Here is a 288358-nt window from a genome sequence, read left to right on the forward strand (position 1 = left end):
CTCTATACCAACCTGCTCCAAATCCAGCCCTCTATGCCAGATGTAATGCCAGTGGCCAACACCAGGCAGGTTCACATTGGATGCAGGCAGATTGTAGAGAAACTGCAGAGCCAAAAAGTGTCAGGTCATTCCATTTAATAGATTCTCACAGGGCAGATGAGTACACAGGCAGGGGAAGCTGACTCTCAGGCAAACAAACAGCAAAATGGCCCCTCACAGTTGCAGGAGAGCAATCTGGGAGAATCACCACCAAGGGAAAGCACCCACAGCCTTACACAAGCCATACAAACATGGAGCAGCCACACACTCACGTACCAATTAGGCAAAGTGCTTGCAGCTGGTAAACCAGCAAACAAGCCTAATACGACTGCCCCACAGCCCGGAACCCTTACCTCTGGTGAGGGGGCACTTCTAGCTTCATGCTTGTGTCTCCAAAGATGTTGGATTAGGTTGATCCTGCCAGTGTCAAAGAAACTGCAAAGTGGATTTGACTGTTTCTACTGGACTTAATTGCTGTTACCAGGGTAAAATAAGAGAAGGGCGACCCTGACAAAATTTGGAAAACTACATGAACCTGGCAGAAAGGATCCAAGTTCCTTCTCCCTCCACCAGCTGTGCAGGTTTCCTGGTGCTGAACATTGACACAGCCCACCATGGAGACTGTTGACCGAGCAGAAATGTGGTTTACAGAGTTCCAGTCTCAGCACCCCAGAGTAGGGTATAGTACAATAAGAGAGTTGAAGCTAAGATAATAGCTTAAAAACTGACACATAATGGTTTATTCCAACTGGGAAGAAGAGGAACATTTTGATAGGTTAAGTGTAATTGAATCATAGATGCTATCATTTATTGAATAAATTACAATGTGTCAAGTATGTTATTAAGCACTTTAATTCCATTAGTTCATTTAACTTAATCCTCACAACAACCATTTGAAATAGATATTATTGTTCCCAGTTTAAGGATAAGTAAACTGAGGTTCAAGAATGTTATGTGAGTTTACCAAAGCTATATCATCTTTAATTTCACTAGTCTTAACATTTATTTTTCTTTATCACTTGACATAGTAATTTTCATACTATGGCCTGTGGGCCCTCAAACTCTAAGAGGTTAGTTGAGGGGCAAGAGTGGGAATGATAGTTATATGAGGCTTGTCTCCCATCCTTCAAACTGTAGCTGCTCTTCAATTACTTATTTCCTAAGTGAAGAGATGCAGAGGGAGTGTGTGAGGTCATGTAAGATTTCACTTGGAAAAGGTGTTTAGTGCTAAAAAACTTGAAACCTCTCCCTTAAAAGCAGATTAGTATATTTTTTTACCCTAGAGAGTTGACCTGAACACTTCCTGACTGCTTCACTTACCATCTCTTTTCTCCTATGCTAGTCTGACATACAGATTAGAGGCAAGAATTGCTTTCTTAATAACCTACTACTGCCATCTAATTGCTTCTTTCCTAAGTGAATGGCTTCCACTAAGAAAAAAAGCTTTTAATTTATTCCAGAGTTTGATGGACTCAGTTCTCTCTTGTCCCTTCTGTATTCTATCTCCCTAGTCAGACTGAGGCACCTGTTGGTACCTCTCCCAGCTGACATTTGACTTTTCCATTTTATAACATCAACTCTTTTTAAGTCTCTGTGGCTTCTTAAAGAAGAGAAACTATGTTGTTTCTCTAGACCAGTGGTAGTCAACCTGGCCCCTACTGCCCACTAGTGGGCATTCCAGCTTTCATGGTGGGCAGAAGTGGAGCAACCAATGTATAAATAAAAATATAGATTTAATTATAGTAAATTGTTTTATAAAGATTTATTCTGCCAAGCTTAGCAAAAATCTGACATAAAGTACTTGGCAAGTAATTATTATTATATGCTTTAACTTGCTGTAACTCTACTTTATAAATTTTATAAAGTAAAGTTACTTCCCTACTTTATCAATCACCATTACTGTGGAACCGGTGGGCGGTTAAAAACTTTTACTACTAAAAGAGATACAAAAGTGGGCTGTAGGTATAAAAACATTGATTACCCCTGCTCTAGACAGACTAAAATGATAATACGTATGTAACAAATTTAATATAAAATCCAACAAAGAAGTCTGCTAAGGTCCTGGCCAGTTGGTTTAGTGGATAGAGCATCAGCCTGGTGTATGGATTAAAAATAAAGTAATTTGCTTGTAAATGAGGGTTGAATGGAGATATGGTAAAAGAGAAAAGAAGAAAACAAGAAAAAGAAAAAATACTATTGTATTAAGTAGAACAAAAACTATATAGAATGGAGATTCAGGGTTGGGGGGAATGCTAATGAGTTAAAAAGTGAAGTAAAAAGCACACAAAATGCCACAAAGAAAAAATTTAAATCCAAAATAAAATCGTTTGTGAGTGAGGATTGAATGAGAGGAAATTTGAAAGAGAAAAGAAGAAACCAAAAGAGAGGGATAAAAAAGAAAAAGAGAGAGAAAAGGAAATAAAGAAAAAAAGAGAGAGTTAAGGATTTTGGAATGTAATCCTCATAGAGAGAAAGAAAAAAAAGGGAAATGTAACACCTATGGGTAATGAATTTCAAGATGAAAAGAAAAGAATAAGATGAAAAGAGGATAAAAGGACCAAAGTGGAAGAAAAAATATAAAGATAAAAAATTAAAAAAAAAAAGTGGAAAAGGTTATAAAGACTGGATTATTCTTGATTTTGAAAGGTTATCTTGTTCCATTTTCCTTCTCTCTCTTTTTGGTCGGTAGCACTGTACCCCAGGCTCTGCCCCTGTGGCATGCTTAGGTAGAGATTTGCAGTTGATGTGTCGCTATGGCGATGACATATACTAGGTCTCAGTCTCATCGGTAGTCGGGGCTTGTTAGCATTTGCAGGCTCCAACAATGGAAGCGTCCATTTTCCAAATCTCTCCTTCCTGAACCAGCAGCCTAGTGACCTAGCTGTGAAGTTGCCCCTGCCATTGCCTGGAGAGTAAGAGGCCTTAAGAGCTGCTTCATCCCCACTCTATCCCCACTCAATGCAGGGCTCTGGGTAAGGCTTTGCCAGCCAGAGCCACCAGTGTAATAAGGCAGGGCTGGGAGCCAATTGCTCTCAAAGTGTCTTTCTATGAACCTCCAGGTGTGTCTAGTATGCCTCAGCACTCTGCGGGACCACTCTCCCCAGGCTTTTTGCACTTTGTAATCTGTATTGGCCTGCAGGAAGATGCCCCTACACACTGCCTGCAGAACAGGAGGTCTTACAAGCTGTCAAGTTTCTCCTCCAGGTCCTTTTAGAGCACAACCCTGAGTATGAGAGCTCTGCTGACCAGAGCCACCAGCTTAAGCAGGTAGGGGGACAAGTTGAGTTCTGTTCAGGTTCCTTTCTAAGGTTCCCCGGGTATGTCTAATTAATTTTGCCTTAGCATTCCATGGGACTGCTCTCTTCAGGCTTCTCCCTTGTTAAGAAGCCTACAGCCTAGCCTGCCCAACTTCTGCAGTGTTCTCTAAGGTATGTTCCATAGGAATGTGTTTTTTACCCTGTATCGGCCGGCAGGAAGTTGCCTCAGCCACTGTGTGCAGAGCAAGATGCCCTAAAAAATATCACGTCTCTCCATCAGGTTCTCTTAGATCACAGACTTGAGAAAGAAACCTTGTCAGTCAGAGCCACTGCCAGTGTAAGCCAGCTGGGCAGTGAGCAGACTGTGGGTTAAGCTAATTTCAGTGATTGGATTTGCGGATCTGATCCAGAGACTGTCTGCAAGCTGCCTGCATGCCCCGACCCCTAGCACTTCCGTATTTTTCTTCCTGGGTAATGTGCTTTGTTAGCCTGTATGGCTGGTGGAAGTGCCCCACCCAGAGAGGTCTGGGCATAGGGAAGCTGACTTTTGTGCTCTCCCTGTGCGCTATTGTTCAGGGAGCAGGGATTACACCGAGACTCTGGTCGCAGCCCACACAGAAGGCTACTGATGACAGTCTCTGACCTTGCCCCTCTGGGAACGCCAGCACCCATACCAGGGTTGCTAGGAGGAACCACTTATATACTGTCCATGCTCACTGATGAGAATATTGGGAGTAAACAAGGCACCTGCTTGCCCACCTCTGCCAGGGTCTGTCACTGGCATTAGCTCTGAACTCCATGTGGGTTGAGCTGCAGGCACACTCTCTCCTGGGCTTGAACATCTCTGCCTTAGCCCAGCTTTTTCCAGGTCCCAGCCCTCGCTTTCTCTCAGTTCCAAGTGAAAGCAGCCCTTGCTCAGGTCAGTGAGTAAGGTGGAGTGCTCCGTTCTCCATTTATTTCTTTCAGAGTGGATTATATATTTAGCTACCGTTTCGCCCAATTCTACCTTTGTTTGGTATATGTGTATTTCAGATGCTCCTGTGATTGTTTTTCTGTCTCTAGTTGTTGAATTTGTTGAAATTTCGGGGAGCGATATCAGGAGCTCTCCTCATGACACCATTTCTCTGACGTCACTCCCAACTATATTTGTATATATCCCATTTTTCCAGGTACAATTGTATACATCTCTCTTTGAGAGAGGGGGAAATACCTTATATTAAGTGAATTTTTTTGTCCTCAGAGAATTTAATAAAATGCTTTACACATAGTATGTACTAAAAACTGGGAAATTATAATTGAAACATAACTACACAATAAATGTTTTAAGAATAAAACAAATTTAACTTGCTCTTTAAAGTAGTCTACAGAGGCAAAGCCTTAGTGTGAGATAACCAAGACAAGTTAGTTTGAGATCTAAACTCTAAAATCTAGACAACATAATAAATTTTTGAGATTTAGCAGTCTTTCCATAGACTTATATTTTACTTGTTACCTCTGTTTTAGTTAGCATTTGTTATGATTGAATTTATAGTCAGAATTCTAAATGGATGCACAACCAGCTTACTTGACACATATTGACTGAGTCACTGCTAATTCTTTTTCTTAATTAATTAGTTTATTTATTTAGACAATTAAATTTAACGGGGTGACATTGGTCAGCCAGAGTACACAGATTTAGAGAAAACATCTCCACATCATTTGGACATCACTTATGCTCTATATCCATCACCCAAAGTCACATCATTCTCTGTCACCTTATATTTTGTTTCTCTTTAAGCTCCTCCCCTTCTCCCCACTCCCTTCTCTCTTCTCCTTTCCTCTCCCCTTGGTAACCACTGCACTTTTATCTATGTCTGTGAATATCATTTTTGTGTCCCACCTATGTATGGAATTATATACAGTTCTTAGCTTTTTCTGATTTACTTATTTTACTCAATATAAGGTCCATCCATGTTTTTGTAAATGATACTGTCATCATTTCTTATAGCTGAGTAGTATTCCATTGTATACATGTACCACATCTTCTTTATCTAATTCTCTACTGAAAGGAATTTTTGCTGTTTCCATGTTTTGGTCACTGTGAACAATGCTGCAATAAACATGGGGGTACGTGTGTCTTTATGTACACATGTTTTCAAATTTGGGGGGTACATACCCAGCAAAGGGATTGCTGGGTCATATGGTAGTTCTATTCTTAATTTTTTGAGGAACCACCATGCTTTCTTCCATAATGGTTGTACTAATTTACCACTGCTAATTCTTAATAAAATGCAATGTGTGAATGACTGAAGGATGCCATCGGTGAGTGGGCCAGTGACGCCAGATAGATGCAGAGGTGTGAGGCTCAGGCTTCACCTTCGATTTCCACATGCAGCCAGGTTATCAGTTGTTCCTCCAGCCCCCTGGAGTATTCCCAGTGATCTGAAGTGGTCAAGCCCCATGACACACCACTGACATCCATATCACATATATACAAATACCGTTGAGGTTATCATAGTAAACTGATATCTTTTTTATTTTTTATTGATATTAATTTTTTTCTGTTTAAATATTTACAAGTGAATTTCCATATTGTTTTCCACCATGGCTGCACCAGTCTGCTTTCCAGCCAGCAGTGCAGGAGGGTTCCCTTTTCTCCACACCCTCACCTGCACTTGTTATGTGTTTCTTTGTTCATGAGCACCATTCTGACAGTGAGGTGGTATCTCATTGTGGTTTGAATTTGCATTTCTCTAATGATTAGTGAGTTGAACATTTTTTCATATGCCCATTTGCCATCTGTATGTTCTCTTTAGAGAAGTGTCTATTCAGTTCTTTTGCCCAATGTTTGATTGGATTGTTTACTTTCCTGGTGTTGAGTTTTACAAGTTCTTTGTAGATTTTGGTTATTAACCCCTTATCAGATGTGTTGGTGAATATGTCTTCCCATTGTGTATTGAGATCTTAATTTTATAGTAAAGTCCCAGCTCTGGACCCATCAGCTTTACTCACCTGACAGCCATTGTAGGAAACACTCCCTTACTTCAGAAATCTCATTGTAACTCTTGTTTTTTCATTGTCCTGCTATGATTTCATAAGCATCTGGAACATCGTTGGTCAGGCCAAAAAATGAATGAATAAATAAGCATTCTACCCAGTGTCAGACATGAGCATGTACAGACTTGTCTTCAATGCTGTGTATATTTGTGCCACACTTAATGAAAATTAATTTATTAACAAAGATGTAATTTTACACTGCCCTCACAAAGACTTTTCTCCCAAAGGAAACTTTGACATACAAAAAAGGAAAGTGTGACTATTAGTTAATATGACAGAAGGCAGAATGACATTCTAAGCAATCATAGGTAATTAATATATGTGAAAACATCCACTCAAAAAAAATCCATTCAATAGAAAAATCTCTAAGCACCAACCAGAAATTCTGAACAAATATGGGTTTTTATAACAAGTCTTTATTATTTTTATAGCCCTAGAAACTGTTATCCAGTTGGAATCTATTGGTTCAACCACACCTACTGGTGGTAAAAGAAAAAGAAATGTACCCCTAAACAAAATGTTTATGCTATAATTTCAGATCTTCTTTGAAAATGGCTTCTCTGAACACTGACAGCTCTTGTTTCTATTTCACAATTGTGTAGATCATGATTGGTTGGATGAAGAATAGATGTTCAACCTCATTAGCATAATCAAATTTCTTCAACTAAGAAATTTAAAATTGGAATCAAGTAGCCAATCAGCAACCTGTAGTCTGGGCCTTCTTGAGAAGCTCAGAAAATGAGTCAGTGGTGGGGCTTGGGGGTGAGGGAAGAAACAGGGGAAAAGGTGCTGGCTTTCCAGTCTTTCTAGCTCCTTTCCAGTCCCTGCTGCCTTCTTGTTCTTGTGATATGTCTCTGTCCCTTTTTAATAAATTCTCCTGTATTGCTTCAGTCTCCTTGAGTTGACTTGTAATCTAAAACCCAGAACTTTAAGTAATTGTAAACCTATACATTAAAGTACCCTTTTAGTTTTATTTATACTTCCATGGGTTTACAGTTTACCTCCTCACCCAAAGTACAAGCTCCCTGAGAGCACAAACTATTTTTGTATTCCTTGCACACAAATAATATAGTAATATATTAGATATATAATTTTACATTTAATATATTACATGAATATTATATTACTTAAATATAGTAATATGTTGAATATAAGTCAACTTTAAATACTAGCTTATTATTATTTTATTTTGATATATTTCCTTTATTCAAAAATGTTACTGTTTACAATTATGACTCATTGCATGACCTACATACAACCACATGTGTTATTTTTGCAGTGTTTCCTCAGTATTTGTAAACAACAGAAATTAACCTCCTGGCTCTGTATTTTCAACATTTTGGATGACAGATTGTAATATGTGCAGTTGCTTATATTACTACTGCAATTAGTACATGTTAAAATGCAGATTTATAAAACCAAAGAGTAGCTCTTGGGGGAATAGATACACTTCCCAGAGGGGAAGTGAGATATCCTCCCCTTGGGAAAATATTAGTGCAACCATATTAGAAAGAATTCAACTAAGTGAATCCCTTGTTGGTGGTGGGAAAGAAAAGGACTAACTTTAGTAATATTCTATCTTTTTTGCTTAAAGTGTCTTTCCAGTCTATAACCATTCCTTCTTCCCTTTAAATTGCCTTTCAGGGCTACTTGGGATGGATCCCTGAGAGGTCGATTTGTATTATTTAACCCCAGCATGACCAGGATCAAGCCTTTGCTTCCTTCCTTGAGGGTTCTCATATTCCTACTTTTCTAGTCCCAATAACAAGAGTCATGTTCTCATTACTTCATTACTTCACCCTTAGGTCAAGCAACAACCTACTGGAAGTACTCTAGTTTATCTCATTTATTTTCAGTTTGTCTTCCCTAATGTTACCAGTTCTAAAGTCATGTGTTTCTGCACAACTCCTTCTCAAAAATCAATATGGCTCTCAGAGGTTAAAACAGATCTCATTTACCCATTTAACCTAATTTCTTACTATGGTTACTCATTCATTCAACAATGTGTAACAATTATCTGCAAGGTTGGGCATTTGCTAAGCACTAGGAACACAATGAAAAATACAGACAAGTAAACAGAATGCTGTATTGTGGTGATAGTGGTATAACAGAGATATGTATATAGTGCTAAGAAAGCATAGAAGGAATAGAAAATTCAGTCTGAATGGGCTTACCAGTAAAATTTTCCTGTAAGAAATAATACCAAAAAGTAAAATCTAAAGAGCAAGCAGTTATTCGGAGATAATAAGCAAGAAAGTAGTCTTGGAAGTGCAAGGTGTAGGATATGTGCACAGGCCAGCAAGCAGGTGGTGGCAGTAGATATGAAGAAAAGAGCATGGAAATAGGTAGAATCAATGGGACTTAGTAAGATTGAATGTAGGAGGTGATGGAGAAGGAGGTACCAAGAATGACTGTCAGATCCCTAGCATGAGTACTTGCATGACCAGGAGTGTCTTATAATGTGACAGATAAACATGTTTGATAAGATTATAAAATCTAAAAGCTTTTGTTCAATAAGACATTTTGGGTATAGGTAAGAATATTTTAAAAGGTGAGCTCTTGCAAAGGATTCATAAATATATTTATAGAAGGATATGCACCAAATAGTTAACATTTTCTAAATCAGTATAATGATCTTTTTACTTTTCTTTGCCTTCTAAATATTTTGGCATAAATACATATTACTTTATAACATGATAAACATATGGCTATTTTTAACAAACTATTATTAAAAATCTTAAAGTATACAAAGATTTCAAGATGGTAACGAAGAAGGCAGGCATTCCAATTGTCACCTTCTAGGACCAAACTGGAGTTATAACTAAATTTAAGAATAATTATCCTGAAAACCCAACTTAAGACTAAATGAAGAGGAGACCACAACCAAGGAGTCACAGAAACTACATCAAGAATGGTAGGAAGCCTGATTGGGTGGTGGTGCAGTGGATAGAGCATCGGACTGGGATGCGGAAGACCCAGGTTTGAGACCCCGAGATTGTCAGCTTGAGTGAGGGCTCATCTGGTTTGGGCAAAAGCTCACCAGCTTGAGCCCAAGGTCGCTGGCTCAAGCAAGGAGTTACTCGGTCTGCTGAAGGCCGGTGGTCAAAGCACGTATGAGAAAAAATCAATGAACAACTAAGGTGTTGCAATGTGCAATGAAAAACTAATGATTGATGCTTCTCATCTCTCTGTTCCTGTCTGTCTGTCCCTGTCTATCCCTCTCTCTGACTCTCTCTCTGTCTTTGTAAAAAAAAAAAAAAAAAAAAAGAATGGTAGGAAGAACAGAGACGTGAAAAGGACTGCCCATTCCCAGGAGTGAGTAGTGGCAGAGGGTCTGGAAGGACTCTCACTGCAGGGAACTTTGCCCTGAGAGGGGAGGGTCCTCAGCTCCAGGTAGAGCACCCCAGCCTAGAGCTCCAGAGCCTAGAAGAGGTTCCCACACAGCATACAGCAGTGAGAAGAGCTGAGGTTTTTGTCTGTGAGAAAGAAACAAAGCTCTCAGAGATGCAGACACCACCTTAAAGGTGTCACAGAATCTCATTCACAACCACTTACTCTGGGATCTGGAAGAGAAAAGGCTGAGAGGGCTAGAGTCATGTGAAGAGAGTATAAAGTTTGGAGGCCTCAGGGAGAGAAACAGTGAGGGATGGCCATCAGAACCTCTGTGCTGAGTCACTCTACAGTGCTGCAGTCACCATCTTTCTTGGGTTGAGCAGTCTTCTCCATGTGGCATCAGCTTGGGGGAAGCAATTGCTCCGCCCTCAGAATATTTCCCGCCCCACACTATGGAGATTGGACCTGCTCAGCTGTAAGCCTCGTTGGCCAGGAGCAGTGAGTGTGACTCTGACTTTATTGTCTGGTGTTGAGGCTGAAGCTTCCCTCTGATATGACCAATAGTCACCACTGTTATGACCATGCACATGCAGGTTCTCACTGAATTTTGAAAGATGGTAAAGAAACAGTGGAGCCAAAAAATGATGGGCCATTTCTTTATTAAAGTCTCTCATCAGCTGATGAGCAAACACACAGAGAAAACACTTCCCTTTCACTCATTCAGAGTTCCCAAAGCCCTGATATGTTCCCCAATTCCACAACCAGAAAATCTCCAGTTTCTCCTAGAATCAAAGGCCTCACTAGTCTCAGTGGAACTTGCACAGCCCCTCACCTCTTGTTCCCCATCCACACACCTTCTCCTTCCCTGCCAAAATGGTTTTTTTGGCCTCTTCTCCTTTTTTTCTTTTCAAAGCTTCCTGGCACAAAAACCTCTCCTCCAGCAAACATTAGCAAAACAATGGCCCTTCCCAAGCAGGAAGGTAATTTGTGATTTCACAGACCACATTTACCTGGTGCTGCCCAGCCCCCAATGCAAACTATAAGTGAGCAAACATAAAAATCATATTTTACAAACTTATTTGACCAACACCTCCCCTTCCCTTGCATTCTCTGTAGAATATGACTACTGCTTCCCCCTCACTGGAGACTCAGTAGAAACTGTCCAGACTGTGGGCACACCAAATCTCTGGGTTTCAGAAGCCATACCCACTGGACTCCTAGTGGTCACACCCTACTGAGGTCTGTGAGAAAAATTTAGGACAGACTGACACGTGGGGTCCTCGGTGGGAACCACACCCACCACTTTTCTTAATCCTGAATTACCTCAGGTTCTAGACTCTACTGAGTTTTTTTTTTTTTTCAGTGGCTGGCCCAAGAAGCAGCCAGCAGACAGAAACAGCAGGAGGCAATTCTGCTTACTTGACCCCAGGACCATTGCTGGTAAAACCCACCTAGGTGAGTAGCTTGGTCCTTCCATGTGCATCTAAGCCCTGCAGAGGCAATGCTGCCTCTACAAATGCTGGTTTGCTTAAGAACAAAATAAGTTGCTGAGGGTGGGCAGTGTTTTACACTGGTCTCACCAGGTTCCCACATAAGAGGACTAGAACCAACACATCCAGTAGACAGCTACAGACTACATCAGAGCAGAACCAAGTAGCCTTTCAATAGTATATCTGAGCCTGACCCATGGTGGCTCAGTGGATAAAGCGTCGACCTGGAATGCTGAGGTCACCGATTCAAAACACTGGGCTTGCCTGGTCAAGGCACTTATAGGAATTGATGCTTCCTGCTCCTCCCCCCTTCTCTCTCTCTCTCTCTCTCTCTCTCTGTTCTCTAAAATGAATAAATAAATAAAAATAATTTTTTTAAAAATAGTATATCTGAAGGGAGACTTCATCAGGCAACAAACTCAACTGAGGCAAATTCTGCTTTCTGTGGTCAATACCTGCACAGCAGCTCACAAACACTGGATGAAGTAGAGCTTCACAGTCAGCAGACCCAAGTCCTATATATCCTGCCCCACCAAGAAAAAAATTCCCCAGGGAAAGAAAGAGGCTTACAGCACAGACATTCAAAGTGTGAGTTCCTTGTACCCTATTATTGGGACCGATTAAAGGGCTAAGCCACTGTCTAAAGGGGCACAATCAGCCACAGTAGAAAACTCTCAATCTTTCTCCCTGACACCAGGGGCTCCCACACTAGAAGAAATCTGTAGAGGAAACTGTCGACTCCACCCAATCTGAACCTGCGAAATAGATTTGGAGTATCGAGCAGTGTCTGAGTGATTAAGCTCTGGAGTAGGGGGTCACTTTACCCATACTGAGCCCTTGACTAAGAGACCTCTGAAGTAGGAGGTCGCACTGATGTTGTCATCCTGACCTCAGCTGCTCTAACCCACCAAGCTTGCAACCTGTAGAACGGTTGGTGGAGTGAGGCCAGTCTGACTCACACTATAATTGTTTTACAAAAGACTCTGTGGGAATACCGGGCAGCTGCAAGAGGATGTGGAGCAGCTAAAAAGTGGAGGAAACTGTTAATAAACATGGGCCCTTTTACAGAGCTCTGTAAGCTCTAAGCAGGAGAAAGCTGATCCTTATAAACAGGTATGGTCCCCCCACACACGAAGGCCCAGAAAATGCAGAAACTGATAGTGAACAGAGTGCTAGTTCAGACAGGTATCCCATAATAGGTTACAAACAACATGTGATATCAACCCCATACTGGAACCCCACCCAAGAGGACCCAGAATCAACACAACCAGTGGTGGCTGGCACACCGCACCAATACTAGACTCAGCTAACTACAAAAGTGGCATGCCCAAAGAAGAAGTCCAGCAGGCACCAGACCCTGCTGAGAATAACAATACCTCATAGGAGAGACACTGAATAGCATCTGATACATATTATCAAGATTGATTCTTACAGCCAGCAGCCTAGGAGATTAACTCCACCCACAAAAGGCCCAACAGCATTCAAGACTCACATAAAACAGGAGGGTAAATATAATCCTCAAGAAACATTCCTAGAGCAAGGAGTTCAGATGGCCTGGAGGTTATAGAACCACTAAGCCCACTTTCTTCATAAAGGTGTCACAACAAATTTGTGACTCAGAGCAGAGCTACCTAAAATACAGACAAAATGGGAAAAAAAGAAATATGCCCCAAATGATTCAACAAGAGAAATCCCCCTCCAAAAAAGAATTTGATGAAATGGAAGTAGCCAAACTAACAGAAGCAGAGTTTAAAATAATGGTTATTATGATGTGCAAGGATCTTAGAGTAAAAATGGATGATCAAAGTGAGAACTTAATAAGCATTAATAAAAACATCAAAACTATAAAAAAGAACCAATGAGAAATGACAAAGATATATCTGAAATAAAGACAGCAAAGAAGGAATCAACAGCAGGCTGGATGAAGTGAAGGTTCAAATAAGCAATTTAGAAGACTAGATAAATGTAAGCACAGAAGCAGAGCAGCAAAACAGAAAAAGGCTCAAAAGGACAGAGGAAACTCCAAGAGACCTCTGTGACAACAAGACAGAGCTATTACCACCAGAAGAGTACTGCAAGAAAGGTTAAAGCACTTTCTATAAAAAGAGAGAAGAAAATAAGAAATCAGGAGAAAGAGGATTATAGTTTCAAAGAATGACAATAAATAGGTACATATCAATTACCTTAAATGTAAATAGATTAAACTCTCTAATCAAAAGACATAAGGTAGCAACATGGATAATAAAACAAGACCTGTATATATTCTGTCTACAAGAGACCCACCTCAGAATAAAATATGCACATAGACTTAAACTGAAGAAATGAAAAAATGTACTTTATGCAAATAGAAATAAAAAAAGGCTGGAGTAGCAATACTTATATCTGACAAAATAGCCTTTAAAAAAGACTACAATAAAGGACAAAGAATGTCACTCACAATGATAAAGGGGGTGATCCAACTAGAGCAGTGGTAATCAACCTGGTCCCTACCGCCCACTAGTGGGCATTCCAGCTTTCATGGTGGGTGGTAGCGGAGCAACCAAAGTATAAATAAAAAAATAGATTTAACTATAGTAAGTTGTTTTATAAAGATTTATTCTGCCAAACAGCAAAAATCTGACATAAAGTACTTGGTAAGTAATTATTACTATATGCTTTAACTTGCTGTAACTCTGCTTTATAAATTTTATAAAGTAAAGTTATTTCCTTACTTTATAAATCACCATTAATGTGGAACTGGTGGGCAGTTAGAAAATTTTAGTACTAACAGAAATACAAAACTGGGCAGCAGGTATAAAAAGGTTGACTACCCCTGAACTAGAGGATATAACCATTATAACTATTGAGGCACCCAATACAGGAGCACCTACATATATAAAGCAGGTTTTGAAGGACAAAAGGAGAGATTGACAACAATAAAATAACAGTAGGGGGTTTTAACAACCTACTAATATCAACAAAATGACACACTTGATCAACTGGACTTTCTTGATATTCTCAGAACATTTTACTGCAAAGCAACAGAATGTACATTCTTTTCAAGTGCTCATGATACATTCTCTAGGATAGTACACAAAACAAGTCTCACTAAATTTAAAAAGACTGAAATCATATCAAGCATCTTCTCTGATCACAATGGCATGAGTCTAGAAAGCAACTACAATAGAAAAACTGAAAAGCATTCAAACATGTGGAGGCAAGTAGTATATTATAAAATAATGAATGGGGCCCTGGCCAGTTCTCTCAGTGGTAGAGCATGAGCCTGGCATTGAAGTCCCAGGTTCAACTAGTGGCCAGGGCACACAGGAGAAGCATCCATCTGCTTCTCCACCTTTCCTTCTATCCCTTCTCTCTATCTCTCTCTTTCCCTCCCACAGGCAAAACTATCATTGGAGCAAAGTTGGCCTGGGTGCTGAGGATGGCTCCATGGCCTCCGACTCAGGTGCTAGAATGGCTGAGCTGATGCAATGCCCCAGATGGACAGAACATCACCCCCTAGTGGGCATGCTGGGTGAATCCTTGTCAGGCACATGTGTGAGTCTGTCTCTCTGCCTCCCCTCTTCTCACTTCAGAAAAAAAAAGAAAGAAAAAATTCTAATGAATGGAATTAAAGAGGAATAAACAATAAAATAAAAAAGGAAATAAAATATTTCCTTGAAACAAATAAAAATAAACATAAAACAACTCAAACTCTATGGGACACAGGGAAAGCAATCCTGAGAGGGAAGTTCATAGCATCATGGGCATATCGTAAGAAACAAGAAAAACCTCAAATAAATAATCTAGCACCTAAAAGAATTAGAAGAAGAACAACAAACAAAGCCAAGAGGAAGTATAAGGAAGGAAATAATAAAAATCAGAGCAGCCTGACCAGGTGGTAGTGCAGTGGATAGAGCATCAGACTGGGACACAGAGGACCCAGGTTTGAAACCCCAAGGTCACCAGTTTGAGCGCGGGCTCACCAGCTTGAGCGCGAGGTCACTGGCTTGAGTGTGTATAATCATGACCCCATGGTCACTAGCTTGAAGCCCAAGGTTGCTGGCTTGAGCCCAAGGCTGTTGACTTGAGCAAGGGGTCACTCCTTCTGCTGTAGCCCTCCAGACAAGGCACATATGAGAAAGCAATCAATGAACAACTAAGGTGCCACAACAAAAAATTGATGCTTTTCATCTCTTTTCTTTCCTGTTTATCTGTCCCTATCTGTCCCTCTCTCTATCTCTTTTTACTGTCTCTGTCACACACACACAAAAAAAAATAAATAAAATAAAGATCAGAGCAGAAATAAATGACATAGGGGTTAAAAAAAATACAAAGGAGCAATGAAACCAAGAGCTGGTTCTTTAAAAAGGTAAACAAGACTGATGAACCTTTAACCAGATTCATCAAGAAAAAGAAAAGACCCAAATAAAATTAGAAATGAAAAAGAAGTAACAACTGACACCAAAGAAATAAAAAGGATCTTAGAAAATGTTTTGAAGAACTATATAACAAAAAATTTGGGCAACCTGGGTAAAAGGGATAAATTCCTAGAAATATACAATCTTCCAAAACTCAATCTGGAAGAACCAGAAAACCCGAGCAAACTGATTAAAACAAATTGTCTAAATTAAATAGTTATCTAAAAACTCCAGGCAAACAAAACACCTGGACCAGATGGTTTCACAGGCCAATTTTACCATTCAAAGAAGAACTAACACATATTTTTCTCAAGCTATTCCAAAAAATTCAAGAGGAAGGAAAACTTCCAAACTCATTTTATGAGATAGGCATTCTCTTAATTCCAAAACCAGGTAAAGACACTACAAACAAGAAAACTATATCTGATAAACACAGATGCTAAGATTCTCAACAAATATTAGCAAACCAGATCCAGCAATACACTAAAGATATCATACACCATGATCAAGTGGGATTCATTCTGGGGAGCAAGGCTGGTACAATATTTGCAAATCAATAAACATGATTCATCACATAAACAAAAATAGAATTAAAATAACATGGTCATATCAATAGTTGCAGAAAAAATTTTTGAAACAATCCAGCACCTATTTCTGATCAAACTCTCAGCAAAGTGGAAATACAGAGAACATACCTCAATTTAATTAAACCCATATATGACAAACCAACAGCCAACACCATACTCAATGGGCATAAATTAAAGGCAATCTCCTTAAGATCAGGAACAAGAGAGGGTTGTCTTCTTTTATGCCTTTTATTCAACATAGTACTAGAAGTTCTAGACACAACAATCAGACAAGAATAAAAAATAAAAAGCAACAAATTACAAAAGTAAAACTGACATTTTCAGACTACATGATACGGTACTTAGAAAACCTGAAAGTCTTCACCAAATAACTACTATATCTGATAAATGAATTCAGCAAAGTGGCAGGATATACAATTAATACCCAGAAATCAGTGGCATTTTATACACCAATAATGAACTGTCGGAAAGAGAAATACAACCTCATTCACTATTGCAACAACAACAACAAAATAAAGTATCTGGGAATAAATTTAACCAAGGAGGTAAAAGACTTGCACTCAGAAAATTATAAGACATTGAAAAAAGAAATCGAGACAGATACAAACAAGGGGAGCATATACCGTGTTCATGGATAAGAAGAAATATGATCATTAAAAATTGTTTATACTACCCAAAGCAATCTATAGATTCAATGCAATTCTTATTGAAATACCAATAGAATACCTCACAGATCTAGAACAAATATTACAAAAATTTATATAAAACAAAAAAAGAACCTGAATAGCCTCAGCAATCTTGAAAATGAAGAACAAAGTGGAGGCATCACACCTCCTGATATCAAGCTGTCCTCCAAGGCCACTGTAACCAAAACAACCAGGTACTGGCATAAGAATAGGCATACAGATCATGGAACAGAACAGAGAACCCAGAAATAACCCCATGTCTCTATGGTCAATTAATTTTTGACAAAGTGAGCAAGAATATACAATGGAGTAAAGTTGGTTTCATTAATAAATGGTGTTAGGAAAACTGGACAGGTACATGCAAAAAATGAAACTAGATCACTGACTTACACAATTCACAAAAATAAACTCAAAATGAATATAAAACTTATATGTAAGTTGCAGAACCATAAAAATCCTAGAAGAAAACATAGGCAGTAGACTCTCAGACATCACCTGAAGCAATATCTTTGCTGATATAAAAGAAAAAATAAACTGATTGGACCATATTAAAATAAAAAGCTTTTGCACGACAAAAGACACCGTTAACAAAATTAACTGTGAAACTGATAGGGGACCTCCAGAGTTAGAAATTTAGCTTTTGTCATAGTAGCTTTTAATTATAATCAGTTAGCTTAATGATTAATGCAAGTAAAAACCTTTGTTCCAGGTACAGGATACATGAATGGGCCTCCATGATTTCACGAGGCTGCAAGCAATCCACCTTTGTGCCCCTGACCCAAGAGATCCCACAAACAAAATCTAAGTCCAAGGATGGAACACCTGCTGACAAGAACACAGATAAAGAAGTACTGGTCGGCAGATGAAGAAACTCTAAATGAAACCCTGGAATGCAGCTTTTATCTATTTAACTTCTCCCTTAATTCCAAACCCCTTATTATCCTTTTCTCCCCCTTACAAAAAAAAAAAAAAAAAAAGATTGGCTGAGACAAGGTGTTAAGATAGGTTTTGGGTACAGAACCCCATCTTCTCAGATAACCAACCATCTGAATAAAGTGCCCATAAAGATTCAAGCCTTGTCTTTACTTATTTGGCTGAGTGGTGACAAGCATCACAAATACAGATATTTTTCCAGTTTCATTTATGGCAACTTTGTGCCAGGTCAGCTTCAGGACTGTCTGGTAAGCCTGGGTGTTTGGCAAAGATTCCCATTGGCTGCTTCAGCTGGGGGACCTCTGGATGCAGATTTGAAGACTCCTTCGCCGCTATGGAATTAATTCACTAGTGGAATCTATTCCTCTGATTCTGATTAAGTCAGTGTATAGCTGGGATCATTCTGATAAATACATGCAGTGGTCTGGGAGCAATGCCATGAAGATGTCAGGTTTCAGTGTTGAACCTCCCACGAGGCTAAACATAGATAATTGCACACATTTTGAGGCAATGTCTGCTTCTTCCCAAAAGCCCAAAAAATAAAAGTAAAATAATAACACAATAAATCCAAAATAATAAGCAGCTTGGTAAAGGAAATGACAGCAAATAATATTAAACTTTTTTATGGAAGCTAATAACAGATGAATAAGAAATTTTGAAGAATTAAAAACAGGCTACTTCGTAGATGGAATGTGGCGCAAGGCTAATAATAGAAGGTTTATTGAAATTCTGCATCAAGAGTAGTTAGAGCCTGACCAGTGGTGGCACAGTGGATAGAGCATTGACCTGGAACACTAGGGTCCCAGGTTAAAAACCCTGAGGTTGTTGGCTTGAGTACAGGCTCATCCAACTTGAGCACAGGTTTACCAGCTTGAGAGTAGGGTTACTGATTTCAGTGTGAGATCATCAACATAATCCCATGGTTACTGGCTTGAGCCCAAGGTTGCTGGCTTGAGCAAAGGCCATTGGATTGGCTGGAGCCTCCAGTGAAGGAAATGAGAAGCAATCAATGAACAATTAAACTGCCTTACTATGAGTTAATGCTTTTTATCTCTCTCTCTTTTCCCTGTATCTTTCTAACTAAAAAAAAAAAAGTAGAGTCCCAGGTCCCTGCCTTCTAGCGGACCTCCCTTAGAAGACAGGTTTACTTCTGGAGAGGCTGAACTAGACAAGCTCTGCGTTTCAGGCAAAAGATAGCACTTACTGTAAATACAACAGTAATAAAGTGGAACTCTGCATACTGACCACTGTGACCTCCAGCCTTTTTATCTCATTTAGCTCTCAATATACAGACTTTTAACTCTCCAGGAGATCAATAAGCTCTTCTTTGGAGAAAATAATGAGCCTCTTAAGAATAATTCTTATAGTAGCTATTTCAAAAGATATTTTTGGCTGTTCTATATGCACACACATTAATGTGCATGTGTATAGATAGAAAATATAGATTAGATTAGATATAAATATAGATGATAAAGATATAGATGATATAGATAGATATAGATAATATATATTGATAGATGCAATTGAGATTCAATATGAAATTTGAAAACTTTATAAAAATATATACACCCAAATGTATATCTAACTAAATGCTAAGCTTCTCTAGATTTGTATTCTGTCCATATTCAGAGCTTTGTCTTTATTATTTAATTTAAATGGAAAAATTTTAAGATTATAATATCCAGATGTGGAGTTTGAGTCTTTTTATTTTTTACAGTTTATTTATTCATTTTTAAAGGGAGAGAAAGAGAGAGAGAAGGAAGGAGGAGCAGGAAACATCAACTTCCATATGTGCCTTGATCAGGCAAGCCAAGGATTTTGAACCAGCAACCTCAGCATTCCAGGTCAATGCTTTATTCACTGTGCCACCACAGGTCAGGCAAGTTTGATTCTTAACAGCCAAAAGCTGTTTCACCGAAATTTCATACCATGAGTATTTATTGTGCTCACATTGAACACATACAATTCCTCCTCTCAGCCCCTTCTAGGGTGGCGATCTGAAGCCCTCTGTGCATGTTCTCCTGAGTGTGTAGTGTAGATTTTCAGTCAAAGATGAAGGTTTCGTGGTTGGTGCCTATACAATCCAAATGCATCCTTCATAGTCTCTGCAACCCACTTAGCAACAAGATGGCTATGTTATAAAAACATTTATAAGTGAGGTTTTAAGTTTTAATATTTTTAAAGTTTTTGAAATGTTTCTAATATATTTTCATGAGTTCAACCAATTGCACTATCTGTTTTTATTATTGTTAAACAGGTAGACATGGTAATTTAGCACTAAAAAATATAAAAAATGTTTTTCAAGATTAAACTTGGAAAATAGACTGCTTTACTTCCATAATTTTAAAATATTCCCTAACTAGAAAGTGATTTTATGCTGTCAGTTTCTGGGGTGACATTTGTGGTTTTAGTCATTATCCATTATTATTAGCTGTTGATAAGCATCACTAAGTGATTTTAAGATTTTATAAAGCAACTGGGGCCATGAGAGTTCACCACAGTGTTGTGGATGTACCAAGGGTTGGCAACAGTTCAGTAATGGGGTGACCAAATTGCTGACCCCTTTCCTTTAAGCTGTCAGAGGTAGGAAAAATGAAGAATGGCAATAAAGAGAAAAAGCAGAAACCAAGAATTTTTTTTCTCCCAAAAGGTAATATCAGTTTCACATAGGGGATAAACATTTATATTATTATGCAGGGTTGGAAAACAACAACTTTCAATGAGTGGTATGTTCAAGGAGGACAACTATAGTAGAGCCCACAACAACCTTGCTGGTTATTCATTTTCACCTGCACTGATGCCCAGAGAGTATAATTAAGAGCCCAGACTATTATTTACTACCTTAAGGACCTTCCTCATTCATTCCAACATCCAGTGTGCTGAACCCAGCTGAGGTTTGCTTCCCTTTGAGCAGTTACATAGGAACAGCTTCTCTGGACCTTGTCTTCCTCTCCTGTCTCCCTCCGAAGGACTCCACTTCTCTGCAACCCTCCAGGTAAAGGCTGCTCATGGTTCCATATACCTCAGAGTTGAGAATGGTGTGGGAGACTCCCCACTCCATACACCTCCTCTAGACTAAACTCCCCCACCCTTACAGAAAAGTCACTACCCCTATGAGGTACATGTCACCTAGTACAATCTCCTTGGCTTTTTTTTCCCCCAGCTTTTATTTTATTAGGAATAACCTGGCAGTATCTGATCAAAAACAGAGGAAAAGAAAATACTTAAGCTGACAGAAAAGAACATTTCCACAGGATCTTGACACATATGATTATTCTCCCACTACTGGATTTCAAATAAAAACACATCCCCAGGTATGCAGCAGCCCAGGGAAGAAAATGATGTCCTAGAATAATGGTCTCGGGATCACCTAGAGCACCTGTTAAAACATGAAGTGCTGACCCACACCTTCTGATCCCTGGCTTTCCATGACTGCCATCTACCTACCTCCAAGTCAAGCACATCAAAGAACACTTTGGAATGAGGATTACTGAGTAACTGCTGGAAGAGTGACACAGAAAAAGTGGATGGGAACCAAAGCTATCTTCTTTGCCATTATCATTTTCTCTGTTGCTCTAGTTTAGTTACCACAGAGAACCACCTGAGACATGGAGTGCTATGAGCTTTGACACATATACCAATTTGTTAATTACTGAGTGGCACTATATAGTAAAGTATCTGGAATTAATTATATTTCACTAATATAAGCACAAAGCTCTATGCTGTCAAAACAAAAGATGCACATAGACTTAAGGAAAAAAGATGGAGTAAAAACATTTCATGCAAATGGAAATGAAAAAAGAAGCTGGGGTAACAATACGTATATCAGACAAAATGAACTTTAAAACAGGCTATAGTAAGAGATAAAGAAATTCACTACATAATGATAGAGGGAGCAATCCAACAGGAAGATTTAACCATTATAAATATCAATGCACCTAATATAGAAGCACCTAAATGTATAAAGCATGGCAAGATCAACAGCAATATTATAAAAGTAGGGGATTTCAATACCCCAATAACATCACTAGATAGATTCTCAAGACAGAAAATTAACAAAGAAATAGCAGACTTAAAGGACACACTAGATCAACTGGATTTAATAGATATCTTCAGAACCTTTCACCTTAAAGAAGCAGAATATACATTCTTTTCAAGGGCTCATGATACATTCTCTAGGATAGACCACATGTTAGGGCACAAAAGCAGTCTCAACAAATTTAAGAAGATTGAAATCATATCAAGCATTTTCTCTGATCACAATGGCATAAAACTAGAAATCAACCAAAACAGAAAAACTGAAAAATACTCAAACACATGGAAATAAATAGCATGTTATTAAATAATGAATGGGTTAACAATGAGATCAAAGAAGAAATTAAAAAATTCCTAGAAATGAATGATAATGAGCATACAAGAACTCAAAATTTATGGGACACAGCAAAAGCAATCCTGAGAGGGAAGTTCATAGTATTACAGGCATACCTCAAGAAGCTAGAAAAAGCTCAAATTAACAATTTAACCCTGCATCTAAAAGAACTAGAAAAAGAACAGCAAGTAAAGCCCAGAGGTAGTAGAAGGAAGGAAATAATAAAGATCAGAGTGGAAATAAATGACATAGAGGCTAAAGAAACAATACAGAGGATCAATGAAACCAGGAGCTGGTTCTTTGAAAAGGTAAAGAAGATCAGTGAACCTTTAACCAGACTAACCAAGAAAAAAAGGAAGAGGACTCAAATAAATAAAATTAGAAATGAGAGTGGAGAAATAACAACTGACACAACAGAAATATAAAAGATTGTAAGAATATACTATGAAGAACTGTACGCCAAAAAATTAGACAACCTAGATGAAATGGAAAAATTCCTTGAAACATATAATCTTTTAAAAATCAATCTGGAAGAATCAGAAAACCTAAACAGACCAATTACAACAAATGAGATCAAAACGGTTATCAAAAAACACCCAACAAAGAAAAGTCCTGGGCCTGATGGCTTCACAAGTGAATTCTACCAAATATTCAAAGAAGAACTAACTCCTATCCTTCTCAGGCTATTTCAAAATATTCAAGAGGCAGGAAAACTTCCAAGCTACCTTTATGAGGGGAGCATAATTCTAATTCCAAAACCAGGCAAAGACAACACAAAGAAAGAAAATTATAGGCCAATATATCTGATGAATTTAAATGCTAGAATCCTTAACAAAATATTAGTAAACTGGATCCAGCAATATGTGAACAAAATCATACACCATGATCAAGTGGGATTTATTCTGGGGAGGCAAGGCTGGTACAATATTTACAAATCAATCAATGTGATTCATCACATAAAAAAAGGAAGGAGAAAAACCACATGATAATTTCAATAGATGCAGAAAAAGCATTTGATAAAATCCAACACCCATTTATGATCAAAACTCTCAGCAAACTGTGAATACAGGGAACATACCTCAACATGATAAAGGCCATCTATGACAAACCCACAGCCAACATCATACTCAATGGGCAGAAATGAAAAGCAATCCCCTTAAGATCAGGAACAAGGCAGCGATGCCCCCTTTCACCACTCTTATTCAACATAGAGACACCAGCCGATTCAAGTGTTTCTACCTGGTGACACGGAACAACGGCTTTCTGGACGAGGCCCCAAATGTTGTAAAGTAGCGTTCCACGAGTTTACGTGGAAACATCAAGGCAGGATACAGAAGTTTTAGGAAGAGATTTGGACAGGACGTGCAGTAATAGCACCGTGCAAGGGGAAGAAAAAGAAGACAAAGAAGAGACTTCCTCGGGGGTGTCAGCAAAGGAGGAAAGATCAGAAATAGAGGGTTTAGCTGAGATATCTCTGGCTAAAAGAACCTGCAATGTAGAGCAAGCAGCCCAGAGATTAGGGCGGGAGCGCAAATACCAGAAGCCCTGAATGTAAGGGATCTTTGACCATTTCACAGTTCTCTAGCAATAGTTCTGTAAATCGGTGAGGATGTTAAAATCAAAAGTCCCTTTAGAGGCCACCTGGTTTGATTGTCTAATGGGTACTGTGGCCCGGCCACAGTGGAGAAGAAAATCAGTTTCTTCTTCTTTAGGGAGGAATCAATGTTCGAGAGATTCTGGATAAGGCACCCCAGAGGTGTTTTTGAGCCAGGTTTAGATTCTTGTGCCCCCATGGCCACCCTCAACCTTGAGGTGATTAGAGATGAGAATTGGCATCCCGCAACTCAATCTCTGGCCACCGGAGGGTCAGATAGAGTGGGAGTCTCTGGGATGTCTCCACGAGCACACATGAACTATGAACAAGAAGGAGGTCCCTGTCACAGCTGCAATTACAGACAGGGAGTCTCAGAGTCAGAAAGAACTAAGGAGAGGCCAAAAGCAGGAAACTTGCCGCAGCATGTGCTGAAGTGGGTGGGAGGTTGAAGGTCCGGGTCGTCCTCAGAATAAAAAGGAAAAGGAGTGGCCCTTGTGGGCTTCAAACTTATCCCAGGTTTTGGCACCATATATAAGGTATTTTCCACTGAGGAAGAAAGAAGGACATAGCCTCCAAGTTTGGACTAGCGAAAGCTTTATTTAGAGGGCACCCGGGTGAAGATCACTGATCTGCAAGACAGGGGACAGGGAAGTTGTGCAGCTTCCCTAGCCCTGGGGTAATATATAACATTGGTAGGGTGGTGGTGAGTTGATATGTCATGGCAAAATTTCATTGGCTGATAGACAGTCATTCATTTTCAAAATGCTCCTGGGCCATTTGTTTTTGCAGGCATGGGTGTAGGTGGTTCCTCATGTGACCTTCCCCCAATGCCAACTGACCTCACACTGCCTTCTTGCATAAAGCACTTATTCTGTGCTGAAAGTGCCCTTGAGACTTAACATGATACTGAGATGGAGAATGGAAGGAGGGACAGGGGACAGGAGAGGGCACAAGAAAACTTTCCATTAAAGCAGGGGTCGGGAACCTATGGCTCATGAGCCATATGTGGCTCTTTTGATGGCTGCATCTGGCTTGCAGACAAATCTTTAATAAAAAATAATAATGTTAAAAATATAAAATATTCTCATGTATTAAAATCCATTCATTTCCTACTGCTCATGTTCATGGTTGCAGGTGGCTGGAGCCAATCACAGCTGTCTTTCGGGACAATATCAAATTTTTATTGGATAATGCATAATGTACATGGGTCGTTGTGAGGTCAGGAAGTATACTTCCCTTCTTTTAATCAAGTAGTCAGCTAGCTAATTGCAGAAACCCTTTTGATGAAGAAGATGGCTAAAAGAAAAAAAGATGAGGAGTATCGTACTTTTCAGCAGGAATGGACAGTGGAATTCGCATTTGTGGAGAGAGCAGGTTCTGCAGTGTGTCTAATATGCAATGATACAATTGCATCAATGAAGCGGTCAAATATAAAGCTGCACTTCAACACACACCATACTACATTTGCATCGAAATATCCAGTGGGGCACAGCAGAAAGAAAGCATGTCAAGAGCTACTGTGCAGAGTGCAAGCTAGTCTGCAGCAACTGTGTTTGGACCCAACAAGGTGACTGGAATTCGGCTAGCTGTGCTGGTGCTTTAGCAATTGTGAGAAAAGGAAAGCCATTCACAGATGGGGAGTATGCCAAAACATTCATGCTTGATGTTGCCAATGAAGTTTTTGATGACTTTTCGGATAAAGACAAGATAATCAAATGAATAAAAGACATGCCTCTGTCGGCAAGAACTGTTCACAATCGTACCATCATTATGGCGAATCAAATTGAGGCAACACAAATGAAGGACATAAATGCAGCACCATTCTTTTCTCTCGCTTTGGATGAGTCAACAGACATAAGCTATTTATCCAAGTTCAGCGTGATTGCAAGGTATGCTGTCGGTGACACTCTACGTGAGGAAAGTATTGCTGTTTTGACTATGAAAGAGACATCAAGAGGGGAGGATTTATTCAAATCTTTCACTGAGTTCACTAAAGAAAAAAATGTGGCCCTAGCTGGTTGGCTCAGCGGTAGAGCGTCGGCTTGGCATGCAGGAGTCCTGGGTTCGATTCCCGGCCAGGGCACACAGGAGAAGCGCCCATCTGCTTCTCCACCCCTCCCCCTCTCCTTCCTCTCTGTCTCTCTCTTCCCCTCCTGCAGCCGAGGCTCCATTGGAGCAAAGATGGCCCGGGCGCTGGGGATGGCTCTATGGCCTCTGCCTCAGGCGCTAGAATGGCTCTGGATGCAACAGAGCGATGCCCCAGAGGGGCAGAACATCGCCCCCTGGTGGGCATGCCAGGTGGATCCTGGTCGGGTGCATGCAGGAGTCTGTCTGACTGCCTCCCCATTTCCAGCTTCTGAAAAATGAAAAAAAAAAAATGTACTGATGGATAAACTTATTTTGGTGTGTACTGATGGTGCTCCATGCATGGTGGGGGAAAAACAGAGGATTCATAGCGCTTCTTCGTGAACATGAAGAGACCTATCCTAAGTTTTCACTGCAGCCTACATCAGGAGGCGCTTTGTGCTCAAATGTGTGGCGAGCAGCTTGGTGAGGTCATGTCACTGGTCATTCAGGTGGTCAACTTTATCGTTGCCCGAGCTTTAAATGATCACCAGTTTAAAACACTGCTGGATGAAGTTGAGAATAATTATCCTGGTCTGCTTCTGCACAGCAATGTGCATTGGTTGTCAAGAGGGAAGGTGCTCAGGTATTTCATGGCTTGTCTGAGCAAAATCCGGACTGTTCTTGAAATGAAAAATGTCGAGCATCCTGAGTTAGCTAACACTGAGTGGCTCCTGAAGTTCTACTATCTCATAGACATGTCTGAACATCTGAACCAGCTCAATGTGAAAATGCAAGCCATTGGTAATACAATCTTATCCCTTCAACAAGCAGTGTTTGCATTTGAAAACAAGCAGAAACTCTTCATTGCTGACATTGAAACTGGTCATTTACTACACTTTAAAAAACTGGGAGAGTTTAAAGGTGCATGCCCGGCAAGTGACCCTGCTCAACATCTTGATCTCCAGCAGCTAGCGGGCTTCACATCTAATCTCCTGCAGTCATTCAAAGCATGCTTTGGAGAATTTCATGAGCACACTCATGTTTTTAAGTTCATCACCCATCCACATGAGTGTGCAGTCAACAGTGCCGACCTGAGTTACATCCCCGGTGTCTCTGTCAGAGATTTTAAGCTACAAGCTGCTGACCTGAAAGCCCTCAGACATGTAGGTGAATAAATTCAAGTCACTGAATGAAGATTTGGAAAGACTTGCATGACAGCAAGCAGAGTTGGCGAGCAAACACAAGTGGGGAGAAATGAAAAAACTTCAACCCGTGGACCAGCTGATTGTCAAAACTTGGAACATGCTTCCTGTCACATACCACACACTTTAGCATATGAGTATTGCTGTACTGACAATGTTTGGCTCTACATATGCATGTAAGCAGTCTTTCTCGCATCTAAAGAATGTTAAGACCAGCCTATAATCACGTTTAATGGATGAAATTCTCAATGCCTGCATGAAGTTTAACCTCACCACATATCAACCAGACTACAAAGCCATCAACAAAACCATGCAGCACTAAAAGTTGCATTAATAGTAAGAAGTACTTTATTCATCATTGGTTAGCCACAGCATAACAACATTATTAAAAAGAATTCAGAGACTTATTGTACTTTATAAGTGTTGGTCTTACATAAAATGCACACATTTACTTGTATTTAGTGTTAAACATATTGTATCACTCTCACAGAATTACATTTTAAAATATGTAGCATTCATGGCTCTCTCAGCCAAAAAGGTTCCAGACCCCTGTGTTAAAGGTTTTGAGATCTTCATTTCTGCAGCTCCTGTAAATCAAGACCACATTGAATGAAGGAAAGGTGGAGAGACAGGCAACCTCAGAGAAGGGAGCAAAACCAACCCTCCCTCCATCGAGTGTCCAGATTACAGAACCACGCAGTTATACGGACGGTAAGAGCCAGTTTCCGAACATCCTTTGCCAGAGCACCAGTAGTGCCTGAATTATCGAGGTGAAAGACCCACCATGCTTAGAGGATCTTTCTCCTCTTCCTCCATCTATCAGAGAATTTTTCTTCTTTTATTGCTTTGACACACATATCTTCTTCCCATCCCGTTACAGCCATCAGAGTCTGTCTGGGCGGGACGCAGACCTCACACTATCCTGCCGGTGGCTTTATGATTTTCGGGCTGCATGCCCCACGTGGGAACCGTACTCCCCGCTGCTAAGCCTAATTTGGAGGGACCCGAAACATGGAAGACAGGAACAAGGTCCATTGTTTACACATCAAAGCTTTATTGTCTAGCTTGGCCAAGCGGTGGCAGCTCCGACAGTGGTCTGAGGGAGAGCATGCGCTGGCCCTTTGTTCTACTTAGTTTTTATAGTTTTGTAAGTGGGAAGTACAGAAGCAAAAATTGCAATTAGGAGCCCCTTACCACTATTGGTTATAGTCATATGTCCTTTAACATGATAGGACCACGGTCAATTTGCAAGCCATACATCCTTTTGGGGAAAACAAAATTTACAAGCCAACACAATGGTAGAAAGATGTCTCTTTACATATTAAAAGGCATTCCTATATTATCTAGTGTTCATCTGCTATCTCTCTGTCCAGAGTCACACGTGTTAACCACACACATTTATATAGGAGAGGTAGTTTCGTTGGAATCAAATGCCCGCAAATGGCTCATTGCTATGAGAAAAGGTTTATTTTGGCTTTTCTCTCCCTGTACCTGGCTAGCCATTCACCCTTTTCCCCACAGGTGTGGTGGAATGTCTGGGAATCCATGTTTTCCTTCCCTTTGCATTTACAATACAATGCCAAGGGCCATCCTGACTATGCCAATCACACAGTACAGAGACTATTCTCACAATTTCTCTGCACACCTTAACCCAAATCAACAAAATGTTTCTCAGGCCTCCCAAAATATTAATATTAATTCTGTAGCTTTTGGTACTTTACAACACCTGCCGGTGAAGTGGCTCAGTGGCTCCTCACCCGCCTACAGTATAACTGTGTGTGTCTGTTTCAAACTTCTTGATGAGGACCATGAAAAATTATAGGACTACAAAAAAGTATAGGGATCAGTGGATTTGAATGTCCACACCAATGAGTCACCCCCACGCAGTTCTGGAGCGGATAGGTGGAGTCTGGAGGGTGCCACAACCTCATGCGTGCTAACTGCTGGTCCGTTAGAATTCCGCCTATTGTGTCACAGCCCAGGCCTCCAGTGGAAAGGCAGGTGACAACTGAAGCCTCAGCACCTGGGTTTTCAGAACCTTGGAGGCTACAACAACACCTGGATAGACGTCCCACTGCCCCCTGCCTTATGCTCAAGAAAATCTCAAGGGCTAGACATCTCATGGGACCCAAGAGACCTGTGGGAGACAAGGTCATGCCTTTATCAGCAGGATGTCCAGGTTGAAGACAGAAACTTGGGGTTGAGAAGAGAACAAGTTTCTCAGCCTCGGTTCTCGGATCTCAGTTGACGGATTTTCTCCATTCCGACCCATGCCCTAGAAAATCCTGGGTGCTACTTACAGAGATGTAGGATGCACTGGTGCCCCTTTGTCCCCTCAGGCATTCCAGCACACCTCCATGATACCACCGGTGCCTCAATAGCTGTGGAGGAGACTTCTACACTGCAACGAAAAGGGTCATCACGCATGATGCGACGGGGTTTCAGAACCCTTCGGCAGTGCAAGGGCATTTTGCCACCCACCAGTGTGTTAGCACGGAAATTCTCAAACACCCAGAATCTAAAGGATTTTCAGCAAACACTCTGGTGACTGTAGAAACGTGTTTCTCAGACTTCCCACTACGCGAGTGTCGGTGACTTCTGACTGACTGCCCATGGAATCCACCTCTCCTCTTTGGCTGAGAAAACACCTTCCACAGCCTTTCCCCGACAATGTCTGACGGTGGTGAGGACACTAAAGCGGCAGGGGACTGGGGCTATAGCCCGTCAACAATATTATACATGTGCATGTATGTAAAAAAGGAATCCACCTCACAGGGGATTCAAGTGAACTTTAAAATGTCTCAAAGAGATTTGTGACTTACAAGAAAGAAGTGAAAGTCATTTGATGAGTTTTTGACAACAGGCAGTACCTAATGTCACTCGTCAAGATGTCTTTTTCTAATGCACCCATCACTGTTTCTAATGAGCAACTCAAGCACAGAGACTCTTGCATGTTATTCCTGGGATGTGTGACTTAGCAGGTGGCCTTATCTGGATTACTAGAGTCCATGCAGGACCGACCATGACTTTTTCTTCTCTAAGAGACTAATGTTTCTGCGAAGCTGACCCTGGGAAGCCTGAGGGTCTCAGTGGCCTTTGGCAGTTAAGTTGGCTTATGTAATACCAAGTCTAGCCACAAGGGGGCACGGACTCAATACAAATACAGGCCAATGTCATCCCACCCACAGGGGATCCGGAAGGCAGACTGGATTAAAAGGAGAGACCAGAGGCCTTGATTCCATTCCAAGACCCACAAAACAAGTAGCTGCTTACATGCAAGGGCTCCAACCACTTCTCTCTTCCATTAACTGGAGACCCAAGACCTGGCTGCACAGCATAGTACTCTCCACTCTCAGCTTCCCACAGACGTCATTCTTGAGAGTCAGAATTCTCTAGCCTGCCAAGTGGTGGTGCAGCCGATAGCGTCAACCTGGGTGCTGAGGTCCCTGGTTCAAAACCCCAAGATATCTGGCTTGAGTCCCCCATTTCCCGCCCACGTCAAGGCGCATATGAGAAACAATCAATGTACAACTAGAGTGAAGCAACTATGAGTTGATGCTTTTTAATCTCTATCTTTTCCTCATTTGCCCCCTTAAACAGAAGAATTCTCCTATCTTCAGGAGTGGGAAGAGATACCCATGGTGGCTGACGTTCAGAAAAAAACTTGGTGAAATTACCTGGGTGTTCCTGATATACAGCGCACTTGTCAAAGGAACCACTGGACAGGTACTCATTGTCAGGGCTGCAATCTATGCTGTATATGGGCTCCTGTTGCTTGGTGAGCATGTGGGTGCACACGCTACGCTCCACATCTCAGAGCGATCTATAAAACTGAACAAACTGGAAAGGATGTGAGGAGACATCACCATAAAAGTATGATGCTTCCTTCTAGTACCCCGATATGGTTAGCATGCAGGGCTGGGCAAAAGGAAGTCTAAAATGATGATCATTTGAGACAGAGGTTACTCTCTTTTTTTCTTCGTGCTGTTATTGGGGAAAATTACTTAGGCCAAGTTAATCCATTCCTGCATTTTCTATACCTATGGATGGTAAATACTCCTGTAGGACATTTACAACATTCCCTAGAATGGTCCCACAATTCAAAACATAACACTGATCATTACCAACTGCAAAATTGGAAAGAATGAAAATAAAGAGAATAAAAGTTTTAATGCAATGGCAAGAAAAATACAAATATACTTAAATATGCACTCATACTCCTGAGACCTTCAAGTTTCAGTTGTTCTGAATTTAGAAAAAAAGAACAGTACACACTACAAAGCTGGCATTCTTTCTCTCTACAGGGACTCCTGAGGCACTGCTATACCACTTTATGACTAAAAGGACAATTAATATTCATACTGGGTAACAGGTGAGACAAAAAAACCTCAAAAGTCATCAATACATGATTTTCATATATTCATTATCTTCGTCATTTGCGTGGGTCTTTTGTGGTCTCAGGGTTCAGCCTCTCAGCTGATGCAGGAGTTCCTTCCTTCCAGTGTTTGCTAAGGAATGGCCCCAGATAAGGCACTTTCAGCAGCAAGGGTCCTTGCTGCTGGGGTGACTGCCCGGCCACTGTTGTATCAGAGAGACGAGGGCTGGGTCCCCCTCACTGACAGAACTGTGCCACCTGTCACCTCTTCCACTACTTCTTCTCTGCAGTGACAGGGAATAAACCTACTGCTGCTTCCTAATGGTAAGACATTCCTCCTATCTCCAATTCTGCCTTATCTACTAACCACACTACCACACTTCTTTCATCATGGATTTCAGTCCCCTAAGTAGCCCAACACAGACTATGAATTACATCACCTTATTTTTGTAAACATTCTTATTGATACACAAGAGAGAGGAATGTTGTATCCTGAATGCGGTCCTCTGAGCGTAGGGCCGAAAGAGTTCTGTTGACTGCAGCCTAAAGTGATATGGTTTTGAGGAGACCCCTGTAACCACTTATAACACCCTTCCTCAGACGGGTGCCTCTGAGAGTCACTATGTAAATGGTTCAGACAGAAGTAGCTAAGGCTGGGGAACTTGCTCTTGCCCCTCAGTATTCTCACCACCTGCACCTCCCATTTGAATAAAGTAAACCAAGCCCAAAGCCTATGCTGAAATCTGTTTCCTTTATGTGTCATACACTTCACAGAGAAAGGTGCCAGGCTCCTGGGCACACAACCTAACCCTAGACTGGCCTGGGGGTTAAGAGGATTCTAACCTTGCATGAGTGTTAATTGATAGGTCTATCTCATAGTGCCCTTTCAAAGTGAGCTCCTGTTTGTATAATTGGAAGGCTGCCGACAATCATGACGCACCTTAGCAAAATTTTCTATTCCTTTTGATACAAATAATGCTTACTGGCAACATTTCTGTTCTCTTTGATATAACTAAAGTTCACTGTTCATAACATTTTTAAGAGGGGACAGAAAAAATTACTGTCAGATAACTTTTACAGCCACCATCATCAAGGCTGCTTTGAGGAGCCCAGGGAGACAGGACCATGGGTCATCTCCCGTTTACCTTGCTAGCATGATGTTGGAGTTTGGGTTGCTGCTGGTCGGGCCAGTTGGCCTCCACTTTATAGTGTATATCTCTTTGCTCTGATCCTGAAGGTTGTAAACACATGGTCCTGCTTCATACTCCAGATCTAGATATCACATGGGGACAATGTAAACCAATGTTGGCTCTGCAGCTGGGAACAGTTCAACATCAGTTATTCTGTGAGTGGCCATTAGGTCTGCAGCTTCAGGAAAGTTCAATGACCAATGGGTCACTGCCCAGGTAGAAGGGTGGGAAGAATCCTGGGAGCACCAGTGGGAAGGCCACAGGGGAGGGGAGGATCTCAGCATTATCCTCTATTGATCAACAGAAGTTAATAGGTCACAGCGAGCCACAGAGTAGCAATGGGGAAATTTTATAGTGTCAGGAAGAGTGTCAATGACAAAATTTTCAGTCAGAGCTGCCATGAATGCAAGACTAAAGGGGTTGTCCAGCATCAAGCAGCCCATGCTTCCAGACCACACTACCTTTAATGTCATGTCATCCGAGAAGAATGCTAGCAACATCCCAGAAGAATCCCACTTGATAGCATTGACCTCGTTCTGAAAAAAAGAGCAAAAATTTTGGAAAAAAAAATAAAGACCCGAGAGTAGGTACCTCAGTGGTCCAGCAGGGGGCAACAGCACACAGTCATCTCTGAAGAGTGAACCTGCAGTTACAGGAGTAGAGATGCACACCACCCCAAACCCATTCCTCTTTCTTTTTTTGTTACTCTGCCTTTTCCACTTATACAAGGGCATGACTATTAATATAAAAGACCTAGGATATTAACCTCTTATCAGACGTATTGTCGAACATGTTCTCCCATTATGTAGTTTGTCTTTTTATTCTGTTCTTATTGTCTTTAGCTGTGCAAAAGCTTTTTAGTTTGATATAGTCCCATTTGTTTATCCTGTCTTTTATTTCACTTGTAAGTGGAGATAAATCGGCAAATATATTGCTGCGAGAGATGTTAGAGAGCTTACTGCCTATGGAATACTACTCAGCCATAAGAGATGAAGACATCAGATCATTTATAATGACATGGATGGACCTTGATAACATTATACTGAGTGAAATAAGTAAATCAGAAAAACTAAGAACTATATGATTCCATACATTGATGGGACATAAAAATGAGACTCAGAGACATAAACAAGAGTGTGATGGTTATGGGGGGAGGGGGGGAGGAGGAGGAGGAAGAACAAGGGGGTGGGGCGAGGGGAGGGGCACAAAGAAAACCAGATAGAAGGTGATGGAAGACACTTTGACTTTGGGTGAGGGGTATGAAACATAATCAAATGTCAAAATAATCTGAAGATGTTTTCTCTGAACATATGTACCCTGATTTATCAATGTCACCCCATTAAAATTAATTTAAAAAAATTAAGAATATAACTACCAAAAAAAAAAAAAGTTCTAGGAGCTCTTGCACACTGCAGGAATCTGCTCCAGGAAGGCTACGAAGAGCTTCAGGTGCTACATCAAGAAATGTGATGAGAAATCAGCTGACGCCAGAACCTTCTGGACTGAATGGTTCATGTTTTCCACCAAAGTAAAGAAAACTGGGTATTTCTATTCTCCCCTTTTGCAATCTGCTTTTAAACCCATCCATTAATATTTTTATTTATTTTTTTATTAAGATCATTATTTCAGACATTATAACTCTCAGTTCTCAAATTTCCATTTGACTGTATTTTTAAAGAATATCGTTTTCCATGAAGAGAAGATTAGTGAAGTTATATATGACACATTACAAGACAGCACATTTTAGAGAGAAATGGGGGATGGAATCAGGGGCAGTGGGGCAGTGGGGGTAAATGGGGCATGTTGTTGGGAGATGTTAGGGTGTTATATTGAGTGAAACACTTGAATTCCCTTCAAAACAATAAACTGAAAAAATTGATAAAATAAGAATTTTTTTCTACAGACATCTCCCATCTGCTCACTCATTATGAGTATCCTGTTCTTTATGTACTCATATGTTTGTCTAATAGCTTCATTAAGTCTTTCCTCTGAAATTCAATATCTGGCTCATCTCAGTCTGTGTTTTCTTTCAAGCAGCAGTAAAGGGTGGTATAGCATTTAATGTGGGTCCTTGGAAGCTTTTGATGAAGTGGTCGCAGCTGGATCTATGGACCTGAATGCACATGTCTGTGGTACAGGAGGCAAAGGTAGTGTTGTTCTGCCAGTCCACATCTAGAGAGGGGACTGTGAGGCAGAAACAGAGGGAGGACATTTGCATGTACTAGCTGTTCACAGAGCTCAGCTGCTTTAGAACCAATTAAAGTCAAGAAGCCTTATCTAGTAACATGATGAGAACAATTGTTTCCAAAGGAAAATAACCTCTTGTCCTGAAAGACGTAAAAAAATGAATAAAACTTGAACCTTCCTGACCAAGAGAGAGGACAGAGGCCATGTCCTAGACAGATAAACTACAGGAGATATGCTTTCTCCACAGAGAAGAAACACATGATCTGTGGTCTTCCTGGACCAGTGGATTGTAAGCCCTTCCCCTGAAGCCCTGCAGGGAAGGGAAATAGTGTATTATGCTGAGAGATGTTATAAATGAACGCTTAAGGAGAAAAGTGTTGGCAGAACCTTACTGATATACATCTTGGACAGGCAATTCTCTTAAAAAAAAATAAAGCCCCTAGATCCAGAGCTCACCTCATGACACACATTCCCACGTCACAGGAGTCAGCAAGCTCAGAATGTGTCACTCAATCTTCATGACCAGAAAGGCAGGAATGGTTTCAACCCTCACGTCAAATATGAGAGAAACCCTCAGACTGTCTTGCTACCAGCAGTGACGGGCACAGACGTCTGGCACAGAGATGACAGACTGAGGTCAAACCTGTAGGCTGGTTCAGCAGGGACTGCGGAAAGTGTCTATGGACTGTGACTTTTTAACGGATGGGGCACTCTCCTTACAGCATCACAGAAAATGTTCTGTTCCTCGAATTGGGACCTTGCCTCATAATTTGTCCCTGGAGAACTCATGGCCCCTGCTTGGAGCCCTAACGTGACACCAATTTGGGGCTATGCTATGTTGGGACATCCTTGGGATCAGCCGTCCCTCAGGCACCCCAAACTCCTCTTCAGCAGGGACTCTATTCTGGTGCAAACATCACATCAGAAACATGTGATCAAACAGTGCATGCTCACCCCACACATTTTGTGTTTCCCTCTGCATGGACGACACGGCTTATAGCATCTATGTTTCTCTGACAGTCCTTACTTTGGGGGTGGCTGGCCATCTCTAAGTGAAGAGGCTGCCCTAACATCAGGCATGGGTCACTCAGAGTATGAGGTATTCAGTGGGAGTTTTCAAAACCAGAGTCCCAAGAGCCCTGGAAACCCACAGGGGCAGCTGTGACCTCAGTATACAAAGGAACATAGTTAACTGTTACGCAGCTGTGCACTGATTCTGCTCTCCTGGCCTGCGTCTAGGAATTCGAATAGCCAGAATGTTCCCACAATTCCTTAACTGGTAAAAACTACTTCCGAACTGAAGCTGTGTATACAATGTAGTTTAATCTACTTTCTGGCTAGGAGTCTGGAATTGTGGAACAAACCATGCAGCAAGGGCCAAAGGGACTACCCCTTATCACAGTCCCAGATGCCGGGTCTCTAATGAGCTTTCCTGTCGGTGGAAACTCCACGTTGGCCTGTCCCAGGCGGTGCCACAGTAGAGACCCCTGGACATGCTGGTATTTGTTTTGTGTACCTGTCCTTACTTTGGCTGGCTTTTGTGAACAGCTGAACCTGGGCAGGGTTTCAGGGACCCCCGATATAGCTGACATGGGTCAGAAGAAAGGAAAAGAAGGCTACACCGGCCCTGTGACTCCTTTCCTGCTGTGTTTTCAACCTTTAAGTGTTGGGGTCTCTGTATCTTGAAAACCTTAAAGCACCACTCACAGAGAAACGGGTTTCCTCCACCTGCTGAGCTTGAGTCCACAAATACGGTCCTCCAAGCATTCACAATGACTAGACAAGACATTTCATAACAGATTCTGAATTTCTTTTTCTAAATTACAAACTAGAAACAGACTCACCGGAACATGACAGAAACTGATGCTTGGCCTCCCCTGTGTGGCCATCCCAAATTATGGTTGTCTGCGCTCTGCAAATCAAAAAGCAAATGTCAGTAACTAGTTTCCTCACCAAGCTTTGTGTCAAACGTTTATTGTGCAAGAAGAGGTAGTAAGGGCCTGGCCGAGTAGCTCAGTTAATTAAAGTGTTGCCCCAATACAGCAAGGTCATGGGTTCAATCCCCAGTCAGGGCACATACAGAAATCAACTAAGAAATTAATAAATAAGTGAAACAAGAAATCAATGCTTCTCTGTCAGATCAATCAATCAGTTAAATTTAAATTTAAAAAAAGCAGCAAACCCCATTTTCTTCCAAACCAGCACTGTTCAAGAAAGATATTATGTGAGCTACACAGGAAATTTTGTGTCACAGTAAGCCTTCTAAAAACAGAAAAGAACAAAGAAACGGTTTCACTGCAGTATGGCCAAAATATTGATATTATTGTTTCAACATGTAAACAATGTGTGTCTGGCAATGAGATACCTGGTACTTTTTGTTTTCTGGTGTGTAGAACCCCCCACCACCACCACCACCCCATTACAAGCTGAAAAACTTATAATGGAGCTCATCCAAGTATCTTCCTGACACTTTGCAAATGAAGAGTTGAGGAAGAAATGGCCATTTCAGTCAACTCCCCTGACAATCGCTACCCCAACTGGGGACAGGAGACAGAGCGTAGCACACATGATATGCTTGGGTAAGGCGCCCCCAGACTGGTCCACAAATAAAAGAAAATGACCTTTCCCCCTTGGAAGACAAAGTAAATCTTGAGGTGTTCTGAGCCTATGGATGTTGGAGAGACAGGGAAGTGTCTGGAGACAGCTCAGGGAGCACTTCTGAGACTAAAATCTCAATGAACCAGAACTTTCCACATTCTGGGAATCTGTATACCCACTCATTGATGTCAATAATGCTCCCGATTAAAATAGAACTGGTTATGAGCTGTAATGCCCGTAAAAATTTTCCAAAGAAAGAGCCAGGGCCGTGAGTATCTCTACAACCTGGTTCTCTGCATTCTGGATCAGTTTGAGACTGACCAACATCTTTAATTTATTAGTTTGGTAGCTAAAACAGGTTTTTTGTATTTTTCTTAAGTGAGAAGCAAGGAGGCAGAGAGAGAGACTCTTGCATGTGCTTGACCGGGATCCATGTGGCATGCCTGCTAATGGGCGATGCTCTGTCCATCTAGGTTGTTACTCCATTGCAACCGGAGCTGTTTTAGTGCCTGAGGCAGAGGCCATAGTGCCCGAGTCAACATTGTTCTAATGGAGCCTTGGCTCTAAAAAGAAAAAAGAGAGTCACAGAGAAAGAATAGGAAAAAGGTTGCAGAAGCATATGGGTGATTCTCCTTTGTGTCCTGACCTAAAATTGAACCTGGAACATCTACATCCTGGGCCAGTGCACTTCCACTGAGCCAACTGGCTGGGGCCTGAATCTAACACTTTTAAATTTACTTATTGAAATGCGTTTGGCACTGGAAAGAACATACAAATTCACAATTCTGTGCAAGTTCATGTTCTGAATCAGTAATTGTATAATTTTATTGATGTTTACATTGAATTATATAGCCCAGACAATAAAAAACATTAAGTAGCAGAAAATTTGGTAAGAATCTGAAATATACCTTTACCCCTTGGGGTCAAGCACCCACTGAAGATGGTCAATGCCAACATCCCCATAAACTCTAATTTCTGTCTAGGTATTGTTTTCTAAAACATTATTATTATTATTTCTTTTGTGGTTGACCAGTAAAGGCAGACAGTGCACAATTTGAAACATGCACATTCCATCACCACACAGCTCAGTGTCTTCTAGTCAGAATGCAGTCAGGTAGAAAATGAGAAGAAAATATAAAAACAGCTCATGAGACAACAGAAGGCAAGGAGAGAAAGAATTCTTCTGAGAAAGTGGTGAAAATTTTGTACATGTCCATAGAGCAGTGTGACACACTCAAGAAATGACATGCTATCAATAAATTGTAAGGTTACATCACAGCAAGAAAAACCAATAAGCATGAAAGAAGTTGTCTTGGTTGCTTATCAGGAAAAAGGAAGCCTTAGATTTCAAAGAAACCTCCATTATCTAGAGATTCCAGATGCCGTTTAAGCCTACACTCCCTTTGTCTTATGCTGGCACTCACAATGTAGTCCCACTCTTTGCTCCACTTCAAGGCAAAGGTGGCGCCTTTGTGCTGGTTAGGTTACTTGGTGGGTAAGTCAAAAGACAATAATGAACATGTCAACTTTAACGCCAATATGGGTCCACTCCTCGTTCCCACACCAGAAACCCTCTTGTTGGACTCTAATACAAGGGAGACTGGGCTTAACATCTTTCATCCATATTCTTGCAAAACCATCATAGGACACCATCGCCAACAATGTCCCATCTCTCTGTGGGCTAAAAAGAGACAGCCAACAGACACAGCTTAGGAGGGGCAGCTTCTGACCCACCACAGATGACCTTCTACCCCAGGGCTAGAATATTCTTCCACCAATAATGGGTGCCCTATTAAGACTTATCTACCCCAGCCATGGCCAGTTGAATCAGTCATAGAGCATGAGCCTAGCATATGGTAGTTCTGGGTTTGATTCCTGGTCATTGCAAACAAGATAAAAACCCATCGGCCTATCCACCTCTCCCCCTCTTCTCTCTTTTCTCTTCCACTCCTACAGCCATAGCTCAGTTAGAGATAGTTGGCTCGGCCCTGGCCGGTTGGCTCAGCGGTAGAGCGTCGGCCTAGCGTGCGGAGGACCCGGGTTCGATTCCCGGCCAGGGCACACAGGAGAAGCGCCCATTTGCTTCTCCACCCCTCCGCCGCGCTTTCCTCTCTGTCTCTCTCTTCCCCTCCCGCAGCCAAGGCTCCATTGGAGCAAAGATGGCCCGGGCGCTGGGGATGGCTCTGTGGCCTCTGCCTCAGGCGCTAGAGTGGCTCTGGTCGCAACATGGCGACGCCCAGGATGGGCAGAGCATCGCCCCCTGGTGGGCAGAGCGTCGCCCCATGGTGGGCGTGCCGGGTGGATCCCGGTCGGGCGCATGCGGGAGTCTGTCTGACTGTCTCTCCCTGTTTCCAGCTTCAGAAAAATGAAAAAAATAAATAAATAAATAGAGATAGTTGGCTCTGGGCATGGAGGATGGCTTCATAGCCTCCACCTCAGGCACTAAGAAGAGATTGGTTGCTGAGCAATGAACAAAAGTGCCTGATGTGCAAAAAATTGACCCCAAGGGGGATTTCTGGGTGGATCATGATTGGGGTGAATGTGGGAGTCTGTCTCTGCCTCCTCTCCTCTGACTGAATTAAAACAAACAAACAAACAAACAACAACAACAACATAAAACTTATCAAACTCCATTTGACTCCAGGTAGTCTGTGGTTTTCTAAAACATAGGAAATGTAGGTTTAAAAAGATGTAAGTATTCATAGGCACAGAAAAGTAAAAATAAGTACTATGTTAATACAACCATTTAAGTTGTATTTAATACATAAATGTACCTGTTCCAATGAACACACAAATTCAACTTTGGAACAAACCCACAGAAGCTCTCTTGTTGATATTCTGGGACCTCTCTGTACTTTTCTTGCATGCCTTTTAAATTATAATGTAGGTAGCTTCTTGCTGGTTGGTTCAGCAGATAGTGTTGGCCTTGTGTATAGACATCCCGGGTGTGATCTCAGGTCAAGGCACACTGGAGAAACAACCATCTTCTTCTCTTCTCCTCCCTCCCCTTTCTTTCTCTCTCTTCCCCTCTTGCAGCCAGTGGCTTGAGTGATTCGAGTGTGGCCCTGGGTGCTGAGGTTAGTTTGGTTGGTCTGAGTGTCAGCCTCAGGCACTATAAATAGCTCCGCTGATTTGAGCTTCAGCCCCTTACAGGGGTGGCCGCACGGGTTTTGGTTGGAGCATATGTGGGAGTCTGTCTAAGTCTCTCCTCTCCTCTTACTTAAGAAAAAGAAGTACCACAGGAAAAGTTACAATGAGCCTGGGGAGACTTTTCTGAGCTTCGTACATGTGTCTGCATGGAGAAAAAAAAGGGTTTGTAAGGAAGTGATGAAACAGGAAGAAACATAGAGCGAAAAAAATCTAAAGAAGTTAGAAAGAGGGGCATGTCCCACGTGTATGTGCACAAAACACTGCTGACACAACTCCTTGAGTGCTCAGAAACAGATCTTCCGTGACACGAGCCACCCCAGTGACCCTCATGTCAGTCCCGGGGTTCCACTGTTGGCTGCCAGGGAGGCGGACTGAGCTTGTTTCAGTAAAGCGAGGTCACACCTTTGTTACTGGGGACACCGTGTCTCCCTTCCCAGCTACAGTGCCGCAGCACGAGCTGGGTCAGGCCCCGTTGCTGTTCTCACTGAGGTTCCATATCCAAGCCGTCAAGTCTCCAGAATGCAGAATAAAGCACATCGTATTCAGCATTCCTTTCACTTGCTATCTTTATTTTCTCCTTTCCCTCTTTGTAACCCCCCGAGGGTGCAGCCGATGGGGCAGAGGCCAGATAGTGGCCCAGGGCACAGTATGCTCTGGCGTGGGGCCCTAGGGGACCTGGGGGGAGAGACCAGCCATAAACCCAAACCCACGCATGTTACATGGTTTTTCCTCAATGTGTTTTCTGCTCCCCATCTCTGCTGCACTGTGTAAACTTAAACATCGGCATTAGTCCCCACCCAGAGAGAAAATGGCTTGACACCAGGACTTCTGGACAATTTGACCACAATAGGAGGTACCCGTAGGAGGGCCATGCGGGGCGGGCGCCCCACACCGTGGTCCGCACACCTGGGAGTACGCCCCAGGCAGGTAATGGAGCACATGCTCTGTGAGGTGGCAGTCCGGACAAGAGAGAGCAGTGACGAGGCCAGCGCCCTGGAGTGCCCCCAGCCCGATGCCCTCACCCAAAAGCCAGGAGTTCACTTAACGGGGTTCCAGGCACAAATAAACAGCTTAGAATCGTGGTCACAGAGGACCATGGCCCTGCTGGATTGTAGATCCACATTGCCATCTACTCATCGGTTTCGAGTAGCCACTCTGTCGTAGGAAGCTGGGGAACGTCATTGCCCGGGTACCGCAGTCTTACAGACCTTTTTTCTTTTAAATAGAACATCACCTCTGATGTTTACAACCAAACTGTGGCTTGTGTAATTTAGTAAATACTTTATATTTATTTAAATACAGGGGAAGGACAAAGAGGTTACTGGTGTAAGAATTTATTCTGGTATTATTAATTAATTGTTGTATTATTTGTTGAATATGCACAACTCTAGACCTACTTTGCCAACCCTTTCCTTACTGTGTGTTACGTTTATTTCAAATTTGACAGAGGGATAGCAATAGCTACTCCTTATACGTAGGCACCAGGTGATGTCCCACAGCCACTGACACGAGAGAGAGTTAAGGTGACAAAAGCTAGTTGTCTCCTGCACACAGCTTCTAGGTCTCTGTTCCCCCGAGGGGATGAGGCATTTTATCTCAAACAGCCTTCTGAAGGGTCACCTCTTCATCTAGGGAGCTCCAGAGGGTAGATCTCGCCACGCTCTCAGAACGCCTGCCACCCTCTACCTCCACGTTCACACATCCTCGTTCCCTTGGGGCACATGCATGCACAATGTTCACGCACCCCTACACCTGCATGCATTCCCGTGTGCATGACACACACGCACACAAGCATGCACACATGCACACTTTGAACTCAGACCCCTCGGCAGTCTCTGCATGTATGACAGCAGGGGAGGAGCAGGCGGGTGCTTTGGGTAAAAGGTTGGTTCTCTGACTGATCTGCCCAACACTGTCCAGTGGTCACATAATGGGTACGTGTTTTCTCGGGACTCGCAGAGACCAGTTAAGATGGCATGTGCTGTCCTGGTGCCCGCTCAGAAATCAGGAGCTCCACACTTATACCAGGGTTTTACCAAAACTCTCCACCTGGAAAGCTGAGTGGGGGCCTGGGGACCTGCAATGGGAACACTGTATGCTGGACGGTGACCACGCAGTGGGGGTCCCTGCAACATGCAGGGAGCTCACAGGGAGGCATGACTCCCTAAAACTGAGTAAGTAATGAATGCAGTGTCTCAGGATTTCAAAGGATGGTTGGGGCGTGAAGTCTCTCAGGCTGGAGTTAACGCACATGTTGAAAAGCAACTAAGGACAGTCATGCTGCAGACAGACCCCAGCAGAACCTTTGGCACTGGGATGCCGTGAGAAACCACTAGAGGCCCTCCCAGGCCTGGGAGGGCACACACACTGATTGCGTGGGCTCCGTTCTTTTCCCGGTCTACGGTGGCCTCACACACACTGATTGCGTGGTCTCTCCGTTCTTTGGTTCATTGGGCTGGGAAACAGCTGCTGGTGCCACTGTTGCTGCTGCTGCCACTGATGCCACCGCACTGGCCTGCTACTTAGTGAGTTTCTCTCGGAAGACCTGAGCCCACATCTGCACCACGTTGGGCATCACAGCATCGATGAGGAACAGGGACTCTATGGGATGGCTGTCAAACACCATGCCATCCTGAAGAGAGATCCATGGGGCACCCTTCAACCTTGCTGCTGCTCAAAGTACGTTTGCACTCCAGGCAGACAAGCGGGAATTATGGCTTGGAGCTCACAGCAGTGCCAAAGTCATCTGTGGTGGGCTGGGCAGTGGGCACAGTGGGCAGGTTGTGTGGGTGCGAGAATTGGTGCAGTACAGGTGTGTACTGGCTGTGCTAAGCGCAGGACCGACACCACACTTGATGTGTCACAGACATCAGAAATGTGCACCTTATTCTATGGAAAAGGTGCTGTCTGATATCCAATTACTTCCATTAGCAGGTGAGGGGGACTTTGTTGTGCAGGAGATTTTGGCAATGCCTGGAGACTGTTCTGGTTGTCACCACTGGTAAAAGAGATGCTATTAACATGTATCTGGTGGGTGTTGACACAGGACACTGCTCATAATCTAGTGTGAAGAAGACCCCACCCCTAACACAGGAGACAGGATGAGAGACAAGTCTGGGAGTTCTGAGGTGACGGGCTCCTGGCAGGTGAGACCCGTGGAAAGAATCGCTCAAGGGCAGGACCCTCGGACTTACGGTGTTATGGGCACGTAGGGCAGGGCATCAGCCATATGGGAGGAGTCATGATCGTATAGGGGGAAGCCCGGGGTACAGTCTTGTGCCGGGTCATGCTGGGAGAAAATGTGGAATACATAAAAGAAACTCGGTCAAAGACGCCAAGAATGGCGTAAAGGTCACCAGAGGTCCTGGGCACCTTCCCCAGAGAATGGCAAAGAGCGAAGCCAAAGGCATGCGTGGATGAGTGAACAGGGTGTACTGAAAGAAGCTGTTAGAATCCAAAATTGAAAAAAGATTTCACTGGTGTAAAACTGGCCCAACAACACACTGAGCCCCAACCAAAAAGGAGTTCCCAGAATGCTCACCAGGAGGGGCTGTTCCCACCCACGAGGAGGGAGCTGGCTTCTTCCTGCCGCCCTAGCCTTCCCTTCCTCCTCCTCCCCAGTCCACACTTTTCCATTCCCAATCCTGGATTTACAGGAATATATAAAAATTGTAGTGTGTTTATTTTGCAGAGATCAAAGTAACCGGTCTTCATGTGACGCTCAACGGCACAGAGACTCCGATGAGGCTCCACCCCACTGCTCCTCTGCCCCTGCTCTCCGAGGACATAAGCAAAGGCCCTTTGAGAACAGCAGGCCATTCTTTCTCCAATTTTCTCTCTCTATATCTGGCCCATGACCTTTTATTTTCACCACACTTCTCTCATTCTCACAATACACTATGCACCCACAATTTTCCAAAGCAGCTGTAATCCCTATATTTACCACAATACTCTGTTTTTTGCACAATTTCTTTTTCTATACACTCTGTGCCCAGACTGTGATAGAACCCACAACCTGGTTGCCTCCAGATGACTCTAACTGCGCTAAATGACCAGAGCCAAACCTTCCCTTCTTTATGCTTATCAGCCTCCGTAGCCCAAGGTTATGGTTTCACAATGTGTCCACTAAATGAGAAGCCACACATGAGCTGTACTTACCCACTCAATACATGTTCTTGAGCATCTTCTGTGTGGTAGGTGTCCCATGAGTCACTACACACACTGAGACTCTCTATTCTTCTAAGAGTCAAAGAAAAAAAAACTAGTAATTATGTTCTATGCCACGTTCTGAAGAACCTATGAAGAACACAGTCAGGAATGTGCAGGGGAGTGATTTTAGGTACGATGTCCTGGGTGCCTTTACTAGGATGAGGTTACATTTGAATGGAGAACTGCCAGAAGTATAGCACAGAGCCATTAGACTAATCTGGATTAAGAGAGACAGACAACGGCCTGTGGCAGGTGAGCTTGAGTCGTAAGACAGAAAGAGATTGGAGTGGCCGGAAGATGTGAGAGGAAGCTTCAATTTTCAGCCAGTCCACTTGGTGGAGGAAAATGAGGTGCTGGCTATATCCACAGAGGGTAGTCGCTTGCTACTGCTACTGGCATGGTTGCTAAGGTCACTATGCCTTGTGGCTCTGTCACTCCATTCTTCACAGGTAACCTAGAACCTGGTATCCAGCAAGGTGTTTGTAAATGAAGGAACGATTCTGATACCTGGTTCAAAAGACTCACACAGATTCTGAAGAAAGTCGTGTTCTTAGGATGAATATTCCACCCTTCCAGGTGTGTCTTAGCAGGGAGAGGTTTTAGTTTTATTCTACTGATAATGCATTACCCACACCCTCTGAAAATCATGTGGCATCATCTGTGAAAGGACAACTTGGAAGTGTATTATTTAGACAGGGGTCTTGTCACTCTTGTTCGAGGAAATCCTAAAGTTTCATACAGGAGTGCAGGCAACCACAAAAATTCATGGTGATATTGTTTCTAAACGTGACCTTCCTAAAGCTTGTGAGACATACGTCAGTTCATTAACACCATCACAACTCTTTCTTGCTTTCTCTCCAGGTTCTGATGGCAGCACAACTTAAATCTATATTGCTAATGGAACCCACCACCTGAATGAGGTTGACGTTGTTCCAAAAATCCAGAAAAACCTGTGAAAGATTCATGTCATAGTCATGACCCATAGCTCTTGACTCTACATCTCTCATTCTTTAGGCTTTCCTTCTTGCCTTTCCACCTCTTCTCTTCCAGAATGGAGCATTTCACAACCTCACACTCGTTAGCATGTTACAGTGTCTTTCTAAGGGTCCTTTCTGTGAATTGAAAAAATGGCCCATAAGCATGCTCTTGGGAATTCAAGTATTTCTTCTAGACCACTTATTTTCAAACAGTGTGCCACAAACATTTTTTAAAACATGTAATATTTATTTAGTGAGGTACAATAACCTATTTTTTTTAGATAGTCAAAGTAATAAAATGAGAAGAGCAAACACAACCATAGTCATTTGGTGTGAATAAATCAACACTATACTTATTTTTCTTAACATCAGTGTTCTTCAGAATTTTAATAATTAGTTGTGTGTCATAAATGTTAAAAGATTGAAAATCGCTGTTGTACACAAATACTCAGCAACTTCTATAGACACTGAAATGTAATAACTAGTCATAGTCTTTTGTATAGTTAATAAAGTTGCTGTAACCAATCTTCCTCCCCGGCTTGAGTTTTTCCTGAATAGTATTTTCTGTAAATTTCTGTTCTCTGGTATGTTTACTGTTGTGTAAATGCGACCAAGAAAACAAACTTCAGGTGAGCAGGGTTCCTGAAGCTTCTGTTCTGCAATGTTGCTCAAGCACCACAAGATGGCGCAAGAAGCAGCTACCATTAAGAAGTATCGAGACTTTGGTCCTGATGGGACCCTGAATTGATTTCCACCATCACTTCAGTTGTCAAAGTAAAATGTGTGTGTGTGTGTGTGTGTGTGTGTGTTGACAGAAATGCAGCAATAAGCATTTGAGTTGCAGACGAGCCAAGTGTCTGAAGCAGAGAATAATATATATTTAAAATATCTTAAATATTGATTTTATAAAGACAGGAAGGGGTAGAGAGAAAGTGACCTGGAACATATAACTGTTCCTCTATGTGTCTTGACCAGTGATAGAACCAGCAACCTCTGTGTCATGAGATGAAACTCTAACCAACCCAGCCTTCCAGCCAGGGCTGCAGAATGCTATTTTCAGAAAACACTGCAGACAGCTGTGCCATGTGACAGATTTTAGAGGAAATGCTCCCCAGTAAAGTTACTGATGATACCAGAGGCAGCAAAGTTGGAGGAGCAGTAGGTGAGCAGAGCACATGGAGAGACAGTGATGTACTGTTCTTGGGGCACCACGAGAGGGCACCAAAGAGCAGCCCCATTAAGAATTCAGCCTTTGGTACCGACACAGTACTGCAATGTTCTTATTGCACCACAGGAGGGTGCAGAAGGGCAGTTTTAACTTAAATTCAGCCTTTGATCCTCGTGCTGTTTTGAGCTGTGATAGTCTCAGGAATTTCTGGAACCTGATTTCTGCTCAAATCACTGGCTTGATCTCCACCTTTCCATTAGTTGGTAAAAAAGATTTGTGTGTGTGTGTGTGTGTGCGCGCGCGGGCGCGCATGCACCTGCACTAGCAGACGAAAGAGAGTGCCCTCTTTGGTTTGTCCAGGTTACTCGGGAACTTTAAGATGAGAACTCAGCCCACGTGGGCTCTTCCAATGTGATTTCTTATTTAAAGACTCAGGCTGTGATCCTCACGTTCTGCCTTATCTCTAATGTGGTTTTCAGGATACATAAAATGTTTCAAATCTCTTTCCAAACTGCATTCAAAAATCTGAGAAAAAGAGTTCATGCCTGAGTGTTTGGTATCCAAATGCTAACACACTGGAGCCCACAACCCGTAAACTTGTCCACCAGGGTAGCTCGTGATGGGATTCAGAGTAATGTTCACCCACCCCCTTCGTGTAGTGGAGACTATTCCGGATGGCAGGATGAGCTACTATGACATTAGCTCCTTACCATTTAAAAACCAAAATTTTTGATATGATGCATTTAAGTCAGAAAGCAAAAAAATTATATGTTTAAGTTAATGGAGACTCTGTGAGACCTCCAACTTTTGCTTTTAGATTTTTGTATTGACTCAAGCAGCATAATGGTTACAACTGCATTTGTTTTCTGCTTTTTCTTTTTTTTCATACCGTCCACATTATAATTATATATTTCAAACTGTGCCAAAGGCGAACTGTATTTGGTTTGAGGGTTGTAAGCTTTAGTGTTCTCAAAAACATATTTCTCATGAAAAGAAAAGGTTTGAAAGTCACTCTGGCCACAGTCACTGTGATGTTTTCTCTGAGCTGACTATTTGGAATGTCACAGCAATGTGATCCTTTAGAGAAGGGGTAGTCAACCTGGTCCCTACCGCCCACTAGAGAGCATTCCAGCTTTCATGGTGGGCAGTAGCAGAGCAACCAAAGTATAAATAAAAAGATAGATTTAACTATAGTAAGTTGTTTTATAAAGATTTATTCTGCCAAACAGCAAAAATCCGACATCAAGTACTTGGTAAGCAATTATTATTATATGCTTTAACTTGCTGTAACTCTGCCTTATTATTTTTATAAAGTAAAGTTACTTCCCTACTTTATAAATCACCATTACTGTGGAACTGGGGGCGGTTAGAAAATTTTACTACTAACAGAGATACAAAAGTGGTGGTAGGTATGAAAAAGTTGACTACTCCTGCTTTAGAGAGTCTTTGTTGGCAGCTGCAGGATCATGGGAGGCTGCTGGTGGTCTATAATAGAGATTTGAAATGCTAAGAGCGGTAGAATGGTGAAGACAGGAGAGTGTGTGTCTCTGGTGTATGCAGTCTGCTTCTCTACCCTCACCTAGAACAAAGATTGGGTAGATTTTGACCTGATTCTGTTCAGCCCCTCTCTCACTCACTATATCTGTGGTCACAGCAGGTCTTCATTTTACCACTATAGGTATTTAGAAGTCGATGATTTTATAAAGGTTTTTATTAATTTCTTGTTCCACTTATTTATGCATGCGTTGGTTGCTTCTTGTACATGCCTTGACAAGGAAGGAACCAGTAGCATTGGCCCATTGGGAAGACACTCTGCCTAACTGGGTCACCATGGCTGGGCTGGTGGTTCCTTGTTTTGAAGTGTCTTGTGCCCTGCTGTATATTGAGCAACAACCTTGGTCACTACCCAACAGCTGCCATTAACTCTGCAACCTGATCTTGTCACAACTTGGCTATGATGACTAAATTGCTTCCAGGAGTAAACAACACCCCCTGAAAGCACCATGACCCAGTCTCAGGGCTGGTGTCTGAGAATAATTAGACTTTCCAAAGCTCCGATCCACAAATTGTATTTTCTCAACATGTTGTCTGATACACCAACACACACACACATGGAGCCAAAGCAAAATCCAACACAACCTAAACTCTACACAACCTAAATAAATCCCAGTGTGATTCTCTGAAGTTGAACCCACAACCTTGGTGCTTCGTGATGATGCTCTAACTTAGCAAACTGGCAAAAGTCATTCCTGCCTTTCTTTCTACTCATCAGTCTTCGTGGCCTTCAGTGATGTGTTCAGGCTGTGTCAAGTAAATGTGAAGCCATGTGTTGGGCTGTACTTACATACTCATCACGTGTTCTTGAGCATTTTCTGTGTGCCAGGTGTCCCATGAGTCACTACACACACCAAGACTGTTCGTTAAACTGAGTGACAGAGAAAAAACCCAAAAGGAATTCTGTTCTATTCCACGTTCTGAGGCTATGAAGAAAAAACAATCAGGAGTGTGCAGGAGGGTAGTTTCAGGAAGGGTGTCCTGGACCCCTTGGTGAGGTCGAGGTCACATTTGGATTAAGAACTGCAGAAATTATAGCACATTGCACATGCAGCCTAGAACCTGGCACCAAGCTGGGTGTTTGCAAGTGACGAAATGATTCGAACACCTATTCCAAAGGACTGGCACAAGTCCTGAAGAAAGGCATGTTCTTGGAATGATTATCCAGCCCTTCAGGATTTCTTTTAGCGGAAAAAATATTTCCTCTTATTCTACTGAGAATCACTCCCCTCACCCGCTGGAGACCATGTTGCACCACTGATTGAAAAGACAACCTAGAGGGTGTCTACAGGGTGGTGGCCTCTCTCTCTTTGGCGACCTTCTGCAGGGGGCCAGGCAACAACAGAAATGCGGTTATTTTATTCCTACATGCCACCTTCCTGAAGAACATGAGATACTTGCCAGAACACTGACACCATCACAACTTTTTCTACATTCTCTCTAGTTTTTAATGCCAGTACAATCAAAATCAATATTGCAAATGGGCCCCACAGCCTGTATGAGTTTGACTGTCTTCCAAATATCTAGGGGGATCTGTGAGAGGGGTGTGGCACGGTCCTGACTCATAACCCCTGACTCTACGTTACTCATTTGTTAGAATTGTTTTCTTGCCCTCTCATCTCCATTCTGTCGGAATGTGACATTCCACAGTCTCACCCTCATCAGCATATTGCATTATTCCTGAGAGTCCTTTCTGTGACTAGAAAAATGGTTCATTGTCATGCACATGAAATTGTATGTATTCCTTCTAGAGTAATGATTTTCTCCTTTTAATTTTTATTATTTTATTCATTTTTGAGAGAGGAGAGAGAGAAATAAAGAGAAATTCAGAGAAAAAGCATGAAGCACTAACCCCCATCTGTGTCTTGATCATGCAAGCCCAGGGTTTTAAATTGTCAACCTCAGTGTTCCAGGTTGACACTTTATCCATTGTGCCACCACAGGATAGGCAACCAGTGATTTCAAACAGTGTGCCACAAAAAATTTTAAATCATGCAATATCTTTTTTTTTTTATAATAATTTTATTTTTTTAATGGGGTGACATCAATAAATCAGGATACATATATTCAAAGATAACAAGTCCAGGTTATCTTGTCGTTCAATTATGTTGCATACCCACCACCCAAAGTCAGATTGTCCTCTGTCACCTTCTATCTTGTTTTCTTTGTGCCCCTCCCCACCCCCTTTCCCTCTCCCATTCCCCCCTCCCCCCCGTAACCACCAGACTCTTATCAATGTCTCTTAGTTTCACTATTATGTCCCACCTACGTATGGAATAATACAGTTCCTGGTTTTTTCTGATTTACTTATTTCGCTTCATATCATGTTATCAAGATCCCACCATTTTGCTGTAAATGTTGCGATGTCATCATTTCTTATGGCTGAGTAGTATTCCATAGTGTATATGTGCCACATCTTCTTTATCCAGTCATCTATTGATGGGCTTTTTGGTTGTTTCCATGTCCTGGCCACTGTGAACAATGCTGCAATAAACATGGGGCTGCATGTGTCTTTACGTATCAATGTTTCTGAGTTTTTGGGATATATACCCAGTAGAGGGATTGCTGGGTCATAAGGTAGTTCTATTTTCAGTTTTTTGAGGAACCACCATACTTTCTTCCATAATGGTTGTACTACTTTACATTCCCACCAACAGTGGATGAGGGTTCCTTTTTCTCCACAGCCTCTCCAACATTTGCTATTACCTGACTTGCTAATAACAGCTAATCGAACAGGTGTGAGGTGGTATCTCATTGCCGTTTTGATTTGCATTTCTCTAATAGCTAAAGAAGATGAGCATCTTTTCATATATCTGTTGGCCATTTGTATTTCTTCCTGGGAGAAGTGTCTATTCATATCCTCTTCCCATTTTTTTATTAGATTGTTTGTTTGTTTGTTGTTGAGTTTTATGAGTTCTTTGTATATTTTGGATATTAGGCCCTTATCTGAGCTGTTGTTTGAAAATATCATTTCCCTTTTAGTTGGCTTTCTGTTTATTTTGTTATCAGTTTCTCTTGCTGAGCAAAAACTTCTTAGTCTGATGTAGTCCCATTCATTAATTTTTGCCTTCACTTCTCTTGCCTGTGGAGTCAAATTCATAAAATGCTCTTTAAAACCCAGGTCCATGAGTTTAGTACCTATGTCTTCTTCTATGTACTTAATTGATTCAGGTCTTATGTTTAGATCTTTGATCCATTTTGAGTTAATTTTTGTACAGGGGGAGAGACTGTAGTCCAGTTTCATTCTTTTGCATGTGGCTTTCCAGTTTTCCCAGCACCATTTATTGAAGAGGCTTTCTTTTCTCCATTGTGTGTTGTTGGCCCCTTTATCAAAAATTATTTGACTATATATATGTGGTTTTATTTCTGGACTTTCTATTCTGTTCCATTGGTCTGATTGTCTATTTTTCTGCCAATACCATGCTGTTTTGATTGTCGTGGCCCTATAATATAGTTTGAAGTCAGGTATTGTAATGCCCCCAGCTTCATTCTTTTTCTTTAGGATTGCTTTGGCTATTCGGGGTTTTTTATACTTCCATATAAATCTGATGATTTTTTGCTCTATTTCTTTAAAAAACGTCATTGGAAGTTTGATGGGAATTGCATTAAATTTGTATATTGCTTTGGGTAATATAGCCATCTTGATTATATTTATTCTTCCTAGCCAAGAACAAGGTATATTCTTCCATCTCATTATATCTTTTTCGATTTCCCTTAACAATGGTTTATAGTTTTCATTATATAAGTCCTTTATATTCTTTGTTATGTTTATTCCTAAGTATTTTATTTTTTTTGTTGCAATCGTGAAGGGGATTATTCTTTTGAGTTCCTTCTCAGTTGTTTCATTGTTGGCATATAGAAAGGCTATTGACTTCTGTATGTTAATTTTGTATCCTGCGACCTTACTGTATTGGCTTATTGTTTCTAGTAGTCTTTTTGTGGATTCTTTGGGGTTTTCGATGTATAGGATCATATCATCTGCAAAAAGTGATACCTTTACTTCTTCTTTTCCGATATGGATGCCTTTTATTTCTTTGTCTTGTCTGATTGCTCTGGCTAGAACCTCTAGTAACACATTAAATAAGAGTGGAGAGAGTGGACAACCCTGTCTTGTTCCTGATTTAAGGGGGAAAGCCTTCAGTTTAGTGCCATTTAATATGATGTTAGCTGATGGTTTATCATATATGGCCTTTATCATGTTGAGATATTTTCCTTCTATACCCATTTTGTTGAGAGTCTTAAACATAAAATTGTGTTGTATTTTATCGAAAGTCTTTTCTGCGTCTATTGATAAGATCATGTGGTTTTTGTTCTTTGTTTTGTTGATATGGTGTATTACGTTAACCGTTTTACGTATGTTGAACCATCCTTGAGATTCTGGGATGAATCCCACTTGATCATGATGTATTATTTTTTTAATATGTTGTTGTATTCGATTTGCTAGTATTTTGTTTAGTATTTTAGCATCTGTATTCATTAGAGATATTGGTCTGTAGTTTTCTTTTTTTGTGCCATCCTTGCCTGGTTTTGGTATGAGGGTTATGTAGGCCCATAAAATGTGTTTGGAAGTATTGCTTCTTCTTCAATTTTTTGGAAGACTTTGAGTAGAATAGGAACCAAGTCTTCTTTGAATGTTTGATAAAATCGCTTGTATAGCCGCCAGGGCCTGGACTTTTATTTTTGGGGAGGTTTTTAATGGTTTTTTCTATTTCTTCTTTACTGATAGGTCTGTTTAGGCTTTCTGCTTCTTCTTGACTCAGTCTAGGAAGGTTGTATTGTTCTAGGAATTTATCCATTTCTTCTAGGTTGTTGAATTTAGTGGCATAAAGTTTTTCATAGTATTCTACAATAATTCTTTGTATATCTACGGTGTCCGTGGTGATTTCTCCTCTTTCATTTTGGATTTTGTTTATATGAGTTCTTTCTCTTTTTTCCTTGGTAAGTCTTGCCAAGGGTTTGTCAATTTTGTTGATCTTTTCAAAGAACCAGCTCCTTGTTCTATTAATTTTTTCTATAGTTTTTCTGTTCTCTAATTCATTTATTTCTGCTCTGATTTTTATTATCTCCTTTCTTCGGCTGGTTTTGGGTTGTCTTTGTTCTTCTTTTTCTAGTTCCTTAAGGTGGGAAGTTAAGTGGTTCACTTGGGCTCTCTCTTGTTTGTTCATATATGCCTGAAGTGATATGAACTTCCCTCTTATCACTGCTTTTGCTGCATCCCATACATTCTGATATGTCGTATTGTCATTTTCATTAGTCTGTATATATCTTTTGATCTCTGCACTTATTTCTTCTTTGACCCATTCATTTTTTAAAAGTATGTTGTTTAGTTTCCACATTTTTGTGGGATTTTTTTCCTCTTTTTTGCAGTTGAATTCTAGTTTCAAGGCTTTATGATCAGAAAATATGCTTGGTACAACTTCAATTTTTCTGAATTTGCTGATGTTGTTTTTGTGGCCCAACATATGGTCAGTTCTTGAGAATGATCCATGTACACTGGAGAAAAATGTATACTCAGTCACTTTGGGATGAAATGTCCTGTAGATGTCTATCATATCCAGGTGCTCTAGTGTTTTGTTTAAGGCCACTATGTCTTTGTTGATTCTCTGTTTGGATGACCGATCTAGAGCCGTCAGTGGTGTATTGAGGTCTCCAAGTATGATTGTGTTTTTGTCAGTTTTTGTTTTAAGATCAATAAGTAGCTGTTTTATATATTTTGGTGCTCCTTGGTTTGGTGCATATATATTAAGAATTGTTATGTCTTCTTGATTCAGTGTCCCCTTAGCCATTATGAAATGGCCATTTTTGTCTCTGAGTACTTTTCCTGTCTTGTAGTCAGCATTATCCGATATGAGTATTGCTATACCTGCTTTTTTTTTGGATGTTATTTGCTTGGAGTATTGTTTTCCAGCCTTTAACTTTGAATTTGTTTTTATCCTTGTTACTTAGATGAGTTTCGTTTAGGCAGCATGCAGTTGGATTTTCTTTTTTAATCCATTCTGCTACTCTGTGCCTTTTTATTGGTGAGTTTAATCCATTTACATTTAGTGTAATTATTGATACTTGTGAGTTCCCTATTGCCATTTTATATCTTGCTTTCTGTTAGTTTTGTGTCTTGTTTGATCCTTCTCTTTCATTTTTCTATCTTTTGTTTTTATTTGGTTGTATTCCATACATCTTTCCTCTGTTGCTATCTTTTTTATCTCATGTGCTTCTGTGGTGGTTTTTTCAATGGTGGTTACCTTTGAGTAATGAAAAGGGTCCCTACCCTGTTCATTGTAGCGAACTATTTTGTGAGTACTTTTGCACTCCATCGTCCTTTGCTACTGTTAATCTCCATCTTCTACCCCTCTTTCTTTTTGTTGTTGTCACAGTTTAAATTTGGTTTTATTGTGTTCTTCTTGGAGCTTTTACTTGTGGCTCTGTTTTTTTTTTTGTTCTTTGTATCTGATTGGAGAACCCCCTTTAGTAATTCCTGGAGTGGGGGTTTTCTGATGATAAATTCCCTCAACTTTTCTGTATCTGTGAATGTTTTTATTTCTCCTTCATATTTGAAGGATAGCTTTGATGGGTATAGTATTCGTGGCTGAAAGTTCCTCTCTTTCAGGACTTTAAATATTGGGGTCCACTCTCTTCTAGCTTGTAGAGTTTCTGCTGAGAAATCTGATGATAATCTAATGGGCCTTCCTTTATATGTTGTATTCTTCTTTTCCCTGGCTGCCTTCAGAATTTTTTCTTTGCTGTTGGTTTGTGTCAATTTCATTATGATATGCCTTGGAGTAGGTTTGTTGGGGTTAAGAAAACTCGGAGTTCTGTTTGCTTCTTGAACTTGAGGCTTTAGTTCTTTCCACAGGCTTGGGAAGTTCTCATCTATTATTTGTTTGAGTATGTTCTCCATTCCATTTTCTCTCTCTTCTCCCTCTGTTATACCTATTATTCTTATGTTATTCTTTTTTATGGAGTCAGATAATTCTTGTAGGGCTATCTCATTTTTTTTAATTTTTGAGTCTCTTTCTTCTTCTCTCTGCTGTGCCTCAAGTTGCTTGTCTTCTATTTCACTAATCTTCTCTTCTATCTGACCTGTTCTATTAGCTAAGCTTGTTACTTCGTTTTTCAGCTCGTGAATTGAGTTTTTCATCTCTGTTTGATTTGTTTTTATAGTTTCAATTTCCTTGGACATATATTCTTTGTGTTCATTGAGTTGTTTTCTGAGCTCCCTAAATTGTCTTTCTGTGTTTTCTTGTATATCTCGGAGGATTTTTAGGATTTCTATCTTGAATTCTCTGTCATTTAGCTCCAAGGTTTCCAATATATTAAATTTTTTCTCCATAGATTTTTCCTCATCTAGCTGTGTTACCTCTCTTTCTTTTGTATCCATGATATTTGATTTTCTCTTCCTTAATGGCATCTGAGGGTGGTTTTGTTGATAGTATTAATGAGATTTAATAAAGAATAAAAAGTTAAAAAAAATAATAAAAAAATAAAAAATCGAAAATAGTTTTTTTTTAAATTAATAATGAAATAAAGAAAAATAAAATAAAATAAAAATTTTTTAAAAAAGGAAATTATTCCCCCCCCCCTCCTTTTTTCCTCTCCTCTCCTCTCCCCTCTTTCTTGAGAAAATCTTGTGGTGAACTGTGAATTATAACAAACAATGCCTGTGATGGAGGGCCTGAATTGGGAAAAGTAATAAAGGGGCAAAAAAAAAAAAAAAAAAAAAAAAGGAAAGAAAAAAAAGAAAAATGAGAAAAAGAAAAAAAAAGAGCGTATGGACCCACAAAAAGCAAATAAGGAAAAAATTTGGGTCAAGAATAAAATGATTTGCTTTTAGGTGTTGGTTGTCTAAGAGTTATGATGAGAGGAATAAGAGGAAAACGGAAAAATGGGGAGACAAATTAAAAAATTACTATTGTATTTCGTGGAACAAGAACTAGATAAAATGGAGAGCCAGGGATGGGAGCACTGCTAGTGAGTTAAAAAGGTGAAGTAAACCCCCCCCCCAAAATGCCACAAACATAAGTTTGAGTCCCAGATAAGATAATTTGTTTGTTATTGAGGTTTAAATGAGAGGAGATGTAAAGGAGAAAGGAAGAAACTAATATAGAGGGAGAAAAGAAAGAGAGAGAGAGAAAAAAAGAGGGAACCACTAATAGAAGAAAAAAGAAAGGAGAGAGAGAGAGAGAGTTAAGGGTTTTGGAGTGCAACCCTCATAGAGAGAAAGGAAGAGAAGAGAAAAGATAATGGGAGATGTAACACTTATGGGTAGTGTAGTTCAAGGAGAGGAGAGAGTAAGACCGGCAGAGAGTTAATCGGCCAAATTGGAGGAGGAAAAAAAGTATCAAGAATGAAGATAAGAGAAACAAACGAACAAATATAATAAAATGGGATAGGTTATAAAGTCTGCAGATTATTCTTGATTTTGAGAGGTTATCTTCTTGCTTTTTCTTTTCTCTCCCTCTTCCTGGTCGGTGATTCTGTACCCCGGGTTCTGCCCCTTTGGCACGCTCAGGTAGAGGTTTGCAGTTGATAAGTCTCTATGGCAATGTCATGTATTGTGCTTTAGTCTCGTTGGCAGTCGAGGCTATTAGCATTTATAGGCTCCGACAGTGAGAGAGTCCGTGTTCCTGGAGCCTTTCTCCTAGTCTTTCCTTCCTCAATTAGTAGCCTGATAATCCAGCTATGGGGTTGCTGCTGCCTCTGCCTGGATAGTAAGAGGCTCAAAGAGCTGGCAACTCCCCACTCTATTTCCACTCAGCACAGGGCTCTGGGTAAGGCTCAGTCAGTCAGAGCTGCTAGCATAATCAGGCGGGCTTTTCGCCCACTCAAAGACCTCTGGCTCTGTCTGCCACTCTGTCCAGTAACACAGGCGGGCGCCCATTTCCGGGGCACTTGGAGGAAACTCTCACTCACTGGCTGCGCGCGCAGACCAGGATATCCGGCCAGCAGTCTCACGCTCTGAGTGAAACCCCCAACCGCAGGGAAAAGTTGCAGCGTTGGAATTGAGTCTCGCTCCGTCCCCGTGCGCGGCTTTTGCAAGGTGCTGGGGCGGCCCGAGATTCCGCTTTGGCCCACACAAAGGCCCCTGACTCTGCCCCTCTGTGCGATAACATGGGCGCGCACTGCCGAGGCACTCGGAGGAATCTCTCATTCACTATCTGCGCGCGCAATCCCGGATATGAGGCCGGCCGCTTTTCCCTCTGAGTGAAACCCCCAGTAGCACGGAAAATTTCCACCGTTGGAATTAGTTCTCACTCCCTCCCATGCGTGGCTTTCCCAGAGTGCTGGGGCTGCCCAGAGACTCTGCCCTCGGCCCACAGAAAGGCCTCTGACCCTGCCTCTCCGTGGGGCAACACGGGCACCCACTCTCGGGGCCTAGGAAGAAATCTCTCGCCCACTAACTGCGCACCAACCAGGAGACCGAGTAAAATGGCCACCCCGCTTGTCTTTCTTTGTTTGGGTTTGGCGCGAGTGTTAGCTTGTATTGCCCGGGTTACCACAGGATCAGTTTTCCTCGGCTTGGATCTCCGTGCCACAGCCTGGTTCAGCCGTTTGTGCCGTGGCCTGGATCTATTCACCCCCTTTGCCCGCCTCAGTTTCTATATTCACAGTTACCAGAAAAAGCCGCCCTGTTTAGGTTAGTGAGGAAGGCAGAGCATTTCTTACTCCCTATTTCCTTCGGGGTTTGGTTATATATTTAGCCAATTTTTCACTCGACCATACCTTTGGGTGTATTGCGAAGCATCTGGAGGCTCCAAGTATAGGTTTTTCTGTTTCTGGTTGAAGATCTTGTTGAGTTTTGGGGGAGATTTATTGGAATCGCTTCCTACCCCGCCATTACTCTGACGTCATCTCGCAATATCTTTTTAGTGAGGGGCAATGACCTTTTTTTTTCTTAGACAGTCAAATTTAAGAAATAACAACAGCCAATACAACCATCCGGTGTAAATAAATAAAACTTTTACATATTTTGATGTCAGATCAGTGTTTTGCGGAATTGTAATAATTTGGTTGTCTACCTTGAGAATCAAAAGGTTGAAAATCAGTGTTCCAGACAAATGATCAGCCGCTTCTGTAGATGCTGTAATGTAATGCCAGGGCAAAATCCTTTGTAAACTTAATAAAGTTGTTTTAACCAACCTCCCGGTGTGGCTTTGGTTCCATCTGAAACAACACTTAGCGCTAATTTTGGCTCTCGGGTAAAGGTATTGATGCCAGAAGGCAGCCAATGATGAGGCAGCAGACTAGCAGGGCACAGGCAGCTGCTGTGCTGCAACGTTGTCATACACCACAAGAGGGTGAAGAAGAGCAGTTTTGATAGGAATTTAGTCTCTAGCTCCCACGCTGTCTTGAGCAGCAACAGCCTCTGGAAGCCTTATTTATGCTCACATTACTTCCCATCAATTGGTAAAATAAAAAGTATATATGTCTGTGTAACTGTGTCTGTGCGTTTGGCAGAAATACTGTAATATACACTTGAGTTTTACACCATCCATATGTCTGAAGCAAAGCAGGATGTGATTTTCTTTAAAAATTTCTTAAGAATTGATTATAGAAAAACAGGAAAGGTGAGAGAGAAAGTGAGATAGGAACATAGACTTACTTGTTTCTGAATATGCCTTACAACAGATAGAACCAGCAAACTCTGTGCCCTGGGATGAAACTCTAAGCAATTAAGCCACCTGGCTCAGGCTGCAGGATGCTATTTTCTGAAGACAAAGTGCACAGCTGTGTTGTGTGACAGTTTTCACAGGAAATACTGTATAGTAAAGTTACTGATGAGGCCAAAAGGCAGACAAGTTAAAGAAGCAGCAAGTGAGCAGGGTACACGGGGCAGCGTGCTGCAATATTTTTGGTGCACCTTGAGAGGGCGCCAAGGTGTAGTTTTTATTTAGTAATTCAGCCTTTGCTTTCTACAGGGCGCTGCAATGTTCCTATTGTACCATTGGAGGGCGCACAAGAAGAGTTGTAACTAGAATTCAGCCTTTGTTCCCCATGCTGTTTTGAGCTGTGACAGTCTTCTGAACCCCTGAAACCTGAGTTGTGCTCACATTACTGCCTCTGTCGTCATCTTTCCATCAGTTGATTAAAAAATATGTGTGTGTGTGAGTGTATATGTTCATGCACATATGTGTGCACGCACTTTGATTTATCCAGTTTACATGGGAGAAGTTAAGATAAGAACCCAGTCAACCCACATGGGATCTTTCAATATGTTCTTATCATTTAAAACCAGTGCTGTAATCTTCATGTTGTGTTCTACCAAACTTGAATTGATCATTCAGGCACCTAGGAAATGATTCAAATTTTATTTCAAACTGCACATAAAAATCAGAAAAAGTCAACATACCCGAGTGTAATCAAATACAAACTCACCTTTGTCCAACCAACCTGTTATCTTGTTTAACTTGGGTGCCTCATTTTGGGAACTCAGAGTAACATTCTCACACTCTCTTTGTGTAGTCAATACTATTGTGAGATGGCAAGATAATCTATCATTAGATTTCAGCTCCTTAGCCACTTAAAACCAAATTTTTTGATATGCTGCAATAAATCAAAAAGCTAAAAACCTAAATGTTTAAGTGATAGAGACTGCTCAGAGACCTCCACCTTTTATTTTTAAAATTTCATATTGACTCAAGCAGCTTTAAGTTACAATAACATTTTTTCTTCCAATACAACCTACATCGTAATTATATATTATAAAGTGTGCCACCAGACCACTGTCTTTTGTTTATGTAAGAATTCCTTTTAAGCTTTAGTCTTCACAAAAATTTATTTCTCTGCATGAAAAAAGGTTTGAAACTCACCGCTCTGACCACAGTCGCTATGACGTTTTCTCTGAACTCAGTATTTGAAATTTCGCAGCAAAGTGATCTTTGAGAGTGGGGTCGTTGGCAGCTAAAGGTTAATGACAGTCCACTGGTGGTCTGTGAGAGAGGCTTTGGGAAGCTGAGAGAGTTAGAGTGGTGAAACCCAGGGAGTGTGTGCCTCCAGGATGGTGGGGGTGCCTCTGTGTCCTCACCGGGCACGAGGCTGCGCACAGACGGGCCTGGTTCCCTGTTCAACACCTCCCCCTACTGTCGCTGCCCTCACAGCAGGCTCTATCTCACCACCATGGAAATTTAAAGCTGGGCGATTCTTAAAAACATTTTTATTCATTTCTTTAAAAGAGAGAGTGAGACATTAAATTGTTGTTCGAGTTATTTATGCTTGCGTTGGTTGCTTCTTGTGCGTGCCCTGATGAGGATTGCACCCACAGCCTTGGCCATTGGGACAATGCTTTACCCAACCAAACTCCTCGGCCAGGGCTGAGCTACATTATCCTTTGTGCTGACATGTCCTGTGCTCTGCTGTGTTGAGCAGCAAACTTGGTCACCACCCACCAGCTGCCAGTAACTCTGCGCCCACTTGTTTCTAGTAGTCCACAGCATTTGTTTTTATTCTATTGATAACCCATTCCCCCGACCTGCTCAAAATCATGTGACATCATCTGTGAAAATGCAACTTAGAGTAGTTTTAGTTTGACATGGAGGTGATCTTTCTTTTCTTGGTAATCTGCGTGTGTGTGTGTGTGTGCATGTGGGATAGAGAGAGCGTGCCTTCTTTGGTTTATCCAGGTCACTCGGGGACATTTAAGATGAGAAGTCAGTCAGCCCACTTGGCCTCTTCCAATTTTTTCTTTTCATTTAAAGACCAGTGCTGGGATCTTCATGTTGTGCCCTAACTCTAATGTGGTTTTTTAGGCCCTTATGAAATGATTCAAATCCCTTTCCAAACTGCTTTCCAAATACTCACACACCCAAGCCAACAAGCTTGTTACCCTGTCCACCATGATAGCTCGTGACGGGAGCCAAGGGCAATGTCCACCCACCCTTGTTGTGTAGTGAGGACTATTCCAGGACAGCAAAATGAGCTGCAGGACACGGATCTGTCAAAAAAAAAAAAGTATGCTTTTTATTTATTCTTACTAGATGACTATTGTTGTGTTGGCTGTTGTCATCCTTTTTTATTTGACTATCTAAGGAAAAAAGCTCTAGTTCCCCTTACTAAAAATTTTGGTATTACATGTTTCAAAAATTTCTCTGGCATACTGGTTGAAAATTACTGATCAAGAAAAAATACTTGTATTTTCAATAGTTCTCTATTGGACCATTTCTCTAGCCACTGAAAGGACCCTCAGGGATACGCTGTACCAAGATTATAACAGTGAGCGTGTGGGACGCTCCATCTCAACAGAGTGGAGATGGGAAAACAAGAACACAATTTTAAAGAATGAGAAATGTAGTTGAAGAATATGGGGTCAGGGCCATGCCAAACCCCTCTCACAAATCTCCATAGATTTTTGCAATAGATTCATTTTCATTTAAGCTGCATGCCCCAGTTTCAATATGGATTTCAGTTGTGCTGGCATCAGAACTGGGAGATAAGAAAGAAAGTGTTGTGATGGTGTCAATGTTCTAGCAGGTGTCTCCTAAGTTTATGAAGGTCTCATGTAGGAATGATATCACAGTGCATTTTTGTGGTTTCATGGCCACCTGCTCTCAACTCCAACAGGTCTCCAAACACAGGGAAACCACCTCTTTGTCAAACTAAGACACCACCAATTTCTATTTTTACAGATGATACCATATGGTTTTCAGAGGGTGGAGGGAGTCAGTTATCAATAGAATAAATGCAAATATTCTTTCTGCTAAGAGATATTCTGAAGGCGTTCATATTCATTCCAAGAATACACCTTCCAAGAACTGGTGTGAGTCCTTTGGAAAGATGTCAGAATCATTTCTTCATTTGCAAACACCCTGGTGGCTGCATGTGAAGAATGCAGAGTTGGAATCCACAAGGCATGGGGGTCTTTAAATTACATTCTGAGGCAAGTGATACCCTCTGTGGAAGTAGCCAGTACTTCCTACTTTTCCTACTAAGGAATCTTGCTGACAAATTTAGCATCTTCTCATGTCCCTCAGCCACCCTGACCTCTTTCTTACATGTCAAGCTCACTCTGCTACAAACCATTGTACATTTCTGTTTCTATTGATTGTTCTCATGGCTCCAAGCTACACTTCCTCCAGGTCTCAATTCAAATGTCATCTCATCCATGAAAAAGCAACCAGGACACCATACCTAAAAAGTCCAGCACATCCTGACTGTTTTCCTTCCTAGGCTCCTCAGTAAGTGGAATAGAACATAATTTCTTGTGTTTTTATTCTCTATCAACAGAATGGAGAGTTTCTATGTGTGTAGTGCTTCATGGGACACTAGACACATGGAAGAAACTGAAGTACACGTACTGAGTGGGTAAGTACAGCTTGGGGCATGGCTTCACATCACTGGACACAGCCTGAACACATAACAGTGGGCCACAAAGGCTGATGATAAGAAAGAAAGGAAGAAACATCCTGGCTGGTTAGCACAGTTACAGTGTCATCTGGAAACAAGAAGTTTGTGGTTTCAATCCCTTGCCGGGGCATAGAAGGTATAGGAATAAAAATTGTGAAAGAAACAAAGCATTATTGGAAAGATAAAGATTACAGCTGGTGCAGGAAATTGTGGGTATATAATGTACTGTGGGAATGAGAGATGTGTGGTGAAGGCAGGGGCTCATGGATGAGAATGGAGAACTGTGGAGCACTAGAAGTATATAGATCATGGGAAAGAGGGAATTGTGGGTCAGAACAGAGAATGGTGGGATAAACAAGAAATTGGAGTTGACAGAAGACATTTTGGCAGAGACAGAGGCAGGCCGCTCACTTCTGTCCACTATGTTCTGCATAGGACATGATGCTCGGGACTGTTCCCATGAAAGCTTCAGTCCCTCACATGCCCATTCCTCTCACCTACACTCTGTTATGTGCTGTTAACCACATTGTGTACAGCCGAGTCCCCATTTGTACGTCCAACTCCTCTTCTTGGCCACCTCAGGGAAGGGCTGCCGACTTCAACGAGCCTCCCTTCCTTCGTTGCTGCGTCCACCACTCCGCCTATATTTGCTCTTCTATTCCAAGCACAGTGTTAAACCTGCCCTTCCACGCCCATCTGTGGTGCAACGGGATCAATGCAGTCCTGCGTGCTACCGAAGGCTGAATTCAGAATCACAGCTGCCCTTTGCTGACTTCACGCCGAGCATGAGAAACATTGCAGCACAGCCTCTCCGTGTACCCAGCCAGCCTGCTGCTTCTCCACTCTGATACCTTCTGATATTATCAGTAACTTCAACCGAGAAGTGCAATATATATATTCTACTTTGTCTTCCTGGCTGGCCTCCTACTCATGTGCATATTACAGTATTTCTGCCTACAAATATATATGTATATTTTACATATACTGAAAAAGTTGAGATATAGCCACTGATGTGAACATGAATCAATCCAAGAGTTCCTGAGGCTGCCACTGCTCAATGAAACAGGGGCTAAAAGCTGAAATTCCTATTAAAGCAGCTGTACTTCACCCTCCTGTGGTGCAATGGGAACATTGCAGCGCCGCAGGGAGACCAAAGGCTGGATGCTTTCTCAGGGTAGCTGCTTGCTCTGCCATCTCCTGGGAAATGGGAAACACTGCAGCACAGCAGCTTCCAGTGTCCTCCGGCTCACCTGCTGCATCATCACTTGGCTTTGTTCTGGCATTAGTAACTTTACCAGAGAGCAAAATTTATGCAAAGTGTTGTTCAGACAGAATCAAAGCCAGACTGGAAGACAGGTTACAACAACTTTATTAACTTTACAAATGATTTGAACCTGGCATCACATTGCAGCATCTACAGAATTGGCTAAGCATTTGACTAGAACAGTTATTTGCAACCTTTCTACCCTTGTGGAATACAAATATCAATAATTATTACAATTATGCAGAAGACAGGTCTGACAAAAATTATAGGTATAATTTTGATTTATTTACACCAAATGACTATTTTTGTGTTGGCTATTTTTATTTTACTAGTTTGATTATCTAAGAGAAAGGAGGTCAGTGCCCCTCACTAAATAGGTATTGCATCTTTAAAAATCCCTGCAGCACACTATTTGAAAATAACTGGTCTAGAAGGAATTTGTCCATTCCTGAGAGCATGCTCATGGGCCATTTCTTTTATCACAGAACGGACCCTCAGGAAAACACTGTACCATGATGGTGAGACTGGGACTGTGGGACGCTCCATCCTGACAGAGTAGAGATGGGAAGGCAAGAACGCGATTCTAAAGCAGGAGAAATGTAGAGTCAAGGTAGATGTATCAGTGTAGGGACCCAAAAATAAACAGGGTATTTTGCAGTCTGGATTTGGTGGACAGGGGTGCTGAGAGCTGGCTGTGTACTGGCAGTCTTCCCAATCCCCCACCTCACCTGCCTAATTAAATTAACACAGTGCGGTGCTTCTCTGCTTGTTCTGTTCACCCATGTTCCTGGGAAGAGACTGGAAGCGAATCTCTTTTTGGTGTGATGTTAGATTAACCTGTATGGTGGGGGTTTTCTTTGAGTTGCTTTGGAAACTTAATTGAATTGCTAATGGATGACATTACCCCAGAATAAAGATGGATTTGGGGGGGCGGCCATGTTTCTGTGGCTCAAAACAGTAATGACTATTGGCAAGGAGATGTGGCTTCCTCCCGAACCCATCTATATATTTTTTTAAGCCTCTGTCTATCTTTCATTTAATTTTGTACAATTTCCCACTCGAGGCCCTGAAATAGACTCATCGTGTGGGATGCAGCAGGTGGCACCCAAAGTGGGGCATCGAGAAAAAAAATGGTAATGAAACCCCAGAGGTGTGCTCGAAAAGTTAGTAAGCTTTTGAGAGATAAAGCTTGAATATAGAGTTTGGGGGAAAGTATAATAATAAAGTAATTTGGGAGTAAAAACTATGGGACAACTAGGTTTAAAAGTGAGGAACATTTTTCTTTTTGTACAAATATTTTATTTGAGAAGAAGTAGTTTGATCAAAATGAGATAGGAATAGAGGAATGTATATAATTATGAGAACTGGAAATCTGAGAATAACTCAGGAGATGAGAACATCACAGCTTTGTAATGTTGGTGGTTCCGCAGCCCTGTGCTCCCAAAGTCTTTGTCTCAGACCCTTCCACTCTGGCAAGCTTTGAATCAGGCTCTAGATACAGAGGAGTATATCGGAATAAGTGCTAATATTGAGCTTTTTGCCACAGCGCTTGGGGAGAGGCTACCAGGACAAAAGGGGCATGGCAGGAAAGGCGCTTCCCAAATACAAGGCTCCAGACACGGGCAACATCCCAGGTGCACAAGCGTGAGGAGCTGTGGCAGATGCTGCCACTTTGTGCCCAAGCCGCCACCAGCGATGGCCAGCTATGGTCTCCTCTTAAAAGGGTAAGCCACGCCTGACTTGTGGTGGCGCAGTGGGATAAGGCATCGACCTGGAACAATGAGGCTGCCGGTTCGAAACCTTGGGCTTGCCTGGTCAAGGTACATATGGGAGTTGATGCTTCCTGCTCCTCCCCCTTCTCTCTCTCTCATACACACTCCTCTCTAAAAATCAATAAATAAAATATATTAAAAAAAGAGTAAGCCACAGTGGTAAGCGTGTGGAACAAAGTGCAGGCACAGGGCCTATGGGCAGCTCAAAAGCGCGATGGGTGAGGCAGGCTCCGGGCAGCCGTGGCTCTAGGGAAGGCTGGACTTAGTGCGAGCAGGGCGTGGCTCCAGCCGCGTGCCCAGTCCTCCAAGGCGCTGCAAAGTGGAGGCAGGAAGGTGATTGAGTAAGCCTTATTCTCTCCAGTGAACTAGGTCTGCCATTTGGATGGGGTTGAAATGGAGGGATTTCGGCTGTCGATTGCAGCAGCTATTAGCATTTATGAACGATTAGAAGATTCGGGTGCTTTTTAAATTTATAGCTTATTATCTGATTTTCTTTAATGTTTTATCTACAATTCTCTAAATTATCACTTTGTTTTATCCTATTCCATGAATAAATGGAAGTCTTAAAAATTTGGGGAAATTACAGCATTTTCCCGTTACTCTCTGACTTTCTCTAAACTGTTTTTCCTATTCTATGCCTAGAAAGAGAGGGTGAAGGGAATGCTTGTTTAGGTATAGAATTTCATGCAGCTACCTCAAAATTTTTTGAGAGAGAATTCTGTTTAGTTTTGTCCTTTTTATGTCCCTATCAAAAAAGCCCTAAGTAAAATCAAGCAGGCAACTTTCTAATCTTTGAAATCCCAGTGTCACTCTGATTTGTTTGATTCTTGTTTGTGAAGTCTTTGTTTAATGTTGTCTAAATGTGATTTTTTAAAGGTCTGAATTAAGTTCTAGCATGCAAAAAATTAGAAATGATGGCTCTAATATTGAAAAAATAAAATAGTTTTATCCCTAAAAATCTTTTTTATTTTAATTGGAACTCTTTTAAATTTAAATAGAATGAAATGTGGATCCTAAAGACTTGCTAATTTCTCCAAACTGCTGAAAATGTCAAGCTGCTCCAGGCTACAGCTGCAAACTGCAGCTATAAAGTTTGAAGCAGAATAGATTTACCTAACAAAGGTGTAGTTTTTTTTTTACTATAGGAAAATAATTAAAGTCATCCTGGATTTTTCCAGCCTTAATATACTCTTTATTTTGCCTGTTAATTAATGGAGTATAAATGTTTTGATGAGTATGGGAATATTACTTGAAAAATCATTTACTATATTTTGTTAGAAGTTAACATAAAGACAATTATTTATTACAATCTGCCTGGGGTGCAAATGTCCCCCGAGGAACTGCAGGGCTGACGGCTGCCCCATGGCTCTCTCCTCATGATGGCATGGTGTTTGACGGTGGCCCCATAGAATCCTTTTTTCTCATGGATGCTGTGATGCCCAACGTGGTACAGACACAGCAGTAGGCCTTCCGAGAGAAGCTTGCACAGCAGCAGGCCATTACAGCGGCAGCAGTGGAAGCAGCAACAACAGCAGAAGCAAAGGCAGCCACAGTGACCACAATGACCAGGGTGACTGAAGCAGCTGTATCCCAGCCTAATCCACCAAAGAACGGAGAGGCCACAGTGAACAGGGAGGAGAATGGAGCCCACGCAATCAGTGAGTGCGGCCTCCTGGGCCTGGGAGGGCTTCTGGTGGTTTGTAATGGAGTCCCAGTGCCAAAGGCTCTGCTGGGGTCTGTCCGCAGCATGACTGTCCCCAGTCACTTCCCAACATGTGAGTCCAATCCAGCCTGAGAGGCTTTATGACCCAGCCTTCCTTTGAAATCCTGAGGCATGGCATTGTTTACTTACACAGCCTCAGTTTTAGGGAGTCCTTCCTCCCTGTGAGCTCCCTACATGTTCCAGGGACCCACATCACATGGTCACTGTCTGGCATATGGTGTTCCCAGAATAGGCCTCCAGTACCTACCCAGCATTCCAGATGGAGGGTTTTGGCAAAATCCTGGTATAAGTGTGGAGTTCTCAGTAATTGAGTGGGCACCAGGATAGTATGTGCCATCTTACTTGGACTTGGCAAGTACACGGAAAGCATGTTCTTGCTAGGTGACCACTGGACAGTGTTGAGCTGATTGGTCAGACAGCCAACCTTTTATCCAGAGCACCTGCCTGCACCTCTTCTGCTACTCATACATGCACAGACTGCTGAGGGGTCTGACTTCAAAGAGTGCTTGTGTGCATGTGTGTCATGCACACACAAATGTATGCAGGTGTAGGGGGGCATGAATATTGTGCATGCATGTGCCCCAAGGGAACAAGGATGTGTGAATGTGGAGGTAGAGGGTGGCAGGCATTCTGAGAGCATGGGGCATCCACCCTCTGGAGCTCCCCAGATGACAAGATGACCCCTCACAAGGCTGCACAAAATAAAATGCCTCATCCCTTCAGGTAAACAGAGACCTGGTGGCTGTGTGCAGGAGACACTGGGCTGTTTTCAACTTAGTCACTTCTTGTGTTGGTGGCTGTTGGACATCATCCAACACTTACATATAAGGAGTAACTATTGCTATCCCTCTGTCAAATTTGGAATAACCATAACACACAGTGGGGGGAGAGTTGGCAAAGTAGGTCTAGAGTTGTTCATATACAATAAATAGTACAACGATTAATTAATAATACAAGAATAAGCTTTCACACCGGTAGACCTCTTTGGTCCCACCCTGTATTTAAATAAATGTAATGTATTTATTAAATTACACAAGCTACAGTTTGGTTGAAATCATCAGAGATGATGTTCTATTAAAAAAATACCTGTTTGTAAGACTGAGGTGCACAAGCGATGACGTTCCCCTGCTTTTTACGACAGATAATCACTCGAAATCGATGGAAATAGATGGCAACGTGGGATACAATCCAGCAAGGCTACAGACCTCTGAGGCCATGAGTCCAAGGTGCTCATTTGTGCCTGGAACCCTGTCAGTGACCTCCTGGCTTCCGAGTGAGGGCATCAGGCTGGGGGCACTCCAGGGCGTGGACCTTTGCACTGCTCTTTCTTGTCCGGACTGCCACCTCACAGATCATGACTTCATTACCTGCCTGGCGCGTACTCCCAGGTGTTTGGGCCTCAGAGTGGAGCGCCCACCCTGCCAGGCTCTTCTATGGGTGCCTGCGATTATGGTCAAATTGTCCAGAAGTCCTGGTGCCAAGCCATTTTTTCTCTGGATGGGGACTAATGCCAATGTTTAAAGTTACACGGTGCAGCAGAGATGGGGAGAGGAAAACTCAGTGAGGGTAAATACGTAACATGCGTGGGCTTGGTTTTACGGCTGGTCTCTCTGCCCAGTATACCAAGGGCCCCACTCAGAGTGGACTGTGCCCTGGGCCACTGTCTGGCCTCTGCCCCGTCGGCTGCAGCCTGGTGTTACAAAGGAGGGAAGGAGAAAATAAAGACAACAAGCAAAACGAATGCTGAGTATGGTGTACTTGATCCTGCAGGTCCGGAGACTCAACGGCTCAAATACGGAACCTCAGTGAGAACAGCAGTGGGACCTCCACCCAGCTCGTGCTGCGGCGCTGTATCCGGGAAGGAGGAAACATCGTCCACGGTAACAAAGGCGTGACCTCGCTGGACTGGAATTCAAGCGCAGGCCGCCTCCCTGACAGCCAACAGTGGGACGCAGGGACTGCCACGAGGGGCCCTGGGGTGGCTCGCGTCAGGGGGCTCTGTTTCTGAGCAGCCAAGCAGGGTTACCTGCGCATCTACGCGGGACTCAGCCCTCTTTCTAACATCTTTAGATTTTCTCGCTCTATGAGTGTTGGTGCCTCTTTCATCATTTCCTGACAAACTTTTCTTTTCTCCACACAGACACATTGTACAAAGCTCAGAAAAGTCTCCCCAGCCTCATTGTAACTTTTCCTGTGGTACTTCTTTTTTTAAGTGAGGGAAGGTAGAGAATGAGACAGTCTCCCACATACTCCCCAACCGGAACCTAGGCGGCAAACCATGTCGGGAGCTGATGCTCAAATCAGCGATTTTTAGTGCCTAAGGCTGACACTCAGACCACCCAAGCTATCTTCAGCACCCAGGGCCACATTCGAATCAGTCAAGTCACTGGCTGTGAGAGGGGAAGAGAGAGAATGAAGGAGGAGGGAGGGAAGAGAAGCAGACGGTTGGTTGCTTCTCCTGTGTGCCTTGACCTGGGATCAAACCCAGATGTCCATACAGCAGGCCAGCACTCTATCTACTGAGCCAACCAGCAAGGGCCTACCTACATTTTAATTAAAAAGATGTGAACGAAAATGATAGGGAGTTCCCAGGATACAAATAAAAGAACTTTTGTGGGTTATTTCCAAAGTTGGATTTGTATGTTCATTGGAACAGGTGCATTTATGTATTAAATGCAACTTAAATGATTGTATTAACATAGTACTTATTCTTACTTTTCTGTGCCTATGAATACCTACACCTTTTCAAACCTACAGAACCTGTTTCTTTGGTAACTCAGGGACTGCATGGAGTGAAATGGGGTTTGATAAGTTTTATGTTGTTGTTGTTTTTTGATTGTTTGTTTTTAATTCAATGAGAGGAAAGGAGGCAGAGACATACTTCTAGATGCGTCCCAACCAGGATCTATTCAGCAAGCCCCCTATGAGGCAATGCTCTGCCCATCGGACACTTTGTTTTATTGCTCAGCAACGAAGCTCTTCTCAGTGCCTGAGGTGGAGGCTGTGAAGCCATTCTTAGTGCCAAGGGCCAATTCCCTTTAATTGAGCCATGGCTGTGGGAGGGGAAGAGAGAAAGAGAAAAGAGGAGGAAGAGGGGTGGATAAGCAGATAGGTTTTTCTCTTGTTTTCCCTGACTAAGAATCAAACCCAAAATTTTACATGCTAGACTCAAGCTCTATGACTAATCAAACTGACCAGGGCTGGGGTTGATATGTCTTAACAGGGCATCCATTATTGGTGGAAGAATATTCTAGCTCTGGGGTTAGAGATAGTCTGAGGTGGGTCAGAAAGTGCTCCTACTAAGCAGTGTCTGTTGGCTGTCTCTTTTTAGGCACAGGGTGATGGGACATTGTTGGTGATGGGGTCCTATGATGGCTTTGCAAGAATATGGATTAAAGTTGGTAAACTTGGCCTCCTATTTGCTGGGATCCAACAATAGGGTCTCTGGTGCAGCAACTTGGAGTGGACTGACCGTGGCTTTAAAATTGACGTGTTTATTATTGTCTTTTGACTTACCCACCAGGTAACCTGGCCAGCACCTTGGGCCAGCAGAAAGGTGCCACCTTTGCCTTGAAGTGGAACAAAATCAGGACTACATTTTGAGTGCTGGCCTAGATAAAGTCAGTGTTGCTTAAATGTCATCTGGAATCTCTAGACAACTGGGGTTTCTTTGAAACCCAGGTTCAATTCCAGGTCCAAGGCTTCCTGTTTCTCCGTAAGCAGCCAAGACAGCCTGTGTCATGCTTATCAGTTTTCCTCGCTGTGATGTGACCTTTCTGTTTGTTGATTACATGTCCTCTCTTGAAGGCGTCACTCTGCTCTACGGATCCATGTGCAAAACTCTCACCATTTTTCTTGGGAGAGTTCTTTCTGTCCTTGCCTCCTGTTGTCTCAGGGGCTGTTTTTATATTTGCTTCTTATTTTCTATCTGAACCTACTCTGACTACCAGACACGGAGCTGTGTGGTCAGGGAACATGCACGTTTCAAATTGTGTACTGTCTGCCTCCAATGGTTAACCATAAATAATAATAATAATAATAATAATAATAATAATGTTCTAGAAAACAATACCTAGGGAGGAATTGGAGTTTACGGGGACATGGGCATTAACCTCCTTCAGTGTGTGCTTGACCCCAAGCAGTAAGGTATATTTTAGATTCTTACCAGCTTTTCTGCTACTTAATGTTTTACATTGTCTGGACTATATAGTTCAATGTAAACATCACTAAAATTATATGAATAATGAATAATGTGAAATTGAACCAGATTTGTGAATTAGTATATTCTTTACAGTGCCAGGTGTGTCTCAGTAAGTAAATTTAAGTGTTGATCCAGGCCCTAAATGGTTGGCTCAGTGATAAAGCACTGGCCCAGCATGTAGATGTCCCAGGTCCAATTCCAGGTCAGGGCACACAGGAGAATCACCCATCTGCTTTTCCACCTTTTTCCCTTTTCTTTCTCTCTGCTTCTTTCTTTCCCTCCCACAGCCAAGGCTTTATTGCGGCAGTGTTGTCCTGGGCACTGAGGACTGCATGTCCTCTGCTTTGGGCAAAAAAAATGATTTTGGTTGCAATGGAGCAATGGCCCAGGTGCACAGAGCATCACCCCCGAGTGGGCATGATGGGTGGATCCCAGTCGAGCACATGCAGCAGTCTCTCTTTCTGCCTCCTCCCTTGTCACTTAAGAAAAATACCAAAAAAAGTGTTTGGTCCACCAAACAAATGAATTAAAGATGTTGGTTGGTCTACAACTGACCCAGAATGCAGAGAACCAGAATTCAGAGATACTCACGGCCCTGACACTTCCCTTGGAAAATTTGTACGGGAAGCACAGCTCATAACCAGTTTTCTTTAATCAGGAGCATTATTGACATCTACCAGGGGGTATACAGATTGTGGAGAGTTCTGGTTAATTGAGATGTTATTCCAGGGGTATTCCCTGGGCTGTCTCCAAACACTTCCTGATCTCCCCAACATCCGTAGGTTCAGAATATCTCAATATTTACTGTTTTCCAAGAGGAAAAGGTCATTTTTCCTTTATTTGTAGACCATTCTGGGGGTTCCTCACCCCAGCATAACATGCGTGCTACACCCTGTCTCCTATCCCCAGTTGGGGCAGCAATTGTCAAGGGAGTTTGCAGAAATGGCCGTTTCTTCCTCAACTCTTCATTTGCAAAGTGCCAGGAATGTACTTGGATGAGCTCCATTACGGGTTTTTCAGCTTGTGACGAGGTGGTGGGGCGGGTGGGTTCCACAGACCAGACAACAAAAAGTACCAGGTATCTCATTGACAGACACACATTGGTTACATTTTGAAACAATAATATTTTGGCCATACTGCAGTGAAACAATTTATTTGTTCTTTTCTGCATTTAGAAAGCTTACTAGAACACAGAATTTTCTTTGTGGCTCACATATTGTTTTCCTTGGACAGTGCTAGTTTGGAAGGAAAAGGGGGTTTGCTGCCTTTTCCTTCCAAATTTAACTGATTTGATTGATTTAAGAGAGAAGAATTGATTTGTTTTTCCACTTATTTATTAATTCCTTGGTTCATTTCTGTATGTGTCCTGACTGGGGATTGAACCCATGACCTTGGAGTATTGGGGCTACAGTCTATCCAACTGAGCTACTCGACCAGGACCTCACTACCTTTCTTGCACAATAAACATTTCTACAGAAAGCTTGATGAGGAGACTATGTAATGACATTTCCTTTTTGATTTGCAGAGCGCAGAGAACCATAATTTAGGATGCACAACAGGGGAGGCCAAGCAGCATTTTCCATTTCATTCTGGTGAGTCTGGTTCTAGTTTTGTAATTCAGAAACAGTAATTCAGAATCTGTTTTTAAATATCCCGTCGATATTTAAAAGTCATTGTGAATGCTCGGAGGACCATGCCTGTGGACTCTTGCTCGGTGTGTGGAAACCCATTTCACTGTGAGCAATGATCTAAGGTTTGTAAGGTACAGAGTTCCCAACACCTAAAAGTTGAAAACATAGCAACAAAGGAGTCACAGGTCCAGTGTGGCCTTATTTTTTTTTCCTGCCATCCCATGGCGGCTGTGTTGGGTTTTCCTGAGATCCCACCAGGTTCAGCTATTCACAAGAGTCAGCCAAGGTGAGGAAAGGCACACAGGACAAAATCCAGCATGTCCAGGCATCTCCACTGTGGCACCGCCCGGGACAGGCCAACGTGGACTTTCCTCCAGCAGGGAAGCTCATTAGAGACCTGGTATCCGGGACTGTGATGGGCGGTGGCCCCGTTGGCCCTCTCTGTCTGGCTTGCACCACAATTCCAGACTCATAACCAGAAAGCACATTAAACTACGATGTTTGCACTGCTTTGGTTCATAAGCCTTCCTTATCAGTTAAGAAATAGTGGACACATTCTGGTAATCTAAATTCCCAAACACAGGCTGAGAGAGCAGGAGCAGTGCGGATGCATAACAGCTAACCATGTCCTTTTGTGTACTGAGGTCACAGCTGCCCCTGTGGGGTTGCCAGGGCTCTAGGGACTCTGGTTTTAAAAATTCTACTGGATACCCCATGCTCTGTGTGACCCATGCCTGATGTTAGGTGCACCCTCTTCACTTAGAGATGGCCAGCGACCCCCAAGGTAAGGACTGTCTGAAGAAACACAGAGGCCACAGGCTGTGTCTTCCATGCAGAGGGAAGCACAAAATGTGTGGGTGAGCATGCACTGTTTGATCACATGTCCCTGATGTGATGTTTGCACCAAAACAGAGTCATTGCTGATGGGTAGTTCAGGGTGCCTTAGCGATAGCTGACCCCAAGGATGGCCCAACATAGCACAGCCCCATCTCGGTGTCCTGTGAGGCTCCAAACAAGGGCCGTGAGTACTCGGGGGACAGACTATGAGGCAAGGTTCCACCTCGAGGGATGACAATTTCCGTCATGATGTAAGTAGAGCCCCCCAAACGTTAAGAATTTACTTTCTGTAGACACTCTGCAGTCCCCGCTGAACCCGTCTATAGGTTTTGACCTCAGTCTGTCATCTCTGTGCCAGACATCTGTGCCCGTCACCACTGGTAGCAAGTTAGTTTAGTAGGTTTCCCTAATATTTGACGTAAGGGTCGAAATTGTTCCTGCCTTTCTGGTCATGAAGATTGAGTGACACATTTCAGCCTCATTCTGACTCCTGTGACATGGGGATGTGTGTCATAAGGAGAACTCTGGCTTTGGGGGCTTTACATTTTTTAAGATAATCACAAGTCCAAATGAATATCAGTAAAGTCTTGCCAACATTTTTCATTTTAAGCATTCATTTATAACGTCTCTCAGCAGAATACACTATTTCCATTCCCTGCAAAGCTCCAGGGAAAGGGCTTACATTACACTGGCCTTGGATGACCACAGATGATATGTTTCTTCTGTGTGGAGATACGGTGTCTCCTATAGTTTAGCTGTTTCTGACATGGTCCCCTGTCCTCTCCCTGGGTCAGGAAGGTCCAGGTTTTATTTGTTTTTTCATGTCTTTCAGGAGAAGAGGCTATTTCCTGCTGGGAACAGTTGTTCTTCTCGTGTTACTAGATAAGGCTTCTCGGCTATGATTTGAATTGTTCTAAAACCGCCGAGCTCTGTGCACAGGTAGTACATGCAGATGTCCCCACTCCGTTCTTGCCTCACAGCTCCCTGCTCTGGTTGTGGAAGTGTGGAACAACACTTCCTTTCCCTCCTGTAGCACAGACATGTGCATTCACATTTGCACACTCAGCTGTGACTGCCCCATCAAAACTTCTCAGGGACAAACAATAAGTGCTATACAGCCCTTTACTGCTGCTTGCGAGAAAACACAGACTCTGAGATGAGCCAGACATTGGATTTCAGAGGGAAGACTTAATGAAGCTATTAGACAAACATATGAGGACATAAATAACATGATGCTCCCATCTTGCCTGGAGTGAGCAGATGGGAGATGTCTGTAGAAAAAGAAAAACTATATTCTTTTGTTATTAATATTTTAATTTATTGTTTTGAGTGGGATTTAAGTGTCCCACTCCATATAACACTCTAACCCCACCCAACAACATAACCCATTTTATTCCTACTGTTCCTGTCTCCCTCCTCCACTTCCTCTAGGATGTTCAGTCCTGTCATGTTATAGATATCTATGTGATATATATATATCACAGGTTTTGTGATAAATGACGTTATAAATGAATGCTTAAAATGAAAACTGTTGGCAGAACCTTACTGATATTCATTTGGACTTGTGATTATCTTAAAAAATGTAAAGCCCCCGAAGCCAGAGTTCTCCTCATGACACACATTTCCATGTCACAGGAGTCAGAACGAGGCTGAAATGTGTCACTCAATCTTCATGACCAGAAAGGCAGGAACAATTTCGACCCTTACGTCAATTTTATATATATAATTTTACTAATCTTTTCTCTGATGAAAAACAATATTCTTAAAAAAAAGGAGTCAAATTTAAATTTGAGAACTTAGAGGTATAATGTCAGAAATAAAGATCTTAATAAAAAAATAAGAAAATCTTAATGAATGGGTTTAACAGCAGATTGCAGAAGAGAGAATAGAAATACCCAGTTCTCCTACATTTGTTGGAAAACATTACATTCAGTCTAGAAAGTCCAGGCAGCTGACTTGTCATCCCATTCCTTAGTGTGGCACCTGAGGCTCTTTGTAGCCTTCCTGGAGCAGATCCCTGCACTGTGCAAGAGCCCCTAGGACTTTTATATTAATAACCATGCCTTTGTATACGTGGAAAAGGCAGTGTAAGAAAAGAAGGAAGAGGAATGAGTTCAGGGTGGTGCGCTCTCTACCCCTGTAACTGCAGGTTCACTCTTAAGAGATGACTGTGCACTGTTGCCCCCTGCTGGACCACTGAGGTACCTACTCTCTGGCCTTTATTTTTTTTCAAAATCTTTTGCTCTCTCTTTAAGAACGAGGTAAACACCATCAAATAAGATTCTTCTGGGATGTTGCTAGCATTCTTCTTGGATGACATGACATTAAAGATAGTGTGGTCTGGAAGCTTGGGCTGCTTGATCTTGGACAACCCTTGTAGTTTTGCATTCACAGCAGCTGTGACTGAAAATTTTGTCACGTCACAGACACTCTTTCTTACACTGTAAGTTTTCTCCAGTGCTACTCTATGGCTCACTGTCACCTATTAAATTCTGTTGATCATTAGAGGATCATGCTAAGACAGTTCCTTCCCTCATGGCCTTCCCATTGGTGCCCCCTGGATTTAGTTCACCCCTCTACCTGGGCAGTGACCCGTGGGTCAGTGAACTTTTCTGGAGCTGGAGACTTAACAGCCACTCCCAGAATGACTGATGTTGAAATGTTCCCAGCTGTAGAAACAGTGTTGGCTTACATTGTTCCCATGTGTTCTCTAGATCTGGAGTAAGAAGCAAGAAACGTGTGTTCGTGACCTTCAGGCTCAGAGCAAATAGATATACACCATAAAGTGGAGTCTGACTGGTCTGGCACCCATCAACCCAAACTCCAGCATCATACTAGGAAGGTAAACTGAAGATGACCCATGGTCCTTTCTCCCTGGGCTCCTAAAAGCAGCCTTGCGCACGGTGGCTATAATAGTTATCTGACAGTAACTTTTTCTGTCCCCTTTTGTAAATGTTATGGCCAGTGAACATTACTTGCATCAAAGAGAATAGAAATTTCGCCAGTAAGCATTATTTGTATCAAGGGGTACAGAAAATTTTGCTAAGGTGTGTTGTGATTGTCAACAGCCTTCCAAAATATACAAACAAGAGCTCACCTTGAAAGGGTACCATGAAATAGAGTTATCAAGTGACCCCCACTAAAGGCAAAAATTCTTTTAACCCCCAGGAGGGTTGTGGGCTGGGTTTTGTGCCCAGGCACCTGGCTCTTTGCTCTTTGAAGGGTTTTATTATGACAGAAAAAGGAAGCAGATTTCAGCATAGGCTTTGGGCTTGGTTTACTTTATTCAAAGCAGAGGTACAGGTGGTGAGATTTCTGAGGGACAGTATCAGGTGCCCCAGCCTTAGCCAGTTCTGAGGCACCAGTCCGGGAAATGGATGGATATAAGTAGTCACAAGGGTCCCCCCAAAACCATATCATATTAGGCTGCAGTAAACAGAAGTGTTACATACCTACACTCAGAGGATACAATTGAGGATACAACATTCCACTCTCTTGTGTATCACTAAGAACATTTAAAACAATAAGCTGATGTGATTCAGCAGCTCTTTTGGTCTACTTAGGAGTCTAGAATCCATGATGAAAAGAAATGTGGGGTGTGTTTATAGAAAAAAGCAGAATTGGAGGGAGGGGGAATGCTTTACTATCAGGAAGCAGCAGTAGGTTTATTCCCTGTCACTGCAGAGAAGGAGTAGAGGGAGAGGTGACAGGTGGCACAGTTCTGTCAGCGTGGTGGACCCAGCCCTCGTCTCTGTGATATGGCAATGGCCAGGAAGTCACCACAGTAACAAGGACTATTGTTTTTGAAAGCACCCAATCCGAGACCATTTTTTAGCAAACACTGGAATGAAAAACTCATGCCTCGGCTGAAAGGCTAAAACCCTGAGTCCACAAAATGTCCACATGAATGACAATGATAATGAATATATCAGAATCACGTTTTGATGACTTGCAAGGTTGCTTTTGTTTCACCTGGTACCCAATATAAACATTAATTGTCCATTTAGTCAAAAAGGGGTTTAGCAGTGCCTTGGGAGTCCCCATGGAGAGAATGAATGCCCAATAGCAGCTTTGTAGTGTGTAGTGTCCTTTCATTTGAAATTGAGAAGAACTGAAACTTGCAGGTCTCAGAAGTGTGAGTGCATATTTGCGTATGTGTATATTTTATTACCATCACATTAAAGCTTTTATTCTCTTCATTTTCATTCTTCCCAATTTTGCAGTTGGTAATGATCAGTGTTGTGTTTTGAAATGTGGGACCATTTTAGGAAATGTAAAAAATATCCTACAGGAATATTTACCATCCCTAGGTAAAGGAAATGCAGGAATGGATGAACCTGACCTAAATCAGTTTCTCGAATAACAGCACAAAGTAATCTCTGTCTCAAACACTCACCGCTGTAGACCTCCTTTTGCCCAGCCCTGTGTGCTAACTATCTTGGGAAAGTATAAGGAAGCATGGCGCTTCATGGTGACATCTCCTCATGTACTTTCTAGCCCTTTGTTCAATTCCACGGTCTGGCCGTGAGACATTGAGTGTGGCATGGGCACCCACACACTCAGCAAGAACCAGCAGCCCATCTACAGCATAGCTTTTAGCCCCAACAGGAAGTACATAGCCAGTGGTTTCTTTGACAAGAGTGTGCAAATCTGAAACACCCGGGTAATTCCCACAAGTCCTTTCTGAACATCGGTCATCATGGGTATCTCTGCCCACTTCTGAAGATGAGAGATTTTTAAGGGGGAGAGAGATAGAGAATGAGAAGCATCAACTCATAGTTGCTTCACTCTAGTTGTGCATTGATTGCTTCTCATATGTGCCTTGATGGGAGCGGGTGATGGGGGGACTCAAATCAGAGATCCTGGGGTTTTAAACCAGGTACATCAGCCTCTCAGGTTGACACTCTATCTGCTGCACCACCACTGGTCAGGCTAGAGAATTCTGACTCTCAATAATAGAGTTTGTGAGAAGTAGGAGAGTGGAGACTACTATGCTGGGCAGCCAGGTCTCGGGTCTCCAGCTGATGGAAGAGAGAAGTGGTCAGAGCCATTGCAGGTGGCCAGCAATCTAATTTGTGGGTTTTGGGATGGAATCAAGGCCTCTGCTCTGTCCTTTTAATCAGTCAACCTTCTGAATTCCCTGTGGGTGGGATAACATTGGCTTGCGTTTGTGTTGCGTGGTATTACATGAGCCAGGTTAACTACCAAGGTCCATTGAGACCTCAGGCTTCCCAGGGTGGCTTTGCAGAAACATTATCCTCTCGGAAAGGAAAAAGTCCTGGTCAACCCTGCATGGACTCTTGTAGCTCAGATAAGGCCACCCACTAAATCAGACATTCCAAAAATAACATGCAAGAGTCTCTGTGCGTGAGTTGCTTACTAGATACAGTGAGGGGTACTTTGTAAAGTGACATCTTAGATGAGTGACATTAGGAACCCCTGTTGTCAAAAAATCATCAAATAACTTTCACTCCTTTCTTGTAAATCACAAATATTTTTAAAACATTTTAAAGCTCAATTGAATCCCCCATGAGGTCGATGCCTTCTTTATGTACATAAACACGTATAATATTATTGACTGGCTCCATCCCCTGCCACTTTAGTGTCCTCACTGCCATCAGACATTGTCTGAGTACAGCTGTGGGAGGTGTGTCCTCAGCCAAATGGGAGAGGCGGGTTCTGTGAGCAGTCAGTCAGAGGTCAGTTACCCTCACGTAGTGGGAAGTCTGAGAGAGACGTTTCTACAGCCACCGGAGTGTTTTCCGAAAATCCCTTAGCTCCTGGGTGTTTGAGAATTTCCGTGATAACACACTAGGGGGCAGCGAAGTGTCCTTACACCGCTGAAGATTCTGAGCTTCCATCATGTCATGAGTGATGACACTTTCGTTGCAGAGTGGAAGGCTTCTCCACAGTTTTCAAGACACCGGCAGCAACATCGAGGTTCACTGGAATGCCCAAGGGGAAAAGTGGACACCAGTGCATCCGACAGCTCTATAATCATCCCATTAAGGATTTTCTCGGTGTGGAGGGCATGGGGCAGAATAAGGAAAAGCCGACAGCTGAGACCCGAGGACCAAGGCTGAGATACTTGGTCCTGTCTCAGCTCCAAGTTTCTGCCTTCAACCTGGACATCCCGCTGACAATGGCACAACCTTGTATTCTACAGGTCTCTTGGGTCCTGTGAGATATGTCGCCTTTGAGATTTTGTATAGCATAAGGCAGGGGGCCGTGGGAGGTCTGGCCGGTTGTTGTAGACCCCAAAGTTCTCAAAGCCTAGGTGCTGAGGCTTCAGCTGTCACCTGCCTTTCCACTGGAGGCCTGGGCTGTGACACCTGATGAGACACTACCAATGTGCTAGTTCTAGGATTTGCCCTCAACTTGGCTCTTCTACTTTGTGCTATTAATGTTAACGTGGGGTGTGTTGGTCAGATGCTCAGCAAATGTATGCTGTTTTTAGAGCGGCTCCGAGCGTTCATAACTGTATACCAATAAAAATTTATTTATAAAACAGAATTGGTGGGCCATGTGATTAGCCAACCTCAGCTCAGAAGGTGTCGTTGCATAGTCTTGGAAGATAACAGCAGCTGTCTCTCTCTGTCTCTCACTCCCTCCCATTGCACTTGTGTGTTCAACATCTGCGGAAGTAAACACGCAGCGTGTAGCAGATAGGCGAGAGTTCTAATGGAGCAGCAGTTAGCGCCTCTGTGGCCGCAGAACCCTCCAGACTCTATCTGCTTCGGAACTCGCAGCCATGTCGCTTTAGCGTGGACTTTAAAATCCAATCATGCCTGGCCCTGGGAGCCTATATTTTTTTCGTATTTTTCTTCAAGCAGTTTGAAACAAGACACACACACACACACAGAATCATACTGGATGCAGGGACTACATTTCCACGTGGGGCGTACAGCCCAAAAAGCACGAAGGCACCTACCGGACAGTGTGAGGTCTGGGTCCCACCCAGACGGGCTCTGATGGCTGCGACAGGAGGAGAGGTAAATACCTGTGCCAAAGCAAAAAGAAAAACAAAATCCTCTGTTAGACGGAGGGAGAGGAAAAAGCTCCCCTCAGCATGGTGTGTCCCCCCTGGTCCCCATAAGTCAGACACTACCGTTGTTCTGGCAAAGAATGTTCGAAAACGGGTCGGTACAGTTGAACTGCGAGGTTCTGAAATCTGGACACTGTTTCCCAGAGCATCCTCTGTGCCGTGGCTGTTCTGTGGGATGAAGTCCTGTCCTCTGGGCCCTCCGTCCATGATGGGGGCGGGGTTGGGTCTGCTCCCTTCTCTGAGGTTGCCTGTCTCTGAGGTTGCCTGTCTCTGAGGTTGGCCCTCCTTTTGGTCTGGTCTTGATTTACAGGAGCTGCAGCCTGGGGTGGGGATGTCGGTGCCTTTGATGGAAAGCCTCCTCCTTCCCTCCCCTGCCCTCTGTCCCTCCCCTTTCCCTCCATCCGGGTATAATGTGAGGACTCAAGGGCACTTTCAGTTAAGTGCTTTATTCAAGAAGGCAGGGCAGAGGAGACTTTTAACAAGAGAAAAGAAAATACTTAGAAAGAGACCTGAGTATTTTGGGGAAAAAATTATTTTTATGTTAAAATGATTTAAAATTTTTAAAATAGCCATCAGACAGAGAGAGAGCTCTGTGTGGTTTTCACAGTTTTAAAACATATATTGTAGTCAGGGTCCAAGCGAGCGATCCCCTTGGCCCTTGGCCGCGACACAGGCGCGAAGGACACCGGGCACTGGAGGGCAGACCCCGCGGAAGGAAGAGGAATACTTTTGGGGTGGTGGGAGAAGTCCCTGCTTTTTTGGCTGGAGGCCAGTGTGGCATTTCTGGGTGTGTCTACCTTTGTCGCTACAGGATGGAAATGAGGAAGGATTCGCTCTGATCTCGAGCCAATCAGGATGCAAGCCATTAAAACAGCTTGGCCCTGTGTCACCTGGCAGTGACACCTCCTTCACAGGGACTGTCATTTCCCCTCCCCCGGATCCGCTGCGAGAGTTTTTGCGCAGCTGACCTGTAGGCTGCCGGGTCTCGCCTGGCTGGACAGGGACAGTAATGAACCAGGAAGAAAGGTTGTCCTGTCCCGATGGCAAGTTGCAGGTAGACTGTCGCCGGTCACTTCTAACATCTGCATCACTTCTTTTTTGCCAACAGACTAGAAGATTATTATCAACCTTTTAAGTGTTATTTTTTTTATTAAAAAAGGCTTTGTGTTCCAACATGAGTTATTTTTCCATTGGATCGGTTTGTACTGTAATAATCCGACACTGATCTGTTTTGAGTTATTAGGAGAAGGACCATCATTCTCCTGTGGGCTCCGCGGGAACGAGGCCAGAGTCCTGGCAGCGGGCAGGATCCAGCACCTGGTTCAGGCTGTGGGACAGGATGCTGTTCAGAGGGTGGCGTCCATGCACGCAGCTGGAAATCTCCCCATCAGTGCAGGCAGGAGCCCCTGACTGGGACTGTCCTGGGACCCCAGTGTCCTCAATTCTTGTCCAGCCATTACTGGGCCATGTGCACTCCTCATGTCCTAGCTAGAGAAGGCCAAAAACAGCTGTGTTTGCACGTTTTGTGTTGTATTTGGCTTCCATAAGCGGGCACTCACTCATTAAGGTCAAAGTTTTATGCGGTCAGCAATCCCATCTTGGAAGGCAGCCGACACCATTGCTACAGTGATAATCTGCTGCCTCTAGAAACTGTTAGGTTCATGAAGAAGTTTGTGAAGGTGCAGATGCACACCCTCCTGCCTTCACTGCAAACAGGGACGAACACATCTTGAGGCCTGGCCCTTGGTCAGGACAGGTCAGGGGAGACTGGGACACAGGGTTGGGGTTTCTCTGGATGGTCATCATGTGAAGGTTGGTAGCCAGGGTCTCCCGGACATGTGGCCTCTTGATACATCTGAACCTCTCAGCAGTTGGGAGGTCGAAGCACTGGGCTGGGAGGCCCTGGGCCCACAGACATGATTTCCTGCACAGCAGGGACCTACTGATGAAGGCAGACTGTCCATGTCCCTGGCTTCCCTGACCAGCGGGCCACTGGAGAAGAGCTTTCTGTGGCCACAAGGGGGACCAATGTGAAAATGTATTCACTCAGCTCAGACCAGTTGCGCCGTGGGCACTTGACAGCCTCCATCGCTCATGCTAAGATCCCGTCCCCGGAAAAGCAAGAGGTCATCACTGTAGCCCAGGTGGTCCGTGGGTACTGATTGTCTGCTGTGTCTGCACCTCTCAAATCTTGTGAGTGAAGCTTATGTGTTAATGACCAAATGCAACCTTGATTCTGAGTACAGCCTCCCCAGGGTCTTTGGTGCAGTTTGAAGTGACCAAGGGCACCAGATTTCAGGGACCAGCACTGACTCTGAATGACCCCTAGTACTTCACTTTCCTCTGTCCTCTGAAGTGTCAGTCACAGAACCCACTAAAGTGCCCTTCATCAAACGTGAGGCTCTGCTTTCTTCTGGTTCCTTTTCTCTCTTCAAACCTGTTTTACCTTTTTTTAAAAAACAGTGTTCCTTGTCAGATGCCGAAATGTTCCTTCCACCAGTCCCCAAGGTTTTGAATTCTGGAGTCCATGGTTTTTATTGTCTGTATCAGAATCCCTCCAGATGCTCTTGTTAGCACCTCCCAGCCCGAACCAGCCTGGCTTAACCCGACCATGTGGGTTCACCCTGCTGACCTTCATGCTCTGCGAATGAAAGAACCACCATATGTGTGTCATAGCTTGTGTTCTGAGAAAGAATCAACAGATCATATTGCTTGTCTTGAATAAATTACTCTACTTTGATATTAGAGATCATGGCAGGCGTTGTTTCATCATGCCCCTCGTGGGGCTTGGTGAGACCTTGAGGCGTGAACACAAGGGCATATTCTTGAGGGAAAGGGGACTTGAGGAGTGTCTTCCCAGGACTACTGTGCAAACAGGGTCATGGAACTCACAGCCGCACTTAGGGAGAAGTGGCTCCGGGTGTTATAAAATCTTGTTTATTAAGGGAGACTGTTTTTTTGTGTGTTTCTGTTTGTGGCATTGTTTCGGGCCAGCTTTTGGAAAGGGTCTACATGAGTGAGTTTTTTCTTGTTTACAAAGTGGCTGTCTGGGAGTGTAGTTTCAGGATGAACTGAGACTAAGGTAATGCCTGAAGTCACAGGCCGCAGAGGACCGTGGCCATGGACTGCCGTAACACCATGTGGACCCACAGTTAGCAAGCATTTTCTGCCACCCACTCTGCCCCCGACTGACTGTTCTCATTGATGCCACTTGAATCATTACTTCATTTTGTTAATAGAACCTCATATCTCCATGATGGGAAAGGGCAGCTGTATTGGGGAGATGGGCTGCATTTTGCTTCACGAGTGAGTCACAAAGCAGGTCACCCTGTCATTTTCTCAGAGACACTACTCAATTCTGCACAGGAATACACAGGGCTGGACAGCTCCTGCCACTGTGTTTTCAGAGTGGTGTGCTACCTGCTTACTTTTTTCTTTCTTTAACCTCTGCCCCATTGACCAAGCCCATCCCCAACAGGAGGACTGGGGGAAAAGTTCTGAGTGCCATGGCCCTGCTTCTAAACTCACGGGAAATTCCCAGGGGAACTGGTGGATGGCCCTGGGCAGGAACAGCACACAGCCACTCCCGGATAGAGGCATGTGTGGCGGTGGTTCCCATGGCTTCAGTGACAATGATTGTTGTATGTGGAAAGACTTACGTGGGGTTGTTTGCACCACAGGGTATGGTGGCCCACGACATGTAGATGGTCCCAAATCTGCCTCACTCTAATGTTAGCATAGCACAGAAGTGACTGTAACAAGTTTCTCTTTGCCTGAAGAACTTGACTCTACGTATCTAAGGAATGTGAGTGTTCACACACTGACCGGAGCTCTGTTGTTCATTGCCCATGTCCGGGTGCTGTTCCTAGTGAAGATGGAAAATGTTCTCAGTGTCTTCGGGAAGTTCACATCCCCAGGGATGGCTCTTGGTTACTGGTGACGGGACCCTTGAGATCACTGTGAGCTGCATGAGATGGGGTGGGGACAGTAAAGCATAAAAAACAGCTGGGTGTCCCTACAAAGAAAACGCAGAATGTGGCCAAACGGGCTTTTCCCCAGTGTGGCTCCTTCTTGGAACTGTATTGTTCATGTGCAAGGTAAGCAAGGCGAGCAGTGGGGGTTGTACCTGCAGTAGGTCTGAGGGTCGGGGCCACAGGCCGACAGGGCTGTGCTCTGAAACCAGAGTTTCCTGCTCTTTGACACAGGGCCTCTGAGCGGGAGTCGTTGCCCTCACACCCAAGGTAGTTAGGGAGGAAACGGCCCTACCATAGCTTCACAGTCAGAATTGACCAGGAGAATTTCTTAGGAAAAGGAGACATGAGCAGACTTATTCAAAAGCCATATGTAGTGCGAGCCAACCAGTAAGTTGACAGGAAGGGACATGAGCTGACAAGAGCATCCCTCTGTCCAGACTGCACCTGGCTACACCTCTGTCCACCCAGCCACCCCAGACTCCTGGGTGGTCCCGGTGCCCAGAGCTCTGAGAACCTCCTGCCACAGTGACTCAGATGTCCCAGCAGCCGCATCAGGTTCCCCACCCCTGGCACCTCAGCCTTTTCCCATTTCTACTATCTAAACAGGGACAGAATGTCCCCTGCAGAGACAGCCTTTCGAAAAAATTGCTTAAATCCAAGAGTGCTCATCTTTGCAACTGTCTGCTCAGTCCCTGTCTCTCTTGCTCCCCAGGTGGACTTATACACCTGGCCTGCTGTGCTCCTTTATGTTTCCAGGGCCAGGACAGAGCTTGGGGCCCGGTGAGTAGCCCTGATGAGGTAGTTGCATCCTTCCACTCTGGGCTCACCCCAGTCACAACCACCGAGCCAGCTGGTTCCTGACGCCCCATGTAGCAGGAGTTTCTTTAGCTGATAAATCAGAGTATGAGTATTCTTATTTACAAGCTCTCAACTCCGATTCTGGCTGGTGTCAGCGTAGACAAGGGGACAAGGCAGCTATCTGCAGTCTCCAAAGAACTGTGTGGAGAGGCCACAGACAGGAAGATCCAGAGTCAGGCTCCAGGTTCAGTGCCCTGATGATTACACAGGGCACAGAGAACACTGGGTGCTGCCCACACCTTGATATTGGACTCTGGGCCATCCCCTAAAACACACCGTGATACCTTCCAACAGGACATTCCTGTGGCCTGGCTCTCTCCACAGGTGCTGTTTCTGCAGCCCATTCCCTTGGGCACTACCTTTCTACCTTAAGATTTGGGACCTCCTGATTGGCTCTGTGGGGTCCTGTGACATCTTTGAGATGCAAAGGAGGCTGAAATGTGAGCATCTTGTGTCTGTGCTTTCAAAATGGGGAACCAGGGGCTATCTCCCTTCCAGAAAGGAAAGCCTCACATAGAAAAGAGTTTCAGTGCTGGGGTGAGACAGAATGTTCATACAGACAGTCACAACGCAGATGCCACCCAGCAAAGCTGTCACCACAGTTGCTGTGCCCTGTATCTACCTGTAGCCATGAAATCCCAAAAGTGCAAACACAGAAGCCTCCTGCAGAGCTCAGCTAGAGCGAAAGGAAGTCCCAACCTCAATAAAATAGCTGAGCTGTCCACAGTGTCCGCAGAAAAAAGAATCCCACTTTTCTGCAAACACCTGGCTATTCTGCAATTCCAATGCATATTTCAGAGTTTCTCCCTAGAAACTTAAATATATATACATATAATTTTGAATGGATGGAAAGGAGACCTCTGAGACTGTCACTGCTCAACACAACCTGGGGTCAAGACTGAATTCTTCATAAAACCTCTCCTTTGGTGAAATTAAAATATTGCAATGCAGCATGGAGACCGAAGGCTGAATTCTTATTAAAGCTGTTTTGGGTGCCCTTCTGTGGTGCAATAGGAACATGACAATGCCACAGGGACCCCAAGGCTTAATTTTTCAAAACAGCTGTCCTTTGGCACCATCCTGTGAATCAAAGTATCATTGCAACCCCGCATGGAGACCAAAGGCTAAATTACTGATCAAAGTTGTTCTTTGGTGCCCTCTCGCGGTGTACAAAGATCGTTAAAGTGCAGCCGTTCTATGTGTCCTGCTCACCTGCTGCTCCCACAACTCTGCTTCCTTCTGGCATCGTCAGTAACTTTGCTGGACAGCATTTGCTATAAAATCTGTCACATAGGACCACTCACTGTCTTTAGTGTTTTCAAAAATAGTATTCTCTTTTAATGCAAGGAACCTGGTGGCATGCAACTCTAGTGCATATTGCAGCAGTATTTCTGCCTACACACGTCTGTGCACACACACACACACACACACACACACACACACACACATATATACACACATTCAATTTTTATTTTACCAACTTCAGGTTAAGGAGACTTAGAAAGTGATGTGAATGTAAATCAGTTGCAGGGATTCCTGAGACTATCACAGCTCAACAAACTTGGAGACTAAAGGCTGAATTCCCATCAAACCTGCCTTTCTGTACCCTCCTGTGGTGCAATGGGAACACTGCAGCACTAAACTAGGACCAAAGTCTGAATCATTCTTAAAGGTTGTTGCTTCTTGCATCATCTCGTAGTGCAAGTGCAAAACTGCAACACAGAAATTCCCTGTAGCCTGCTTGCATACAGTTTTTTCATTCTAAAATCATCAATAACTTTACAGGGGAGCATTTAGTGCAAAAGCAGTCACATACCAGAGCTATCTACAGTGTCCAAAGAAAAAATTATCCTGCTTTGCTACAGACACCTGGCTAGCCTGCAACTCAAGTACATATTACATTATTTCTGCCAACACACAACAAAACCAACACACACACACACACACACACACACACACACATAATTTTTATCTTACAAACTGACGAAAAGGTGAAGACCTGGGCAGCTATGTGAGTATAACATAGGCAGCTATATGAGCATAAATCCTGTTCCAAAGCTCCTCAGACTGTCATTTCCTAGCACAGCATGAGGGACAGAAATCCTCATGCTGAATTCCTGATTAAAGCTGCCCTTTGTCGCCCTCGAGTGGTGCACAAAGAACATTGCGGCACAGGTGCTTCATGTGCTTTGCTCAACTGCTGCTCCTCTGTTCTGCCTTCTGATGTCATCAGTAACTTTACCCAAGACAATTTGCTGTAAACACTGTCAGATGGCACAACTGTCTGCTGTGTCTTCAGAAAATAACATGCTGCTATCCTGGCTGGGTAGCTAAATGGTTTAGAGCTCCATCCCAAGGCACAGAGGTTGCCGGTTCTACCCCTGGTTAGGGCACATACAAGAACAGACTGGTTTTCCAGTATCACTTTCTCTCTCTCTCCCTTCATGTCTTTCTAAAATTTTTTAATCTTTTTTTTTAAATACTATCCTGCTTTTCCACAGACACATGGCTAATCTGCATCAGCAGGGATTATTACAGTATTTCTGCCTAAAAATAAACACACATGTATACTCTCTCTCTCTCTCTCTCTCACACACACACATACACACACACACACACACACACACACATATATATATTTAATATTTTGCAAACTGACAGGAAGGTAAAGACTAGGCAATGATGTGAGTATGAATCACTTGCAAAAATTCCTGAGGCTGTCGCTGCTCAACACAGCGTCAGGTGTAAAGCAGGAGTAGTCAATCTTTTTATACCTACCGCCCACTTTTGTATTTTTGTTAGTAGTAAAATTTTCTAACCGCCCACCGGTTCCACAGTAATGGTAATTTATAAAGTAGGGAAGTAACTTTGCTTTATAAAATTTATAAAGCAGAGTTACAGCAAGTTAAAGCATATAATAATAATTACTTACCAAGTACTTTATGTTGGATTTTCGCTAAGTTTGGCAGAATAAATCTTTATAAAACAACTTACTATAGTTAAATCTATCTTTTTATTTATACTTTGGTTGCTCCGCTACTGCCCACCATGAAAGCTGGAACGCCCACTAGTGGGCCGTAGGACCACCCTTGTGTAAAGGCTGAATTTCTACCAAAGCTACTCTTCAACTCCCTCTTGTGGCACAGTGGGAACATTGCAGCACCTCTTTGGGACCAAAATTGAATTTCTTTTAAGGCTGCACTTTGGCAGCATCTCCTGGTGCATAAACAGAATTGTAGCACAGCAACTCTCTGTGCCTGGCTTGTCTGCTGATTGTCCTCTTGGCTGCTTTCTGTCATCATCACTAACTGAGAGCAGGCACTGCAAAAACTGTCACATAGCAGAGCTATCTGCAGTGTCCATTAAAGATACTATCCTACTTTGCTGCAGACACCTAGGTGGCCTGCTAGTCTGGTGCATATTAGGGTATTTCTGTTTATATATGTAAACATATTTTCAAGTGATGGAAACATGGAGATCTAGGCAGTGAAATGAGCATTAATTAGTTGTAAGAGTTTCTGAGAATGTCACTTCTCACTATAGACTGGGGTTAAAAACTGAATTTCTACCAAAGCTGCTCTTCTAAGCCCTCCTTTGCAATGAGAACATTGCAGTCCCGTATCAGGAACAAATGCTGAATTCTTACTAACGGTAGCTGCTTCTTGTGCCACCCCAGGGTGACCGAACAACATTGCAGAACAGCAGCTCCATGAACCCTGCTAGCCTGCTGCTTTTACATTGTGCAGCTTTCTGGCATCATTAGTAACTTTACCGGGGAGCATTTGCTGTAAAAGCCGTCACATGGCAGAGCCATCTACAGTGTCCTAGTTAATAGTATCCTGCTTTGCTATAGACACGTGGCAGGCCTGCAACCCCAGGGTGTAATACAGTATTTCTCCACACAAATATTCATGTATATTTTCCAAATGATAAAATGTTGAGATCTAGGCAGTGATATGAACATGTATCAATTTGAAAAATTCCTAAGACTGTCGCTGCTCAACACAATATGGAGACTAAAGGCTGAATTTCTATCAAACCTGCTCTTCAAAGTATTTCCAAATGGTAGCTGCTTCCTGCACCATCTCACGGTGAATGAACAACATTGCAGCACAACAACTCCCTCTGCCCTGCTCGCCTGCTGTTTCTCCGACCGGCTGCCTTCTGAAACCAATAACTTCACCTGAGAGCAAAAATTGGCAGAAAGTGTTATACAGACATAATCCAAGCCAGACTGGGAGACCGGTTACAACAAATTTATTAACTTTACAAAGGATTTGGACCTGGCATTACATTCCCGCCTCTACAGAAGTTGCTGAACATTTGGTCTAGAACAGTGATTTTTAACATTTTGACAATCATGGCACACAAACTATTAATATTCTTCAGGACTCTGATCTATCAAAAAAAAAGGTATAATTTTTATTTATTCTCACCAGATGGCTATTGCTGTGTTGGCTGTTGTCATCCTTTTTTATTTAATTATCTAAGGAAAAAACTTCCGTACCCCTTACTAAATACTTTGGTATTGCATGTTTCAAAAATTCCTGTGGCATACTAGTTGAAAATTACTTATCTAATAAAGGAATACTTGCACTCCCAAGAGTATACTATTGGACCATTTCTTTAATCACTTAAAGGACCCTCAGAGAGATGCTGTACTATGACTTTAACAGAGAACCTGTGGGATGCTCCTTTCCAACAGAGTGGAGATATGAAGGTAATAACACAATTCTAAAGAATGTAAAATGTAGTTGAATAATATGGGGTCTCGGCCATGCCATACAACTCTCACAGGCCTCCCTGAATTTTTGCAATAGATTCAATTTTATTTCAGCTGTATGCCCCAGTTTCGATATGTATTTCAATTGTGCTGGCATCAGAACTGAAGAGGAACAGAGAAAGTGTTGTGATGGTGTCAGTGTTCTGTAAGCTGTCTCACAAGCTTCATGAAGGTCACATTTAAGAATAATATCACAGTGTATTTTTGTGGTTTCATGGCCACCTGCCTTCAACTCCAAAAGGTCCTCAACAACAGGCAAATCACCTCCTTGTCATGCTAAGACACCACCAAGTTGTACTTTTACAGAATATGCAACGTGTTTCCCCGAGGGTGGAGAGAGTCAGTTTTCAATAGAATAAGCGCAAATATTCTTTCTCCTAAGAGATAACCTGAAGGGCTGCATATTCATTCCCAGAATACACCTTCCAAGAACAGGTGGGAGTCCTTTGGAAAAGATGTCAGTATCATTTCTTCATTTGCAAACACCCTTGCGGCTGCATGTGAAAAATGCAGAGTTTGTAGCAACAAGGTACGTGGGTCCTTAAATTCTCTTCTGGGGCAAGTGATTATCTTCTGTGGAAATAGGCAGCACCCCTATTTCCTCCACTAAGAGAAATACCTGACAAATGCAGCACCCTCTAATGTCCCTCAGCCACCTTAACCTCTTTTCACACGTCAAACTCACTCTGCTACAGGCTATTGTACGTCTCTTTGTATTGATTGTTCTCAAAGCGCCCCGCTACACTTCCTCCAGGACTCAATTCAGATGTTATCTAATCCATGAAAAGGCATCCAGGACAACCTACCTAAAACATCCTGCACCTTCCTGACTGTTTTTGTTCATAGGCTCCTCAGTACATGGAATATAACATAATACCTTGTGTTTTGATTCTCTATCTCTTAGCAGAATGGAGAGTTTCTCTGTGTGTAATGCCTCACAGGACTCCAGACACACGAAAGCAACTGAAGCCCATGTGCTGATTGGGTAAGTACATCCCTGTGCATAGCTTCACATCATTGGACACAGTCTGAACTCGTAACAGTGGGCCACAAAGACTGATGATAAGAAAGAAGGGAAGAAACATCCCTGGCTGGTTAGCTCAGTTAGAGTGTCATCTGGAAACAACAAGGTTGTGGGTTCAATCACCGGCCAGGGCACAGAGGGTATAGAAAAGAAAATTGTGGAAAAAACAAAGCATTGTTGGAAAGATAAAGATTAAAGCTGGCACAGGAAATTGTGAGTATATAATGTATTGTGGGAATGAGAGACGTGTGGTGGAGACAGGTGGTCATGGGCAAGAATGAAGAATTGTGGAGCACTAGAAGCATATGGGTCACGGAAAGAAGGGAATTGTGGGTCAGAACAGAGAATGGTGGGATAAACAATGAATTGGTGTTGACAGGAGACAATGTGGGAGAGACAGAGGCAGGCTGCTCATTCAGTCAACTATGTTCCAAATAGGACATGACACTAGGAACTGTTCCCATGAAAGCTTCAGTCCCCCACATGCCTTGACTCCAACCTACACCGCGTTGTGTGCGGTAAACCAGATTGTGTACAGCTGAGTCCCCATCTGCTTGCTCAGCCCCTCTCCTTGGCCACTGCAGGAAAGGGCTGCTGAATTCAATGCTTCTCCCACCCTTTGTGGCTCTGTCCATCACTCTGACTATATCTGCCATTCTTCCACAAGCACAGTGTTAAACCTGCCCTTCCGCACCCTTCTGTGGTGCAATGGGAACAATGCAGTGCTGCGTGAGACGGAAGGCTGAATTTCGGATTACACTGCCCTTTGACGCTCTCACGCGGGGTATAAGAAATATTGCAGCGCAGTCTCTCTGTGTACCCAGCTAGCCTGCTGCTTCTCTACTCTGCTACCTGCTGATATTATCAGTAACTTCAACCGAGAAGTGCAAAATATATATATATAAATATTCTACTTTGTCTTCCTGGCTGGGCTACCACTCATTTGCATATTACAGTATTTCCGCCTAGAAATGTATATGTATATATTACAAATACAGAAAAAGTTGAGATCTAGCCACTGATGTGAACATGACTCAATTCCAAGAATTGCTGAGACTGCCACTGCTCAATGCAGCAGGGGCCTAAAGGCTGAATTCCTATTAAAGCAGCTGTACTTCACCCTCTTGTGGTGCAATGGAAACATTGAAGCGTTGCATCAGGACCAGTCTGGATGCTTTCTAGGAGTAGCTGCGCCATCTCTGGTAAATGAGCAGCATTGCAGCACAGCACCTCCCTGTGTCCTGCTCGCCTGCTGCTTCTTACTTGGCTGCGTTCTGGCATCAATAACTTTACCCGAAAGCAAAAATTTACGGAAAGTGTTGTTCAGAGAAAATCGAAGCCAGACTGGGAGACTGGTTACAACAACTTTATTAACTTTACAAAGGATTTGGACTGGGCATTACATTGCAGCATCTATAGAGGTGGCTGAGCATTTGATTAGAACAATGATTTTGCAATTTTTTGATTCTCATGTAATATAAAATAATTATTAAAACTATGCAGAAATCTGATCTGACAAGAATAGGTATAATTTTGATTTACTCACACCAAATGGGTATTGTTGTGCTGGTTTTGCCATCATTTTTGTTTAGACTATCTAAGGGAAAAGAAGTCAGTGCCCCCCACTAAATAGCCAAGTATTGCAAATTTTAAGAATTTTTGTGGCAGAGTGTTTGAAAATCACTGGTCTAGAAGAAGTATGTTTATTCCCAAGAGCATGCTCATGGGCCATTTCTCTAAGCACAGAAAGGACCATCAGGGAGACGCTGTAACATGATTTTGAAAGTGAGATTTTGGAAAGCCACATTCCGACAGAGTGGAGATAGGAGGGCAAGAAGTTAATTCTAAACAATGAGACATGTACAGTCATGGGCGATGGGTCAGAACTGTGCCACACCCTTCTCATAGGTCTCCCTAAATTTTTGGAAACACTCAACCTCATTCAGGCTGCAAGACCCATTTGTATTGTGGATTTTAATTGTGCTCACTTCAAAACCTGGAGAAGAAGAGAGGGAGTGCTGTGATGGTGCCAATATTCTGGCAGGTGTCTTGTAAGCTTCAAGAAGGTCACATTTAGATGTGAGATCACAGTGCACTTATGTGGTTCTCTGGCCTCTTCTATTCAACTCCAGGAGGTCTCCAGAGACAAGAAGACAACCCCTTTGTAGAACCAAGACACCTCTTAGTTGTCTTTACACAGATGATGCCACATGGTTTTTACAGGGTCTGGAATGCGTTATATCAATAGAGTAAAAGCAAACATTCTTTCACATAAGAGACATCCCGAAAGGCTTCTTAATCTTTCCAGGAACATGCCTTCATACAGAACTGTGTGTGAGTCTTTTGAAAGAGCTATCAAAATTGTTTCTTAATTTGTAAACACCCTACTGGGTGCCAGGTTCTAGGTTGCAGGTGAAGAATGCAGAATCAGACACCACAAGGCATGGTGGCCTTTGCAACTATTCCTGGAGCAAGTGACTGCCCTCTGTGGATATAGCCATCACAACAGTTTCCTCCACTAAATGGCCTGGCTGACTACTGCAGTCTCCTCTTGTGTCACTGAGCCACTCCAGCCTCTTTTTGTCTTACATCTAAAGCTCACCCTTTCACATGCTATTGTACATTTTTTCCCCAATATTTTTCTCATGGCTCCGTGCTATGCTTCCTGCAGGTCTCAAGTCAAATGTAATCTCGTCCTCGGGAAGGCATCCAGGACACCCTACCTAAAACCATCCTTTTTCCCTTCCTGTTTTTCTTCACAATCTCCTCAGTATGTGAAATAGAACATAATTTCTTGTATATTTCTTTCTGGCTTTCAGAAGAATGGAGAGTCTTGGTGTGTGTAATGACTCACAGGACACCTAGCACACAAAAGGTGCTTAAGAACCCATGCTCAGTGAATAAATACAGCCTTGTCTGTGGCTTCACAGCACTGGACACAGTCTGAACACATAACCATGAGCCACGAAGACTCATAAGTAGAAAAAAGAAAGAAACGACCCTGGCAGGTTAACTCAGCTATAGAGTCATCAGGAAACACCAGGATTGTGAGTTCAATCCCCAGCCAGGGCACATAAGTTATAGGAGAGTAAATTGTGGAAAAAACAAAGCATTGTAAAAAGTATAAGGATTACACCTGCTATGGAAAATAGTGGGTACATAGTGTATTGTGTTAATGAGAGAAGTGCAGTGGAGACAGGGTCATAGGCAAGAATGGAAAACTTGGGCCACTAGGAGCATATGGGTCGTGAGAAAGAGGTAATTGTAGTGCAGGAAAGAGAATGGTGAGCTAAACTAGAAATTGTGGGAGACAGGAGACATTATGAAGAATTAGAGGCAGGACAGTCACTTCAGTCAACTATGTTCTGAATAAGATATGGTGCTTGAAACTGTTCCCACTACAGGTTCTTTCCCTTACATGCTTGTGCCCCCCACCTACACCCGCTATGAGCTGTAACACAGATTGTGTACAGCTGAGCCCCCATCTTCATGGCCAGCTCTTCTCCTTGGCCACCGCAGGGAAGGCTGCCATCTTCAAAGCCTCTTCCACTTTTTGTGGCTCTGCCCACCACTCCTCCTGTATAAACCCTTATTTTGCAAAGCACAGTGTTGAACCTGCCCTTCTGTGCCCTCCTGCAGTACAATGGGAACATTGCAGTGCTGCACTGGAACCAAAGTCAGAATTTGTGATCCAATTCGCCCTTTGGCGTCCTCTCATGGTGCATGAAGTACATTGCAGCTCAGCCTCTCTGTGCCCTGTTTCCTTGCTGCTTCTCCACTCTGCTACCTTCTGACATTATCAATAGCAGTACTGAAAGTATTTTTCTAAAAGCTGTCAGTTGACACATCTGTATTCAGTGACTGCAAAAAAATAATATTCTTTATTGTCTACTTGGCTGTTCTGCAACTAAAGTGCATATTACATTATTACGGCCAACCTACACATTTAGACACACAGAAACAATTTTTACTTTACCAACTGATGGGAAGGTAGAGACGTAAGCAGATATATGAGTATGAATCCCATTACAAGGGATCCTGAGACTGTCATTGCCTAACACTGCCTGAAGGACCTAAGAATAAATTTCTGATCAAAGCTGCCTTATGGTAGCTTCCTGTGGTGCACAAAGAACACTGCAGTGCAGCCGCGCCATGTGCCCCACTCACCTGCTGCTGCTTCTTTCTGCTACCTTCTGACATCATCAGTAACATTAACAGAGAGCATTTGCTGTAAAAACTGCAACACAACAGAGCTGTGTGCAGTGCCCTCAGAAAATAGCATTCTGCACCCTGGCCTGATGGGGCAGTTGGTTAGAGCTTCATCCCAAGGCACAGACATTGCTGGTTCAATCCTTGGTCAGGGTACACATTCCTGTCTCACTTTCCCTGTCCACCTTCCTGTATTTCTAAAATTAGTTTTTTTAAGAAATCTTTTTTAAATAAAATAATATCCTGCTTCTCTACAGACACCTGGCTGGCTTGCATAACCAGTGATTATTACAGTATTTCTGCCTACACACACACACAGACACACACACAGACACACACAAACATAATATTTATTTTACCAGCTGATAGGACGGTGGACACCTGGGCACAAATGACAACAAAAATTTGTTCACAGCATTCCTTAAAGTGCATTGCTCAACACAGCAAGGGCACTAAATGCTAAATTCCCATCAAGCCTGCCTTTCTGAGCCCTCCGGTGGTACAATGGGAACATTGCAGCACCTTCTGAGACCAAAGACTGAATTCATTTTAATAGTAGGTGCTTGTTATTCCATCTTTTGGTGCAGAACAGCAGGTTCCTGTGCCTTGCTAGCCTGCTGCTTCTGCACTTGGCTGCCTTCTGGCATCATCACTAACTTTACTGGGGAGCATTTGCTATAAAAGCTGTCACATGGCAGAACCTTCTTTAGTGTCCGCTGAAAATTGTATCCTGCTTTGCTGCAGTAACCTGACTACCTGCTACTCCAGTGCATTATGCAGTATTTCTGCATATATATATATGTTTTTCCAAATGTTGGAAAGGTTGATATCTAGGCAGTGATGTGAGCATGAATAAATTCCAAGGATAACTGAGTCTGTCAAGTCTCAATACAGCAGGAAAACTAAAGACTAAATTCCTAATAAACCTCCCTGTTTCCTCATGTGGTGTAGCGGGAACATTGCAGCGCTGCATCAGGATCACAACCTGAATTCTTACAACTGGTAGCTTCTTGCTGCACCATCCATTGTAAATGAACGACACTGCAGCACAGCGGCTCCCCGGGCCTTGCTCGCCTGCTGCTTCTCCACTTGGCTGCATTCTGGCCAAATAACTTTACCCAAGAGCATAAATTTGCAGAAACTGTTATTTAGACAGGATCCAATCCTGACTAGGAGATTGGTTACAATAACTTTTATTAATTTTACAAATAATATGGACCTGGCATTTCATTGCAACATCTTCAAATGCTGCTGAGCGTTGACCCTTTCGACCCTTATGACACACAAACTAATTATTAAAATTATGAAGAACACTAATTGACAAAAATAATAATAGTTTAATTTTTATTTATTCACACCAAATATCTATTGTTGTTTTGGCTGTTGTCATTTTATTAGTTCGACTATGTAAGGGAAAAGAAGTCAGTGTTCCTCACTAAATAGTCAGGTATTGCATGCTTTAAAAATTCTTCAGGCACACTGTCTGAATATAACTGGTCTAGAAGGAATTTGTCCATTCCCAAGAGTATTCTTATGGGCCATTTTTCTTACAACAGAAAGGACCCTCTGGGAGATGTTGGTGAAACTGAGCCTGTGGGATGCTCCATCTTGACAGATTAGAGATGGGATGGCAAGAACAAGATTCTAAATCAGAAGAAATGTAGAGTCAGTGTAGATGGGTCAGGAAATGGCCACAACCCCCTCACCAGTCTCTCTGGATTTTTGGAAAAAATTCATCCTCATTCAGGCTGCAGAACCATTTTACCACTTGGATTTCGATTATGCTGGCATCCAAATCTAATGAGGAATAGAGAATGGGTTGTGATGGTGTCAATGTTCTGGCAGTTGTCTAAGAACCTTCAGAATTTTCGCATTTAAGAACAAGGTCACAGTGAATTTGTAGTTGCCAGGCCACCTGAATTCAAGTACAAGAGGTCCCCAAAAAGAAAAAGATCACCCCCATGTCAAACTAAGACATTTCCAAGTTGCCTTATCACAGATAATCCCTCATGATTTCCAGCAGGTTGGGAAAGTGGGTTATCAATAGAATAAAAACAAACGTTCTTTCTGCCAGGAGACATTCTGAAGAGCTGCATAATCTTTCTAAGAACAAATTTTCGCACAAAACTGTGCATGATGTTTTTGAAATAGGAGTCAGAATCATTTCTTTACTCACAAACAACCAGCTGGGTGCCAGGTTCTAGGCTGCATGCCTTGAATGAAGCAAGGAAATGCACAAAGCACGGTGTGTCTTTTGCAGCCACACATGGTGCGAGTGACTACCTTTTGTAGATATAGCCACGAGCCAGATTCCCTCTACTAAGGGCCTGGCTTACAACTGTAACTTCCTCTCAGGTCTTCTGGCCACACCAGCTTCTTTCTGTCTTACACTTAAAACTCACCCCACCACAGGCCATTGTACGTTACTTTTTCCCAGACTATTCTCATGGCTCTGTGCTTCCCTTCCTATCTAGTTTCAATTCAAATGTTATCTTATCCCTGAAGAGGCATCCAGGACACCCCAACTGAAAGGTCCTGCACCCCTCTGACTGTTTTTCTTCATATGCTTCTAAGTATGTGGAATACAACATAATTAGTTGATTTTTTTTTCTCTGTCTCTCATCAGAATGGAGAGTCTCGATGTGCATAGAGACTCACGGGACACTTGGCACACGGAAGGTGCTCAAGAACGCATGTTGAGTGGGTAAATACAGCCCAGTGTGTGGCTTCACATCACTGGACACAGCCTGAACCCATGGCCTTTGGCCACAGAAACTGATGAGTAGAGAGAAAACCAGGGATGGCCCTGGACTGTTAGCTAGGTTAGAGCATCATCATGAAACAAAAAAGTTGTGAGATCAATCCCGGGTTGAAGCAGAGACAGTATAGAAAAAGGAATAATGGAAAAAACAAAGCATTGTGGGAAAGATAAAGATTACAGCCACTACGGAAAATTGTGGGCACATAGTGTACTGTGGGACTGAGGGAAGTGTGGTGGAGACAGGTGGTCATGGGTGAGAATGGAGCATTCTGGCCAATACAAGTAAATGGGTCATGGGAAAGACATGTGTGTGTCTGTGTGTGTATGTGTGTGTGCGTGTGTGTGCACGCACTTTGGTTTATCCAGCTCACTCATGAGCTTCATCACTTTAAATCTCAGCTTCCCACCAGCGGGCTCCCAGTAACCTGTAGCTGCCAACGACCCCTCTCTCAAGGATCACATTGCCACAAAATTCCAAACGTTCAGTTCAGAGAAAAAGTCATAGTAACTCTTGTCAGATCGGTGTCTTTTAAACCTTTTCACATGCAGAGAAATAGATTTTTGCAAAGACTAAAGCTTACAAGGAATCGTCATATAAACAAATGACAGTGGTCCTATGGCACCCTTCATGATATATAATATGATGTGGATTGTATTAAAAGAAAAAGATGTTATTGTAACTGTTAGGGCTCCTGGAGTCAATATGAAATTCTAAAACCAAAAGGTGGAGGTCTCTGGGAAGTCTTCATCACTAAAACATCTAGCTTTTTAGCTTTTCGATTTATCGCAGCATATCAAAACATTTGGATATAAATGGCTAAGAAGCTGAAATCTACCAATAGATTATCTTGCCATCCCACAATAGTGTTCACTACACAAAAAGGGTGGGTGAACATTTCTATGAGCTCCAAACATAAACTACCCTGGTCAGACGTGATAACAGGTTATTGGACCTGAGGTAAGTTTGTATTTGATTACACTCTGGCATGTACACTTTTTCTGATTTTTGTGTGTAGTTTGGAATGAAATGTAAATCAATTCTTAGGTGCCTAAGGGATCAATTTGAGGTTGGTATTGCACAACGTAAAGATCACAGAACTAGTCTTTAAATGATAAGAACATCCTGGAGGAACCCACGTGGGTTGACTGGGTTCTCATCTTACCTTCTCTCATGTGAGCTGGATAAACCAAAGTGCGTGCACACACACATACACACACATACACACACACAGACACACACATATTTTAACCAACTGATGGAAAAGTGACAACAGATGCAGTGATGTGAGCATAACTCATGTTCCAGGGGTTCCTGTGTCACAGCTTAAAACAGTGTGGGGACCAAAGGCTGAATTCAGATATAGCTCTTCTTATGTGCCCATCCATGGTACAATAGGAACATTGCAGTGCCCTGTGGGTACCAAAGGCTGAATCCCTAAATGAAAACGACTCTTTGGTGCCCTCTCATGGTGCACAAAGACATTGCTGCACCGGCTTCCTGTGTGCCATTCTTAGCTGCTGCTTCGCAAACTCTGATGTCTTCTGGTATCATTCGTAACTTTACTGGGAAGCATTTCCTCTAAAATCTGTCACATGGTACAGTGTTTGCAGTGTCTTCTGGATATAGCTTCCTACAGCCCTGGCTGGAATGCTGGGTTGGTTAGAGTTTCATCTCATGGCACAGAGGTTGCTGATTCTATTTCTGGTCAAGACACATACAAAAACAGGTTTATGTTACAGTCCCACTTTTTCTCTACTCCTTCCTTTCTTTATAAAATCAATATTTAAGATATTTTTAAAAATACATTATTCTGTTTTGTTTTAGACACTTGGCTCGTCTGCAGCTCAAATACATATTATTGTATTTTGTCAAAATACATACACACAAATTTATTTTGACAACTGAAGGGATGGTGGAAGTCTAGGCTGTGATGTGAGCATAAATCCATTCCATGGATTCATCAGAGTGTCACTGCTCAACACAACATGGGGGATAAAGGCTGAATTCCTATACAAACAGCCTTTCTGCGCCCTCTGGTGTTACAATGGGAACATTGAAGCACCCCGTGGGCTCAAAAGGCTGATTTCTTCTTAATGGTAGTGGCTTCTTTTGCCATCTGGTGAGCATCATCAGGTCCTTGTGCCCTGCTAAGCTACGACTTCTCCACATGTGTGCCTTCTGGCATAATCAGTATCTTTACTGGGGAGCATTTCCTGTCAAAGCTGTCGCATGGCAGAGCCATCTTTAGTGTCTGCTGAAAATACTATCCTGCTTTGCTGCCGACACCTGACTAAGTTGCAACTCCAGAGTATATTACAGTATTTCTCTGTGCATATATACATGTACTAGAAAGCCTGGCGGTCATACGAAATGACTGCTGTTCTAGATATTATAAATTGTAATTAAAATGATTTGTGCAAAGGTGTCTGCTAATTCAAACTGAATTACCCAGGGCAGGCGGCGAGGATGCCCCTTTGCTTAGTGCCCCACGGGGTTCCCCCTTCTACTTGCTTAATTGCTTAAAGTAGAGTGCAATGAAGGAAACCACTGGCGGTACATTTCTTAAGAGCCACCGCTAGCTCAATAAATAAAGGTGATTTAAATAATAAAATGTTAATTCACATGTCAAAGATCTTTTTGTACACAACATTTCTTGTGTAGATCTTTCCATCATTTTTTACAGTGTTTCCATATGTAAACACTGTAAAACACTCAAGTTTTCTCTTGCAACATTGAGAAAATCCTTTCTTGCCACAGTCAAATTGATTAGTTTCTAACTTGAAGTTTAAGGACTGACAAGTGTTCACTTTTAATATTCATGTCACCAGAGGAATGCTTAAAAATTAAAGTTTCTCATTTGAAACTGTTTTAATCCTTTTTGCGTTTCGGTCAGCATTACTCTGTCGTTTTTTTGTTTTTTTGTTTTTTGCATTTCTCTCCTGCCTTTGTTCAAGGGACTCATTTTGTCGAGACAGGCTTTTTTGTCTTGCATCTGAGGCAAGCCTTGTTTCTCTATGCTCATCAGTCTCATTTTGCCGAGAAAAACGCATTTACTATGCGACTGAAGCAAGCCTTGTCTTTCTCTGCTCAGTGGTTTCTTTTTGTCGAGAAAGCCATTTTTGTGCAGCTTTAGCTCCTTTTCTCTCCTCTTCAGTGCTGTATTTTCTAGGAGGCATTCTTAAAAGAAATTACGTTAAGACGTAGTTTTTATGTAAAACAGATGATTGCCAATGCAAACAAATGTTCACCTTCCCCCTGACCCGCTCAATTTGCGTTCAGCCATGGCAACTTCACCCCATTGGCTAGTACAGTTACGCAAGCAACCAATAAGCTATCGGCGACAAACAGACACTTAAGCCGCATATAATAAAGATATTTTTCAAATGATGAAATCCAGGTAGTAATATGAACATGTACCAATTTTAAGGATTTCTTAGACTGTCACTGCTGAACACAACATGGGGGCTAAGTGGTGAAATTTTTATCAAAGCTGCACTACTGTGCTCTCCTGTGGTGCAGTGGGAACATTGCAGCACCCCATCAGGACCAAGGCTAAATACTTCTTAATGGTAGCTGCTTCCTCTGCCATTTTGAGGTGCTTGGAGCAACATTGATGCACAGCAACTCCCAGATCCCTGCTCACCTGAAGCTTGTTCACTTGGTTGCCTTTATGCAACAATAACTTTATCTGAGAGCAGAAATTAACAGAAAGTCTTATTTAGACAAAATTCAAGCCCAAGAGGGTGATTGGTTACAACAACTTTATTAACTATGCAAAGGACTAGACCAGGCATTACATTATAGTGTCTACAGAAGTTGCTGAGCATTTGTATACAACAGCAATTTAAAATTTTTTTGACACTTATGTCACATAAACTTATTATTAAAATTCTGAAGAAAACTGATGTTAAAAAATGAGTAGAGTTTTGATTTATTCACAACAGATGATTATTTTTGTGTTGGCTCTTCTCATTTTTTTTTACTTTGACTATCTAAAATAAAATAGGTAATTGTTTCTCACTAAATAAATATTAATGATTTAAAAAAGGTTTGTTTCACATGGTTTGAAAATCAGTGGTCTAGAAAAAATACGTAAATTCCCAAGAGCACGCTAATAGTCCTCTTTTCTAATCACAGAAAGGACCATCAGAAAGACGCTGTAATATGCTGATGAGTGTGAGATTGTGGAAAGCTACATCCAGCAGAGAGGGGTGGAAAGGCAAGAAAACAAGTGTAAAGAATCAGAAATGTAGAGTCAGGAGCTATGGGTCATGACCATGACATGGACCTTTCACAGGTCTTTCTGGATTTTTGGAACTGAGTCAACCTCATTCAGGTGGTGGGAGCAATTTACAATATGGATCTAGACTGTGCTGACATGGGAACCTGGAGAGAAAGAGAGAAAGGGTTGTGATGGTGTTAATGTACTGGCAGGTGTCTCATAAGCTTCAGGAAAGTCACATTTAGGAACAATATCACCGTGAATTTTTGTAGTTGCCTGGCCTCCTGTATTCAACTTCAGCATTTCCTCAAAGAGAGTGAAAACACCCTTGTCTAATTAAGACACTTCCAAGTTATTTTTTCCCAGATGATGTCACAATATTTCAAGAGGGTGTTGGGAGCAAATTATCAGTAGTATTAAAGTAAAATCTCTTTCTGCTAAGACACACCAGGAAGAATGGGTATGCATTTTAAGAACACGTCTTTCTTCAGAATCTGTGTGAGTCCATTGAAACAGGTGTCAGAATGGTTCCTCCATTTGATAATCTGCTGGTGCCAGTTTCTGGGCTACATGTAAAGAATGGAGAGACAAAAGCCACAGCGCACAGTGACCTTTGCAACCATGCCAATAGCAAGTGACTACCCTCTCCACAGAGGTATAGCCAGCACCTCAATTTTCTTCACGAAGGGGCCTGGCTGACAATTGAAGCCTCCTCTCGCATCCCCAGCCTCTCCAGCCTCTCTCTGCCTTACACCTCAAGCTCACCAGCCACAGGCCATTGTGTGTCTCTGTTAATTCAGATTATTCTAATCTTTCTGTGCTACACTTCTGGCAGTTCTCAATTCAAATGTGATCTCGTCCTTGCGAAGGCACCCAGGACACTGTACCTAAAACCACCTTCCTGCACACTCCTGACTGTATTTTTTTATAGCCATTCCAGAACGTGGCACAGAACACGATTACTTTATTTTTCCTCTGTATCTCAGCAGAATGGAGAGTCTCAGCTTGTGTAGTGACTCACAGGATGCTCAAAAACATGTGTTGAGTGGGTAAGTACAACCTGGTGTGTGGCTTCTCATCCACTGAACACAACCTGAAACCATGATTGCGGGCCACGGAGACTGATGAGTATAAAGAGGAGAAGAAACGGCCCTGGGCATTTAGCACAGAGAGTCATCAGAACACAACAAGGTTGTGGCTTCTATCACAGTCCTGGGCACAGAGCGCATAGAACATGAAATTGTGGAAAAAACAGAGTATTGTGGTAAAGATAAGGATTACATCTGCTTTGGGAAATTGTGGGTGCACAGTGTATTGTGGAAATGAGAGAAAGGTGGTAAGATAGGAGCTCATGGGCCGGGCAGAGAGAGGAAACTGGAGAAGGCATGGCCTGCTGTTCTCAAAGGGCGTTTGTTTTTTTCTTGAAAAGCAGAGGAGCAGTGGGGAGGAGCCTCGGAGGGGTCCCTGTGCAGTCAAGTGACACGTTAAGAGCAGTTACTTTGCTCTCTGTGAAGTAAACAAACTACAACTCTTATATACTCTTGTTAATCTGGAAGTGGGAACGGAAAAGTGCGGACTGGGGAGAGAAGGGAGGGAAGGCTAGGCAGGCAGGGAGAAGCCAGCTCCCTCCTCACGGGAGGGAACAGCCCCACCTGGTGAGCATTCTGGGAACTGTAAGTCAACCTGTGTTTGGATCAGAGAGGCAGGGATGCCTGCAAGGTTAGGTGATGGAATATGTTTCTGTTTGGCTGGTGAAAGTGATGTTCTGAGCATGTGCGGGAGGGAGGCAGTGTGAAGACGCCCTTTTGGGAGCCCCATGCAGCCCATCAAAAGGTCAGATGAACCAGGGGCAATGGGAGCATGCCCACAGGAAAGACATCTTACAAGTGGGGTTCCCAGGACCCAACAGATGAGAGGCTGGCAAAGAACGCCGTGGAAGCGTGCCTCACCGGTAATGCTGACAAAGGCTGAGAGCGTCCAGCCTTTTGGATAAGCATATTCTCCGCCTTCACACTGGGGCTTAAAGGGGGCACCCTATGTGACCTGCAAAACTCCTGGTCCCTTTTCCCCTGCTCAGTCCATGGAAAATAGGACATGATTCAGTTCTGAGGGCTATTGTGGCTCTCTGGGCCCCAGCCTACATTAGGCTAGGGAGCTGAGCACGGTGGTTCCATGATACACACATGGTCCTCAGACTTCTGACATTGCCCCCACACAGGTTACAGGCATTGCAACCTCCTGTGCAGTGTGGCATCCCCAGGATTAAGGCGAGTACTAAGCCCCACCAACCTTTGTTACCTGTTTGTAGAGGGCTCCTGCCATGGCCCAGACCTCCAGACATGAGAGCCTTTAGTGCTCTCCATGAGGAAGGTATTTACAGGTTCCGAATTGCCTGCAGATCCCCGTGGGCCCCCAGCAGCTCCTGCATCCCTGCCTGGCCAGTTGCTCCCTTCAAGACGCCGGCATTGTGTGCTCGTGTCATAACCCTCCCCACTTTCCTGCCAGAGTTTTCATCAGCACTGTACTGTGCCCCGGTGACTGGCTAGGTGTTGCCTTTATGAGCAGCTCGCTGTGGAGGTCATTGGTGACCATGAGAGATGGAGGAGAGCCGGCATCGCCCAGCCTAGAAAAAACTCATCTTTTTGGCAAAATGAGGATAGGCCACATCAACTGGCCCAGAATATAGCCTCTTTTTCTTGGGAAGCTTGACTGTGTGAGTCACTCAGCTGACACTGCCAGGCCATGTTTTGGCTGAGGCCCTGTGGGCACTACAGCCGGATGTGGGATGCCTAGAGACCTCATTGCCCAGCTTCTGGATGGAATGCGGTTGGGGGACCCATGAGAAAGCCTGCCATCAGCTTGGTGGTGTAGGAAACGGAGCTAACTCTGTAATGTTTAGCTATGAATAGTGCTGAGCCAGCTGTACCCTCCAACCCACTTTTCCACCCTGTGCAAATGGGGGATTTTAGTCTACATTTCCCTGTTCCTGCCAACATTCTCCATGCCCTGTTTGGAGCTGGGCATCCGGTGCAGCTGAGATGAGCGGGTCCACCCACAGGTCGGGCCCTGTGGGCATGGCTTCAGCATTTAGCCTACCTGCCTACCCACCCCATCTCTCCGCATAATTTTTCCACTTGGCATTCACGTTCCACATCGAATAGCCACATGAGCTAGTCGATCATCAACAAGACGCTGGTGTGGCCACCTCGCTCATCTCCATCCTGCAGAAGGGGCTGCAGTATGTGGAGGCCAAAATCAGCATCAACAAGGTACATGCACCCCTCCCCCCAGAGGGGCAGAGACCAGGCTCTCACCCCCCAACCCCATACCCTGGGGCCCTGCAGGGCCCTGGAAACAGGTTTAGTCCTGCACGCCAGGCTCTGGTTTCTTCTATAGAGTGTGCACGTTATGGGATGTGTGGTGGGGTCCTGTGGATACACAGCGGCGAGCTCTGAGACCACTTACACACCAGTGTTCTGCACATACATGGCTGGCCAGCTGCGGACCGATCATCACAGCCTCCCTCGCATCCTCACCTCTGAAACATACACTGCAGCATTAACCTCAGCGCGGGCGGTCGCCATGCACGTGCACATTGACAGAAGATGGCTCCCTCCCTGCTTTCTCTGCACCGGCCAGTGACACAGGGAGCCCGAGAGACCCTTAGACGTGTCGCAAGGGGAGCTGTTTTCTGCATTGGGGGAGGAGAAGGAATAACTATTGTGCTCAAGAGCATTCTAAGTGACAGGCAGTAAGACAACAGGGCCAGAATTATAAATTAGGAATGGGTTATATTTGCATGAATCCCTTCTCTCTTTTTAGGTTGGGGCTCAGTGTGCTGTTGGGCCAGTTTTACACCAGTGGGTTCATTTTTCAGTTTTGTTTTATAACAGCTTATTTCAGTACACCCTGTCCACTCCTCCACCCACACCTTTGTGTTTGCTCTCTGCCATTCTCCGAGGAAGGTGCCCAGGACCTCTTGTGACCTTTGTGCCATCCTTGGCATCTTCATTCGAGTCTCTTTTATGTATTCCATGCTTTGTCCCCCCGTGACCCGGCATATCGCTTTACGCCTGTCTTCCCTTTATGCGGTCACTCTCCTCCCACATGGCTGACGCCCTGCCATGTGTGCTCACAGCACCGCATATCCGAGGGTCCTGCCCTCCAGTGACCCCTCTCCCAAGTCGCCTGTCTCACCAGACCTCCAGACTTGCCTCTCATACTGTCTCCTATGTCCCATTTGCCTATACTTTCTCTTTGGCTTTTGAAGTCACAGGAGCAATGGACCCTTTGTTCTATCACATGCATTCCTGTGACATCTGCCAGAAACCCACATCTTTGGAAGGCACCTGACTTCCTGCTGATTTCTTCCCTGACCATGGCAACCTCTTTCTTTTTTACCTTGGAAATCTGGGGATCTTCCAAAAAAGAAACAAGTGATAAAAGGACAGGAGCCAGCTCCTCCCAGACTTCTGCCAGCGCTCAGTGCTTGTGAGACTGCCTCTCTGGTTTCTGTCCCTTGTGTATTGCACAGTTTTTGTACCTTTTCTGTTTTTGCAGAGGACAAAGAGAGACCCTGTCGGTTAGGTTTGCTGTCATTTCAAGTGAGACATGTGCTTATAGAGTTTAAACTAGGACATGTTTGGATGACTGTGGACAGGTTTTCTCTTTGCAAAGTAGTCATCTATTTGGGGCGTGAATATGTGGTGGAGACAGGCATGCTCACCAGTTGGTCAGTGTTGGCCAAAACCTGGACTGAGGGCGGCTCACAGCTGACCTGCTCCTTTTTACGTTTTGTGTTTTTGTAAGATTGCCTCCTTATTCCACATGATTATGACCAGCTGTCAGTTGGGGTGATGGTTCATTGGGTCCCCTTTAGCTGGGACTGTGTCTTCTTCTTGTTTCTAATTTCTAAAGTAAGGCAGCCAGGGTGCGTTTTATCCAGTGAGACAGAGAGGTGTCCTGGCAGCCCGCTCTCCGTGGTGCAGGCCTCTCTCTCTCTCTCTCTCTCTCTCTCTCTCTCTTTCTCTCTCCCTCTCTACCACTCTCTTGTGCAGGAAGGATGTTCCTGAAGACATGCCCTCTTGCCCTGAGGGGTACTTACTCTCAGGTACATCCCACACTGTCCTGGCATCTGAGCAGTTTTCTTAGCCTCGTTGCTCTTGACATTGGGGGTCAGAACATTCTGAGTGAGGGGTGGTGTCTTGTGCACACGAGGGTGTGAGCAGTGTCCCGAGTCTACACCCACCAGATAGATGTTAGCATCATCTCCTTTCCCACTGGTGACAACTAGAACAGTCTCCAGGCATTGCCAAGTCCCCTGGCATGGCACAGTCTCCCTCACCTCTAATGGGAGTAATTGGATATCAAACAGCACCTTTTCCGTAGAATAAGGTGGCAGATGTCTGATGTCTGTGACACACCGAATGCGGTGTGGGTCCCACACTGAGCACAGCCGTCACACACTTGTCCTGTACCAATGCTTGAACGCACCACCCTGCTCACTGTGTCCACAGCCTAGCATACTGCAAACGACCTTCGCACTGCCATGAGCTCTGTGTTTCCTCCCCACCGTCTGCCTTGGCTGCAAGTGTCCCCTGAGGAGTTGCAGGGCTGACAGCTGCTTCATGCCTTTCTCCATAGAATGGTACGGTGTTTGATGGCCACCCCATACAGTCCTTGTCCCTCATCAATGCTGTGGTGCCCAATATGGTGCAGACATGGCAGGTCTTATGGTAGAAGCTCGCTCAGCGCAGGCCAGCTCGGTGACAGCAGTGACAGCAGTGGCGACAGCAGCAGCAGCAGCCATGGTGACCACGTCAACTGCAACAGTTGTTTCCCAGTTCAACTCAACAAAGAGCGGAGAGGCCGCGGTGAATGTGAAAGTGAACAGATCCCACGCGATCAGTGAGTGTGCCTCTGGGGCCTGCGAGGGCTTCTGGTCTATTCTCACAGTCTCCCAGTGCCCAAGGCTCCTCTGGGGTCTGTCCACAGCATGATTGTCTCCAGTCGATTCCCAACATGTGCGTCTTCTCAGGCCTGAGAGGATTCACGCCCCAGCCTTTATTTAAAATCCTGAGACACGGCGTTCTTTACTTACACAGCCTCAGTTTTAGAGAGTCATATCTCCGTGTGAGCTCGCTGCATGTCGCAGGGATCCACAATAAAGTAGTCACCATCTAGCACACAGTGTTCCCTGTGCAGGCCCCAAGTCCCCCACCCAGCCTTCAGGGTGGAGAATTTTAGCAAAATCCTGATATAAGTGTGAAGCTCCAGGTTACCCAGCGGGCACCAGCACAGTGCATGCCATCTTACTTGGTCTCCGCAAGTCCCCGAAAAGTGTGTCCTTGTTATGTGACCACTGGACAGTGTTGGGCAGATCGGTCAGAAAGCCAACCTTTTACCCAGAGCACCTGCCTGCTCCTCCCATGCTGTCATACACGCAGAGACTGCCGAGGGTCTGAGTTCAAAGTGTGCATGCTTGTGTGCGTGTGTGTCATGCACACAGGAATGCATGCAGGTGTAGGGCTGTGTGAACATTGTGCATGCATGTGCCCCAAGGGAACGAGGATGTGTGAACATGGGGGTAGAGGGTGGAAGGTGTTCTGAGAGCGTGGGGGCATCCACCCTGTGGAGCTCCCCAGATTATGAGGTGACCCCTCAGAAGGCAGCTCAAGATGAAATGCATTATCCCCTCAGATAAACAGAGACCTGAGGCTGTTTTTACCTTTGCCCCCTCTCATGCTGGTGGCTGTCGTACATCAACTGGCATCTACGTAAAAGGAGTAACTATTGCTATTCCTTTTTCAAATTCAGGATAACCATAACACACAGTGGAAGGAAGTTGGTAAAGTAGGTCTACAGTTGTTCATATACAAAAAATAAAACAATTAATTAATAATACAAGAGTAAACTTTCACACCAGTAGACCTCTTTGGCCCCACCTTATATTTAAATAAACGTGACATATTTACTATGGTTTGGTTGTAATCATCAGTCATGATGTTCTATTAAAAATAAAACCGGTTTGTAAAACTAAGGTGCCCGGACGATGACATTCCGCAATCACTCGAAACAGATTGCGATAGATGGCGACGTGGAGATACCATCCAGCAACTCACTGTCCTCCGAGGCCACGAGTCCGAGGTGCTCATTTGTGCCTGGAAACTCTGTCAGTGACCTCCTGGCTTCCGGGTGAGGGCAGCAGGCTGGGGCGCTCCGGGGCGAGGCCTCTGCACTGCTCTCTCTTGTTTGAGCTGCCACCTCGCAGAGCTCGTGTTCCGTTACCTGCCTGGGGAGTCATGCCAGGCGTGCAGACTACAGCGTGGGGCGCCGCCCGCATGGCCCTCCTACGGGTACCTCCGAGTGTGGCCAAATTGTCTAGAAATCCTGGTGCCAAGCCGTATTCTCTGCTGGGTGGGGACTAATGTCAACATTTAGAGTTACACGGTGCAGCAGATATGGGGAGGCTAACACCCAGTGAGGAAAAAATGTAACATGCATGGGTTTGGGTTCATGGCTGGTCTGTCCTCCCAGGTCCCCTTGGGCGCCACGCCAAAACAGACTGTGTCCTGGGCCACTGTCCGGCCTCTGCCCGGTCGGGTTTAGCCACGGGTTACAAAGAGCAGATGGAGAAAATAAAAACAGTGAGCAAAAGGAATGCTGAATGCGTCGGCTTCTCCTGCAGGTCTGGAGAGTTGACTACTCGATATGGAACCTCAGTGAGAACAGCAATGCGGCCTCCACACAAATCGTGCTTTGGCACTGTATCCGGGAAGGGGGACCTGACGTCCCCAGTAACAAAGTCATGACCTCACTGGACTGGAACTTAAGCGCAGGCCGCCTCCCTGACAGCCAACAGTGGGACGCGTGGACTGCCACGAGGGTCGCTGGGGCGGCTCGCGTCGTGGGGGCTCTGTTTCTGAGCGCTCAAGGAGTTACGTCAGCAGGGTTAGGTGTGCGTCCGCGTGGAACACGCCCCTCTTTCTAACTTCTTTACATTTTCCTCGCTCTATGAGTGTTTCTGCATATTCCATCATTTCCTCACCAACACTTCTTTTCTCCATGAGTCACATTGCCAAAAACTCAGAAAAGTCTACCCAGCCTCATTGTAACTTTTGCTGTGATATTTCTTTTTTTTTAAGTAAGAGGAGGGGAGAGAGTGAGACAGACTCCCACATATGCTCCAACCGAAACTCAAGCATCAACTCCTGTCTGAGGTTGATGCTCAAATCACCCGAGCAATTTTAAGTGCCTGCGACTGACACTCAGACCAACCAAGCTATCCTCAGCACCCAGGATACAAAGCAGTCAAGCCACTGGCTGCAAGAGGGGAAGAGAGAGAAAGAAGGGAGAGGGAGGGGAGGAGAAGCAGGTGGTTGCTTCTCCAGTGTGCCTTGACATGAACCCAAACCCAGATGTCCATACAGCAGGCCAACACTCTATCTAATGAGCCAACCAGCAAGGGCCTACCTACATTTTAATTTAAAAAATGTGCACGAAAACTACATCGAGTTTCCAGGATATGAATAAGAGAGCTTCTGTGGGTTTGTTCCAAAGTTGAATTTTTATGTTCATTGGAACAGGTACATTTATGTATTAAATGCTAAATTTAAATGGTTGTATTAACATAGTACTTATTTTTACTTTTCTGTGCCTATGAATACTTAAACCTTTTAAAACCTACAGAACCTATCTCTTTGGTAACCCAGGGACTGCATGGAGTCAAATGGTGTTTGATAAATTTATGTTATTGTTGTTTTTGTTTGTTTGTTTAATTCAGTGAGAGGAAAGGAGGCAGAGACAGACTCCCACCTTCACCCCAACCAGGATTCACCCAGCAAGCCCCCTAGAAGGTGATGCTCTGTCCATCAGGCACTTTGCTCTATTGCTCAGAAACCAAGCTCTTCTCAGTTCCTGAGGTGGAGGCTATAGAGCCCTCCTCAGTGCCAAGGGCCAAATTTCTCTAATTGATACATATCTGTGGGAGAGTAAGAGAGAGAAAGAGGAGAGGAGGAGGAGGGGTGAGAACAGATGTTTCTCTTATTTTCCTTGACCAGGAATTGAACCCACAACTTCCACATGCTAGGTGTATGCTCTATGACTGATCCAACTGTCCAGGGCTGGGGTTGATAAGTTTTTACAGGGCACCCATTATTGGTGGAAGAATATTCTAGTCCTGAGTAAGAGGTCATCTGTGGTGGGTCAGAAGCTGCCCCTACTAAGCTCTGTCTGTTGGTTGTCTCTTTTTAGCCCACTGAGTGTTGGGATGTTGTTGGCGATTGGGTCCTATGATGGTTTAGCAACAGTACAGATGAAAGTTGGTAAGACCTGCCTCCCTTGTGTTGGGGTCCAAAGAGAGGAACTCTGGTGTGGGAACGTAGAGTGGACCGACCATGGCTTTGAAGTTGATATGTTTATTATTGTCGTCTGACTTACCCACCAGGTAACCTGTCCAGCAACTTGGGCCAGCACAAAGGCCCCATCTTTTCCTTGAAGTGGAACAAAAAAGGAAGACTACGTTTTGAGTGCCAGCGTAGACAAAGTGAGCGTTGGCTTAAATGTCATTTTGAATCTGACAACGAGGGTTTCCTTGAAATCTAACGCTTTCTGTTTCCCTGTAAGCAGTCAAGACAACCCGCATCATGCTTTTTGGTTTTCCTCTCTGTAATGTGATTTTACAGTTTGTTTATAGCACGTCATCTCTTGAGTGTGTCACACTGTTCTTTGGACCCATGTGCAAAACTCCCAAGGTTTTTCTGGGTAAGTTCTTTCTGTCTTTGCCTCCTGTTGCCTCAGGGGATGTTTTTATATTTGCCATGAAGAGGAACAGTCAGGAATGTGCAGCGGAGTGGTTTCAGTTACAGTGTCCTGGGTGCCTTCACATAGATTAGATCACATTTGAATTGAAAACTACCAGAAGTGCAGCACAGCGCCATTAGAATAATCTGGATTAAAGGAGACATACAATGGCCTGTGGCAGGTGAGCTTGAGCTGCAGGACTGGGAGAGGCTGAAGAGGCTGGTGATGCGAGAGGAGGCTTCAACTGCCAGCCAGGCCGCTTAGTGGAGGAAATTGAGGTGCTGGCTATATCCACAGAGGGCAGTCACTTGCTACTGGCATGGTTGCAAAGGTCATTATACCTGGTGGCTCCTGTCTCTCCGTTCTTCACACACAGCCTAGGACCTGGCATCCAGCAGGGTATTTGCAAATAAAGGAAAAATTCTGACAACTGCTTCACAGGATTCATACAAAATCTGAAGAAAGACGTGTTCTTAGAATGAATACTCCACCCTTTAGGGTGTGTCTTAGCAGGAAGAGGTTTACTTTAATTCTACTGATAATCCACTTCCCACACCCTCTGGAAATCATGTGATATCATCTCTGAAAAGACAATTATAAGTGACTTTATTAGACAGGGGTGTTGTCACTCTCTCTGTGAGGAAATTCTGAAGTTGAATACAAGAGTGCAGGCAACCACAGAAACTCACGGTGACATCGTTTCTAAATGTGACCTTCCTGAAGCTTGTGAGACACCTGCCAGTACATTAACACCATCACAACCTTTCTCTCTTTCTCTCCAGGTTCTGATGTCAGCACAATTAAAATTCATTTTGCAAAAATGTTCTGAAGCCTGAATAAGGTTGAATCTTTTCCAAAAATACAGGGAGATTTGTGAGAGGGGTGTGGCCAAATCCTGACATCCTGACCCATCTACATACCCAGACTCCACTTTTCTCAGGCGTTAGAAGCCCGGTCTTGCCTTTTCATTTCTTGTCTGTGAGGATGGAGCATTCTGGAGGCTCACTGTCATCATCATGTCACAGCCTTTCCTTGAGAGTCTTTACTGTGATTAGAGAATTGGCCCATGAGCACAGTCTTGGGAATAGACGAATACCTTCTAAACCAGTGTTTTTCAAACAGTATGCTTCAAGATTTTTAAAGCATTCAATACCTGAATATTTAGTGAAGGCACTGATATTTTCTCTTTTAGATAGTCAAACTAATAAAATGACAACAGCCAAAACAACAATAGCCGATTGGTGTTAATAAATAAAAATTAAACAATCATTTTTGTCAGATTAGTGTTCTACATAATTTTAATAATCAGTTTATGTGCCACAAGACAGAAAAGGGTGAAAATTGCTGTTTTAATTACATGCTCAGCAACTTCTGTAGATACTGCAATGTAAAGCCAAGTGCAAACCCTTTGTAAAATTAATAAATTTGTTGTAACCAGTCTCTGAGTCTGGCTTGGATTTTTTCTGTAGTATAACACTTTCTGCAAATTTTTTCTCTCAGGTAAAGTTATTGGTGCCTGAAGGCAGCAGAGTGGAGAAGCAGCAGGCGAGCACGCACCAGGAGCTGCTGTGGTTCAATGTTGCTCATTCGCTGCGAGATGGCACAGGAGCAACTGCCATTTCTAAGAATTTAGGTTTTGGTACTGATGTGATGTAACAATGTGCTCATTGCACCACAGAGGGCGTTGAAGAGCAGCTTTGAAGGAATTGATTCTTTAGCCCTCATCATGTGTTGAGACATGAGAGACTCAGCTATCCTTGGAATTAATTTATGCTCACATCACTTCCTAGTTCTCAACTTTTTCAACATTAGAAAAATACTCTGGGGTATTTTTATTGATAATGTTAGAATATAGCAGAGTGGAGAAGCAGCAGGGAAACAGGGCACAGAGAGGCTGAGCTGCAATGTACTTCATGCACCATGAGAGGGCGCCAATTGTCGGAATGTGTCATGAATTTTGACTTTGGTTCCAGTGCAACACTGCAATGTTCCAATTGCACAGCAGCAGGGCACAGAAGGGCAGGCTCAACACTGTGCTTTGGGGAAGAAGGGCAGATACAGGCGGAGTGGTGGGCGGAGCCACAAAGAATGGAAGAGGCTTTGAAGATGGCAGCCCTTCCCTGCGGTGGCCAAGGAGAGGAGCTGGCCATGAAGATGGGGGCTCGGCTGTACACAAACTGTGTTACGGCACATAAGCGGGTGTAGGTGGGGGGCACAAGCGTGTAGGGGACAGAAGCGGTCGTAGGAACAGTCCCAAGTATCATATCTTACTCAGAACATAGTTGACTGAAGTGATTGTCCTGCCTCTAATTCTTCCACAGAGTACTGTCTCCCAAAATTTCAGTTTATCCCTCCATTCTCTTTTCTGGACCACAATGTTCTCTTTCTCACACCCATATGCTCCTAGTGGCCCACAGTTCTCCTTCTTGCCTATGACCCTGTTTCCACCACACTTCTCTCATTCCACAGTACACTATGTACCCACAATTTCCCAGAGCAGGTGTAATCTTTATCTTTCTCACAATGCTTTGTTTGTTCCACAATTTACTCTCCTATAACTTATGTGCCCTGGCCTGGGATTGAACTCACAACCTGGGTGTCTCCTGATGACTCTCTAAGATAACCTGCCAGTGTCCTTTCTTCATTCTTTCTACTTATGAGTCTCTGTGGCCCACGGTTATGGGTTAAGGCTGTGTCCAGTGATATGAAGCCACACACCACGCTGTACTTATTCACTGAGCATGTGTTCTTAAGCACCTTCTGTGTGCCAGGTGTCTCGTGAGACACTACACAAACCAAGACTCTCCATTCTGCTGAGAAACATAGAAAAATACAAAAGGAATTATGTTTTATTCCACATACTGAGGAGGCTATGAAGAAAAACAGTCAGTAGGGGAAGGAGGGTGGTTTTAAGTAGGGTGTCCTGGATGCCTCCCGAGCACAAGATTACATTTGACTTGAGACCGGCAGAAAACAAATCACAGAGCCATTAGAAAAAATATTGGGGAAAAGAGATGCACAATAGCATATAAAATGGTGAGCTTGACATGTAAGACAAGAAGAGGCTCTGGTGGCCAAAGGAAATAAGAGAAGACTGCAATTGTCAGCCAGGCCATTTATTGGAGTTAATTGTGGTGATGGCTATATCCACAGAGGGTAGTAAGTTGCTTCAGAAATGGCTGCACATGCCACTGTGTCTTGTGGCTTCCATCTCTGTATTCTTCACATGCAAACTAAAACCTGGCACCCAGCAGGGTGTTTGCAAATGAAGGAACAATTCTGACCACTGTTTTAACAGAATCACAAATGGTTCTGTACAAAGGCATGTCTTTGGAAAAATCAAGGAGCCCTTCAGTGTGTCTTTTAGGCAAAAGAACACTTGCTTTTATTCTATTGCTAGTCAACACCCCAGATCCTCTAAAAATCATGTGGCATCATCTCTGAAAAGACACTTCAGAGTTATCTTGGTTCTACAGGGTGGTTGTCTTCCTGTTTTTGAGGACCCCCTGGAGTTGAATGTAGTAGGCCAGGGAATCATATAAGTGCACTGTGATCTCACATCTATATGCAACCTTCTTGAAGCTTATGAGACACCTGCCAGAATATTGACACCATCAAGCCACTCTCTTTTCCTCTCCAGTTTTTGAAGCCAGCACAATTAAAATCCATATTGCAAATGGGTCTTGAAACCTGAATGAGGTTGAATGTTTCCAAAAATTTAGGGAGACCCATGAGAAGGGAAGGGTGTGGCACAGTCCTGACGCATAGCCTGTGACTATATTTCTCATTCTTTAGAACTGAGTTCTTGCGTTCCTATTTCCACTATGTTGGAATGTAGTATTCCACTATCTCACTCTCAAAATCCCATCACAGTGTCTCCTTGATGGTCCTTTCTGTGATTAAAGAAATGGCCTGTGAGCGTGCTCTTGAAAATGAATGAAAGTCTTCTAGACCAGTGATTTTCAAACACTTCTGCCACAAGTATTCTTAAAATTTGCAATACCTGCCTATTGAGTGAGGAGCACTGACCTCTTTTCTCTTAGTCAGTAAAGTTAAAAATGATGACAAAACCAACGCAACAATAGCCATTTGGTGTGAATAAATAAAAATTATACCTCTTCTTGTAAGAATAATATTATGCATAATTTTAACAATTATTTTGTAACCGATGGGAATCAAAAGGTTGCAAATCACTGTTTTAATCAAATGTTCAACCACTTCTGTAGATGCAGCAATGTAATACCCAATCCAAATCCTTTGTAACGTTAATATAGTTGTTGTAACCAGTCTCCCAGTCTGGCTTTAATTCTGTCTGAACAACACTTTTTGCAAATTTTTGCTCTCAGGTAAAGTTAATGATGCCAGAACGCAGGCAAACGGAGAAGCAGCAGGCCAGCAGGACACAGGGAGCTGCGGTGCTGCAATGCTGCTCATTCACCACGAGATGGCGCAGCAGCCTGCTACCCTTAGAAAGCATCCAGCCTTTGGTCCTGATGCAGCCCTGAAATTTTCCCACTGCATCACAGAGGGTGAAGTACAGCTGCTTTAATAGGAATTTCAGCCTTTAGGTCCCTGCTGCATTGAGCAGCGACAGTCTCAGGAATTTTTGAATTGATTCATGTTCACATCAGCGGCTAGATCTCAACTTTTTCAGTATTTGAAAAATATACATGTATATTTATAGGCAGAAATACTGTAATATGCACAAGAGTGGTAGGTCAGTCAGGAAGACAAAGTAGAAGACATATATATATGCACCTCTCGGTTGAAGTTACTGATAATATCAGAAGGTATCAGAGTGGAGAAGCAGCAGGCTGGCTGGGTACACGGAGAGGCTGTGCTGCAATGTTTCTCATGCTCGGCGTGAAGTCAGCAAAGGGCAGCTGTGATCCGGAAATCAGCCTTCGGTAGCACGCAGCACTGCAATGTTCTCATTGCACCACAGAAGGGTGCAGAAAAGCAGGTTTAACACTGTACTTGCAGAAGAAGGGCAGATATAGGTGGAATGGTGGACAGAGCCACCAAGTATGGGAGAGGATTTGAAGTCGGCACCCCTTCCCTGCAGTGCCCAAGAAGAGGGGCTGGCCGTGCAGATGGAAACTCGGGTGTACATTATCTGGGTTATGGTACATAACTCGGAATAGGTGGGAGGCACAGGAATGTGGGGGACTGAAGCTGTTGTAGGAACAGTCCGGAGCATCTTGTCCTATTCAGAACATAGTTTACAGTAGAGAGCGGCCTACCTCTGTCTCTGCCAAAATGTCTCCTGTCAACTCCAACTCCTTGTTTATCCCACCATTCTCTGTTCTGACCCACAATTTCCTCTTTCCCATGATCTATATACTTCTAGTGCTCCACAGTTCTCCATTCTCACCCATGAGCCCCTGCCTTCACCACACGTCTCTCATTCCCACAGTACATTATATACCCACAATTTCCCATACCAGCTGTATCTTTATCTTTCCCACAGTGCTTGTTTTTTTCCACAATTTTTTTCCTATATCTCTGTGCCCTGGCCCCGGATTGAATTCACAACCTTGTTATTTCCAGATGACACTAACTGACTTAACAAGCCAGGGATATTTCTTTCCTTTTTTCTTCTCATCAGATTTTATCTCCCAGAGTTATGGGCTTGGGCTGTGTCCAGTGACGTGAAGCCATGCACTGCACTGTACTTACCCACTCAGCACGTGTAATTTAGTTGCTTCCATGTGTCTGGAGTCCTGTGAGGCATTACACACACGGAAACTCTCCATTCTGCTGAGAGATAGAGCATAAAAACACAAGAAATTATGTTTTATTCCATGTACTGAGGAGCCTATGAAGAAAAAGAGTCAGGAACATACAGGACGTTTTGGGTAGGGTGTCCTGGATGCCTTTTCATTGATGAGATAACATTTGAATTGAGACCTGGAGGAAGTGTAGCACAAAGCCATGAGATAAGCAGGAGGAAAAGAGACGCACAATGGCTTGTAGCAGACTGAGCTTGACGTGTAAGGAAGGCAACAAGGTGGCTGAGGGACATAAGAGGACGCTGTATTTGTCAGCCAGGTTCCTTAGTGGAAGGCCTAGGTGTGCTGTCTATTTCCACAGAAGGTAGTCACTTGCCCCAGAAGATATTTTAAAGACCCCCATGCCTTGTGGCTTCCAACTCTGCATTCTTCACATGCAGCCACCAGGGTGTTTGCAAATGAAGAAATGATTCTGACTCCTTTCCAAAGGACTCGCACTGGTTCTTAGAAAGTGTATTTTTGGAATGATTGTGCAGCCCTTCAAGATGTCTCTTAGCAGAAAGAATACTTGCATTTCTTCTATTGATAACCAACTCCCTCCACCCTCTGTGAACCATGTGGCATCATCTGTGAAAATACAACTTGGTGGTGTCTTAGTTTGACAAGGAGGTGGTTTGCCTGTCTTTCAGGACCTCCTGAAGTTGAAGGCAGGTGGCCAGGCAACCACAAAAATGCACTGTGATATCATTCCTAAACGAGACCTTCATGAAGCTTGTGAGACAGCTTACAGAACACCGACACCATCGCAGCACTTTCTGGTTTCTTCTCCCGGTTCTGATGCCGGCACTATTGAAATGCATATTGAAACTGGGACATGCAGCTGAAATGAGTTTGAATCTATTCCAAAAATCCAGGGAGAGCTCTGAGTAGGGTTTGGAATGGCCCTGAACCCATATTCTTCAACTACATTTCTCATTCTTTAGAAATGTGTTATTGCCTTCCCATGTCCACTCTGTTGGGAATGGGTGTCCCACAGGCTCACTGTTATAGTTATAGTACAGCATCTCCCTGAGGGATTTTAGTGTTTAGAGAAACGGTCCAATAGCATACTTTGGGGAATGCAAATATTTCTTGTAGATCAGTAGTTTTCAACCAGTATGCCACAAGAATTATTGAAACATGCAATACCAAAGTATTTAGTAAGGGGGACTGAAGTTTTTCTCCTTAGATAGTCAAATAAAAAAGGATGACAACAGCCAACACAACAATAGTCATCTGGCTAGAGTAAATAAAAAACAAACCTTTATTTTTGGAAAGATTAGTGTCCTGCACAATATTAATAGTTTGTGTGCCATGAATGTAAAAATGTTGAAAATCGCTATTCTAGACCAAATGCTCAGCAACTTCAGTAAAGGCTGCAATGTAATGCTGGGTCCAAATCCTTTGTAAAGTTAATAAATTTGTTGTAACCGGTCTACCAGTGTGGCTTGTATTATGTCTGTATAACACTTTCTGCAAATTTTTGCTCTCGGGTGAAGTTATTGGTTTTAGAAGGCAGCCAATCAAAGAAACAGAAGACGACAACCCAGTACAGGGAGCTTCTGTACTGCAATGTTGCTCATTCACCACAAGACGGTTCAGGAAGTAGCTAGCATTTGGAAGTATTCAGGTTTTGGTCCTGATGCAGCTCTGCATTGCTTTAATTGAACCACAAGAGGGCGCCATAGAACATCTTTGATAGGAATTCAGCCTTTAGCCTCCATGTTTTGTTGAGCAGCAACAGTCTTAGGAATTCTTGGAATTGATACATGTTGATATCACTGCCTAGATCACAACCATTTCATCATTTGGAAAATATACATGTATATTTGTGTGGATAAATACTCTAATATGTGCTGCTGTTGTAAGCCAGCGATGTGTCTGTAGCAAAGCAGGATATTATTAACTATGGATACTGTGGGCTCTACCGTTTGACAGCTTTTACAACAAATGCTCCCCGGTAATGTTACTAATGATTCCAGAAGGCTGCATAATGGGGAAGCAGCAGGCTACCAGGGCTCATGGAGCTTCTGTTCTGCAATGTTTTCAGTCACCCTAGATTGGCACAAGAAGCAGCTACCGTTAGTAAGAAATCAGCTTTTGGTCCTGACGCGGCACCACAATGCTCACATTGCAGCACAAAAGGACCCAGAAGAGCAACTTTGGTAGGAATTCAGTCTTTAGTCCCCAAGCTATAGTGAGAAGTAACAGTCTCAGGAACTCTTATAACTGATTCATGCTCACTTCACTGCCTACATTTCCACTTTTCTATCATTTGAAAATATGTATACATATATCAGCAGAAATACCCTTATTTACCAGACTAGCAGGTTAGTCAGGTGTCTGCTGCAAAGCAGGAATGTATTTTCAGTGGACACTGCAGATAGCTTTGTAATGTGACAGCTTTTGCAGCACCTGCTCTCACAGTTACTGATGATGACAAAAACTAGCCAAGAGGACAATCAGCAGACAAACCAAGCACAGAGAGCTGCTGTGCTGCAATTTTACTCATGCACCAGAATATGCTGCCAAAATGCAGCCTTAATAAAAATTCAACCTTGGATCCCAGAATGTTGCTGCAATGTTACTACTGCACCACAAGAGGGCTCAGAAGAGCAGCTTTGCTAGGAATTCAGCCTTTAGTTTCTACGCTGTGTTGAGCAGCGACAGCACAGGAATTTTTGCAAGTGATTCATACTCACGTCACTGCCTAGTCTTCACCTTCCCATCAATTGGCAAGATAAAAATTATATGTGTGTGTGTGTGTGTGTGTGTGTGAGAGAGAGAGATAGAGAGAGAGAGAGAGAGAGAGAGAGAGAGAGAGAGAGAGAGTATACATGTTTGTTTATTTTTAGGCAGAAATAATGTAATAGTCCCTGCTGATACAGGCCAGCATGGTCTGTAGAAAAGCAGAATAGCATATTAAAAAATGTTTTTTAATTTTATTTTAGAATGAACAGAAGAGAGAGAGAGAAATTTATACTGGAAGACCAATCTGTTCCTGTATGTGCCCTGACCAGAGATAAAACCAGCAACCTCTGTGTCTTGGAAAAAAAAGCTCTAAACAATTTAGCCACCCAGCCAGGCCAGCTAGATATTATTTTCTGAAGAAACTGCAGACAGCAGTGCCATGTGACAGTTTTCACAGCAAAAGCTCTTGGGTAAAGTAACTGATGATGTCAGAAGGCAGCAGCTGGTGAGCAGAGCACACGGAGCACCTGTGCTGCAATGTTCTTTGTGCACCACTCGAGGGCGACAAAGGGAAGCTGTGATCAGAAATTCAGCTTTAGGTTTCTCATGCTGTGCTAGGCAATGACAGTCTGAGGAGCTTTGGAACGAAATTTATGTTCATATAGCTGCAAAGGATATGCTCACATAGCAGCCTAGGTGTTCACCATTTCATTATTTGGTAAAATAAAAATTATATATATAATATTATATATATAATATATAATATATAAAATATTATATATAATATATATAATATAATATAAAATATTATGTATATATGTGGTGGAGGAGCTGTTTGTTGTGTGTTGGCAGAAGTAATGTAATATGCACTTGACTGGCATGCTGCCCATATGTCTATAGCAAAATGGGACACTTTTTTTGGACATTACAGATAGCTCTGCCATGTGACTGCTTTTGCAATAAAAGCTCCCCTGTAAAGTTACTGATGATTCCAGAAGGCACATGAATGAAGGAACTGTAGGCGAGCAGGCTACAGAAAATTTCTGTGTTGCAGTGTTGAACTTGCACCACGAGATGATGCAACAAGCAACAATCTTTAGGAATAATTTAGCCTTGGTCCCCATATAGAGCTGCAATGTTCCCATTGCACCACGGGAGAAGACAGAAAGGCAGCCTGATTGGAATTCAGCGTTTAGTCTTCAAGATGTGTTGATCTGTTACAGTCGCATGAATCCCTGCAATTGATTTATATACAAATCACTGTTTAAGTCTCTGCTTTACCGGCAGTTGATAAAATAAAAATTGAATATGTGTGTGTGTTTACATGTGTAGGCAGAAATACTGCTGTAATATGTGCTAGAGTTGCAGGTCAGCCAGGTACCTTGCATCAAAAGAGAATACTATTTTTGAGGACATTGAAGACAGCTGTGCTACGTGACCAACTTTACAGCGAATGCTGTCCAGTAAAGATCCTGATTTTGCTAGAAGGAAGCAAAGTTGAGAAAGCAGCAGGTGAGCAGGACACATGGAGCGGCTGCATTTTAATGATCTTCATGCACCGCCATAGGGTGCTAAAAACAACTTTGACCATTAATTCAGCCTTTGTTCTTCATGATGGGTTGCAATGTTATTTTGCACCACAGGATGGCACCAAAGACAGCTGTTTAAGGGAACTAAGTCTTTGGGTCCTTGCAGCATTGTAATGTTTCTATTGCACCACAGAAGGGCACCAAAAACAGCTTTAATAGGAATTCAGCCTTTAGTCCTATTTCACCAAAGGACAGATTTATGAGGAATGCAATCTAATCCCCAGGTTGTGTTTAGCAGTGACAGTGTCAGAGGACTCCTTTCCATCTGTTTGAAATTTTATATATAAATAAATATATATATATATATAAATGTTTGTAGGCAGAAATTCTGCAACATGCATTAGAATTGCAGACAAGCCAGGTGTTTGCAGAAAAGTGGGATGCTGTTTTCTGCAGACACTGTGGACAGCTCAGCTATTTTATTGAGGTTGGAAATTTCTTTCGCTCTAGCTGAGTTCTGGCTTCTGTTTTTACACTTTTGGGTTTGCCACGAATGGATATGGGGCACAGCAATTGTGGTCTCAGCCTTGCTGGGTAGCATCTGCGTTGTGACTGTTTCTGTGGAAAGTCTGTCTGACCCCAGCACTGAGAGCCCCTTCTCTGTGAGGCATTCCCTTCTGGAGGGGCATAGCCTCTTTACCCCCATTCTGAAGGCAGAGAAGCAAGATGCTCACCTTTCCAATCTTTGTTGCATGCCAAAGATGGCACAGGACCCCACAGAGCCAATCAGGTGAGTCCAAAATTTTAGGTTAAAAGCTACTGCCCAATGTAGTAGGCTGCAGAGAAAGCCACTGTGAAGAGAGCCTGGCCACAGGCACGTTTTGTTGGAAGGCAGTATGGGTGTGTTTTATGGGATGGCTCAGTGTCTAGTATCAAGGTGTGGGCAGCACCCAGTGCTGTCTGGGCCCAATATAGTCAGTAAAACACTGACTCTGTAGCCTGACTCTGGCACTTTCTGTTTGCTTGGCCTCCCCGCTTAGTTCTTTGGAATTTTCACATAGCTGCCTGGTCCCCTTGTTCACGCTGACACCAGCCAGAATCAGGGTTGGGAGTTTGTTAATAAGAACACTCACTCATCTGATTTATCAGCCAAAGAAACTCCTGCTACATGGGGCATCAGTTGCCAGCTGGCTCAGTGATTGTGACTGGGGTGAGCCCAGAGCGTGAGGGTGCAACTACCTCATCACAGCTACTCACCAGGCCAGGGCTCTGTCCTGGGCCCTGGGGACACAAAGGAGCATAACGGGCCAGGTGTGTCAAGTCCATCTGGGGAGCAAGAGAGACAGGGACAGAGCAGACAGATGCATAGATGAGCATGCCTGATTTTAAGCAAATTTCCTGAAAGTCTGTCTCTGCAGGGAACATTCTGTCACTGCTAAGAGGGCAGGAATTGGAAAAGGCTGAGGTGCCAGGGGAGAACCTAATGGTGATGCTGGGACATCAAAGTCACTGTGGAGGGAGGTTCTCAGAGCTCTGGGCACCGGGACCACACAGGAGTCTGGGTTGGCTGGGAGAACAGAGGTGTAGCCAGGTGCAATTTGGACAGAAGTAATTTCCTATCAGATCGTGTCCCTTCTGTGAGCTTACTGGTTGGTTTGCACCACAAAAACTTTTGCATAAGTCTGCTCATGTCCCCTCCTCCAAAGATATCCTCCTGGTCAATTCTTACTGTGAAGATACTATAGGGCCATTCCCTCCGAAAGTACCCTGAGTGTGAGGGCAACAACTCCCATTCAGAGCCCTGGTGTCCTGTAGTGGGAAGCTCTGGTTTCAGAGCACAACCCTGGCCAGCCTGTAGCCCATGACCCCCAGTCCTTCTGCAGGTACAACTTCAACCTCTCGCCTTGCTAACCTTGCACATGAATGATATACATATACATCTAAGAATATGCCACACTGGGAAAAGGCCCATTTAGCCACACTCTGCATCTTCTGTAGAGGCTTCTATCTGTTATTCATGCCCTCCTGCCCACACCCCACCACATGCAGCTCACAGTGAAACCCAGGGTATCGTCACCAGTAACCAAGAGTCAGCCCTACAGATGTAAACTTCTCGCAGACACTGGGAATACTTTTTATCTTCATTAGGAACAGCACCCAGACATGGGCAATACACAGAGCTCTGGTCAGTGTGTGAACACTCACATTCCCCAGCTACGTAAAACAAAGTTCCATAGGCAAAGGAAAACTTGTTAGAATCACTTCTGTGCTATGCTAACATTAGAGTGAGGGAGATTTGGAACCACCTACGTGTCCTGGGCCACCATACAACTTCATGTATAGCTGTCCACATGTTACCAGCATTGTCACTGAAGCCACGAGAACCACCACCACACATGCCTCTATCCGGGAGTGGCTGTGCTGCTCCTGCCCAGGGTCTTCCACAAGATCCCCCACAGATTTCCTGTGGCTTTTGTAGCAAGGACATGTCACTTAGAACTTTGCCCGCAGTCCACCTGGTGGGGATGGGCTTTGTCAATGGGGCAGGGGTTAAAGAAAGAAAAAACGTAAGCAGATACACACAACTCTGAGACCCCAGAATCAGGGACTGTCCATCCTTGTGTGCTCCTGTGCAGAATTGAGTTGGGTCTTCGAGGAAATGACAATGTGAACCACTTTGTGACTCACTCGTGAAGCAAAATGCAGCCTGTATTTCCAATATAGCTGCCCCTCCACATCACATAGAGACATGAGAATTCATTAACAAAATGAAGTAATGATTCAAATGGCATCAAAAAGAACTGTCTGGAGCTGAATGTGTGGCAGAAAAGGCTAAATGTGTGTCCACATGGTGTTCCTGCAGTTCATGGCCACGGTCCCCTGTGGCTGTGACTTCACATGGTGTTCCTGCAGTCCATGGCCACGGTCCCCTGTGGCCTGTGACTTCACATGGTGTTCCTGCAGTCCATGGCCACGGTCCCCTGTGGCCTGTGACTTCACATGGTGTTCCTGCAGTTCATGGCCATGGTCCCCTGTGGCTGTGACTTCAGGTCTGCACCTTATTCTCAGTTCATCCTGAAACCACTCTCCCTGACAGCCGCTTAGTTAACAAGAGAAAACTCACTCCTGCTGACCCTTTCCAACAACCTGCCCAAAACAATGCCACAAAGAGAAACACACAAGAAAACAGGCTCCCGTGGTAAACAAGTTTTTATAACACTCGGGATCACTGCTTCCACAACCGTGGCTGCGAGTTCCACCACCCTGTTTGGACAGCAGTCCCAGGAAGACACTCCCCAAGTCCCCTTTCTCTCAAGAATATGCCCTTGTCTTCACACCTCGGGGTGTCACCAGGCCCCATGGTGACCTAGGGGCACAAAGAAACTACACCTGCCATATTTTCTAATGTCAAAACAGAGCAGTTTATTCAAGACACAGAATATGATCTGTTGATTCTCTCTCAGAACACGAGGTCCGACACACTCATGGCGGTTCTTTCATCGGAGAGCATGAAGGTCAGCAGGGCAGGCCCACCTGAATGGGCGGGGCCAGGTTAGACCTGGCCATGAGGTGGAAAGAAGACCATCTGGCAGGGATCTGACACAGATAATAAAAATCATGAAATCCAGAATTCAAAACCCAGGGGACTGGTGGAAGAAACATTTCGGCATCTGACGAGGAATACAGTTTTTTACAAAAAGGTAAAACAGGTTTAAAGAGAGAAAAGAAACCAGAAGAAAGCAGAGCTTCTGTTTGACAAAGTGATGCATCAAGTGGTCACACGTCTGGGAGACCCTGGCTAACAACCTTCACCTGATGATCATCCATTGAAGCCCCAACCCTGCATGCCTGACCTGTCCTAACCATGGGTTGGGCCTCAAGACGTGTTCTTCCCTATTTGGGGAAAGGGCAGGAGGGTGTGCATCTGCACCTCCACAAATGAGTCACGAACCTAACAATTTCTAGAGGCAGGAGATTATCACTGTGGCCATGGTGTCAGCTGCCTTCCAAGATGGAATTGCTGAGCACATGAAAATTTGACCTTAATGAGTGAGTGCCCGCTAACAGAAGTCAAATACAATACACAACATGCAAACACAGCAGTTTTGGGGCTTCTCTAGCTAGGATGTGAGGAGTGCACATGGCCCAGGGATGACTGGACAAGAATGGGGGACACTGGTGTCCAAGGACAGTCACGGGTAGGTGCGCGTGCCTGCCCTGATGGAGATATTTCTGGCTGTGCGCACGGACGCCCCCCTCTGTACAGTATCCCATCCAACAGCTCAAACGCAAGCGGCTGGACCTGCCCACTGCCAGCACCCTGGCCACATGCCGTCCCACACTGAGCCCACAGGAGAACGGTCCTTCTCCCAATAACTCAAAACAGATCAGTGTCGGATTAGAACACTATGAACCAACCAAATGAAAGAAAACTCATGTAGGAACACAAAGCCATGTTTATTAAAAAAAAAAAAAAGAAAAAAAAAAACAGTAAAAAGGTTGATTTCAGTGGTACCTTGAGATACAAACAGACCAACATACAATTTTTTTTTTTATGATACGAGCTGTGACTTGGCCCATATTTTTGTTTGAGATCCAAGTGAAATTCCGAGATACCAGTCGTGATTCGGGAAGCTGCCGCTAGTTGGCGCGTTGGCGCACAGGCCCAGTGTCGGCAGTTTGATACACGCGTTGACTGACTTACGAGCTCAGTTACAGAACGAATTAACTTCATATCTCAAGGTACCACTGTATTTAAAAAGTCTCATAGACTGTAGGCAGAAAAAGAAGTGACGCAGAGAGTGGTAGTGATTGGTGACAGTCTACCTGAACTCGTGTTTGGGACAGTAGGAAAACCTCTTTCCTCGTTCATTGCTGTCCCTGTCCAGCCGGGTGAGACCCTGCAGCCGGCAGGTCCGCTGCGCAAGGACTTCCCCAAAGGCTCCTGGGCAGGGGAACGACAGTCCCTGTGAAGGAGGTGTCACGATCAGGTGACTCAGGGCCAAGCTGCTTTAATGGCTTGCATCCTGATTGGCTCGAGATCAGAGCGAATCCTTCCTCATTTCCCTGCTGTAGCAACAAAGGTAAATGCACCCACAGATGCCACTCCTGCCTAAAGAGCAGAAACTTCTCCCACCACCCCAAAAGTATTCCGCTTCCTTCCGCGGGGTCTGCCCTCCACTGCCCCTGTCCCCTGGGGTGTTCCGTGGCCAACAAGGATCGCTTTCTTAGACCCTTCCTACAATATACCTTTTAAAACTATGAAAACCACACAAAGCTCTCTCTCTGTCTGATGGCTATTTTAGGATTTTAAAATTATTTCAACAAAAAAATAACTTTCTTTTTCCAAAAATACTCTGGTCTCTTTTTCTTATAAGTCATTTTTTATCTCCTGTAAAAAGTCTCCCGTGCCCTGTCTTCTTGCATAAAGCACTTATTCCACACTTAAAGTGCCCTTGAGTCCTAACATTATGCCGGGATGGAGGGAAAGGGGAGGGACAGAGGGCAGGGGAGGGAAGGAGGAGGCTTTCCATCAAAGGCACCGACATCCCCACCCCAGGCTGCAGCTCCTGTAAATCAAGACCAGACCAAAAGGAGGGAAAGATGGAGAGACAGACAACCTCAGAGAGGAGAGCCAAAGCAACCCCCACCCCATCATTGACTGAGGGCCCACAGGACAGTACTCCACCCGACAGGACAGCCGCCGCCCAGAGGTGTCGGGCAACAGAGTGTCTGTTTTACAGAACCACGCAGTTCAACGGTAGGGACTCATTTCCGAACATCCTTTGCCACAGCATCTGGAGTGTCTGACTCCTCGCGGGGAAAGACCCCACCTCGCCGAGGGGAGCTTTCTCCTCTCCCTCCGTCTATCAGAACATTTTGCTTTTCTTCTTGGTTTGGCACAATTATTCTCTCCCTTTGGTCTCAGCCATCACAGCCCATCTGGGTGGGACTCAGACATCACACTGTTCCCCCTTCGTGCTTTTCGGGCTGCACACCCATGTGGGAACCGTACTCTCCACCTCCAGTGTTACAGTGTGTGTGTGTGTGTGTGTGTGTGTGTGTCTGTCTGTCTTTCTGTTTCAAACTTCTTGATGAGAACTACATAAAAGTATAGGCTCCTGGAGCCAGGGATAAGTGAGTTTTAAAGTCCACCTCAATGCCTTATGCCCGTGCAGTTCTGGAGCAAATAGGGTGGAGTCTGGAAAATGCTGTAGCTGCAAGCACGTCAATACTGGTCCTAAGAACTCTCGCCTATCTTCCACACGCTGCGTGTTTACTTCCGCAAGTCTAGGACACATACCTGCACTGGGAGGGAGTGAGGAAGGGAGAAAGAGAGAGAGCCCCTGTTATCTTCCAAGACAGTGCAAAGGTACATTCTGAACTGAGGTTGGCTACTCACATGGCCCACCAATTCTGTTTTATAATCAAAGTTTTATTGGTACACAGTTATGAACCTTTGGACCAGCCCTAACAACAGCGTCCACTTGCTGAGCATCCAACCTACCCACCCCAGTCTAACATTAACAGCACGGAGGATAAGAGCCAGGTGACAAGCAGTGCCAGGAACTAGCACATTGGTAGTGTCACAGCCCAGGCCTCCAGTGGAAAGGCAGGTGAAAACTAAAGTCTTAGCACCTGGGCTTTGAGAAATTGGGGGCTACAACAGGAACCAGCCAGACCTCCCACTTCCCCTTGCCTTATGCTCCAGAAAAATCTCAAAAACTACATATCTCATAGGACCCAAGAGACCTGTGAAATGCAAGGTCATGTCTTTATCAGCAGTATGTCCAGGTTGAAGGCAGAAATTTGAGGCTGAGATGAAAGTAAGTTTCTCAGCCTCCGTCCTCGGGTCTCAGCTGGCCAGCTTTCTCCATTCTGCCCATTCCCTCCACCTCTAGAAAATCCTGGGTGCTGCTGAAAGAGCTGTTGGATGCACTAGTGCCCACTTTATCTCCTTGGAAATTTCAGCAAACCTCCACGATGCTGCAAGTGCCTCGGGAGCTGTGGAGGAGACTTCCACAATGCAACAAAAGGGTCATTACGCGTGATGTGACGGGGGCTCAGAGCCTTGCGGCAGTGCCAGGGCACTCACCACCCTCCAGTGTGTTAGCACGGAAATTCTCACACACCCAGAAGCTAAAAAATTTTGGCAAAATCTTTGGTGGCTGTTGAAAGTATCTCTCAGACTTCCCACTACGTGACTGTACCCAACCTCTGACTGCCCACGAAACCCGCCTTTCCCTTTCAGCTGAGGACACACCTTCCACAGCCTTTCTCAGATAATGTCTGATGGCAGTGAGGACACTAAAGTGGCGGGGGACTGGAGATGGAGCCAGTCAACAATATTATACGTGTTTATGTACATAAAGAAGGAATTGACCTCACATGGATTCAAGTAAGCTTTAAAATGTCTCAAAGAGATTTGTGATTTACAGAAAGGAGTGAAAGTTTTTGATGAATTTTTGACAACAGGTGGTATCTAATGCCACTCATCTAAGATGTCACTTTACAAAGCACCCATCACTATTTCTAGTGAGCAACTCAAGCACAGAGACTCTTGCATGTTATTCCTGGGATGCGTGACATAGCAGGTGGCCTTATCTGGGCTTTAAGAGTCCACACAGAGCCAACTATGACTTTTCTCTCTCCAAGAATATAATGTTCTTGCGAAGCCGACCCTGGAAAGCCTGAGGTCTCAGTGAACCTTGGCAGTTAACCTGGCTCATGTAATAACAAGCCTTGCCATGTGAGGGCACAAGCTCAACACAAATGCGAGCCAATGTCATCCCAACTACAGGGAATCTGAAAGGCGAACTGGATTAAAAGGACAGAGAAGGGGCATTGATTCCACTCCAATACCCACAAAACAGGTCGCTGGCCACCTGCAATGGCTCCAACCACTTCTCTCTTCCATCAGCTGGAGACCCAAGACCTGTCTGCCCAGTGTAATACTGTTCACTTGCCTGCTTCCCACAGACTTCACTCTTATGAGTCAGAATTCTCTAGCCTGACCAGTGGTGGTGCAGCAGGTAGAGTGTCAACCTGGGATGTTGAGGTCCCCAGTTCAAAACCCCAGGATCTCTTGCTTGAGTCCCCCAATCACCCGCCCCTGTCAAGGTGCATATGAGAAGCAGTCAATGCACAACTAGAGTAAAGCAACTATGTGTTGATGCTTCTCATTCTCTATCTCTCTCTCTCTCTTTCTTCCCATTAAAAAAAAAGAATTATCTCTTCTTCAGGTGTGGGCAGAGATACACACAGTAGCTGAATTTCAGAAAGGACTTGGGGGAATTACCTGGGTGTTCCAGATATGCACGCAGTTGTCAAAGAAACCACTGGCCAGGTACTTCCCATTGAAGCTGAAAGCTATGCTGCAGACAGGCTTCTGGTGCTTGCTGAGTGTGTGGGTGCAAATGCCATTCTCTACTTCTCACAGCCAGACTGTGGAATTGAATGAAAGGCTAGAAAGGATGTGAGGAGTTGTCACCATGGAAGCACCATGCTTTCTTCTAGTTTCCCAAGATGGTTAGCACACAGGGCTGGGAAAAAGGAGTTCTACAGTCGTGAGCATTTGCAACAGAGATTACTCTCTTTTGTCTCCATGCTATTATTGAGGAAACTGACCTAGACAAGGTTCATCCATTCCTGCATTTTCTATACCTATGGATGGTAAATACTCCTGTAGGACATTCACTACATTCCCTAAAATGGTCCCACATTTCAAAACACAACACTGATCATTACCAACTGCAAAACTGGGAAGAATGAAAATGAAGAGAATAAAAGTTTTAACGCAATGGCAGTAAAAATACAATCATACACAAATATGTACCCATAGTTCTGAGACCTGCAAGTTTCAGTTCTTCTCAATGTTGAAAGAAAGAACACTACACACTACAAAGCTGCTATGGGCATTCTTTCTCTCCACAGGGACTCCTGAGGCACTGCTACACCACTTTCTGACTAACAGGACAGTTAATGTTTATACTGGGTATCAGGTGAGACAAAAGCAACCTTGCAAGCCATCAAAATGTGATTCTATTATGTTCATTATCATCGTCATTTGTGTGGGTTTTTTCTGGTCTCAGGGTTCAGCCTCTCAGCTGATGCAGGAGTTCCTTCCTTCTAGTATTTGCTAAGTAATAACCTCTGATCAGGCTCATCCAGCAACAAGAGTACTTGTTGCTGGGGTGACTGCCCGGTAACTGCCGTATCACAGAGATGAGGGCTTGTCCCCCCTTGCATACAGAACTGTGGCACCTGTCACCTCTCCCACTACTCCTTCTCTGCAGTGACACAGAATAAACCTACTGCTGCTTCCTGATAGTAAGACATTTTCCCTTCCTCCAGTTCTGCCTTCTCCACTAAACACCCCCCCACACTTGTTTTCATCATGGATTACAGATCTCTAAGTAGTCCAACACAGTCACATCAGCTTATTCTTGTAAACGTTCTTATTGATACACAAGAGAGTGGAATTTTGTATTCTAAATGCTGTTCTCTGAGTGAAGTGTCGTAACAGTTCTGTTGACTGCAGCTTAATGTCATGTAGTTTTGAGTGGACCCCTGTGACCACTTATAAATACCCTTCCTCAGACTGGTGCCTCAAAGGGTCAATATGTAAATGGTTCAGACAGAACTGGATAAGGCTGGGGCACCTGCTAGTGCCCCTTAGATTTCTAATCACCTGCACCTCCGCATTGAATAAAGTAAACTAAGCTCAAAGCCTATGCTAAGTTCTTTTTCCTTTTTCTGTCATAATAAAACCCTTCAAAGAGCAAAGTGCCAGGCACTCGGGCACACAACCCAGCCCCTGACCAGCATGGGGGTTAAGAGAATTCTTACCTTGAGTGGGTGTCACTTGACAGCTCTATTTCATGGTGCTCTGTCAAGGTGAGCTTCCATTTGTATATTTTGGAAGCGTGCTGACAATCACGACACATCTTAGCAAAATTTTATGTTTCCTTTGACACAAATAATGCTTACTGGTGACATTTCTGTTCTCTTTGATGGAAGTAACATTCACTGACGATAACATTTACAAAAGGGGACAGAAAAAGTTACTGTCAGATAACTATTACAGCCACCGTGAGCAAGGCTGCTTTGAGGAGCCCAGGGAGAAAGGACCATGGGCCATCTCTCGTTTACCTTGTTAGCTTGATGTTGGAGTTTGTGTTGTTTGTGGCCCGGCAGGTCGGACTCGACTTTATGATGTATATCTCTTTGCTATGAACCTGAAAATCACAAACACATGTGTTCTGCATCATACTCCAACTCTTTAAGAACACATGGGGACAGCGTGAGCTCTTGCTGGCTCTGCAGCTGGGAACAGTTCAACATCAGTCATTCTGGGAGTGGCCATTGGGTCTGCAGCTCCAGAAAAGTTCACTGACCCGCAAATCACTGCCCAGGTAGAGGCCTGTGCAAAATATGGAAGGCACCAGTGGGAAGGCCATGGGGGGGAGGGTCTCAGCATGATCCTCTAATGATTAACAGAAGTTAATTGATCACAGAGAGCCATAGAGTAGAAATGGAGAGAATTTATAGTGTCAGGAAGAGTGTCTGTGGCAAAATTTTCAGTCAGAGCTGCTGTGAATGCAAGACTACAGTTGTTGTCCAAGATCAAGCAGCCCATGCTTCCAGACCACACTACCTTTAATGTCATGTCATCTGAGCAGGATGCTAGCAACATCCCGGAAGGATACCACTTAATGATGTTGACCTCATTCTGAAAAAGCACAAAAGATTTTGAAAAAAAAAATAGAGGCCCAAGAGTAGATACCTCAATTGTCCAGCAGGGGACAACAGCGCAAAGTAATCTCTGAAAAGTGAACTTGCAATTACAGGGGTATAGCGCGCACCACCCCAAACCCATCCCTCTTCCTCCTTTTCTTACACTGCCTTTTCCACGTATACAAAGGCATGGCCATTAATATAAAAGTCCTAGGGGCTCGTAAACACTGCAGGGATCTGCTCCAGAAAGACTACAAAGAGCTTCAGGTGCCAACCACAAAATGTGATGAGAAGTCAGCTGGTGCCTGAACCTTCTGGACTGAATGTTAATGTTTTCCACCAAATTTAGAAAAACTGAGTATTTCTATTCTCTCTCTTCTGCAATCTGCTGTTAAACCCATCCATTAACATTTGCTTATTTTTTTATTAAGATCTTTATTTCAAACATTATACCTCTCAGTTTTCAAATTTCCATTTTATTGTCTTTTTAAAAGAATATTGTTTTCCATCAGAGAGGTAATTAGTTAAATTATATATATATACATATATATATCTGTATCTATGTATTACCTATATATAATACATAGATAGAGATAACAGGACAGCACATTTCAGTGGGAACTTGGGGAGGGAGTTAGGGGCAGTGGGGCAGTGGATATGAAATGGGAGCAGGTTGTTGGGTGGGGTTAGGGTGTTATATTGAGTGGGACACTTGAATCACACTCAAAACAACAAATTAAAAAATTTAATAAGAAAAGAATATAGTTTTTTTTTTCTATAGACATTTCCAGTGTGCTCACTCATTATGAGTATCTTGTTTTTTATGTCCTCATATGTTTGTCTCATAGTTTTATTAAGTCTTTCCTTTGAAATCCAACATCGGGTCATTTCAGGGTCTGTGTTTTCTGCCAAGCAGCCATAAAGGGCTGTATAGCACTTACTGTGTGTCCTTGGAAGGTTTTGATGGAGCAGTCACAGCTGAGTCTGCAGACGTGAACGCACATGTCTGTGCTACAGGAAGCAAAGGTAGTGTTGCTTTGCCATTTTACACCAGATCAGGGGCTGTGAGGCAGGAACAGAGGGGGACATCTGCTGTGCACAGAGCTCGGCTGCTTTAGAACCAATCAAACCATAGTCGAGAAGCTTTATCTAGTAACACAATGAGAATAATGGTTTTCAGCAGGAAATAACCCCTTGTCCTGAAAAATGTGAAAAAACAAATAAAACCTGGACCTTTCTGACCTAGGGAGAGGACAGGGGACCATGTCAGAGACAGCTAAACTACAGGAGATACAGGGTCTCCACAAAGAAGAAACACGTGATCTGTGGTCTTCCAGGTCCAGTGAATTGTAAGCTTTGCAGGGAAGGGAAATAGTATATTCTGCTGAGAGACGTTATAAATGAATGCTTAACATGAAAAGTGTTGGCAGAAACTTACTGATATTCATCTTGGACTGGCGATTTTCTTAAAACAATATACAGCCCCTGAAGGCAGAGTTCTCCTCATGACACACATTCCCATGTCACAGGAGTCAGCACACCTGGTGTAATGAGCTCGGAATGTGTCACTCAATCCTCGTGACCAGAAAGACAGGAATGGCTTTGACCCTTACTTTAAATATAAGGAAAACCAACTAAACTGACCAGCTACCAGCTGGGCACAGACGTCTCGCACAGAGATGACTGAAAAAGGCCAAAATCTGTAGGCTGGTTCGGCAGGGACTGTGGAAACCACCTTTGGGGAGTGACTTTTTAACAGGTGGGAAGCTCTTATTACAGCACAACAGAAAGTGTTCCATCCCTCGAGTTGAGAATTTACCTTATAGTCTGTCCCCTGAGTAATCATGGCCCTTGCTTGGAGCATTCCCATGACACCGAGATGGGGCTGTGCTATATTAGACCATCCTTGGGGTCAGCTGTCCCTCAGGTACCCCAAACTACCCGTCAGCAACAACTCTGTCCCAGTGCAAACATCACATCAGGGACATGTGATCAAGCAGTGCATGTTCACCCCACACATTTTGTGCTTCCCTCTGCATGGAAGACACAGCCTGTGGCCTCTGTGTTTCTTGAGACAGTCCTTACTTTGGGGGTCACTGGCCATCTCTAAGTGAAGAGGCTGCACCTAATGTCAGGTGTGGGTCACACAGAGCATAGGGTATCCAGTGGGAGTTTTCAAACTGGAGTCTCTAGACCCTGGCAACCCCACGGGGGCAGCTGTGACCTCAGTACACAAAGGGATGTGGTTAACTGTTATGCATCTGCACTGATCCTGCTCTCATGACCTGTGTCTGGGAATTTGGATTGCCAGCAGGTTCCCACCATTCCTTAACTGGTAAGGTCAGCTTCCAAAACAAAGCTGTGCAAACAGCGTAGTTTAGTCTGCTTTCTGGCTAGGAGTATGGAATTGGGGTACATACCAGGCAGAGAGGGCCAATGGGACCACCCCCCATTACAGTCTCGAACACTGGGCCTCTAACGAGCTTCCCTGCCAGAAGAAGCTCTACGTTGACTTGTCCTGGGCGGTGCCGCAGTGGAGATTCCTGGACGTGCTAGACTTTGTCCTGTGTGCCTCTCCTTGCCTGGTATGGCTTTTGTGAACAGCTGGACCTGGGCAGGGACAGGAACCCCAAACACAGCCACCATGTGATAGTAGAAAAAAAAAAGTCACACCGGCCTTGTGACTCCTTCCTTGCTGTGTTTTCAACATTTAGATGTTTGGGACTCTGTACCCTGCAAACCTTGGAGCATCGCTCACAGCAAAATGGGTTTCTACCCGCTGAGTGAGAGTTCACAAGCACGGTCCTTCAAGCATTAACAATGACTCAACAGAAAATTTCATAATGGACTCTGAATTACTGTTTCAGAATTACAAAACTAGAACCAGACTTACCAGAATGAGACAGAAACTGCTGCTTGGCCTCCCCTGTGTGGGCATCTTAAGTTATGGTTGTCTGTGTTCCACAAATCAAAAAGAAAATGTCAGTATCTAGTCTCTTTGCCAAGCTTTCTGTAGAAACATTTATGGTGCAAGAAAAGGTAGTGAAGACCTGGCTGAGTAGCTCAGTTGGTTAGAGTGTTGCCCCAATACAGCAAGGTCATGGGTTCAATCCCCAGTCAGGGCACATACAGAAATCAACCAAGAAATTAATAAATAAGTGGAACAACAAATCAATGCTTCATTCTCAAATCAATCAATTAGTTAAATTTAAATAAGAAAGGCAGTGAACCCCTTTTCCTTCCAAACTAGCACTGTCCAAGGAAAAAATTATGTGAGCCACACAGGGAATTTTGTGTTCTAGTAAGCTTTCTAAAAAGAACAAAGAAGCAGTTTTAGTGCAGTATGGCCAAAATATTATTGTTTCAACATGTAACCAATGTGTCAATGAGATATCTGGTACTCTTTGTTGTCTGGTCTGTGGAATGCCCCCACCCCATCTTCCCATCAAAAGCTGAGAAACCCATAATGGTGCTCATCCAAGTGTCTTTCTGGAACTTTGCAAATGAAGAGTTGAGGAAGAAATGGCCATTTCTGAAAACACCCCTGACAATCGCTGTCCAATTGGGGAGAGAAGACAAGGCGGAGCATGCATGTTATTCTGGGGTGAAGCCCCACCAGACTGGTCCATAAATAAAGAAAAAATGACATTTTCCTCTCGGAAGACAAAGTAAATCTTGAGATCTTTTGAACCTACAGGGAGACAGGAAAGTGTTTGGAGACAGCTCAGCAAACACCCCTGGAACTAACATCTCAATAAACCAAAACTTTCCACATTCTGGGAATCTGTATACCCCCTGGTTGATGTCAGTAATGCTTCTGATTAAACAAGAACTGGTTATGGGCTGCGCTGCCTGTACAAAATTTCCAAGGGAAGCGTCAGAGCTGTATCTCTGAAACCTGGTTCTATGCATTCTGGGTCAGTTCTAGACTGACCAACATCTTTAATTCATTTGTTTGGTGGATTAAACACTTTTTTTTATTTTCTTGAGTCAGAAGCAAGGAGGCAAGAGAGAAACCCTTGCATGCACTTGATTGAAATCCTTCCGGCATGCCTACTAGGGGGCAATGTTTTTCCCATCAGGGACGTTGCTTTGTTGTAACTGGACCTGATTTAGTGCCTGAGGCAGAGGCCACGGAGCTGTTTTTAGCACCAGGGCAAATGTTGCTCCAATGGAGTCTTAACTGTGGGAGGGGGAAAAAAGAGGCAGAGATTAAGAAGAGTGGCAAAAGTAGAGAAGCAGATGGGTGATTCTCCTTTGTGCCCTGACCTGAAATTGAACCTGGGACATCTACATGCTGAGCCAGTGCTCTATCATTGAGCCAACCAACCAGTGCCTGATTTGAACACTTTTAAATGTACTTACTGGGACACACCTGGCACTGGAAAGAATATACAAATTCACAATTCTGGTGCAATTTTACTTTTTGCATCAATAATTGAATAATTTTATTAATGTTTACATTGAATCATATAACCCAGACAATGAAAACATTAAGAAGCAGAAAAGCTGGTAAGAATCTAAAATATACTTTCACCCTTTGTGCTCAAGCACCCACTGAAGTAGGTCTATGCCAATGTCCCCCTAAACTCTAATTCCTCCCTATGTATTGTTTTGTAGGACATTATTATTATTATTTATTTTGTGGTTGACCAGTGAAGGCAGACAGTTCACAATTTGAAACATGCACATTCCCTGACCACACAGCTCCGTGTCTAGTAGTCAGAGTGGGGTCAGGTAGAAAATGAGAAGCAAATATAAAAACAGCCCCTGAGACAACAGGAGGCAAGGACAGAAAGAACTCTCCCAAGAAAAGGTTGGGAATTTTTTTTTGTTGTTGTTGTTTTTGTATTTTTCCGAAGCTGGAAACGGGGATAGACAGTCAGACAGACTCCCACATGCGCCTGACCAGGATCCAACCGTCACGCCCACCAGGGGGCGACGCTCTGCCCACCAGGGGACGATGCTCTGCCCCTCGGGGGCGTCGCTCTGTCGCGACCAGAGCCACTCTAGCGGCTGGGACAGAGGCCAAGGAGCCATCCCCAGCTCCCGGGCCATCCTTGCTCCAATGGAGCCTTGGCTGCGGGAAGGGAAGAGAGAGACAGAGAGGAAGGAGAGGGGGAGCGGTGGAGAAGCAGATGGGTGCTTCTCCTGTGTGCCCTGGCTGGGAATCGAACCCAGGACTTCTGCACGCCAGGCCGATGCTCTACCACTGAGTCAACTGCCAGGGCCGGGAATTTTGCACATGGGTCTGCAGAGCAGTATGACAGACTCAAGAGTTGACTTGTTATCAACGAGCAGTAAGGTCACATCACAGCGAGGAAAACTGATAAACATGACACAGGTTGTCTTGGCTGCTTAAGAGTAAACAGAAAGCTTTAGATTTCAAAGAAACCCTCGTTGTCTAGAGATTCAAGATGCCGTATAAACCAACACTCACTTTGTCTATGCCAGCACTCAAAATGTAGTTCCCCTTTTTGTTCCTCTTCAAGGCAAAGATGGGGCCTTCATGCTGGCCCAAAGTGCTGGCCAGGTTACCTGGTGGGCAAGTCAAATGACAATAATAAACACATCAACTTCAAAGCCACAGTCAGTCCACTACACATTCCTGTACCAGAGTCTGTCTTGTTGGACTGTAAACACAAGTGAGGCCGGGTTTATCATCTTTCATCCATATTCTTGCACCCCATCGCCATACAGATTTTATCTCTCTGTGGGTTAAAAAGAGACAGCCAACAGAAACAGCTTAGTAGGGGCACCTTCTGATCCACCACAGGCGACCTCTTACCCCAGGACTAGAATATTCTTCCACCAATAATGGATGCCCTGTTAAAACTTATCAACCCCAGCTTGACCAGTTGGATTAGTCATAGAGCATGATCCTAGCATGTGGAAGTCCTTGGTTTGATTCCTGGTTAGGGCAAAGAAGAGTAAAACCCATCTGCTTCTCCAGCCCTCCCCCTCCTCTTCTCTCTCTCTCTCTTTCTCTCTCTCTCTCTTTCCTCTCCTACAGCCTTAGCTCTATTAGAGGGAGTTGGCTCTGGGCATTGTGAGTGGCTCCATATCTTCTCACTCAGGCACTGAGAAAAGCTTGCTTGCTGAGCAGTGGAGCAGTGTGCCCGATGGGCAGATCATCGCCCCCTAGGAGGCTTACTGGGTGGATCCTGATTGGGGCACATGTAAGAGTCTGTCTCTTCCTCCTCTATTCTCACTAAATTAAAACAAACAAACAAAAAACAACAACAACATAAAATTTATCAAACCTGATTTGACTCCAGGCAGTCCCTGGGTTACCAAAAAGATAGGTTCTGTAGGTTTTAAAAGGTGTAAATATTCAGTCACAGAAAAGTAAAAATAAGTTAATATAACCAGTTAAGTAGCATTTAATACATAAATGTACCTGTTCCAATGAACATACAGATGCAACTTTGGAACAAACCCCCGGAAGCTCCCTTATTTGTATCCTGGAAACTCCCTGTAATTTTTGTGCATGCCTTCTAAATTAAAATGTAAGTAGGCCCTTGCTGGTTGTCTCACTTAGATAGAGTTTAGGCCTGGTGTATGGACATCCTGGGTTTGATCCCAGGTCAAGGCACACTAGAGAAGCAACCACCTGCTCCCCCTTCCCTCCCTCCCCCTTTTTCTCTCTATTCCCCTTTTGCAACCAGTGGCTTGACTGATTCGAGTGTGACCCTGGGTGCTGAGGATAGCTTGGATGGTTTGAGTGTCAGCCTCAGGCACTAAAAATATCTTGGCTGATTTGATCATCAGCCCCAGACAGTGGTTGCTGCATCGGTTCCGGTTGGGGTGCATGTGGGAGTCTATTCACTCTTTCCCTTCCTCTCACTTAAAAAAAGAAATAACATAGGAAAAGTTACAGTGTGCATGAGGAGACTTTTCTGAGCTTTGGACAATGTGTCTGCATGGAGGAAAAAAAAAGAGTTTGTGAGGAAATGATGGTACAGGCAGAAACACTTATAGAGTGAACAAAATCAAAAGAAGTTAGAAAGATGGGTGGGTCCCACGTGTATACGCTCGAAATCTCTGCTGACACAACTCCTAAATCCAGGTTCTGGCTAATGATGACCAACTGGTGAGTATTCTGGCCTCCACAACATATTTACACCCCAAATATGTGACTACTTTGCAAAGAGTAGGGACTGTCCACAGTTATAAAAACGTATCTTAGTTTAAACTCTAAAAAGCACATGTCTCACTTGTAACAGCAACAAATATAACTGACACAGTCTCTCGTTGTCCTGTGCACTGACAGGAAATGTATGAAGGCTGTGCAAAACTCAATGGTCAGAAACCAGAGGGGCAGAGAAAACTAGTCACCGCCTCACAAGTGCTGAGTGCTAGCTGGAGTCTGAGAGGAGGTAGCTTTTGGTTTTGTATTGCTTCTTTGTTTTGTGGAAGAATCCCGAACATACAAGGTAAGAAAAAAAGAGGTTGCCATGGTCAGGGAATAAATCAGCAAGAAGTCAGTGCCTTCCAAAAATGTGGGTTACTGGAAGATGTGACAGGAAAGCAAGTGACAGAACACAAGAACCAATGCTCCTTTGACTTTGAAAGTCAAAGAGAAAGTGGAGGGAAATGGGACAAAGGAGACAGAATAAGAGACAACTCCGGGAAGTCTGAGGAGATGGCCTCTCGGTAGGTGAGACCCGTGGAATGAGTCGCTTGAGGGCAGGACCGTCGGACATGCGCTGCCATGAGCACACTGGGCAGGGCAAGAACCATGTGAGAGGAGTAGTGATCTGATACAGGAAAGCCTGGGGCACAGCTGTGTGCCGAGTCACGGGGGGAGAAAGCATGGAATACGTAAAAGAGACTTGGACGAAGATGCCAAGCATGGCTTAAAGGTCAACAGAGGTCCTGGGCACCTTCCACAGAGAATGGGAGAGAGAAAAGCCAAAGGTGTGGGTGGAGGAGTGGACAGGGTGTACTGAAAAGAGCTGTTATAAAACAAAACTGAAAAATGAACCCACTGGTGTAAAACTGGCCCAACAGCACACTGAGCCCCAACCTAAAAAAAGTTTCCAGAATGCTCACCAGGTGGGGCTGTTCCCTCTCATGAGGAGGGAGCTGGCTTCTCCCCGTGGGCCTAGCCTTCCTTCCATCCTCCTCCCCAGTCTGCACTTTTCCGTTCCCACTGCCAGATTAACATGAGTATATAAAACTTGTAGTTTGTTTATTTTGCAGAGTGCAAGGTAACCCTTCTTGTGAAGCTTGTGTGCGCAGGGACCCCTCCAAAACTCCTCCGTACAGGTCCTCTACCCCTGCTCTCCAAGGATATAAGCCAAAGGCTCTTTATGAACAGCAGGCCATGCTTTCTTAAATTTTTTTCTCTCTCTGTTTGGCCCATGACCTTCTATCTTCACCACACTTCTCTCATTCCCACAATACACTGTGCACCCACAGTATGCCAAAGCGGCTGTAATCCTTATCTTTACCACAGTACTGTACTCTGCATTTTCCACAACTCCTTTTTCTATGCACTCTGTGCCCCAACCTGTGATAGAACCCACACCCTTGATGCTTTCAGATGACTCTCTAAATGTGCTAACCGGCCAGGATTGTTTGTTCCCTTTTTTGCACTCATCAATCTCCGTGGCCCACGGTTATGGTTTCATGTTGTGTCCAGTGGATGAGAAGCCACACACCAGGCAGGACTTACGTACTGAAAACATGTTCTTGAGCATCTTCTGTGTGCTAGGAGTCCCGTGAGTCATTACACACAGTGAGACTCTTCATTCTGCTGAGATACAGAAAACGAAAAGAACAAGTAGTTATGTTCTATGCCATATTCTGGGGAGGCTATGAAAAAAAAACAATCAGAAATGTGCAGGAGAGTGCTCTTGGGTACGGTGTCCTGGGTGCCTTCGCAAGGAAGAGATGACATTTGAATTGAGAACTGCCAGAAGTGTAGCAAGAGCCATTAGAATAATCTGAATTAACAGAGAAATAGAATGGCCTGTGGAAGGTGAGCTTGAGGTGTAAGAGAGAAAGAGGCTGAAGCTGCCGGATGATGCGAGAGGAGGCTTCAATTGTCAGCCAGGATCCTTAGTGGAGGAAATTGAGGTGCTGGCTATATCCACAAAGGGTAGTCACTTGCTACTGGCATGTTGCAAAGGTCACTGTGACTTGTGGCTTCTGTCTCTCCGTTCTTCACAGACAACCTAGAACCTGGCATCCAGCAGAATGCAAATGAAGGAACGATTCTGACACCTGTTTCAAAGGACTCACACAGAGTCTGAAGAAAGATGTGTTCCTAGAATGAATACTCAACACTTCAGGGTGTGTTTTAGCAGGGAGAGATTTTACTTTAATTCTACTGATAACCTGCTCCCCACACCCTCTGGAAATCATGTGGCATCATCTGGGAAAAGAAAACTTGGAAGTGCTTAATTAAACAGGGGTGTTTTCACTCTCTTTGAGGAAATTCTGAAGTTGAATACAGGAAGCCAGGCAACCACAAAAATTCACGGTGACATCGTTCCTAAATGTGACCTTCCTGAAGCTTGTGAGATACCTGCCAGTACATTAACACCATCTCAACATTTTCTCACTTTCTCTCCAGGTTCTGATGCCAGCACAATCTAAATACATATTGTAAATTGCTCCTTAATGAGTTTGACTCTCTTCCAAAAATCCAGAAAGTCCTGTGAAAGGTACTTGCATTGGCCATGACCCATAGCTCCTGACTCTACATATCTCATTCTTTAGACATGTTTTCTTGCCTTTCCACCTCCTCTCTGCTGGGATGTAAGGCTCCACAATCTCACACTCATCAGCATGATACAGTGTTTTTCTGAGGGTTCTTTCTGAGATTAGAAAAGTGGCCCATTAGCGTGCTCTTGGGAATTCAGGTATTCTTTCTAGACCGCTGACTTTCAAACAGTGTGCCACAAACCTATTTTAAAACATGTAATGTTTATTTAGTGAGGGACAGTGACCTATTTTCTCTTAGACAGTCAAAGTAAAAATATGAGACTATTCAACACAACAATAGTCTTCTGGTGTGGATAAATCAAAACTATGCTTATTTTTTTTAACATCAGTGTTCTTCAGAATATTAATAATTAGTTTGTGTGGCATAAGTTTTAAAAGATTGAAAATTGCAGTTGTACACAAATGCTCAGCAACTTTTGTAGACACTGTAATGTAATGCCTGGCCCTAGTTTTTTTTTTTATTATTATTTTTATTAATTTTAATGCAGTAATATTGATAAATCAGGGTACATATGTTTAGAGAAAACATCTCCAGATTATTTTGACATTTGATTATGTTGCATACCCCTCACCCAAGGTCTAATTGTCTTCCATCACCTTCTATCTGGTTTTCTTTGTGATCCTCCCCTCTCCCCACCCCGTCTCTATTCTTCCTCGCCCCCTCCCAACCCCCCACCCCACCCCCATTACCATCACATTCTTGTCCATATTCTGAGTCTCATTTTTATGTCCCATCTATGTATGGATTCATATAGTTCTTAGTTTTTTCTGATTTACTTATTTCACTCTGTATAATGTTATCAAGGTCCATCCATGTTATTGTAAATGATCTGATGTCGTCATTTCTTATGGCTGAGTAGTATTCCATAGTATATATGTACCAAAGCTTTTTAATCCACTCGTCCACTGACAGACACTTGGGCTGTTTCCAGAACTTCGCTATTGTGAACAATGCTGCCACAAACATGGGGGTGCGTTTCTCCTTTTGGAACAGTTCTATGCTGTTCTTAGGGTATATTCCTAAAAGTGGGATAGCTGGGTCAAAAGGCAGTTCGATTTTTAATTTCTTGAGGAATCTCCATACTATTTTCCACAGTGGCTGCACCAGTCTGCATTCCCACCAGCAGTGCAGGATTCCCTTTTCTCCACATAATCGCCAGCACTTATTCTGTGTTGTTTTGTTGATGAACGCCATTCTGACTGGTGTGAGGCGATATCTCATTGTGGTTTTAATTTGCTTTTCTCTAATGATTAGTGACATTGAGCACTTTTGCATCTGCCTATTGGCCATCTGTATGTCCTCTTTGGAGAAGTGTCTATTCATTTCTTTTGCCCATTTTTTTTATTTTTTATTTATTTATTTTTAGAGAAGAGAGAGAGACAGAGAGAGAGAGAGAGAGAGAGAGAGAGGAGAGAGAGAGACAGGGGGGAGGAGCTGGAAGCATAAACTCCCATATGTGCCTTGACCAGGCAAGCCCAGGGTTTCAAACTGGCGACCTCAGCATTTCCAGGTCGATGCCTTATCCACTGCGCCACCACAGGTCAGGTGCCCATTTTTTGATTAGATTGTTTGTCTTCCTGGTGTTGAGATTTACAAGTTCTTTATAAATTTTGGTTATTAATCCCTTATCAGATGTATTGTCAAATATGTTCTCCCATTGTGTAGTTTGTCTTTTTATTCTGTTCTTGTTGTCTTTGGCTGTGCAAAAGCTTCTAGTTTGATATAGTCCCATTTGTTTATCCTGTCTTTTAATTCACTTGCCTGTGGAGATAAATAAGCAAATATATCACTGCGAGAGATGTCGGAGAGCTTACTGCCTATGTTTTCTTCTAAGATGCTTATGGTTTCTCAGCTTACCTTTAAGTCTTTTATCCATTTTGAGTTTATTTTTGTGAATGGTGTAAGTTGGTAGTCTAGTTTCATTTTTTTGCAGGTAGCTGTCCAATTTTTCCAAGACCATTTATTAAAGAAGCTGTCTTTACTCCATTGTATGCCCTTACCTACTTTGTCAAATGTCAGTTGTCCATGGAGTTGTGGATTTATTTCTGGGTTCTTTGTTCTGTTCCATTAATCTATATGCCTGTTCTTATGCCAGTATCAGGCTTTTTTGAGTACAATGACCTTGTAGGATAACTTGATATCTGGAAGTGTGATACCTCCCACTTTATTCTTCTTTTTTAAGATTGCTGAGGCCATTCGTGTTCTTTTTTGTTTCCATATAAATTTTTGGAATATGTGATCTATATCTTTAAAGTATGTCATTGGTATTTTAATTGGTATTGCATTGAATTTATAAATTGCTTTGGGTAATATAGACATTTTGATGATGTTTATTCTTCCTAAACATTAGCACGGTATATGCTTCCACTTGTTTATATCTTCCTTGATTTCTTTTATCAATGTTTTATAATTTTCTGAGTACAAGTATTTAGTCTCCTTGGTTAAATTTACTCCTAGATACTTTATTTTTTTGGTTGTAATAGTGAAGAGGATTGTTTCCTTAATTTCTCTTTCTGACTGTTCATTGTTTTTGTATAAAAATGCCTCTGATTTCTGAGTATTAATTTTGTATCCTGCCACTTTGCTGAATTCATTTATCAGGTCCAGTAGTTTTTTGACTGAGACTTTAGGGTTTTCTATATATAATATTATATCATCTGCAAATAATGATAGTTTTACTTCTTCTTTTCCAACTTGAATGCCTTTTATTTCTTCTTCTTGTCTGATAGCTGTGGCTAGGACTTCCAGGACTATGTTGAATAAGAGTGGTGAAAGGGAGGCACCCCTGCCTTGTTCCTGATCTTAAGGGGATTGCTTTTAATTTTTGCCCATTGAATATGATGTTGGCTGTGGATTTGTCATAGATGGCTTTTATCATGTTGAGGTATGTTCTCTGTATTCCCACTTTTTTGAGAGTTTTGATCATGAATGGGTGCTGGATTTTATCAAAAGCTTTTTCTGCATCTATTGACATTATCATGTGATTTTTCTCCTTCCTTTTTATGTGATGAATCACATTGATTGATTTGCGAATATTGTATCAGCCTTGCCTCCCCAGAACAAATTCCACTTAATCATGGTGTATGATTTTTTTCCATATATTGTTGGATCCGGTTTGCTAATATTTTGTTGAGGATTTTAGCATCTAAATTCATCAGGGATATTGGCCAATAATTTTCTTTCTTTGTGTTGTCTTTGCCTGGTTTGGGATCAGAATTATGCTCACCTCATAAAAGGAGCTTGGAAGTCTTCCTTCCTCTTGAATTTTCTGAAATAGCTTGAGAAAGATAGGAGTTAGTTCTTCTTTGAATATTTGGTAGAATTTACCTGTGAAGCCTTCAGGCCCAGGACTTTTCTTTGTTGGGAGTTTTTTGATAACTGTTTTGATTTCATTTGGTGTAATCAGTCTGTTTAGGTTTTCTGATTCTTCCAGATTGATTTTTAGAAGATTGTATATTTCAAGAATTTGTCCATTTCATCTAGGTTGTCTAGTTTTTTGGCATACAGTTCTTCATAGTATATTCTTACAATATTTTGTATTTCTGTTGTGTCAGTTGTTATTTCTCCACTCTCATTTCTAATTTTATTTATTTGAGTCTTCTCTCTTTTTTTTCTTGGTGAGTCTAGTTAAAAGTTCATCAATCTTGTTTACTTTTTCAAAGAACAAGCTCCTAGTTTCATTGATTCTCTGTATTGTTTCTTTTGCTTCTAAGTCATTTATTTCTTCTCTGATCTTTATTATTTCCTTCCTTCTACTACATTTGGGCTTTACTTGCTGTTCTTTTTCTAGGTCTTTTAGATGCAGGGTTAAGTTGTTTATTTGACCTTTTTCTAGCTTCTTAAAGTGTGCCTGTAATGCTATGAACTTCCCTCTCAGTACTGCTTTTGCTGTTTCCCATAAATTTTGAGTTGGTGTATGCTCGTTATCATTCGTTTCTAGGAATTTTTTTATTTCTTCTTTGATCTCATTATTAATCCATTCATTATTTAACAACCTGCTATTTAGTTTCCACTTGTTTGAGAATTTTTGAGTTTTTCTGTTGTGGTTGATTTCTAGTTTCATGCCATTGTAATCAGAGATGGTGCTTGATATGATTTCAATCTTCTTAAATTTGTTGAGACCTCTTTTGTTCCCCAACATGTCATCTATCCTAGAGAATGTTCCATGAGCACTTAAAAACAATGTATATTCTGCTGCTTTAGGGTGAAAGATTCTGAAGATATCTATTAAATTGAGTTGATCTAGTGTGTCCTTTAAGTCTGCTGTTTCTTTGTTAATTTTCTTTCTTGAAGATCTATCTAGTGATGTTAGTGGGGTATTGAAATCCCCTACTATTATAGTATTGCTGTTGATCTCACCCTTTATATCCATCAAAGTCTGCTTTATATATTTAGCTGCTCCTATATTAAGATGTAGATATTTATAATAGTTATATCTTTCTGTTGGATTGCTCACTTTATCATTATGTAGTGGCCTTCTTTATCTCTTACTATGTTCTTTGTTTTGTTTTTTTTTTTGTTTTTTGTTTTGTTTTTTTTTCATTTTTCTGAAGCTGGAAACAGGGAGAGACAGTCAGACAGACTTCTGCATGCGCCCGACTGGGATCCACTCAGCATGCCCACCATGGGGTGATGCTCTGCCCACCAGGGGGCGATGCTCTGCCCATCCTGGGTGTCGCCATGTTGTGACCAGAGGCACTCCAGCGCCTGAGGCAGAGGCCACAGAGCCATCCCCAGTGCCCTGGCCATCCTTGCTCCAATGGAGCCTTGGCTGCAGGAGGGGAAGAGAGAGACAGAGAGGAAAGCGTGGCGGAGGGGTGGAGAAGCAAATGGGTGCTTCTCCTGTGTGCCCTGGCCAGGAATCGAACCCGGGTCTTCCGCACGCTAGGCTGACGCTCTACCGCTGAGCCAACCGGCCAGGGCTGTTCTTTGTTTTAAAGTCCATTTTGTCTGATATAAGTATTGCTACCCCAGCCTTTTTTTTTTTTAATTTCCATTTGCATGAAATGTTTTTTTCCATCCTTTTACCTTCAGTCTACGTGCATCTTTTGTTTTAAGGTGTGTCTCTTGTAGAGAGCATATGTACAGGTCCTGTTTTCTTATCCATGCAGCTACCCTATGTCTTTTGATTGGATCATTTAATCCATTTACATTTAAGGTTATTATTGATATGTAGTTGTTTATTGCCATTTTATTCTTTAAAGCTGTATTCCTCTTTTGCTATATTCTTTCCCCACTTTTATCTGTTTACACCATGCCCCTTCACATTTCCTGCAGCATTGCTTTGGTTGTAATGAATTCTTTGAGGTTTTTTTTTTGTTTGTTTTTTTGTCTGGGAAGCTTTTTATTTCTCCTTCAATTTTAAATGATAGCCTTGCTGGATAAAGTAGTTTTGGTTGTTTGCTCTTGTTCTGTATTACTTTGAATAATTCCTGTCATTCCCTTCTGACCTCAAATGTTACTGTTTAGAAGTCTGATGTCATCTTTATGGGGAGCCTTTGTAGGTAATAACCTTTTTTTTCTGTAGCAGCTTTTAATATTTTCTCTTTATTACTTAGCTTTGGAATTTTAATTATGATGTGTCTTGGTGTAGGTTTCTTTGGGTTTCTCTTTAATGGAGTTCTCTATGCTTCTTAAACTTGTGATAGTTTCTCCTGCATTAATTTAGGAAATTTTTCAGCTATGATATGATTGAACAAAGTCTCTATCCCTTGTTCTTTCTCTTCTTCAGCAACCCCTATGATGCAGATGTTATTTCTCTTCATGTTGTCACAGAGCTCTCTTAGAGTTTCCTCAGACTTTTTGAGTGTCTTTTCTTTTTTCTTCTCTGCTTTCATACCTTAATTCCACTTGTCTTCCAACTCACTGATTTCATCCTCAGCTCCATCCATCCTGTTTTTAATTCCTTTCATTATAGTCTTATTTTTTGATATTGTATTTGTCATCTCTGACTAATTCTTTTTTAATATTTTAATGTCATTTTTTATACTTGCTATTTCTTTATTTAGGTGTTCGTAATGACATTCTATTGTTGTTCTAAGATCCCTAAGCATCCTTACAATCATTATTTTGAACTCCGCATCCAGAAGTTTGGTTATTTCCATATCACTCAGTTCATTTCCTGGAGGTTTCTCTTGTGGTTTCATTTGGATTGCACTTCTCTGTCTTCTCATTATGTCTGTATTTGGGTGTATTGTTTGTAGAGCTGGTTGAGACTAGGCTTGGTGTTGTCTGCCTCCAGTTTTCAATTGTGTTATTTCTAGGTCTTCTTGGGTTGGTATCAGCTATTATTTATAATCTACTTTCTGACTTGGGCCGCTTTGACGTCTTGATTTGTTTTTTTCTTAACAGATGATAGTCTTGTTTACCGATCTCAGCAGGAGGCTTATTTGAAACTGTATCCAGGAAGGCAGTGGCTGTAACCTGAGACTCTGAAGGCCTCTTCTTCTCTTTACTCTCTCTGGGGGAAGGGTGTTTTCTCAGCTTCAGTAGGGGGAGGTGTATCTCAGGCCCCTCCTCTTCACTTCTTGTTTTCAGCTGTGTCTTTTTGTGATGATTGGAGCTGGAGAGATGTCTGGAGATCTGTGACCCAGAAGCACTTTAATGTTTTGTTTTTTGGAAGGATCAGCCCCTGCCCCAGCTATGGCCGCCTCCAGCACTGGCTGAGTCAGCTTCTCAGGTCATCCCCTTCTTCCCTCTGCCCCTCACCATCTGTCTCTCTCTCTCTCTTCTTCTTTCTTTTTGGAAGACAAGCCTACCCTTTCAACACACTTCATTCCCTGGTCACCAGGCAAGTGGCTGTGAGCAATATTTTCTGCTCTTTTCCTTGGAGTTAGAGCACTTCTGCTTTCTCAGTCTCACCCCCTTTCTGTTCCTGTAAGCTGGGGAGATTCAGGTGCTCCCTACTAGGTTTGTTGTGGCTCCTTCTTTGCTCCTTGGTTTTTGAGAGCTGTTCTTGTAGTCCAGAGTTGGTTTTTCACACTGATTGTTCCTAAATTAGTTTGTAATCCATTTCAGTGGAGTGAGCTGGGAGTCTGTGCATCTTCCTACTCCGCTGCCATCTTCAGGTCCTGGCCCTAGTTTTTGTATAGTTAATAAAGTTGTAACCAATCTCACTTCTAGGCCTGAATTTTGTTGGAATAAGACTGTCTGTAAATTTCTGCTCTTGGGTAAGGTTTACTGTTTTGTAAAGCTGACCAAATTAACAAGCTTCAGTTGAGAGCAGGATTACGGGAGCATCTGTGCTGCCATCTTGCTGAAGCACCACAGGATGGTGCAAGAATCAGTTACCATTAAGAAGTATTGAGCTTTTGGTCCTAATGTGGTGCTGCAATGTTCCGATTGCATCACAGGAGATCACAGTAGATCGGCTTTGATAGGAATTTCAGCACTAATCCACATGTTGTGTTGAGCAGCGACAGTCAAAGGTATCATTGAAATTGATACATGTTCATATCACTGCCTGGATTGCAGTAATTTCATCATTTAAAAATATATTCATGTATATTTGACAGAGAAATACTGTAATACACACTAAACTTGCAGTTTAGTAAGGTGTCAGCAGCAAAGCAGGATAGTATTTTCAGCGGAAACTGAAGATGGATCTGCCATGCGAAACCTTTTCAGCAAATGCTCCCCCATAAAGGTACCGATTATGCCAGAAGGCAGACAAGCGAAGAAGTTGCAGGATAGCAGGGAACAAGGAGCTAATGTTGCTCATGAAATAGTGAAAGGAGCAGCTACAGTTAGGAAGAATTCTGCCTTTTGCCCAAGGGGCCCTGCAATTTTCCCATATTACAAATGAAGGACACAGCTTTTATCGAAAAGGGCAGCTTTTATCGAAATTGAGCCTTTAGTTTCCATGTTGTGTTGAGCAGTGACACTGTCAGGAATCCTTGGAATTGATTCATGCTCATATGACTGCCTAGATTTCCACCATCCCTTCAGTTATCAAAATAAATTTTGTGTGTGTGTGTGTGTTTGTGTTGACAGAAATACAGTAATATGCATTTGAGTTGCAGACCTGCCAAGTGTCTAAAAGCAAAGCAGTATAATATATTTTAAAATATTATAAATATTGATTTTATAAGACAGGAAGTGGTACAGAGAAAGTGCGACTGGAACATATACCTGTTCCTGTATGTGCCTTGACCAGGGACAGAACCAGCAACCATGGTGCCATGAAATGAACTCTACCCAACCCAGTCTTACAGCCAGAACTGCAGGATGCTGTTTTCAGAAGACACTGGAGACAGCTGTGCCATGTGGCAAATTTTAGAGGAAATGCTCCCCTGTAAAATTACTGATGATACCAGAAGGCAGCAAAGTTGGAGGAGCAGCAGGTGAGCAGAGCACACAGAGCAGGTGTGCTGCACTGTTCTTGGTGCACCCGAGATGACGCCAATAGCAGCTTTTATTAGGAATTCAGCCTTTGGTACCAACACAGTGCTGCAATGTTCCTATTGCACCACAGGAGTGCACAGAAAGGCAGCTTTAACTGAAATTTAGCCTTTGGTCTCCATACTAAATGTTCTAAGCTGAGACAGTCCCAGGGATTTCTGGAACCTGATTTATGCTCACATCACTGGCTAGGTCTACAGTTTTCTATCAGTTGGTAAAAAATATTTATGTGTGTGTGTGTGTGTGTGTGTGTGTGTGTGTGTGTGTGTTTGTGTGTGTGTGTGTGCTTGCACGGGGGCGATAGAAGAAGATAGAGAGAGAGAGAGAGTAAGAGAGAGAGAGAACACCCTCTTTAGTTCATCCAGGTCGCTCGGGGACATTTAGGATGAGAACCCAATTAGTCCGCGTGATCTCTTCCAATGTGTTCTTTTCATTTAAAGACCAGTGTTGTGGTCTTCACGTTGTGCCCTAACTCTAATGTGGTTTTTCAGGCACTTAGGAAATGATTCAAATCCCTATCCAAACTGCATTCAAAAATCTGAGAAAGGGTTCATTTGCAAGTGTGTTGGTAACCAAATACTAACACACCGAGCCCACCAACTCGTTACCTTGTCTGCCAGGGTAGAGCTCGTAATGGGAGCGCAGAGTAACTTTCGACCACCCTCTTTGTGTAGTGAAGACTATTCCTGAATGGTAAAATGAGCTACCATTTTACCATTAGCTCCTTAGCCATTTAACAACCAAACTTCTTTGATATAATGTAATGAGATCAGAAAGCAAAACATTTAGATGTTTAAGTCAATGAAGACTTTTTGGAGACCTCCAACTTTTGCTTTTAGAATTTTGTATTGACTCAAGCAGCCATTGAGTTGTAACCACTCAAGAGGTTACAACTACGTTTGTTTTCTGCTTTTTTTTCTTATTTTTTTATACAGTCCACATTGTAATTATATATTTCAAATAGTGCCAATGAAAAACTGTCTTTTGTCTGTTTGAGGGTTGTAAGTTTTAGTCTTCTCAAAAACATATTTCTTGTGAAAAAAAAAAAGGTTTGAAAGTCACTCTGACCACAGTTGCTGTGACGTTTTCTCTAAGCTGATGATTTGAAATGTCCTGGAAAAGTGGTCCCTGAGAAAGGCGTCGTTGGCAGCTGCACATTCCCTGGAGGCCACTGGTGGTCTGTGAGAGAGGGTTTGGAAAGCTAAGAGATTTAGAGTGGCAAAGACCGGAGAGTGCATGTGTCCAAAATAGCACGGGCTGCTTCTCTACCCTCACCTGGCACGAAGATTGGGTAGAGCTGGACCTGAGTTCTGTTCATCCCCTCTCTCACCTGCTATATCTGCAGTCACAGTGGGTCCTCATACCACCACTATATATATTTAGATGTGTGTGATTTTAATAAAGGTTTTTATTTGTTTTTTAAAGAAAGAGAGAGCAATATATTAATTTGTTGTTCCACTTATTTATGAATGCTTTGGTTTCTTCTTGTGTGTGCCCTGCCTGGGGATTGAACCAGCAGTCTTGGCCAATTGTGAAGTATCTCTTTCTACCTGAGTCACCTTTCAGGGCTGAGCTGGGTGTTCCTTGTTCTAAGGTGTCCTGTGCTCTGCTGTTTATTAAGAATCAACCTTGGTCACCATCAACCAGTTTCCAGTAACTCTGCTCCCAGCTATTGTCACAACTGGGCCATGATGACCAAATTGTTTCTAGTAGTGAAACACACTGCCTGGAAACATCATGACCAAATCTCAGGGTTGGTGTCTGAGAATAATTAGGCTTTCCAAAGCTCAGATCCACAAATTGGCTTTTCCCAACATGTTATCTGATACACCAACATGCACACACATGGAGACAAAGCTAAATCCAACACTACCTAAACTCTACACAACTTTAATAAATCTTAATGCACTTCCCCGAGTTTAAACCCACAACCTTGGTGTTTCCTGATGACGCTCTAACTTAGGTAAACTGTCAAGGGCCATTCCTGCTCTTCTTTCTACTCATCAGTCTCTGTGGCCCCCAGTTATGGGTTTAGGTTGTGTCCGGTGGATGTAAAGGCATGCATCCGGCTCTACTTACCCACTCAGCACCTGTTCTTGAGCATTTTCTATGTGCCAGATGTGTCACTACACACACCAAAACTGTCCATTTTGCTGAGAGACAAAAACAAACAAACAAACAAAAAAAAAACAAGGAATTTTGTTCTACTTTACGTTTTCAGGTTATAAAGAAAAACAGTCAGGAGTGTGCAGGAGCTGTGTTTTAGGTAGACGCCTCCGCGTGGACGAGATCACACTGGAATTAAGAGCTGCAGGAAGTGTACGACAGTGCCTGAGAATAATCTGGAGGAATAGAAATGTACGATTACACTTGGCAGGGTGAACTCGGTGTGTAAGTCAGAAAGAGGCCCAGTTGGCCAGCGAACGCAAGGGGAGGCTGCAGATGCTCCAGCCCCTTAGGGAAGGAGTAGTGGTGCTGGTGATTTTTCAGGTATGGCAGTCACTTTCCCCTGCACGCCTGCAAAGTTCACCATGCTTTTGGGCTTCTATCTCTAAATACTTGAACCTGGCATCCAGAAAGGTGTTTGCAAATGAAGGAACAATTTTGATACTTGTTTCTAAGAACTCACACAAAGTTCTGTGCAAGGGCATGTTCATGGAATGATTATGCAGCTTTCAGTGCCTCTTAGAAAAAATGTTTTCTTTTATTCTATTGATAACCCACTCCCATGACCTCTTGGAAATCATGTGGCATCATCTGTGAAGAGACAACTTGGAAGTGTCTTAGTTTGTTAGAGGGGTGACCTTTTCATCTTTGGGCATCTACTGGACTTAAATACAGGTGGCCAGGCAACTACAAATTTACTGTGAGCTTGTTCTTAAATGTGACCTTTCTGAAGTTTGCGAGACACTTGCCAGGACTTTGACACCATCACAACCTTTTCTCTCTTTCTCTTTAGGTTCTGATGACAACATAATTGAAATGCATATTGCAAATGGGTTCTGTTGCCTGAATGAGGTAGAATATTTCCCAAAAATTTATGAAGACCTGAGAGAGGGGTGTGGACGTTTCCTGACCTGCTGCATCTTGCACGACGAGTCTATTTCAGGGTTTTGAGCAGGAAATGGAATGAAATTGAATAAAAGATAGACAGAGGGTTAAAAATATATGTGCAGATGGGTTCGGGAGGAAGGCACAGCTCCTTGCCAATATTCACTACTGTTTCGAGCTGCAGAATCATGACTGCCCCCAGAAAGACATCTGTCTTTATTTCTGTTTAATGTGGGCCATTAGCAATTCAGTTAAGTTTCCAATGCAACTAAAAGACAACCGCAACCATACTAGTCAATCTATCTTTACACCAAGAAGAATATCTAGCTTCCAGTCTCTTCAGGGAAACACGGGGAGGGGGGGTGCAGAATGAGAAGAGAAGCACAGCCCTTTGTTAACTTAATTTGGCAGGTCAGGTGGGGTTTGGGCAGACTACCAGCCCATAACCAGTTAGCAGAACCCAGGCTACAAAATACCCTTTTTATTTTTTGGTCCCCAACAGATCCCCCTTTTGTAGTTTTTACACTTCAATTCTTGTACTGTTATTCATACTCATCTGAATTCCCATGTTTTGATTTGAAGGCAGACTGAAAAAATATAAAATAACAAAATTAAAATAGCCAATGCTAACGGATACTGTAACAAGTGTCTTAATACAATGAAAAGATTAAAGCCTATTAGATTATTAAGCAAAGTCTTAACTAATACAGCAAGGTCTAAAATAAAATCTTTGCAGTCTTAAATGTCCTTAACATGTTAATGTAATTTTACCTAGTCCATGTTAACACCATCACCGCTTCATATTATTTGTAAATGTAACCCAACCCCACTTCAGTCTGAGAACTGTCCCAAGGAGCAAGAGTCACACACATTTAGGAAAAGTCCACAAGGCACTGGAGTTGTGGTCACATTTTTACACTTTGAAGCTAGAATCCAAGTCCCAAAGAACACTGCTTCTAGCTGGCAATGACTCAGGTACACTGGAAGGGCCATCTGCAACATGTCTGGAGACGGAGCTTTTGTTTTCTTTAAACTGGAGAGATGAACCCAGGGGGCCTTTCCCTGGAACTTTGTAGCCGTAGGGTGGTGAAGAGAACCTTGGGATACACTATGCTGGTTCGAAGAGGTAAATTTGTAACAGAAGTTGATAAAAAGGAGAAAGAGAGTTCTAAATTAGGAGTAGGTCCCAGCCTAAAATAGGAATGGGGCTCTGAGGCAGGAGGATAAAGGAGACACTATATATTAAACAAAGCAGTGGAAAAGAAGACTTTCAACACCCACAACAGAGATCTTCGAGGAATGAGTAAATACCTGAATATTTAAGCAAGGCAGAGTAAGTGGCCCCCGTGTCCATAAGAAATGAGATCATCTTACCTGCCTCTTGTACGATTACCCTAGACTCGTCCACAGTGATGTGAGATGGAGCCAATGGCCCTGGGCACCAACAGCCTTCAGTGGCAAGTCCCAGCAGTTTGGGTAAGTTTAGGTCACAGGTTTCTGAAGAAGGGCTGGTAGAGACTGGACCTCCCTTTGAGGAGCCAGGGGGAAGCCTACCTTCCAGTGTCCCTTTTTCCCACAGCAAAGGCATGGCCCTCGTGGAGGCCAAGAAATCAGGCAGACTTTAGCTCAATGACCTTCTTTTCTACTTTTGAAGCGGGCCTGGTATTTTAAGAGGTGACCATGGCCTGCCCGCGCTGGTGGCTTGGGTGCAAGTGCAGCATCCACCGAGGCTTTCCTGCTTGTGCACCTGGAAACTTGCCGGTGTCTGGAGCCTTGTATTTGGGAAGTGCCTTTCCTGCCACGCCCCTTTTGTCCTGGAAGCCTCTCCCCAAGTGCTGTGGCAAAAGGCTCAATATTAGCACTTATTTCGATATACTCCTCTGTATCTAAAGCCTGATTCAAAGCTTGCTGGAGTGGGAAATTTCAAAGGTCTGAGACAAAGACTTTGGGAGCACAAGGCTGCTGAACTGCCAACATTACAACGGCCACAATCCTGATATTCTCATTTCCTGAGTTCTTCTCAGACTCCAAGTTCACAAATTTACATTCTTTTATTTCTATCTCATTTTGATCAAACTATTTCTTCTCAAATAAAAACATATATACAAAAAGGAAAATTCCCCTAACTTTTGAACCTAGTTGTCCCATAGTTTTTACTCCCAAATTACTTTATAATTATACTTTTCCCACAAACTCTATTTTTAAGCTTTACTTCTCTAAAGCTTTACTTACTTGTTGAGGACACCTCTGGGGTTTCATTATTGTTTTATTCCCCTTCTCCATGCCCCATGTTGGGTGCCACTGGACACATTCTGTGTGATGAGTCTATTTCAGGGTCTCGAACAGGAAATGGTATGAAATTGAATGAAAGATAGACAGATATTTAAAATACACACACACACACACACATTTATAGATGGGTTCGGGAGGAAGCCACAGCTCCTTGCCAACAGTCACTGCTGTTTTGAGCCACAGAAACATGGCCGCCCCCAGAAAGACATCCATCTTTATTCCTGGGTAACATGGGCCATTACCAATTCAATTAAGTTTTCAAGGCAACTCAATGCCCACCATACTAGTCAATCTAACTTTACACCAAAGAAACTCACTTCCAGTCTCTTCTAAGGGAACATAGAAGGACAAAACAAGCAGAGAAGCACAGCCCTTTGTTAACTTCATTAGGCAGGTGAGGTGGGGGTTGGGCAGAATGCCAGTACACAGCCAGCTCTCAGCACCCCTGTACCCAAAATCCAGAGTGCAAAATACCCTGTTTATTTTTCTGTCCCATCTACTCATCTACCCTGACTCTACATTTCTCCTGTTTTAGAATCGCGTTCTTGCCTTCTCATCTCTACTCTGTCAGGATGGAGCGTCCCACAGTCTCAGTCTCACCATCATGGTACAGTGTTTCCTGAGGGTCCTTTTCGTGAAAAGAGAAATGGCCCATAAGTGTGCTTTCCAGAACAGACAAATTCCTTCTAGACAAGTTATTTTCAAACAGTGTGCTGCAGGGAATTTTAAAACATGCAATACCTGACTTTAGTGAGGGGCACTGACCTCTTTGTCCTTAGGTAATCAAACTAATAAAATGACAATAGCCAACACAACAATAGTCATTTGTTGTGAATAAATCAAAATTATAACTATTATTTCTTTCAGACCTGTCTTCTGTGTCATTTTAACAATTAGTTTGTGTGCCACAAAAGTCAAAAGGTTGAAAATCACTGTTTCAAACAAATGCTCAGCAACTTCTGTGATGTTGCACTGTAATGCCAGGTCCAAATCATTTGTAAAGTTAATAAAATTGTTGTAATCAGTTTTTAGTCTGGCTTGGATTCTATCTAAATAACACTTTCTGCAACTTTTTGCTCTCGGCTAAAGTTATTGATGCCGGAAGGCAGCCAAGTGGAGAGGCAGCAGGCGAGCAAGGCACAGGGAGCTGCTGTGCGGCAATGCACCAGGAGATGGTGCAGCAAGCACCTCCCATTAGGAAGCGTTTAGCCTTTGCTCATGATGCGGCACTGCAATGTTCCCATTAACCCAAAGAGGGCACAGAAAAGCAGATTGTATAGGAATTTCAGACTTTAATTTATTGCTGTTTTGAGTAGCAACAGTCTTAAGAATTCTTGGAATTGATTCATGGTCACATCACTCCGTAGATCTCAACCTTTTCATTATTTGGAAAACATACATATATATTTGTAGGCATAAATACTGAAAAATGCACAAAATGCACTGGAGTTGCAGGCTAGTCAGGTGTCTGCAACAAAGCAGAATAGTATTTTCAGCAGACAGTGAAGACGGCTCTGCCATGAAACAACTTTTACAACAAATGCTCCCCAGTAAAGGTACTGATGATGCCAGAGACAGACAAGTGAAAAATCAGCAGGCTAGCAGGTCACAGAGAGCTGTTGTGCTGCAATGTTTTTCATGAACCACGAGATGGCAAAAGAAGCAACTATCAGTAGGATGAATTCAGCCTTTTGTTCCCAAGAGGCACTGCAATGTTTCTATTGCACCACAGGAGGGCAGAGAAGAGCAGCTTTGATAGGAATCCAGCCTTTAGTCTCCAAGCTGTGTTGAGTAATCCTTGCAACTGATTTATGCTTACCACCTCCTATGTCTTCACCATCCCATCAGTTGCTATAATAAAAGTATTTGTGTGTGTGTATGTGTGTGTGTGTGTGTGTGCGCGCACACACACAGAAATACTGCAATCATCCCTGGTGATGCAGACCAGCCAGGTGTTTTTAGAAAAGCAGGATAGTATTTTCTTTTTAAATGATTACTTTAAAAAAATAATTTTAGAAAAACATGAAGGAAAAGGAGAAAATGAGACAGGAACGTGTACTTTGACCAGGAATAGAACCAGAAATTTCTGTGCCTTGAGATAAAGCTCTAACCAGTTGAGACATTAGGCCAGGGAAGCAGGATGCTATTTTCTGCAGGTACTGCACACAATTCTGCTGCATGGAAGCTATTACAGCAAATGCACTTGGTTGAAGTTACTAATAATGTCAGAAGGTAGCAGAGTGAAGAAACAGCAGGGAAACAGGGCACAGAGAGAGGCTGAGCTGCAATGTACTTCATGCACCATGAGAGGGCGCCAAAAGGCAGATTTGATAATGAATTCTGACTTTGTTTCCAATGCAGCACTGCAATGTTTCCGTTGCAAAGCAAGAGGGCACAGAAGGGAAGCTTTAACACTGAGCTTTGTAGAAGAGCAGGTACAGACTGATTGGATGATGGAGCCACAAAGGGTGGGAGAGGTGCTGAAGATGGCATCCCTCCTCTATGGTGGCCAAGAAGAGGGGTTGGCCAAAGAGATTGAAGCTCGGCTATACACAATCTGGGTTACAGCACATAATGGGATGTTGGTGGGAGGCACAGAGGCACAGGCATGTGGGGTATTGAAGCTTTCATGAGAAGAGTCCGGAGCATCATCACCTATTTAGAACATAGTGGACAGAAGTGAGTGGCCTGTCTCTATCTCTCCCACAGTGTCTCCTGTCTCCTCCAATTTCTTGTTCCCACTCTTTTCTGTTCTGAAACACAATTTCCACTTTCCCATGACCCATATGACCCTAGAGTCCCACAGTTCTCTATTCTCGCCCATGAAGACCTGTCTTCACCACACTTCCTGCATTCCCACATTACATTATGTACCTACAATTTCCCATAGCAGCTGTAGTTCTTATCTTCCCCTACAATGCATTGGTTTTGGTTTTTTTGTTTGTTTGTTTTACAATTTTCTATCCTATAACCTATGAGTCATTAAGGGGTTTGAACCCACAACTTAGTGTTTTCAGATGACTCTCTAACTGAGCTAACACACCAGGGCTCTTTCTGGTCTTTTTTGTACTCATCAGTCTTTGTGGCCTACAGTTAATGTTTTAGGCTGTGTACACTGATGTGAAGCCCCACCCTGAACTGGACATAGCCACTCAGCACGTGTTCCTGAGCAGCTTCGCTGTGTCAGGTGTCCCATGAGGAACTACACATACTGAGACTCTCCATTTCACTGGGAGACAGAGAAAAACCACAAGTGATTATGTTCCATTCCACATACTAAAGAGGCTATGAAGAAAAACAGTCAAGAGGGTGCAGGAGGTTTAAGGTAAAGTATCCTGGATGTCTCCCTGAAGATAAGATAACATTTTATTTGAGAACTGCGGGATGGCCATGAGAATAATATAGAGGAACAGATATGTACAATGACCGGTGGTGGGATGAGCTTGACATGTAAGACAGAAAGAGGCTGGAGTTGTTGGGGGACATGAGAGAAGGCTCTAGTTGTCAGCCAGGACCCTTAGTGGAGACAGTAGGGTTGATGGCGATTTCCATGGAGGGCTGTCAGTAGCCCCATGCTCAGATGTTAAGGCCACTGTGATTTTTGGCTTCCCTATATCCATTCTTTTTTTTTTTTCTAAAGAGACAGAGAGAGTCAGAGAGAGGGATAGGTAGGGACAGACAGACAGGAACAGAGAGAGATGAGAAGCATCAATCATTAATTTTTTGTTGCAACACCTTAGTTGTTCATTGACTACTTTCTCATACGTGCCTTGACCACGGGCCTTCAGCAGACCAAGTAACCCCTTGCTTGAGCCAGTGACGTTGGGTCCAAGCTGGTGAGCTTTTTGCTCAAACCAGATGAGCCCGCACTCAAGCTGGTGACCTTGGGGTCTTGAACCTGGGTCCTCCGCATCCCAGTCCAATGCTCTATCCACTATGCCACTGCCTTGTCTGGCCATATTTTCATTCTTTACATGCAGCCTAGAACCGAGCACCTAGCTGGGTATTTGCAAATAACAGAATGATTCTGACACCTATTCCAAAGGACTCGCACAGGTCCTGAAGAAAGGCGTGTTCTTGAAATGATTATGCAGCCTTTCAAGACGTCTTTTAGCAAAAAGAATGTTTTCTTTTTTTTTTTCATTTTTCTGAGGCTGGAAACGGGGAGGCAGTCAGACAGACTCCCGCATGCACCCGACCGGGATCCACCCGGCATGCCCACCCAGGGGTGATGTTCTGCCCCTCTGGGGCGTCGCTCTGTTGCATCCAGAGCCATTCTAGCACCTGAGGCAGAGGCCACAGAGCCATCCCCAGTGCCCGGGCCATCTTTGCTCCAATGGAGCCTTGGCTGCAGGAGGGGAAGAAAGAGACAGAGAGGAAGGAGAGGGGGAGGGGTGGAGAAGCAGATGGGCACCTCTCCTGTGTGCCCTGGCCGGGAATCAAACCCAGGACTCCTGCACGCCAGGCCGACGCTTTACCACTGAGCCAACTGGCCAGGGACAAGAATGTTTTCTTTTATTCTATTGATAACCCAATCCCCTAAACCCCTGGAGACCATGTGGCACTATCGATTGAAAAGACAGTATGGAGGTGTCTTATTTCAAAAGAATTGTGGGCTCCCTCTCCTAAGGGACCTCTAGGAGTTGAATGCAGGGGGCCAGGCAACAACATAAATGTACTGTGATCTTGTTCCTACATACTCCCTCCCTGAATAATACGAGACACCTTCCAGGACACTGACATCATTACAAAATTTTCTCACTTCCTCTCCAAGTTTGGTGCCAGTACAATCGAAATCCATATATCCAATCATTTCTGCAGCCTGTATGAGGTTGACTCTGTTTCAAAAATCTACAAAGACCTTGAAAAGGGTGTGACACAGTCCTGACTCATAGACCCTGACTCTACATTTGTTTTTCATTAAAATTGTTCTCTTGCCTTCCCATCTCTATTCTGCTGAGTTGTAATCTTCCACAATCTCACCCTCATCATCATGTTACAGCGCCTTTCTGAGGGTTCTTTCTGTGATTAGAAAAATGGTCCATTGGCGTGCTCTTGGAAATGTCTGTATTACTTCTAGAGGAATAATTTTTTTTAATTTTTTAAATTTATTCAGTTTTAGAGAGGAGAGAGAGAAAGAAAGAGAGAAGCCGAGGAGGAGCAGAAAGTATTAACCTCCATCTGTACCTTGACCAGGGAAGCCTAGGGTTTCAAAATGGCAACCTCAGTGTTCCAGGTTGACACTTTATCCTTCATGCCAGCACAGGGTAGACGAGGAGTGTTTTCCAAACAGTGTGCCAGAACAATTTTTAAAACATGCAATATCTATTCAGTGAGGGGCAATGACATTTTCCCTTAGAAAGTCAAATTTAAAAATTGACAACAGCCAACATAACAGAATCCATCCAGTGTAACTAAATAAAACTTTTACCTAATTTTGTCAGATCAGTGTTTTACGTAATTTTAATAATTAGCTTGTCTGCCATGAGAGTCAAAAGTTTGAAAATCAGGGTTCCAGACAGATGGTCAACTCCTTCTGTAAATGCTGTAATATAATGCCAGAGTGAAATCCTCTGTAAACTTAATAAAATTGTTTTAACAAACCTCCCAGTGTGGCTTTGATTCAGTCTGTACAAAACCTAGTGTTAATTTTTGGTATCGGATAAAGTTATTGATGCCAGAAGGCAGCCAAATGGAGAGGCAGCACATGAGCAGGGCACAGGCAGCTGCTGTGCTGCAATGCTTCATGCACCACGAGACGCAGCAATAAGCAGCAACCATTAGGAAGAATTCTGTTTTTGGTCCTTATGTGGTACTGCAATGTTTTCATTGCACCACAAGAGGGCGAAGAAGAGCAGCTTTGATAAAAATTTAGTCTCTATTCCCCACCAGAGGTTGGGAACCTTTTCGGCTGAGAGAGCCATGAATGCCACATATTTTAAAATGTAATTCCATGAGAGCCATACAACAACCCGTGTACATTACGCATTATCCAATAAAAATTTGGTATTTTCCCAGAGGACAGCTATGATTGGCTCCAGCCACCTGCAACCATGAACATGAATGGTAGGAAATGAATGAATTGTAATACATGAAAATGTTTTATATTTTTAATGTTCTTATTAATTTTTTATTAAAGATTTGTCTGCGAGCCAGATGCAGCCATCAAAAGAGCCACATCTGGCTCGCAAGCCATAGGTTCCAGACCCCTGCCCCACGCTGTCTTGAGCAGCAACAGTCTCTGGAAGTCTTATTTATGCTCACATTGCTTCCCATTAGCTGGTAAAATAAAAAGTATATATGTTTGTATAACTGTGTGTGGGGGTTTGGCAGAAATACTGTAATATACACTTGAGTTTTACACCAGCCATGTGTCTGAAGCAAAGCAGGATGGTATTTTGTTTAAAAAAATTCTTAAAAATTTATTTTAGAAATACAGGAAGGGGGAGAGAGAAAGTGAGAGAAAAACATAGACTTACTTGTTCCTGAATGACCCTTGACCAGAGATAGAACCAGCAAACTCTGTGACTTGGGATGAAGCTCTCAGCAATTAAGCCACCCAGCCAGGGCTGCAGGATGCTATTTTCTGAAAACACTGTGGACAGCTGAGTCATGTGAGAGTTTTCACAGAAAATACTGTTCAGTAAAATAACTGATGAGGCCAGAGGGCAGCAAAGTTGGAAAAGCAGCAGGTGAGCAGGGCCCAAGGGGCAATGTGTTGCAATGTTCTTGGTGCACCATGAGAGGGCACCAAACAGTAGTTTACATTTAGGGATTTAGCCTTTGATACACACAGGGCACTGCAATGTTTCTATTGTACCACAGGAAAGTGCATAAGAAGAGCTATAACTGCAATTCAGCCTTTAGTCTCCAAGCTGTTTTGAGCTGTGACAGTCTCAGAAACCCCTGAAACCTGACTTATGCTCACATCATTGCCTCTGTCATCACCTTTCCATCAGTTAGTTAAAAAATATGTGTGCGTGTGTTTGTGTATGTGTGTGTACACACACTTTGGTTTATTCAGCTCACATGGGAAAAGTTAAGATGAGAACCCAGTCAACCGCATGGGCTCTTCTAATATGTTTTTATCATTTAAAGACCAGTGCTGTGATCTTCCCGTTGTGCACTACCAAACTCAAATTGAGCCTTCAGGCATCTAGAAATGATGCAAATTTCATTCCAAACTGCATACAAATATCAGAAAGAGTTGTCATGTCCGAGTGTAATCAAATACAAACTCACCTCTGTCCCACCAACATGTTATCTTTCTGACCCGGGCACCTCATGTTGGGAGCTAAGAGTAAGGTTTACCTACCTGCTTTGAGTAGTAAAGACTATTCTGGGATGGCAAGATAATCTGTCGTTAGTTTTCAGCTCTTTAGCCTTTTAAAAACTTATGTTTTGATATGCTACAATAAATAGAAAAGCTAAAAAGCTAGATGTTTTAGTGATGGAGACTTCTTAGAGACCTCCACCTTTTGATTTTACAATTTCATATTGACTCAAGCAGCCCTAATATTTAAAATAATATGATATTTTTTCTTTTTAATACAATCCACATCTTATTATATATCATGAAGGGTGCCATGGGACCACTGTCTTTTGTTTATATGAGGATTCCTTGTAAGCTTTAGTTTACAAAAAAATCTATTTTTCTTTTTTTTTTTTAATAAATTTTTATTTTTTTATTTATTTTTTTAAAATAAATTTTTATTAAAAATCTATTTTTCTGTGTGAGAAAAGGTTTGAAAGTCACCCCTCTGACCACAATCCCTATGACATTTTCTCTGAATTAAGAAGATGTAAAGTTGCCACAAAGTGATCCTTGACAGAGGGGTCATTGGCAGCTAAATGTTAATGGGAGCCCGCTGGTGGTTTGTGAGAGAGGTTTAGGGAGGCTGAGAGAGTTAGAGTGGTGAAGCCGGTGAGTGTGTGTCACCAGGATGTCAGGGCTGTCCCTGTGTCCTCCCAGGGCATGAAGCTCGGTACAGATGGGCCTGGTCTCCTGTTCTCACCTCCCTCACCCACTGTCACTGTCATCACAGCAGGTTCTCATTCACAACTATGGAAATTTAGAGCTGGGCGATTCTTAAAATCTTTTTTATTCATTTTTTAAAAGAAGGATAGTGAAACATTAAATAATTGTTCAAGTTATTTATGCATGCATTGGTTGTTTCTTGTGCGTGCCTTGACTGGGGATTGAATCCACAGCCTTGATGATTTGGGACAATGCTTTACTCAACCAAGCTTCTCGGGTAGGGCTCACCTACATTATTCTTTGTGTTGATGTGTTCTGTTCCCTACTGTGTTGAACTTGGTAACCAACCACCAGCTGCCAATAACTCCGCTCCCAGTTGTGATGACCAACATGTATCTGGGAGTCAATAAGCACCACAGGTGTCTCAGAATATTTAGGCTTTCAAAGCTGGGTTCACAAATTTGCTTTTTCCAACATGTTGTATGATATAGACACACTCACATGCACACACACACGGAGCCAAAGACAAACCCCACACAACCCAATCCACTCAGTATAGAAACAGTGTAATTTGGAGCAAAGAAAATATGCATATGACTTCAGAGTTTCATATTGTTTTTGATCTCTGCTATTCAGATATATAGAAGGAGGGTTTGTTTTCAGGTGACCAGCTTGGTGTAAGTCTTAGAGCCCCCAAAACAGGCTAATGCATTACTTTATTGCTACCTGGAGACTGGTATAGTCTGACTCTAATCATACACCTTGAAGGGCAACAGTGATTGTGCCTAACGCTGAAGACAGAGTTCACAGACTCTTTGGAGTCAAATCCTTCCTCAAGGCCAAGAGTCCCGCCGACGGAATTGCTGTTAGCACAGTGCCTCCTGGGAAAGGGGCCAGAAATGGTATATTGACCTTTCCGGCCTCATTCGCTTTCCCATCTTGGCATTTTAAAGAGTCTGAAGCCATCTTTAGAGGTCAAGTAAAACACTGCAAATAACAGTAAAACCCAACCAAATCTTCTTTGAGAGTTGAACTTCATTTTCAGACCATTTCAATTAATATCCAATAAACAAAATATCTTAAAAGTTTTTGAGCGTGAGTAGTGTCCCAACGACTGAAGTTAACATCCAGGACCTGTTACAAACATTAATTGATCTTTGGCTTCAGTGGCAGTAGAGGAGAAGGCATTGATTTCACAACAGACCCAAATTCTCACCCTTCTAATGTCAGGCTGGGTTGGGATTGGCACTCTGCTATCCCCCCAACCCTGTAGGAAAAGGAGTGAGATGCTCTTGGGAGAAGGCAGGACCTCAGTGTAGCTGGGGGTTAACTTCTGTGGAAGGGGCATAGATGGGGCAGACTTGTAGGTGTGGGCCGGGCAGAAAGGGCAGTGGCCAAAATGCAGTCCAGTCGCATGGTTCTAGAAGGATGGGCATGAAAAGAATACAGCTCAGGGCAAGGCCAGGGTGGAGTAGGTTTGTCCAGAACAGAGCAAAAAAGTGGGACCCTGGTTTGATGGGCGTGGCCAGACTGGAACTTAGGGGTAGAACAGATAATAACCAATGAGTGTGGCCTTGGTAAACTGTGTGTGGCCAAAATAAAATTCAGGGTGGGGTGTTGGATCTCTGGGGATGCCCACTGTAGAAATCAGGGTCAGGATTCTGGCAGGATGAGCATGGTCGGAGTAGAGCTAATGGAAGGAGCGTTGGCTGAACCGGTCTTGTGCAATGCAGCGTGCCTGGAAGGGCAGGATCAGGCTGAATGGTTGGTGGAGTAAAATAGTTGGAGATGCATTGAGGACGGCAACCCTTCCCTGCGGTGTCCAAGAAAGGGACCGGTCATGGAGATGGGGGCTCAGCTATAGACAATCTGGGTTACAGCACAGAAGGGGGTGTAAATGGGGAGTATGTGCATGTGTGCAAACGGAAGCTGCCGTTGGAACATTTCCAAGCATCATATACTATTCTGAATATAGGGGACAGAAGTGGCCAACCTGCCTCTGTCTTTCCCACAGTGTCGGTCTCCCCAAGTCTATTTGTACTTTACCATTCTTGATTCTGACCCACAAGTTTCTCTTTCCCATGACTCATGTGCTTGTACTAGACAGAGTTCTCCATTCTTGCCCATGACCACCTGTCTCCACCACACTTCTCTCAGTCCCACAGTACACTATGTACCCACAATTTTTCGTAATGGCTGTAATCTTTATCTTTCTCACAATGCTTTGTTTTTTCCACTATTTCTTTTCCAATACCATCTCTGTTCCGACCCGAGATTGACCTCACAACTTTGGTGTTTCCTGATGATGCTCTAATTGAGCTAAGAGTTCAGGAATGTTTCTGCTTTTCTTTCTGCTTATTAGTCTCTGTGGCCAAAGATTATGGGTTCAAGCTGTGTCCAGTGATGTGAAGCCACACAGTGGGCTGTATTTAGCCACTTAACATGTATTTTTGAGAACCTTCCAAGTGCCAGGTGTCCCGTGAGTCACTATGGACATCGAGACTCTCCATTCTGATGAGAGACAGAGAAAAAAGCCAAGCAGTTATGTTCTATTACACATACTGAGAAGCCTATGAAAGAAAACAGTCAGGAGGGTGCAGGACATTTTAGGTAGGGTGTCCTGGATGCCTCTTTGAGGATGAAAAAATATTTAAATTGATACCTGGAGGAAGTGTAGTGTAGCATGGAACCATGAGAATAATCTGGAGGAAAACAGACGTACAATGGCCTGTGGAGGGTTGATTTTTAGCTGTAAGACAGAAAGAGGCTGGAGTGTCTGGGATACAGGAGAGGAGCCTGCAGTTGTCAGCCAGGCCCCTTAATGGAGGGAATTTGGTTGCTCGCTATATCTACAGAGAGTAGTCACTTGCACCATGTGTGGCTGCAAAGATACTGGGCTTTGTGAATTTCCTTGCTGCATTCTTGGCATGCAGCTGAGTACCTTGCACCAGCTGGATGTTTAATAATAAAGAATAATTCTGACTTCTGTTTAAAAGGACTCACATACAGTTTTGTGCAAAAATGTGTTCTCAGAAAGATTACACACCTCTTCAGAATGTTTCCTGGCATGAAGAACCTTAGCTTTTATTCTGTTGATACCCCACTCCCCAGATCTGCTTGAAATCATGTAGCATCACCTGTGAAAAAGCAACTTGAAGATGTCTTAATTTGACACAAGTGTGATCTTTTCCTTCTTGGGGACCTTCTGGACTCAGAATGCAGAGGGTCAGGCAACGACAAATTCACTGTGACCTTGTTCTTAAATGCAACCTTGCTGAAGTTTGCAAGACATCTTCCAAGACATCGACACCATCACAACCCTTTCTTTCCTTTTCTTCAGATTTCGATGCCAGTACAATCAAAATTTATATTGCAGAAAGGTCCTGCAGCCTGAATGAAGTCAAATCTTTTCCAAAAGTTGATGGAGATTTATGAGAGGGGTGGGTCCAAATCCTGACCCATATACCCAGACTCTGCATTTCTCATGCTTTATAATCACGGTCTTGCCTTTCCATCACTTTTCTGTGAGGATGGAGCATTGTAGAGGCTCACTGTCATCATCATGTCACAGCGTCTCCCTGAGAGTCTTTTCTGTGATTAGAGAATTGGCCCATGATCGTACTCTTGGGAATGGACAAATTTCTTCTAGACCGGTGGTTTTCAGACAGTGTGCCTCAAGAATTTTTAAAGCATGCAATACCTGGCTATTTAGTGAGGACACTGATCTGTTTTCACTTTGATAGTCAAATAATAAAATGACAACAGCCAAAACAACAATAGACATTTGGTGTGAATAAATAAAAATTAAACTATCATTTTTGTCAGATTAGTGTTCTGCATAATTTTACTAATCAGTTTGTGTGCCACCACACACAAAAGAATGAAAATCTCTGTTCTAATCACATGCTAAGCAACTTCTGTAGATGATGCAATGTAATGCCAGGTGCAAATCCTTTGAAAAATACATACATTTGTTGTAACCAGTCTCCCAGTCTGGACTGGATTATGTCTGTATAACACTTTCTGCTACTTTTTCTTTTGTGTAAAGTTATTGGTGCCTAACGGCAGCCAAGTGGAGAAGCAGCAGACGAGCTGGGCACGGGGAGCTGCTGTGGTGCCCTGGTGCTCATTCACTGCGAGATGGCACAGGAAACACCTACCATTTGTAAGAATTCAGGTTGCGGCCCTGATGCGAAGCTGCAATCTTCCCATTACACCACAAGAGGGCTTCAAAGAGCAGCTTTGACAGGAACTCATCCTTTAGCCCCGCCTGTATTGAGACGTCAGACTCAGAGATCCTTGGAATTGATTCATGCTCACATCTCCTTCAATTTCTCAACCATTCCAACATTTGAAATATATATATATATTTCTAGTGAGGTGTCTGCTGCAAAACAGGGTACAGTTTTCAGCAAACACTAAAGATGGTTCTGCCATGTGACAGCTTTTATAGCAAATGCTCCCCAGTAAAGTTACTGATGATGCCAGAAGGCAGCCAAGTGCAGAAGCAGCAGGCTAGCAAGGCACAGGAAGCTGCTGCTCTGCAATGTTGTTCGTGCACCACGAGATGGCGCACGAAATGGCTAACATTAGGATGAATTCAGCATTTGGTCTCTGAGAAGTGCTGCAATGTTCCATTGTACCACTGGAGGGCACAGATGGGCACGTTTGATGGGAATTTACACTTGACTCTTTGGCTGAGCAATGACAGTTTCAGGAATCCTGTGAACTGATTTATGCTCTCATTTGTGCCTAGGTTTCCACCTTCCCATCAATTGACAAAATAAAAATTGTGTGTGTGTGTGTGTGTGTGTGTGTGTGTATGTGTATGTGTGTGTCTTTTTAGGCAGAAATACTGTGCCTACAAAATAATTACTGGTGATGCAGGACAGCCAAGCATATGTAGAAAAGCAATATATTATTTTATTTTAAAAATTAAAAAAAAACCCAAATTTTAGAAAAACAGAAGGTGGAGGGAGTTAGTGAGATAGTTAGGTGTGCCTGAGCAAGGATTGAACCAGAAATGTCTGTGCCTTGGGATGAAGCTCTAACCAACTGCCCTATCAGGACAGAGTAGCAGAATGCTCTTTTCTGAGGGCACTGCACACAGCTCTGCTGTGCGGCAACTTTATAGCAAGTGCTCTTGGTTAAAGTTACTGATGATGTCAGAAGTTAGCAGAATGGAGCAGCAGCATATGTGTAGGGCACATAGTGTGGCTGCATTGCAATGTTTTTTGTGCACCACAAGAGGCTGCCATAGGCATCATTGATCAGAAATCCATCCTTCGGTCCCGCAGGCTGTGTTAGGCAATGACAGTCTCAGGATCCCTTGTAAAGATATTCATATTTACATAATTGCTTGATTCTACACCTTCACATCAGCCGGTAAAAAAAAAAAAAAAAAAATTTGTTTCTGTGTGTGCCTCTATGTGTTGGTTTGCCATAATACTGTAATATGTACTGTAATATGGCCTATAGCAGAGTGAACTTGATGTGTAAGAAAGAGGTCAGGGTGGCTGAGGGACACGAGACGATGCTAAATTTCTCAGCCAGGTTCCTTAGTGGAAGGAGTAGGGGTGCTGGCTACTTCCACAGAGGGTAGTCACATGCTCCAGAAGAGAATTTAAAGACCCTCATGCCTTGTGGCTTCCAACTCTGCATTCTTCACATGCAGCCACCAGGGTGTTTGCAAATGAAGAAATGATTCTGACACCTTTTCCAAAAGACTCTCACCTGTTCTTAGAGATGTATTCTAAAAATGATTATGCAGTCTTTCAAGATGTCTCTTAGCAGAAAGAATACTTGCATCTTTTCTATTGATAACCGACTCCCTCCACACTCTGTGAACCATGTGACATCATCTGTGAAAATACAACTTGGTAGTGTCTTAGTTTGATAAGAAGATGGTTTGCCTGTCTTTAGGGACCTCCTGGAGTTGAAGGCAGGTGGCCAGGCAACCACAAAAATTCACTGTTATATCATTCCTAAATGAGACCTTTATGAAGTTTGTGAGACACCTGCCAGAACATTGATACCATCACAACACTTTCTCTCTTCCCTTCCAGTTCTGATGTCAGCACAATTAAAGTCCATATCGACATTGGGACATTAAGCTTGAATGAGATTAAATCTATTGCAAAAATTCAAGGAGACTTGTGAGAGGGCTTTGGTATGGCCCTGACCCACTATTTTTCAACTATATTTTTTATTCTTTAGAGTCGTGCTTGCCTTTCCATCTCCACTATGTTGGGATGGGGCGTCGCACATGGTCACTATTATAATCATGATACAGTGTCTCCCTGAGGGTCTTTTCAGTGATTAGAGAAACGGCCCAATAGCGTACTCTTGGAAATGCAATTATTCCTTCTATATCAATAATTTTTAACCAGTATGCCACAGGAATTTTTGAAACATGCTATACTAAAGTTTTTAGTAAGGGACACTGAAGCTTATTTTTTTAGATAGTCAAATAAAAAAGGGTGACAACACCAAACACAACAATAGCCATCTGGGGAGAATAAAAAATATATACCTGCGTCGGCCTAGCGTGCGGAGGACCCGGGTTCGATTCCCGGCCAGGGCACACAGGAGAAGCGCCCATTTGCTTCTCCACCCCTCCGCCGCGCTTTCCCTCTCTGTCTCTCTCTTCCCCTCCCGCAGCCAAGGCTCCATTGGAGCAAAAGATGGCCCGGGCGCTGGGAATGGCTCCTTGGCCTCTGCCCCAGGCGCTAGAGTGGCTCTGGTCGCAACATGGTGACGCCCAGGATGGGCAGAGCATCGCCCCCTGGTGGGCAGAGCGTCGCCCCTGGTGGGCGTGCCGGGTGGATCCCGGTCGGGCACATGCGGGAGTCTGTCTGACTGTCTCTCCCTGTTTCCAGCTTCAGAAAAATGAAAAAAAAAAAATATATATATATATATATATATATATATATATATACCTTTTTTTTTTTTGGAAAGATCACTGTCTTGCAACTCATCTTGTCATTCCAAAATATTCTTCACTACACGAAGAGGGTGGGTGAACGTTGCTCTGAGCTCCCCTCACCAGCTACCCTGGTGGACAAGGTAACGGGTTGTGGGCTCAGCGTGTTAGTATCTGGTTACCAAACTCTCGGGCATGAACTCTTTTTCTCAGATTTTCAAATGCAGTTTGGAAAGGGATTAGAATAATTTTCTAAGGGCCGGAAAAACCACATTAAATTTAGGGCACAACGTGAAGATCACAGCACTAGTCTTTACATGGAAGTACACATGCGGGCTGACTGGGTTCTCATTTTAAATGTCCCCAAGCAACGTGGAAAAACCAAAGAGGGCTCTCTCTCTCTCTCTCTCTCTCTCCAGGACGTACACACACACACACACACACACACACACACACACACACACACACACACAACAGATATAAATTTTTTTTCCAACTGATGAAAAGGTGAAGACCCACCAGTGATGTGAGCATAAATCAAGTTCCAGAAATTCCTGAGACTGTCACAGCTCAAAACAGCGTGAAGGCCAAAGGCTGAATATCAGTTAAAGTTGTCCTTCTGCTCCCTCCTGTGGTGCAATAGGAACATTGCAGCACTGTGTTTGTACTAAAGTCTGAATTCCTAATGAAAGCTACTCTTTTTCGCCCTCTCGTGGTGCCCCATGGACATTGCAGCACTGCTGCTTCGTGTGCTCTGCTCACGTGCTGCTCCTCCAACTTTGCTGCCTTCTGGTATCATTGGTATCTTTACGAGGAACATTTCCTCTAAAATTTGTCACATTGCACAGGTGTCTGCTTTGTCTACTAAAAATAACATTCTGCAGCCTTGGCCAGAAGGTTGGGTTGGTTACAATGTCATCTCATGGCACAGAGGTTGCTGGTTCTATCCCTGGTCAAGGCACATACAGGAACAGTTATATGTTCCAGTCCCACTTTTTCACTACCCTTTCTTGTCTTTATAAAATCAATATTTAAGATATATTTTAAAATATATTATCCTACTTTGCTTCAGACATTTGGCAGGTCTGCAATTCAAATGCATAGTACTGTATTTCTGTCTACACACACACTCAAACACACGCACATACACACACACACTCACAAAAAATTATTTTGACAACTGAAGGGATGGTGGAGTTCTAGGCAGTGATATGAGCATGAATCAATTTCCCGGATTCCTGAGATTATCACTGCTCCACGCAACATGGGGACTAAAGGCTGAATTTCTATAAAAGCTGCCCTACTGCACCCTCCAGTGTTACAATGAGAACATTGCAGCACCCCTTGGGCACCAAAAGCTGAATTCTATCTAATGGTAGCTGCTCGTTTCACCATCCTGTGAGCAACATCAGCTTTTTGTGCACTACTAGCTTGAGACTTCTTCACTTGTCTGCCTTCTGGCATAATCAGTACATTTTCTGGTGAGCATTTCCTGTAAAAGCTGTCACATGACAGAGCTATCTTTAGTGTCTGCTGAAAATACTATCCTGCTTTGCTGCTGACACCTGACTTAACTGCAAGTCCAGTGTGTATTACAGTACTTCTCTGTGCATATATACATATATATATCTCAAATGATAAAATGGTTGGGGCACTGGCCGGTTGGCTCAGTGGTAGAGCATCGGCCTGGCGTGCAGAAGTCCCGGGTTCGATTCCTGGCCAGGGCACACAGGAGAAGCGTCCATCTGCTTCTCCACCCCTCCCCCTCTCCTTCCTCTCTGTCTCTCTCATCCCTTCCCGCAGCCGAGGCTCCATTGGAGTAAAGATGGCCCGGGCACTGGGGATGGCTCCTTGGCTTCTGCCCCAGGTGCTAGAGTGGCTCTGGTCGCAACAGAGCGACACCCCGGAAGGGCAGAGCATCACCCCCTGGTGGGCAGAGCGTCGCCCCCTGGTGGGCGTGCCAGGTGGATCCCGGTCGGGCGCATGCGGGAGTCTGTCTGACTGTCTCTCCCCGTTTCTAGCTTCAGAAAAATACAAATAAAATAAAATAAAATGGTTGGGATCCAGGCAGCGATATGAACATGTATCAATTTTAAAGATTCCTTAAACTGTACCTGCTCAACACAACATGAGAGCTAAATGCTGAAATTCCTATCAAAGCTGCTCTACTGTGCTCTCTTCTGGTGCAATGGGAACATTGCAACACCCCATCAGGACCAAAGACTAAATACTTCTTAATGGTAGCTGCTTTTTCTGCCATATTGTGGTGCTTGAGCAACACTGCAGCACAGCAGATCCCAGAACCCTGCTAACCTGAGGGCTGTATGCTTGGTTGTCTTTACACATCAATAACCTTACCCGAGAGCAAAAATTTATGGAAAGACTAATTCAGACAAAAGTCAAGCTCAGGAGGGAGATTAATTACAACTTTATTAACTATGCAAAGGACTAGGACCAGGTATTACATTACAGTGTCTACATAAGTTGCTGAGCATTTGTGTACAACAGGGAGTTTTGATCATTTGACACTTCTGGCATGCAAACTAATTATTAAAATTCAGAAAAACTTTGATGTTAAAAAATAAGTATAGTTTTAATTAATTCACACGAGATGACTATTGTTGTGTTGGCTCTTCTCATTTTTTACTTTGACGATCTAAGAGAAAATAGGTCATTGTCACTCACTAAATAAATATTACATGTTTTAAAAAATGTTTGTGGGGAGAGGTGCCCATCTGCTTCTCCACCCCTCCCCCTTTCCTTCCTCTCTGTCTCTCTCTTCCCCTCCCTCAGCCAAGGCTCCATTGGAGCAAAGATGGCCCCGGCGCTGGGGATGGCTCCTTGGCCTCTGCCCCAGGTGCTGGAGTGGCTCTGGTCGCGACAAGGTGACGCCCCAGAGGGGAAGAGCATCCCCCCTGGTGGGCAGAGCGTTGCCCCCTGGCGGGCGTGCCGGGTGGATCCCGGTCGGGCGCATGCGGGAGTCTGTCTGACTGTCTCTCCCCGTTTCCAGCTTCGGAAAAAAAAATGTTTGTGGCACACTGTTTGAATATCAGCGGTCTAGAAGGAATACCTGAATTCCCAAGAGCACGCTAATGGGCCACTTTTCTAATCACAGAAATTATACTCACTCAGAAAGATGCTGTAACATGCTAATGAGTGTGAGATTGTGGAGTGCTACATCAGCAGAGAGGAGGTGGAAAGGCAAGAAAACACATCTAAATAATGAGAAATATAGAGTCAGGAGCTATGGGTCATGACTGTGACAAAAACCTTTCACAGGTCTTCTTGGAATTTTGGTACAGAGTCAACCTCATTCAGGTGGTGGGACACATTCTTAATATGTATTTAGATTGTGCTGGCATGGGAACCTGGTGAGAAAAAGAGAAAATGTTGAGATGGTGTTAACGTACTGGCAGGTGTCTCACAAGCTTCAGGAAGGTCACATTTAGGTACAGTATCACCGTGAATTTTTGCTGTTGCCTGGCCTCCTGTATTGAACTTGAGGATTTTCTTAAAGGAGAGTGACAACACCCTGTCTAGTTAAGACACTTCCAAGTTGTTGTTTCTCAGATGATGTCACATGATTTCCAGAGGCTGTGGGAAGCAGATTATGAGTAGAATTAAAGTGAAAGCTCTTTCTGCCAAGATACACCCTGAAGAGTGGAGTATTCATTCTAAGAACACGTGTTTCTTTAGAATCTGTGTGAACTCTTTGAAACAGGTGTCAGAATTGTTCCTTCATTTGCGAACACTTTGCTGGTTGCCAGACTCTAGGCTGCGTGTGAAGAATGGAGAGACAGAAACCAGAGGTACAGTGACCATTGCAAACATGCCAATAGCAAGTGACTGCCCTCTGCGGATATAGCCAGCACCTCAGTTTTTTTCACTAGGGGGCCTGGTTGACAACTGAAGCCTCCTCTCGCATCGCCTGGCCACTCCAGCCTCATTCTGTTTTACACCTCAAGCTCACCTGCCACAGGCCATTGTATGTCTCTGTTAATCCAGATTATTCTAATGGCGCTGTGCTACACTTCTGACAGTTCTCAATTCAAATGTGATCTCATCCTGGCGAAGGCACCCAGGACACCATAACTGAAACCACTTTTCTGCACATTCCTGACTGTTTTTCTTCATAGCCTCCTCAGGACGTGGCATAGAACATAACTACTTGTTTTTTCTCTGTATCTCAGCAGAATGGAGAGTCTCAGTGTGTGTCTCACGGGACACCTAGCACATGGAAGATGCTCAAGAACATGTGTATTTGGTAAGTACAGCCTGGTGTGTGGTCTCTCATCCACTGGACACAGCCTGAAAAAATAACCGTGGGGCATGGAGACTGATGACTATAAAAAAAAAGAAGAAATGATCCTGGCTGGTTAGCACAGTTAGAGAGTCACTGGATAGCAACAAGGCTGTGGGTTTTTCAAAGGCCAAGGCACAGAGTGTATAGGAAAAGAAATTGTGGAAAAAACAGAGTATTGTGGTAAAGATAAGGATAACAGATGCTTTGTGAAATGGTGGGTACTTAGTGTACTGTGGGAATAAAAGAAGTGTGGTGAAGATAGGAGATCATGGGCGAGAATGGAGAATTGTGGACCAGGAGGGGCATAGGGGTTGTGGGATAGAGAAAATTGTGGGTCAGTACAAAGAATGGTGGGCTAAACATTGAATTGGGGGAGAGAAAAGACATTATGGGGGGACCGGGGCAGACCCCTCAGTTCCATCTACAATAATATAAATACGACATGACATTCATGACTCTTCCTACAACACCTTCAGTGCCTCACATACTGTGTCCCCCAACAACACCCCTTTATGTGCCATAACCCACATTGTATACAAATGAGACTCATCTCCTCGGTCACCCCTGCTTTTTGGCTACCACAGGAAAGAGTTTTTGTCTTCAAAGCCTCTCCAACCATTTGTGGCTTCGCCTACCACTCAGCCTGTATCTGCTCTTCTTCCACAAAGCAATATGTCAAAGCTGCCCTACAGCACCCCCCCTTATTTGCAATAGGAACTTTGCAGTGCTGTGCAGTACCAAAGGCTAAATTTGTGATCAAAGTTGCACTTGGTTCAGTCTATCTGTGTACCTAGCTGGTCCCTGCTTCTCCACTCAGCTACTTGCTGACTTTATTGATAACAATATCTGAGAGCATTTTTCTAAAAGTTGTCACATAGCACAGATGTCTTTAGTGTCTGCAAAAAATATCCTGCTTTGTCTAGCTGACTGGTCTGCAACAAAAGTGCATATTACAGTATAATGGCCAATACACACACATAGACACACAGACACAATTTTTATTTTACTAACTGATAGGAAGGGGGAGACCTAAGCAGATAGGTGAGCATGAATCCTGTTCCAAGGGATCCTCGGACTATCACTACCTAACACAGCGTCAGGGACCTAATACTGAATTTCGAATCAAAGCTGCATTATGGCAGCCCCTTCTGTTACACAAAAAACATTGCAGTGCAGTGCAGCCACTCCATGTTTACAGCTCACCTGCTGCTGCTTCTTTCTGCTACCTCTGACATCATCAGCAATTTCAAATGAGAGCATTTACTGTGAAAGCTGCAACACAACAGATCTGTGTGCAGTGCCCTCAGAAAATAGCATTCTGCACCCTGGCCTTAAGGGGCAGTTGGTTAGAGCTTCATCCCAATGCACAGACATTTCTGGGTCAATCCTTGGTCAGGGCACAAGTACCTGTCTCACTTTCCCTGTCCACCTTTCTGTATTTTTATTTTTTATTTATTTATTTATTTATTTTGTATTTTTTCTGAAGCTGAAAACGGGGAGAGACAGTCAGACAGACTCCCGCATGCGTCCGACTGGGATCCACCCGGCACGCCCACCAGGGGTGACGCTCTGCCCACCAGGGGGTGATGCTCTGCCCCTCCGGGGCATCGCTCTGCCGTGACCAGAGCCACTCTAGCGCCTGGGGCAGAGGCCAAGGAGCCATCGCCAGCGCCTGGGCCATCTTTGCTCCAATGGAGCCTTGGCTGCGGGAGGGGAAGAGAGAGACAGAGAGGAAGGGGTGGGGGTGGGGGTGGAGAAGCAAATGGGTGCTTCTCCTATGTGCCCTGGCCGGGAATCAAACCCGGGTACCCCGCATGCCAGGCCAACGCTCTACTGCTGAGCTAACCGGCCAGGGCCCTTTCTGTATTTTTAAATTAGTTTTATAAAAAAAATCTTTTTAAATAAAATTATATCTTGCTTCTCTACAGACACATGACTGGCCTGCATAACCAGTGATTATTACAGTACTTATGCCTACAAATACACATTCACGCATACAAACACACACACAAATACACACACACAAACACATAATTTTTATTTGCCAGCTGATGGGAAGGTGGACACCTAGGCACAAATGACAGTCAAATTAGTTCACAGGATTGCTGACAGTGTCATTGCTCAACACAGCAAAGGCACTAAATGCTAAATTCCCAACAAACCTGCCCCTCTGGCCCTTATTGGTACAATGGGAACACTGCAGTGCCTTTTGGGACCAAAGGCTGGATTCATTCTAATGGTAAGTGCTTCTTACGACATCTCTTGGTGCAGAACAGCAGGTTCCTGTGTCCTGCTCACATGCCCCTGCCCATTTAGCTGCCTTTGGGCATCAACAGTAATTTTACTGAGGAACATTTGCTATAAAAGCCATCATATGACAGAACTGTCTTCAGTGTCCACCAAAAACTATATCCCTTTTTTCTGCAGACACCTGACAACCTGCAACTCCAGTGCATTATGCAATATTTCTGCCTACAAATATATATTCTATTTTCTCCAGATGTTGGAAAGGTTGATATCCGGGCAGTGATATGAGCATGAATAAATTTCAAGGAGACCTTAGTCTGTCAAGTCTCAACACAGCAGGAAACTAACGACTGAATTCCCAATAAACTGCACCTTCAGAGGCCTCTGTGGTGCAACAGGAACATTGCAGTGCCGGATAAGGACCAACACCTGAATTCTTACAAATGTCAGCTTCTTGCTGTGCTGTCTCCTGGTGAATAAACAACATTGCAGCACAGCAGCTCCCCAGGCCCTGTGTGCTTACTCCTTCTCTGTTTGGATGACTTATGGCCCCAATAACTTTACCGGAGAGCAAAAATTTGCAGAAACTGTTATTCAGACAGCATCCAAACCAGACTGGGAGATTAGTTATAACAACTTTTATTAACATTACAAAGAATTAGGACTTGCCATTAAATTGCAACATCTACAAATGTTGCTGTGCATTTGACTAGAACAGCGATTTTCACCCTTTTGACTCTCATGGCACAAAAACTAATTATTAAAATTATGCAGAACACAGGTTCTCACAAAAATAATAGTGTAATTTCTATTTATTCACACCAAATGGCTATTGTTGTCTTGGCTATTCTATTCTCATTTTATTAGTTTGACTCTCTAAGACAGGGGTCGGGGACCTATGGCTCCTGAGCCAGATGTAGCACTTTTGATGGCTGCATCTGGCTCTCAGACAAATTTTTAATAAAAAAATAATGTCAAATATATAAAACATTCTCATGTATTACAATCCATTCATTTCCTACCACTCATGTTCATGGTTGCAGGTGGCTGGAGCCAATCACAAGTGTCCTCTGGGACAACACCAAATTTTTATTGGATAATGCGTAACATACACGGGTCGTTGTGAGGTCAGGAAGTAAACTTCCCTCCTTTTAATCAAGTAGTCAGCTAGCTAATTGCAGAAACCCTTTTGACAAAGAAGATGGCTAAAAGAAAAAAAGATAAGGAGTATCGTCCTTTTTAGTAGAAATGGACAGAGAAATTCGCCTTTGTGGAGAGAGCAGGTTCTGCAGTGTGTCTAATATGCAATGATAAAATTGCATCGAGGAAACGGTCAAATATAAAGCAGCACATAGACACATGCCATACTACATTTGCATCAAAATATCCAGCGGGGGACAGCAGGAAGAAAGTATGTCAAGAGCTACTGAGCAGAGTGCAAGCTAGTCAGCAGCAACTCCATGTTTGGACCCAACAAGGTGACTGGAATTCGGTTAGCTTTGCTGGTGCTGTAGCAATTGTGAGAAATGGGAAGCCATTCACAGATGGAGAGTATGCCAAAACATTCATGCTTGATGTTGCCAATGAAGTTTTTGACGACTTTTTGGATAAAGACAAGATAATCAAATGAATAAAAGACATGCCCCTGTTAGCAAGAACTGTTCACGATAGTACCATCATGATGGCAAATCAAATCGAGGCAACACAAGTGAAAGACATAAATGCAGCACCATTCTTTTCTCTCGCTTTGGATGAGTCAACGGATGTAAGCCATTTATCCCAGTTCAGCGTGATTGCAAGGTATGCTGTTGGTGACACACTATGTGAGAAAAGTCTTACCGTTTTGTTTATGAAAGAGACAACAAGAGGATAGGTTTTATTCAAGTCTTTCACTGAGTTCGCTAAAGAAAAAAAATCTACTGACGAGTAAACTTATTTTGGTGTGTACTGATGGTGCTCCGTGCATGGTGAGGAAAACAGAGGATTCATTGCGCTTCTTTGTGAACATGAAAAGAGATCTATCCTAAGTTTTTACTGCATCCTACATCAGGAGGCACTTTGTGCTCAGATGTGTGGTGAGCAGCTTGGTGAGGTGATGTCGCTGGTCATTTGGGTGGTCAATTTTATTGTTGCCCGAGCTTTAAATCACTAGTATAAAACACTGCTGGATGAAGTTGGGAATAATTATCCTGGTCTGCTTCTGCACAGCAATGTGCGTTGGTTGTCAGGAGGGAAGGTGCTCAGCCGTTTCCTGGCTTGTCTGAGCGAAATCTGAACTTTTCTTGAAATGAAAAATGTCGAGCATCCTGAGTTAGCTAACTCTGAGTGGCTCCTGAAATTCTACTATCTCGTGGACATGACTGTAAATCTGAACCAGCTCAATGTGAAAATGCAGGGCGTTGGAAATACAGTCTTATCCCTCCAACAAGCAGTGTTTGCATTTGAAAACAAGCTGGAACTCTTCATCGCCAACATTGAAACAGGTCGTTTACTACACTTTGAAAAACTGGGAGAGTTTAAAGATGCATGCATAGCAAGTGACCCTGCTCAACATCTTGATCTCCAGCAGGTAGTGGGCTTCACATCTAATCTCCTGCAGTCATTCAAAGTGTGCTTTGGAGAATTTCATGAGCGCTCTCGTCTTTTTAAGTGCATCACCCATCCACATGACTGTGCAGTGGACAGCACCGACCTGAGTTACATCCCCAGTGTCTCTGTCAGAGATTTTTGAGCTACAAGCTGCTGACCTGAAGGCCTCAGATATGAGGGTGAATAAGTTCAAGTCACTGAATGAAGATTTGGAAAGACTTGCATGACAGCAGCAGAGTTGGTGAGCAAACACAAGTGGGGAGAAATGAAAAAACTTCAACCCGCGGACCATCTGATTGTCAAAACTTGGAATGCACTTCCCATCACATACCACACACTGCAGCATGTGAGTATTGCTGTACTGACAATGTTTGACTCTATGTATGCATGTGAGCAGTCTTTCTCATATCTAAAGAACGTTTAGACCAAGCTATGATCATGTTTAATGGATGGAAGTCTCAACACCTGTATAAAGCTTAACCTCACTATGTATCAACCAGGCTACAAAGCCATCAGCAAAACCATGCAGCACCAGAAGTCACATTAATGGTAAGAAGTACTTTATTCATTATTGGTTAGCAGCAGCATAACAATGTTATTAAAAATAATTCAGAGACTTATTGTACTTTAAAGATGTTGGTCTTACATAAAATGCACACATTTACTTGTATTTAGTGTTAAACATATTGTATGGCTCTCACAGAATTAAATTTTAAAATATGTGACATTCATGGCTTTCTCAGCCAAAAAGTTTCCCGACCCCTGCTCTAAAAGAAAAGAGGTCAGTAATCTCCATTAAATAGTCAGGTACGGCATGCTTTAAAAATTTTATCAAGCACAGTGTCTGAAAATCACTGGTGTAGAAGGAATTTGTCCATTCCCAAGAGTAAGCTCATAGGCCATTTCTGTTACAACAGAAAGGACCCTCAGGGAGACGCTGTACCATGATGGTGAGACTGAGCCTGTGGGACGCTCCATCCTGACAGAGTAGAGATGGGAAGGCAAGAACACGATTCTAAAGCAGGAGAAATGTAGAGTTCGAGTAGATGGGTCAGGAAATGGCCACAGCCCTTCACTGGTCTCCCTGGATTTTTGGAAAAGATTCATCCTCATTCAGGCTGTAGAACCTTTTTAACATATGGATTTGGATTATGCTGGCATCCAAACCTAACAAAAAAGAGATAATGAGTTGTGGTGGTGTCAATGTATTGGCAGGTTTCTCAGAAGTCTCAGAAGGGTCGCATTTAAGAACGAAGTTAGAGTGAATTTTTAGTTGCCTGGCCACCTGCATTCAAGTCCAGGAGGTCCCCAAAAAGGAAAAGATCACCACTGTTCAAACTAAGACTAAATGAAGTTGCCTTTTCACAGATAATGCCACATGATTTCCAGCAGGTCAGGAGAATGGATTATCAATAAAATAAAAGCAAATTTTGTCAACTACTAAAAACAGGTTGGTCATCAAAAATAGGAGCAGAGTTACTGGCAGCTGGTGGGTGATGGGTGGTGACCAAGTTTGCTGCTCATCACAGCAGGGCAAATGACACGTCAGCACAAAGAATCATGTAGCTCAGCCATGGCTGAGTGGTTTGGTTGGGTAAAGTATTGTCCCATTGTGCCAAGGCTGTGGGTTCAATCCCCAGTCAGGGCATGCGCAAGAAGTAACCAATGCATGCATAAATAACTCGAACAACAATTTAATGTTTCACTTTCCCTCGTTTAAAAAAAGAAATAAAAAAGTTTTTAAAATTCACTCACCTCTAAATTTCCATAGTGGTGACATGAGACTCTGCTGTGACGGCAGCGACAGTAGGTGGGGGGGATGTTGAACAGGGAACCAAGCCCACCGATACCCAGCTTCGTGCCTGGTGAGGAAACAGGGACAGCCCCGACATTCTGGAGACACAAACTCGCCGGCTTCACCACTCTAACTCTCTCAGCCTCCATAAACCTAACAGACCACCAGTGGGCTCCCATTAACATTTAGCTTCCAACGACCCCAATCTCAAGGATCACTTTGCCGTGACATTCCAAATATGCAACTCAGAGAAAACGTCACAGTGACTGTGGTCAGATGGGTGACTTTCAAACCCTTTCTCATGCAGAGAAATAGATTTTTGAGATGACTAAAACTTGCAAGGAATCCTCAAATAAACAAAAGACAGTGGTCCCATGGCACCCTTCATGATATATAATTATGATACGGGTTGTATTAAAAGAAAAAACTGTTATTGTAACTACTAGGGCTGCTTGAGTCAATATGAAATTCTAAAAACAAATGGTGGAGGTCTCCAAGAAGTCTGTATCACTTACATATTTAGGTTTTTAGCTTTTTGATTTATTGCAGCATATCAAAACATTTCATTTTAAATGGCTAAGGAGCTGAAATCTAATGATAGATTATCTTGCCATCTCACAATAGTCTTCACTACACAAAGAGGGTGAAAGTACGTTATTCTGAGTTCCCAAAATGAAGTACCAAGGTCAGACAAGATAACAGGTTGGTGGGCCTGAGGTTAGTTTGTATTTGATTACACTTGGGCATGTTCACTTTTTCTGATTTTGGTGTGCTCTTTGGAATGAAATTTGAATCATTTCCTAGGTGCCTGAAGGATCAGTTTAAGTTTTATAGGGCACTATGTGAAGAGCACCAGCACTGGTCTTTTATTTTTATTTTTATTTTACAGAGACAGAGAGAGTCAGAGACAGGGACAGAGAGAGATGAGAAGCATCAATCATTAGTTTTTTGTTGCAACACCTTAGTTGTTCATTGATTGGTTTCTCATATGTGCCTTGACTGTGGGCCTTCAGCAGACTGAGTAACCCCTTGCTGGAGCCAGCAACCTTGGGTTCAAGCTGGTGAGCTTTTTGCTCAAACCAGATGAGTCCGCACTCAAGTTGGCGACCTCGGGGTCTCGAACCTGAGTCCTCCACATCCCAGTCTGACACTCTATCCACTGCGCCATCACCTGGTCAGGCCACAGCAATGGTCTTTAAATGATAACATATTGGAAGATCCCATGCAAGTTGACTGGGTTCTCATCTTAATTTCTCCAATGTGAACTGGATAAACCAAAGTGTGAGCACACACATGTGCACACACATATACACCTACACACAAGCATATTTTTTAATCAAATGATGTAAAGGTGAGTACAGAGGCAGTGATGTGAGCATAACTCAGGGGTTCCTGAGACTGTCACAGCTCAAAACACCATGAGAAACAAAGGCTGAATTCCAGTTATATCTCTTCTTATGCACCCTCCGGTGGTATGATAGGAAGAATGCAGCACCCTGTAGGAAGCAAAGGCTGAATCCCTAAATGAAAATTACACTTTAGCGCCCTCTCATGGTGCACCAAGAACATTGCAGCACATTGCCCCTGTGCCCTGCTCACCTGCTGTTTCTCCAACTTTGCTGCCTTCTGGCCTCATCAGTAACTTTATGGACAGCATTTGTTGTGAAAAGTGTCACATGACATAGCTGTCCACAGTATCTTCAAAAAAATAGCATTCTTCAGCCCTGGCTGGGTGGCTTAATTGTTTTGAGCTTCATTCCAAGGCACAGAGTTTGCTGGTTGTATCTCTGGTTAGGCACATTCAGAAACAAGTAAGTTTATGTTCCTATCTCACTTTCTCTCTCCCCTTTCCTGTATTTCTAAAATCAATTTTTAAAGAAAATAACATTCTTCTTTGCTTCAGACACATGGCTGGAGTAAAACTCGAGTGTTTCTTAAAGCATTTCTGCCAAATACACACACACAGTTACACAGACATATATATCTTTTATTTTACCAGCTGATGGGAAGTAATGTGAGCATAAATAAGGCTTAAAGAGACTGTTGATGCTGAAGACAGCATGGGGGCTAGAGACTAAATTTCTATCAAAGCTGCGCTTCTTCGCCCTCTTGTGGTGCAATGAAAACATTGCAGCGCCACATCAGGACCAAAAACTGAATTCTTCCTAATGATAGCTGCTTGCTGTGGCATCTCCTGGTGCATGAGAAATTGCAGCAGAGCAGCTGCCTGTGCCCTGCTCGTCGCCTGCCTCTCCATTTGGCTATCTTCTGGCATCAATAACTTTACCCGAGAGCAAAAATTAGCACTAAAGTGTTGTTCAGATTTAATCGAAGCCACACTAGGAGATTGGTTAAAACAACTTTAAGTTTACAAAAGATTTCGTACAAGAAACAAGCAAAGCATGCATAAATAAGCGGAACAACAAATTAATGTAGCAAGATAGGAGCTCATTGGCCGGAAAGAGAGAGAGAAAACTGGAGAGAGCATGGCTTGCCATTCTCAAAAGGCCTTTGGTTATGTCCTCGCAGAGTAAGGGCAGAGTAGTTGTGGGAAGACACCTAGAAGGGGTCCCTGTGCAGTCGAGCGTCACGTAAAGAGCGGTTACTTTGCTCTCTGAGAAATAAACAAACTGCAAGTTTTATATATTCTTGTTAATCTGGCAATAGGAATGGAGAAGTGTGGACTGCGGAGGAGGAGGGAGAAAAAACTAGGCCCATGGGGAGAAGCCATCTCCCTCCTCACAGGAGGGAACATCCCCTCCTGGTGAGCATTCTGGGAACTATTTTTAGGTTAGGACTCAGTGTGCTGTTGGGCCAGTTTTATAGCTGTGGGTTCTTTTTTCAATTTTGGTTTATAACAGGCTCTTTCAGTACACTCTGTCCACTCCTCCACCCATGCCTTTGGCTTTGTTCTCTGCCATTCTCTGGAGAAGTTGCTCAGGACCTCTGTAGACCTTTACACCATCCTTGGCATCATTGTCCGAGTCTCTTTTATGTATTTCATGCTTTCTCCACTGTGACCCGGCACAAGGCTGTACCCCTGCCTTCCCTGTATGGGATCACGACTCCTCCGACAAGACTGATACTTTGCCTGCGTGCTCACCCTCCAACATGTGCCTCTGATTTTGGTCAAATAGTCCAGAAGACCTGGTGTCATGCCATTTTCTCTCTGTATGGGGACTAATGTGGTCGTTTAAGGTTACACAGTTCAGAACAGATGGGAAGGAGAAAACCCAGTGAGGAAAAAACATGTAACGTGTGTGGGTTTGAGTTTATGGCTGGTCTCTCCACTCAGGTCTCCTAGGACCCCACGGCAGAGCCGACTGTGTCCTGGGCCACTATCTGGTCTCAGCCCCGTCAACTTCAGCCTCAGGTTACAAAAAGGGGAAGGAGAAATTAAAAATAGCGAGCAAAAGGAGTGCGCAGTGTGGTGTGCTTCCCCCTGCAGGTCCGGAGACTCCACGGCTCAAATATGGAACCTCAGTGAGAACAGCAACGGGGCCTCCAACCAGCTCGTGCTGCGGCACAGTATCCGGGAAGGGAGACACGCGTCCCCAGTAACAAAGGCGTGACCTCGCTGGCCTAGAAGAGCAGGCCGCCTCCCTGACTGTCAACAGTGGAACGCAGGGACTGCCATGAGGGGCCCTGGGGTGGCTCGCGTCGTGGGGGCTCTGTTTCCGAGCAGTCAAGGAGTTGTGTCAGCAGGGTTACATACGCGTACACGTGTGACACGGCCCTCTTTCTAACTTCTTTTGATTTTTTTTTCTCTAAGAGTGTTGCTGCCTGTTTCATCATTTCCTTACAAACTCTTCTTTTCTCCATGCAAACACATTGTGCAAAGCTCAGAGAAGTCTCCCTAGCCTCATCTAACTTTTCCTGTGGTACTTCTTTTTTTAAGTAAGAGCAGGGGAGAAAATGAGACAGACTCCCACATATGCCCCAACTGAAACCCATGCGGCTACCCGTCTGAAGCGGATGTTCAAATCACCTGAACTATTTTTAGTGCCTGAGACTGACACTCAGACCAACCAAGCTATCCTCAGCATCCAGGGCCACACTCTAATCAGTCAAGCAACTGCCTGCCAGAGGGGAAGAGAGAGGAAGAAGGGGGAGGGAGGGGAAAAGAAACAGATGGTTGCTTCTCCTGTGTGCCTTGACCTGGGATCAAACCCAGGATGTCCATACACCAGGCCAACACTCCATCTACTGAACCAACCAGCAAGGGCCTACCCCTACCTTTTAATTTAAAAGGCATGTACAAAAACTACAAGGAGTTTCCAGGACACAAACAAGAAAGCTTCCATGGGTTTGTTCCAAAGTTGAATTTGTATGTTCATTGAAACAGGTACATTTATGTATTAAATGCAACTTAAATGGTTGTATTAACATAGTACTTATTTTTATTTTTCTGTGCCTATGAATAATACTTATACCTTTTCAAACCTACAGAACCTATCTGTTTAGTAACCCAGGGACTGCCTGTAGTCAAATGGGGTTTGATAAGTTTTATGTTGTTGTTGCTTTTTGTTTGTTTGTTTTAATTCAGTGAAAATAGAGAAGGCAGAGACAGACTCCCACATGCGTCCCCAACCAGGATCCACAGCGCAAGCCCCCTAGGGTGTGATGCTCTGCCCATTAAGCTATTTGCTTCCATAGAATGGCGACCAAGCTCTTCTTAGTGCCTGAGGTGGAGGCAATGAAGCCATCCTCAATGGCCAGAGCCAATTCCCTCTAATTGAGATATGGCTGTGGGAGGGGAAGAGAGAGAGAGGAGTAAAGGAGGAGGGGTAGAGAAGTATCAATAGATGGGTTTTTCTCTTGTTTGCAATGACCAGGAATCGAACCCAGGACTTCCACATGCTAGGCTCATGCTCTATTACTGATACAAATGGCCAGGGATGGAGTTGATAAGTCTTAACAGGAAAACCATTATTGGTGCAAGAATATTTTAGCCCTGTGGTAAGAGTTTTTCTGTGGTGGGTCAGAAGCTTCCTCTACTAAGCTGTGTCTCTTGGCTGTCTCCTTTTAGCCCACAGAGAGATGGGACTTTGTTGGCAATGGGGTGGTATGATGGTTTTGCAAGAATATGGACAAAAGATGGTAAGCCCATCCTCCTTTTTGTTGGGGTCCAACAAGAGGGGCTCTGGTGCAGGATCGTCACTATGGCTTTGAAGTTGACATGTTTACTATTGTTGTTTGACTTACTCACCAGGTAACCTGGTCAGCCCCTTGGGCCAGCACAAAGGCCCTGCTTCTGCCCCAAAGGGGGACCATTATTTGAGTTCTGGTATAGACAAAGTCAGTTTTGGCTTAAATGGCATCTGTAATCTCTAGACAAGGGTTTCTTTGAAATCTAAGGCTTTTTTTCCCATAAGTAGCCAAGACCACCCGTGTCGTGCTTACCAGTTTTCCTCGCTGTTATGTGCCCTTACCGTTTGTTTATAGCAGATCAACTTTTGAATGTGTCACACTGCTCTATGGACCCGTGTGTAAAACTCCCACCATTTTTTTGGGAGAGTTCTTTCTGTCCTCGCCTCCTGTTGTCTCAAGGCCTGTTTTTATATTTGCTTCTCATTTTCTACCTAAACCTAATCTGACTACCAGACACTGAGATGTGTTGTCAGGGAACATGCACGTTTCTAATTGTGCACTGTCTGCCTTCACTGGTCAACCACAAAAAAATATGTAGGGAGGAATTGGTGTTTACAGGGAAATTGGCAGTGACCTTCTTCAGTGAGTGCTTGAACCCAAGAGGTGAAAGTATTACATATTTCAGATTCTTACCAGATTGTCTACAACTTAATGTTTTACGTTGTCTGGGCTATATAATTCAATGTAAACATCAATAAAACTATACAATTACTGATGCATAACATAAAATTGCACCAGAATTTTGAATTTGTATATTCTTTCCAGTGCCAGGTATGTGTGCTTTTTTTTGTTTTGTAATTCAGAAACAGTAATTCAGAGTCTGTTATGAAATGTCCTGTCCAGTCAGTTTTAATAAGTAAGTAAATGTAAAAGTGTTTGATCCAGGGTCTGGATGCTTGGTTCAGTAATAGAATATTGGCCCAGCATGTAGATTTCCCAGGTTCAATCCCAGGTCAGGACACACAGAAGAAGCACCCATCTGCTTCTCCATCATTTCCCCTCTTCTTTCTCTCTGCCTCTCTCTTCCTGTTTCATAGCAAAGGCTTCATTGGAGCAGTGTTGTCCAATTGCAGACAACAGCTCCATGGCCTCTGCTTCAGGCACTAAAATGACTCTGGTTGCAATGGAGCAATGGCCCAGTTGCGCAGAGCATTGCCCCTAGTGGGCATGCTGGGTAGATCCAGTTCAAGCACATGCAGAAGTCTCCCTCTCCACCTCCTCGCTTCTCACTTAAAAAAAATACAAATAAATGTGTTTGATCCACCAAACAAATTAATTAAAGACGTTGGTCGGTCTACAACTGACTTGGAATGCAGAGAACCAGGTATTGCGGTTTCATAACTCACAGCCCTGACACTTTTCTTTGAAAATTTGTATGGGCAGCACTGCTCATAACCAGTTCTTCTTTAATCAGGAGCATTATTGACATCATCCAGGCAGTATACAGATTCCCAGAATGTGGACAGTTCTGGTTCATTGAGATGTTAGTTCCAGGGGTATTCCCTGGGCTGCCTACGGACACTTTCTCTGTCTCCCCAACATTCGTAGGTTCAGAAGATCTCAAGATTTACTTTGTCTTCCAAAAGGGAAAGGTCATTTTTCCTTTATTTATGGACCAGTCTGGGGGGGGCTTGTCACCCCAGCATAACATGTGTGCTACACCCTACAAGGCTTCAGGGAAAGGGCTTATAATCCACAGGCACTGGAAGATCACAGATCACGTGTCTCTTCTGTGTGGAGAAAGCATATATCCTGTAATTTAGATGTTTGTGACATAGACCTTTGTCTTCTCCCTGGGTCAGGAAGGTCCAGGTTTTATTTGTTTTTTCACGTCTTTCAGAACAAGAGTCTATATCTCACTGGGAACAGTTGTTCTCATAGTGTTACTACATAAGGTTCTCAATTATGTTTTGCTTTGTTCTAAAGCAGCTGAGCTCTGTGCACAGCTAGTACATGAAAATATTCCCCTTCTCTTCCTGCCTCACAGCTACAGCTCCAGCACTGGATGTGGACTGGCAGAACAACACTCCCTTTGTCTTTTGTTGCTCAGACATGTGCATTCATGTCTGCAGACTCAGCTGTGACCGCTCCATCAATACCTTCCAAAAACACACAGTAAGTACTATACAGCCCTTTACTTCTACTTGGGAGAAAACACAGACCATGTGATGAGCCAGATGTTTGATTTCAGAGGAAATTCTTAATGAATCTATTAGACAAGCATATGAGGACATAAAGAACAGGATACTCATAATGAGTAAGCAGAAGGGAGAAGTCTGTATAAAAAGAAAAACTATATATTTTTGTTAATTTTTAAATTTATTGTTTTGAGTGGGATTCAAGTGTCCCACTCAATATCACACCCTAACCCCACCCAACAACATGCCACCATCTCACCCCGATTGCCCAATGCCCCTGAATTCCCCCCCACTCTCCTCTGGGATGTGCTGTCCTGTTACCTGTATCTACCTGTTATGTATATTAGTTTCACTAATCCCCTCTCTGATAGAAAATTATATTCTTTAAAAAATAGTCAATGGAAATTGAGTACAGACAGGTATCATGTACAAAATGATGATCTTAATGGAAATAACAAATAAGAAAATTTAAATAGATGGGTTTAACAGCAGATTGCAGAAGACAGGAAACAGAAATATCCAGTTTTCCTAAATTTGGTAAAAAAAAACCCATCAAAATTCAGTCCAGAACGTTCAGGCACCAGCTGACTTCTCATCACATTTTGTGGTTGACACTGGAGGCTTTTTGTAGCCTTCCTGGAGCAGATCCCTGCACTGTGCAAGAGCCCCTAGGACTTTTATATTAATGGCCATGCCTTTGTATAAGTGGAAAAGGCAGAGTAAGAAAAGGAGAAAGAGGGATGGGTTTGGGGTGGTGTGCATCTCTACCCCTGTAACTGCAGGTTCACTCATCCGAGATGGCTATGCACTCTTTTTCCCTTCTGGACCACTGAGGTACACACTCTCAGGCCTTTATTTTTTTTTCAAAATCTTTTTGCTCTCTTTCAGGATGATGTCAACCCCATCAAGTGAGATCCTTTTAAAATGTTTCTATCATCCTGCTCGGATGACATGACATTAAAGGTAGTGTGGTCTGGAAGCATGGGCTGCTTGATCTTGGACAACACCTGTGGTCTTGCATTCACAGGAGCTTTTACTGAAAATTTTGTAACTGACACTCTTCCTTACATTATAAAATCTCTCCATTGCTACTTTATGTCTTATTGTCACCAATTAACTTCTGTTGATCATTAGAGGATTATGCTGAGACCCTTCCATCCCCTTTGGTTTTCCCACTGTTACCCCCCAAATTTTTTCCACTGCTCTAACTAGGCATGACCTGAGAGTTGTTGAACTTTCTTGGAGCTGCAGACCTAACTTCAACTGATGGAATGACTGATGTTGAACTGTTTTCAGCTAGAGAAACATCATGGCTTACGTTCTTTCCATGTGTTCTCTAGATCAGGAATATGAAGCAGAACACATGTGTTCATAATTTTCAAGTCCAGAGAAAAAAGATATACATTATAAAGTGGAGTCTGACTGACTCAGCCACCAGCAACCCAGACTCCAACATCATGCTAGCAAGGTAAAGGAGTGATGGCACAGGGTCCTGTACCCTGGACTGCTCAAAGCAGCTTTGCTCACTGTGGCTTTAAAAGTTATCTGACAGTAATATTTTCTGTCCCATTTTGTAAATGCTATGGCCAGTAAACATTACTTGCATCAAAGTGAACAGAAATGTGACCAGTAAGCATTATTTGTATGAAAGTGAACAGAACATTGTGATTGTCAACATGCTTCCAAATTATACAAACGGGAGATCACCTTGAAAGGGCACAATGAGATAGAGCTATCAAGTGACACCCACTCAAGGTAAAGATCCTCTTAACACCAGGCCAGTTGGGGGCTGGGTTGTGTGCCCAAGCACCTGGCACTTTGCTCTGTGAAGGGTTTTATTATGACAGAAAAGGAAACAGATTTCAGCGTAGGCTTTGAGCTTGGTTTACTGTATTCAATGCAGAGGTGCAGGTGGTAAGAATTCTGAGGGGCAGTAGTGGTTGCCCAAGTCTTAGCCAGTTCTGTCTGAACCATTTACATAGTGACCCTCTGAGGCTACAGTCTGGGAAAGGGTGGTTAAAAGTGGTCACAGGGGTCTCCCCAAACAACATCATTTAGGGTGCAGTCAACAGAACTGTTACGTCCCTGTGCTTAGAGGACTCCATTCAGAATACAACATTCCACTCTCTTTTGTATCAATAAGGACGTTTACAATAATTAGCTGATGTGATTCAGAGGCTGTATGGTGCTACTTAGAGGTCAGAAATCCGTGATGAAATGAAGTGTGGGGTGGGTATTTAGTGGAGAAGGAAGAATTAAAGGGAGGGGGAATGTCTTACTATAAGGAAGCAGCAGTAGGATTATTTCATGTCACTGAAGAGAAAGAATAGTGGGAGAGGTGACAGGTGGCACAGTTCTGTCAGTGAGGGGGACCCAGCCCTCGTCTCTGTGATACAGCAGTGGCCGGGCAGTCACCCCAGCAGCAAAGACCCTTGTTGTTGAAAGCTCCTGATCTGAGGCCATTCCTTAGCAAACACTGGAAGGAAGGAACTCGTCCGTCAGCTTAGAGGCTGAACACTGAGACCACAAAAGACCCACACGAATGATGATGATAATGAACATATCAGAATCATATTTTGATGGCTTGCAAGGTTGCTTTTGTCTCACCTGATACCCAGTATAAACATTAACTGTCCTGTTAGTCAGAAAGTGGTGTAGCAGTGCCTCAGGAGTCCCTGTGGAGAGAAAGAGTGACCAGTAGCAGCTTTGTAGTGTGTAGTGTTCTTTCTTTCAAAATTGAGCAGACCTGAAACTTGAAAGTCTCAGGAGTGTGAGTGCTTATTTTCATATGATTCTTTTTTATATCCATTGAGTTAAAACTTTTATTCTCTGCATTTGACATGTTTTCCAATTTTGCAGTTGGAAATGATCAGTGTTGTGTTTTGAATTGTGGGACCATTTTAAGGAATGTTGTAAATGTCCTACAGGAGTATTTACCATCCATAGGTATAGAAAATGCAGGAATAGATGAACCTTGCCTAGTTCAGTTTTCCCAATAACAGCATGAAGAAAAAAGAGAGTAACCTCTGTCTCAAATAATCACCACTGTAGACCGCCTTTTGCCCAGCCCTGAGTGCTAACCATATTGGGGAACTAGAAGGAAGCATGGTGCTTTCATTGTGCAGTCTTCTCATGTCCCTTCTAGCCCTTCATTCAATTCCATGGTCCAGCTCTGAGAGGCGGAGCGCGGTGTGTGCACGCACACGCTCACAAAGCACCAGGAGCCCATCTACAGCATATCTTTCACCCCAATGGAAAGTTCCTGGCGGATGACGTCAGAGTAATGGCGGGGTAGGAAGCGATTCTGATAAATCTCCCCCAAAACTCAACAAGATCTTCAACCAGAAACAGAAAAACCTATACTTGGAGCCTCCAGATGCTTCGCAATACACCCAAAGGTATGGTCGAGTGAAAAATTGGCTAAATATATAACCAAACCCCGAAGGAAATAGGGAGTAAGAAATGCTCCGCCTTCCTCACTAACCTAAACAGGGCGGCTTTCTCTGGTAACTGTGAATATAGAAACTGAGGCGGGCAAAGGGGGTGATAGATTCAGGCCACGGCACAAACGGCTGAACCAGGCTGTGGCACGGAGATCCAAGCCGAGGAAAAACTGATCCTGTGGCAACCCGGGCAATACAAGCTAACACTCGCGCCAAACCCAAACAAAGAAAGACAAGCGGGGCAGCCATTTTACCCGGTCTCCTGGTTGGTGCGCAGTTAGTGGGCGAGAGATTTCTTCCTAGGCCCCGAGAGTGGGTGCCCGTGTTGCCCCACGGAGAGGCAGGGTCAGAGGCCTTTCTGTGGGCCGAGGGCAGAGTCTCTGGGCAGCCCCAGCGCTCTGGGAAAGCCATGCACGGGAGGGAGTGAGAACTAATTCCAACGGTGGAAATTTTCCGTGCTGCTGGGGGTTTCACTCAGAGGGAAACGCGGCCGGCCTCATATCCGGGTTTGCGCGCGCAGATAGTGAATGAGAGATTCCTCTGAGTGCCTCGGCAGTGCGCGCCCGTGTTATCGCACAGAGGGGCAGAGTCAGGGGCCTTTGTGTGGGCCAAAGCAGAATCTCGGGCCGCCCCAGCGCCTTGCAAAAGCCACACACGGGGACGGAGCGAGACTCAATTCCAACGCTGCAACTTTTCCCTGCGGTTGGGGGTTTCACTCAGAGCGTGAGACTGCTGGCCGGATATCCTGGTCTGCGCGTGCAGCCAGTGAGTGAGAGTTTCCTCCAAGCGCCCCGGAAGTGGGCGCCCGCCTGTGTTACCGGACAGAGTGGCAGACAGAACCAGAGGTCTTTGAGTGGGTGGAAAGCCCGCCTGATTATGCTAGCAGCTCTGACTGACTGAGCCTTACCCAGAGCCCTGTGCTGAGTGGAAATAGAGTGGGGAGTTGCCAGCTCTTTGAGCCTCTTACTATCCAGGCAGAGGCAGCAGCAACCCCATAGCTGGATTATCAGGCTACTAATTGAGGAAGGAAAGACTAGGAGAAAGGCTCCAGGAACACGGACTCTCTCACTGTTGGAGCCTATAAATGCTAATAGCCTCGACTGCCAACGAGACTAAAGCACAATACATGACATTGCCATAGAGACTTATCAACTGCAAACCTCTACCTGAGCATGCCAAAGGGGCAGAACCCGGGGTACAGAGTCGCCGACCAGGAAGAGGGAGAGAAAAGAAAAAGCAAGAAGATAACCTCTCAAAATCAAGAATAATCTTCAGACTTTATAACCTATCCCATTTTATTATATTTGTTCGTTTGTTTCTCTTATCTTCATTCTTGATACTTTTTTTCCTCCTCCAATTTGGCCGATTAACTCTCTGCCGGTCTTACTCTCTCCTCTCCTTGAACTACACTACCCATAAGTGTTACATCTCCCATTATCTTTTCTCTTCTCTTCCTTTCTCTCTATGAGGGTTGCACTCCAAAACCCTTAACTCTCTCTCTCTCTCTCTCCTTTCTTTTTTCTTCTATTAGTGGTTCCCTCTTTTTTTCTCTCTCTCTCTTTCTTTTCTCCCTCTATATTAGTTTCTTCCTTTCTCCTTTACATCTCCTCTCATTCAAACCTCAATAACAAACAAATTATCTTATCTGGGACTCAAACTTATGTTTGTGGAATTTTGGGGGGGTTTTACTTCACCTTTTTAACTCACTAGCAGTGCTCCCATCCCTGGCTCTCCATTTTATCTAGTTCTTGTTCCACTAAATACAATAGTAATTTTTTAATTTGTCTCCCCATTTTTCCATTTTCCTCTTATTCCTCTCATCATAACTCTTAGACAACCAACACCTAAAAGCAAATCATTTTATTCTTGACCCAAATTTTTTCCTTATTTGCTTTTTGTGGGTCCATACGCTCTTTTTTTTTCTTTTTTTTTTTCTTTTTGCCCCTTTATTACTTTTCCCCAATTCAGGCCCTCCATCACAGGCATTGTTTGTTATAATTCACAGTTCACCACAAGATTTTCTCAAGAAAGAGGGGAGAGGAGAGGAGAGGAAAAAAGGAGGGGGGGAATAATTTCCTTTTTTAAAAAATTTTTATTTTATTTTATTGTTCTTTATTTCATTATTAATTTTTTTAAAAAAAAACAACTATTTTCGATTTTTTATTTTTTTATTATTTTTTTAAACTTTTTATTCTGTATTAAATCTCATTAATACTATCAACAAAACCATCCTCAGATGCCATTAAGGAAGAGAAAATCGAATATCATGGATACAAAAAAAAGAGAGGTAACACAGCTAGATGAGGAAAAATCTATGGAGAAAAAATTTAATATATTGGAAACCTTGGAGCTAAATGACAGAGAATTCAAGATAGAAATCCTAAAAATCCTCCGAGATATACAAGAAAACACAGAAAGACAATTTAGGGAGCTCAGAAAACAACTCAATGAACACAAAGAATATATGTCCAAGGAAATTGAAACTATAAAAACAAATCAAACAGAGATGAAAAACTCAATTCACGAGCTGAAAAACGAAGTAACAAGCTTAGCTAATAGAACAGGTCAGATAGAAGAGAGGATTAGTGAAATAGAAGACAAGCAACTTGAGGCACAACAGAGAGAAGAAGAAAGAGACTCAAAAATTAAAAAAAATGAGATAGCCCTACAAGAATTATCTGACTCCATTAAAAAGAATAACATAAGAATAATAGGTATAACAGAGGGAGAAGAGAGAGAAAATGGAATGGAGAACATACTCAAACAAATAATAGATGAGAACTTCCTAAGCCTGTGGAAAGAACTAAAGCCTCAAGTTCAAGAAGCAAACAGAACTCTGAGTTTTCTTAACCCCAAAAAACCTACTCCAAGGCATATCATAATGAAATTGACACAAACCAACAGCAAAGAAAAAATTCTCAAGGCAGCCAGGGAAAAGAAGAATACAACATATAAAGGAAGGCCCATTAGATTATCATCAGATTTCTCAGCAGAAACTCTACAAGCTAGAAGAGAGTGGACCCCAATATTTAAAGTCCTGAAAGAGAGGAACTTTCAGCCACGAATACTATACCCATCAAAGCTATCCTTCAAATATGAAGGAGAAATAAAAACATTCACAGATACAGAAAAGATGAGGGAATTTATCATCAGAAAACCCCCACTACAGGAATTCTTAAAGGGGGTTCTCCAATCAGATACAAAGAACAAAAAAAAAACAGAGCCACAAGTAAAAGCTCCAAGAAGAACACAATAAAACCAAATTTAAACTGTGACAACAACAAAAAGAAAGAAGGGGAGAAGATGGAGATTAACAGTAGCAAAGGACGATGGAGTGCAAAAGTACTCACAAAATAGTTCGCTACAATGAACAGGGTAGGGACCCTTTTCATTACTCAAAGGTAACCACCATTGACAAAAACCACCACAGAAGCACATGAGATAAAAAAGATAGCAACAGAGGAAAGATGTATGGAATACAACCAAATAAAAACAAAAGATAGAAAAACGAAAGAGAAGGATCAAACAAGACACAAAACTAACAGAAAGGAAGATATAAAATGGCAATAGGGAACTCACAAGTATCAATAATTACACTAAATGTAAATGGATTAAACTCACCAATAAAAAGGCACAGAGTAGCAGAATGGATTAAAAAAGAAAATCCAACTGTATGCTGCCTACAGGAAACTCATCTAAGTAACAAGGATAAAAACAAATTCAAAGTGAAAGGCTGGAAAACAATACTCCAAGCAAATAACATCCAAAAAAAAGCAGGTGTAGCAATACTCATATCGGATAATGCTGACTACAAGACAGGAAAAGTACTCAGAGACAAAAATGGCCATTTCATAATGGCTAAGGGGACACTGAATCAAGAAGACATAACAATTCTTAATATATATGCACCAAACCATGGAGCACCAAAATATATAAGACAGCTACTTATTGATCTTAAAACAAAAACTGACAAAAACACAATCATACTTGGAGACCTCAATACACCGCTGACGGCTCTAGATCAGTCATCCAAACAGAGAATCAACAAAGACATAGTGGCCTTAAACAAAACACTAGAGCACCTGGATATGATAGACATCTACAGGACATTTCATCCCAAAGTGACTGAGTATACATTTTTCTCCAGTGTACATGGATCAATCTCAAGAATTGACCATATGTTGGGCCACAAAAAACAACATCAGCAAATTCAGAAAAATTGAGTTTGTACCAAGCATATTTCTGATCATAAAGCCTTGAAACTAGAATTCAACTGCAAAAAAGAGGAAAAAAAATCCCACTAAAATGTAGGAAACTAAACAACATACTTTTAAAAAATGAATGGGTCAAACAAGAATATAAGTGCAGAGATCAAAGATATATACAGACTAATGAAAATGACTATACGACATATCAGAATCTATGGGATGCAGCAAAAGCAGTGATAAGAGGGAAGTTCATATCACTTCAGGCATATATGAACAAACAAGAGAGAGCCCAAGTGAACCACTTAACTTCCCACCTTAAGGAACTAGAAAAAGAAGAACAAAGACAACCCAAAACCAGCCAAAGAAAGGAGATAATAAAAATCAGAGCAGAAATAAATGAATTAGAGAACAGAAAAACTATAGAAAAAAATAATAGAACAAGGAGCTGGTTCTTTGAAAAGATCAACAAAATTGACAAACCCTTGGCAAGACTTACCAAGGAAAAAAAGAGAAAGAACTCATATAAACAAAATCCAAAATGAAAGAGGAGAAATCACCATGGACACCGTAGATATACAAAGAATTATTGTAGAATACTATGAAAAACTTTATGCCACTAAATTCAACAACCTAGAAGAAATGGATAAATTCCTAGAACAATACAACCTTCCTAGACTGAGTCAAGAAGAAGCAGAAAGCCTAAACAGACCTATCAGTAAAGAAGAAATAGAAAAAACCATTAAAAACCTCCCCAAAAATAAAAGTCCAGGCCCTGACGGCTATACAAGCGAATTTTATCAAACATTCAAAGAAGACTTGGTTTTTATTCTACTCAAAGTCTTCCAAAAAGTTGAAGAAGAAGCAATACTTCCAAACACATTTTACGAGGCCAACATAACCCTCATACCAAAACCAGGCAAGGATGGCACAAAAAAAGAAAACTACAGACCAATATCTCTAATGAATACAGATGCTAAAATACTAAACAAAATACTAGCAAATCGAATACAACAACATATTAAAAAAATAATACATCATGATCAAGTGGGATTCATCCCAGAATCTCAAGGATGGTTCAACATACGTAAAACGGTTAACGTAATACACCATATCAACAAAACAAAGAACAAAAACCACATGATCTTATCAATAGACGCAGAAAAGGCTTTCGATAAAATACAACACAATTTTATGTTTAAGACTCTCAACAAAATGGGTATAGAAGGAAAATATCTCAACATGATAAAGGCCATATATGATAAACCATCAGCTAACATCATATTAAATGGCACTAAACTGAAGGCTTTCCCCCTTAAATCAGGAACAAGACAGTGTTGTCCACTCTCTCCACTCTTATTTAATGTGGTACTAGAAGTTCTAGCCAGAGCAATCAGACAAGACAAAGAAATAAAATGCATCCATATCGGAAAAGAAGAAGTAAAGGTATCACTTTTTGCAGATGATATGATCCTATACATCGAAAACCCCAAAGAATCCACAAAAAGACTACTAGAAACAATAAGCCAATACAGTAAGGTCGCAGGATACAAAATTAACTATACAGAAGTCAATAGCCTTTCTATATGCCAACAATGAAACAACTGAGAAGGAACTCAAAAGAATAATCCCCTTCACGATTGCAACAAAAAAAAATAAAATACTTAGGAATAAACATAACAAAGAATGTAAAGGACTTATATAATGAAAACTATAAACCATTGTTAAGGGAAATCGAAAAAGATATAATGAGATGGAAGAATATACCTTGTTCTTGGCTAGGAAGAATAAATATAATCAAGATGGCTATATTACCCAAAGCAATATACAAATTTAATGCAATTCCCATCAAATTTCCAATGACGTTTTTTAAAGAAATAGAGCAAAAAATCATCAGATTTATATGGAACTATAAAAAACCCCAAATAGCCAAAGCAATCCTAAAGAAAAAGAATGAAGCTGGGGGCATTACAATACCTGACTTCAAACTATATAATAGGGCCACGACAATCAAAACAGCATGGTATTGGCAGAAAAATAGACACTCAGACCAATGGAACAGAATAGAAAGTCCAGAAATAAAACCACATATATATAGTCAAATAATTTTTGATAAAGGGGCCAACAACACACAATGGAGAAAAGAAAGCCTCTTCAATAAATGGTGCTGGGCAAACTGGAAAGCCACATACAAAAGAATGAAACTGGACTACAGTCTCTCCCCCTGTACAAAAATTAACTCAAAATGGATCAAAGATCTAAACATAAGACCTGAACAATTAAGTACATAGAAGAAGACATAGGTACTCAACTCAGGGACCTGGGTTTTAAAGAGCATTTTATGAATTTGACTCCAATGGCAAGAGAAGTGAAGGCAAAAATTAATGAATGGGACTACATCAGACTAAGAAGTTTTTGCTCAGCAAGAGAAACTGATAACAAAATAAACAGAAAGCCAACTAAATGGGAAATGATATTTTCAAACAACAGCTCAGATAAGGGCCTAATATCCAAAATATACAAAGAACTCATAAAACTCAACAACAAACAAACAAACAATCCAATAAAAAAATGGGAAGAGGATATGAATAGACACTTCTCCCAGGAAGAAATACAAATGGCCAACAGATATATGAAAAGATGCTCATCTTCTTTAGCTATTAGAGAAATGCAAATCAAAACGGCAATGAGATACCACCTCATACCTGTTCGATTAGCTGTTATTAGCAAGACAGGTAATAGCAAATGTTGGAGAGGCTGTGGAAAAAAGGAACCCTCATACACTGTTGGTGGGAATGTAAAGTAGTACAACCATTATGGAAGAAAGTATGGTGGTTCCTCAAAAAAGTGAAAATAGAACTACCTTATGACCCAGCAATCCCTCTACTGGGTATATACCCCAAAAAACTCAGAAACATTGATACGTAAAGACACATGCAGCCCCATGTTTATTGCAGCATTGTTCACAGTGGCCAGGACATGGAAACAACCAAAAAGCCCATCAATAGATGACTGGATAAAGAAGATGTGGCACATATACACTATGGAATACTACTCAGCCATAAGAAATGATGACATCGGAACATTTACAGCAAAATGGTAGGATCTTGATAACATGATATGAAGCGAAATAAGTAAATCAGAAAAAACGGAACTGTATTATTCCATACGTAGGTGGGACATAATAGTGAAACTAAGAGACATTGATAAGAGTGTGGTGGTTCGGGGGGGGAGGGGGGAATGGGAGAGGGAACGGGGGGGGGGAGGGGCACAAAGAAAACAAGATAGAAGGTGACAGAGGACAATCTGACTTTGGGTGGTGGGTATGCAACATAATTGAACGACAAGATAACCTGGACTTGTTATCTTTGAATATATGTATCCTGATTTATTGATGTCACCCTATTAAAAAAATAAAATTATTATAAAAAAAAATATATATATATATATACCAAAAGGTAGTTTATTATTTCATGAATGATTAAGTTATAAGAAAGAGTTGTAAGATATTAATGAAAAAATATTAAATAATACCTGAAAAATAAACAATAAAACTATTATTTAAAAAAAAAAAAAAAAAAAAAAGAAAAAAAAAAAAAGAAAGTTCCTGGCCAGTGGTTTCTTTGAAAAGTGCATGCACATCTGGAAAACCCTGGTGATTTCCCCAAGTATTTTCTGAATGTCAGCCACAGTGGGTATCTCTTCTCACTCCTGAAGATGAAAGAATTATTTTTTTTTTAAGGAGGAGGGTGAGAGAGATAGAGAATGAGAAGCATCAACTCATAGTTACTTCACTCTAGTTGTGCATTAATTGCTTCTCATATGTGCCTTGATGGGGGTGGGGAATGAGGGATTCAAACCAGAGATGCTGATGTTTTGAACCAGGGACCTTAGCATCCCAGGTTGACACTCTATGCTTAACCACCACAGGTCAGGTTAGAGAATTCTGATTCTCAAAAGAGGAATCCGTGCAATCAGGAGAATGGACAGTACTATGCTGGGCTGCTAGGTCTCAGGTCTCCAGCTGATAGAAGAGAGAAATTGCCAGATTTTTTGCACATAGCCAGCGACCTGTTTTGTGGGTCTTGGGATAGAATCAAGGTCTCTGTTCTGGCCTTTTAATCCAGTCAGCCTTTCATATTCCCTGTGGCTGTAATGACTTTGGCCTGCATTTCTGTTGAGACAATGCACCCTTGTGGCAAGGCTTTATATTACAGAAGCAGGTTTTACTGCCCAAGTCTACTGGGACATCAGGCTCCCCAGGGATCTCTTTGCAGGAACATTATCCTTTTGGAGAGGAAAAAGTCATGGTCAGCCCTGTGTGAACTCTTGTAGCAAACATAAGCCCACCCGCTTAGTCACACATCCCAGGTATAACATGCAAGAGTCTGTGCGTGAGTTGCTCACTAGAAACAGTGAGGGGTGCTTTGTAAAGCGACATCTTAGACGAGTGGCATTAGGTACCGCCTGTTGTCAAAAACTCATCAAATGACTTTCACTCCTTTCTTGTAAATTATAAATCTCTCTGAGACATTTTAACATTCACTTGAACCTCCCGTGAGGTCGATGCCTTCTTTACATACATAAACACGTATAGTATTGTTGACTGGCTCGATCCCCAGTCTCCCGCCACCTTAGTGTCCTCACCGCCATCAGACATTGTCTGAAAATTGCTGTGGAAGGTGTGTCCTCAGCCGAAGGGGAGAGGCGGGTTCTGTGAGCAGTCAGTCAGAAGTTGGGTACACTCACGTCGTGGGAAGTCTGAGAGAGACCTTTCTACAGGCACCAGAGTGTTTGCTGAAAATTCTTCAGCGCCTGGTTGAATGAGAATTTTTTTGCTAACACATTGGGGGACGGCAGAGTGCCCTTGCACCGCTACAGGCTCTGAGCCCCCATCACATCACGCATGATAACCCTTTTTGTTGCAGAATGGAAGACTCCTCCACAGCTACCGAGGCACTGGTGGCATCTTCGAAGTTTGCTGGAAAGGCCGAGGGGACAAAGTGGTCGCCAGTGCATCCAACAGCTCTGTAAGCAGCAACTAGGATTTTCTAGGGGTGGAGGGCATGGGGAAGAATGAAGAAAAGTTGGGCAGCTGAGACCCGAGGACTTAGGCTGAGAAACTTGCTCCCATCTCAGCCCCAAGTTTCTTCCCCCAAACTGGACGCCCTGATGATAAAGGCATGACCTTGTGTCCCACAGGTTTCTTGGGTCCCATGAGATGTCTAGCCTTTGAGATTTCCTTGAGCTTAAGTCAGGGCATGGGAGGTCTGGCTGGGTGTTGTTGAAGCCCCCAAGGTTCTCAAAGCCCAGGTGCTGAGGCTTCAGTTGTCACCTGCTTTTCCACTGGAAGCCTGGGCTGTGACATCTGCTGAGACACTGCAAGTGTGTTAGATCCTGGCTTTGTCCTTGCCCTGGCTCTTTTCCTCCATGCTCTTAATGTTAACTTGGGGTGGGTAGGTCGGATGCTCAGCAAGTGGACGCTGTTTAAGAGCTGCTCTGAACATTCATAACTGCGTACCAATATAACTTTATTTATAAAACAGAATTGGTGGGCCATGTGATTAGGCAAACTCAGCTCAGAAGGTGACTTTGCTTTGTCTTGGAAGATATCAGGGGCTTTCTCTATCTATCTATCTATATCTATCTTTCTATCATCTATCTATCTATCTATCTATCTATCTATCTATCTATCTATCTATCTATCTATCTCTCCTTCCATCACTCCCTCCCGTTGCAGGTGTGTGTTCTAGATCTGTGGAAGTAAACACGCAGCCTGTGGAAAATAGACAAGAATTCTAATGGACCAGCAGTTAGCGTGGTAAGGTTGCGGCACACTCCAGACTTCATCCTATTTACTCCAGAACTGCGTGGGCCTGATGAGCTGGTGTGGACTTTAAAATCCACTCATCCCTGGCCCCAGGAGCCTATACCTTTTCATAGTCCTCATCACAGAGTTTGAAACAGACACACACACACACACACACACACACACACACACACACTCATACCAGAGGTAGGGAATACCTTTCCTACATGAGGCATGCAGCCCGAAAAGCACAAAGACATTGCCTGGATAGTATGAGGTCTGGGTACCGCCCAGACGGGCTCTGATGGCTGAGATGGGAGGGGAAGAAGATATTTGTGCCAAACCAAGAAGAAATGCAAAATGCTCTGATAGATGAAGGGAGAGGAGAAAGCTCCCCTTGGTGTAGTGGGTCTTTTCCCTAATAAATTAGACACTACCAATGCTCTGTCAAAGAATGTTTGGAGACGGGTCCGTACTGTTGAACTGCACGGTTCTGTAATCCAGACACTCTGTTTTCCGGAGCTGTCTCTGTATGGCGGTTGTCCTGTTGGATGGAATCCTGTCCTCTGGGGCCTCTGTCCACGATGAGAGGGGTTGGGTTTGCTCCTTCTCTGAGGTTGCCTGTCTCTCCATCTTTCCCTCCGTTTGGTGTGGTCTTGATTTACAGGAGCTGCAGCCTGAAGATGAGGATTTCAGAACCTTTGTTGGAAAGTATCCTGGTGCCTTCCCCTGCCCCCTGTCCCTCTCCCACCCTCTATATGGTATAATGGGAGGACTCAAGGGCATTTTCAGCATAGAATAAGTACTTTATGCAAGAAGGCAGGGCAGGGGAGACTTTTTACAGGAGAAAAAAAATTACTTATGAAAGAAAGAGACCGGAGTATTTATAGAAAAAGAAAATTATTTTTATGTTAAAGTGATTTTAAAATTTTAAATGGCCATCAGACAGAAGGAGAGCTTTATGTGGTTTTCATAGTTTTAAAAAACATATTGTAGGAATGGTCCAAGGGAGCGATCCCTGTGGCCCCTTGCCACAGAACAGGCAAAGAGGACACCGGGCAGTGGAGGGCAGACCCTGCAGAAGGCAGCGGAATGCTTTTGGTGTGGAGGGAGAAGTCCCTGCTTTTTTAGCTGGAGGCCACAGTGGCATCTCTTGTGTTGCATCTACCTTTGTCGCTGCAGCAGGGAAATGAGGAAGGATTCGCTCTGATCCCGAGCCAATCAGGATGCAAGCCATTAAAACAGCTTAGCCCTGTGTCACCTGGTAGTGACACCTCCTTCACAGGGATGGTCATTCCCCTGCCCCAGGAGCAGCTGGAATAGTCCTTGTGCAGCTGATCTACTGGCTCCAGGATCTCACCTTACCAGACAGGGACAGAAATTAATGAGAAAAGAAGGTTGTCCTTCTGTTCAGAAGGTGAGTTACAGGTAGACTGTCACCAATCACTTCCACCGTTAGCATCACTTCATTTTCTACCGACAGACTAGGAGTTTTCTTTAATAATCAACATTTTTGCTGTTATTTTTTTTATTAAACATGGCTTTGTGTTCCTACATGAGTTTCCTTTCATTTCATCAGTTTGTACTATCCTAATATGACACTGATCTCTTTTGAGTGATTAGGAGAAGAACCATCATTCTCCTTAGAGCTGAGTGAGGAACGGCACGGCCAGGGTGCTGGAAGCGGGCAGGGTCCAGGCGCCTGAGTTCGGGCTGTAAGATGGATGCTGTCAGAGGGTGCAAGTCACAGTCCTTGGCTAGCTGGTATGGAATATTTGGGTTGCACTTATAATCGGAAGTAGGGGTTTGCTTCTCTTGATGCATCTTTCTCAGCTTGTCACATCAGAAGCAAGACCTTGTTTCTCACTGGCTTTTTTATATAACCATGCTTATAACTGGCATTTCTTTTGAAGTTAGCAGTTTTAGATAAATAGAAGGTTGCTTTTACTTCTTAAAAATAGCATTTGCAGCCTATCTTGTGGTGGTGCAGTGGATAGAGTATTGACCTGAAACGCTGAGGTTGCTGTTTGGAAACCATGGGCTTGTCAGGTCAAGACATAACAGGCAGTCAACAACTAAAGTGAAGCCACTATGAGCTGATAGATCTTGCGCCTCCCACCTCTCCTCTCTCAGTAAGATCAATACATAAAATCTTTAAAATGAAATGAAAGACCTTGGCTGGTTGGCTTAGTGGTAGAGCGTCGGCTTGGTGTGTGGACATCCTGGGTTTGATTCCTGGTCAGGGCACACAGGAGAAACACCCATCTCCTTCTCCACCCCTCGTCTGCTCACTTCACATGTACACACTCTATCTCTCTCTCCCCCTGCTGCAGCCATGGCTCAATTGGAGCAAGTTGTCCTCAGGCACTGAGGATGGCTCTATGGCTTCCATCTCAGGTGCTAAAAAAAGCTCTGTTGTTAAACAATGGAACAATGTCCCAGATGGGCAGAGCATTGTCCCCTAGTGGGCTTGCCAGGTGGATCCCTGTTGGGGCGTATGCGGGAGTCTTTCTTTCTGCCTCCTCTTCTCTCTCTGAATAAAAATAATAATAATAATAATAATAATAAAAAGTAGTATTTACAGTTCATAAACACACCTGTCCTTTGCCCTATCCCTCATTCTCTAGGTAGGATAATTACAATCAGAATACTTTGGTAACATCCTATACTAGGAAAATGTAAGATCCACCTTCTACATTTTTTAAGGTTTTTATTTTTATTTATTTATTTATTTTAAAAATATTAATTATTGTGTTAACATGGTTTCAAGTGTCCCACTCCATGTAGCACCCTCAACCCCTTGCATCTTGCCCCCTTGCCCCATGCAAAGTCTCTTTCCATTCCAACCACGTTTTTTAAATATGGATTTGATCTCGCCTGCTTTCTCCTTGTGGTAATCTCCAGTCTCTTGCGCTCCCACTCCTCTGTCAAGACAGCCAGCCCTTGCCTAGCTTCATTTCTTTACCATTCAAGATGAAATTCCATGGTGTGTTGCATCTTCCATTCTCTTTCTTGCTGCCATCTTTAATTCCTTTGTCCCCATGTCCATCTGCTACACCTGTTCTGCAACCCCCAACCCATATCTTCACATATGAGTTGCTCTTTCCCCAAACCTTAAGATTTGAAGAGATGCTCTCTGTGGTCACATGGCACCCCTGGGTACTGGGGTAGGTGCAGGGTTTTAGCATCCCATGTTAGCGGAGAGTACAGTCCTTCAACCCCCTCCTACTGTCCCCAGGCTTCCATCTCCACTTCAGTTTCTTCACTTTCTATGGACAGTATTATTTAATATATCCCAGGAAAAAGACCGACAGTCATTGCTCCCAGGTACTCATCTGTGAGATTCCCCCTAGCAGCACCCTCTGGTCATGCTCTGACAATGAGTCCCTCCTATCTAAGTCTCCTCTGTGAGCTGAAGTGCTTCCACTCCAGTCTTCTCTATAACTTTATATATATATTTCTCTTCCTCTCCTCTATTGGCTTCTTCTTTACAGAGTAAAAACACTTTCAAGTCCTTCCACAGAAAACTATGCAGCAAAGAGCAGCTGCTGATGACCCAGCCCCTCTCCCGGAGGCTCTCAGTCCAGCCCAAGCTTTCTCCTTCCCTTTGTAGTCACATTTCAGGAAGGAACTGTGTGCACTGCCTCACCTTCAGTTACCCTTCAACCCTCAGTAATGTGCTTTCTGCCTCCCTTCTTCGAAAGGTTACCAATGAATGATTTCTCAGTTAAATTCAATAGACAGTTTTGGCTGACATCTTGTTTAAAACTTTTATGGGACATTTGAGCTTTGGTACACTTTATTTTGAATAATTCTCCTTAATTTCCTTGGTGCTGTTCTCCTAGTTTATCTCGCTCTCTTGTTCTTCTCAGTCTCCTCTGACTAAACGTCCTGAAGTATTGGTTTCCTCCAGGACCCCCTCTCAGCCTCCTGTGTTCCTGTTCTATACCTTCTTTTGGGGCAGTCTCACCTTTGCTCATGACTTTTGGTCATCACTCACTTGGCTGTTATTTTCAAAATCTCTGTGTCCAGGCTAGACTACTCTACTAAACTTCCAAAGGCGCACAAAAAGAAAACATTTCCAAAATAGAACTTAACTCATCATCTCTCCGTTCAGCAAGCCCCATCCCCACCTCGCCTTCCTGGAATGCCCACCACCCTTATTTCAGTGAAGTGCTCTATCAACACCCAAGTTCCCTGGGTAGAACACCTGGGCAGTATTTTAGTATCCTCCTTTTACTTTGCTTCTATGCTTCCAATGAATCAGTCTTATCTCTTGTCTAAAAGTGTCTGGTACTTATTACCTCCTCTTCATATCTATTGTCTCTCCTCTCTAGGTTTTAGATCCTTCTGCTTTCTCCTTTAGAAGGGAATTCTAAAACTCTGTGACCTGTTTTTCTCCCTCACCCCCAAAAACTCCAAGACTCTCTTCTAGGCAGACACATACCTGCCAAAGCATAGCATTCAAGGTTCTCAAGGAGCCACCTATGAAAGACTTCCTAATGGAGGAAAAATTCTTTGCTTGACTTGTTTAGAGGTCATAGAGGCCAACAGAACTGCAGACCAGAGAAGAAAATCTGACTCTGCTGCTGTTAAAACCCAACTTGAAGATGGAGGTTTCTTGAGCTTCCTGCAGGGTAATTTTACTGACTCTTTGCACAGAGGGAAATCCACCTAGAGCCAGTCTGGCTGTGCTGGTCTAGAAGTTCATGTTTTGTTGTCTTCCTCAACAGTAGTGGGAGAAAGAGTTCGGAATGTAGGCTCCTGAATACAACTTCCTTACTGTTATTTTTTCCCCTTTAGTTTCTCAAATATTTTCCTACTTCACATCCTCCCCTCAGCTGTCAGTGTGAACTTCCTTATACTTAATCAGACTCCTTTCCTCCCGTCTCCCACAGGCGACACTTAGCCGAGGACAGAAAGGGGAGATGTGGGCTGTTGGGAATGGGGAGTGTAAGGTGTTGAAACTTTCTGTTGCAATTTTAGAGCTCTGTAATATTGTCCGCTGACTCTTGCCCAGTCCATTAGGTGAAGGTCTAAGCTTTCTTCAAGTTTCAGCTCAAGCGTCAGATTTCCCCAGATAGATTGCTGCACTGGCTTTGTGCAGACCACCCCTTGCCCTCCAACAACCACTGTATTTTCCTTGTTCTTTTTACCCACAAGAGCAGGACTCTACCTTTTCTTCTTGATGTTCCCAAAGTCAAGCACATCCTAGATACTTTGTTAAGGCTGGGTGAATGAACAAATCGAACTTTGCCTTCCTTCCTCCCATCAATGGGAAAAACAAATCAGTCAAAACACCACCTTCTCGGCCCTGGCCGGTTGGCTCAGCGGTAGAGCATTGGCCTGGCGTGCGGGGGACCCGGGTTCGATTCCCGGCCAGGACACATAGGAGAAGCACCCATTTGCTTCTCCACCCCCCCTCCTTCCTCTCTGTCTCTCTCTTCCCCTCCCGTGGCCGGGGCTCCATTGGAGCAAAGATGGCCTGGGCGCTGGGGATGGCTCCTTGGCCTCTGCCCCAGGTGCTAGAATGGCTCTGGTCGTGGCAGAGCGATGCCCGGAGGGGCAGAGCGTCACCCCCTGGTGGGCAGAGTGTCGCCCCTGGTGGGCATGCCGGGTGGATCCTGGTCGGGCACATGCGGGAGTATGTATGACTGTCTCTCCCCGTTTCCAGCTTCGGAAAAATACAAAGAAAAAGAAAACAAAAACAAAAAAACACCATCTTCTCTCATTTAAATATATCACCAGGAATCAGTCACTTAGATAAAAAATGTTCAAACATTGCGTTTCTTCATCTTCTAAACTCAAGAAGCAAAAAATAAAACAAAACAACCCCCCTTTTCTTCTTAAGTGGCCTGGAATTCACTCCCTGTTGTCCATTTCATTAGTACCACACTTATTCAAGTGTCTGTCTTCTTTCATCAGTAATCGAGCAGATTTTCTTTTTTCTTAAACACTAGTTGGCCCTCGCTGGTGGTTCAGGGGATAGAGCATCGGCCTAGTGTATGAACATCCTGGGTTTGATTCCTGGTCAAACCCAGGAATCAAACATGAGAAGCAACCATCTGCTTCTCTACTCCTTCTTTCACTTTTTCTCTCCCACAACTAGTGGCTCAATCCATTCAAGTGTCACCTGGGCATTGAGGATGGCTTGGTTGGTCAGAATGTGGCAGTCTCTGGCACTAAAACTAGCTTGGTATTTGAGCATCGGTCCTAGATAAGGTTGCCAGTTGGATAATTGTTGGAGGTGCATGCAGGAGTCTGCTTCACTATTTCTCTTTCTCTCACCTAAGAAACAAACAAGCACACTAGTTATTTGAGTGATTTTGCCAGGTGCTGACTGCTTATAAGATTCTACTCCAGATCTTTTTAATCTAGAATTCAGAGATGCCCTGGAGAGTTTTATGGATAATCTTTAAAGGTCTATCAACCATCTGAAATATTATGCAAATTATTCAATATATATATATGATATATATATGATATATATATTATATTTGTGATATATATATTATATTTGTGATATATATATATTATATTTGTGATATATATATATATATATATATATATATATTTGTGATTGATCACCCCAGGCAAAAGGTGTAGCTTTCTGCTGACTTTCAAGGAATCTGTCGTCCTCTTACTGGTCTTCTTCTCCCCTCCAAACTCTTCATTAGTGCCTGACCAGGCGGTGGCGCAGTGGATAGAGCGTTGGACTGGGATGCGGAAGTACCCAGGTTCGAGACCCCGAGGTCACCAGCTTGAGTGCGGGCTCATCTGGCTTGAGCAAAAAGCTCACTAGCTTGGACCCAAGGTTGCTGGCTCCAGCAAGGAGTTACTCGAGCTGCTGAGGCCCCCGGTCAAGGCACATATGAGAAAGCAATCAATGAACAACTAAGGTGTTGCAAAAAAACCTGATAATTGATGCTTCTCATCTCTCTCCATTCCTATCTGTCTATCCCTATCTATCCCTCTCTCTGACTCTCTCTCTGTCCCTTTAAAAAAAAATTTTTTTTCAAACTCTTCATTAGTACCTGGGCTTCTCTCCTGAAGCACTATTCTGATATGGTCTCCAGTTCATAGAGACTTATCTGACTCCTCTCAAGGTCCTCCTTGATTCTGCCCCACCCCACTTTCCCAGCCTAATTTTACACTGTCCTGTCTTGAGCCCTCTGCCCTAGATAGCTTGCTCTCCTTTGTCATACTCCTGACTGTCCTCCTGCACTTGGCAGGATTCTATGTGCTGGAAGAGTCATGTGGACTGTCTCTGAGACACTCCTGGGGAGCTGCAGAGGGTAGTGCAAAAGGTGGAGGAAGCTGGGTGTAGGTTGATAAATGTATCCAGGGGTTTCTTGTCATCCGACCTGGAGAGGTAGGGTTTTAGAGCAGGGGAATCATGGAATGTGTGTTCTGGAGAAGAACCCTTAGAGATTTCATGATCTAACTTAATCAGCAAAGAAGATGGAAAAAAAGTGGTGGTCTGGCTGATATTTTGGATCTTTTGGCTCATGGAGAGTGATGGAAGGGCTCAGAAGTTGGTGGCGAGCAAGCAGCCACCTAGTGTGGGTGGAGAAAGGACCTGCAGTCAGTAGCACAGAGACCAGCAGGAGGAAGCTGGCCAGTCAAGCCGCTAATCTTCATTGAACAGCTACTTCATATCTGACAGAACTCTATCAATGGGTCTGAATTTTATAAGCTAGATTTTAGTCACAAGGAAGAGACTAAATGTATGGAGTTTGTGGTAAAGGGCTTGGACATTGGCCAGATAATCAAGACAGGGATTCAATTACAGGGGTCCAAGGTAGGAATCTCACTTTTCAAAAAATTATACAAGAGGACAACTAGACTTCTTAAACTGGAAAGATGAATGGAATAGGAATAGCAACAAGGCTAGATTCCTTGCCTCAACCCCAAGGAATAAATCTTTTTTTTTTTAATTAAAATTTTTTTTTTTTTTAAGATAAGAGGAGAAAAACTAGTGAGACAGACTTTTGCATGTGAATCCTGAGTGAACAGGATTCACTCAGCAGCCCCTGTCTTGGGCTGGTGCTCCAGTACTGAGCTAATTTTAGCATCTGAGGCTGATGTGGTCCAACGAAGCTATACTCAGTGCCTGGGGCCATGCTTGAACCAATGAAGCCACTGGCTGCGGAAGCGAACGAGGGAGAGAAGAGGGTAAAGTGAAAGACAGTAGCAGATGGTAGCTTCTCCTTTGTGCCCAGACTGAGAATTGAACCCCACATGTCCATACGATGGGCTAATGCTCTATCCACTGAGCCACCAGCCAGGACCAGGAATAATTCTTTAAATAGATAATAGCTCTCATTTATAGAACACTTACTATGTGCTAGGTACTGTTCAAAGTGTTTCATGTGCATTATTTCATTTAACCCTCACAAAAACTCTGTGGAGTCAGATGTACAACTGTCCTCATTTTCAGATGAGGAAACTGAAGAATGGAATGGTTAAAGAAAAATTTGTCCCAGGTCTTGTGGATCTGGGGTTTTAACCCAGGATAGCTGTGTTCAAGCAGGCTCTTAGAGGCCATTGCCAGTTCTGCAGATCTGACTCAGCCAGGCACCCCTCCCTTGCTTCTGTGGTGCCCTTGCTTCCTGCTCTGTGGGTGGCTCCGACTTTATGCATTGGCAAGGCAGACGGAGAGTGGAGGAGAATCAGAGAAAAAGCACCAAAAATGATTCAGGAAAGAAAGGGATTGATGCATGTGGACAAAATAAACAGAGATATTTATAACTGAGCTGGGTGATCACTGGGAAAGGATATGAATGTCCAAGAGGACTGAGAATGGGCTAGATCGGTCTCTTTTTAGGTACTTTGCAGCTGCAGCATCAATATGTGCTTCTTTCTCTGTGGTCTCACGCTGCAGTTCAACAGGGATTTATTGAATGTGGGAGGCTCTGCTTTTAGCTTCAATGTGTTTCCAGAGGCGCTTTCTTAATCAGATCAGTTGTAAAGTAAAAACCCAAGGTTGCTGGTTTTAGCACCTCCATCCTGGCTGATCCATTTTGATGTCATTGTTGGAAGTCATTAGATGAATGGGATAAGATAGCAAGGTTTTTTTTTCTACCTGAACGAGTTCTTAAAGATAATCTAATCTTCATTTTATAGGTGTGACGATTGAGGCTTTACTCACGTTAGGGGATCTACCCAAAGTTGTGTGGTGAAGTTGGTGACAGGGAGGCAGGGAGTCATCCCAATTAGAAAGAATAGCTTGAATGAGAAAAAGCCAGGTCAACCCCAATGCAGATATACTGAATGACCTTTTTGTACCAGGCCCTCTGACACCCAGCCATAAATCAGACAGGCCAGGTCCCTGCTCTCATTGTCCTGACATTATCACAGAAGAAATAGGGGTTGGCCAAATCCTTGTTAAACCCAGCTGTCCTTCCTCCTGGCTCTGCAACGAAGTGGCTAAAAGTCAATGGACAAAAACATACAACTTGGCCTACTGTTCCTGATTTAAAACATGACTACTATCTCACAATCACAACTCAACACAGCCCTGTAACTTTATTCACTAATAGTCTTTGTTTTATGGCTTGTAGTGGTTTAGAACAGTGATTTTTAACCTTTTCCATCTCATGGCACACATAAACTGATTAGTTAAATTTTGCAACACACCAAAAAATATATTTTTGCTGATCTGACAAAAAATAGGTATAATTTTGATTATACAAAAAATAATAGTAGTAATTACTTACTCTTTTTGCTCCTAAATGACTTTTAAAAAACTCAGGTGCCTGTACTTGTATATAGAATTTCTGGTACCAAGAATTAACCAATTAGATGCAATCTTATTATGCGACGTGATCAATAAGATGCAACTCTGTTATATGACCTATATATGTATGGTTCAAGACAGGGCATCCACACTGGATGGTTATTACTGTGTTGGCTGTTGTCATTTTTTATTTGACTATCTAAGGGAAAACAGGTCAGCTCCTCTGACTAAATAGTCAGATATTGCATATTTTAACAATTCTTGTGGCCCAACAGTTGAAAATTGCTGGTTTAGAAGTAATCTCTGAAAAACCTTTGACATTTCTCCTCTTGAGAGATAGAGTCTGCGTCCCCTCCCCTTGAATCGGGGTGGGACTTTGTGACTGTTCCCATGACTAGAACATAGCAGAAGGGACACCACAGTATGAGTTCTGAGGACAGGTTAGAAAAGGCCATGGAGATTTTGCCATTTCTCTTGGGACGTTGGGAGCCTTCAGCTGCTATGTGAAAAGGCCAGTTATCCTGAGGCCACCATGTAGAAAGATCACATTAGATAGACTGCATATGTGTGTGTGTGTGTTTGTGTATGTGTGTGTATGTATAGCAGGTCTTTGTTTCATTCTATGTCATTTTGTAATTAGGTTAATGGTAAAATTGGTTTCATTGCATGCTGTTGCTTAAAGTGGCAGAACCTACTGTTGACAAGAAGTGTGGATTTACTGTATGTAGATATGCATGCGCATATCCGCCGTCTAATTGCAATTTTATGGGGGACTTGGAATGAGAACTGCCTGGCTAGGCGCACTTAATCCCCAGATTCACGAGCAAAATAAAAGATGATGAAGTCATTGTTTGGGATGGTTTATTAGGTAGCAATTGATAACAGGGACATAACCTGCCAAAGGCACTATTTTACATCTTTCCACAGTTCCCTCCTCATATTCTTTATCACTGCTTTCTCCCTTCTCTCTGAGCTGATAGTCCTGTCTCTTTATCCATTGAGAAAATAGAAGCAAGCAATCAGGAAGTCCTCATCTCTGCCCACAAACCGATCTTCCTACCAGCATCGCTGCCCTAGCTATCTGTCCACCCTCCCGTTGGAAAGAGTAAGGGAGTGAGTGTCCTGTTCCTGTCAAAGGTTACACCCTCTGCATGGGTAGCAGGCCTCATCTTGGCTGACTGATGGCTCCCCCCCTGAGCCTTGAGGGTGTGAGCTTAAGGCACAAGACAGTCATGTGTGGCTCACTGTGGTGGTGGAGTCCAGGCTTCAGTGGCTCAGACAGTATCCAGTAGCAGTGGCTTGTCTGTGGCAGTGTCCTAGGTGGCATAGGCATTGTCATGAGTTCCAGTTGCATCATTGTGCTGGTGCCCTCAGCTGCCTTGGATCCTGCGCACATTTTAGCTCATTCCCCAGCTGTCCATCTATCTCTGTTAGCCACGTGATGCCCTCAGATGCAGTCCTATTCTGTTTATTATAGCCAGCATTTGCTTGTTTGTTTGTTTTTCCAACCAAGGACTCTAACTTGTAGAGGAAAGATTACTCTTTTTAAAATTTTTTTTAAAAAAAAACTTATTTATTGATTTTAGCAAGAGAGGGAGAGAGAGAGAGAGAGAAAGAGAGAGAGAAACATCAATTCATCCCTTTATATGCCCCGATCGAGGATTGAACCAGCAACCTTTGTGCTTTTGGGCAGGTGTTCTAACCAATGGAGTTATCTGGCTTGGGCAGGAAGGTTACTCATTCTATAAAAGGATTTGCTATAGGATTTCTCCCTCCCTCCTTCCCTATTTCCCTCCCTTCCTTCTGAGTTTTCCTCATGTTTGTTTTAAGATAGAAAAATATAAAGCTCACAAAACAGTTCATAATTATACTTTCCAATCACCTTTTGTGGACAATTTCTATCCTTGCCCCTTTAACCAAATAACTAATACATAACACCTTTAGAAAAATTTGAATGGCATCAGAGGTAAGTCACAGAAAGGCTGCATTCTTTCCTAGTCTCTCTCTCTCTAAGGGAAATCACATTTGTATCATCCTACACAGACATATCACATATTTGTAATACAGAAGTACCCCCTCATCTGTAGGGAACATGATTCAAGCTCCCTGGTGAATGTCTGAAACCATGTGTAGTACCGAATCTTAGTCCACTTCTTCAACCCTGCCCAAGTGTGGCAGCCTCTGCATCAGCAGTATTCTTTACATTTTTTTAGTCCAAACGTCTTCCTGAATTTGTATAATCATCCCTTATCTTCAGTAAATAGCTTGCTGTCCCTGGATTCAGGTGGTCTTTTGCTAAAGTCCTCCTACAGACCCAATGCTTTATGGTGTAACACAGTGCTGTCAATCAGAACCTGATTTCTAGTCCTGTCTTTCACCCACAAATGTAAGGTCTTTTCCATCTTAACTAAGCACTTATTAAGCACTGTGGTTGTAACTTTTGCAGTTTGAGGTGTGACAGCAAAATCAGCCCAAATTTATTTTTCCTTCATAGTTTCACATAGAGAAGATTCATTTTTACCATAGAGCTTAGAAACCTCAGCAACTGTTTGTTTGTTTTTTCCATAGTAAGGGGAGAACTTTCATTTTTCTCACTTAAAGGAAGAACTTTATGGCTTCTTTTTGGTATAACTGGATTTCCAGCATCACCATTCTTGTGTTTCGGGCCATTACTAAATAAGTGAAGGCTACTTGAACGCAGCACTGCAATACAATGATTGTCAATTTGATAACCCAGGTGGCTACTGAACGACTAATGGACAGGCAGCACATAGAGCAAGGAGATGCCAAAGGGATGACTCACATCCTGAAGGGGATAGAGTAGGATGTGCAAAATTTTTATCATGTTACTCAAAATGGCACATAATTTAAAACTTACAAATTATTTATTTCTGAAATTTTCCATTTAATATTTTTGGACCATAGTTGACTCTGGGTAACTGAAACTAGAAAAGTGAAACAACAGGTAAGGAAAGACAAACATGGCACTACTTGTCCGGTTCACTCACGCATCCATTTCTTCATTACTGGTGCCTAGGTTCTTTCCTAGGGGCAGTGTGATACGCAGAACAGACATCCTGTATTTCCTCACATATAAGACACACCCTTTGTTGAAAAATTTGGTGTTTAAAACTGGATGCATCTTATACAGTGGTTGTAGATATTTTTACTTGCTTTTCCCACTTTATTGCACTTATTTTGCACTCATTGTTGTAGATTTTTTTACTTGTATTTCCTACTTTTTTGCACTTGTTGTCTGTGCTCGTTTCACACTTGTTACTGGTATATTATGGCAGGTTAAGTTCTGCCATGTTCTGTCTAGAAATGGCTCAGAAAAGATTTTCATACAGTGCTGAATTCAAGTTAAAAGTGAGCCAGTTTGCAAAAGTGAATGGAAATTGTGCTGCTAAACATAAGTTTGGTCCTCCTCCAACTGAGAAATCAATCCGAGACTGGCTATGGGAAGAAGAAACACCACTGAAAATATCACGACAGAAGAAGGCCATGAGAGGCAAGTCAGCAAAATGGCCTGATTTAGAGAGGGAATTGAAGATATGGATTAAAGAGCAAAGGGCGATTGAAATTCCTGTGTCCACAAAGATGGTTCAGCATGAGACAAGAATTTCTGATGAAAAAGAAGTTACTGATTTTAAAGGAAGACACAATTGGTGCTTCAGGTTCATGAAATGGAGTGGACTAAGCATGAGTACACACACATGACTTGCCCAAAAGGTGCCTGAAAGCTATGAGCAGAAGGTCCTTGAATTTTATCATTTTGTCATTCATTGTTGGAAGACACATCAGTTTGAGTTGGGACAGATTACAAATATGGACAAAGTCCCCCTTCAATTTGATCCAAGTAATAGAACTGTTGATAAGAAGGGGATGAAGATTGTAACTGTGAAGACAAGTGGACATGAAAAGAGCCATTATACAGTTGTTCTAGTTTGTTGTGATGACGGAACCAAGTTGCCTCCTATGCTGATTTTCAAATGCAAAACAATGCCAAAAGAAAGCATTCCTCAAAGAGTGATTGTCCATGTTCATGACAGGGGTTGGATGGATCAAGATGGGATGAAGATCTGTTTGAAAAAGTTTAGAGAAGGAGACCAGGTGGGCTCTTATGCAAACCTGCCCTATTTGTGCTTAATTAGTTCAGGGCACACATAACAAACAAACAAAAAAAAACACAAAAAAGATTGTTGCAGGGCAAAAAACAAAACTTGCCATTATACCTGGAGGCTTGACATCCCAGCCCCAACCACTTTATGTCAGCATTAACAAACCCTTCAAAGCTGCCAAAAGAGATGAATGGAACCAATGGGTAAAGTCTTCTGGGGACAATTTGACACCAGCAGGAAGAGTGAAGAAACCAAGTATAGGAGAAGTTTGTACCTGAGTGCAAAGATCCTGGGATAATATTGAGATCGTTGTCAAGTCATTTAACCCTTTGAGTAGTACGAACATTCATGTATGTCCTCGTGCCTCCTGACCAGACAGATAACAAAATTTTTTATTTTAAAAATGTGTAAGGCAACATTTAAAAAAGGCAAATGTATGTTCTTTTTGTTCCCATAAATTGATTATCAAACAAACATGATTTTAAGTTAATAAAACTGTAACTGTAACTAATTTCATTTTTTTTAAAAAAAATCCTCACTACTCAAAAGGTTAAGAAGTGTAGAATTTCAAATGCCATAGATGGAACTGAGGATGAGGCAATATATAAAGACAGTGATTCGTCATCAGATACAGATGAAGACAAGCAAATGGATAGGAGTTTTGACAGTGATGAGGAGTTGTATGAATTTTATGATGAATAAAACTTAAGTTCAATAACTTTATGTGATACATTATTTTTTTTTCAAATTTTGGGCCCCCAAATTAAGCTACATCTTATACATAGGAGCGTCTTATATTTGGGGAAATACATTAATCCCTATCTTCATGGAGTTGATATCCATGGAGCATGTGGTGGCCTTCATGGGGTTCTTCCAAAGCATCCCTTTTCCATGCTCAAATTATGATTCAATTGAAATAAAAATATTTGACATTTACAGTCATTGATCAAAGATTATTTACCTCTATTGTAATTAAATGAAAAGTTGAAAGGTACAGGATACTGTGCAAACCCCATGGCCTTCCATGTGGCCTTCACAGTCAAAGCAGGGCTGATCCAGAGTAGCCTTCCCAATTTGGGGGAATTGTTCGGTAAGACAATGGGGAAAAGCAGGAGAGAACTCCTGTTCCCTGTTGAAACCAGTTATTCTCCTCACATTTGCCAGTTGCTTGAGTTACTCTACTAGCCTTGGGTCAAGTGTGTAATGAGCAGAGAGGTCAGCAGGGTATCACTAACAGGGGCTTTCTCAGATTGAAGGAAACTTGAGAAGAGGGAACAAGTGTTCTATCCTCACAGAGAAGAAAAACAGTAATAATATGATAATCAGCCTCACCTATGTTGGCATAGTTGCTAAAGCAGCAACCTGGAATGCTGAGGTTGCTGGTTCAAAACCCCAGACTTGCCTGGTCAGGGCACATACGAGAGGCAACTACTACAAGTTGATGCTTCTTGCTTCTCTCCTCCTTCTCTCTATCTATCCTCTTTCTAAAATCAATAAGTAAAATCTTTTAAAAACTAGTAATATTATAATCAAATATGTAAAGGTAGAATTTCCATTGTGACAAGTCCTATAAATGGGAGGAGGGGGGTCATGGTAACTTAATTATTTATTGATGGACATTTCAGTTGTTCCCTTATTTTCTTCTTACAAAATAAAGCAATAAACATCTTGGGACAGAGATCTAGAACACCTGGGACACATATTTGCTCACTAGCTAGGGATAAGTGAATTTTCAGGAGTAGAGTTATTGGATCAGAGAAAATGTGCATTTCAAATTTTGATAGCTGTTGCCAAATCACTTTCCAAGACTGCTGCACCCATTTGCGTTTCCATCGGCAGTGTAGGAAAGTTGTTGCGGGCTAAAACAATGGATTTGCAAAATCTTTTTCGATGATTCAGCTAGATTGTTCAATGTAAACAAATCATGTACCACTAAGTTAAGTTTGCAGAGTTTGCTGGGAACTTTACTTGTATGATCTTAGTTAATTATTATTCCTCTGAGGAGGCTATCCTGATTTCCATTTCAAAGAAGTGACACTGCCCAAGGTCACAGAGTTGCAAATGACAGTGAAGGTGTGACTCCAGGCAGTGTGGTTCCTGCAAAGGTTCTCATAAACTTGGACACCAATACTCCTGTACTACACAAGGCACCAGCTGTGTGACCCCTGGTGGCCATGCACAGAAGATTGTCATAGAATGGTGGTGCTGTAGAAATATGAATTCTTGTAGGAAAAGGTGCTGTGTTCATGTAAAAGTTCCTGATAAGAAAGACTGTGAAAGACAATATGTGGTGTATATAAGAACTGCTAAATAAAATGTTTTCCAAAGATTTGCATAAAACAGCAGTGGAATTCAATAAGTAGTCTTGGGAAAACTGAGCAGAGGCATTCAAAAAAATGAAACTAGCCATTCTTCTTATACTGTACAAAAGAACAAACTCAAAATGCATGAAAGGCTTAAATGTAAGACTTGAAATCATAAAAATCTCAGGAGAAAACATAGGCAGAAAAGAATCTCAGAAATTTCTCATAGCAATATTTTTTTCCTGATACTTTGTCTTGGGAAAGGGAAATAAGACAAAAATAAATAAATAAATGGGATCACATCAAACTAAAAAGTTTTTGCACTGCAGATGGAGTCATTAAGAAAATGAAAAGACAACCCTCTGAATGGGTGAACATATTTACCGATACATCTGATAAGGGGTTAATATCTAAAATTTATAAAGAATTTATAAAACTGAACACCAAAAAACAAACAATCCATTAAAAAATGGGCAAAGGACCTAATAGGCACTTCTCTGAAGTGAACATACAGATGGACAACAGACATATGAAAAGATGCTCAATGTCATTAATCATCAGAGAAATGCAAATTAAGACCACAATGAGATATCACCTCACATGTATCAGAATGGCGCTCATCAATAAATCAACAAACAAGTGCTGGCTGGCGAGGATGTGGAGAAAAGGGAACCCTCGTGCATTGTTGGTGGGAATGCAGACCGGTGCAGCCACTGTGGAAAGCAGTATGGAGTTACCTAAAAAAATTAAAAATGGAACTGCCTTATGACAAGCAATTCCACTTCTGGGAATATATCCAAAGTAACCCAAAGCCCTAATTCAAAAAATATATGGATGTCTATGTTCATTGCAGCATTATTTACAATAACCAAAATTTGGAAGCAGTCCAAGTGCCCATCAGCAGATGAGTGGATTAAAAAGCTGTGGTACATATACACAATGGAATATTACTCAGCCATAAAAAAGACAGAAATTTTACTTTTTATGGCAGCATTGACAGACCTGGAAAGTATTATGCTAAGAGAAATAAGCCAGTCAGAGAAAGACATATACCATATAATTTCACTCATATGTGAAATGTAATGACCGAAATGAACTAACAAGCCAAACAGAGACAGACTCATCCACAGAGAGCAGGCTGAGAGCTGTATGGAGAGCTGGGAGCTGGGAGCTGGGTCAGGGGATGTAGAGTGATTGAGAAAGAAGAAAGAAAGAGAGATAGAGAGAAAGAAAGAAAGAGAGAGAGAGAGAGAGAGAGAGAAGAAAGAAAAAAGAAAGAAAGAAAGAAAGAAAGAAAGAAAGAAAGAAAGAAAGAAAGAAAGAAAGAAAGAAAGGGAGAGAGAAATAACTCATGAAAAAAAAGAAATATCAGCTGGGTTTTCATGCTTGCTGGTTGTTTAAAATGTTTATTCATGGTGAACAATGTTTATTTATTGAAAGTACCATCTATTTCATTCAAATTACCTCCATAACTGAATACTTATATGTGTGCTTTATTGAATATTCTTAAATATTTGCCCAAACCACAATTTATTCACAGTTATGATTACTTTCTTAGAGTAAAAAAATTGCTTAAAAGGAACTTAAAAGCAAATCGACATTTCTGTAGTTTGTGAACATCTGCAGTGCTTTCTGCATATTAGCTGCTAGATATTTCTGCCTTAACAAATGGTTAGCTATTCTAATTATTTTTGGTCAATAAAATACTTAAAATTTATGCAGCATCTCTTTTATTGTGTCAGCTAAGAGCAGCAGCTCTTGGCTCTGGGACATACTGGTAGTAGATGGATTTTGAAATTTTTAAACACTTCCGCTTTGCGCCAGCATTTAATTAGCTGAAACTGCATTTATTTCTCTGTACATTCCAGCGCCATGAACATTAGGTCTTAAATAATCCTGAGCTGAGCAGATGCCAGTATGACCTGTGAAATAAGCAATAAACAAACTGATGGAGTTTTATTCACTGTACTGTGGGCTCCAAGGGGTTGGATTTGGACATTTTACTGGTATCCATAAAGGCTCATTGGCCCCTTGATTGATGCATGTGACTATGTACTTATCTGGTGTAAGGGAGGATGAACACTCCAGAAGTCTGGAGGCCTAATTGGGAAGCCTTAATGTTCTCACCTGTAAAGCGGGGTGCCAGGGGAGGGTAGAGCACTGGATGATGACTCCTAGGTCCCCTTGGGCTCTCTCATCTATGATTCCATGATTCTGATTGTTGAGTCCCACAGCTGGGAGGGACTTTCAACACCCCTTCTCATTCTGCATGGGCCAATTACTTTGTTGCTGTTGACTTTTGAAAGAAAGAAAGAGAGAGAAAGAGAGAGAGAAAGGAGAGAGGAACAGAAAGGGACAACCAGATGAAAAGGAGATGAGAAGCATCAACTTATAGTTGCGGCACCTTAATTGTTCATTGATTGCTTTCTAATGCCTAGACTAGGCGGCTTCAGTCGAGCCAGTGTGTGGGTGCTGTCAGATTTTTTCCCCATTCTCCTCCTATTTGGCCTTAAACCACTTATGCTTCTCTTCCAGGGGATAACTGTGAGACCATTTGGAGGGCAAACCAATCATCATCTATCCCTTCATTCTTTGGTGACCGTGGAGGTGGCAGGAGTCATCATGTGTGAATGGAAGACGTCAGGCTGAGACCTGCCATCCCTCTCTCCTCTCTTTGGTTTGACTTTTCCCTTCTCCTGGTCACAGTTCCTGACTGTTGTAAACTGAAGGACCTGCACCCTAAGCTCTCCTCTGTCCTTCCTGCCCATGTCAGATTAAGGTGGCTGGTGACAGAGGTCAAGAAGGCTCTCCAATAGCTTGGCTTGGAGGCGCTGCTTTGTTCACCGCTGACTCCCACTTCAGGGACCGAGTAGTTGAAGTCTGGAGGACAGGTTGAGTAGCTCTCTTAAGAGAAAAGTCTAGGCAAAGGTTGCCTTTTGTTCTTTCTTAGCTGTAAGGGAGACATTGACTTTATACCTTGAGAGGAAATATTTGACTTAGGGTGGAGGTTTACAGATTTAAGTTAATTAGAAAAAGTCACCTATTGGATAAACAATATATAGTATCTGGTTTCTAACTCATGTTTTTTCTTTGTTGTTGTTTTACTTAATTAAATGCTCATAAAATCATAATGTATAAGATATTCTAGTAAAAAGTAAAGATTTATTCCCTCCTCTATAACCTCTTCATAGTTTGATACCCGGTTCTATAGTTTTTGGATCATACTTTGCCTTATTAGCATATCAATCACTGGGGAACATTTTTTTAAAAAAAATTTCTGTTGCATGAGGTTTTAGAACTGTTTCTATATATATATTTCTGCAACACTGATTCCAAATCTAAAATCCATTTCTTGGTGCATGCTCCATTTTTTTATGCAATTTTAATTTCTTTTTGTTATAGTTAATGGCATGCACTGGTTTTTAAATTGGAGTTAAAGGGCAACGACTCTTGGATTGAACATAACCACAAGGTAATTAATGTTTTACAAACATCATTTTTACATAATTTTAGTTGTTTTAAATGTAAAAAATTATTTTCTGATAAAAACACCCTCTTATTTTGTTTTAAGATTGAATCATGGCTTCTTTGAGTAGGCATAAATATATGAATAGTCCTGACACCTTCTGTCATATATGTGGCTGTTACACATTTCAACATCAAAGGCGCAATATTTTATCATTTGTGACACATGCATATATTGCCTATTTTCAAGTTCCTCTTGGCGATCAAGACAAGAATTGGGCTCCTCATATTGTGTGTCATAATTGTGAGGAAATGTTTCATGATAGGACAAGAGGAAAATGCAAAGGAATGCCTTTTGGTATTCCCATGGTTTGGCGTGAACCTAAGAACCACAGCAGAGACTGTTATTTCCATCTGATCCATACAAAGGGCATTGGCAAGTAAAAACAGCATATGATCGCATATCCTAATATTCCTTCAGCAGTATGACCTATCCCACACTCTGAGACATTCTCGTTTCCAGTTTTCAATGGTTTTATTTCTTCTAAGGATGAAGAAAGTGAACATGGTGATCAAGTGTATTTTGATAAGATGCATGAGGAAATGGTTGTAGAATCTGAAGGGTCTTCTGATGATGCCAAGCAGTCATTAAGCCCTCAGCAGTTTAGCCAACCTGAATTGAATGACTTAGTAAGAATGACATAAAAATTGTCCTCGACTTTCTGAAGTATGAGGAGCATAACTGGATCGTTTGTATGGATCTTAAAATGGTAAATTTCCTGCTAGGACAACAGAGAGGTTGCACGAAGTATCCCTGCTTTCTGTGTTTGTGGGACAGCCGAGCTCAGGAGAAACACTGGACACAGAAGGAGTGGTTGAAACATGAAGCTCTGGAAGTAGGGATGCAAAATATTGTGAATGAACCTGTAGTTAATTGAGACAGGATCATTTTTCCCCCAATTCATATCAAACTTGGCTTAATGAAGCAGTTTGTTCAGGCTTTGAATAGAGAAAGTGAATGCTTTAAACATATTATTTCTGCTTTTCCTGCCTTGTCTTTCAAGAAGATAAAAGCAGGTGTATTCGGCCCTGGCCGGTTGGCTCAGCAGTAGAACGTCGGCCTAGCGTGCGGAGGACCCGGGTTCGATTCCCGGCCAGGGCACACAGGAGAAGCGCCCATTTGCTTCTCCACCCCTCCGCCGCGCTTTCCTCTCTGTCTCTCTCTTCCCCTCATGCAGCCGAGGCTCCATTGGAGCAAAGATGGCCCGGGCGCTGGGGATGGCTCTGTGGCCTCTGCCTCAGGCGCTAGAGTGGCTCTGGTCACAACATGGCGACGCCCAGGATGGGCAGAGCATCGCCCCCTGGTGGGCAGAGCGTTGCCCCATGGTGGGCGTGCCGGGTGGATCCCGGTCGGGCGCATGCGGGAGTCTGTCTGACTGTCTCTCCCTGTTTCCAGCTTCAGAAAAATGAAAAAAAAAAAAAAAAAGCAGGTGTATTCGATGGACCTCAAATTCAAACCCTCATACGTGACAAAGAATTTGCCAGGAAGGTGAATAAGGAGGAGAAAGCAGCATGGCAGTCTTTTGTGGCAGTTACAAAGAACTTCTTTGGCAACCAGAAAGCAGAAAACTATGAACTTCTGGTTCAAAGAATGCTGTTGGCTTTTCGCGACATTGGATGTAACATGAGCATTAAGATTCACTTCCTGAACAGTAACCTTGATAAATTTCCCAAAAATCTTGGAGCTGTTAGTGATGAGCAGACTACTGCTGGAGCATCAAACGAGATTGTCCTCATCAAGTACACAAACGCAAGAGCTACAAAAGCAAATTTTTGCCTATATAGAATTTAAATAAGTTTTGCACAAATTTTATGATTAAAATAATGTTTTAATATGTTCTATTTTGAAATTGTAGACAAATTCTGATGCAATAATATCTTTTAGTGTATTTACTGCATTATATAAATTATTATATTTTCACAAAGATGATGCCCAAGAAGACATTCTACTTCATTATGTTAAACTAAATGTTGAAAATTTTACAATAAGATGAAAACGTAAAATCTTGGATTGCAAAAAAACTGTAGCTTACAGAGAAAAACCAATGTCAGATTTGAGATCAGCACACTCGAATTAGGTAAGAACACATGTTTTTGTGGACACAATAAAATTTTGTTCCCCATTGTATAATTAAAGGAAATAATTTAAACAGAATGATGGTGTCCCATCCACCTGTACTCACTCAGAGAGTGGGACACTCATGGCAGCTCAGGAATAATAAATGACAGTTGAGACAGAATTCATAAATCACCACAAAGATACTCTTTTATAACCACTTCATAGTAATTAGACACAAACTTTACTTAATTTTGTCTTACAACATTAGACTGCTTTTTGATTTTATGCCTATTCTTATCCAAATTTTTATTTTTAAATTGGACTTAGTAAACATGGTAGCTTTTTTGTAGTCTTGTTGACACTCTTGTTAAACTAGGTAAAAATCACTCACTACAATTGATATACATACTTCGCAGAATTTTTGGTAAGAGTACACTCTTTTGTTTATTTTTCAATCACATGTCCTGTGGTTGTAACCTCTCAGTTTCTCCTTGAGAGTGATGATGTCATCTTACAGAGCAGTGGCCTTCCTTAACAAAGAAATGTTTTGTTAAATAAATGCGTTCTTGGCCCTGGCCTGTTGGCTTAGCGGTAAGGTGTCTGTCTGTCGTGTGGAAATCCTAGGTTCAATTCCTGATCAGGGCACACAGGAGAAGCGACCATCTGCTTCTTTGCCCTTCCCCCTCTCCCTTCTTTCTCTTCTTCTTCTCCACCCGCAGCCATGGCTTGATTGGTTTGAGTGCATTGCCCTGGGTACTGAACATGACTTCGTGCCACCTCTGCCTCAGGTGCTAAAAATAGCTTGGTTGTGAGTATGGCCCCTGATGAGCAGAACATCAGCTCAAGACAGGGGTTTGCTAGATGGATCCAAGTCAGGGTGCATGTGGGAGTCTGTCTCTCTATCTCGCTTCCTCTCACTTATATTAAAAAAATAAATTAAATGCATGGAAGGTTTTAGGGAGTAATAAAGGTAGTTTACATATGTCTGTATATAGATTTCCGGTTTTTTTTTTCAAAGAACTTTCATATTATTTATCTCATTTGTTCCTAAAAACAGTGCTATCCTTCAGTACAGAACCTGTCTTGTTTTCACTACATGGAGGCAAATAGTCCTAACAATCATTTTTAAGTTACTAAACAAACATAAATCAGCTCGAGTGAATTATCTAAGGAATTCCCACCCTCAACCTTCAAAACTGAGTGTTCTATGTCAAAGACTAAAGTTATTTTTCCTAACACAGTATTTTTATTTGTTGTTTTTAAATACTTATTAGACTTTAATGTCATTGTTCTTTAACCATTACGCAAGAATTTAATATCTGATTATTATGATAAAAATTTCTGCTTGCTTAGTAGTTCTTTGTTCTTGGCCTTTGCCATTGCCTGTCTAATTTCTGAGAAACTGAATTTAAAACTTTTATGTGGGGCACTTTTTCCCGAGGGGCCTGAGAGACGGATGGTGTTGCAGCAAACTCTATTGTGAGCCTGTTGTCTTTGGAGCATAGAGAGTCAATTATTTCCTCCTGGTGCCCAGTTTGAAGGGGAACCTGTCAGACAGCAGCAGTGTAATGTTGTTTAAAATAAATATTTCATCGAAATAAAAGCATGTGGGAGAAACATCTTTTTCACTTTGTTGACAGGTTGACTTTGCTTTCATTAAAAAACAAAACAAAACAAAAACGTTTAAAATTCTTGATAGTTCGTGTTTAAAGGATTAATCCTCCGATCCATCCTTTCCTGAGCCATTTCATGGAGGGTCTGAGGGTGTCTGGGTGCAGGGATTGCCGGGGCATGGTGTGGGAATTAAAGTGAACGTGTCTGAGAAAGTGTTGCACACATTATACACGTGTAGAGGCAAGATGTGTTAGCTTCTGAGGGCTTTTGTAACAACAGGCTGGTTGGCTTAAAACTGTAGACATGTATCGTTTCCTAGTTCTAAAGGCCAGAGGTCCAAAATCAAGGTGTCAGTAGGGCCTTGCTCCCTCTGACACCTCCCAGGGAATCTGCCTTGCCGGCAATTGCTGGGTCCCTTTAGGTCTGGAGAGGCCTCTGTCCCAGCTTGTAGACATGTCGCTCCAGTCTGCCCGTGTGTGTTCACACTGTCTTCTCTCTCTGTGTGTCTGTCTCTGTGTCCAAATTCCTGCTTTTGTAATAACACCAGTCATGTTGGATCAGAGCCCACCTGCGATGACCTAATTTTGACTTATTTCCAAAATTATATTAGGTGACATTACAGGTGCCAGGGATTAGGATGTGCTGTTATTCGGCTCACCACAGGTAGTGTGTGTAACTGATGTGGGTCTTCCTGCAGGCACAGGAAACCTCCCTACCCTGGACTGCCCTTCTTTTGGAGAGAGGATTTGTTGCAGCAAGTGGACTCTTGGTTTGTTGTTATGAAGGCCCTCAGCACTTTTCCTGACCACTGGTATGTTGGTAGGGAGAACTGGAGAGACTGGTCTTCATATTGCCTGAGACCTCTGCCCCCACCCAGGGAGTCTGAGTTACCTGCCTGGGCCCACAGGGATGCCCTGATGGTGTCGTGTAGTGTTGCTGTGTTCCTGTCAGAGAACAAAGGATTTCTCCTTGTCTTTGGACTTGGTTTTGCTCTGGACTCAGGAACAGCAGAACTCTATTTATTTGCAGAAAGTCTCACAGTAACCTTATGTTAATGTCTTTACCTCTCAGCAAATCCTTTCCTAAAGGTTCTGCTTTATCTCCAGGTATACTACTACAGAGAGGCCACAGGGGAAAAGAGGGAGCTGATGACCACTCAGGATGCTTGCCCTAGCTCACAGAGTAACTATTAATTAGTTCACTGTTCTATCTAGGGCAAGGAGGAAGCTTTGGCTTGGCTTTGAAGTCTTCCTTGAGGCTTCCTCTAGCCTGTAAGCTTCTGAGGATGTGGCTTTCTCCATTTGATCCTTGGAATTTGCCCGAGCTGTTTGCTGTTGATAAGGTTTTGGGAAAATGGTGTAATTTAACAAAGGGTATTGGTTTTACTTTCCTGGTGCTTCTTTAATTAGGCTGCTGACACCAAGCAAGGCAGGATTTTGTCATTCGGTACAAGGATCAGACTGTAGTTGGGTCCAAACTTGGAGTCACTAAATACCTAGGCGATTTTCCTGTACGCTGTTAGCATTTAAATTAGAATTTACCAACTTGGCTTGTATGCAGAATTTTCCCTTCTTTCACTTTGTCTAAACAGGAAGCACTGGTGTGAAGAGTTATCAGAATATTTACAAAAAAAGTATGGTTAGTAACAAAATACATTCCTCTTTTTATCTTGTGTTAGTTCTTAATCCCCACATGTATTTTTTCTGAGACAAGGGGTTCTTCATCTCTTCTGAATTCCAGGCAAGTCATTTAATCTCTTCCTTGGGCTATGTTTATGGTGTAGCTAATGTCCTTTGATTCATTATGCAGAGGACAGATGTATTGTCTTCTGGGGATGTCTCCAGCTGCCCAGGAGTTAATTTGGGTCATTATCTTACTGCATTCTGGTGCTTTCCACTGGGGAAACATAACCTGGAAAGATGTTGGGAATGGTGTATGAGAACCAGCTGCACAGGCTGTACTGCTGTGGAACAGGGGTGTTCCCTTCTGACCAAGGGCAACCCCTGAGATATGTAAGCCAATGGACGGGATTGTCTATTGCAAGTCATCCCCCAAATAGTTCTTACATCATTGGCATCTACTATTGCAGGAACACTTGAGCACTTAGGAGATGACTGACCAAGGAGCAAGGGAGTGCTACTGCAGAGCCCGAGAGACGGCGGGTCTGGCTACAGTTATTTGTCCTATGGACCCAGGGGCTCATATTTGTAATGTTGCTAAATTGCAAATACCTGCTATAATATAATGTGACTTCTTTTTTCTGTTAAGATAAATGTTCCTGAGCTGTGTGATGGAATAAAGATGTGTCATGGTGTCAGAAGAACGGGATGGAGGTGACTCAAATAACACTGGAAGGGTTTACTCATCTATTGTCCCTCAGGGAGCCAGGACTCCTCAGGGCAGTGTCAGGGCTCGGATCGGGGGAGGGCAAGCAGAGTTCTGCTCATGTTCATGTGGTTTTCTTTGTGAATTGCCTTGAATTTGGGGGCTGTTCTTGTTTTCCTGCCTTTTGTTTGGGGTCCAGATAACCATTACAATGCTACAGTATTTTCTGAGGAATGTTTTTGTAAGCCTTGTGGTTTCTTGGCTAGTTGAAGTGTGTGTGAGAAAGGGGATGCTAAGAAAGAAAGAAAGAAAGAAAGAAAGAAAGAAAGAAAGAAAGAAAGAAAGAAAGAAAGAAAGAAAGAAAGAAAGAAAGAAAGAAAGAAAAGGAAGGAAGGAAGGAAGGAAGGAAGGAAGGAAAAAGAAGGAAGGAAAGAAAGTAAGAAAGAGAAGGAAGGAAGGAAGGAAGGAAAGAAATAAAAAGAAAGAAAGAAAGAAAGAAAGAAAGAAAGAAAGAAAGAAAAAGAAGGAAAGAAGGAAAGAAAGAAAGAAAGAAAGAAAGAAAGAAAGAAAGAAAGAAAGAAAGAAAGAAAGAAAGAAAGAAAGAAGGAAGGAAGGAAGGAAGGAAGGAAGGAAGGAAGGAAGAAAGAAGAAAGAAAGAAAGAAAGAAAGAAAGAAAGAAAGAAAGAAAGAAAGAAAGAAAGAAAGAAAGAAAGGAGGGAGGAAGGGAGGGAGGGAGGAAGGAAGGAGAAAGAAAGAACAAAGAAGATATGGAAGAAACTGAGGACCCTTTATCAAGTTTGTCTCAGCCCTTTACAGCTTTGCAGAGTGCCAGAGCTTCCAGTCCTTTCCTGCCTTAGTGTTTTGAGAATTAACAGGATAAATGATTGGCTTCAAGACAATTCCATGTGTAGAAAGCTATAAATAACCTATACATATAAATTATATATCAGTATATATTTGCATTTAAAATATAAAACAAATATTTGTAATATAAAACATTATAAATGTATAAAAATAAATGATATATAACTATATTTTAAACAAAAACAAATAAAAATACAAATAAATATTATATTAAAATATATTACATAAAATAAATTATAAATATAGTTATATAAATATATTATATAAATGTAGAATGTAAATATGTATTATATTATAAAATATAGAAATATTTAATATATAATATAAGTAAATATGTTACATAAACATATCAAAATAAATCCCATATAAACATATAGAATTTGTGAAAGCTGTTAGAATTTCATAATTTGGTAATCTTAGTCATAGTTTATCTCTCTCTCTCTCTTTAGTAGATAACCATTTATTATAACAGACATTAAAGAATACAGATCAAGAGCCAGATGAAGAGATACGTAGGGTGAGGTCCCAAATAAAAGCACTTCTGTCCTTGTGAAGTTTGGCACCTGTCACTGTGGCATATAGAAGCATTCCAGCTCTCCAACATGAAGCTTCTTGAGCCCTCTTCTTTCTTGAAGGCCTTATTACATAGTTATGATTGAGTAACTAATTGACCATTGGTGATTTAGTCAACATCCTTCACACTTCCCCCTCCTGGAAATCAGGGGGGGTGGGACTGAAAGTTCCATCCCTCTCTTCATGACTGGTTTTCCAGGCAGCCAGTCTCTCATCCTTAGGTGATTTTCAAACATCACCTTATGAACATAAAGCCGGTTGTGGCAGAAAGGGGATTATTATGACTAACAAGAAACTCATTTCACCTTTATGGTTCAACTGAAGTAATTTCAGCAACTGAGGGCAAGAGATCAAATAATACAATAAAAGATACTCCCATTGGTCTTACCACTCAGGAAATTCCAAGGGTTTTAGGTGCTGTGAGCCAGGAACCACAGATGAAGACAAAATATACGTGATAAATATATTTTAGTCACCTTGATGACTTAACATCCTAAAGTTGTAACATTCTTATGTGAATTTGTACCAGCTTAACTTCAAGAACATATAAAAACTCTGTTCCTACACAGCTCTAACTTCACTCAGTTAGTTATTGATGTTACAAAATTATATTTTTATGCAGTGTCCAAAACACAGACTAACAATTGTTTCTTTAATACATTAGTCTATTAAATTAAGTAGAATACAAAAAGTCAAGCTACAAATCAAAGTTACAATAATATCTGCTTATATAATTGTCAGTGCATTTACTTTTAATAGAGATCTTTAGTTCTTCATAAGGTTTTGAATTAATGTCTAGAGTACTTTCATTCCAACCTGAAAAATACCCTTCATACCAGGAAGGTCTGTGGTATAGAACTCTCTAAGCTTTGATTGATCTGGGAATGTCCTAATATCTCCCCTCATTTTCAGATAGTTTTGCCAGATGTAGGATTCTTGGTTGACAGCTTTTTTCCTTTAATACTTTGAATACACCAAACCACTGCCCTCTGGTCTCCAAGGTTTATGATGAGAAATCTGCTCATGATCTTGTTAGCAAAAATATGAAAGCTACCTCCTTTCAGTTTTATAAACATTAATAATGTATCTTATGCAACAGAATATTTTTGTAAAGAATTATAATATCAGTTAAGTTGTCACATCATTTTGAGACTAATGGGAGTTTAAGAAAAGGGAACTGAATATTTTAAATGTAGACAATATTAGGTCTTTAAAAGACAAAAATTATTACTGATTTTTAAATTACAACTGGAAAGGTCACTGTTGTATCTTATAGATTTTAATTTCTAATAAAGTAAATATCAATCTTTAATATCCCACATAAACACAACGCTCTTTGGGGTCATTTTTTTTTTCTCAGACTATAGAGTCTTGACACCAAAAACTGAGAAAACCACTGCAGTTTATCCCCAGATGAGATTGGCTGCATCTTGCTCTGACCTCATAAGGTGCTGTTGTGATGGAATTATAAGAAACCCTTACATAAGGTCGTGGCTAGGCTAAGGTTACTGTCCCTATAGCCCAGGATGCTGATTTGTGGTCATCTGTCAAACTTGGAATAGTTATTTTGTTTTCTCCTTTCTTTTTGTTTTATTTTTTCTTTTGTTCTTACTCTTTCTTTTTCTTCTTTTTCTTTTTTTCCTCTCACTTTTTAAATTTCCTTTTTCTCAAGGGAATCTTCATATACTGTTGATGGGAATGCACATTGGAAAGTAGTGTGGAGTGATTTCAAAAAATTAAAATTGGAACTGCCTTATGACTCAGCAATCTCTCTCTGGTTTTAGAGAAACCTGAAACACTAATTCAGAAGACTATGTGCACCCCTATGTTCATTGCAGTATTATTTACAATAGCCAAGATATGGAAGCAGCTCAAGTGCCCATTGGTAGATGATTGAATAAAAAAGTTGTGGTACATTTACACAATGGAGTACTACTCAGCCATAAACAAGAAGAAAACCTTATCTTTAGTAAAAGCATGGATGGACCTGGAAAATGTTATGCTAAGTGGATTAAGCCAGTCAGAAAAAGACATGTACCACATGATTTCACTTACATGTAGAGTCTAATAAACAAAATAACAAAATAGAAACAGACTCATAGATATAAAGAACAGATTGACAGCTGTCAGAGGAATAGAGGGTTAGGGGGTTCGGTGAAAAAAGTATATTAAGTAAAGATAAAAAAGTCATAGTCACAGACAACAGTGTGGGAATTATAAGAGGAAAGGGGATTGGGGAGGTAGAAGAGGATAAAGGGGATAAATGGTGATGAAGGAGACTTGACTTGGGTGGTGAACACACTGTGTAACGTACTGATGATGGATTGTAGGATTGTATACCTGAAACCAATATAATTTTATTAACAAATGTCACCCTAATATAGCCAATTAAAATTTTTTTCAATTTTTTTTCTCATTTATTTTTTATTTTCTTTGTTCTTTGCCTTATTTTTTTCCTTTAAAAATATTTAGTTAGTATTGTCAACATTGTTAGTGTAGTTAGAATTGGTGTCATTGGTATAGTTAGCATTGTTACTATTAGTATCAGCATAATATAGTTAGTATTATTTATAATATTAGTAAGCATAGTTAGCATTGTTAGTGTTAGCATAGTATTATTTTCTCACATAGTACCATTAATAGTTAATATTGTCAGTTAGTGTCATTAGCAGGTCATCATATTTCATGGCCTTGCAGCTGTCTCTACTGATGAGGAGCCCTGGTTTGGCCACTATGAGCTCCTTACACCATTGGCTAGGGAACACCTGCCGGGTAAGGATGGCCTGGCACGCTCTGACTGGGACAGAGGCTGCTCTCAGAGTCATTAATCAGCAGGGCTCCTTCAGAGTTTTCTGAGAGTCCACTGCATGGACTTGAATCACCTGAATATTGTAATGTTATTCAGGGTGGTTGACACTGAGGAAACATTATTTCTTGTTCTAGAGCGTGTGAGCATGGTTTCTTCCTGGGCCAATACTAGGGTGGCCCCAGGGTCAGTGAATGGAGCCCAGGAGTGGTTCTGTATAAGCTGGTCACTGGGCCCTGTCTTTCATGGGAGAGGCCTTCTGGGCGCAACAGCAGTAGTTCCTAAGCAGGACTTACCATGCCGCCAATGTCCTGTCTTTCAGTGTGAAAAGTTCTTAAAGAAATTAATGATTCTTGACCCCAGTGACAGAGGACCTGAGAATTAATGAGGGACCCAGGCTAATCATGGGCCAGAAGGAGGAGCTCAGACCTCACAGAGAGCCACCCAGGGACAGCATGGACCGCTGTGTGACCCAGGTAATGATGAGCCTGGGGTTTGAGCAGGACCAGACCCAGGCTATGGATAATATGCAGCAGTAAGACAGACTGATGGCCATGTTCCTGATTCTAAGCACCAAGACCCAAGGTGGAGGGCAGCACCTTCACGGTAAGGCCCTTCCCTTACCTAGGCTCCAGTAGCCGTAGTCCTTCCTCCACCCCCAGGTTTCAGTCAGAGGGCCTGAAGGCCCGAGGGTCAAAGAGCTTGCCAGCCCCCCAGCCAGCCTGGAGATGAGGACCACCATGTGAAGCCCAGCCCCCCAGTGTGGCCCTTGGGGCTTCCCGTGCCCCCACAGCACCAGGCAGTAGCAGTGGAACCCCAGAGGGAGCCCACAGGAACACTCTCTAAATGCCGGCAGCCTGAGGGCATGGGCCATCCTTTTCTGGGCACAGCCAGGGCTGGCAGGGGCTGGCTAGCAGGTTCCTGAACTTTATTGTTAAGACACATCTATGGTACGCCATCGCCAAGCAGCGGCTTGGTCACTGGACCCATATAAAGTCAATGTCACTTTTACATTGTGAATGGCCAAGGCAGCACCACTAAGATTGTCGGCGAGGCCACGGGCTTTGCAGTTTAAATTCTGAGCACCAGTGAGGCCGGCCGCATGGCACGGAAGGCCAGCTACAGGCTGGAAGCAAACACCCGTGGGTTGGGCGATGAGAAAGCACACCTGTGTGTGAGGGACCGCTGGCGGGAGGAGTTGGTCCGGTGGGCGATGGAGGTGTGTAGACTGCCTCAGCGTTCTATGTGCGGGATTCAATCCGGGGGCACCTGGCATCTCCGTGATTTTCAGAAGCATCTACCCACAATACCTGGTGAATCTGGAGGATGGTGGGAGCCCCCACTTCCCAGGGACAGAAGGAGGAGCCGCCCTCCTTCAGACTTACCTCTATACCCCTACCTGGGGGAAACTTCAGAGACTGAAGTGTTTTTCTTGGGGCCCTTCTCTTCACCCCAGCTCTTTCCCTATTTTTGTGGGGGGAGGGTGGTTCTGATTAAAGTACCAGATTCTTCCAAACCTCCTAATAAGCTGGACAGTCCAGAAAGACATCTCAAATACTCTACTTTGCTGCCTCCTGCCACAGAACTGGGGCTGTGCATCCTTCAGTCTGAGAAGCATGTAGTGATGTAGTACTTGGACTTAATCAGAGCAACTAACAGAAAAAATGACCAAAGAGAATTACCATGGGAACTACCAACAGTGAGTGGTAAATGTGGCTCCCAAGGGCAAGGCTGTGAACGTGAGTTCCTGAGGAACAGGCGTGCTGCACGGTGGGGCCACCAGGGAAGCAGAGGGTCATCCAGGAGGCAGAGGGAGTGGAGAAAACTGGAGATATTACCTTCCTTTCCCTCTCTCTGTGGCAGTTCCCCACATTCTCTGGAAGCTGTGAAGGTATCTCTGGCCAGACACAGTCTCTTTTTAAGGCCAGAGATAATAATTCAACCCAGCTCAGCATAGGTGATAGGAAGCTTAGCAACAACAGCCACCATTTATAAGAACTTTCCTATGCCAGCCACTTTTCAAATATCTCAAAAATGACATATCTATAAAGTATAAAGCCTGATTTTTTTTTGCACAAATTTCTACCCAGGAATAGATGGAAAAAGTGACCTTGGAGTGGTTGTGAATGGTAGTGTTTTTTTCTCCTCAAGATGGCATTTATTTTCTGTGTTAAATAAAACCTCATAGTACTCTATACATTATCTCACAGACTATGGAGTTATTTCCATGTGGTTCTGACAATTCTATTGTAGGTCTTACAGTTCCAAAAGTCTTGCCCCTTTCTGGGCTTGCAGGCTGTTAATTTGTGGGTGAGCAGAGGAGCAAGTTGGGAGCCCCAGTGTCTGGTATGTCCTGAACTCCTGATGTTATGCATTTGCTACAGATTGTTGATCCAAGCAGTTGTCTTCTTGAGAGACCCCCATGGGATCAATGGTACATATTTATTGTACTGTTGGTGTTGCCTAAAACATACTAGGAATTCCTTTTCTACCTTCAGAACTAGTATTATGAACCAAACACTTAAAAAAATTCATCCTCAATGCTTTATGATAACTTGGGGGTGAAAAAGTGTTTGTAACAAGCATATTCTCCCAACTTTACCTGCAAATTTTATTTTGCTGTTCTCAGTCACCAAATTCTTTATAGAAACTAATTTTCCATGAATTAGAATAGACAAAAGAACATATGCTACAAGCCTTGGAGGTAACGTAAGAAAGAATTTCCAAAAGGCTTCTGGATCAGTATCGACTATTGTGGGAAGTAGCACATAGCCAGACGAACAGGCTACTTTGAAGATTATGTTTTTGTTTAAAAAAAAAAAAAAAAAAAAAAGCACAGCTCTACTGTGAATGAGGAGGCATGAGTGCATTGCAGATAAATCAGACATGTCTGGTCACAGCGTAAAGTGTCAGAGCCAGGAAGCAAGTATAATGGGTGGGATGACTGTCTTGGTTATAAGTAAAATATGCCATGGGGAGGGGACATGCAGAAAGAAGATGGGGCAGGACAACAGTTATCTCTTTTTTTTCTCTTTCAAAGACTTTATTTACTGCTTTAAAAAGAAAGGGGGAAGCAATGACAAGTATCAACTTGTAGGTGATTCACTTTCATTGTTCATTGATTGTTTGTTGTATGTGCCTTGACCCAACAAGCTCAGGGTTTCAATCAGCAGCCACAGCCTTACAGGTTGATGTTCTATCCACTGCGCCACTGCAGGTCAGGTAACAGTTACCTCTTAGGATGAAAAATATTTAGGTATAGTTATGGTAGTTTACCAGCATATCTGCAAATTTGCAGGAGAAATAAACCCTGCCAACATCTGAATCTTAGACATCTAGCCTCCAGAATTGTGTGTGAGAAAACAAACTTCAGTTGGTTAATCCACCCAGTCTGTGGTACTTTGTTAGAGGAGCGCAAGAAGACTGCTACAGGGAACACACATGGAGAAGTATACAGGAGAGGCAAACCCTCAGGGTGCATGCCTCGGGAGTCTGCGCTACTTGGCCTGGAGCTGGCTATACTACCTATAAGTGTGTAACCCTGAGCAAGGGACTTAACTCCCTAAATATGGGCTTCTTATATGCAGACAGGGATGATAACACCTACCCTCCAAGGTAGTAGTATTTATATAATATCACTTACACATTCACTACATGCCAGGTGCTGCTGTAAGCACTTTGTAAAATGTAAAGTGTGAATTAAATGGGAATAATGTAGGCACTGTGTTTAATACAATGTCAAGCATGTAGTTAGTGTGCAACAAGTATATGTCATTATTATTCATACGTGCTGTATAAGAAATACTGTTTGTTTGTTTTTACCTAGAAAAACCCACAAATATTTTTTGAGAGAATTGAGGCAATTCTTTAGCAACTGATAGTTTAGGCTCAATATGCTAATGACTGAAAATTTTGTCAGTGTTTTGTTGGAAACTACTTTTCCAGTTAATGTGTGATTTTAAAAGATTTGCTATATTTTAAACTGTGATCTTTATATCTCAGGCACCATTTCAATGTGAACACATATTTGAAATATACATAAATCAGTGACAATTTAATTTGATTGGCAAAAACATGTCTATTTACACACATTAGCATTGCATAAAGGCTCTTCCGGACCCCGACAAATAATTGGGTGCAGTTCCACAGATAGACACGAGGCGGCACCCTTGTAAGGCAAACTCAGACTTCCCTACTAAAAATAAGTCTGGGTTTTACTCGTTTTAAGTTGATTCTCACGTTCATTAGTAAGATATTTAACCTGCTAAGCATGAGAAATGAGGAAGAAATCATTTATTCAGATACTCTAACAGAGACTTAACAAGAAGCAGTCTTAAAACCCTATGAATGTAGAACTTAATGAGGCACCCTATTTCGTGGAGTGGGCCCAGAAGACAAGAACTCATCAAGCTCTTTGGTGGAAGTGGGTGGTATTCAACCCTATTTTGAATATTTCAAGGTCAGCACTTATGGATAGATATTTCTGTCAAGTGGTTTTGCTTGTTTCCGATTTACAGGGTGGGAGAGAGAGTGGCTGGCAACGCAGTTTGTGATGCTTCATTTTCACCTCTGTGCATTTCATCAGCACCCCCCTAAACTCGTTCAGAAGGATTTCGTGCTCTACATTGAGGAGCACGCCTGGGCTCCAGAGACCTGGGCCTTGCCCTCCGGGCTGCACTGGAAAGAGAGAGGAGTTTCTTCCAACTTTCCCTCCCTCCCTCCTTCACCCCGGCTATCCTTCCCCTTTTCCCCAGCCTGCATCTGACATGCCTCAGACTCTGCCTTCTGCAGTCAGAAGAAATGGACTTTTGTTTGATTTTTAAAAATGATTGTGGAAAAATTGTTACACATTCTAAAGAGGTGAGGGGAAGAGAGAAATCTTACTGAAGTAATTCAACTGGTTCTCAGCTTTTATTTATTTATTTATTTATTTATTTATTATTTATTTATGAGAGAGAGAGAGAGAGAGAGAGAGGGAGGGAGAGAGGAACAGACAGTGACAGACAGATAGGAAGGGAAAGAGATAAGCATCAACTCATAGTTGCAGCACCTTAGTTGTTCACTGATTGTTTTCTCATGTGTGCTTGACTGGGTTGGGGGGTCTGCAACCAAGCCTGTAACCCTTTGCTCAAGCCAGCAACCTTGCGCTTCAAGCCAGCAACTTTTGGGCTCAAGCCAGCAACCATGGGGTTGTGTCTATGATCCCATACTCAAGCCAGCGACCCCACAATCAAGCCTGATGGACTTGTGCTCAAGCTAGCAACCTTGGTGTTTCAAACCTGGGTCTTCATCAAACCTGGGTCTTCAGCATCCCAGGTCAATGCTGAACCACTATCTACTGTACCACTGCCTGGTCAGGCTAGTTATTTATTTTTATAATGTTGCTGTTCTAGGCTCTCTTGCAGTAAATTCAGTTATAAGCATTGTGATATGAAGGAGACTCTCCTGGGCAGAGTCACAAACCCTATGAGGAGACAGATGTCACCAAGAACAGGCAGAGGTTGCCAAGCTGAGGCTGGAGCCTGAAACCTGATTCCTCAGAGTGGCGTGAAGTAGACTTCCCTGAGATCCTCTGTGTGGTGTGAGCCTGGGTGTGGCAGGCCCAGCACCTCCTGCCTCCGCAAGAAACCCTCAGCTGAAGGTGCTTGCTTCCATGAGGAATCTATCTGAAGCCACAACCCTGAATAAAGTCCACCGGCCTCCGGGAACCTCCAGCTGTGAGCTGGGCAGTGTGGGTTGGATACTGGTTTGTCTGCGGACAAGAGGTGGCTGGTGGCTGGCCAGGGCTAACAGCAGAGTCACCAGCCAGCAGGGTACATGTGCATTGGGAATGCCTGGTTGCTGTGCCCTTGCCTGGCCTGCTTTCTTCCAAGCTTGCCTAGAGCAACTGTACTGGGGGCTACAGCACTTTCTAAGTGAGGCCTGCCTTCCCCAGCCCCTGGGCTGTGGGAGCTGTACACAGGCGGGGCTACCTTGATTCCTTCTCTGTTGGACAGAGGCTAGGGGTAGCGCCAGCCTGGTTCTTCCTGCCTACCTGCCCATGTATTTCCCACTCCCAGATAGATGGACAGTCTGCTGGCTGTGAATAAGAGTAGGGACTGGTGTGGGAGGCTTCTTCCTCTGCCCAGGAATAGGCGGATCCCTCTCCACTGCTAGTTGTTGTCCTTTGATGTCGTCCTTCCTCACTCCCCCCAGTTGAGAGGGGGTAGAATGGATTCAGAAAGGGCTGTGGATGCCTGTGTCTATGGGGAGTTGCCCCTACCCTCTACTCCATCTAATCTCCCTTGCCTTTTGTACCAGCCTCACACCCAGATATTGGGAGAAGACCATCCACCACCCTGTGGTGAGGGACAGCACCCTAGGGCTGATGCCAATAGCTCTGAGCTCACCACCCCTTCCCCTACGCCCATCATTTGGGATCATTCTTTGGTATTGGTCAGGGGAAAGTACTATGGTCCCTGAGTAGGGACAGAAAGGAGAGAACAACCATAAAGAAATATCTAAAATGTGAAAGTCTGCAAATAGTCTAGTCCATGATGGGAGAGTCAGATTTCTACATAAAAGTGACTTACTGTAAAACAATTCCTATGCTTTAAGACTGTGGGAAATGGTATGAGGAGGTGGCCCCCAATCTGGGAAGGTTGTTGTGGTATTCACTCAGTTTCAATAAAATTATTTATGTATTGTGGGGCCGCTGTGTTGGGCTTGCTTGCTGGTTCACTGGTTGCAAGCCTTTTGCCTGATGAGTGCATGAGCACGTGGCAGAGGCACATGTGCATAGCCTATATAAGACTGTGGGTGCTTGTGCTCTAGAGAGATGGAGGGTTTGGGGTGGAGAATTGCCTGCCCGCCACAGTGAGGGCCCATTTTGCAGTTGGTTTGCCTGAGAGGCGGTTCCCCTGCCTGTGTGCTTGTCCGCCCTTGTGAGACTCTATTAAACGGAATGGCCGAACCCTTTCCGGCTCCGCAGTTTTCCTAATGCGAACCCAAATCCAATGTGAACCTGCCTGGACTCGGCCACTGGTGTTACAGATGATATTTTCTATCCCCACCCCCAGTAAGAGAAGACGAGGCTCAGTAATGCTCAGGTGACAAAAAGATGTGTCCCTGCTTCATGCATGACCCCTGAGTTTTGGCTATGACAGGCGACTATACCAATTCTCTCTCTTCTTCATCTGAGTAGGTGCTTGCAGTATGAACATTTGAGCCACAACTTTTGGTTCAGGCATTGATTTTGGAAGACCCTGCTAATATACAAGTATTTAACAGGAGAAAGTTATCCTCATTTTTATTAACAGGTTAGCTGATCAGGAAAACTTGCTGATGGAGAACAAGGTCTTGGGAGAAATACTGCTTCAGAGACTGTTCTGATGGAGAAGGGGAGAGCCTTCTGTGCTTGGGGTCTGTAATGCTGGTGGCTAAGGCCAGGCAGGTTCACATTGGATTCGGGCTGACAGTAGGAAAACTGCGGAGCCGGAAAGGGTTGGGCCTTTCCGTTTAACAGAGCCTCACAACAGCGGACAAGCACACAGGCAGGGGAAACCGCCTCTCAGGCAAACAAACAGCCAAATGGCTCCTCACAGTGGTGGGCAGGCAGTCTGCCATCTGCAGTCCCCCCAGTGCAAGCACCCATAGCCTTACATGGGCCATACACCCGTGATGCTGTCAGGAGCTCACGCATTAATCAAGCAAAGTGCTTATTACACCTGGTAACCCTGGGTGCAAGCCTAATACAGCTGCCCCACAGAGTCTTGCTTAAGAAGAGGAGCTCAGAAGGTAACTGTACAGAGAGGGTCTGGGGCATGGAGCAGGTGAAGTAAACCCTGAAAGGGGCAGAGACCCCGGCCAACGATGAAACCTATCTCCGCTGCGGAGGCTGCCTCTGGGTCTCAGAGAGGCTCGGCCAGGTTCCTGGCCAGGGCTGGGCCATGTGTATGCTCAGCTGCAGCACAGGTTTCCGTTTCCCTTCCAGGCTCATGCGCGCCACAAACTTCAGACTCATTTTGGTCCCTCCCTTGAATTCCAGCAATAACAGAGTTCCTTAGTACTTTCAAAAGTCCCTGTGCACACCACCCCGTAATGTGCACGCTGAGGCCATAGGGAGGCTGGGCCAGGCAGCCGCCGGCCTGTAGAGGGCGCCCCGGTGCCTGTGCCTCTCTCCCTCGTTGCTGGCTCTCCACATGGAGGCATTTCACATGCGATCCCTCCGAGGAACTGAAGCTCCCATTCACGGGCTTTTTTTTTTTTTTTTCCAACTCTATCTCTCTCAGCTGTGCAACTCATTTGGTCCTGGGGCTCTTAACTGGGCAGGACTTCTTCTGGGAGGTGAAGGAGAGTTTAATTAGAAAATGATCCTCTTGCCTATGGTGGTAGATTATCATACTCTATCAAGGGGCGCAGCCTTGACTCCAGCCTGCTCCTCATTTTCAGGGATTGGCTGGAGAAGCCAGCCATGTAATTCCCTTGCTGATAGTGGTTTACTTCCTGCTCTGCCATGGTTTGAAATGGAAATGCGCCCCTTGCCCCCCACCCCCCACCCCTTTAGCTGAACCAAATGGCTCTGTGAAAAGGCTTTGCACAAGGCTTTAAAACCACTCTGCAGCTCTTCAGGTAAGGTCAGAGAGAAAGTTTTCAGTGAGGATTTTATTAGCCCAAACTCTGAGGCTTTCAATGCATTTACCAGGAAATAGGGTCCTAGAAGCACATCCTCTCTGGTTGCCTCTAAGGTCACCGCTGTTGAAGTGCATGGAGCCAGGGGCTTCGAATTCCTTTTGCTGACTAAATGTGGTCAGCTGAAGGCTACACGTTTTCAAGAGTTGCAGCTTGTATCAGAGGCAGATTTAACGGTGGGCAGACCAGGTGCATGCCATGGGCCCCGACTTCTGAAGGGCCCCGCAAAACACCAACTTTACACTATTTTCTAATGAAACCAAGTTTGGCTTCAGATGTGCAATTTTAACATTAATAGTACATAATATTTTTTATTTATTTTAAAATATGGTTAACATGTGTGTTTATTTTCCCTGTCTCTTTCTCTTTTTTAAGGGCCCAATATTTTCTTCTGCACCTGGGGCCTCAACCGACCTTAAACTGCCTCTAGCTTGTATGTTTAAAGATTAAGGTCAGGCTGAGCAGGACAGAGCATAGAAGTGGTGGGTCTGGGAACCGGAAGTTCCGCCTCAATCTTGCTTTTGTGACTAGAGGCCATGTGCAGTGGCTCTGACCTTTCTCTTCCCCCCCCCCTTTTTTTTTTGTATTTTTCTGAAGCTGGAAACCGGGAGAGATAGACAGACTCCCGCATGTGCCCGACCGGGATCCACCCGGCATGCCCACCAGGGGGCGACGCTCTGCCCACCAGGGGACAATGCTCTGCCCCTCCGGGCGTCGCTCTGTTGCGACCAGAGCCACTCTAGCGCCTGGGGCAGAGGCCAAGGAGCCATCCCCAGTGCCCGGGCCATTTTTGCTCCAATGGAGCCTCGCTGCAGGAGGGGAAGAGAGAGACAGAGAGGAAGGAGAGGGGGAGGGGTGGAGAAGCAGATGGGTGCTTCTCCTGTGTGCCCTGGCCGGGAATCGAACCCAGGACTTCTACATGCCAGGCCGACGCTCTACCACTGAGCCAACCAGCCAGGGCCTCTTTTCCTTTTTAATAGATTACAGTTGCAAAGAGACTGCTTGGTTGTCTGTCAACTCAAGATGAATTCTACAAAAGGCACATTAATGGAAATGCATTCATATGGAACCAGAGATAGGGACAGGGACCCTCAGGATTAGCAGGGCTTCCTGGGAGCTATCCCCAGTAGCCCAGGGGTCACTGAGAAAGCTCTTCCTTTTTCCCTTTGTGCCCCTAAGCTGCAGAATCCCAGCCCGGTAACAAGTCTCCGCGTTCATAGTGTACCCCACGCAGTCCTGAGTGACTTTAACATACAATCCTCTTCAAAAGGTAAGAGATGGGTGGGGCACCTGTGTGCAGGATGTAATTTGTTCCAAATTTCTTGATGTTCTGGACATCTGGGTATCAGGACAAGGACTTTAATTGAAATAAAAATTCAAGATTTCTACCATCCTGTGCTGTAGTTAGGGTTTCCTTTTTCCAGGAAAGAATCAGCAGTTGTCAAGGCAGCATGTTTTCAGGAGAGCCTCCTGGACGAGAACTATCTGCTTATCCTCCACACACACTTTCATTTGGGTAAAGGAATTGCTCACTCCGCATCCTCTTCTGAAAAATTCTTAAACCTCTGAGAGGTAAAAGAACATTCAGTTACTCATTAACACCGTAGCCTGAATTAGCTGACTAATAACTTTCTAATGGTAGCTGCGTGAGGCATATAGGGAGAGGAAAGTCATTGGTTAGTTGAGCCATGTGTGTACGTGTGTGTTGGAAGGAAGGATACGAGGAGGGTCCTGAGCACCTGGAGTGGGGGGGGGGGGGTTGCTTCCAGATGATTTCTTCCTCTGCTGCAGGTTTCCTCAGAGCACTATCTCTGCAGAAGCCCCACCAGCCAGGGGCGGCAAGCCTTTGTGCTCTCCCTGAATTTAATGCTAGGCCAATGACTGAGCAATGTAGCCAAGTCATTAGAGTGAGCCCTACTGGAGGCACTTCACTGCACCTGTTCGTTCTTCCTGCTTTAAAATGACCTTGGAGCTTACTAATAGTATTGTCTTCTTGTGGCCTTTTATCTTGCTGCTAGTACATGTATTGGTTATTTTTTGTTTGGAGCTATTATGGGATTGGAGGAGAGTTTAGAGAAAAAAAATCTCACATATGTGTAAGGCTTCCTGTTTTTTCTTAATCTTTTCCTTGGAGTGGTATCTTTTTTTTTTTTTTTTTGTATTTTTCTGAATGAGACGCGGGGAGGCAGAGAGACAGACTCCCGCATGTGCCTGACCAGGATCCACCGGCATACCCACCAGGGGGCGATGCTCTGCCCATCTGGGCATTGCCCTGCTGCAACCAGAGCCATTCTTGCACCTGAGGCGGAGGCCATGGAGCCATCCTCAGCGCCCAGGCCAACTTTGCTCCAGTGGAGCCTTGGCTGCGGGAGGGGGAGAGAGACAGAGAAGAAGGAGAGGGGAGGAGTGGAGAAGCAGATGGACGCTTCTCCTGTGTGCCCTGGCCAGGAATTGAACCTGAGACATCTACACTTTGGGTTGATGCTCTACCACTGAGCCAACCAGCCAGAGCCTTCCTTGTAGTGTGGTCTGAATGCAGGCTGCATACAGGTGTTATTAGCCAGTACTCGCCAGCATCCAGCACAGCCCTCTTAGTTGTTAACATGTTGATACACTTTTTATTCTGGTTGGAGTTAGCCACTTCCCTGAAGCCCCTGACAGCCTTCGCAGCCCCTCATCTGGAAGTTCCCTCTCCCCACATCCAACAATGAAAGGGTTAACACCTGCTCCCACAGGAGGCCTCCCAGCCTGCCCCAGCTGCTCTGCCCCCATAGAAGTTTCTGGGGAATGGTGTTTTGTGAACCCCTACTCTACAACTGTTCCTTGCTAAGCACTATTTTTTAAATGCCAGTCACATCCTAATTCAGGGGTCTCCAAATCTGGCCTGCAGGGCAAATCTAGCAACCTCCTCCTCCTCCTCCTCCTCCTCCTCCTCCTTCTTCTTCTTCTTCTTCTTCTTATTATTATTATTATTTTGACAGAGACAGAGAGCGGGCAGATAAGGACAGATACACAGAAAGGGAGAGAGATGAGAAACATCAATTCTTCATTGCGGCACCTTAGTTGTTCATTGACTGGTTTCTCATATGTGCCTTGATTGGGGGGCTGCAGCAAACTGATTGACCCCTTGCTCAAGCCAGTGACCTTGGGCTCAAGCTGCTGAGCCTTGCTCAAACCAGATGAGCCCATGCTCAAGCCGGTGACCTTGGGGTCTCAAACCTGAGACCTCTGCATCCCAGTCCGATGACACTGTGCCACCACATGGTCAGGCTAGCCACCTCCCTATTTTTGTAAGAAAGGTTTTATTGGGCAGAGCCATGCCCATCATTTGCAGAGTGTCATGGCTGCCTTCATGCTGCAAAGGCAGAGTAGAATCATTACAGCTGAGGCCCCATGGCCCACAAAGCCTGAAATATTTGTCACCTGGACCTTTGCATAAAAAGAGGGCTGACCTCTGTCGATCCACTGCTCAGACTAGCAGCGGCATTTGCTTGCATTGCAGACTGACTGTTCTGTAGACTCGGCACCCCACCTGCTCAAGGAACTTCCTGTTTCCCTGACTCTGCTTCCTCTCTGGGCCCCTCCTTGCTGTGCATCCTGCATCACTCCACCACCCTTAGGCAGTGAAAAAGGTAATGAAGAAAGGGGAGCTGGCAATTGTTTTTTATTTTTTAAACAAATGTCAAAAAACCCTATGAGTATGTCTGACATTTCAAAAAAAAATGTTGGCGGCTCTCTATTTGCATGCAGTTTTATGTGGTTCAGAAAGGCCATCTGTAATCCATTTGAGTTCAAGTCCCATTTGTCACCGCTGTCAGGATGGTAAAATACATTTGAAACCTTTTTGCTTTAAGGAAAATAGAAGGCTTCACTGCACTTGACATTGAGCTGAAGACTTTGCCACTCTCAGGGAAATGTCAGTGCGGAGAAAGACTTGTGCAAAACGAGAGCTGGACAGAATAATTATCCTCATAAGAGGGCTTTGCTTTTTGCTTCAATGGAATCCATTTTTTCCAAAACTCTGTAGGTTCCTAAAACAGCAAGACTTGAGAGAGTTAGGATCGCGGTTACCATCACAAGCAGCCTGACCTCCCTTCTCCGCTTGGTGGCGGGATCAGTGGTGTGAAGAGGCAAAATGGCAGAGAACCCAAGCGACAGTTCCATTTAGCTCAGGGAGGTGTTTTGTAGTCACTTCTAAAATAAAGATTTATTTAGGTAAAGAGGGTAAAGCATTATAAAAGAACTTGTCAATATAGAAAAGTACAATGAAGAAACTTGAAGAATTCGAAACCCCTGTTTTCACTTTTGAGAATGTTCTGGTATGTGTGTCTGTTATTCTCGTGCCTTTTAACTGGAGCCTTTTGAGGATCTACAGTATGTTGAAGACGCAGGAACTGTGGCTGCTTTACGCCAGGTGTCCCAGGCACTGGGCACTCCTTGGCTGCCTCCATGAGCTCTGAGGAACCGCTGAATGGCTGGCAGAGCCATGACCAAATCAGGGAAGTGGCAGCCCTGTATGCTCTTGCCTTTTCTGGAGCAGAGGAATGGTTTGCTTTGGTTTCAAAGGTAACTTTTCAGCTGTTCTCCCTGATAATTTGAGAAAAGATCCCATTGGGTCTATCTATGAGTTAAATTACTCAGATCAGAAGATAATTAAAAAGTACCCACGTGGCTTATGAGACCCAATCGTGGGGCAATAACTTTACTGGATAAGATGAGACCACTGTGCGGTCACACTTCCTGTGGGCTCTGCAGTGGTGGCCAGCTCAGGCTGTCTGGGATCAAATGCCAAGTTGGCAGGACATCAGGTGAACCTGCTTTCAATGGACAGGTAATCTGACTGCACCTGGAGACGCTGAAGTCTCCTCTCAGGTGGTTTTCATATTATATTATTACTTCTCTAATGTTTTATGTCATTTTTCCACTTTCTCCCATCCACCCACTGTTTTCCACTTAGATTTTCTACACTTCTGGTAGAGACAGGAAGAAAGTCAAGTGAAGATGGATGGAGGGAGTGGGGTACTGGAAGCATAGGAGAATGGCAGTGACCATTAAAGACCTTTGAGTCAAAAAAGGGAAGAGAAAAGGAAAGAAAGAAGATGCAATCACAGTGATTTTGAGAGACAAAGGACTATTGGAAATCCTTGTAAGAGCTCATGTCACATCTGAGAGAGTCTCACAGGAGGTGTCTCAGTGGAGTATTGAGGGCTTCAGAAACTTCAGGGAAATCTGAAGCAACTGGCACTTTTTGCAGGTCATTTTCTTCCTCTAATAATAGAGTTTTTATGTGAAAAAAAGAGTTGGCTTCTTTTTTTTTTTTTTGAGCAAGGTTCCTGAAAGAGTAAGGAAATAGGTGTGTGCTCCCTTCCATTCCTGTCTCCACCTAGGAATCCATTCTGCTTGCTTTCTGTCTTCCTCCCCCTCCCCTACCTTTCTCCCTCACTCTCTTTATTTATCTTTGACACTTGGTGGAAAGCAGACTGGCTCAGATCTTTTACCTGTAGGCCAACTAAGACTATTCATTGAGTGCATATAAAGCCAATGTTCCTTATTTAAAAGAAATGCATAGAAGGGAATTATCACCCTTCTTTTGATGAGGAACTAGAAATAAGCCTTGAGCACACAACCAGCAACTGTGAAAAAACATTTTTAAGCCTCTGTGTGTGAGAGTAACAGGAAATTAGGTCAACAGGTTTGAGTTGGGTTTAATGAAGTACTTAGTACTCCTCAAGGCACTAAATGAGTAGTTATTTTTGCTTGTCAGCTTGTGTTCCCCTGGGGCTTCACTCTTTGGTGACATGATCTAGGGAAGTTCAAGCCAGGTCTGAGTCCAGGTCATTCCTGGAAAATTGCAAGGGGTGAGAAGGGTGAGCCCCAGGCTTTGCAGGGTCACTGTGGACCACTCCTGTTTGCTGTCCCTGAACTAGGAAACTCCTCTGATCTTTAGATCCTTAGGAATAAATGACCTTGGAAGGAGGCAGTCTCCTTCATTTATGATTCACCAACTTTGGTGTTCAGCAGGAGTTATGGGGGAAGGTGTTGGATGTTAGAGGCAGCTCTTACTTGTTTCCAGCACACCTGGAGACAATATCAGTTTGTTTTTAGAAATTGTTATGAAGCATTGGTAAGCCTTCTGCACGATCTCTTCGAAAAGTACAGTCTTTGGTAGTTCAGTTTTAGGTGGAGTGGGACTTGCTTCTCTGGTTGAAAGCATGCTACCCTACCAAATGGGGAGGGTATAAAAAGGCTAAGGAACAGCATCAGCTAAAAATATGCTTGGTTCAAGGCGAAAGAAAACCTGATTTACAACAAGTAAGAGTTTTTTTCTCACATAAGAAATTTAGAGGTTGATCTGTGGGTTCAGTGTTGTCGGGGTTGGCATCTCTCAGAGCCTCTTACCTTTCTTACCGTTCTCTCTTACCTGGGAGAAAGGTTAGTGGGCCCAACTCCAGAAATCACATTGGCAGTCAAGGTGGAAAGGAGAGGAAAGGGGTAGTGCCAGCTACAGCTTCCTTCTTTATTAGAGGAGTGAAAACTTCTCCAGAAACTAATTAGATTTCTCCTTGTATCTAGTTTTCTGGAACTGCGTTACGTGGCTGTCTCTAACTACAAAAGAGGCATGGAAAGAAAGTAGAGGTGGATATGAGAGCATAGTTTTCAAAGAAATTAAAACATGCCTCTCATGCAGATAAAGAATAAGTATGTGTCAAACATTTATTTAATTTATTAATGAGGCAACCAGAGGATAAGTAAAATTGGTTCAAACAAAAGTTTGAAGAAGAATTTCCTGAAGTAACTCTGCTAGGCTTGATACAAAACTGGTTAATGATGAATAAGCCATAACCTTCAGTGTTATCATCTTGAATGGACAAAATGAATTTCTGCTATATAGAAATATATGTGATTAATATGTAACATCACAGAATGTGGACCCTCATCAGCGGTATAGTAAGTTAACAAAGATATATTCTCCTAGAAAAAGAAATAGTCTGTGTGGCCCATTAAACCAGGCTCCAGTTAAGACATTGAAAAAATAGGCAGTCACTGATTTTGCCTTATTTTCAAGTTTTGGAAAAGTCTTCTTAAGAATGGGTGTCTTGCCTGACCTCTGGTGGTGCAGTGGATAAAGCATCGACCTGGGAAAACTTAGGTTGCCGGTTCAAAACCCTGCACATGTCTGGTCAAGGCATATATGGAAGTTGATGCTTCCTGCTCCTCCCCTCTTCCTCTCTCTCTCTCTCTCTCTCTCTCTCTCTCTCTCTCTCTCTCTCTCTTCCTCCTCTCTAAAATGAATAAATAAATAAAAATCTTTAAAAAAAAAAGAATGGGTGTCTTCTCCAGGAATAGGAATTGGTGTCTGCTACAGGAATAGTGTGCAGGTGGCAGGGTGAAGGTTAAAATTTGCTATTGGGAGATTATGGTTAATTGTGGGTCATGAGAAGTGTTTGATAAGACAGTACAACTATTCCAAGTACTTTCAAAATCCATATATAAGTGCACCCCACTTTTGGAAAACCACAATTAAAACCATTATATGGAGATGTATATATATTTATTTTTTAATTTGAAATGACTTCTGTACTTCACAGAAGGATTTTCTACTTTTACAAAGGATTATATTTATTATAATAACTTTTCTGAATTTTCCAAAATATTTGATGTATAAAAATTTAATTTACTGCAGTTTGCCAGAGCTCCATTTCATGCATAGAGTGTGCTTGCAATCTAAATTATTTTCTTGTGTGAAGATATCTTTCTTTTTGTTATACTTACAGAATGCTTTCTTGAAATTGTATGTGTATGGCTTGCTTTGAAACCTTCCCAAAACTCCCAACCATACAGATCTTGCCAAAAGGGTTTCCTAAAGAAAGAAAGAAAGAAAGAAAAAAGTATATTCATCTAATGTCTATTGAACTTTTAACATTGTTAAAATTCAACCAGAATTAGAAAGATCTACTCACATCTTGAGGGAATAAATTAAATTGATTTATGACTTTTAACAAGTATGACTGAGTCAAGAATCATGTTTATATAATTTCAAAGTCATAAAAAGATATTAATCATAATTAAATTTCCTCGTAGAAGACGTTTGAAACAGAGATCAGATGCCAGGCTAATTGATTACACAACTATAGGACAGTCACCTCGACAGCAGAAGGATGGGACGGTTTAGACTTACTATGTAAATATTTAATACTGGTGAGAAGCTGGGAATTGGAACAAAGAATGTAATGAGGTATAATAGAAAGCAGCTAGAAGGGCAATGGACATGTCCCTATTGATTATATAGTTTGTAAAGAGAAAAAGTGATTAATAGAAACAAGAGAATGAGGAGCAGGATGACAGTTTTTCTCAGCTGCCGATGAAAACCACACACTTGTAAAGGTCAGGTCCAGGCATTTAGATATAAAATACCCGTCTTAAGGAAAAGTGATGTTGCTTTAAAATAGAAATGCAGAGACCTTCTGTTCTGCCTGATTTCTGAATTCTTGTATACCTTTTAGTTGTGAGATAGTATAGTTTTCAGGCAGCCAAACCTTTCAGTGTAAAACCAGTGGACCAAATAGTTTTTAGTCAATCTAGCTTGGAATCACTTAAAAGGAACAGTGGTTTTAGTTTTCTGGGTTCTTATGCTAAGGTGTTTTCTTCTTATGTGGGAATTAAATGTCTGTAGTCTGGAGGGAAAAAAGACAAAAGAAAGTGTTTTTCAGCTGGTGAGGTGTGGTCTGGAATGGCCCATACACGGGTGTCAGGATAACTGAGAATTCACACTGATTCACCTGAAGCTGCTTAAAGTGCTCCCGCATCCCCCCCCACCCCCCACCCCCGCCGCCCCATCTAGTGCTCCCCGTGAGGTCGTTCTTTCTGTCTTTGATCTATGTCCCACGACATTCCATGCAGCATCGTGAACATGGCGGGAAGGACAGTAGAGAGACTGCCTCACCAGAGCCATCTGTTCTTGTTACACAAACCATGCATTTCGCTATTGGATGAATACCTCATTCATCTCTGCAGTGACCTCTCTTGCACTCCATTACCGGCTGGTGTGTTTAAGAGCTCAGGTGCCTTCAATGGATGTTTCTGTAGAGATACACTTCTTAAACTAGCTCCCAGAGAGGGACTTTTGTTCCTGCCTGACATCCTTTTTCACTTTCTCATTTACTTTTCCTCCTGCCTTTCTCTCTCTGGAGAGCTCAGTGTACATTTTTCTCCTAAGGGCTTAATTATACTGTCTTATACTCCATGGCTGCTCCATAGGTGGCTGTTGATTGCAGGACATCCCATTTGTCTTTAGAGCTTCTCTTTCCATTAGGCATGGAGGCTGCCATTATCCGCTCCATTACAGCTTAGGACACTGAAATGCTGGGAAGGACACTTGCCTGAAGTCGTGTGGAAAGTTAAAGTCTGAAACTGGCTCAAAACTTGTCTTTTGACTTGGTTGACTATTCTTATGTTTATATTGCTTCTGAACCTCTCTCTCTCCCTCTCTTGCATGCTCTCTCTCTCTCATACGCACACACAGTGGGTAATGTTGCTCTTCTGCTGATTTCCATGCTGATCCATAAAAAGAAACTCTACCGTGATTCTCCCCAAGTGGAGATATGCACTGTACATGCACCAAGACCACTCTGCAAGGACATGCTTCTCCTAGGTGACAGATTTAAGGATTTATAAATCTTAGCACTTGAAAGGATTTTAGACATAAACTAACCAGTGTGGAATATACTAAAGGTGTCACCCCCTCAACTCAGGTGCTCTATCTACTTCAGTTACTATATTTTACATTGTAGGCTCTTTTGATTGTAAGGTGAACCACACTGAGCTTTTAAGTTTCCTTAAGACCCTTGCTCATTTTCTCATAGACTACTGTGAGGCCAGTTTTCCCAAATCTCTGCATTTTTGCAGTTGAATTTTTAAATCCAAGAGCCATGTTTGCATGTCTTTATTACATTTTATTTTTTTCTGAACAGCCAAGATAATTCTGAATTCCTTTTCTGTCATCTATCAGATGTCTCATCATTGCTGGCTTCTTACTTCTCATATCTCCCATCCATTTCAACTGCAATGTTTGTCACCTCAGCCTTTAAAATATATTGAATGCAGTTACTTTTTTTTTGAGAGAGAGAAAGAGAAAGAGGTGGGGAGAGAGAGACAAGCATCAACTCATTGTTCCACTTAGTTGTGCATTGATTGTTTCCTGTATGTACCTTGGCTGGGATGGAACCTGCAACCTTGGGCTCAAGCTGAGCCAGCAACCCCTCTCTCAAGCCGGCAATCTCAGGTTTTGAACTGGCGACCCCAGCATCCCAGGTCAATGATCTATCCCCTTTACCACCATTGATTAGGCAATGTATTTACTTCTTATGCATTTACCATTATCACTCTAGTCTAAGCCACTGTCATCTCTCTCTCTCTCTCTTTTACATTTATTAATTTTTTTGCATTTTTCTGAAGTGAGAAGTGGGGAGGCAGAGAGACAGACTCCCACATGTGCCTGACTAGGATCCACCCAGCATGCCCACCAGGGGGCGATGCTCTGCCTATCTGGGGCATTGCTCCATTGCAACCAGAGCTATTCTAGCACCTGAGGCGGAGGCCATGGAGCCATCCTCAGTGCCCAGGCCAACTTTGCTCCAATGCAGCCTTGGCTGCAGGAGAGGAAGAGAGAGATAGAGAGATAGAAGAGGGGGAAGGGTGGAGAAACAGATGGACGCTTCTTCTGTGTGCCCTGGATGGAAATTGAACCTGGGACTTCCACACACCGGGGCGATGCTCTACCACTAAGCCAGCTGACCAGAGCCACATCTATTAATTTTTAGAGTGAGAGGAGGAGGAGGGGGGGAGAGAGAGAGAGAGAGAGAGAGAGAGAGAGAGAGAGAGAAACATCAATCAATTTCTATATGTGCCCTGACTGGGAATCAAACCAGCCTATTGGGATGACACTCTAACCAACTGAGCTATCTGGCCAGGGTGCCACTGTCAGCTCTTGTTAGCTCCTACCAGGCCTCTCTGCTTCCATCCTCATTCCCTACCATGTCTTTCTCCACTGTTAAAGGTTAATTACCTTCTTCCTGAGGTCAAAAAGAGTAGGGACACAGTGCAGGTCAAAGGTGTCCTTGCTGTGGTATCACTTGATCCAGGCATGACTCTCTGTTTGGAGGATGGAGGCACAGAGCTTTGATATTTTTTTATTTTAAGTGATTTGAGCTCATCATTGACAAACCAAGCAGCATTAAGTTTTTTTCTGATAGTTGGAAATAAAAATGTATGTAATCAGTGGTTTAGGATGTGACATGAGGGAGTTCTCAGTGCTGTTCTTAAGACCACCCAGTGACTGGCTAAACCACAATTTCATGACCTAGTGGCAAAGAGATGGGTGTTCAAATGGTAGGACACATCAGAATTTATCAAGACAATGGATACATAAAAAGGGAAAATATAAGGAGAACACCAGAGTCTCTGTTGTCTGCCACCCATCAGAAACCAGGTGATCAGAGCATAGAACAGAAACCTGTCTCCTGGTAGCCACTGTCACTTACAGAGGGAGTAAAGCCATAGTTATGTATAACAGAACCAGACCTGGCCAAGAACCAGACTTAATCCAGAAACCAAAAGATACACAGTGAGAAACAGAAATCAAGCCATCAAGGGAAGAAGATGCATCTCCACAGCTTTTTACTCCAGGAGCTAAGAACAACAAACCAGGACAGAGAGGGTCTGAGTGCTGTATTTCTCAGGCGATGTTGTTTATTTAGCTCTGCTGGGTGAAAGAAAAACAAGTAAACTCAAGAGTGAACGTGTTTACCCCTGACTCTTGCAATGCCAGCATCTGCAGACATTTGATGATCCTACAGATGTGACATTAAGTGAGAAAACGGCCACTTTCCCTATCATGGACAGCTAATGGTAACCCTGAGGGGCTCTTCCTTGAGTGTTTGCTGTGTCTTTTACTTGGAGAGCCAGTTTCGAAGGCTGCTCTTTGCAAAACACGGCAAGTACAGAGGCAGGGAGGTCACTCAGGAGACTGCTGCAGTTGTGCAGGGGACAGGGTTGGTGGCTGCAGTGATGCTGGTGAGAAATGGTCAGTCTGGACGTATCTTGATGACAATGCCCAGTCTTCCTATTCTCTGCTGGACTGTTAATGCTTCGACCAATATTATTTTCATGAGTGATACTATCTTTATCCCTGGTTCTCCCAACGAACTCTCTCTGTACGCTTTTGTAGGAGAGAGTATATTGCACAATCTCTCTCTCTCTTGCACAATGATTGATCCTTGAAGTCTATGCTTGATAAACAAGGCTATGAGGAGGTAGATGAAGTGAGGGCAGAGTGATGTGGCAAAAAGGGCAAGAAGAACATGACTAAGGGTCTAGTTTATGCCAGGCCTGGTTCTGGACACTTTTCCTGGGCTATTAGTTAAGGAGAACAGAAGATCTTGCTAAAAGTGTGCTTTGCTTTTCACATTATATGGTTTTATCCCCGAGAAAGAAGCAGGTGGTTTGGCAGACTCTGTTGTAAGATGCTGATGATTAATGCCAAGAGAGTGGGCCATACCATTCCCTGACTAATATTTGTTGAGCACCTACTAGTGTCAGGTACACTGTAGACATTGGGGATAGAAGGACACAGGAATAATCTTCAAGATGTTTACAGTCTTGTGGGGCCTACTGGTGAGCACACAGGCAAATTTAACACAGGGCAATGAGCACCTAGCTTAGCTTTATAGTGTCAGCAAGGACTTCCTCGAGTAAAGGCTGGAAAGATTGTTACTCAGGCAAAAGTGAAGGGGTAGGAAGCTAGTATTTCAGGAAGAGAGAACAGAATGTGCCAAAGGGGGCAGATGGGAAAGTTTTGCAGTGCCTAGAGTGAAGGGTGCTGGGAAGCTATAGAAGATGAGACCAGATTATATAAAGAAGCCCCCGCAGGCCACAGAACTTCCACAGTAGAAGACATCACCATATTCCTGTCCTCTGGCCTGTTTCATTTTGTTTGAGCTGCTTGTTTTCTCCTATTTTGTGGGAACAAGGGTATTAGAAATGAATCAAGGATGAACCAGGGTTCGCTATCAGCCACTGCAGATTTGTGACTGATCTTAGCAACCTCCACTCTTAACTTGGCCCGCTTTAGTGTGCACGCCTATTGTTTATTCCCTACTGGCCTGTAAAATACCACAGAGGCAAAGGCACTGCCACGTGGCTTTCAACTTGGAGTAGATAACATGAAAGCAAGACACATTTACACACATTGTTTGTGAGTCTATTTTCTTTCTGGCCTTTTGTCTTCCTTCTTTTATGCTCATTGTATTGGAACCACTCTCTTCTGATGACCCAGGCAGGAACTGTGCCTCACATGGGCGCTGGAAACACATTCTGTCTGTTTATAAACACTTGATAGAGGGAATCCAGGTGAAAGAGAAATGCAAACTGGAGTCCAGTGAAAATTTTTACCTGAAAGAGGAGTACGTTATGACACCCCCCATGCCTTCTCCCAGAAGTTCCCCAGTTTGCACAGAGTTGGCCTCATCCTGTCCTTCCAATCCAACCTCTTGCTACCCGACAATGAGAGTAGAAGTTAAATTACTCCCTTATTACTTACTTACGACAGTGATTGTCAACCTTATTACACTTGGGGACCAGTGAAAATAGGAGAATTATTTTGGGGACCACTAAGGCAGATATCACCCTGAGCAGAACTGAATTTGACTAAGATCATTGGGTTAGAATCTTCACACATCAGGGTGATTAACTCTTTCACCAACTGTCTTGAAATTTCTGGTGGACAAGTTCGTGGAGCAGTGGTTGAAAACACTGATTCAGGCGACTTGACATCTGGAATTGAGTTTAGAGATTGTTTGGATTATTGTTTCCCACCCACCCCAAAATAAGGAGATAGCCTTAGGAATTCAAGCCCAAGGCAGAGCTCAGACAAGGCCTCAGATTGGAAGCCAGGTCTTCTGATTTTAGAGTTGAGGGTCTGTTTTCACCTGTTGACCTTGATTTCTCCAGAGGCAGAGATCAAAAGGAATGAGGACAAATAGCAGTCTCAAGATCCTGTGGGTTTTTATTTGACACAAGTATTTGTTCAAAAGCAGTTAGGTAGTTGGATAATTTTATTAAAGCATTGATCTCTAGATTTATGCAAAGTTATCATTTAGGGAAAATGGTATGAATGCTAAGATTGATAAGGGATTGTGGAAAATGTTTAGTCATTGTGCAAAGTATTTTACTATAGGTACTCCTTTAACTTGCTAGTGAAAATATATATTCACATATATAAATATATAAAATATTTTAGAAATATAAATATATAAATGTATCTCTATGGATTATCTATCATCTATCTATCTATCTATCTATCTATCTATCTATCTATCTATCTATCTATCTATCTATCTATCATCTATCTATTATCTATCATCTATCATCTCTTTATCTAATCTAGTTTATGTGCAATTTTTCCAAGCATCTATTGCATCAGGTGAAGCCTGTTCATAGATCAGGATTTTATTGCTCACTCTAGCTGTGTTAAAAGTCTCAATGAAAGTTTTTGATTTTCATGCTGAACTCGGCAAGCAATCTGTGGCAGGTCCATGATGGCTTATTCTATGGAGTTTCAGCTGAGTGAGTGACTGAGCCAGCACATGTGAACCCGGGTAGGACATACGAAATGCTTCTATTTTGTGGGGTGAGAGTAGTTATGGCTTATCCTATCTTTATAGCACTCTGGTGAGCTTTTCTTATAAAAGGTTACTTTGAATCTTCAGGCTGGGACCTATTCTGTGATCATTGTAGCTTTTTATGTCCTGATAGCTACTTATCTCTCCAGTTGGCTCCTATATAAATTTTAGAATTTTAACTCTATGATGCTGGGATAAGTAGGTAAGCAGTGGGAAGCCACCATAACTGTTTCTTCCTGGAGAGTCAAAAAGATGAAGGTTCTTAGTCTATCCAGACAATTTAGGCCTGTATTAACAGAAATGGATAATCTGAATGCCTGAATAACATTCTTTATTTGTACTTAAAGTTTATTACATGTATCTAACAACTTCTCACACATGTTAAAGCCAAGTGATATTTCAAAAATAGAGTTTAATAGTATTTGCCATCAAAGAAACAGAAATCTCTTAAAGTGAGAAGAAATAGTAAAGGGCAGGATTGCAGTGGTACAACTTGTTCTTTCTGACACCCAGTGTTTGAACTGATAATCCTCATGCTGTGAGATGAGACTGTAACATTAACTCACTTTTTCTATTAGTTACTCCTTATTCTGTTAATTAGGATAGGCTAGATGAGGCTGTGGTAACAAACAACTCAAATTTTAGCAGTATAATAGAACAGGAGTTACTTTTTGCCTATGCCACACAACCACTGAGCAGGGGGCTCTGCTTATCATAGTCCCTCAGAAACTCAGGCTGATGCAGAAGTCACTCACTAGGAGCTTCTGTGAAGCCTAAGAGGTGTGAATGAAGTTCCCCTGAGTCCCACCCTTATAACTAAATGCTTTGCCTGGAAGGGACACATAGCACTTCTATTCACATTTCTTTGGTCAAAGTGAGTCCTATGCCCACACTCAGTTCTAGGGGTCAGAGAGACACAGTTCCACCAAGGGTCAGGAGAGAGGAAAAGGACCAATCATACAATTATACTAGAGGAACACACTGAACTAGTAAGGTATCATCTATATCATCTATATATTCTTTTCATTTTCTTCATTTTCTTTTTTTTCTTTTTTCTTTTTTTAAATATGCAATGCTTCACAAATTTGCGTGAAGGGACCATGCTAATCTTTTCTGTATTGTTCCAATTTTAGCATATGTGCTGCCGAAGTGAGCACTTTTCTTTGCATTTTTAATAAATGAAACAAGAGAATGATATTCCTAGTAATAAATGATTGATTTTTATTAAAAGGCAAAGAAGGTTATTTTAAAACACTCTCCTTTTTTGTTTCTATGTAGTTAATGTGTATGGCCCTTGAGCCTAGAACCATGTATATGTCATGCCAAGAAAATGCTCTAAAATATTGAACCGAAGTGTTAGTGTGATCATTTCTAGAGTTTGAATTACTCTTTGCCTATTAAGTTTATTCTAGAATTTTTTTTACTTGTTTCATTACTTGTGAGTCTCTCACAGAAAAATATATATAAAAACACTTGTATACAAGAGGAAGATTGGGACCTTAAGTCTCAAGACTATTGCTGATTGAACACATCCTCTATGAGAGGCACACATTAGGTACTCACCTGAGTTATAGCATTTACTTCCCTCAGTGATTCTATGAGATAGCTATCATAATCTCTGTTTTGTAGATGTGGATACAGAGTCACTTCATAATTAATTAACTAAGCCACTGACATGCAATTTATGAAGCTAGGATTTTATCTGAGTCCATTTGACCCCACATCCCAGCCTCTCTCTGCTATAATTTGCAGCTTTTATGTACTCATATTAATTCTGAAGCAAAATAGTCGTTTTCATCTAGCTGGGCCTATAGACATGCAGTTAATGATATATGTACAGACAGACCCAGTTAGAATGTAGCAGCTTTGATTAAGGCCCTTGAGCTACATGAAGGAGCACATAATTTAGTAGCTAAGAGCAGAAAATTTGAAACCAGCCTACTTGGTAGTTAACTTCACCCAGCCTCAGTTTCTACCTTTGTAAAAGGGGTATAATAAATTAGGTAGGTACCTCATCTACCTAATCATTTATGAGGATTGAATGAGTTATTAATTGTAAAATGCTCAGTGCAGTGCCTAGAACAGAGTAGGAATTGTATAGTTGTTTTACGGAAATACAACTTAGGATTCTTTGTTATGAGGACACATAGTTGTGCTGCGGTTCTTTTGGTTAGTAGTCAAGTTCAAACATGGCTATGAAGGCATATGAATGTGTTTGCTGTAGACTGGAGGAATGGTTCTCAGAGGAGTCATATGGGTTCTTAGGAACCATGAAGAGAAGCGGTGGCACATGGTCAAGGCCACTTCTTTTGGAGAGGTTGAATTATGGCTTGGGGGCTTCTTCATGTCTCTTTGATGAGGGTAAACTGTACAGAAATTCAGGGACTGGGCAGGAGGCTTTCTTGTTGCCTGTCCTGCAATGTATTGTAGGTGCTGCTAGAGCAGTTGGTGTTGCTGGGTCAGAGTCCTCTCACAGGTCCTTGGCCGCTTTTGTTTGACTGTCTACCCTTGAGGATGGCCTGCATGGACATAAGAATATGGAGAGGGTATGAACTTTTCTTATGCCAACCTGAAATTCTAGAAACTGAATTCTGGGATGATTTTGATCCCAAGATTAGGTTTATAATTCAGATTAAGTCACTAAGAGCTTTCACTCCCCAGCAAAAACCAATGACATTTATGAAGTGCCTCCTTTGAGCTAGATATTGTGTTGGATACATTATCTTTACTTATTTACCTTTATTTTGTTTGTTTATTTTGTTCATTAGATTTCACATGTAAGTGAGATTATATTTTGTTTGTCTTATGGTCTGACTGGCTTATTTCACTTAGCATAATAATCTCCAGGTCCATCCATGCCATTGCAAAAGGGTAAGATTTCTGTCTTTTTTATGGCTGAGTAGTATTCCATTGTGTAAATCAGTGTTTTTCAACCAGTGTGCCACGGCACACCAGTGTACCATGAGACATGGTCAGGTGTGCTATGGGGAAATTAAACATGAGTCCCCAAACTATGGCCCGTGTGCCCGATATGGCCCGCGGAGGCTATTTATCTGGCCCGTCGCCAGCTGCCTGCATCCAAACATAAACATTCCCCTCACAATCCCTCCAGCTATCAGCGATAGGAAGAATGGAGGCACAGGGAATGCTCACTGACCAATCACCTTCTAGGATTCATCCTGGCCACTAGCGATGAACCAATAGTAGGCTGCCTCTCATCCACACCCAGGAAGGTCCCCGCTCAGGCTGCCGCACACTTGTCTTTGTGTGGCCGCAGCAAGTAGTTGAAGCTGCTACTGCTCCCCATGGTCCCGATTTCTAATCCTGATCAGGACTGGAGGTAAATGTTGCCACCACTAGATGAAGCCTCAGCCTCAGCTGGTTATGTCTATCCTGATGGTGTATATAGATATTTGACCTTTTTTTTTTTTTTAAAAGAGGCCCCTGCAGAGGGTGATATACAATGCATCACAATGTTATCTAACTTTAAAGCTAAAGTTTGCTGATCTTCCTTTGGACAGTTTTTGGTTATCTGTTGCCAAGGAGTTCCCCATTCTGGCCAACAAAGCTATTTTGACATTGCTTCCATTTTCAACCACATATCTATGTGAGCTGAGCTTCTCAAGCTTGACTGAGATAAAAACTAAAAACAGAGAGAGACTGAGAACTGTTGAGGAAGAGCTTCGTGTGTGTCTTTCTACCATTCCTGCCAGGATATCCCTTTTGTGTTCATTGAAACAGGCCCAGGTTTCACACTATGTGAGTATAAATACATTTAGAAACTATATTATTAATTATATGTATAATATGTACTGTGTTAGAGTGTCATTTTGTGTCATTTTGGTAGGTGGTGTGCCCCAGATTTTGTAAATATAAAAAATGTGCCGCAGCTCAAAAAAGGTTGAAAATCACTGGTGTAAATGTACCATAGCATTTTAATCCACTCATTAGGCCCTGACTGGTTGGCTCAGTGGTAGAGCATCGACCCAGTGTGTAGAAGTCCTGGGTTTGATTCTAGGTCAGGGCACACAGGAGAAGTGACCATCTACTTCTCCACCCCTTCCCTCTCCCTTCTCTTTCTCTCTCTGTCTCTCTTCTCTTCCTGCAGCTATGGCTAGATTGGTTTGAGCAAGTTGGCTCTGGGCACTGAAAATGGCTCCATGGCCTTGCATTAGGCACTAGAATAGCTTGGTTGCTGAGCAATGGAGTGGCAGCCCCAGATGGGCAGGGCATTGCTGGGTAGTGGGCTTGCCGGGTGGATCCCTTTTGGGGTGTATGCGGGAGTCTGTCTCTCTGATTCCCTGCCTCTCACTTAATTAAAAAAACAATCTACTCATCTAATGATGGGCACTAGGGCTGCTTCCAAACTGTGGTTATTGTAAATAGCACTGTAATAAAGTACAATGAACAGAGGGGTACATATATTCTTTTGAATTAGTGTTTCGGTTTCTTTGGATATAGTTCCAGAAGTGGAACTGCTGGGTCATAATGCAGTTTCATTTTTAATTTTTTGAGGTAATTCCATAGAACTTTCCACAGTGGTTGCATCAATCTGTCTTCCCACCAACAGTTCATGAGGGTTCCCTTTTATCTGTATCCTTGTCAACACTTTTTGTTTGTTGATTTATTGATGATAGCCATTCTGACAGGTGTGAGGCAATATCTCATTGTGGTTTTAATTTGCATTTCTTTGATGATTAATGACATTGGGCATCTTTTCATATGTCTATGTATGTCTTTGGAAAAGTGTCTATTCAGGTTTTTTGCCCACTTCTTAATTGGATTGTTTATGTTTTTTGGTGTTGAGTTATCTTTATTTACTTATTTAATTTAATTTATTGGGGTGATATTGATGAGTAAAATTATGTAAGTTTCTGGTGTACAGTTTTATAATACATCATCTGTATATTGTATTGTGTGTTCACCACCCAAGATAAGTCTCCTTCCATCACCATTTAGTCCCTCTCTACCCTCTCCTACCACACCCCTATATTGCATCATCATTAAACAACATCATCACAGCAATTCTGTGAAATGTGCTCATTTCCTCATTTTATAAGAACAGTGAGACTTAAAATGGTTCAATGGTGAGCCCATCAGGGCCACTTGGCTAATAAAGAGAACAGGACATGGTTTGAGCTATAGTTCTCTCTTCCAACAGGGTAAGGTGGGAGTGGTTGCAGAGGCGTCTGCTCAACCATTTCTGTGAGTGAATTGGTTTGAAGTCAGAGGTTTGACAGTCGAAAAGTGCCCTGTGAGTTGGGGTAAGGTGGAGATGGTCGGGTAGTCAGGCAGTTGCTACATTTTTTTAGCCAAAGGGTTAGAAAAAGAAAGTATGCCTGTCATTAAAAAAAAAAAAAAATTGAAATACTGAACAACAAAGAATTCTCAAGACAGTAGAGCAGAGAATGAGGAGTATGTCTTTCAGAGAGGTGGATGTTATCCAGTTTTTAATAAGAATAGAATAAAACTACAACCTCAATTATATTTTGTAAAAGAATTTGTAGAAGTGACCCATCAGAAGGCTCCATCTAGGTTTTGGTGGTTTCCTTAGATAAACTATACTCCAGCACAGTTGCTGTTAAGAAACTTAACTAAAAGAAAGGATCAGTACCCAATTTAGGCACCAAGAGAGGATGCTTTACTACTTAGAAGAGAGTCAAGGCTGAGATTCCAGTGTGCAGGAACTCTGGGTCTCCCTCCCCTCGCACAGCACCTTGTATGTTATAGTTTCTTAATGAATATTTTGGTCTTAGTAATAGAAGTTATTGATGGTTTCTCTAGATAAAATAAAATAAAACCTCATGTGTAAATTTGCAGATCCTTTATCTTTTTTTTGAAATTATGACCAAGGTAGATATTAAGTAAAACTCATGGACAAGGCTATGCAATTGTGCTATTTGAAAGGAGCTTTATTATTTAGCAGAAGTATTCTAAATTGTTTTTATTTATATGTATTTTTATTTTAGTGAGAGGAGGGGAGGCAGAGATGAACTGCCACATGCGCCTGAACTAGGATTCACCCAGCAAACCCACTAGGGGGCAATGCTCTGCCTATCTGGGGCCTTTGCTCTATTGCAACTGGAGACATTTGTTTTTAGCACCTGAGGCAGAGGCCATGGAGCCATCCTCAGTTCCCAGGGGCCAACTTGCTCCATCAGGCCATGGCTTCTGGAAGGAAGGAGAAAGAGAGAGAGAGATAGAGAGGAGCAAGAGGGGGAGAGATGGAGAAGTAGATGGGCACTTCTCCTGTGTCTCCTGACTGGGAATCGAACCTGGTACAGCCACACGCTGGACTGATGCTCTACCACTGAGCCAACTGGGCTGTTTTTATTTTTTCTATAGTAAAACTGAAATCATTTTCTATTTTGACCTATATTTGGTATATGTAGAGTTTTTCTTGCACTTTTGTTCAGGATGACCACCTGGATGTGCTATTTCACTACAATGATTTAAACCAGTGGTCCCTAACCCCCGGGCTGCGGACCGGTACTGGTCTGTGGGCCATTTGGTACCGATCCGCAGAGAAAGAATAAATAACTTATATTATTTTTATTTTATTTATATTTAAGTCTGAACGATTTTTTATTTTTTTAAAAATGACCAGATTCCCTCTGTTACATCCGTCTAAGACTCACTCTTGACACTTGTCTCGGTCACGTGATACATTTATCCCTCCCACCCTAAAGGCTGGTCTGTGAAAATATTTTCTGACATTAAATCAGTCCGTGGCCCAAAAAAGGTTGGGGACCACTAATTTAAACTAAAACACAGTAGCCATTGTGAAGTTACATTACTAAAATCAACATCACAGCAACATTTCCTTCTTAACTGTTTTACTTGTGTGTGAACAGAAACATAATATTCATTTAAAATTTTTTTTAGATTGGGAATAACATTTCAGGGTAATCAATGGAATTTAAAGTGAATCATTAGATAATTAGTTCCTTTTAAGGTATTTAAAGTTGTTTTTCACTTCTAAATTTAAACCTTGTAGTTATTGGACCTTGATATATTTTTTCCTAGTCATTTTAAAAATTAAAAATATTGTGATAAAATACATATAACATAAAATTTACCACCTTAAACATTTTTAAATATGCAGTTCAGAAATGTGAAGTTCCTTCACATTTTTGTGCAACTGATCTACAAAATTTATTCCTTCTTGCGAAACTGAAACTCTGTATCCATTATATAACAACTCCCCATTTCCCCCTGACCCCCAGCCCCTGGTAACTACCATACTACCTTCTGTATGGATGAATTTGACTACTCTGGGTACCTCATGTAAGTGACATCATGTATTATGTCTTTTTGTGACTGGATTATTTCATGTAGCATGTCTTCAAGGTTTATCCATGTTGTAGCATTTGTCAGAATTCTCTTTTGAAGTCTGAGTAATATTCCATTGTATATATATTTACCACATTTTGTTCATCCATTCATCCATTGATGGGTGCTTGGGTTGTGTCTACTTTTTGGCTATCACAAAATAATGTTTCGATAAACACGATGTACAAGTATCTTTCTGAGACCTTGCTTTAAATTCTTTTGGGTATGTACCTAGAAATGGGATTGATGGATTATATGGAAATTCCATTTTCTTTGAGGAAGCACTACACTACTTTCCATAGCCTTTTCTTACTCATGTTAATTAATTTTTACTTTTATCAAAGAAACATGTGTACATAAGCAATTAGATAGCACCAAAAGAATTTAGCTAGCCTAATTCATTTTTCTAGAGTAGTTACGTCACAAGTTATAATCAGTGTTTATATTATTATGATTTGTATTTCATATTGCTGAGCTAGTATGAGTCAAACATAATATGATAGAGTTCTTCTCTTGCACCATTTTTTTTTTTTCAGGTTGACTATAACTTTACAGAATAATCAATGAAACTTAATGTTAATAATTAAACGAGGAGGTCCTTTCTCTGTTTCTTTCTGTTATTCCTGGAATTGTTGACATCTCATTTTCTGTTGGCTTTGCATTTGTACCCACTGCTGGGCTTCTCCAGGGCTTTAACAGAGCTGTTCAGGTTGACACTAGTTTCTCACATGCTCAGGCACAGCACCGTCTCCCTCTGAGCCTTCCTCCAGCAGCTGGGCCTCCTGCTCCCCTGGCTGGAGTGAGTTCTAGGCTTGAAGCACAGCTGGAGTGAGTTCTAGGCTTGAAGCACAGCTGGAGTGAGTTCTAGGCTTGAAGCAGCAATTCCCTGGGGCAGTTTCTGCTGTGTCTGGGCCTCAGGCTGCAGTGGACTGTGTGCGCTCCCTCCAGCAATTGGTAGGGGAGTCCAGTGAGGCTTCTTTCACATCTCCTGTTGTAGTTTGAAAAGTTCATGCAGTTAAAATATTTCAAATTCATACTGTCTTTATAGTGTTCTAATACTTAAATATTATATTAGAATGATATAAAGCTATATAAATAAAATAATGTTATTTCTCTTCCAGTTTTCAAATACATTTGAGCTTCTTTTTAATGTTTGCTGTTGCCTTATATATTTTTTGTCTTTATTTTTTCTATTTTTTTATTTTTATTGAATCCAGAGAGAGAAAGGGGGGTAGGAGGAGACAGAAGCATCAATCTGTTTCTGTATGTGCCCTGGCCAAGGACTGAACCAGCCACCTCTGCATTACAGGACAATGGTTCAGCCAAGCAAGCCATTCAGCCAGGGCTTTTTTTCTTTTTAATTCTAATTTTTATTTATTAAGTAAGAGGAAACAGACAGACTCCTGCATGCTCCCAGATTCACTGAGAAAGCCCCCTATGGGGCGATGCTCTGCCTATTTGGGGCATTGCTCTGCTTCTCAGCAACCAAGCTATTTTTAGCACCTGAGGTATAGGCACAGAGCTATCCTTAGCACTTGGGCCAACTTGATGGAGCCAATTGAACCATGGCTGGGGGATGGGCAGAGAGAGAGACAGACAGACAGACAGAAAGCGGGGTAAAGGGAGTGAGAAGGAGATGGTTGCTTCTTCTGTGTGCCCTGACCCGGAATCAAACCCAGGACACTCACACGCTGGGAGCCTGGATTGACACTCTACCACTGAGCCAACTGGCCAGGGCCGAGTACATTTGAGCTTTATCCTGTGACGGCGAGCCCATTGTGGCCCTCTTCTGTGAACCCTGGGGGTTATGTGTGGATTAGTTTGAGAGGTAAAGAATTGGGAAGAACATTTAACTGGACATCAGAGAATATGACTCTGGTGCTGGTCCTCCATTCACAGGCTCTGTGCCTGAGGTTCAACTCCCTGTTCTCTCTGAATCTCTGTTTCCTCACCTGTAAAATGGAGAAGTTACAATAAAGGTTCTCTTTTCCCCCCTCATTAATATTTTTCTCCCCTGAGTCACTCAGATTTTGTTTCAGCATTCTACTTCCTTTTACCCCAAATCATAGCCAACCTGTAATCTCTACAAAGCTCCTCTTATTGGCAATTATTTTGGCTAAATTGTCGTTCTCCCTATAAGGTTGCTGGAAACCATCAAGAATAAAACTTATTGCAAAGCTATTTGCATTAGGTAGAGAATAACATAAAGTCACGCTAATTAATTTTTTGCCCATTTAGTGCCACCGACCAGCACGGCTAGTAATTGTCCAGTTCCTGAATGAGAATGGTGCAGAATGAAGAAATAAACTCAGAGAGAAAAAAGGTTGGGATCCGGAGGCCTCTGCAAGCTGATGGCAAGAGCCAGAGCAAAAAGTCAAGCCCCGGTCTGCTTTATTATATAGTGTAGAGCCATATGCAAATAAGGAAGTCTCTGATACAAAGTCACACATCTGAGGCATAAACAGAAATTCTCATAAGAGAGCACCCCTCCCCCTACTATGCAACAGTCAAGGGTGTGGGGAGGATCTTAGTCTTAGAAGGGTGTGGGAAGATCTTAGTCTTAAAAGGGCAGGGAAGAGCTTAGTCTTAAACTAAGCCCTAAACTATAAGGACTTTGTCAGTTTACAGCCTGTGTCTCACAATTTAGTTTCAGTTCCAACGTGGTCTTTTTGAACCTGAGTCCTCAGCATTGCAAGCTGACACTATCCACTGTGCCACCACCTGGTCAGGCTGGTCTTTTCATCTGAACATGCATGTGATATGTATTTCTATGTGACGTGTGTGTGAGTGTGTGAAATTAGGTTTGTCAGATTGTGTTAATGGATTAAAGTCTCTTTCAAGCATAATGCTTACAGTAATTAAAACAATTAATTAAAAAGTAGAATTGCTTTGACTATAACAGTTAGAGGAGATATGTTCAAACCCACACTGGCTGAAGGTATTTTGAAGACCCATGCATACACACCTGAAACACTACTCTGGGTCATTGTGTGACAGAAGTTGATAACAATGTTTCAAAAACGATTGTGGTAGAATTTGGGACTTATTTTTATCCTTGGTATGGAGTTCAGTTATTTTTCAGAGACAGAAGTCTTGAGGTAGACTTGTCACTCCTTTTGTAAGGTAATACTCCATCTCACATGGGATACAGTAATTGTAATTTACTCATAAGGTTTTGAAGTCAGCTCCATGGGGAAGGGACATGGGGGGTATTGCCGTTTAAAATTGGGCCCCAGGGCAAAGACTCAGGTCCTGGAGAGAAAAACTTTAGCAAAGATCTCTGGCTGAGGAAACACCTTAACAATCCATGGAGACATCAATCTATTCAGGATGTTCTTTCATCTGACTGGTTATATAAACAGACTGCTTTCTGAGAATGTCTCTGTTCTCTGCGTGTTAATCAGGAATAGTTTTGCTCAGACAAACTGGAAACATCCTACCTCTCCAGTCCCACCTCCTGCCATTCCCCCCAGCGACCCCCAATCTCCAGCCAAATTGAATAATTTTCTGTCCCCTAAAGAAAACCATTGTGCACTTTTGTGACTTTCATGTTCCTTCTTTCTTTGCCCAGCTGGTCAAATGCCACTTACGCTTCCATGAAAGCTCTCGCATCATCCTCTGCAGGAGTTCTCCACTGGCCGCATCTCTGCCCCAGCAGGGAGAGATCCCCCCACTGTGGACTAACACCCTCGCCCATCACTCCTCTCACATGGATTGTGCTTTTGGGGTATTATCTGTTCTGTCACTAGACTGGGCACTGAAAAGAGAGACTGGACCATCTTCATGTTTGTGTCTCCAGCCTGGCTCAGGCTCAGTAAATGTTTATTCATTAACTAGAGCATGTCAGGCAATACTATGCTTTCTCTAGAGCATTTTGTCTTTAGGACAGGCTGCATGGGGTGTTAGTGTAAGTACATGGAAGCTAGTCTGCCAGTTGAAATTTTGCCCCTACTACTTACAAGCTGTGTGACTGTTCTCAGCCTCAGTTTCCTCATCTATAAAATGGGGATGACAGTAGAGTTGTTTTGAGGGTTAAAATGAGTTAATATTTGTGAATTCCTTAGAACAATGTCTTACCTATACTGAAGGTATTTTAAAAAGTAAAATAATTTTGGGGGGCTCCAAGTCAACACAATAAATAGAAGGTTATAATTATGGGTCCAGTCCCCAGATTATACAGAAAACAACTTTTGCCAATGAATACCATGCAAATTCACATCCTATATGAAAATAGTTAGGCTCCAGAATAGATCTCACTATAGGAATGAAACCTTCTTTGTTATCAATTGGAAAGCACCACAGACCTTCAGCCCAGGAAAATAAAACAATTTGAATACTCTCTTCATTTATTTTTTTTAACCTTTAAAATGTACAGCTTTTATTTGATCATATTACTACTCTGTTTAACACGTGGATTGTCTTCCTATTGCCTCCAATTTCTCAACGTGGCTTCCCAGGCCCCAACGACCCTCCACTGCCTCATCTCTTTCCACCTATGTTTCCTTTCCCAGTGTTAAGTTCCTGATGTGCACTTCTTTCTGTTCCCAAACATACAGGGCTCTTCCTTGCCTTTCCTGTGCTTTCTCTTTCTCCTGTCTGTATAAATGTACCCCCACCCTAGTTTTCTATTCCATTTAAGCATCACCTCTTCTGGCTGGTTTTAGAGGCCCTTGGCTGTCTGCTCCCAAGCGTCTGGAGCTTCCTTAACACACCATTTGTTACCTGCAGTCCATCTTATTGCTTAGCTGTCAGCCTTTCCTGTTAGATAATACGTTCCAAGGGGGCAGGGGCCAAGAGTTTGTTTTTTTGCGGCTGTATCCTCATCATCTTAAGGCCTGGTGTGCATGCAGTAGGCACTCAATAAATTCTTACTGAATGAATTTTTAATTTTGAAATCATAAGCCTTTACATCTAACCCAACCCACGTGTTAGCTGTCTTGAGTGTCCCCAAGTCCTCCAGCTTGTTGCATTGAGTTTGTCTGGTAAGACTGAGTGAAACATGTCTTGTGTCTCCGACCTTCAGAGAAGGGAAATCTCATCTCTAGAGCACTGAAGGGTGGTTCTATTTTCCCTAAATCTCTCTGCTGACTTTCTGCAATTTTCCTTCTGTGCTTCCTGGCCCTGTGTGGCACTGAAGTTCTTTGCAGGACAGCATCCCACTTCCATTAGCGCCCGAAGTGCGCTTCGGGCTCCTTGAGTCCTGGCCGTCCCTTGGCAGGGCAGCAGGGCAAGCTGCTTAAGATAAAATGTGACACAGCCCCTTTCTGAGTGGTCCTACGTCTATGTTCACCTCTGAGATTTTGTTTATTCACCTTCTGGACTTGGAGGGTGGGTTCCTGTACCGGATTCTGGGCCCTCTTTTCTTCATTCCTTTTCCTAAGCCCCCAACTTCCTGTTGTAATTTCTCAGGCAGACCCAGCTTAGCTGCTGTGTTGTTTGGCTTTTGCTCATTCAGGTTCTGTCCCTGGGCTTCTCTTGTCATGAGCCAGCATGCCCACGACCACAGAGATGGGGCAACAGAGTGTTGATATAATAATATAGTAACTGCACTGGTGGGATTCAAGTAATTAAACAACCTGTTCTCTGCCCTAAGACTATTTGAAGTATATATAAAAAAAGATATACTGAAAAGTAGTTCATTATTTCATGCATTTAATACTTAAATAAGAACAATAAAAGAGATACACTAACTAGATTATATTATAATAGTTTTAAAATATTAATAAAAACATTAAATAATACCTGATAAAAAGCAATAAAACTGTTATTTAAGATATTTCCATATTGCTTCTTGATTGGCATCCTCACCTGCAATTTTTTTCACCTCTGGATGGAATGAACATTACTCTGGGTACTTTGAATACGCTGTTGCACAGATGAACGTTAAAAAAGAATAAGGAATGTAAATTTGTGATTTCTACATTGGGCGGCTGCCCAAGTGCCCACCGTAGAGAGAGCCCTGATTACAACTGCCATTTTAACAACCAGTTCACCAAACTCAACAAAAAATTAGGTATTGATTCTGCTGAACCGGTGCAAACTGGCTGAATCCTATCGCTGAGTAACTGTAATGAGGATCAAATGAGTTAATACAAGCAAACTACTTAAGAAAATGTGTGGCACACAATAAACACCTAGTAAATCTTAACTTTTTTTTCTTTTTTTAGTAAGGTGTTTACATAATCAAGACAACTTTCTGCCTGAGAGGAATTCTTCAGGAAAATATTTAAGCAATAATGCGTTTTCCTCATTACACTAATTGCAAGTCATTTGTTGAGTTTTTAAGATGTCTGACTATTGTCAGCAATATAGGCCTGGTTGAGAGTGCCAACTTAGGACCAGACTGGGCTTAGAACTGGGTTCCACCTGGCTTATGTCATCCTCAGAAATAAATTAAATTCTCTGAGAATTTTCTTTGAGGGACAGTACTACCCCCTAGAGTTTGTGTGTGTGTGTTAAATGAGCTCATGTATGTAAACATTAGCATAACATTGAGTATGTAGTAACTTCATAAGCTTAAATGATTATTACTATTAGTTTTGTTGTTACATTTTTATATAATTAAGAGCGACATCGAGTGCTTCAGGAAGGTTGAAGAATTAAGTAGCACAACACTTTGTCATACCCTGTGGTGTAAAATACCTTCTCATTTATTTATAAGAGGCTACTGGAGTTGATGTTCAATGGAGCTCTTACAGAAAGGTCAAGGAATGTGGCATGAAATACATTTTATGAAACAAGTGATGAAACTGTCTCGTATGGCATTTCCTCCAGTAGTGGAATTAGACACTATTTAACGGAAAGCTTCTGTTTTCTCAAGGGAGCCACCACTCTCCGGGAGCAGCGCTTTCTGCTCTTCTCGGACTGGTTAGCTTCTGAATAAGTGTAAACTTGCTATCTGACAGAGACTGATGGAGTGATACCCTGATGGAGCCACTGGCAAACGATAAACCAAGATAGAAACCAAGCTGCATTCTAAATAATGCTCAGTGCTCTTTTAGCTACATTCCATGATAATTCATTCCCATCAGAGGCACTTTGGACCATTTTAAAGCCATTGCATTGTAATTTCAGGGCTGATTGTAAATTTATAAGAACACACAAGCACAGTTTCTTAACAATTCAAAGGAAATGGAAAGAAATGTAAGATTTGCCATCCAGAATCCAACTTCCAAAGCCACTGAGATATTGAAATACTGCTCTGTGTTTCATCTGAATTCCTAGATAACACATTTCAGAAAAAAAAAGATCCAAACTTTAAATAATCGTTCCTGTGCTGCCTGTATAAACATAGATATCAAAGAGGGTAGCGTCTCAAAGATTCAAAGGAGAAAAGGACCTTTCAGGAATCAAATGATCCTGAATTTAGTTTAACTCACCAGCTAAGATATATAAAAAATGTGAACAGTTTCCTCCTTGTTCAGGTGTCAGTTAAGTTATATAACAAAACATTGAAACAATACAAAGAAGTGTGAGGTATCTACTGCAAAAAGCAATGCCCAACATGTTATTCAGTGGCACTAGTTCTTCTATACTGGGCCAGTCAAGGGAAAAAAATTGTCTGAATTAGTCTAATGAAGACTCTTGCCAAGAGTTTTAAGACCCAGATTTTACTACGTAATAAAGTTTACGTAGCTGTACCACATGAGCCACTTTGCGGACAGTTTGTAGTTTGGGCACACTGCTGAATTCATTATTTTTTCTTTTAATAAACATTCCTCACAATCAGACTTGCTGATAGTTTTACTTGGAAGAGCTTCAGCATCTAGTACCTTTTTCCAAAGTCAGGAACTACCTGAGGCAGCTTTGGACCAGAGGGGGAAGGAATACAGGAGGAAGTTGCAGCCACATTCTTCATGTTGCTGTCAGATGGTGTCCCCACTCTGCCCCACACTGGATGAGAGGTCTTTCTTCTCCCCAACCCAGCATCAAAGGGTCCCATGATCAACTCAGGACCACTTCTGGGCATAGAGCTAATTTTCTCTGACATGCTAAATCTTGTCATAGAAGGAAATAGTGGCTGAAGCTTCAAAGATAAAAATAATAAAAAACAAAAAACAAAAAAATAAACCAAACTCTGATTCATAAGTGGAAAGTTCTGGAAAGAAATCAATGATTATCTAGTCCCAATACCTCTTTTTACAAATGAGGAAACTAAAGCCTAGAGAGGGGACCTTCCCAAGTGATGTAATGTGCCAGGTTTGAGCAGGAGCCCGTGTCTTCTTGATGTTTGGAGCACGTCCTGTTACCGTGTTATCTCCTTTGATGAAAAGTAGCTACATTGCTTGATACACAATGGGCTTTATGCTCCCTACATAGAAGCACTCGAGTTAATTCACCAATACTTGTGCATCTGGTTGGTATTACAGTGCCATCTTTGAACCTTATGACACTTTATGATTATTATGTAAAAACAATCCAATTTGGGGAAAAGTCTTTTGCATCAAGAATTGACGTCTTCAACTTCTTTTCTACACTCTTTCAGTGGAAGCACTTGTGGGGTGGGTACCAGCTGGCACCTCCCATGTAGTAGACTTTCTCCCAAAAGTTACATAGTCCCAGCAGGCCAGGCTCATGGCAGATGTGGCTTGTATGTTGTCAGTTTTCTACTTCTACATATCCCCTAGGTTCATCTGCCCACACTGCCCCACGGTTCTAGTAGTCCTCACATGAACCTGCCCTGGTGTTCTGGCCCAGATCTCAGCACCTCCTCATGTCAACCACAGCTCAGGGGTACCTGGGACAGTTCGGTTCACACAGTGACACTTTTCTTTCAGGTTCTCAGCTTTTTGTCTGTCCTATTAACCTCTCAAATGTGGAGGGTTAGTAAGCCACATGTTTGCAACCCTCTTTTAAGTTTTCCATATCTATATCCAGCCTAAACAATATTCTGACTGGGTTCAAATAGTGGTCATGCCACCAGATCTTTCTAACAATCACATGTTACTGTTGTGCTTATTGTCCTCAATGACTCCCACTAGAGGCACCTCATTTTGCCTTCCCCTTGTTCTGCTGGGAAGCTCTTGAACTCTGAATTTTTCTTCCATTCAACTCTGATCTACCTTCTCAGACCAATCATGCTTGACAGAAACTCTACTTTCACTTTCCACTATATATCAGAGGACTATTATGATGTACTTATCATCATCACAGTCCTAAGAGAGAGACCCTGTTATTACCTCCGCTTCTGTAGGTGAGGAAACTGAGGTCTAAGAGATTAGACCAGTGCTGGTAAGTGGCAGAGGTGGGATTGAAACTCTAGGCTTTCATAGAGACCCCATATATTATATCAGTCCCAACCATCTGAAACTGGTTTCAACATCCTGAATCTTGTAGTTGAAGTTAAGCATGACAGTCTGATGTTTCTCAGTGACCATTAGTACCAAAACCATGCCAGGAGCAGCAAGGATTATTTCTGAATTTAAATTGCTAGTTGCAGTTCTGTGCACCTTATCTTTCTTTGCATTCCCATTTTTCACTAATGTCTTTATTACTAAACTATACTACATCTATTATTTTTCATTTGGCCTCTCTGATTTTCTTTCTGTTGGGTACACGGTCCTTCACATTGCAGGAGGTCGGGTGGGGGGACATGGACAGAGAACCCATTATTTTATATTTCGCTTTTGGCTACCTTCATGTCTCATGGAAAAACTGGCATATTCGAGTTTCAGTGACAATTCGGGAAGGCTTTCTTTACTACCTTGAACCATCATCTGTAGATTTGATGTCATTGCATAACTGCCTTTCCAGCACACAAGTCAATTATTTGTTCCATCTGTATCTGTTATTTTAATTTTTAGTGACTTCGGATACTATAAGGATCATCTTTGATTTGAAAATTTAGTTTGAAGGGGCTTCACATATTGAAGGGGTCAAATTAATGAGAAATGTGGTGACCACATCTCCTTCAGTAAACATGTCAGTTCCTGTAGCAGGACTTTTGTGTTGCTTTGGGTGTGTGAAGCTGTATAGTTGGTGTTTTTAGAATTTTTTTTTAAGTGAGAAGCAGGGAGGCAGAGAGACAGACTCCAACATGCACCCCGACCGGGATCCACCTGGCAAGCCCCCTATGGGATGATACTCTGCCTATCTGGGGCCATAGCTTTGTTGCTCATCAACCAAGCTACTTTAGTGCCTGAGGCGAGGCCATGAAGCCATCCTCAGTGCCAGGGTCAACTTGCTCCAACCAAGCCATGACTGCAGGAGGTGAATTGAGAGAGAGAGAGAGAAGGGGGAGGAGAATGGTGGAGAAGTAGATGGTCACTTCTCCTGTGTACCCTGACTGCGAATCGAACCTGGGACATTCACATGCCGGTCCGATGCTCTACCACTGAGCTAACTGTCCAGGGCTATAGCTGGTGTTTTTAGATCACAGAAATAGCATAGTTAGAGGAACATTGTTTTGGCTTTGCAGATAGTAAGATAGAAAGTTTGGAACTGGGAATGGTCCCTGAGAGCACAAGTCCTACAGTATCGATACTTAGAGAATTTTCTTTTACATTGGTTTGAGAGAAGTCAATGGCCTGATCCATAGTTTATCTCTGATGTTAGTATCTTGATAAAAAGTCAACATACTGAGACAATGCAGACATCACAAAACTAGTATTATATCCTAGATAAATGGACTAAGCGTGCAATCAAATAGGATGGGCACTGAAATCTCCAGATGTGCATATGGTCTGATTTCTCTGGTGCATGTTTTGATTACATTAAGTCAAAACTCCCCAGAAGGTGCCTCTCTGTTTTCCCCACATTTTATCAGAACACTTGGCTGTACTTGTTGAAGGAAGGCTAAGGGTAAAAATGTATTAATTTACTTTGTACGGAAATTACAAAGATCTATCACTGTTACCATCACAGGCTCTGTTATCTGTCAGTTTGCCAAGTATGAAAAAAAATAAAATGTGATTACTGCACAGTTCCTAATGGAAAAAATTAAATTGTCCTCAAATCTGCCGCATTTTTATCTGTATCATGAAACCTCGAGGGGTGGGGGGGTGCAACTTTAAATTCTGTGAGTTTAGTTGGTTTGTGAGGAGAACAAAGGCAGCAAGGACTTTTCCATTACATGGCCAGTTTCTCATAAACCTCCCTGAACTTGAACTCTCACTGTGGCTGCCTCTGTTTTCTCTTCTACTGCTGCAAGTATGCAATTTTGGGAATTAACCATATATGCTGATACCTTGATTAAGGAGTTGTCTGGAAAGAAAGATCTATCATAAGAGTAGTGTTAAAAAAAACCCCATAACACCTCAGTGCTATATTAATTGTGCAAAGCTGGGCTTGAGTTTCTGCCATTTTGAAGGAATCAATAGCCTCAGTCTCTAGGTGCCCCTGTCTACTTGGTGGTGACTACTTCTGTGACGTTGGACTGTAGTGTCCTTGGCCACTTCCTCTTTCTCATCCTCTCTCAGCACCTTCCTTCCCCCCACCCACAGCTGGGGAAGATCTGAAATCAACTGATCATCTATGTTTGCACACTGTGTTTTTATTATTGTGCTATCTCAACTAAGCATTCATATGTTGAACCTTTTATTTTCCACATAGGAGAATGCTCTGCCTCCTATTTTGACCATGTCTCTGAAAAATAATTGTGCTTAGGAACTCACTCTCTTCATTAATAAAAGCAATAATATTCTACCACAGTAGACCATCAAATTATGCAATTGTTTGATGTCCTTAGCAAAATAATGCCAGCCCATATATTGACTACAGGTAAAGGAACAGAGACTCTCCTTTTTGGGCAGTTAAATTTCTAAATGATTATGTAATTTATAACTTGTATAATACACAAACCAGTATCTTGTGTTTCTACCTCCTCCAACATTTTTTTGTCCATCTATTTGGACTTCCCAATTACTAGACATTCATTCATTCATTCACTCACTCATTCATTCATGCTGTTGCATACCAGCAACTGAATGGCATTTGCAAAGACAGTTGCGATTGCAACCCAGGCCATTTCTACTGGAAACTTTCTAGCTTGCAAGAAGAACCTCATATTCTGATTGGCTTGGAAGTCAGAGGGTTAGCTCTCATTCCATGTTTATTTTATTTTATTTTTTTTCTATTGCTGCTGTAACAAATTATTCCAAACTTAGAGTGTTAAATATATCAATTTATTATCTAAGAGTTTTATAATTCAGAAGTCCAACATAGGTCTTACTGGGCTAAGATCAAGGAATTGGCAGGGCAATGTTACTTCTGAAAGCTCCAGGGGAAACACGTCTCCTTGCCTTTTCCAGCTTCAAAGGCTGCCTGCATTCCTTGGTTCATGGCCCCTTCCACCATAATCAAAACCAGCAATGGCAGTTCAAGTCCTTCTTACCTTGCATCTCTCTCACACCTCTTCTGGCATTGTATGTATTTCTCTAGCCACAGAAGGAAAGTTTCTTCACTTTTAAGGACTTCTATAATGAGATTGAGCCCATCCAGGAAATATATATAAATATTTATATATATATATATATATATATATATATATATATATATATATATATATATATATATATATATATATATTGCCATATAAGGTAACCTATTCACAGGTTCTGGGGAATAAGATGTGGGTATATTTGGGACCATTATTCTGTCTACCACAGTAGAATATGGAGAGGCTATTCAATACTTATAGTCTTTCAAGTACATTTTATTTTATTTATTTTAAATATTTTTAGAGAGAGAGAGAGAAACAGGAAGGGACCGAGATGAGAAGCATCATCACTTTAGCCATTCATTGACTGCTTCTTATACATGCCTTGACAAGGGGATTCAAACCAAGCCAATGACCCCTTGCTCAAGCCAGTGACCTTGGGCTTCAAGCCAGTGATTTTTGGACTAATGTCGATGATCTCATGCTCAAGCCAGTGACCCCGTGCTCAAGCTGGTAAGCCTGTGCTCAAGCCAGCAACCTCGGGTTTTAAACCTGAAACCTCAGCGTCCCAGGTTGACACTCTATCCACTGTGGCACCACCAGCCAGGCTAATGTACATTTTAAATAAAGAAAAGTGCTATTTATAAACCAGTCTCTTTATTTAATACATAAAAGATAAAGCTACGTTCTTTGCTAATTTACTGAAGGGCATGTTAAAGATCTATTAGATGTCGTATTTGGCTCCTAGAGGGTGGAGTGCTTTTCCATTACTACAACAGAAGTATACAGAGAGTCTAAAATATTAATAACCAAAGACTTAGTAAATGAAGAATAAAACAAGACCCACAGGCTTGCCCATTTCCAGGAAAATCTAGACTAATGTTCTGTTTTATATTTTCCTTCTTACAAGAAATATAAAGAAAACCCAAACAGCTTAACTGAATTCAGAGAATCTCATAGGAACAACAAAGATATTTCTTAGTTTCCTGCATAAATACATATACTTCCTCTTTTTCAAAATAATTTACTTTCTGGGTGTGAATTTGGTCAAAATAGAAGATGCTGAAATGCTTCATTTATCTTGGAAAAAACTGAACGAGAGTATTTATTACAGTTTTCCAGTTGGTAACAAGAAAAACCTCTAAAACAAGCCCTCTGTTCTCAAAGGTAGAGGATTGCTTGTGTGGAGACGAGTGTGCTGGAGTGAGATAAAGTGATGTTTAGACCATGAAGAAGGGACACATGATGCAGCTGTGGTGTGCTGTGTGTGACTGAGGGTCAGGCTTAACACCTGGCCATCATGTCTTCTCGGTTTCAAATGTGGTTTCAGAACAAGCCCTTGCACCTTTCTGTTTGTAGATAAGAGTAGAAGAGCAGGAACAAGGGAAACAAGAGAGAGAACTGAAGGATGAATGTGGGTAAGGGGGCAGGGACAGGCTAACTGGTTCTTGCAGAAATACCTGATGCACAGTCATTCATTTAGGATAAGAGAGAAAAAAGTCCAAATTTGGATTTCGGTGATATAAGCATTTTTCAGTGAGTAATCACCATCCATGTGGAGTGGCAAGCACTATGTTAAGTATGTCACTTGTTTGGCTTTTTTAATTGTTCACACTCAGTAAGGTAGGTATTGGGATACCCCAGGGGTAGTCAACCTTTTTATACCTTCCGCCCACTTTTATATCTCTGTTAGTAGTAAAATTTTCTAACTGCCCACTGGTTCTACAGTAATGGTGATTTATACAGTAGGGAAGTAACTTTACTTTATAAAATTTATAAAGCAGAGTTACAGCAAGTTAAAGCATATAATAATAATTACTTACCAAGTACTTTATGTCAGATTTTTGCTAAGTTTGGCAGAGTAAATCTTTATAAAACAACTTACTATAGTTAAATCTATCTTTTTATTTATACTTTGGTTGCTCCACTACCATCCACCATGAAAGCTGGAACACCCACTAGTGGGTGGTAGGGACCAGTTGACTACCACTGGGATACCCATTTTGTAGATAAAGAAATAGTAAGGTTAAGCAACTTGCTGGAGCTCACACAGCTATTGGAGCTGGGGTTTTCAATTCTAGTTGGTTTGTTTTATGTCCCTTTTTTCCCTAGATTGGCATGGATTTGGAGGTGTGTGGAGAGAGGCTATCTCAGCTGTTGACCTCTGCTGCTCGGCTAGCCTTTGGAGATGTTCTAAGGGATGCTGTTCTCCTGGAGTTGCCTGGACGTGGCCATGCTTGGGGACTGCTGTCATCCCGGTGCAATGTTGGTGTGTGTCATTGTGAGGGCGTGAGTGAAGCAAGCACTGGGGGCAGGGTGGGGAGCTAGAGGAGAACCTTCCCCATCTGGCTCGCTTAGGAGTCTGGGCTCTCCCTACATAGCTTCCAGCCGTGCAGGTTCTGGGCAGGTTCTCACAGGGGAGTCGGGGCCTGCAGAGGCTGAGCAGTGTGACTGCACTGCTTTTAGGCCAGGTCCCCAAGCTGACTGCATCCCACTGAGTGCAAAGGGCATGTCCTTGGAGAGAGTCTGAGGCTCATCTCCTCCCCACAGTGGGATGACTTACTTGATGTCGGTTGGAATAGTCTTCCTGCCCTGATGGGGAGTGAGTAGCAAGCTCGGTGCTTAAAATGATGTCATCCCTGCTTAGGTAGCGATAGCCTTCCACATGTTAAACATTTACATAGTGGATATGTATGTATTTATTAGGTTTTTTCTCCCTACAGGAGTAAAAAAACATCTGGAACCCAAATGAGTCTGTTGGGTTCTGAACTTATTTATTAAGCCAACAAATGTTTATTCATTTATCAAGTGCATATTGCAGTGGTAGTCAGCCTGGTCCCTATCGCCCACTAGTGGGTGTTCCAGCTTTCATGGTGGACGGTAGTGGAGCAACCAAAGTATAAATAAAAAGACAGATTTAACTATAGTAAGTTGTTTTATAAGGATTTATTCTGCCAAACTTAGCAAAAGTCTGACATAAAGTACTTGGTAAGTAATTATTATTATATGCTTTAACTTACTGTAACTCTGCTTTATAAATTTAATAAAGTAAAGTTACTTCCCTAATTTATAAATCACTATTACTGTGGAACCAGTGGGTGGTTAGAAAATTTTACTACTAACAAAAATACAAAAGTGGGCGGTAGGTATAAAAAGATTGACTGGCCTGACCTGTGGTGGTGCAGTGGATAAAGCGTCGACCTGGAAATGCTGAGGTTGCCGGTTCGAAACCCTGGGCTTGCCTGGTCAAGGCACATATGGGAGTTGATGCTTCCAGCTCCTCCCCACCTCCTCTCTCTGACTCTCTCTCTCTCTCTCTCTCTCTCTCTCTCCCTTTCTCTCTCCTCTCTAAAATGAATAAAAAAATAAAAAAATTTAAAAAAAATAAAAATAAAAAAAGATTGACTACCCCTGTTCTAGAGGATCATTTTTTGATTGAGAGGCAGCACCATTGGCATGTCACAGGCATTAGATGCTTGTGGGGTTAAGCCACAAAAAGAGGTAAAAAGTTTGGTTTCCAGTTTTATGAATTTCAAATGCCAGCTGGGAGGAAACTGTATGTGTGAAATCAAATAGAAATGGTTAAATGGGGCAAATGCTGGAAGGGACAGAACATTGTAGGGTAGCAGTCCTCAGCAGAAATTGACTGAATGTGGGATCAATGTGAGGAGCTCCTGGAGAGGAATGCAGGAGTAAATTGAGAGCAAGTGGGAGGGGGCCCACTTTGGCAGAGACTTCCGGGAAGCTGTAGAGGCTGGGAAAGAGCATGGTGTATCACAGGAAGAACAGAAGAAACTCTAGGAGGGCCTGGGGGGGCAACTCTGAAGTTGCAGAGAGCTGAAGGGGTGGAGCTAACGTAGGAAAGTTTCTGGGAGGAATAGGAGTGGATGTGGTTGGACCTATGATGGGGCTGACTCCCCGACAGCCTTGAGCACCAGAGAAATGGCTCATTCTTCTCTATTTTTTTTTTTTTTTTTGACAGAGTCAGAGAGAGAGAGAGACAGACAGGGACAGACAGGAAGGGAGAGAGATGAGAAGCATCAATTCTTCATTGTGGCTTGTGATATCTTAGTTGTTTATTGATTGCTTTCTCATGTGTGTCTTGACTGGAGAGCTATAACAGAGTGAGAGACCCCTTGCTCAAACCAGCAACCCTGAGCTCAAGCTGGTGAGCTTGTGCTCAAGCTGGATGAACCCACACCAGGCCAGCAAGCTCAGGGCCTCGAACCTGGATCCTCTGCATCCCAGTCTGATGCTCTATCCACTGCACCACAGCCTGATCAGACTAATTTTAATTTTTTTTATTTTTAAGTGAGAGGAGGGGAGATAGACAGATTTCCATATGTGCACCAATTGGGATCTACCCAGCAACTCTGTCTATGGCCAATGCTTGAGTACCAAGCTATTTTTAGCACCTGAGGATGACACTTCAACCAACAGAGCTATCCTCAGTGCCCGGGCCAATGCTTGAACCAACCAAGCCACTGACTGTGGGAGGAAGAGGGAGAAAAAGAGGAGAGGGAGAAAAGCAGATGGTTGCTTCTCCTGTGTGCCCTGACTTGAGAATAAACCTGGGATGTCCCTATGTGGGGCTGATGCTCTCTATCCGCTAAGCCACCAACCAAGGCCAGAATGGCTCATTCTTGATCTGAGTAGTAATGGGAAGGTATAGGTTCATTAATACCCTCAGTACACAGTTGTTGAATTGCATTGGGCACAAATTTGGAAGCAACATACAAAATGAGTAGGAAGGGGTTTTGAATCTGTAGTTCTAATTGGAAAATGTAACTCAGATATTATTTCCAAGATTCAGAAGTAGCTTTTCATGGGACTAGGATTGCAGGGGAGATATAACATAAGAACTAATGCTTAGAAAGGTGATTCTCTGCTAACCGCTGCCTTCCTCCCCGTTTCTGTGGTGGGGATAAGGGAGGCCAGGTGGCAATAGAAACATAATTTCAGCTTTGTGGTTCCAGAGCTTCCTGGCACCTCCTCAGGCCACCATTGTGGAAGCCTCACGTGTGGCTCTCACAAGCTGTGTTTGTCAGTCTTGTGGAACAAGATGGCAAATGGATGAGCTGGGGCTATCTGGAGCCAGCCCAAGATGGGGAGGAAGCCTGCCCAACTCTGGGGCAGGGAAGCTTTTTGTTTTCATAAACGCTTGGCCCTGTGTAGGCTTCATTTGGTAAAGGCCCGAGAGCTCGGTTATTCTGGATGTCCTGCGAGGAAACCACTCCGAAGGCCCATGTGGGGCCCATTAGGCCTCAGCAGCAGCTCCCAGCGTGCCAGGAACAGCAAGGCCTCCCTGCAGCGACTCTGGCCTCTGTCTGCTGCGGGGGAGCCAGTTACATCCTGACTTTGCCTCCTCAGCCTTCATTGTATTTAGAGCCAGGTGTTTTTCTGCCATTATTTGACGATTTTCTTGTGAGGAAGCCACTTCATGAAACAATGCCTGATTGCTGCTGCCAGGAAAATAATATCCAGCAATTTGCTTTGAATGACATGGTCTTTAAAAGTTAGTGTTATTCAGACAAATGCAAATAATTTGAACAATTACTCCACATTTAATCGCCACTGAACAGGCCCTCCCCACACCCATTCTTGCACTCGGTGTGCAATAATGGAGTGTTTTGGCCAAGTAAACACGGAACAGAGTCTTCAAGGGAAGGCATTTTTTACCCTTTGCCAGTGCATCCTGTGAGAAGCCTGATCCATTTCAGGGGGACCCAGCTGACTATGAGAATAGCCCTGGGCAAATATTTATGCTGTTAGGTACCAACAGCAGAGGAAGGGATTTGACACATTCCTTCCGAGTGGTGAGGCTGAGAGAGTCAAACCTTGGGATGTGATGAGATCCTAAGCAGGGATATGGAGCACAGAGGTGGGCTGCAATGAGGCGGGCGGAAGGCACTCCACCATTGGGAGCTGAATTTTCCCTTTTCAAAGATGAAACATTTGACCATCCATGAAAACCATTGAACGGAAGCAGGTTGCAGCCAGCTCAGGAGTGTGTCATGCATTGCCCTCGGAGTCTGCTCTGTGCTCTGGGAGTGGATTCTGTGCTCAGTTGGGTGTGTGGCATGGGACTTCTCTGCAGCTCTCTGAAAGGGGCTGAATGAGCGTTTCTGACATGCTGGCATCCTGGGGAGTAAATTCAAACCTTCCCAGACGCTCAGATCAGACTCTCACTGATGTTTGCAGGCAGTCATAACAGCTAAGTACAAAGATCTAGGCAATACCTTCCCATCTCTGGCAGCCACAGCCAGAACTCTCTGCTGGAAGCTTAGGGAGATATTGCCATCATACAATTTTTCCCCAAGGAAGAACTTCCGAAACCCCCTTTATAAAGAAGGCTGGATACAAACCCATTATAAGAGACTGCTCTTTCACCTTTGTTGTCTTAGGGGCAATGGTCATCTTCACTGGCTGTTTATTACCATGAGATTTCTGAATTTGCTGAAGTGAGGACCTTATGTTCCTCTATCCACCAAAGAGGAGAGTCTGTTCACAGCCTTACTGAGCATGTACTGAGTAAGGCCAGGCATCATGACTGGCACTTTCTATAGGAAGGTTCTCCTTGGTGTGGGCCATGGGTGTGGTTGTTTTGAATAGAGAGGACTGTTTCTGGCCCCGTCTCCTGGGGTGAGGGAAGAGCATCTTTGGTTGGGATTGTGACACCCAGGAGACTGTGGGTGTGCCTAGATGGGGCTCTGGGTTGCTGTGTGCACACTGTCCTCTGTACAGTGGGTATAAAGACAGCTTCGTTGTCAGCAGATCATTTAGTTTGCCAGCACCCCTCCCCTTGCTTTCAGTGGAATTTCCGCCCCTACTTGTTGTCAGTAGACAATTTTCATTAGGATCACCTACTTGTCAAATATATACTTATCGAACTGGAAGCTCTGGGAGGAGGCCTGGAGATCTGTATTTGCAACAAGTACTTATATAACTTTTATGGCCATTAAAGTTTGAGAACCAATCACTTAAAGAATAAAATTTTAATTTCTTGGCCCAAGGTATGCGTCCTTTCTTCCTGGCACCAGCCCACCTTCCCGGCCTCCTGTCCTGGGCCCAGAACTTCTGGCCTCCTCCCACCACCATATGTTCCTGCTCCTACTCTTCCTTCGCGCTTCTCCTTTCTCGGCTGATCCACCCCTCGACATCTTCCAAGACTCTTCTCATAATGCCGGTGTCCTTGTGACATCTTCCCTCAGTCCGGCAGGAAGAGTTCCTCCTTCTGTCCTGTCTTCTTACATGGCTCTCTCATACTCTGAGCACCTTGGGGCAGGGCCTAAATTTTGGCCTATTGTACACAGGCATCAAATCCTGTCATGGCTTCACTTGTATGAGTATGCTGGAAATATTGGTAAATTGCCAAAGTAATTATTAATATTTTTGCAAAGAAACCTAAATAGCTCTGTTAGTTTGGTGCTCATCCCACCTGGAAATTGTGAAGGAATTAAGTTTCTGAGAAAAAGGAGGACAGAATGAGACCGGAGTTGGGAAGGACCCAAGGAACAGAGGAGTTCCATAGCAGGGTGACATTCACAGGCTAACTTTCCTCCCTCCCTCAGTAACCTCTCTCTCTCCCCCTTTCTTCTATTTGTCATAAGCAGTAATAAGAACTTCTCTTGAGTAGTAAGGGCAATGAGAGGAAGCCTTAAATGAATGCTATATAAACAAATTAGAACCACAAGGACAACATATAATTGTAAATGCAAAGGATCAGATTGAAAAAGGGCCATGGTCTCAAGTGCTCTTGAAAATAGGAGATGACACACATGTTCTGTGTCTTATCAAACCTTAGGCATGGTGGCAACCAACCCCATGTGGCAACTTTATCACTGGTTTCACCGATAACAGGGGTCTTTACATGAGTCCAAAGATATACTTCAAGGGATCTCTGTGCCCTTGAAATTATTTGCCAAACTTGACATAAACTTATCTGTGTTTTCCTGAGGAAGTTTCCATTGTTTTCACAAATTTTGAAAAGGTGTCTAAACCTGGGAATTAAGAGTCACATCTCAAGAACTCCCCAACAGGGAGCCCCATTCATTAGCTGACATGAGAAGGGGCTTCAGAGCAGCTTTGGGGTTCAAATGACGCCTGTGCTCATTGACTCACTGTGTGACTTTGGGCAAGGCACCTGTCTTCTCTGAGCCTTAGTTTCTTCAACTCTACAATGAGTTGATGACTTTACCTACTTAACAGAATGATTGTGAGAATTAAATGACTTAATGCATGTGAGGTGTTTAGAACAGTGCCTGTGACCTGTGAGCATTCAATAAGTGTTAACAATATTCATGTTATTGTTGTTGGCTTTATTATTATCATCTAGTGAGCCTGGAACAGGCTCTACCACTCTTCTCAAAAATCTCTACTTCCTTTACCCTCCAGCTCACTGCCCTATCATTTAGTCCGTGAGCCTGGGGACACAGTAACTCCTGCCTTTTGTATTGAAGTACCCACAATGTGCTTGTATTCACAAGATTGTTTAGTAGAGAGTAACATTCAGATCTATTCCTACTTTCTTACTGCTAATCAATGATGCATGAATTCTTCAGGGATGTGCTCTGCATCAATAATATTTTGCATAATTTTGTGTTTTCTGCATAATTCTATTTTGGTGCACAACAATGTGTTAGTTCATTTTTCCCCCCTTTCTGTGCCCTGAAAGAAAGAAAGTCATCTGAACGGGCTGGCAATCTCACAAATGTTTGCTCATTAACTTTACATCTTGGAAATAGTCCCCAGAGGTATGCTAATAGGCAGCAAGCAAAACAACAATAAAGAAAATGGAGGGAGAAAAAAATATGTGCACTGCTGCAAAACAGACTTGGTAGCTTTCAGTGCTTCTCAGTCACTCTGCTGCTCAGCCTCCCAGCTGTTAATTGTGTGTAATTATGAAGTCTGCCCTGTGAATGGTCCTGACTTGAAGCTGGAGAAACAGAATGAGGCTATATTAAATGGTGCACTAATCTGTGAAGAGTGATATATTGTTTACCATCTTTCTAAGTTTCTTTCCCTATAGTTTCATAATTCTTCAGATAATATTTTGGTTGTGGAGAAACTTAAAAAAAAAAAAAAAAAAAAAGGTACAGCCTGACCAGGCAGTGGCACAGTGGATAGAGTATCCAACTGGGATGTGGAGGACCCAAGTTTGAAACCCTGAGATCGCTGGCTTGAGTGCAGGCTGATCTGGCTTGAGCATGGGTTCACCAGCTTGAGCATGGAGTTGCTGGCTTAAGTGTGGGATCATAGATAAGACCCCATGGTTGCTAGCTTGAGACCAAAGATCACTGGCTTGAAACCCAAGATCACTGGCTTGACTCCAAGGTCACTGGCTTGAGCAAGGGGTCACTCACTCTGCTCTAGCCCCTCTGTCAAGGCACATATGAAAAATCAATTACTGAACAACTAAGGTGCTACAACAAAGAAGCTTCTCATTTCTGTCCCTTCCTATTTGTCTCTCCTTATCTGTCCCTCTCACTGACTCCGTCAAAAAAAAAAAAATATATGGTGCAGATTAAAGCATCTTTTGCATCAGGAGTTTAGAAAATTTAATAAAAATAAGTTCTGTTTTCACTAGTTTATACTTCAAGATGAGCAAAATTTCATTTTGCCCTGGCCAGTGGCTCAGTGGATAGAGTGTTGGCCCCATGAATGGATGTCCCGGGTTTAATTTCTTGTCAGGGCACACAGAAAGGGCAATCATCTACTTCCCCATGCCTGCTGTCTCCCTGCTCTCTCCCTCTTCCCCTCCCACAGCCAGTGGCTCAATTGGTTCAGGTGTTGGTCTGGGTGCTGAGGATAGCTTGGTTGGTTTGAGTGCCGGCCCTGGATGGGGTTTGCTCAGTGGATCCTGGTCACAGTGCATGTGGGAGTCTGTTTCACTATCTCATTTCCTCTCACTTAAAAGAAAAAAAATAACTTGGAGAAATTTTATTTCAATAATTTGGACATAAATCTTATCATGAATATTATGCAAACACTCTTCAAGGCAAAGAAGGAAGGCACTTGCGAACTTTAAGAAGAACCAGGGAAGAACCAGTAGCTCTGAGTGTGAGAGACTATGAGGTCTCAGAATAGAGGGGCTTCTGAGTTGTCCTTTAAAACCATCTTGAATAGCTTTTGTAGTATGACAATTTTTAAAGCAATCATGATGGTTTCTTTTGAACTGTAGGTAACCTTGAAAGTAATTTAGAGCAAGCTAAGATTCTGGAAAAATGATAATTGCTTTCAATTTCCTTTAGCTATTTTTTATTGTACTTTCTAAGCCCTGAAAAAAGTATTCTTTAGACTGCAAACACTAAAGAACCTTTCCAATCATAAAATGACTATAGGGACTATAGAGTCTCTAAAGAGAACCTGTGGTTTTATGCTTTTAACAAATGTTGCGATATTGGGTTCTAGAGTCAGAAGTTCAAGTGTACCAGTTACTAACTACACAGCTTGATAGCCTTGGTCACCCTTCCCTTCATTTGCCTCGATCTGTAAAAGTGGTATGATAACAAGATTTATGACAATTTTAGAGGATCAAGATACTGCCTATGAAAGTGGCTGATAAACTTTAGTGTTCCAGAATTATTACTTGTTACTACAGACCAATTTCCCATCTTCTTCAGCTATATTAATTTTCATCCCACTGATGTAGTAACTGGCATTCTTTTTTTGTGCCAGAAATTGTGTTAGCATATACAGGGATGGGGCAAAGGTAGGTTTACAGTTGTGAGTACATAATATACCATTTATTATTGTATTATTGTTATTAATTCTTGTATTACTTTCCATACAAATGACTGTAAGACTACCTTTGCCCCATCCTGTATAATCTTAGTTGATTCTTGGAATGGTTTAATGGGACAGTTACTATGATTTCTCTCCTTTACAAATGAGGAATGTGATGGTCAGCCAATTAAGTTATTAAAGTCACACAGCTAGAAACGGGTGGGGTGCGGCTCACATCTCTATTTGTGTTAATCTGTTAACAAATTCTTGGGAGAGCCATGCCTCCCAAGAATAGTGCTGCAAATTTGATAAATACCTACCATAGTTCTGATAAAGACCACTTTTGATTGATTGATTGATTTTGTGACATAGAATACAAACCATGTATTTTGGCAAACAAGACATGTTAACATTGTGATTCTCAGATAATCACTCAAGAAATTTGTGAAATAGTCTCATGTAGGGCCTGTCCTCTGTGGGTCTAAGTTACGAGGTGTGGGCAGGAGCCTCAGGGTCTGCCTTTTAAACTGTTCTCCTGGGAACTCTTCCAGGGTTTAGGGCTAACCAGAGGGCCACAGCCATTGAAGCCTTGAGAGTCTGGTTATTGGAGAGTCTTGGGAGTATAGTTTTGTTCCTTTGCACAATGCTTTTTATTATTTCCACACAGTGTTTTCAGTTAAATAATAGATAATAAGCCTCCTTAAGATTGTATAGACTGAGTCAGGTGTGGAGTCAGGTGTGGCTAATGCTGAAAGACTTAAAAAAAAAAAGAAATCAGGTCCTCGCCCATTGGTTCAGTGGTAGAATGTTGGCCTGGCATGTGGATGTCCCTGGTCTCATTCCTAGTAAGAGCACACAGGAGAAGCAACCATCTGCTTCTCCACTCCTCCCTTTCCCCCTTTTCTATTTCTCTCTCTCTTTCTTTCTCTCCTGTAGCTAAGGCTTGATTGGTTTAGCGCATCGGCCCTGGGTGCTGAGGATGGCTCTGTGGAGCCTCTACCTCAGGTGCCAAAAATAGCTCAG

General features: G+C 42.8%; 4 pseudogenes; 2 read left to right on the forward strand and 2 right to left on the reverse strand.

The window, feature by feature from the left end:
- Positions 1-29567: 29567 nt before the first annotated feature.
- On the reverse strand, positions 29568-41027 carry LOC136377151 (F-box-like/WD repeat-containing protein TBL1X; annotated as a pseudogene).
- Positions 41028-65982: 24955 nt separating this feature from the next.
- On the forward strand, positions 65983-80157 carry LOC136377152 (F-box-like/WD repeat-containing protein TBL1X; annotated as a pseudogene).
- A 24740-nt stretch (positions 80158-104897) lies between these two features.
- On the forward strand, positions 104898-203583 carry LOC136377153 (F-box-like/WD repeat-containing protein TBL1X; annotated as a pseudogene).
- A 54380-nt stretch (positions 203584-257963) lies between these two features.
- Positions 257964-258059, reverse strand: LOC136377832 (U6 spliceosomal RNA; annotated as a pseudogene).
- Between the last annotated feature and the right edge of the window lie 30299 nt (positions 258060-288358).

The sequence above is a fragment of the Saccopteryx leptura genome, chromosome 6, assembly GCF_036850995.1.
Source record: "Saccopteryx leptura isolate mSacLep1 chromosome 6, mSacLep1_pri_phased_curated, whole genome shotgun sequence".
In the NCBI taxonomy this organism is placed as follows: domain Eukaryota; kingdom Metazoa; phylum Chordata; class Mammalia; order Chiroptera; family Emballonuridae; genus Saccopteryx; species Saccopteryx leptura.